Consider the following 288,358-nt stretch of genomic DNA (forward strand, 5'->3'; position numbering starts at 1 on the left):
TAGCGCTCCGAATCTCCACTTGCATTTTCTACAGAAAGAGTGTTTCATAACGGCTCAATCAAAACTAAGGTTCAACTCTTTTAGTTGAACAAACAGAACAAAAAGAAGTTTCACACAATTCTTCTGTGTAGTTTTTATTTGTAGACATTCTTTTTCCCAATATAGGCCTCTTAGCGCTCAGAATGTCCAATTGCAGTTTCTACAAAAGAGTGTTTCAGAACGGCTCAATCAAAAGTAAGGTTCAACTCTGTTAGTTGAATGCACAGAACAGAAACAAGTTTCATACAATGCTTCTGTGTAGTTTATATTTGAACATATTCTTTTTTCCACTATTACCCACTTAGCGCTACGAATGTCCAGTTGCATTTTCTACAGACAGAGTGTTTTAAAACTGCTCAATCAAAAGTATGGTTTAACTCTGTTAGCTGAATGCTCAGATCAGAAAGAAGTTTCACAGAATGCTTCTGTGTAGTTTATATTTGAATATATTCCTTTTTCCAATACTACGCTCTTAGCGCTCCAAATGTCCAGTTGCATTTTCTACAGAAAGAGTGTTCAGATCTGCTCAATCAAAAGTATGGTTTAACTCTGTTAGCTGAATGCACAGATCAGAAAGAAGTTTCACCGAATGATTCTGTGTAGTTTATATTTGAAGACATTCCTTTTTCCACTATTACCCTCTTAGCGCTCCGAATCTCCACTTGCATTTTCTACAAAAAGAGTGTTTCATAACTGCTCAATCAAAAATATGTTTTATCTCTGTTAACTGAATTTACAGATCAGAAATAAGTTTCACAGAATGCATCTGTGTAGTTTTTATTTGAAGATATTCTTTTTCCCAATGTAGGCCTCTTAGCGCTTAGCATGTCCAATTGCAGTTTCTACAGAAAGAGTGTTTCAGAATGGCTCAATCAAAAGTAAGGTTCAACTCTGTTAGTTGAATGCACAGAACAGAAAGAATTTTCACAGAATGCTACTGTGTAGTTTATATTTGAATATATTCCTTTTTCCACTATTACCCTCTTAGCGCTCCGAATGTACACTTGCATTTTCTACAGAAAGAGTGTTCAGAACTGCGCAATCAAAAGTATGGTTTAACTCTGTTAGCTTAATGAACATATCAGAAATAAGTTTCACACAATGCTTCTGTGTAGTTTTTATTTGAAGATATTATTTTTCCCAATATAGGCCTCTTAGCACTCAGAATGTCCAATTGCAGTTTCTACAGAAAGAGTGTTTCAGAACGGCTCAATCAAAAGTAAGGTTCAACTCTGTTAGTTGAATGCACAGAACAGAAAGAAGTTTCATACAATGCTTCTGTGTAGTTTATATTTGAACATATTCTTTTTTCCACTATTACCCACTTAGCGCTACGAATGTCCACTTGCATTTTCTACAGACAGAGTGTTTCAAAACTGCTCAATCAAAAGTATGGTTTAACTCTGTTAGCTGAATGCTCAGATCAGAAAGAAGTTTCACAGAATGCTTCTGTGTAGTTTATATTTGAATATATTCCTTTTTCCACTACTACGCTCTTAGCGCTCCAAATGTCCAGTTGCATTTTCTACAGAAAGAGTGTTCAGATCTGCTCAATCAAAAGTATGGTTTAATTCTGTTAGCTGAATGCACAGATCAGAAAGAAGTTTCACCGAATGATTCTGTGTAGTTTATATTTGAAGACATTCCTTTTTCCACTATTACCCTCTTAGCGCTCCGAATCTCCACTTGCATTTTCTACAAAAAGAGTGTTTCATAACTGCTCAATCAAAAATATGTTTTATCTCTGTTAACTGAATTTACAGATCAGAAATAAGTTTCACAGAATGCATCTGTGTAGTTTTTATTTGAAGATATTCTTTTTCCCAATGTAGGCCTCTTAGCGCTTAGCATGTCCAATTGCAGTTTCTACAGAAAGAGTGTTTCAGAACGGCTCAATCAAAAGTAAGGTTCAACTCTGTTAGTTGAATGCACAGAACAGAAAGAATTTTCACAGAATGCTACTGTGTAGTTTATATTTGAAAATATTCCTTTTTCCACTATTACCCTCTTAGCGCTCCGAATGTCCACTTGCATTTTCTACAGAAAGAGTTTTCAGAACTGCGCAATCAAAAGTATGGTTTAAATCTGTTAGCTTAATGAACATATCAGAAATAAGTTTCACACAATGCTTCTGTGTAGTTTTTATTTGAAGATTTTATTTTTCCCAATAGAGGCCTCTTAGCGCTCAGAATGTCCAATTGCAGTTTCTCCAGAAAGAGTGTTTCAGAAAGGCTCAATCAAAAGTAAGGTTCAACTCTGTTAGTTGAATGCACAGAACAGAAAGAAGTTTCATACAATGCTTCTGTGTAGTTTATATTTGAACATATTCTTTTTTCCACTATTACCCACTTAGCGCTACGAATGTCCAGTTGCATTTTCTACAGACAGAGTGTTTCAAAACTGCTCAATCAAAAGTATGGTTTAACTCTGTTAGCTGAATGCTCAGATCAGAAAGAAGTTTCACAGAATGCTTCTGTGTAGTTTATATTTGAATATATTCCTTTTTCCACTACTACTCTCTTAGCGCTCCAAATGTCCGGTTGCATTTTCTACAGAAAGAGTGTTCAGATCTGCTCAATCAAAAGTATGGTTTAACTCTGTTAGCTGAATGCACAGATCAGAAAGAAGTTTCACAGAATGATTCTGTGTAGTTTATATTTGGAGACATTCCTTTTTCCACTATTACCCTCTTAGCGCTCCGAATCTCCACTTGCATTTTCTACAGAAAGAGTGTTTCATAACGGCTCAATCAAAACTAAGGTTCAACTCTTTTAGTTGAACAAACAGAACAAAAAGAAGTTTCACACAATTCTTCTGTGTAGTTTTTATTTGTAGACATTCTTTTTCCCAATATAGGCCTCTTAGCGCTCAGAATGTCCAATTGCAGTTTCTACAAAAGAGTGTTTCAGAACGGCTCAATCAAAAGTAAGGTTCAACTCTGTTAGTTGAATGCACAGAACAGAAACAAGTTTCATACAATGCTTCTGTGTAGTTTATATTTGAACATATTCTTTTTTCCACTATTACCCACTTAGCGCTACGAATGTCCAGTTGCATTTTCTACAGACAGAGTGTTTTAAAACTGCTCAATCAAAAGTATGGTTTAACTCTGTTAGCTGAATGCTCAGATCAGAAAGAAGTTTCACAGAATGCTTCTGTGTAGTTTATATTTGAATATATTCCTTTTTCCAATACTACGCTCTTAGCGCTCCAAATGTCCAGTTGCATTTTCTACAGAAAGAGTGTTCAGATCTGCTCAATCAAAAGTATGGTTTAACTCTGTTAGCTGAATGCACAGATCAGAAAGAAGTTTCACCGAATGATTCTGTGTAGTTTATATTTGAAGACATTCCTTTTTCCACTATTACCCTCTTAGCGCTCCGAATCTCCACTTGCATTTTCTACAAAAAGAGTGTTTCATAACTGCTCAATCAAAAATATGTTTTATCTCTGTTAACTGAATTTACAGATCAGAAATAAGTTTCACAGAATGCATCTGTGTAGTTTTTATTTGAAGATATTCTTTTTCCCAATGTAGGCCTCTTAGCGCTTAGCATGTCCAATTGCAGTTTCTACAGAAAGAGTGTTTCAGAATGGCTCAATCAAAAGTAAGGTTCAACTCTGTTAGTTGAATGCACAGAACAGAAAGAATTTTCACAGAATGCTACTGTGTAGTTTATATTTGAATATATTCCTTTTTCCACTATTACCCTCTTAGCGCTCCGAATGTACACTTGCATTTTCTACAGAAAGAGTGTTCAGAACTGCGCAATCAAAAGTATGGTTTAACTCTGTTAGCTTAATGAACATATCAGAAATAAGTTTCACACAATGCTTCTGTGTAGTTTTTATTTGAAGATATTATTTTTCCCAATATAGGCCTCTTAGCACTCAGAATGTCCAATTGCAGTTTCTACAGAAAGAGTGTTTCAGAACGGCTCAATCAAAAGTAAGGTTCAACTCTGTTAGTTGAATGCACAGAACAGAAAGAAGTTTCATACAATGCTTCTGTGTAGTTTATATTTGAACATATTCTTTTTTCCACTATTACCAACTTAGCGCTACGAATGTCCAGTTGCATTTTCTACAGACAGAGTGTTTCAAAACTGCTCAATCAAAAGTATGGTTTAACTCTGTTAGCTGAATGCTCAGATCAGAAAGAAGTTTCACAGAATGCTTCTGTGTAGTTTATATTTGAATATATTCCTTTTTCCACTACTACGCTCTTAGCGCTCCAAATGTCCAGTTGCATTTTCTACAGAAAGAGTGTTCAGATCTGCTCAATCAAAAGTATGGTTTAACTCTGTTAGCTGAATGCACAGATCAGAAAGAAGTTTCACCGAATGATTCTCTGTAGTTTATATTTGAAGACATTCCTTTTTCCACTATTACCCTCTTAGCGCTCCGAATCTCCACTTGCATTTTCTACAAAAAGAGTGTTTCATAACTGCTCAGTCAAAAATATGTTTTATCTCTGTTAACTGAATTTACAGATCAGAAATAAGTTTCACAGAATGCATCTGTGTAGTTTTTATTTGAAGATATTTTTTTTCCCAATGTAGGCCTCTTAGCGCTTAGCATGTCCAATTGCAGTTTCTACAGAAAGAGTGTTTCAGAACGGCTCAATCAAAAGTAAGGTTCAACTCTGTTAGTTGAATGCACAGAACAGAAAGAATTTTCACAGAATGCTACTGTGTAGTTTATATTTGAATATATTCCTTTTTCCACTATTACCCTCTTAGCGCTCCGAATGTCCACTTGCATTTTCTACAGAAAGAGTGTTCAGAACTGCGCAATCAAAAGTATGGTTTAACTCTGTTAGCTTAATGAACATATGAGAAATAAGTTTCACACAATGCTTCTGTGTAGTTTTTATTTGAAGATATTATTTTTCCCAATATAGGCCTCTTAGCGCTCAGAATGTCCAATTGCAGTTTCTACAGAAAGAGTGTTTCAGAAAGGCTCAATCAAAAGTAAGGTTCAACTCTGTTAGTTGAATGCACAGAACAGAAAGAAGTTTCATACAATGCTTCTGTGTAGTTTATATTTGAACATATTCTTTTTTCCACTATTACCGACTTAGCGCTACGAATGTCCAGTTGCATTTTCTACAGACAGAGTGTTTCAAAACTGCTCAATCAAAAGTATGGTTTAACTCTGTTAGCTGAATGCTCAGATCAGAAAGAAGTTTCACAGAATGCTTCTGTGTAGTTTATATTTGAATATATTCCTTTTTCCACTACTACTCTCTTAGCGCTCCAAATGTCCAGTTGCATTTTCTACAGAAAGAGAGTTCAGATCTGCTCAATCAAAAGTATGGTTTAATTCTGTTAGCTGAATGCACAGATCAGAAAGAAGTTTCACAGAATGATTCTGTGTAGTTTATATTTGGAGACATTCCTTTTTCCACTATTACCCTCTTAGCGCTCCGAATCTCCACTTGCATTTTCTGCAGAAAGAGTGTTTCAGAACGGCTCAATCAAAACTAAGGTTCAACTCTTTTAGTTGAACAAACAGAACAAAAAGAAGTTTCACAGAATTCTTCTGTGTAGTTTTTATTTGTAGACATTCTTTTTCCCAATATAGGCCTCTTAGCGCTCAGAATGTCCAATTGCAGTTTCTACAAAAGAGTGTTTCAGAACGGCTCAATCAAAAGTAAGGTTCAACTCTGTTAGTTGAATGCACAGAACAGAAAGAAGTTTCATACAATGCTTCTGTGTAGTTTATATTTGAACATATTCTTTTTTCCACTATTACCCACTTAGCGCTACGAATGTCCAGTTGCATTTTCTACAGACAGAGTGTTTTAAAACTGCTCAATCAAAAGTATGGTTTAACTCTGTTAGCTGAATGCTCAGATCAGAAAGAAGTTTCACAGAATGCTTCTGTGTAGTTTATATTTGAATATATTCCTTTTTCCAATACTACGCTCTTAGCGCTCCAAATGTCCAGTTGCATTTTCTACAGAAAGAGTGTTCAGATCTGCTCAATCAAAAGTATGGTTTAACTCTGTTAGCTGAATGCACAGATCAGAAAGAAGTTTCACCGAATGATTCTGTGTAGTTTATATTTGAAGACATTCCTTTTTCCACTATTACCCTCTTAGCGCTCCGAATCTCCACTTGCATTTTCTACAAAAAGAGTGTTTCATAACTGCTCAATCAAAAATATGTTTTATCTCTGTTAACTGAATTTACAGATCAGAAATAAGTTTCACAGAATGCATCTGTGTAGTTTTTATTTGAAGATATTCTTTTTCCCAATGTAGGCCTCTTAGCGCTTAGCATGTCCAATTGCAGGTTCTACAGAAAGAGTGTTTCAGAACGGCTCAATCAAAAGTAAGGTTCAACTCTGTTAGTTGAATGCACAGAACAGAAAGAAGTTTCATACAATGTTTCTGTGTAGTTTATATTTGAACATATTCTTTTTTCCACTATTACCCACTTAGCGCTACGAATGTCCAGTTGCATTTTCTACAGACAGAGTGTTTCAAAACTGCTCAATCAAAAGTATGGTTTAACTCTGTTAGCTGAATGCTCAGATCAGAAAGAAGTTTCACAGAATGCTTCTATGTAGTTTATATTTGAATATATTCCTTTTTCCACTACTACTCTCTTAGCGCTCCAAATGTCCAGTTGCATTTTCTACAGAAAGAGTGTTCAGATCTGCTCAATCAAAAGTATGGTTTAACTCTGTTAGCTGAATGCACAGATCAGAAAGAAGTTTCACCGAATGATTCTGTGTAGTTTATATTTGGAGACATTACTTTTTCCACTATTACCCTCTTAGCGCTCCGAATCTCCACTTGCATTTTCTACAGAAAGAGTGTTTCAGAACGGCTCAATCAAAACTAAGGTTCAACTCTTTTAGTTGAACAAACAGAACAAAAAAAGTTTCACACAATTCTTCTGTGTAGTTTTTATTTGTAGACATTCTTTTTCCCAATATAGGCCTCTTAGCGCTCAGAATGTCCAATTGCAGTTTCTACAAAAGAGTGTTTCAGAACGGCTCAATCAAAAGTAAGGTTCAACTCTGTTAGTTGAATGCACAGAACAGAAAGAAGTTTCATACAATGCTTCTGTGTAGTTTATATTTGAACATATTCTTTTTTCCACTATTACCCACTTAGCGCTACGAATGTCCAGTTGCATTTTCTACAGACAGAGTGTTTTAAAACTGCTCAATCAAAAGTATGGTTTAACTCTGTTAGCTGAATGCTCAGATCAGAAAGAAGTTTCACAGAATGCTTCTGTGTAGTTTATATTTGAATATATTCCTTTTTCCACTACTACGCTCTTAGCGCTCCAAATGTCCAGTTGCATTTTCTACAGAAAGAGTGTTCAGATCTGCTCAATCAAAAGTATGGTTTAACTCTGTTAGCTGAATGCACAGATCAGAAAGAAGTTTCACCGAATGATTCTGTGTAGTTTATATTTGAAGACATTGCTTTTTCCACTATTACCCTCTTAGCGCTCCCAATCTCCACTTGCATTTTCTACAAAAAGAGTGTTTCATAACTGCTCAATCAAAAATATGTTTTATCTCTGTTAACTGAATTTACAGATCAGAAATAAGTTTCACAGAATGCATCTGTGTAGTTTTTATTTGAAGATATTCTTTTTCCCAATGTAGGCCTCTTAGCGCTTAGCATGTCCAATTGCAGTTTCTACAGAAAGAGTGTTTCAGAACGGCTCAATCAAAAGTAAGGTTCAACTCTGTTAGTTGAATGCACAGAACAGAAAGAATTTTCACAGAATGCTACTGTGTAGTTTATATTTGAATATATTCCTTTTTCCACTATTACCCTCTTAGCGCTCCGAATGTCCACTTGCATTTTCTACAGAAAGAGTGTTCAGAACTGCGCAATCAAAAGTATGGTTTAACTCTGTTAGCTTAATGAACATATCAGAAATAAGTTTCACACAATGCTTCTGTGTAGTTTTTATTTGAAGATATTATTTTTCCCAATATAGGCCTCTTAGCGCTCAGAATGTCCAATTGCAGTTTCTACAGAAAGAGTGTTTCAGAAAGGCTCAATCAAAAGTAAGGTTCAACTCTGTTAGTTGAATGCACAGAACAGAAAGAAGTTTCATACAATGCTTCTGTGTAGTTTATATTTGAACATATTTTTTTTCCACTATTACCCACTTAGCGCTACGAATGTCCAGTTGCATTTTCTACAGACAGAGTGTTTCAAAACTGCTCAATCAAAAGTATGGTTTAACTCTGTTAGCTGAATGCTCAGATCAGAAAGAAGTTTCACAGAATGCTTCTATGTAGTTTATATTTGAATATATTCCTTTTTCCACTACTACTCTCTTAGCGCTCCAAATGTCCAGTTGCATTTTCTACAGAAAGAGTGTTCAAATCTGCTCAATCAAAAGTATGTTTTAACTCTGTTAGCTGAATGCACAGACCAGAAAGAAGTTTCACAGAATGATTCTGTGTACTTTATATTTGGAGACATTCCTTTTTCCACTATTACCCTCTTAGCGCTCCGAATCTCCACTTGCATTTTCTACAGAAAGAGTGTTTCAGAACGGCTCAATCAAAACTAAGGTTCAACACTTTTAGTTGAACAAACAGAACAGAAAGAAGTTTCACACAATTCTTCTGTGTAGTTTTTATTTGTCGACATTCTTTTTCCCAATATAGGCCTCTTAGCGCTCAGAATGTCCAATTGCAGTTTCTACAGAAAGAGTGTTTCAGAACGGCTCAATCAAAGTAAGGTTCAACTCTGTTAGTTGAATGCACAGAACAGAAAGAAGTTTCATACAATGCTTCTGTGTAGTTTATATTTGAACATATTCTTTTTTCCACTATTACCCACTTAGCGCTACGAATGTCCAGTTGCATTTTCTACAGACAGAGTGTTTCAAAACTGCTCAATCAAAAGTATGGTTTAACTCTGATAGCTGAATGCTCAGATCAGAAAGAAGTTTCACAGAATGCTTCTGTGTAGTTTATATTTGAATATATTCCTTTTTCCACTACTACGCTCTTAGCGCTCCAAATGTCCAGTTGCATTTTCTACAGAAAGAGTGTTCAGATCTGCTCAATCAAAAGTATGGTTTAACTCTGTTAGCTGAATGCACAGATCAGAAAGAAGTTTCACCGAATGATTCTGTGTAGTTTATATTTGAAGACATTCCTTTTTCCACTATTACCCTCTTAGCGCTCCGAATCTCCACTTGCGTTTTCTACAAAAAGAGTGTTTCATAACTGCTCAATCAAAAATATGTTTTATCTCTGTTAACTGAATTTACAGATCAGAAATAAGTTTCACAGAATGCATCTGTGTAGTTTTTATTTGAAGATATTCTTTTTCCCAATGTAGGCCTCTTAGCGCTTAGCATGTCTAATTGCAGTTTCTACAGAAAGAGTGTTTCAGAACGGCTCAATCAAAAGTAAGGTTCAACTCTGTTAGTTGAATGCACAGAACAGAAAGAATTTTCACAGAATGCTACTGTGTAGTTTATATTTGAATATATTCCTTTTTCCACTATTACCCTCTTAGCGCTCCGAATGTCCACTTGCATTTTCTACAGAAAGAGTGTTCAGAACTGCGCAATCAAAAGTATGGTTTAACTCTGTTAGCTTAATGAACATATCAGAAATAAGTTTCACACAATGCTTCTGTGTAGTTTTTATTTGAAGATATTATTTTTCCCAATATAGGCCTCTTAGCGCTCAGAATGTCCAATTGCAGTTTCTACAGAAAGAGTGTTTCAGAAAGGCTCAATCAAAAGTAAGGTTCAACTCTGTTAGTTGAATGCACAGAACAGAAAGAAGTTTCATACAATGCTTCTCTGTAGTTTATATTTGAACATATTTTTTTTCCACTATTACCCACTTAGCGCTACGAATGTCCAGTTGCATTTTCTACAGACAGAGTGTTTCAAAACTGCTCAATCAAAAGTATGGTTTAACTCTGTTAGCTGAATACTCAGATCAGAAAGAAGTTTCACAGAATGCTTCTATGTAGTTTATATTTGAATATATTCCTTTTTCCACTACTACTCTCATAGCGCTCCAAATGTCCAGTTGCATTTTCTACAGAAAGAGTGTTCAGATCTGCTCAATCAAAAGTATGGTTTAACTCTGTTAGCTGAATGCACAGATCAGAAAGAAGTTTCACAGAATGATTCTGTGTAGTTTATATTTGGAGACATTCCTTTTTCCACTATTACCCTCTTAGCGCTCCGAATCTCCACTTGCATTTTCTACAGAAAGAGTGTTTCAGAACGGCTCAATCAAAACTAAGGTTCAACTCTTTTAGTTGAACAAACAGAACAGAAAGAAGTTTCACACAATTCTTCTGTGTAGTTTTTATTTGTAGACATTCTTTTTCCCAATATAGGCCTCTTAGCGCTCAGAATGTCCAATTGCAGTTTCTACAAAAGAGTGTTTCAGAACGGCTCAATCAAAAGTAAGGTTTAACTCTTTTAGTTGAACAAACAGAACAAAAAGAAGTTTCACACAATTCTTCTGTGTAGTTTTTATTTGTAGACATTCTTTTTCCCAATATAGGCCTCTTAGCGCTCAGAATGTCCAATTGCAGTTTCCACAGAAAGAGTGTTTCAGAACGGCTCAATCAAAAGTAAGGTTCAACTCTGTTAGTTGAATGCACAGAACAGCAAGAAGTTTCACAGAATGCTTCTGTGTAGTTTATATTTGAACATATTCTTTTTTCCACTATTACCCACTTAGCGCTACGAATGTCCAGTTGCATTTTCTACAGACAGAGTGTTTCAAAACTGCTCAATCAAAAGTATGGTTTAACTCTGTTAGCTGAATGCTCAGATCTGAAAGAAGTTTCACAGAATGCTTCTGTGTAGTTTATATTTGAATATATTCCTTTTTCCACTACTACGCTCTTAGCGCTCCAAATGTCCAGTTGCATTTTCTACAGAAAGAGTGTTCAGATCTGCTCAATCAAAAGTATGGTTTAACTCTGTTAGCTGAATGCACAGATCAGAAAGAAGTTTCACCGAATGATTCTGTGTAGTTTATATTTGAAGACATTCCTTTTTCCACTATTACCCTCTTAGCGCTCCGAATCTCCACTTGCATTTTCTACAAAAAGAGTGTTTCATAACTGCTCAATCAAAAATATGTTTTATCTCTGTTAACTGAATTTACAGATCAGAAATAAGTTTCACAGAATGCATCTGTGTAGTTTTTATTTGAAGATATTCTTTTTCCCAATGTAGGCCTCTTAGCGCTTAGCATGTCCAATTGCAGTTTCTACAGAAAGAGTGTTTCAGAACGGCTCAATCAAAAGTAAGGTTCAACTCTGTTAGTTGAATGCACAGAACAGAAAGAATTTTCACAGAATGCTACTGTGTAGTTTAAATTTGAATATATTCCTTTTTCCACTATTACCCTCTTAGCGCTCCGAATGTCCACTTGCATTTTCTACAGAAAGAGAGTTCAGAACTGCGCAATCAAAAGTATGGTTTAACTCTGTTAGCTTAATGAACATATCAGAAATAAGTTTCACACAATGCTTCTGTGTAGTTTTTATTTGAAGATATTATTTTTCCCAATAGAGGCCTCTTAGCGCTCAGAATGTCCAATTGCAGTTTCTACAGAAAGAGTGTTTCAGAAAGGCTCAATCAAATCTAAGGTTCAACTCTGTTAGTTGAATGCACAGAACAGAAAGAAGTTTCATACACTGCTTCTGTGTAGTTTATATTTGAACATATTCTTTTTTCCACAATTACCCATTTAGCGCTACGAATGTCCAGTTGCATTTTCTACAGACAGAGTGTTTCAAAACTGCTCAATCAAAAGTATGGTTTAACTCTGTTAGCTGAATGCTCAGATCAGAAAGAAGTTTCACAGAATGCTTCTGTGTAATTTATATTTGAATATATTCCTTTTTCCACTACTACTCTCTTAGCGCTCCAAATGTCCAGTTGCATTTTCTACAGAAAGAGAGTTCAGATCTGCTCAATCAAAAGTATGGTTTAACTCTGTTAGCTGAATGCACAGATCAGAAAGAAGTTTCACAGAATGATTCTATGTAGTTTATATTTGGAGACATTCCTTTTTCCACTATTACCGTCTTAGCGCTCCGAATCTCCACTTGCATTTTCTACAGAAAGAGTGTTTCAGAACGGCTCAATCAAATCTAAGGTTCAACTCTTTTAGTTGAACAAACAGAACAGAAAGTAGTTTCACACAATTCTTCTGTGTAGTTTTTATTTGTAGACATTCTTTTTCCCAATATAGGCCTCTTAGCACTCCGAATGTCCAATTGCAGTTTCTACAGAAAGAGTGTTTCAGAACGGCTCAATCAAAAGTAAGGTTCAACTCTGTCAGTTGAATGCACAGAACAGAAAGAAGTTTCATACAATGCTTCTGTGTAGTTTATATTTGAACATATTCTTTTTTCCACTATTACCCACTTAGCGCTACGAATGTCCAGTTGCATTTTCTACAGACAGAGTGTTTCAAAACTGCTCAATCAAAAGTATGGTTTAACTCTGTTACCTGAATGCTCAGATCAGAAAGAAGTTTCACAGAATGCTTCTGTGTAGTTTATATTTGAATATATTCCTTTTTCCACTACTACGCTCTTAGCGCTCCAAATGTCCAGTTGCATTTTCTACAGAAAGAGTGTTCAGATCTGCTCAATCAAAAGTATGGTTTAACTCTGTTAGCTGAATGCACAGATCAGAAAGAAGTTTCACCGAATGATTTTGTGTAGTTTGTATTTTAAGACATTCCTTTTTCCACTATTACCTTCTTAGCGCTCCGAATCTCCACTTGCATTTTCTACAAAAAGAGTGTTTCATAACTGCTCAATCAAAAATATGTTTTATCTCTGTTAACTGAATTTACAGATCAGAAATAAGTTTCACAGAATGCATCTGTGTAGTTTTTATTTGAAGATATTCTTTTTCAAAATGTAGGCCTCTTAGCGCTTAGCATGTCCAATTGCATTTTCTACAGAAAGAGTGTTTCAGAACGGCTCAATCAAAAGTAAGGTTCAACTCTGTTAGTTGAATGCACAGAACAGAAAGAATTTTCACAGAATGCTACTGTGTAGTTTATATTTGAATATATTCCTTTTTCCACTATTACCCTCTTAGCGCTCCGAATGTCCACTTGCATTTTCTACAGAAAGAGTGTTCAGAACTGCGCAATCAAAAGTATGGTTTAACTCTGTTAGCTTAATGAACATATCAGAAATAAGTTTCACACAATGCTTCTGTGTAGTTTTTATTTGAAGATATTATTTTTCCCAATATAGGCCTCTTAGCGCTCAGAATGTCCAATTGCAGTTTCTACAGAAAGAGTGTTTCAGAAAGGCTCAATCAAAAGTAAGGTTCAACTCTGTTAGTTGAATGCACAGAACAGAAAGAAGTTTCATACAATGCTTCTGTGTAGTTTATATTTGAACATATTCTTTTTTCCACTATTACCCACTTAGCGCTACGAATGTCCAGTTGCATTTTCTACAGACAGAGTGTTTCAAAACTGCTCAATCAAAAGTATGGTTTAACTCTGTTAGCTGAATGCTCAGATCAGAAAGAAGTTTCACAGAATGCTTCTGTGTAGTTTATATTTGAATATATTCCTTTTTCCACTACTACTCTCTTAGCGCTCCAAATGTCCAGTTGCATTTTCTACAGAAAGAGTGTTCAGATCTGCTCAATCAAAAGTATGGTTTAACTCTGTTAGCTGAATGCACAGATCAGAAAGAAGTTTCACAGAATGATTCTGTGTAGTTTATATTTGGAGACATTCCTTTTTCCACTATTACCCTCTTAGCGCTCCGAATCTCCACTTGCATTTTCTACAGAAAGAGTGTTTCAGAACGGCTCAATCAAAACTAAGGTTCAAATCTTTTAGTTGAACAAACAGAACAGAAAGAAGTTTCACACAATTCTTCTGTGTAGTTTTTATTTGTAGACATTCTTTTTCCCAATATAGGCCTCTTAGCGCTCAGAATGTCCAATTGCAGTTTCTACAGAAAGAGTGTTTCAGAACGGCTCAATCAAAAGTAAGGTTCAAATCTGTTAGTTGAATGCACAGAACAGAAAGAAGTTTCATACAATGCTTCTGTGTAGTTTATATTTGAACATATTCTTTTTTCCACTATTACCCACTTAGCGCTACGAATGTCCAGTTGCATTTTCTACAGACAGAGTGTTTCAAAACTGCTCAATCAAAAGTATGGTTTAACTCTGTTAGCTGAATGCTCAGATCAGAAAGAAGTTTCACAGAATGCTTCTGTGTAGTTTATATTTGAATATATTACTTTTTCCACTACTACGCTCTTAGCGCTCCAAATGTCCAGTTGCATTTTCTACAGAAAGAGTGTTCAGATCTGCTCAATCAAAAGTATGGTTTAACTCTGTTAGCTGAATGCACAGATCAGAAAGAAGTTTCACCGAATGATTCTGTGTAGTTTATATTTGAAGACATTCCTTTTTCCACTATTACCCTCTTAGCGCTCCGAATCTCCACTTGCATTTTCTACAAAAAGAGTGTTTCATAACTGCTCAATCAAAAATATGTTTTATCTCTGTTAACTGAATTTACAGATCAGAAATAAGTTTCACAGAATGCATCTGTGTAGTTTTTATTTGAAGATATTCTTTTTCCCAATGTAGGCCTCTTAGCGCTTAGCATGTCCAATTGCAGTTTCTACAGAAAGAGTGTTTCAGAACGGCTCAATCAAAAGTAAGGTTCAACTCTGTTAGTTGAATGCACAGAACAGAAAGAATTTTCACAGAATGCTACTGTGTAGTTTATATTTGAATATATTCCTTTTTCCACTATTACCCTCTTAGCGCTCCTAATGTCCACTTGCATTTTCTACAGAAAGAGTGTTCAGAACTGCGCAATCAAAAGTATGGTTTAACTCTGTTAGCTTAATGAACATATCAGAAATAAGTTTCACACAATGCTTCTGTGTAGTTTTTATTTGAAGATATTTTTTTTCCCAATAGAGGCCTCTTAGCGCTCAGAATGTCCAACTGCAGTTTCTACAGAAAGAGTGTTTCAGAAAGGCTCAATCAAAGGTAAGGTTCAACTCTGTTAGTTGAATTCACAGAACAGAAAGAAGTTTCATACACTGCTTCTGTGTAGTTTATATTTGAACATATTCTTTTTTCCACAATTACCCATTTAGCGCTACGAATGTCCAGTTGCATTTTCTACAGACAGAGTGTTTCAAAACTGCTCAATCAAAAGTATGGTTTAACTCTGTTTGCTGAATGCTCAGATCAGAAAGAAGTTTCACAGAATGCTTCTGTGTAGTTTATATTTGAGTATATTCCTTTTCCCACTACTACTCTCTTAGCGCTCCAAATGTACAGTTGCATTTTCTGCAGAAAGAGAGTTCAGATCTGCTCAATCAAAAGTATGGTTTAACTCTGTTAGTTGAATGCACAGATCAGAAAGAAGTTTCACAGAATGATTCTATGTAGTTTATATTTGGAGACATTCCTTTTTCCACTATTACCCTCTTAGCGCTCCGAATCTCCACTTGCATTTTCTACAGAAAGAGTGTTTCAGAACGGCTCAATCAAAACTAAGGTTCAACTCTTTTAGTTGAACAAACAGAACAGAAAGAAGTTTCACACAATTCTTCTGTGTAGTTTTTAGTTGTAGACATTCTTTTTCCCAATATAGGCCTCTTAGCGCTCCGAATGTCCAATTGCAGTTTCTACAGAAAGAGTGTTTCAGAACGGCTCAATCAAAAGTAAGGTTCAACTCTGTTAGTTGAATGCACAGAACAGAAAGAAGTTTCATACAATGCTTCTGTGTAGTTTATATTTGAACATATTCTTTTTTCCACTATTACCCACTTAGCGCTACGAATGTCCAGTTGCATTTTCTACAGACAGAGTGTTTCAAAACTGCTCAATCAAAAGTATGGTTTAACTCTGGTAGCTGAATGCTCAGATCAGAAAGAAGTTTCACAGAATGCTTCTGTGTAGTTTATATTTGAATATATTCCTTTTTCCACTACTACGCTCTTAGCGCTCCAAATGTCCAGTTGCATTTTCTACAGAAAGAGTGTTCAGATCTGCTCAATCAAAAGTATGGTTTAACTCTGTTAGCTGAATGCACAGATCAGAAAGAAGTTTCACCGAATGATTCTGTGTAGTTTATATTTGAAGACATTCCTTTTTCCACTATTACCCTCTTAGCGCTCCAAATCTCCACTTGCATTTTCTACAAAAAGAGTGTTTCATAACTGCTCAATCAAAAATATGTTTTATCTCTGTTAACTGAATTTACAGATCAGAAATAAGTTTCACAGAATGCGTCTGTGTATTTTTTATTTGAAGATATTTTTTTTCCCAATGTAGTCCTCTTAGCGCTTAGCATGTCCAATTGCAGTTTCTACAGAAAGAGTGTTTCAGAACGGCTCAATCAAAAGTAAGGTTCAACTCTGTTAGTTGAATGCACAGAACAGAAAGAATTTTCACAGAATGCTACTGTGTAGTTTAAATTTGAATATATTCCTTTTTCCACTATTACCCTCTTAGCGCTCCGAATGTCCACTTGCATTTTCTACAGAAAGAGTGTTCAGAACTGCGCAATCAAAAGTATGGTTTAACTCTGTTAGCTTAATGAACATATCAGAAATAAGTTTCACACAATGCTTCTGTGTAGTTTTTATTTGAAGATATTATTTTTCCCAATAGAGGCCTCTTAGCGCTCAGAATGTCCAATTGCAGTTTCTACAGAAAGAGTGTTTCAGAAAGGCTCAATCAAAAGTAAGGTTCAACTCTGTTAGTTGAATGCACAGAACAGAAAGAAGTTTCATACAATGCTTCTGTGTAGTTTATATTTGAACATATTCTTTTTTCCACTATTACCCACTTAGCGCTACGAATGTCCAGTTGCATTTTCTACAGACAGAGTGTTTCAAAACTGCTCAATCAAAAGTATGGTTTAACTCTGTTAGCTGAATGCTCAGATCAGAAAGAAGTTTCACAGATTGCTTCTGTGTAGTTTATATTTGAATATATTCCTTTTTCCACTACTACTCTCTTAGCGCTCCAAATGTCCAGTTGCATTTTCTACAGAAAGAGAGTTCAGATCTGCTCAATCAATAGTATGGTTTAACTCTGTTAGCTGAATGCACAGATCAGAAAGAAGTTTCACAGAATGATTCTGTGTAGTTTATATTTGGAGACATTCCATTTTCCACTATTACCCTCTTAGCGCTCCGAATCTCCACTTGCATTTTCTACAGAAAGAGTGTTTCAGAACGGCTCAATCAAAACTAAGGTTCAACTCTTTTAGTTGAACAAACAGAACAGAAAGAAATTTCACACAATTCTTCTGTGTAGTTTTTATTTGTAGACATTCTTTTTCCCAAAATAGGCCTCTTAGCGCTCAGAATGTCCAATTGCAGTTTCTACAGAAAGAGTGTTTCAGAACGGCTCAATCAAAAGTAAGGTTCAAATCTGTTAGTTGAATGCACAGAACAGAAAGAAGTTTCATACAATGCTTCTGTGTAGTTTATATTTGAACATATTCTTTTTTCCACTATTACCCACTTAGCGCTACGAATGTCCAGTTGCATTTTCTACAGACAGAGTGTTTCAAAACTGCTCAATCAAAAGTATGGTTTAACTCTGTTAGCTGAATGCTCAGATCAGAAAGAAGTTTCACAGAATGCTTCTGTGTAGTTTATATTTGAATATATTCCTTTTTCCACTACTACGCTCTTAGCGCTCCAAATGTCCAGTTGCATTTTCTACAGAAAGAGTGTTCAGATCTGCTCAATCAAAAGTATGGTTTAACTCTGTTAGCTGAATGCACAGATCAGAAAGAAGTTTCACCGAATGATTCTGTGTAGTTTATATTTGAAGACATTCCTTTTTCCACTATTACCCACTTAGCGCTCCGAATCTCCACTTGCATTTTCTACAAAAAGAGTGTTTCATAACTGCTCAATCAAAAATATGTTTTATCTCTGTTAACTGAATTTACAGATCAGAAATAAGTTTCACAGAATGCATCTGTGTAGTTTTTATTTGAAGATATTCTTTTTCCCAATGTAGGCCTCTTAGCGCTTAGCATGTCCAATTGCAGTTTCTACAGAAAGAGTGTTTCAGAACGGCTCAATCAAAAGTAAGGTTCAACTCTGTTAGTTGAATGCACAGAACAGAAAGAATTTTCACAGAATGCTACTGTGTAGTTTATATTTGAATATATTCCTTTTTCCACTATTACCCTCTTAGCGCTCCTAATGTCCACTTGCATTTTCTACAGAAAGAGTGTTCAGAACTGCGCAATCAAAAGTATGGTTTAACTCTGTTAGCTTAATGAACATATCAGAAATAAGTTTCACACAATGCTTCTGTGTAGTTTTTATTTGAAGATATTTTTTTTCCCAATAGAGGCCTCTTAGCGCTCAGAATGTCCAACTGCAGTTTCTACAGAAAGAGTGTTTCAGAAAGGCTCAATCAAAGGTAAGGTTCAACTCTGTTAGTTGAATTCACAGAACAGAAAGAAGTTTCATACACTGCTTCTGTGTAGTTTATATTTGAACATATTCTTTTTTCCACAATTACCCATTTAGCGCTACGAATGTCCAGTTGCATTTTCTACAGACAGAGTGTTTCAAAACTGCTCAATCAAAAGTATGGTTTAACTCTGTTTGCTGAATGCTCAGATCAGAAAGAAGTTTCACAGAATGCTTCTGTGTAGTTTATATTTGAGTATATTCCTTTTCCCACTACTACTCTCTTAGCGCTCCAAATGTACAGTTGCATTTTCTGCAGAAAGAGAGTTCAGATCTGCTCAATCAAAAGTATGGTTTAACTCTGTTAGTTGAATGCACAGATCAGAAAGAAGTTTCACAGAATGATTCTATGTAGTTTATATTTGGAGACATTCCTTTTTCCACTATTACCCTCTTAGCGCTCCGAATCTCCACTTGCATTTTCTACAGAAAGAGTGTTTCAGAACGGCTCAATCAAAACTAAGGTTCAACTCTTTTAGTTGAACAAACAGAACAGAAAGAAGTTTCACACAATTCTTCTGTGTAGTTTTTAGTTGTAGACATTCTTTTTCCCAATATAGGCCTCTTAGCGCTCCGAATGTCCAATTGCAGTTTCTACAGAAAGAGTGTTTCAGAACGGCTCAATCAAAAGTAAGGTTCAACTCTGTTAGTTGAATGCACAGAACAGAAAGAAGTTTCATACAATGCTTCTGTGTAGTTTATATTTGAACATATTCTTTTTTCCACTATTACCCACTTAGCGCTACGAATGTCCAGTTGCATTTTCTACAGACAGAGTGTTTCAAAACTGCTCAATCAAAAGTATGGTTTAACTCTGGTAGCTGAATGCTCAGATCAGAAAGAAGTTTCACAGAATGCTTCTGTGTAGTTTATATTTGAATATATTCCTTTTTCCACTACTACGCTCTTAGCGCTCCAAATGTCCAGTTGCATTTTCTACAGAAAGAGTGTTCAGATCTGCTCAATCAAAAGTATGGTTTAACTCTGTTAGCTGAATGCACAGATCAGAAAGAAGTTTCACCGAATGATTCTGTGTAGTTTATATTTGAAGACATTCCTTTTTCCACTATTACCCTCTTAGCGCTCCAAATCTCCACTTGCATTTTCTACAAAAAGAGTGTTTCATAACTGCTCAATCAAAAATATGTTTTATCTCTGTTAACTGAATTTACAGATCAGAAATAAGTTTCACAGAATGCGTCTGTGTATTTTTTATTTGAAGATATTTTTTTTCCCAATGTAGTCCTCTTAGCGCTTAGCATGTCCAATTGCAGTTTCTACAGAAAGAGTGTTTCAGAACGGCTCAATCAAAAGTAAGGTTCAACTCTGTTAGTTGAATGCACAGAACAGAAAGAATTTTCACAGAATGCTACTGTGTAGTTTAAATTTGAATATATTCCTTTTTCCACTATTACCCTCTTAGCGCTCCGAATGTCCACTTGCATTTTCTACAGAAAGAGTGTTCAGAACTGCGCAATCAAAAGTATGGTTTAACTCTGTTAGCTTAATGAACATATCAGAAATAAGTTTCACACAATGCTTCTGTGTAGTTTTTATTTGAAGATATTATTTTTCCCAATAGAGGCCTCTTAGCGCTCAGAATGTCCAATTGCAGTTTCTACAGAAAGAGTGTTTCAGAAAGGCTCAATCAAAAGTAAGGTTCAACTCTGTTAGTTGAATGCACAGAACAGAAAGAAGTTTCATACAATGCTTCTGTGTAGTTTATATTTGAACATATTCTTTTTTCCACTATTACCCACTTAGCGCTACGAATGTCCAGTTGCATTTTCTACAGACAGAGTGTTTCAAAACTGCTCAATCAAAAGTATGGTTTAACTCTGTTAGCTGAATGCTCAGATCAGAAAGAAGTTTCACAGATTGCTTCTGTGTAGTTTATATTTGAATATATTCCTTTTTCCACTACTACTCTCTTAGCGCTCCAAATGTCCAGTTGCATTTTCTACAGAAAGAGAGTTCAGATCTGCTCAATCAATAGTATGGTTTAACTCTGTTAGCTGAATGCACAGATCAGAAAGAAGTTTCACAGAATGATTCTGTGTAGTTTATATTTGGAGACATTCCATTTTCCACTATTACCCTCTTAGCGCTCCGAATCTCCACTTGCATTTTCTACAGAAAGAGTGTTTCAGAACGGCTCAATCAAAACTAAGGTTCAACTCTTTTAGTTGAACAAACAGAACAGAAAGAAATTTCACACAATTCTTCTGTGTAGTTTTTATTTGTAGACATTCTTTTTCCCAAAATAGGCCTCTTAGCGCTCAGAATGTCCAATTGCAGTTTCTACAGAAAGAGTGTTTCAGAACGGCTCAATCAAAAGTAAGGTTCAAATCTGTTAGTTGAATGCACAGAACAGAAAGAAGTTTCATACAATGCTTCTGTGTAGTTTATATTTGAACATATTCTTTTTTCCACTATTACCCACTTAGCGCTACGAATGTCCAGTTGCATTTTCTACAGACAGAGTGTTTCAAAACTGCTCAATCAAAAGTATGGTTTAACTCTGTTAGCTGAATGCTCAGATCAGAAAGAAGTTTCACAGAATGCTTCTGTGTAGTTTATATTTGAATATATTCCTTTTTCCACTACTACGCTCTTAGCGCTCCAAATGTCCAGTTGCATTTTCTACAGAAAGAGTGTTCAGATCTGCTCAATCAAAAGTATGGTTTAACTCTGTTAGCTGAATGCACAGATCAGAAAGAAGTTTCACCGAATGATTCTGTGTAGTTTATATTTGAAGACATTCCTTTTTCCACTATTACCCTCTTAGCGCTCCGAATCTCCACTTGCATTTTCTACAAAAAGAGTGTTTCATAACTGCTCAATCAAAAATATGTTTTATCTCTGTTAACTGAATTTACAGATCAGAAATAAGTTTCACAGAATGCATCTGTGTAGTTTTTATTTGAAGATATTCTTTTTCCCAATGTAGGCCTCTTAGCGCTTAGCATGTCCAATTGCAGTTTCTACAGAAAGAGTGTTTCAGAACGGCTCAATCAAAAGTAAGGTTCAACTCTGTTAGTTGAATGCACAGAACAGAAAGAATTTTCACAGAATGCTACTGTGTAGTTTAAATTTGAATATATTCCTTTTTCCACTATTACCCTCTTAGCGCTCCGAATGTCCACTTGCATTTTCTACAGAAAGAGAGTTCAGAACTGCGCAATCAAAAGTATGGTTTAACTCTGTTAGCTTAATGAACATATCAGAAATAAGTTTCACACAATGCTTCTGTGTAGTTTTTATTTGAAGATATTATTTTTCCCAATAGAGGCCTCTTAGCGCTCAGAATGTCCAATTGCAGTTTCTACAGAAAGAGTGTTTCAGAAAGGCTCAATCAAATCTAAGGTTCAACTCTGTTAGTTGAATGCACAGAACAGAAAGAAGTTTCATACACTGCTTCTGTGTAGTTTATATTTGAACATATTCTTTTTTCCACAATTACCCATTTAGCGCTACGAATGTCCAGTTGCATTTTCTACAGACAGAGTGTTTCAAAACTGCTCAATCAAAAGTATGGTTTAACTCTGTTAGCTGAATGCTCAGATCAGAAAGAAGTTTCACAGAATGCTTCTGTGTAATTTATATTTGAATATATTCCTTTTTCCACTACTACTCTCTTAGCGCTCCAAATGTCCAGTTGCATTTTCTACAGAAAGAGAGTTCAGATCTGCTCAATCAAAAGTATGGTTTAACTCTGTTAGCTGAATGCACAGATCAGAAAGAAGTTTCACAGAATGATTCTATGTAGTTTATATTTGGAGACATTCCTTTTTCCACTATTACCGTCTTAGCGCTCCGAATCTCCACTTGCATTTTCTACAGAAAGAGTGTTTCAGAACGGCTCAATCAAATCTAAGGTTCAACTCTTTTAGTTGAACAAACAGAACAGAAAGTAGTTTCACACAATTCTTCTGTGTAGTTTTTATTTGTAGACATTCTTTTTCCCAATATAGGCCTCTTAGCACTCCGAATGTCCAATTGCAGTTTCTACAGAAAGAGTGTTTCAGAACGGCTCAATCAAAAGTAAGGTTCAACTCTGTCAGTTGAATGCACAGAACAGAAAGAAGTTTCATACAATGCTTCTGTGTAGTTTATATTTGAACATATTCTTTTTTCCACTATTACCCACTTAGCGCTACGAATGTCCAGTTGCATTTTCTACAGACAGAGTGTTTCAAAACTGCTCAATCAAAAGTATGGTTTAACTCTGTTACCTGAATGCTCAGATCAGAAAGAAGTTTCACAGAATGCTTCTGTGTAGTTTATATTTGAATATATTCCTTTTTCCACTACTACGCTCTTAGCGCTCCAAATGTCCAGTTGCATTTTCTACAGAAAGAGTGTTCAGATCTGCTCAATCAAAAGTATGGTTTAACTCTGTTAGCTGAATGCACAGATCAGAAAGAAGTTTCACAGAATGCTTCTGTGTAGTTTATATTTGAGTATATTCCTTTTCCCACTACTACTCTCTTAGCGCTCCAAATGTACAGTTGCATTTTCTGCAGAAAGAGAGTTCAGATCTGCTCAATCAAAAGTATGGTTTAACTCTGTTAGTTGAATGCACAGATCAGAAAGAAGTTTCACAGAATGATTCTATGTAGTTTATATTTGGAGACATTCCTTTTTCCACTATTACCCTCTTAGCGCTCCGAATCTCCACTTGCATTTTCTACAGAAAGAGTGTTTCAGAACGGCTCAATCAAAACTAAGGTTCAACTCTTTTAGTTGAACAAACAGAACAGAAAGAAGTTTCACACAATTCTTCTGTGTAGTTTTTAGTTGTAGACATTCTTTTTCCCAATATAGGCCTCTTAGCGCTCCGAATGTCCAATTGCAGTTTCTACAGAAAGAGTGTTTCAGAACGGCTCAATCAAAAGTAAGGTTCAACTCTGTTAGTTGAATGCACAGAACAGAAAGAAGTTTCATACAATGCTTCTGTGTAGTTTATATTTGAACATATTCTTTTTTCCACTATTACCCACTTAGCGCTACGAATGTCCAGTTGCATTTTCTACAGACAGAGTGTTTCAAAACTGCTCAATCAAAAGTATGGTTTAACTCTGGTAGCTGAATGCTCAGATCAGAAAGAAGTTTCACAGAATGCTTCTGTGTAGTTTATATTTGAATATATTCCTTTTTCCACTACTACGCTCTTAGCGCTCCAAATGTCCAGTTGCATTTTCTACAGAAAGAGTGTTCAGATCTGCTCAATCAAAAGTATGGTTTAACTCTGTTAGCTGAATGCACAGATCAGAAAGAAGTTTCACCGAATGATTCTGTGTAGTTTATATTTGAAGACATTCCTTTTTCCACTATTACCCTCTTAGCGCTCCAAATCTCCACTTGCATTTTCTACAAAAAGAGTGTTTCATAACTGCTCAATCAAAAATATGTTTTATCTCTGTTAACTGAATTTACAGATCAGAAATAAGTTTCACAGAATGCGTCTGTGTATTTTTTATTTGAAGATATTTTTTTTCCCAATGTAGTCCTCTTAGCGCTTAGCATGTCCAATTGCAGTTTCTACAGAAAGAGTGTTTCAGAACGGCTCAATCAAAAGTAAGGTTCAACTCTGTTAGTTGAATGCACAGAACAGAAAGAATTTTCACAGAATGCTACTGTGTAGTTTAAATTTGAATATATTCCTTTTTCCACTATTACCCTCTTAGCGCTCCGAATGTCCACTTGCATTTTCTACAGAAAGAGTGTTCAGAACTGCGCAATCAAAAGTATGGTTTAACTCTGTTAGCTTAATGAACATATCAGAAATAAGTTTCACACAATGCTTCTGTGTAGTTTTTATTTGAAGATATTATTTTTCCCAATAGAGGCCTCTTAGCGCTCAGAATGTCCAATTGCAGTTTCTACAGAAAGAGTGTTTCAGAAAGGCTCAATCAAAAGTAAGGTTCAACTCTGTTAGTTGAATGCACAGAACAGAAAGAAGTTTCATACAATGCTTCTGTGTAGTTTATATTTGAACATATTCTTTTTTCCACTATTACCCACTTAGCGCTACGAATGTCCAGTTGCATTTTCTACAGACAGAGTGTTTCAAAACTGCTCAATCAAAAGTATGGTTTAACTCTGTTAGCTGAATGCTCAGATCAGAAAGAAGTTTCACAGATTGCTTCTGTGTAGTTTATATTTGAATATATTCCTTTTTCCACTACTACTCTCTTAGCGCTCCAAATGTCCAGTTGCATTTTCTACAGAAAGAGAGTTCAGATCTGCTCAATCAATAGTATGGTTTAACTCTGTTAGCTGAATGCACAGATCAGAAAGAAGTTTCACAGAATGATTCTGTGTAGTTTATATTTGGAGACATTCCATTTTCCACTATTACCCTCTTAGCGCTCCGAATCTCCACTTGCATTTTCTACAGAAAGAGTGTTTCAGAACGGCTCAATCAAAACTAAGGTTCAACTCTTTTAGTTGAACAAACAGAACAGAAAGAAATTTCACACAATTCTTCTGTGTAGTTTTTATTTGTAGACATTCTTTTTCCCAAAATAGGCCTCTTAGCGCTCAGAATGTCCAATTGCAGTTTCTACAGAAAGAGTGTTTCAGAACGGCTCAATCAAAAGTAAGGTTCAAATCTGTTAGTTGAATGCACAGAACAGAAAGAAGTTTCATACAATGCTTCTGTGTAGTTTATATTTGAACATATTCTTTTTTCCACTATTACCCACTTAGCGCTACGAATGTCCAGTTGCATTTTCTACAGACAGAGTGTTTCAAAACTGCTCAATCAAAAGTATGGTTTAACTCTGTTAGCTGAATGCTCAGATCAGAAAGAAGTTTCACAGAATGCTTCTGTGTAGTTTATATTTGAATATATTCCTTTTTCCACTACTACGCTCTTAGCGCTCCAAATGTCCAGTTGCATTTTCTACAGAAAGAGTGTTCAGATCTGCTCAATCAAAAGTATGGTTTAACTCTGTTAGCTGAATGCACAGATCAGAAAGAAGTTTCACCGAATGATTCTGTGTAGTTTATATTTGAAGACATTCCTTTTTCCACTATTACCCTCTTAGCGCTCCGAATCTCCACTTGCATTTTCTACAAAAAGAGTGTTTCATAACTGCTCAATCAAAAATATGTTTTATCTCTGTTAACTGAATTTACAGATCAGAAATAAGTTTCACAGAATGCATCTGTGTAGTTTTTATTTGAAGATATTCTTTTTCCCAATGTAGGCCTCTTAGCGCTTAGCATGTCCAATTGCAGTTTCTACAGAAAGAGTGTTTCAGAACGGCTCAATCAAAAGTAAGGTTCAACTCTGTTAGTTGAATGCACAGAACAGAAAGAATTTTCACAGAATGCTACTGTGTAGTTTATATTTGAATATATTCCTTTTTCCACTATTACCCTCTTAGCGCTCCTAATGTCCACTTGCATTTTCTACAGAAAGAGTGTTCAGAACTGCGCAATCAAAAGTATGGTTTAACTCTGTTAGCTTAATGAACATATCAGAAATAAGTTTCACACAATGCTTCTGTGTAGTTTTTATTTGAAGATATTTTTTTTCCCAATAGAGGCCTCTTAGCGCTCAGAATGTCCAACTGCAGTTTCTACAGAAAGAGTGTTTCAGAAAGGCTCAATCAAAGGTAAGGTTCAACTCTGTTAGTTGAATTCACAGAACAGAAAGAAGTTTCATACACTGCTTCTGTGTAGTTTATATTTGAACATATTCTTTTTTCCACAATTACCCATTTAGCGCTACGAATGTCCAGTTGCATTTTCTACAGACAGAGTGTTTCAAAACTGCTCAATCAAAAGTATGGTTTAACTCTGTTTGCTGAATGCTCAGATCAGAAAGAAGTTTCACAGAATGCTTCTGTGTAGTTTATATTTGAGTATATTCCTTTTCCCACTACTACTCTCTTAGCGCTCCAAATGTACAGTTGCATTTTCTGCAGAAAGAGAGTTCAGATCTGCTCAATCAAAAGTATGGTTTAACTCTGTTAGTTGAATGCACAGATCAGAAAGAAGTTTCACAGAATGATTCTATGTAGTTTATATTTGGAGACATTCCTTTTTCCACTATTACCCTCTTAGCGCTCCGAATCTCCACTTGCATTTTCTACAGAAAGAGTGTTTCAGAACGGCTCAATCAAAACTAAGGTTCAACTCTTTTAGTTGAACAAACAGAACAGAAAGAAGTTTCACACAATTCTTCTGTGTAGTTTTTAGTTGTAGACATTCTTTTTCCCAATATAGGCCTCTTAGCGCTCCGAATGTCCAATTGCAGTTTCTACAGAAAGAGTGTTTCAGAACGGCTCAATCAAAAGTAAGGTTCAACTCTGTTAGTTGAATGCACAGAACAGAAAGAAGTTTCATACAATGCTTCTGTGTAGTTTATATTTGAACATATTCTTTTTTCCACTATTACCCACTTAGCGCTACGAATGTCCAGTTGCATTTTCTACAGACAGAGTGTTTCAAAACTGCTCAATCAAAAGTATGGTTTAACTCTGGTAGCTGAATGCTCAGATCAGAAAGAAGTTTCACAGAATGCTTCTGTGTAGTTTATATTTGAATATATTCCTTTTTCCACTACTACGCTCTTAGCGCTCCAAATGTCCAGTTGCATTTTCTACAGAAAGAGTGTTCAGATCTGCTCAATCAAAAGTATGGTTTAACTCTGTTAGCTGAATGCACAGATCAGAAAGAAGTTTCACCGAATGATTCTGTGTAGTTTATATTTGAAGACATTCCTTTTTCCACTATTACCCTCTTAGCGCTCCAAATCTCCACTTGCATTTTCTACAAAAAGAGTGTTTCATAACTGCTCAATCAAAAATATGTTTTATCTCTGTTAACTGAATTTACAGATCAGAAATAAGTTTCACAGAATGCGTCTGTGTATTTTTTATTTGAAGATATTTTTTTTCCCAATGTAGTCCTCTTAGCGCTTAGCATGTCCAATTGCAGTTTCTACAGAAAGAGTGTTTCAGAACGGCTCAATCAAAAGTAAGGTTCAACTCTGTTAGTTGAATGCACAGAACAGAAAGAATTTTCACAGAATGCTACTGTGTAGTTTAAATTTGAATATATTCCTTTTTCCACTATTACCCTCTTAGCGCTCCGAATGTCCACTTGCATTTTCTACAGAAAGAGTGTTCAGAACTGCGCAATCAAAAGTATGGTTTAACTCTGTTAGCTTAATGAACATATCAGAAATAAGTTTCACACAATGCTTCTGTGTAGTTTTTATTTGAAGATATTATTTTTCCCAATAGAGGCCTCTTAGCGCTCAGAATGTCCAATTGCAGTTTCTACAGAAAGAGTGTTTCAGAAAGGCTCAATCAAAAGTAAGGTTCAACTCTGTTAGTTGAATGCACAGAACAGAAAGAAGTTTCATACAATGCTTCTGTGTAGTTTATATTTGAACATATTCTTTTTTCCACTATTACCCACTTAGCGCTACGAATGTCCAGTTGCATTTTCTACAGACAGAGTGTTTCAAAACTGCTCAATCAAAAGTATGGTTTAACTCTGTTAGCTGAATGCTCAGATCAGAAAGAAGTTTCACAGATTGCTTCTGTGTAGTTTATATTTGAATATATTCCTTTTTCCACTACTACTCTCTTAGCGCTCCAAATGTCCAGTTGCATTTTCTACAGAAAGAGAGTTCAGATCTGCTCAATCAATAGTATGGTTTAACTCTGTTAGCTGAATGCACAGATCAGAAAGAAGTTTCACAGAATGATTCTGTGTAGTTTATATTTGGAGACATTCCATTTTCCACTATTACCCTCTTAGCGCTCCGAATCTCCACTTGCATTTTCTACAGAAAGAGTGTTTCAGAACGGCTCAATCAAAACTAAGGTTCAACTCTTTTAGTTGAACAAACAGAACAGAAAGAAATTTCACACAATTCTTCTGTGTAGTTTTTATTTGTAGACATTCTTTTTCCCAAAATAGGCCTCTTAGCGCTCAGAATGTCCAATTGCAGTTTCTACAGAAAGAGTGTTTCAGAACGGCTCAATCAAAAGTAAGGTTCAAATCTGTTAGTTGAATGCACAGAACAGAAAGAAGTTTCATACAATGCTTCTGTGTAGTTTATATTTGAACATATTCTTTTTTCCACTATTACCCACTTAGCGCTACGAATGTCCAGTTGCATTTTCTACAGACAGAGTGTTTCAAAACTGCTCAATCAAAAGTATGGTTTAACTCTGTTAGCTGAATGCTCAGATCAGAAAGAAGTTTCACAGAATGCTTCTGTGTAGTTTATATTTGAATATATTCCTTTTTCCACTACTACGCTCTTAGCGCTCCAAATGTCCAGTTGCATTTTCTACAGAAAGAGTGTTCAGATCTGCTCAATCAAAAGTATGGTTTAACTCTGTTAGCTGAATGCACAGATCAGAAAGAAGTTTCACCGAATGATTCTGTGTAGTTTATATTTGAAGACATTCCTTTTTCCACTATTACCCTCTTAGCGCTCCGAATCTCCACTTGCATTTTCTACAAAAAGAGTGTTTCATAACTGCTCAATCAAAAATATGTTTTATCTCTGTTAACTGAATTTACAGATCAGAAATAAGTTTCACAGAATGCATCTGTGTAGTTTTTATTTGAAGATATTCTTTTTCCCAATGTAGGCCTCTTAGCGCTTAGCATGTCCAATTGCAGTTTCTACAGAAAGAGTGTTTCAGAACGGCTCAATCAAAAGTAAGGTTCAACTCTGTTAGTTGAATGCACAGAACAGAAAGAATTTTCACAGAATGCTACTGTGTAGTTTAAATTTGAATATATTCCTTTTTCCACTATTACCCTCTTAGCGCTCCGAATGTCCACTTGCATTTTCTACAGAAAGAGAGTTCAGAACTGCGCAATCAAAAGTATGGTTTAACTCTGTTAGCTTAATGAACATATCAGAAATAAGTTTCACACAATGCTTCTGTGTAGTTTTTATTTGAAGATATTATTTTTCCCAATAGAGGCCTCTTAGCGCTCAGAATGTCCAATTGCAGTTTCTACAGAAAGAGTGTTTCAGAAAGGCTCAATCAAATCTAAGGTTCAACTCTGTTAGTTGAATGCACAGAACAGAAAGAAGTTTCATACACTGCTTCTGTGTAGTTTATATTTGAACATATTCTTTTTTCCACAATTACCCATTTAGCGCTACGAATGTCCAGTTGCATTTTCTACAGACAGAGTGTTTCAAAACTGCTCAATCAAAAGTATGGTTTAACTCTGTTAGCTGAATGCTCAGATCAGAAAGAAGTTTCACAGAATGCTTCTGTGTAATTTATATTTGAATATATTCCTTTTTCCACTACTACTCTCTTAGCGCTCCAAATGTCCAGTTGCATTTTCTACAGAAAGAGAGTTCAGATCTGCTCAATCAAAAGTATGGTTTAACTCTGTTAGCTGAATGCACAGATCAGAAAGAAGTTTCACAGAATGATTCTATGTAGTTTATATTTGGAGACATTCCTTTTTCCACTATTACCGTCTTAGCGCTCCGAATCTCCACTTGCATTTTCTACAGAAAGAGTGTTTCAGAACGGCTCAATCAAATCTAAGGTTCAACTCTTTTAGTTGAACAAACAGAACAGAAAGTAGTTTCACACAATTCTTCTGTGTAGTTTTTATTTGTAGACATTCTTTTTCCCAATATAGGCCTCTTAGCACTCCGAATGTCCAATTGCAGTTTCTACAGAAAGAGTGTTTCAGAACGGCTCAATCAAAAGTAAGGTTCAACTCTGTCAGTTGAATGCACAGAACAGAAAGAAGTTTCATACAATGCTTCTGTGTAGTTTATATTTGAACATATTCTTTTTTCCACTATTACCCACTTAGCGCTACGAATGTCCAGTTGCATTTTCTACAGACAGAGTGTTTCAAAACTGCTCAATCAAAAGTATGGTTTAACTCTGTTACCTGAATGCTCAGATCAGAAAGAAGTTTCACAGAATGCTTCTGTGTAGTTTATATTTGAATATATTCCTTTTTCCACTACTACGCTCTTAGCGCTCCAAATGTCCAGTTGCATTTTCTACAGAAAGAGTGTTCAGATCTGCTCAATCAAAAGTATGGTTTAACTCTGTTAGCTGAATGCACAGATCAGAAAGAAGTTTCACCGAATGATTTTGTGTAGTTTGTATTTTAAGACATTCCTTTTTCCACTATTACCTTCTTAGCGCTCCGAATCTCCACTTGCATTTTCTACAAAAAGAGTGTTTCATAACTGCTCAATCAAAAATATGTTTTATCTCTGTTAACTGAATTTACAGATCAGAAATAAGTTTCACAGAATGCATCTGTGTAGTTTTTATTTGAAGATATTCTTTTTCAAAATGTAGGCCTCTTAGCGCTTAGCATGTCCAATTGCATTTTCTACAGAAAGAGTGTTTCAGAACGGCTCAATCAAAAGTAAGGTTCAACTCTGTTAGTTGAATGCACAGAACAGAAAGAATTTTCACAGAATGCTACTGTGTAGTTTATATTTGAATATATTCCTTTTTCCACTATTACCCTCTTAGCGCTCCGAATGTCCACTTGCATTTTCTACAGAAAGAGTGTTCAGAACTGCGCAATCAAAAGTATGGTTTAACTCTGTTAGCTTAATGAACATATCAGAAATAAGTTTCACACAATGCTTCTGTGTAGTTTTTATTTGAAGATATTATTTTTCCCAATATAGGCCTCTTAGCGCTCAGAATGTCCAATTGCAGTTTCTACAGAAAGAGTGTTTCAGAAAGGCTCAATCAAAAGTAAGGTTCAACTCTGTTAGTTGAATGCACAGAACAGAAAGAAGTTTCATACAATGCTTCTGTGTAGTTTATATTTGAACATATTCTTTTTTCCACTATTACCCACTTAGCGCTACGAATGTCCAGTTGCATTTTCTACAGACAGAGTGTTTCAAAACTGCTCAATCAAAAGTATGGTTTAACTCTGTTAGCTGAATGCTCAGATCAGAAAGAAGTTTCACAGAATGCTTCTGTGTAGTTTATATTTGAATATATTCCTTTTTCCACTACTACTCTCTTAGCGCTCCAAATGTCCAGTTGCATTTTCTACAGAAAGAGTGTTCAGATCTGCTCAATCAAAAGTATGGTTTAACTCTGTTAGCTGAATGCACAGATCAGAAAGAAGTTTCACAGAATGATTCTGTGTAGTTTATATTTGGAGACATTCCTTTTTCCACTATTACCCTCTTAGCGCTCCGAATCTCCACTTGCATTTTCTACAGAAAGAGTGTTTCAGAACGGCTCAATCAAAACTAAGGTTCAAATCTTTTAGTTGAACAAACAGAACAGAAAGAAGTTTCACACAATTCTTCTGTGTAGTTTTTATTTGTAGACATTCTTTTTCCCAATATAGGCCTCTTAGCGCTCAGAATGTCCAATTGCAGTTTCTACAGAAAGAGTGTTTCAGAACGGCTCAATCAAAAGTAAGGTTCAAATCTGTTAGTTGAATGCACAGAACAGAAAGAAGTTTCATACAATGCTTCTGTGTAGTTTATATTTGAACATATTCTTTTTTCCACTATTACCCACTTAGCGCTACGAATGTCCAGTTGCATTTTCTACAGACAGAGTGTTTCAAAACTGCTCAATCAAAAGTATGGTTTAACTCTGTTAGCTGAATGCTCAGATCAGAAAGAAGTTTCACAGAATGCTTCTGTGTAGTTTATATTTGAATATATTACTTTTTCCACTACTACGCTCTTAGCGCTCCAAATGTCCAGTTGCATTTTCTACAGAAAGAGTGTTCAGATCTGCTCAATCAAAAGTATGGTTTAACTCTGTTAGCTGAATGCACAGATCAGAAAGAAGTTTCACCGAATGATTCTGTGTAGTTTATATTTGAAGACATTCCTTTTTCCACTATTACCCTCTTAGCGCTCCGAATCTCCACTTGCATTTTCTACAAAAAGAGTGTTTCATAACTGCTCAATCAAAAATATGTTTTATCTCTGTTAACTGAATTTACAGATCAGAAATAAGTTTCACAGAATGCATCTGTGTAGTTTTTATTTGAAGATATTCTTTTTCCCAATGTAGGCCTCTTAGCGCTTAGCATGTCCAATTGCAGTTTCTACAGAAAGAGTGTTTCAGAACGGCTCAATCAAAAGTAAGGTTCAACTCTGTTAGTTGAATGCACAGAACAGAAAGAATTTTCACAGAATGCTACTGTGTAGTTTATATTTGAATATATTCCTTTTTCCACTATTACCCTCTTAGCGCTCCTAATGTCCACTTGCATTTTCTACAGAAAGAGTGTTCAGAACTGCGCAATCAAAAGTATGGTTTAACTCTGTTAGCTTAATGAACATATCAGAAATAAGTTTCACACAATGCTTCTGTGTAGTTTTTATTTGAAGATATTTTTTTTCCCAATAGAGGCCTCTTAGCGCTCAGAATGTCCAACTGCAGTTTCTACAGAAAGAGTGTTTCAGAAAGGCTCAATCAAAGGTAAGGTTCAACTCTGTTAGTTGAATTCACAGAACAGAAAGAAGTTTCATACACTGCTTCTGTGTAGTTTATATTTGAACATATTCTTTTTTCCACAATTACCCATTTAGCGCTACGAATGTCCAGTTGCATTTTCTACAGACAGAGTGTTTCAAAACTGCTCAATCAAAAGTATGGTTTAACTCTGTTTGCTGAATGCTCAGATCAGAAAGAAGTTTCACAGAATGCTTCTGTGTAGTTTATATTTGAGTATATTCCTTTTCCCACTACTACTCTCTTAGCGCTCCAAATGTACAGTTGCATTTTCTGCAGAAAGAGAGTTCAGATCTGCTCAATCAAAAGTATGGTTTAACTCTGTTAGTTGAATGCACAGATCAGAAAGAAGTTTCACAGAATGATTCTATGTAGTTTATATTTGGAGACATTCCTTTTTCCACTATTACCCTCTTAGCGCTCCGAATCTCCACTTGCATTTTCTACAGAAAGAGTGTTTCAGAACGGCTCAATCAAAACTAAGGTTCAACTCTTTTAGTTGAACAAACAGAACAGAAAGAAGTTTCACACAATTCTTCTGTGTAGTTTTTAGTTGTAGACATTCTTTTTCCCAATATAGGCCTCTTAGCGCTCCGAATGTCCAATTGCAGTTTCTACAGAAAGAGTGTTTCAGAACGGCTCAATCAAAAGTAAGGTTCAACTCTGTTAGTTGAATGCACAGAACAGAAAGAAGTTTCATACAATGCTTCTGTGTAGTTTATATTTGAACATATTCTTTTTTCCACTATTACCCACTTAGCGCTACGAATGTCCAGTTGCATTTTCTACAGACAGAGTGTTTCAAAACTGCTCAATCAAAAGTATGGTTTAACTCTGGTAGCTGAATGCTCAGATCAGAAAGAAGTTTCACAGAATGCTTCTGTGTAGTTTATATTTGAATATATTCCTTTTTCCACTACTACGCTCTTAGCGCTCCAAATGTCCAGTTGCATTTTCTACAGAAAGAGTGTTCAGATCTGCTCAATCAAAAGTATGGTTTAACTCTGTTAGCTGAATGCACAGATCAGAAAGAAGTTTCACCGAATGATTCTGTGTAGTTTATATTTGAAGACATTCCTTTTTCCACTATTACCCTCTTAGCGCTCCAAATCTCCACTTGCATTTTCTACAAAAAGAGTGTTTCATAACTGCTCAATCAAAAATATGTTTTATCTCTGTTAACTGAATTTACAGATCAGAAATAAGTTTCACAGAATGCGTCTGTGTATTTTTTATTTGAAGATATTTTTTTTCCCAATGTAGTCCTCTTAGCGCTTAGCATGTCCAATTGCAGTTTCTACAGAAAGAGTGTTTCAGAACGGCTCAATCAAAAGTAAGGTTCAACTCTGTTAGTTGAATGCACAGAACAGAAAGAATTTTCACAGAATGCTACTGTGTAGTTTAAATTTGAATATATTCCTTTTTCCACTATTACCCTCTTAGCGCTCCGAATGTCCACTTGCATTTTCTACAGAAAGAGTGTTCAGAACTGCGCAATCAAAAGTATGGTTTAACTCTGTTAGCTTAATGAACATATCAGAAATAAGTTTCACACAATGCTTCTGTGTAGTTTTTATTTGAAGATATTATTTTTCCCAATAGAGGCCTCTTAGCGCTCAGAATGTCCAATTGCAGTTTCTACAGAAAGAGTGTTTCAGAAAGGCTCAATCAAAAGTAAGGTTCAACTCTGTTAGTTGAATGCACAGAACAGAAAGAAGTTTCATACAATGCTTCTGTGTAGTTTATATTTGAACATATTCTTTTTTCCACTATTACCCACTTAGCGCTACGAATGTCCAGTTGCATTTTCTACAGACAGAGTGTTTCAAAACTGCTCAATCAAAAGTATGGTTTAACTCTGTTAGCTGAATGCTCAGATCAGAAAGAAGTTTCACAGATTGCTTCTGTGTAGTTTATATTTGAATATATTCCTTTTTCCACTACTACTCTCTTAGCGCTCCAAATGTCCAGTTGCATTTTCTACAGAAAGAGAGTTCAGATCTGCTCAATCAATAGTATGGTTTAACTCTGTTAGCTGAATGCACAGATCAGAAAGAAGTTTCACAGAATGATTCTGTGTAGTTTATATTTGGAGACATTCCATTTTCCACTATTACCCTCTTAGCGCTCCGAATCTCCACTTGCATTTTCTACAGAAAGAGTGTTTCAGAACGGCTCAATCAAAACTAAGGTTCAACTCTTTTAGTTGAACAAACAGAACAGAAAGAAATTTCACACAATTCTTCTGTGTAGTTTTTATTTGTAGACATTCTTTTTCCCAAAATAGGCCTCTTAGCGCTCAGAATGTCCAATTGCAGTTTCTACAGAAAGAGTGTTTCAGAACGGCTCAATCAAAAGTAAGGTTCAAATCTGTTAGTTGAATGCACAGAACAGAAAGAAGTTTCATACAATGCTTCTGTGTAGTTTATATTTGAACATATTCTTTTTTCCACTATTACCCACTTAGCGCTACGAATGTCCAGTTGCATTTTCTACAGACAGAGTGTTTCAAAACTGCTCAATCAAAAGTATGGTTTAACTCTGTTAGCTGAATGCTCAGATCAGAAAGAAGTTTCACAGAATGCTTCTGTGTAGTTTATATTTGAATATATTCCTTTTTCCACTACTACGCTCTTAGCGCTCCAAATGTCCAGTTGCATTTTCTACAGAAAGAGTGTTCAGATCTGCTCAATCAAAAGTATGGTTTAACTCTGTTAGCTGAATGCACAGATCAGAAAGAAGTTTCACCGAATGATTCTGTGTAGTTTATATTTGAAGACATTCCTTTTTCCACTATTACCCTCTTAGCGCTCCGAATCTCCACTTGCATTTTCTACAAAAAGAGTGTTTCATAACTGCTCAATCAAAAATATGTTTTATCTCTGTTAACTGAATTTACAGATCAGAAATAAGTTTCACAGAATGCATCTGTGTAGTTTTTATTTGAAGATATTCTTTTTCCCAATGTAGGCCTCTTAGCGCTTAGCATGTCCAATTGCAGTTTCTACAGAAAGAGTGTTTCAGAACGGCTCAATCAAAAGTAAGGTTCAACTCTGTTAGTTGAATGCACAGAACAGAAAGAATTTTCACAGAATGCTACTGTGTAGTTTATATTTGAATATATTCCTTTTTCCACTATTACCCTCTTAGCGCTCCTAATGTCCACTTGCATTTTCTACAGAAAGAGTGTTCAGAACTGCGCAATCAAAAGTATGGTTTAACTCTGTTAGCTTAATGAACATATCAGAAATAAGTTTCACACAATGCTTCTGTGTAGTTTTTATTTGAAGATATTTTTTTTCCCAATAGAGGCCTCTTAGCGCTCAGAATGTCCAACTGCAGTTTCTACAGAAAGAGTGTTTCAGAAAGGCTCAATCAAAGGTAAGGTTCAACTCTGTTAGTTGAATTCACAGAACAGAAAGAAGTTTCATACACTGCTTCTGTGTAGTTTATATTTGAACATATTCTTTTTTCCACAATTACCCATTTAGCGCTACGAATGTCCAGTTGCATTTTCTACAGACAGAGTGTTTCAAAACTGCTCAATCAAAAGTATGGTTTAACTCTGTTTGCTGAATGCTCAGATCAGAAAGAAGTTTCACAGAATGCTTCTGTGTAGTTTATATTTGAGTATATTCCTTTTCCCACTACTACTCTCTTAGCGCTCCAAATGTACAGTTGCATTTTCTGCAGAAAGAGAGTTCAGATCTGCTCAATCAAAAGTATGGTTTAACTCTGTTAGTTGAATGCACAGATCAGAAAGAAGTTTCACAGAATGATTCTATGTAGTTTATATTTGGAGACATTCCTTTTTCCACTATTACCCTCTTAGCGCTCCGAATCTCCACTTGCATTTTCTACAGAAAGAGTGTTTCAGAACGGCTCAATCAAAACTAAGGTTCAACTCTTTTAGTTGAACAAACAGAACAGAAAGAAGTTTCACACAATTCTTCTGTGTAGTTTTTAGTTGTAGACATTCTTTTTCCCAATATAGGCCTCTTAGCGCTCCGAATGTCCAATTGCAGTTTCTACAGAAAGAGTGTTTCAGAACGGCTCAATCAAAAGTAAGGTTCAACTCTGTTAGTTGAATGCACAGAACAGAAAGAAGTTTCATACAATGCTTCTGTGTAGTTTATATTTGAACATATTCTTTTTTCCACTATTACCCACTTAGCGCTACGAATGTCCAGTTGCATTTTCTACAGACAGAGTGTTTCAAAACTGCTCAATCAAAAGTATGGTTTAACTCTGGTAGCTGAATGCTCAGATCAGAAAGAAGTTTCACAGAATGCTTCTGTGTAGTTTATATTTGAATATATTCCTTTTTCCACTACTACGCTCTTAGCGCTCCAAATGTCCAGTTGCATTTTCTACAGAAAGAGTGTTCAGATCTGCTCAATCAAAAGTATGGTTTAACTCTGTTAGCTGAATGCACAGATCAGAAAGAAGTTTCACCGAATGATTCTGTGTAGTTTATATTTGAAGACATTCCTTTTTCCACTATTACCCTCTTAGCGCTCCAAATCTCCACTTGCATTTTCTACAAAAAGAGTGTTTCATAACTGCTCAATCAAAAATATGTTTTATCTCTGTTAACTGAATTTACAGATCAGAAATAAGTTTCACAGAATGCGTCTGTGTATTTTTTATTTGAAGATATTTTTTTTCCCAATGTAGTCCTCTTAGCGCTTAGCATGTCCAATTGCAGTTTCTACAGAAAGAGTGTTTCAGAACGGCTCAATCAAAAGTAAGGTTCAACTCTGTTAGTTGAATGCACAGAACAGAAAGAATTTTCACAGAATGCTACTGTGTAGTTTAAATTTGAATATATTCCTTTTTCCACTATTACCCTCTTAGCGCTCCGAATGTCCACTTGCATTTTCTACAGAAAGAGTGTTCAGAACTGCGCAATCAAAAGTATGGTTTAACTCTGTTAGCTTAATGAACATATCAGAAATAAGTTTCACACAATGCTTCTGTGTAGTTTTTATTTGAAGATATTATTTTTCCCAATAGAGGCCTCTTAGCGCTCAGAATGTCCAATTGCAGTTTCTACAGAAAGAGTGTTTCAGAAAGGCTCAATCAAAAGTAAGGTTCAACTCTGTTAGTTGAATGCACAGAACAGAAAGAAGTTTCATACAATGCTTCTGTGTAGTTTATATTTGAACATATTCTTTTTTCCACTATTACCCACTTAGCGCTACGAATGTCCAGTTGCATTTTCTACAGACAGAGTGTTTCAAAACTGCTCAATCAAAAGTATGGTTTAACTCTGTTAGCTGAATGCTCAGATCAGAAAGAAGTTTCACAGATTGCTTCTGTGTAGTTTATATTTGAATATATTCCTTTTTCCACTACTACTCTCTTAGCGCTCCAAATGTCCAGTTGCATTTTCTACAGAAAGAGAGTTCAGATCTGCTCAATCAATAGTATGGTTTAACTCTGTTAGCTGAATGCACAGATCAGAAAGAAGTTTCACAGAATGATTCTGTGTAGTTTATATTTGGAGACATTCCATTTTCCACTATTACCCTCTTAGCGCTCCGAATCTCCACTTGCATTTTCTACAGAAAGAGTGTTTCAGAACGGCTCAATCAAAACTAAGGTTCAACTCTTTTAGTTGAACAAACAGAACAGAAAGAAATTTCACACAATTCTTCTGTGTAGTTTTTATTTGTAGACATTCTTTTTCCCAAAATAGGCCTCTTAGCGCTCAGAATGTCCAATTGCAGTTTCTACAGAAAGAGTGTTTCAGAACGGCTCAATCAAAAGTAAGGTTCAAATCTGTTAGTTGAATGCACAGAACAGAAAGAAGTTTCATACAATGCTTCTGTGTAGTTTATATTTGAACATATTCTTTTTTCCACTATTACCCACTTAGCGCTACGAATGTCCAGTTGCATTTTCTACAGACAGAGTGTTTCAAAACTGCTCAATCAAAAGTATGGTTTAACTCTGTTAGCTGAATGCTCAGATCAGAAAGAAGTTTCACAGAATGCTTCTGTGTAGTTTATATTTGAATATATTCCTTTTTCCACTACTACGCTCTTAGCGCTCCAAATGTCCAGTTGCATTTTCTACAGAAAGAGTGTTCAGATCTGCTCAATCAAAAGTATGGTTTAACTCTGTTAGCTGAATGCACAGATCAGAAAGAAGTTTCACCGAATGATTCTGTGTAGTTTATATTTGAAGACATTCCTTTTTCCACTATTACCCTCTTAGCGCTCCGAATCTCCACTTGCATTTTCTACAAAAAGAGTGTTTCATAACTGCTCAATCAAAAATATGTTTTATCTCTGTTAACTGAATTTACAGATCAGAAATAAGTTTCACAGAATGCATCTGTGTAGTTTTTATTTGAAGATATTCTTTTTCCCAATGTAGGCCTCTTAGCGCTTAGCATGTCCAATTGCAGTTTCTACAGAAAGAGTGTTTCAGAACGGCTCAATCAAAAGTAAGGTTCAACTCTGTTAGTTGAATGCACAGAACAGAAAGAATTTTCACAGAATGCTACTGTGTAGTTTAAATTTGAATATATTCCTTTTTCCACTATTACCCTCTTAGCGCTCCGAATGTCCACTTGCATTTTCTACAGAAAGAGAGTTCAGAACTGCGCAATCAAAAGTATGGTTTAACTCTGTTAGCTTAATGAACATATCAGAAATAAGTTTCACACAATGCTTCTGTGTAGTTTTTATTTGAAGATATTATTTTTCCCAATAGAGGCCTCTTAGCGCTCAGAATGTCCAATTGCAGTTTCTACAGAAAGAGTGTTTCAGAAAGGCTCAATCAAATCTAAGGTTCAACTCTGTTAGTTGAATGCACAGAACAGAAAGAAGTTTCATACACTGCTTCTGTGTAGTTTATATTTGAACATATTCTTTTTTCCACAATTACCCATTTAGCGCTACGAATGTCCAGTTGCATTTTCTACAGACAGAGTGTTTCAAAACTGCTCAATCAAAAGTATGGTTTAACTCTGTTAGCTGAATGCTCAGATCAGAAAGAAGTTTCACAGAATGCTTCTGTGTAATTTATATTTGAATATATTCCTTTTTCCACTACTACTCTCTTAGCGCTCCAAATGTCCAGTTGCATTTTCTACAGAAAGAGAGTTCAGATCTGCTCAATCAAAAGTATGGTTTAACTCTGTTAGCTGAATGCACAGATCAGAAAGAAGTTTCACAGAATGATTCTATGTAGTTTATATTTGGAGACATTCCTTTTTCCACTATTACCGTGTTAGCGCTCCGAATCTCCTCTTGCATTTTCTACAGAAAGAGTGTTTCAGAACGGCTCAATCAAATCTAAGGTTCAACTCTTTTAGTTGAACAAACAGAACAGAAAGTAGTTTCACACAATTCTTCTGTGTAGTTTTTATTTGTAGACATTCTTTTTCCCAATATAGGCCTCTTAGCACTCCGAATGTCCAATTGCAGTTTCTACAGAAAGAGTGTTTCAGAACGGCTCAATCAAAAGTAAGGTTCAACTCTGTCAGTTGAATGCACAGAACAGAAAGAAGTTTCATACAATGCTTCTGTGTAGTTTATATTTGAACATATTCTTTTTTCCACTATTACCCACTTAGCGCTACGAATGTCCAGTTGCATTTTCTACAGACAGAGTGTTTCAAAACTGCTCAATCAAAAGTATGGTTTAACTCTGTTACCTGAATGCTCAGATCAGAAAGAAGTTTCACAGAATGCTTCTGTGTAGTTTATATTTGAATATATTCCTTTTTCCACTACTACGCTCTTAGCGCTCCAAATGTCCAGTTGCATTTTCTACAGAAAGAGTGTTCAGATCTGCTCAATCAAAAGTATGGTTTAACTCTGTTAGCTGAATGCACAGATCAGAAAGAAGTTTCACCGAATGATTTTGTGTAGTTTGTATTTTAAGACATTCCTTTTTCCACTATTACCTTCTTAGCGCTCCGAATCTCCACTTGCATTTTCTACAAAAAGAGTGTTTCATAACTGCTCAATCAAAAATATGTTTTATCTCTGTTAACTGAATTTACAGATCAGAAATAAGTTTCACAGAATGCATCTGTGTAGTTTTTATTTGAAGATATTCTTTTTCAAAATGTAGGCCTCTTAGCGCTTAGCATGTCCAATTGCATTTTCTACAGAAAGAGTGTTTCAGAACGGCTCAATCAAAAGTAAGGTTCAACTCTGTTAGTTGAATGCACAGAACAGAAAGAATTTTCACAGAATGCTACTGTGTAGTTTATATTTGAATATATTCCTTTTTCCACTATTACCCTCTCAGCGCTCCGAATGTCCACTTGCATTTTCTACAGAAAGAGTGTTCAGAACTGCGCAATCAAAAGTATGGTTTAACTCTGTTAGCTTAATGAACATATCAGAAATAAGTTTCACACAATGCTTCTGTGTAGTTTTTATTTGAAGATATTATTTTTCCCAATATAGGCCTCTTAGCGCTCAGAATGTCCAATTGCAGTTTCTACAGAAAGAGTGTTTCAGAAAGGCTCAATCAAAAGTAAGGTTCAACTCTGTTAGTTGAATGCACAGAACAGAAAGAAGTTTCATACAATGCTTCTGTGTAGTTTATATTTGAACATATTCTTTTTTCCACTATTACCCACTTAGCGCTACGAATGTCCAGTTGCATTTTCTACAGACAGAGTGTTTCAAAACTGCTCAATCAAAAGTATGGTTTAACTCTGTTAGCTGAATGCTCAGATCAGAAAGAAGTTTCACAGAATGCTTCTGTGTAGTTTATATTTGAATATATTACTTTTTCCACTACTACTCTCTTAGCGCTCCAAATGTCCAGTTGCATTTTCTACAGAAAGAGTGTTCAGATCTGCTCAATCAAAAGTATGGTTTAACTCTGTTAGCTGAATGCACAGATCAGAAAGAAGTTTCACAGAATGATTCTGTGTAGTTTATATTTGGAGACATTCCTTTTTCCACTATTACCCTCTTAGCGCTCCGAATCTCCACTTGCATTTTCTACAGAAAGAGTGTTTCAGAACGGCTCAATCAAAACTAAGGTTCAAATCTTTTAATTGAACAAACAGAACAGAAAGAAGTTTCACACAATTCTTCTGTGTAGTTTTTATTTGTAGACATTCTTTTTCCCAATATAGGCCTCTTAGCGCTCCGAATCTCCACTTGCATTTTCTACAAAAAGAGTGTTTCATAACTGCTCAATCAAAAATATGTTTTATCTCTGTTAACTGAATTTACAGATCAGAGATAAGTTTCACAGAATGCATCTGTGTAGTTTTTATTTGAAGATATTCTTTTTCCCAATGTAGGCCTCTTAGCGCTTAGCATGTCCAATTGCAGTTTCTACAGAAAGAGTGTTTCAGAACGGCTCAATCAAAAGTAAGGTTCAACTCTGTTAGTTGAATGCACAGAACAGAAAGAATTTTCACAGAATGCTACTGTGTAGTTTATATTTGAATATATTCCTTTTTCCACTATTACCCTCTTAGCGCTCCTAATGTCCACTTGCATTTTCTACAGAAAGAGTGTTCAGAACTGCGCAATCAAAAGTATGGTTTAACTCTGTTAGCTTAATGAACATATCAGAAATAAGTTTCACACAATGCTTCTGTGTAGTTTTTATTTGAAGATATTTTTTTTCCCAATAGAGGCCTCTTAGCGCTCAGAATGTCCAACTGCAGTTTCTACAGAAAGAGTGTTTCAGAAAGGCTCAATCAAAGGTAAGGTTCAACTCTGTTAGTTGAATTCACAGAACAGAAAGAAGTTTCATACACTGCTTCTGTGTAGTTTATATTTGAACATATTCTTTTTTCCACAATTACCCATTTAGCGCTACGAATGTCCAGTTGCATTTTCTACAGACAGAGTGTTTCAAAACTGCTCAATCAAAAGTATGGTTTAACTCTGTTTGCTGAATGCTCAGATCAGAAAGAAGTTTCACAGAATGCTTCTGTGTAGTTTATATTTGAGTATATTCCTTTTCCCACTACTACTCTCTTAGCGCTCCAAATGTACAGTTGCATTTTCTGCAGAAAGAGAGTTCAGATCTGCTCAATCAAAAGTATGGTTTAACTCTGTTAGTTGAATGCACAGATCAGAAAGAAGTTTCACAGAATGATTCTATGTAGTTTATATTTGGAGACATTCCTTTTTCCACTATTACCCTCTTAGCGCTCCGAATCTCCACTTGCATTTTCTACAGAAAGAGTGTTTCAGAACGGCTCAATCAAAACTAAGGTTCAACTCTTTTAGTTGAACAAACAGAACAGAAAGAAGTTTCACACAATTCTTCTGTGTAGTTTTTAGTTGTAGACATTCTTTTTCCCAATATAGGCCTCTTAGCGCTCCGAATGTCCAATTGCAGTTTCTACAGAAAGAGTGTTTCAGAACGGCTCAATCAAAAGTAAGGTTCAACTCTGTTAGTTGAATGCACAGAACAGAAAGAAGTTTCATACAATGCTTCTGTGTAGTTTATATTTGAACATATTCTTTTTTCCACTATTACCCACTTAGCGCTACGAATGTCCAGTTGCATTTTCTACAGACAGAGTGTTTCAAAACTGCTCAATCAAAAGTATGGTTTAACTCTGGTAGCTGAATGCTCAGATCAGAAAGAAGTTTCACAGAATGCTTCTGTGTAGTTTATATTTGAATATATTCCTTTTTCCACTACTACGCTCTTAGCGCTCCAAATGTCCAGTTGCATTTTCTACAGAAAGAGTGTTCAGATCTGCTCAATCAAAAGTATGGTTTAACTCTGTTAGCTGAATGCACAGATCAGAAAGAAGTTTCACCGAATGATTCTGTGTAGTTTATATTTGAAGACATTCCTTTTTCCACTATTACCCTCTTAGCGCTCCAAATCTCCACTTGCATTTTCTACAAAAAGAGTGTTTCATAACTGCTCAATCAAAAATATGTTTTATCTCTGTTAACTGAATTTACAGATCAGAAATAAGTTTCACAGAATGCGTCTGTGTATTTTTTATTTGAAGATATTTTTTTTCCCAATGTAGTCCTCTTAGCGCTTAGCATGTCCAATTGCAGTTTCTACAGAAAGAGTGTTTCAGAACGGCTCAATCAAAAGTAAGGTTCAACTCTGTTAGTTGAATGCACAGAACAGAAAGAATTTTCACAGAATGCTACTGTGTAGTTTAAATTTGAATATATTCCTTTTTCCACTATTACCCTCTTAGCGCTCCGAATGTCCACTTGCATTTTCTACAGAAAGAGTGTTCAGAACTGCGCAATCAAAAGTATGGTTTAACTCTGTTAGCTTAATGAACATATCAGAAATAAGTTTCACACAATGCTTCTGTGTAGTTTTTATTTGAAGATATTATTTTTCCCAATAGAGGCCTCTTAGCGCTCAGAATGTCCAATTGCAGTTTCTACAGAAAGAGTGTTTCAGAAAGGCTCAATCAAAAGTAAGGTTCAACTCTGTTAGTTGAATGCACAGAACAGAAAGAAGTTTCATACAATGCTTCTGTGTAGTTTATATTTGAACATATTCTTTTTTCCACTATTACCCACTTAGCGCTACGAATGTCCAGTTGCATTTTCTACAGACAGAGTGTTTCAAAACTGCTCAATCAAAAGTATGGTTTAACTCTGTTAGCTGAATGCTCAGATCAGAAAGAAGTTTCACAGATTGCTTCTGTGTAGTTTATATTTGAATATATTCCTTTTTCCACTACTACTCTCTTAGCGCTCCAAATGTCCAGTTGCATTTTCTACAGAAAGAGAGTTCAGATCTGCTCAATCAATAGTATGGTTTAACTCTGTTAGCTGAATGCACAGATCAGAAAGAAGTTTCACAGAATGATTCTGTGTAGTTTATATTTGGAGACATTCCATTTTCCACTATTACCCTCTTAGCGCTCCGAATCTCCACTTGCATTTTCTACAGAAAGAGTGTTTCAGAACGGCTCAATCAAAACTAAGGTTCAACTCTTTTAGTTGAACAAACAGAACAGAAAGAAATTTCACACAATTCTTCTGTGTAGTTTTTATTTGTAGACATTCTTTTTCCCAAAATAGGCCTCTTAGCGCTCAGAATGTCCAATTGCAGTTTCTACAGAAAGAGTGTTTCAGAACGGCTCAATCAAAAGTAAGGTTCAAATCTGTTAGTTGAATGCACAGAACAGAAAGAAGTTTCATACAATGCTTCTGTGTAGTTTATATTTGAACATATTCTTTTTTCCACTATTACCCACTTAGCGCTACGAATGTCCAGTTGCATTTTCTACAGACAGAGTGTTTCAAAACTGCTCAATCAAAAGTATGGTTTAACTCTGTTAGCTGAATGCTCAGATCAGAAAGAAGTTTCACAGAATGCTTCTGTGTAGTTTATATTTGAATATATTCCTTTTTCCACTACTACGCTCTTAGCGCTCCAAATGTCCAGTTGCATTTTCTACAGAAAGAGTGTTCAGATCTGCTCAATCAAAAGTATGGTTTAACTCTGTTAGCTGAATGCACAGATCAGAAAGAAGTTTCACCGAATGATTCTGTGTAGTTTATATTTGAAGACATTCCTTTTTCCACTATTACCCTCTTAGCGCTCCGAATCTCCACTTGCATTTTCTACAAAAAGAGTGTTTCATAACTGCTCAATCAAAAATATGTTTTATCTCTGTTAACTGAATTTACAGATCAGAAATAAGTTTCACAGAATGCATCTGTGTAGTTTTTATTTGAAGATATTCTTTTTCCCAATGTAGGCCTCTTAGCGCTTAACATGTCCAATTGCAGTTTCTACAGAAAGAGTGTTTCAGAACGGCTCAATCAAAAGTAAGGTTCAACTCTGTTAGTTGAATGCACAGAACAGAAAGAATTTTCACAGAATGCTACTGTGTAGTTTATATTTGAATATATTCCTTTTTCCACTATTACCCTCTTAGCGCTCCGAATGTCCACTTGCATTTTCTACAGAAAGAGTGTTCAGAACTGCGCAATCAAAAGTATGGTTTTACTCTGTTAGCTTAATGAACATATCAGAAATAAGTTTCACACAATGCTTCTGTGTAGTTTTTATTTGAAGATATTATTTTTCCCAATATAGGCCTCTTAGCGCTCAGAATGTCCAATTGCAGTTTCTACAGAAAGAGTGTTTCAGAAAGGCTCAATCAAAAGTAAGGTTCAACTCTGTTAGTTGAATGCACAGAACAGAAAGAAGTTTCATACAATGCTTCTGTGTAGTTTATATTTGAACATATTCTTTATTCCACTATTACCCACTTAGCGCTACGAATGTCCAGGTGCATTTTCTACAGACAGAGTGTTTCAAAACCGCTCAATCAAAAGTATGGTTTAACTCTGTTAGCTGAATTCTCAGATGAGAAAGAAGTTTCACAGAATGCTTCTGTGTAGTTTATATTTGAATATATTCCTTTTTCCACTACTACTCTCTTAGCGCTCCAAAGGTCCAGTTGCATTTTCTACAGAAAGAGAGTTCAGATCTGCTCAATCAAAAGTATGGTTTAACTCTGTTAGCTGAATGCACAGATCAGAAAGAAGTTTCACAGAATGATTCTGTGTAGTTTATATTTGGAGACATTCCTTTTTCCACTATTACCCTCTTAGCGCTCCGAATCTCCACTTGCATTTTCTACAGTAAGAGTGTTTCAGAACGGCTCAATCAAAACTAAGGTTCAACTCTTTTAGTTGAACAAACAGAACAGAAAGAAGTTTCACACAATTCTTCTGTGTAGTTTTTAGTTGTAGACATTCTTTTTCCCAATATAGGCCTCTTAGCGCTCAGAATGTCCAATTGCAGTTTCTAGAGAAAGAGTGTTTCAGAACGGCTCAATCAAAAGTAAGGTTCAACTCTGTTAGCTGAATTCTCAGATCAGAAAGAAGTTTCACAGAATGCTTCTGTGTAGTTTATATTTGAATATATTCCTTTTTCCACTACTACTCTCTTAGCGCTCCAAATGTCCAGTTGCATTTTCTACAGAAAGAGAGTTCAGATCTGCTCAATCAAAAGTATGGTTTAACTCTGTTAGCTGAATGCACAGATCAGAAAGAAGTTTCACAGAATGATTCTGTGTAGTTTATATTTGGAGACATTCCTTTTTCCACTATTACCCTCTTAGCGCTCCGAATCTCCACTTGCATTTTCTACAGAAAGAGTGTTTCAGAACGGCTCAATCAAAACTAAGGTTCAACTCTTTTAGTTGAACAAACAGAACAGAAAGAAGTTTCACACAATTCTTCTGTGTAGTTTTTAGTTGTAGACATTCTTTTTCCCAATATAGGCCTCTTAGCGCTCAGAATGTCAAATTGCAGTTTCTAGAGAAAGAGTGTTTCAGAACGGCTCAATCAAAAGTAAGGTTCAACTCTGTTAGTTGAATGCACAGAACAGAAAGAAGTTTCATACAGTGCTTCTGTGTAGTTTATATTTGAAAATATTCTTTTTTCCACTATTACCCACTTAGCGCTACGAATGTCCAGTTGCATTTTCTACAGACAGAGTGTTTCAAAACTGCTCAATCAAAAGTATGGTTTAACTCTGTTAGCTGAATGCTCAGATCAGAAAGAAGTTTCACAGAATGCTTCTGTGTAGTTTATATTTGAATATATTCCTTTTTCCACTACTACGCTCTTAGCGCTCCAAATGTCCAGTTGCATTTTCTACAGAAAGAGTGTTCAGATCTGCTCAATTAAAAGTATGGTTTAACTCTGTTAGCTGAATGCACAGATCAGAAAGAAGTTTCACCAAATGATTCTGTGTAGTTTATATTTGAAGACATTCCTTTTTCCACTATTACCCTCTTAGCGCTCCGAATCTCCACTTGCATTTTCTACAAAAAGAGTGTTTCATAACTGCTCAATCAAAAATATGTTTTATCTCTGTTAACTGAATTTACAGATCAGAAATAAGTTTCACAGAATGCATCTGTGTAGTTTTTATTTGAAGATATTATTTTTCCCAATGTAGGCCTCTTAGCGCTTAGCATGTCGAATTGCAGTTTCTACAGAAAGAGTGTTTCAGAACGGCTCAATCAAAAGTAAGGTTCAACTCTGTTAGTTGAATGCACAGAACAGAAAGAATTTTCACAGAATGCTACTGTGTAGTTTATATTTGAATATATTCCTTTTTCCACTATTACCCTCTTAGCGCTCCGAATGTCCACTTGCATTTTCTACAGAAAGAGTGTTCAGAACTGCGCAATCAAAAGTATGGTTTAACTCTGTTAGCTTAATGAACATATCAGAAATAAGTTTCACACAATGCTTCTGTGTAGTTTTTATTTGAAGATATTTTTTTTCCCAATAGAGGCCTCTTAGCGCTCAGAATGTCCAATTGCAGTTTCTACAGAAAGAGTGTTTCAGAAAGGCTCAATCAAAGGTAAGGTTCAACTCTGTTAGTTGAATTCACAGAACAGAAAGAAGTTTCATACACTGCTTCTGTGTTGTTTATATTTGAACATATTCTTTTTTCCACAATTACCCATTTAGCGCTACGAATGTCCAGTTGCATTTTCTACAGACAGAGTGTTTCAAAACTGCTCAATCAAAAGTATGGTTTAACTCTGTTTGCTGAATGCTCAGATCAGAAAGAAGTTTCACAGAATGCTTCTGTGTAGTTTATATTTGAATATATTCCTTTTTCCACTACTACTCTCTTAGCGCTCCAAATGTCCAGTTGCATTTTCTACAGAAAGAGAGTTCAGATCTGCTCAATCAAAAGTATGGTTTAACTCTGTTAGCTGAATGCACAGATCAGAAAGAAGTTTCACAGAATGATTCTATGTAGTTTATATTTGGAGACATTCCTTTTTCCACTATTACCCTCTTAGCGCTCCGAATCTCCACTTGCATTTTCTACAGAAAGAGTGTTTCAGAACGGCTCAATCAAAACTAAGGTTCAACTCTTTTAGTTGAACAAACAGAACAGAAAGAAGTTTCACACAATTCTTCTGTGTAGTTTTTATTTGTAGACATTCTTTTTCCCAATATAGGCCTCTTAGCGCTCCGAATGTCCAATTGCAGTTTCTACAGAAAGAGTGTTTCAGAACGGCTCAATCAAAAGTAAGGTTCAACTCTGTTAGTTGAATGCACAGAACAGGAAGAAGTTTCATACAATGCTTCTGTGTAGTTTATATTTGAACATATTCTTTTTTCCACTATTACCCACTTAGCGCTACGAATGTCCAGTTGCATTTTCTACAGACAGAGTGTTTCAAAACTGCTCAATCAAAAGTATGGTTTAACTCTGTTAGCTGAATGCTCAGATCAGAAAGAAGTTTCACAGAATGCTTCTGTGTAGTTTATATTTGAATATATTCCTTTTTCCACTACTACGCTCTTAGCGCTCCAAATGTCCAGTTGCATTTTCTACAGAAAGAGTGTTCAGATCTGCTCAATCAAAAGTATTGTTTAACTCTGTTAGCTGAATGCACAGATCAGAAAGAAGTTTCACCGAATGATTTTGTGTAGTTTGTATTTGAAGACATTCCTTTTTCCACTATTACCCTCTTAGCGCTCCGAATCTCCACTTGCATTTTCTACAAAAAGAGTGTTTCATAACTGCTCAATCAAAAATATGTTTTATCTCTGTTAACTGAATTTACAGATCAGAAATAAGTTTCACAGAATGCATCTGTGTAGTTTTTATTTGAAGATATTCTTTTTCAAAATGTAGGCCTCTTAGCGCTTAGCATGTCCAATTGCAGTTTCTACAGAAAGAGTGTTTCAGAACGGCTCAATCAAAAGTAAGGTTCAACTCTGTTAGTTGAATGCACAGAACAGAAAGAATTTTCACAGAATGCTACTGTGTAGTTTATATTTGAATATATTCCTTTTTCCACTATTACCCTCTTAGCGCTCCGAATGTCCACTTGCATTTTCTACAGAAAGAGTGTTCAGAACGGCGCAATCAAAAGTATGGTTTAACTCTGTTAGCTTAATGAACATATCAGAAATAAGTTTCACACAATGCTTCTGTGTAGTTTTTATTTGAAGATATTATTTTTCCCAATATAGGCCTCTTAGCGCTCAGAATGTCCAATTGCAGTTTCTACAGAAAGAGTGTTTCAGAAAGGCTCAATCAAAAGTAAGGTTCAACTCTGTTAGTTGAATGCACAGAACAGAAAGAAGTTTCATACAATGCTTCTGTGTAGTTTATATTTGAACATATTCTTTTTTCCACTATTACCCACTTAGCGCTACGAATGTCCAGTTGCATTTTCTACAGACAGAGTTTTTCAAACTGCTCAATCAAAAGTATGGTTTAACTCTGTTAGCTGAATGCTCAGATCAGAAAGAAGTTTCACAGAAGGCTTCTGTGTAGTTTATATTTGAATATATTCCTTTTTCCACTACTACGCTCTTAGCGCTCCAAATGTCCAGTTGCATTTTCTACAGAAAGAGTGTTCAGATCTGCTCAATCAAAAGTATGGTTTAACTCTGTTAGCTGAATGCACAGATCAGAAAGAAATTTCACCGAATGATTCTGTGTAGTTTATATTTGAAGACATTCCTTTTTCCACTATTACCCACTTAGCGCTCCGAATCTCCACTTGCATTTTCTACAAAAACAGTGTTTCATAACTGCTCAATCAAAAATATGTTTTATCTCTGTTAACTGAATTTACAGATCAGAAATAATTTTCACAGAATGCATCTGTGTAGTTTTTATTTGAAGATATTCTTTTTCCCAATGTAGGCCTCTTAGCGCTTAGCATGTCCAATTGCAGTTTCTACAGAAAGAGTGTTTCAGAACGGCTCCATCAAAAGTAAGGTTAAACTCTGTTAGTTGAATGCACAGAACAGAAAGAATTTTCACAGAATGCTACAGTGTAGTTTATATTTGAATATATTCCTTTTTCCACTATTACCCTCTTAGCGCTCCGAATGTCCACTTGCATTTTCTACAGAAAGAGTGTTCAGAACTGCGCAATCAAAAGTATGGTTTAACTCTGTTAGCTTAATGAACATATCAGAAATAAGTTTCACACAATGCTTCTGTGTAGTTTTTATTTGAAGATATTATTTTTCCCATTACAGGCCTCTTAGCGCTCAGAATGTCCAATTGCAGTTTCTACAGAAAGAGTGTTTCAGAACGGCTCAATCAAAAGTAAGGTTCAACTCTGTTAGTTGAATGCACAGAACAGAAAGAAGTTTCATACAATGCTTCTGTGTAGTTTATATTTGAACATATTCTTTTTTCCACTATTACCCACTTAGCGCTACGAATGTCCAGTTGCATTTTCTACAGACAGAGTGTTTCAAAACTGCTCAATCAAAAGTATGGTTTAACTCTGTTAGCTGAATGCTCAGATCAGAAAGAAGTTTCACAGAATGCTTCTGTGTAGTTTATATTTGAATATATTCCTTTTTCCACTACTACTCTCTTAGCGCTCCAAATGTCCAGTTGCATTTTCTACAGAAAGAGTGTTCTGATCTGCTCAATCAAAAGTATGGTTTAACTCTGTTAGCTAAATGCACAGATCAGAAAGAAGTTTCACAGAATGATTCTGTGTAGTTTATATTTGGAGACATTCCTTTTTCCACTATTACCCTCTTAGCGCTCCGAATCTCCACTTGCATTTTCTACAGAAAGAGTGTTTCAGAACGGCTCAATCAAAACTAAGGTTCAAATCTTTTAGTTGAACAAACAGAACAGAAAGAAGTTTCACACAATTCTTCTGTGTAGTTTTTATTTGTAGACATTCTTTTTCCCAATATAGGCCTCTTAGCGCTCAGAATGTCCAATTGCAGTTTCTACAGAAAGAGTGTTTCAGAACGGCTCAATCATAAGTAAGGTTCATCTCTGTTAGTTGAATGCGCAGAACAGAAAGAAGTTTCATACAATGCTTCTGTGTAGTTTATATTTGAACATCTTCTTTTTTCCACTATTACCCACTTAGCGCTACGAATGTCCAGTTGCATTTTATACAGACAGAGTATTTCAAAACTGCTCAATCAAAAGTATGGTTTAACTCTGTTAGCTGAATGCTCAGATCAGAAAGAAGTTTCACAGAACGCTTCTGTGTAGTTTATATTTGAATATATTCCTTTTTCCACTACTACGCTCTTAGCGCTCCAAATGTCCAGTTGCATTTTCTAGAGAAAGAGTGTTCAGATCTGCTCAATCAAAAGTATGGTTTAAATCTGTTAGCTGAATGCACAGATCAGAAAGAAGTTTCACCGAATGATTCTGTGTAGTTTATATTTGAAGACATTCCTTTTTCCACTATTACCCTCTTAGCGCTCCGAATCTCCACTTGCATTTTCTACAAAAAGAGTGTTTCATAACTGCTCAATCAAAAATATGTTTTATCTCTGTTAACTGAATTTACAGATCAGAAATAAGTTTCACAGAATGCATCTGTGTAGTTTTTATTTGAAGATATTCTTTTTCCCAATGTAGGCCTCTTAGCCCTTAGCATGTCCAATTGCAGTTTCTACAGAAAGAGTGTTTCAGAACGGCTCAATCAAAAGTAAGGTTCAACTCTGTTAGTTGAATGCACAGAACAGAAAGAATTTTCACAGAATGCTACTGTGTAGTTTATATTTGAATATATTCCTTTTTCCACTATTACCCTCTTAGCGCTCCGAATGTCCACTTGCATTTTCTACAGAAAGAGTGTTCAGAACTGCGCAATCAAAAGTATGGTTTAACTCTGTTAGCTTAATGAACATATCAGAAATAAGTTTCACACAATGCTTCTGTGTAGTTTTTATTTGAAGATATTATTTTTCCCATTACAGGCCTCTTAGCGCTCAGAATGTCCAATTGCAGTTTCTACAGAAAGAGTGTCTCAGAAAGGCTCAATCAAATGTAAGGTTCAACTCTGTTAGTTGAATGCACAGAACAGAAAGATGTTTCATACAATGCTTCTGTGTAGTTTATATTTGAACATACTCTTTTTTCCACTATTACCCACTTAGTGCTACGAATCTCCAGTTGCATTTTCTACAGACAGAGTGTTTCAAAACTGCTCAATCAAAAGTATGGTTTAACTCTGTTAGCTGAATGCTCAGATCAGAAAGAAGTTTCACAGAATGCTTCTGTGTAGTTTATATTTGTATATATTCCTTTTTCCACTACTACTCTCTTAACGCTCCAAATGTCCAGTTACATTTTCTACAGAAAGAGTGTTCTGATCTGCTCAATCAAAAGTATGGTTTAACTCTGTTAGCTGAATGCACAGATCAGAAAGAATTTTCACAGAATGATTCTGTGTAGTTTATATTTGGAGACATTACTTTTTCCACTATTACCCTCTTAGCGCTCCGAATCTCCACTTGCATTTTCTACAGAAAGAGTGTTTCAGAACGGCTCAATCAAAATTAAGGTTCAACTCTGTTAGTTGAATGCACAGAACAGAAAGTAGTTTCATACAATGCTTCTGTGTAGTTTATATTTGAACATATTCTTTTTTCCACTATTACCCACTTAGCGCTACGAATGTCCAGTTGCATTTTCTACAGACAGAGTGTTTCAAAACTGCTCAATCAAGAGTATGGTTTAATTCTGTTAGCTGAATGCTCAGATCAGAAAGAAGTTTCACAGAATGCTTCTGTGTAGTTTATATTTGAATATATTCCTTTTTCCACTACTACGCTCTTAGCGCTCCAAATGTCCAGTTGCATTTTCTACAGAAAGAGTTTTCAGATCTGCTCAATCAAAAGTATGGTTTAACTCTGTTAGCTGAATGCACAGATCAGAAAGAAGTTTCACCGAATGATTCTGTGTAGTTTATATTTGCAGACATTCCTTTTTCCACTATTACCCTCTTAGCGCTCCGAATCTCCACTTGCATTTTCTACAAAAAGAGTGTTTCATAACTGCTAAGTCAAAAATATGTTTTATCTCTGTTAACAGAATTTACAGATCAGAAATAAGTTTCACAGAATGCATCTGTGTACTTTTTATTTGAAGATATTCTTTTTCCCAATGTAGGCCTCTTAGCGCTTAGCATGTCCAATTGCAGTTTCTACAGAAAGAGTGTTTCAGAACGGCTCAATCAAAAGTAAGGTTCAACTCTGTTAGTTGAATGCACAGAACAGAAAGAATTTTCACAGAATGCTACTGTGTAGTTTATATTTGAATATATTCCTTTTTCCACTATTACCCTCTTAGCGCTCCGAATGTCCACTTGCATTTTTTACAGAAAGAGTGTTCAGAACTGCGCAATCAAAAGCATGGTTTAACTCTGTTAGCTTAATGAACATATGAGAAATAAGTTTCACACAATGCTTCTGTGTAGTTTTTATTTGAAGATATTATTTTTCCCAATATAGGCCTCTTAGCGCTCAGAATGTCCAATTGCAGTTTCTACAGAAAGAGTGTTTTAGAAAGGCTCAATCAAAACTAAGGTTCAACTCTGTTAGTTGAATGCACAGAACAGAAAGAAGTTTCATACACTGCTTCTGTGTAGTTTATATTTGAACATATTCTTTTTTCCACAATTACCCATTTAGCGCTACGAATGTCCAGTTGCATTTTCTACAGACAGAGTGTTTCAAAACTGCTCAATCAAAAGTATGGTTTAACTCTGTTTGCTGAATGCTCAGATCAGAAAGAAGTTTCACAGAATGCTTCTGTGTAGTTTATATTTGAATATATTCCTTTTTCCACTACTACTCTCTTAGCGCTCCAAATGTCCAGTTGCATTTTCTACAGAAAGAGAGTTCAGATCTGCTCAATCAAAAGTATGGTTTAACTCTGTTAGCTGAATGCACAGATCAGAAAGAAGTTTCACAGAATGATTCTATGTAGTTTATATTTGGAGACATTCCTTTTTCCACTATTACCCTCTTAGCGCTCCGAATCTCCACTTGCATTTTCTACAGAAAGAGTGTTTCAGAACGGCTCAATCAAAACTAAGGTTCAACTCTTTTAGTTGAACAAACAGAACAGAAAGAAGTTTCACACAATTCTTCTGTGTAGTTTTTATTTGTAGATATTCTTTTTCCCAATATAGGCCTCTTAGCGCTCCGAATGTCCAATTGCAGTTTCTACTGAAAGAGTGTTTCAGAACTGCTCAATCAAAAGTAAGGTTCAACTCTGTTAGTTGAATGCACAGAACAGGAAGAAGTTTCATACAATGCTTCTGTGTAGTTTATATTTGAACATATTCTTTTTTCCACTATTACCCACTTAGCGCTACGAATGTCCAGTTGCATTTTCTACAGACAGAGTGTTTCAAAACTGCTCAATCAAAAGTATGGTTTAACTCTGTTAGCTGAATGCTCAGATCAGAAAGAAGTTTCACAGAATGCTTCTGTGTAGTTTATATTTGAATATATTCCTTTTTCCACTACTACGCTCTTAGCGCTCCAAATGTCCAGTTGCATTTTCTACAGAAAGAGTGTTCAGATCTGCTCAATCAAAAGTATTGTTTAACTCTGTTAGCTGAATGCACAGATCAGAAAGAAGTTTCACCGAATGATTTTGTGTAGTTTGTATTTGAAGACATTCCTTTTTCCACTATTACCCTCTTAGCGCTCCGAATCTCCACTTGCATTTTCTACAAAAAGAGTGTTTCATAACTGCTCAATCAAAAATATGTTTTATCTCTGTTAACTGAATTTACAGATCAGAAATAAGTTTCACAGAATGCATCTGTGTAGTTTTTATTTGAAGATATTCTTTTTCAAAATGTAGGCCTCTTAGCGCTTAGCATGTCCAATTGCAGTTTCTACAGAAAGAGTGTTTCAGAACGGCTCAATCAAAAGTAAGGTTCAACTCTGTTAGTTGAATGCACAGAACAGAAAGAATTTTCACAGAATGCTACTGTGTAGTTTATATTTGAATATATTCCTTTTTCCACTATTACCCTCTTAGCGCTCCGAATGTCCACTTGCATTTTCTACAGAAAGAGTGTTCAGAACTGCGCAATCAAAAGTATGGTTTAACTCTGTTAGCTTAATGAACATATCAGAAATAAGTTTCACACAATGCTTCTGTGTAGTTTTTATTTGAAGATATTATTTTTCCCAATATAGGCCTCTTAGCGCTCAGAATGTCCAATTGCAGTTTCTACAGAAAGAGTGTTTCAGAAAGGCTCAATCAAAAGTAAGGTTCAACTCTGTTAGTTGAATGCACAGAACAGAAAGAAGTTTCATACAATGCTTCTGTGTAGTTTATATTTGAACATATTCTTTTTTCCACTATTACCCACTTAGCGCTACGAATGTCCAGTTGCATTTTCTACAGACAGAGTTTTTCAAACTGCTCAATCAAAAGTATGGTTTAACTCTGTTAGCTGAATGCTCAGATCAGAAAGAAGTTTCACAGAAGGCTTCTGTGTAGTTTATATTTGAATATATTCCTTTTTCCACTACTACGCTCTTAGCGCTCCAAATGTCCAGTTGCATTTTCTACAGAAAGAGTGTTCAGATCTGCTCAATCAAAAGTATGGTTTAACTCTGTTAGCTGAATGCACAGATCAGAAAGAAATTTCACCGAATGATTCTGTGTAGTTTATATTTGAAGACATTCCTTTTTCCACTATTACCCACTTAGCGCTCCGAATCTCCACTTGCATTTTCTACAAAAACAGTGTTTCATAACTGCTCAATCAAAAATATGTTTTATCTCTGTTAACTGAATTTACAGATCAGAAATAATTTTCACAGAATGCATCTGTGTAGTTTTTATTTGAAGATATTCTTTTTCCCAATGTAGGCCTCTTAGCGCTTAGCATGTCCAATTGCAGTTTCTACAGAAAGAGTGTTTCAGAACGGCTCCATCAAAAGTAAGGTTAAACTCTGTTAGTTGAATGCACAGAACAGAAAGAATTTTCACAGAATGCTACAGTGTAGTTTATATTTGAATATATTCCTTTTTCCACTATTACCCTCTTAGCGCTCCGAATGTCCACTTGCATTTTCTACAGAAAGAGTGTTCAGAACTGCGCAATCAAAAGTATGGTTTAACTCTGTTAGCTTAATGAACATATCAGAAATAAGTTTCACACAATGCTTCTGTGTAGTTTTTATTTGAAGATATTATTTTTCCCATTACAGGCCTCTTAGCGCTCAGAATGTCCAATTGCAGTTTCTACAGAAAGAGTGTTTCAGAACGGCTCAATCAAAAGTAAGGTTCAACTCTGTTAGTTGAATGCACAGAACAGAAAGAAGTTTCATACAATGCTTCTGTGTAGTTTATATTTGAACATATTCTTTTTTCCACTATTACCCACTTAGCGCTACGAATGTCCAGTTGCATTTTCTACAGACAGAGTGTTTCAACACTGCTCAATCAAAAGTATGGTTTAACTCTGTTAGCTGAATGCTCAGATCAGAAAGAAGTTTCACAGAATGCTTCTGTGTAGTTTATATTTGAATATATTCCTTTTTCCACTACTACTCTCTTAGCGCTCCAAATGTCCAGTTGCATTTTCTACAGAAAGAGTGTTCTGATCTGCTCAATCAAAAGTATGGTTTAACTCTGTTAGCTGAATGCACAGATCAGAAAGAAGTTTCACAGAATGATTCTGTGTAGTTTATATTTGGAGACATTCCTTTTTCCACTATTACCCTCTTAGCGCTCCGAATCTCCACTTGCATTTTCTACAGAAAGAGTGTTTAAGAACGGCTCAATCAAAACTAAGGTTCAAATCTTTTAGTTGAACAAACAGAACAGAAAGAAGTTTCACACAATTCTTCTGTGTAGTTTTTATTTGTAGACATTCTTTTTCCCAATATAGGCCTCTTAGCGCTCAGAATGTCCAATTGCAGTTTCTACAGAAAGAGTGTTTCAGAACGGCTCAATCATAAGTAAGGTTCATCTCTGTTAGTTGAATGCGCAGAACAGAAAGAAGTTTCATACAATGCTTCTGTGTAGTTTATATTTGAACATCTTCTTTTTTCCACTATTACCCACTTAGCGCTACGAATGTCCAGTTGCATTTTATACAGACAGAGTATTTCAAAACTGCTCAATCAAAAGTATGGTTTAACTCTGTTAGCTGAATGCTCAGATCAGAAAGAAGTTTCACAGAACGCTTCTGTGTAGTTTATATTTGAATATATTCCTTTTTCCACTACTACGCTCTTAGCGCTCCAAATGTCCAGTTGCATTTTCTAGAGAAAGAGTGTTCAGATCTGCTCAATCAAAAGTATGGTTTAACTCTGTTAGCTGAATGCACAGATCAGAAAGAAGTTTCACCGAATGATTCTGTGTAGTTTATATTTGAAGACATTCCTTTTTCCACTATTACCCTCTTAGCGCTCCGAATCTCCACTTGCATTTTCTACAAAAAGAGTGTTTCATAACTGCTCAATCAAAAATATGTTTTATCTCTGTTAACTGAATTTACAGATCAGAAATAAGTTTCACAGAATGCATCTGTGTAGTTTTTATTTGAAGATATTCTTTTTCCCAATGTAGGCCTCTTAGCCCTTAGCATGTCCAATTGCAGTTTCTACAGAAAGAGTGTTTCAGAACGGCTCAATCAAAAGTAAGGTTCAACTCTGTTAGTTGAATGCACAGAACAGAAAGAATTCTCACAGAATGCTACTGTGTAGTTTATATTTGAATATATTCCTTTTTCCACTATTACCCTCTTAGCGCTCCGAATGTCCACTTGCATTTTCTACAGAAAGAGTGTTCAGAACTGCGCAATCAAAAGTATGGTTTAACTCTGTTAGCTTAATGAACATATCAGAAATAAGTTTCACACAATGCTTCTGTGTAGTTTTTATTTGAAGATATTATTTTTCCCATTACAGGCCTCTTAGCGCTCAGAATGTCCAATTGCAGTTTCTACAGAAAGAGTGTCTCAGAAAGGCTCAATCAAAAGTAAGGTTCAACTCTGTTAGTTGAATGCACAGAACAGAAAGATGTTTCATACAATGCTTCTGTGTAGTTTATATTTGAACATACTCTTTTTTCCACTATTACCCACTTAGTGCTACGAATCTCCAGTTGCATTTTCTACAGACAGAGTGTTTCAAAACTGCTCAATCAAAAGTATGGTTTAACTCTGTTAGCTGAATGCTCAGATCAGAAAGAAGTTTCACAGAATGCTTCTGTGTAGTTTATATTTGTATATATTCCTTTTTCCACTACTACTCTCTTAACGCTCCAAATGTCCAGTTGCATTTTCTACAGAAAGAGTGTTCTGATCTGCTCAATCAAAAGTATGGTTTAACTCTGTTAGCTGAATGCACAGATCAGAAAGAATTTTCACAGAATGATTCTGTGTAGTTTATATTTGGAGACATTACTTTTTCCACTATTACCCTCTTAGCGCTCCGAATCTCCACTTGCATTTTCTACAGAAAGAGTGTTTCAGAACGGCTCAATCAAAATTAAGGTTCAACTCTGTTAGTTGAATGCACAGAACAGAAAGTAGTTTCATACAATGCTTCTGTGTAGTTTATATTTGAACATATTCTTTTTTCCACTATTACCCACTTAGCGCTACGAATGTCCAGTTGCATTTTCTACAGACAGAGTGTTTCAAAACTGCTCAATCAAAAGTATGGTTTAACTCTGTTAGCTGAATGCACAGATCAGAAAGAATTTTCACAGAGTGCTACTGTGTAGTTTATATTTGAATATATTCCTTTTTCCACTATTACCCTCTTAGCGCTCCGAATGTCCACTTGCATTTTCTACAGAAAGAGTGTTCAGAACTGCGCAATCAAAAGTATGGTTTAACTCTGTTAGCTTAATGAACATATCAGAAATAAGTTTCACACAATGCTTCTGTGGAGTTTTTATTTGAAGATATTATATTTCCCAATAGAGGCCTCTTAGCGCTCAGAATGTCCAATTGCAGTTTCTACAGAAAGAGTGTTTCAGAACGGCTCAATCAAAAGTAAGGTTCAACTCTGTTAGTTGAATGCACAGAACAGAAAGAAGTTTCATACAATGCTTCTGTGTAGTTTATATTTGATCATATTCTTTTTTCCACTATTACCCACTTAGCGCTACGAATGTCCAGTTGCATTTTCTACAGACAGAGTGTTTCAAAACTGCTCAATCAAGAGTATGGTTTAACTCTGTTAGCTGAATGCTCAGATCAGAAAGAAGTTTCACAGAATGCTTCTGTGTAGTTTATATTTGAATATATTCCTTTTTCCACTACTACGCTCTTAGCGCTCCAAATGTCCAGTTGCATTTTCTACAGAAAGAGTTTTCAGATCTGCTCAATCAAAAGTATGGTTTAACTCTGTTAGCTGAATGCACAGATCAGAAAGAAGTTTCACCGAATGATTCTGTGTAGTTTATATTTGCAGACATTCCTTTTTCCACTATTACCCTCTTAGCGCTCCGAATCTCCACTTGCATTTTCTACAAAAAGAGTGTTTCATAACTGCTCAGTCAAAAATATGTTTTATCTCTGTTAACAGAATTTACAGATCAGAAATAAGTTTCACAGAATGCATCTGTGTACTTTTTATTTGAAGATATTCTTTTTCCCAATGTAGGCCTCTTAGCGCTTAGCATGTCCAATTGCAGTTTCTACAGAAAGAGTGTTTCAGAACGGCTCAATCAAAAGTAAGGTTCAACTCTGTTAGTTGAATGCACAGAACAGAAAGAATTTTCACAGAATGCTACTGTGTAGTTTATATTTGAATATATTCCTTTTTCCACTATTACCCTCTTAGCGCTCCGAATGTCCACTTGCATTTTTTACAGAAAGAGTGTTCAGAACTGCGCAATCAAAAGCATGGTTTAACTCTGTTAGCTTAATGAACATATGAGAAATAAGTTTCACACAATGCTTCTGTGTAGTTTTTATTTGAAGATATTATTTTTCCCAATATAGGCCTCTTAGCGCTCAGAATGTCCAATTGCAGTTTCTACAGAAAGAGTGTTTCAGAAAGGCTCAATCAAAACTAAGGTTCAACTCTGTTAGTTGAATGCACAGAACAGAAAGAAGTTTCATACAATGCTTCTGTGTAGTTTATATTTGAAAATATTCTTTTTTCCACTATTACCCACTTAGCGCTACGAATGTCCAGTTGCATTTTCTACAGACAGAGTGTTTCAAAACTGCTCAATCAAAAGTATGGTTTAACTCTGTTAGCTGAATGCTCAGATCAGAAAGAAGTTTCACAGAATGCTTCTGTGTAGTTTATATTTGAATATATTCCTTTTTCCACTACTACTCTCTTAGCGCTCCAAATGTCCAGTTGCATTTTCTACAGAAAGAGAGTTCAGATCTGCTCAATCAAAAGTATGGTTTAAATCTGTTAGCTGAATGCACAGATCAGAAAGAAGTTTCACAGAATGATTCTGTGTAGTTTATATTTGGAGACATTCCTTTTTCCACTATTACCCTCTTAGCGCACCGAATCTCCACTTGCATTTTCTACAGAAAGAGTGTTTCAGAACGGCTCAATCAAAACTAAGGTTCAACTCTTTTAGTTGAACAAACAGAACAGAAAGAAGTTTCCACAATTCTTCTGTGTAGTTTTTATTTGTAGACATTCTTTTTCCCAATATAGGCCTCTTAGCGCTCAGAAGGTCCAATTGCAGTTTCTACAGAAAGAGTGTTTCAGAACGGCTCAATCAAAAGTAAGGTTCAACTCTGTTAGTTGAATGCACAGTACAGAAAGTATTTTCACAGAATGCTACTGTGTAGTTTATATTTGAATATATTCCTTTTTCCACTATTACCCTCTTAGCGCTCCGAATGTCCACTTGCGTTTTCTACAGAAAGAGTGTTCAGAACTGCGCAATCAAAAGTATGGTTTAACTCTGTTAGCTTAATGAACATATCAGAAATAAGTTTCACACAATGCTTCTGTGGAGTTTTTATTTGAAGATATTATATTTCCCAATAGAGGCCTCTTAGCGCTCAGAATGTCCAATTGCAGTTTCTACAGAAAGAGTGTTTCAGAACGGCTCAATCAAAAGTAAGGTTCAACTCTGTTAGTTGAATGCACAGAACAGAAAGAAGTTTCATACAATGCTTCTGTGTAGTTTATATTTGATCATATTCTTTTTTCCACTATTACCCACTTAGCGCTACGAATGTCCAGTTGCATTTTCTACAGACAGAGTGTTTCAAAACTGCTCAATCAAGAGTATGGTTTAACTCTGTTAGCTGAATGCTCAGATCAGAAGGAAGTTTCACAGAATGCTTCTGTGTAGTTTATATTTGAATATATTCCTTTTTCCACTACTACGCTCTTAGCGCTCCAAATGTCCAGTTGCATTTTCTACAGAAAGAGTGTTCAGATCTGCTCAATCAAAAGTATGGTTTAACTCTGTTAGCTGAATGCACAGATCAGAAAGAAGTTTCACCGAATGATTCTGTGTAGTTTATATTTGCAGACATTCCTTTTTCCACTATTACCCTCTTAGCGCTCCGAATCTCCACTTGCATTTTCTACAAAAAGAGTGTTTCATAACTGCTCAGTCAAAAATATGTTTTATCTCTGTTAACAGAATTTACAGATCAGAAATAAGTTTCACAGAATGCATCTGTGTACTTTTTATTTGAAGATATTCTTTTTCCCAATGTAGGCCTCTTAGCGCTTAGCATGTCCAATTGCAGTTTCTACAGAAAGAGTGTTTCAGAACGGCTCAATCAAAAGTAAGGTTCAACTCTGTTAGTTGAATGCACAGAACAGAAAGAATTTTCACAGAATGCTACTGTGTAGTTTATATTTGAATATATTCCTTTTTCCACTATTACCCTCTTAGCGCTCCGAATGTCCACTTGCATTTTTTACAGAAAGAGTGTTCAGAACTGCGCAATCAAAAGCATAGTTTAACTCTGTTAGCTTAATGAACATATGAGAAATAAGTTTCACACAATGCTTCTGTGTAGTTTTTATTTGAAGATATTATTTTTCCCAATATAGGCCTCTTAGCGCTCAGAATGTCCAATTGCAGTTTCTACAGAAAGAGTGTTTCAGAAAGGCTCAATCAAAACTAAGGTTCAACTCTGTTAGTTGAATGCACAGAACAGAAAGAAGTTTCATACAATGCTTCTGTGTAGTTTATATTTGAAAATATTCTTTTTTCCACTATTACCCACTTAGCGCTACGAATGTCCAGTTGCATTTTCTACAGACAGAGTGTTTCAAAACTGCTCAATCAAAAGTATGGTTTAACTCTGTTAGCTGAATGCTCAGATCAGAAAGAAGTTTCACAGAATGCTTCTGTGTAGTTTATATTGAATATATTCCTTTTTCCACTACTACTCTCTTAGCGCTCCAAATGTCCAGTTGCATTTTCTACAGAAAGAGAGTTCAGATCTGCTCAATCAAAAGTATGGTTTAAATCTGTTAGCTGAATGCACAGATCAGAAAGAAGTTTCACAGAATGATTCTGTGTAGTTTATATTTGGAGACATTCCTTTTTCCACTATTACCCTCTTAGCGCTCCGAATCTCCACTTGCATTTTCTACAGAAAGAGTGTTTCAGAACGGCTCAATCAAAACTAAGGTTCAACTCTTTTAGTTGAACAAACAGAACAGAAAGAAGTTTCACACAATTCTTCTGTGTAGTTTTTATTTGTAGACATTCTTTTTCCCAATATAGGCCTCTTAGCACTCAGAATGTCCAATTGCAGTTTCTACAGAAAGAGTGTTTCAGAACGGCTCAATCAAAAGTAAGGTTCAACTCTGTTAGTTGAATGCACAGTACAGAAAGTATTTTCACAGAATGCTACTGTGTAGTTTATATTTGAATATATTCCTTTTTCCACTATTACCCTCTTAGCGCTCCGAATGTCCACTTGCGTTTTCTACAGAAAGAGTGTTCAGAACTGCGCAATCAAAAGTATGGTTTAACTCTGTTAGCTTAATGAACATATCAGAAATAAGTTTCACACAATGCTTCTGTGGAGTTTTTATTTGAAGATATTATATTTCCCAATAGAGGCCTCTTAGCGCTCAGAATGTCCAATTGCAGTTTCTACAGAAAGAGTGTTTCAGAACGGCTCAATCAAAAGTAAGGTTCAACTCTGTTAGTTGAATGCACAGAACAGAAAGAAGTTTCATACAATGCTTCTGTGTAGTTTATATTTGATCATATTCTTTTTTCCACTATTACCCACTTAGCGCTACGAATGTCCAGTTGCATTTTCTACAGACAGAGTGTTTCAAAACTGCTCAATCAAGAGTATGGTTTAACTCTGTTAGCTGAATGCTCAGATCAGAAAGAAGTTTCACAGAATGCTTCTGTGTAGTTTATATTTGAATATATTCCTTTTTCCACTACTACGCTCTTAGCGCTCCAAATGTCCAGTTGCATTTTCTACAGAAAGAGTGTTCAGATCTGCTCAATCAAAAGTATGGTTTAACTCTGTTAGCTGAATGCACAGATCAGAAAGAAGTTTCACCGAATGATTCTGTGTAGTTTATATTTGCAGACATTCCTTTTTCCACTATTACCCTCTTAGCGCTCCGAATCTCCACTTGCATTTTCTACAAAAAGAGTGTTTCATAACTGCTCAGTCAAAAATATGTTTTATCTCTGTTAACAGAATTTACAGATCAGAAATAAGTTTCACAGAATGCATCTGTGTACTTTTTATTTGAAGATATTCTTTTTCCCAATGTAGGCCTCTTAGCGCTTAGCATGTCCAATTGCAGTTTCTACAGAAAGAGTGTTTCAGAACGGCTCAATCAAAAGTAAGGTTCAACTCTGTTAGTTGAATGCACAGAACAGAAAGAATATTCACAGAATGCTACTGTGTAGTTTATATTTGAATATATTACTTTTTCCACTATTACCCTCTTAGCGCTCCGAATGTCCACTTGCATTTTTTACAGAAATAGTGTTCAGAACTGCGCAATCAAAAGCATGGTTTAACTCTGTTAGCTTAATGAACATATGAGAAATAAGTTTCACACAATGCTTCTGTGTAGTTTTTATTTGAAGATATTATTTTTCCCAATATAGGCCTCTTAGCGCTCAGAATGTCCAATTGCAGTTTCTACAGAAAGAGTGTTTCAGAAAGGCTCAATCAAAACTAAGGTTCAACTCTGTTAGTTGAATGCACAGAACAGAAAGAAGTTTCATACAATGCTTCTGTGTAGTTTATATTTGAAAATATTCTTTTTTCCACTATTACCCACTTAGCGCTACGAATGTCCAGTTGCATTTTCTACAGACAGAGTGTTTCAAAACTGCTCAATCAAAAGTATGGTTTAACTCTGTTAGCTGAATGCTCAGATCAGAAAGAAGTTTCACAGAATGCTTCTGTGTAGTTTATATTGAATATATTCCTTTTTCCACTACTACTCTCTTAGCGCTCCAAATGTCCAGTTGCATTTTCTACAGAAAGAGAGTTCAGATCTGCTCAATCAAAAGTATGGTTTAAATCTGTTAGCTGAATGCACAGATCAGAAAGAAGTTTCACAGAATGATTCTGTGTAGTTTATATTTGGAGACATTCCTTTTTCCACTATTACCCTCTTAGCGCTCCGAATCTCCACTTGCATTTTCTACAAAAAGAGTGTTTCATAACTGCTCAGTCAAAAATATGTTTTATCTCTGTTAACAGAATTTACAGATCAGAAATAAGTTTCACAGAATGCATCTGTGTACTTTTTATTGGAAGATATTCTTTTTCCCAATGTAGGCCTCTTAGCGCTTAGCATGTCCAATTGCAGTTTCTACAGAAAGAGTGTTTCAGAACGGCTCAATCAAAAGTAAGGTTCAACTCTGTTAGTTGAATGCACAGAACAGAAAGAATTTTCACAGAATGCTACTGTGTAGTTTATATTTGAATATATTCCTTTTTCCACTATTACCCTCTTAGCGCTCCGAATGTCCACTTGCATTTTTTACAGAAAGAGTGTTCAGAACTGCGCAATCAAAAGCATGGTTTAACTCTGTTAGCTTAATGAACATATGAGAAATAAGTTTCACACAATGCTTCTGTGTAGTTTTTATTTGAAGATATTATTTTTCCCAATATAGGCCTCTTAGCGCTCAGAATGTCCAATTGCAGTTTCTACAGAAAGAGTGTTTCAGAAAGGCTCAATCAAAACTAAGGTTCAACTCTGTTAGTTGAATGCACAGAACAGAAAGAAGTTTCATACAATGCTTCTGTGTAGTTTATATTTGAAAATATTCTTTTTTCCACTATTACCCACTTAGCGCTACGAATGTCCAGTTGCATTTTCTACAGACAGAGTGTTTCAAAACTGCTCAATCAAAAGTATGGTTTAACTCTGTTAGCTGAATGCTCAGATCAGAAAGAAGTTTCACAGAATGCTTCTGTGTAGTTTATATTTGAATATATTCCTTTTTCCACTACTACTCTCTTAGCGCTCCAAATGTCCAGTTGCATTTTCTACAGAAAGAGAGTTCAGATCTGCTCAATCAAAAGTATGGTTTAAATCTGTTAGCTGAATGCACAGATCAGAAAGAAGTTTCACAGAATGATTCTGTGTAGTTTATATTTGGAGACATTCCTTTTTCCACTATTACCCTCTTAGCGCTCCGAATCTCCACTTGCATTTTCTACAGAAAGAGTGTTTCAGAACGGCTCAATCAAAACTAAGGTTCAACTCTTTTAGTTGAACAAACAGAACAGAAAGAAGTTTCCACAATTCTTCTGTGTAGTTTTTATTTGTAGACATTCTTTTTCCCAATATAGGCCTCTTAGCGCTCAGAATGTCCAATTGCAGTTTCTACAGAAAGAGTGTTTCAGAACGGCTCAATCAAAAGTAAGGTTCAACTCTGTTAGTTGAATGCACAGTACAGAAAGTATTTTCACAGAATGCTACTGTGTAGTTTATATTTGAATATATTCCTTTTTCCACTATTACCCTCTTAGCGCTCCGAATGTCCACTTGCGTTTTCTACAGAAAGAGTGTTCAGAACTGCGCAATCAAAAGTATGGTTTAACTCTGTTAGCTTAATGAACATATCAGAAATAAGTTTCACACAATGCTTCTGTGGAGTTTTTATTTGAAGATATTATATTTCCCAATAGAGGCCTCTTAGCGCTCAGAATGTCCAATTGCAGTTTCTACAGAAAGAGTGTTTCAGAACGGCTCAATCAAAAGTAAGGTTCAACTCTGTTAGTTGAATGCACAGAACAGAAAGAAGTTTCATACAATGCTTCTGTGTAGTTTATATTTGATCATATTCTTTTTTCCACTATTACCCACTTAGCGCTACGAATGTCCAGTTGCATTTTCTACAGACAGAGTGTTTCAAAACTGCTCAATCAAGAGTATGGTTTAACTCTGTTAGCTGAATGCTCAGATCAGAAGGAAGTTTCACAGAATGCTTCTGTGTAGTTTATATTTGAATATATTCCTTTTTCCACTACTACGCTCTTAGCGCTCCAAATGTCCAGTTGCATTTTCTACAGAAAGAGTGTTCAGATCTGCTCAATCAAAAGTATGGTTTAACTCTGTTAGCTGAATGCACAGATCAGAAAGAAGTTTCACCGAATGATTCTGTGTAGTTTATATTTGCAGACATTCCTTTTTCCACTATTACCCTCTTAGCGCTCCGAATCTCCACTTGCATTTTCTACAAAAAGAGTGTTTCATAACTGCTCAGTCAAAAATATGTTTTATCTCTGTTAACAGAATTTACAGATCAGAAATAAGTTTCACAGAATGCATCTGTGTACTTTTTATTTGAAGATATTCTTTTTCCCAATGTAGGCCTCTTAGCGCTTAGCATGTCCAATTGCAGTTTCTACAGAAAGAGTGTTTCAGAACGGCTCAATCAAAAGTAAGGTTCAACTCTGTTAGTTGAATGCACAGAACAGAAAGAATTTTCACAGAATGCTACTGTGTAGTTTATATTTGAATATATTCCTTTTTCCACTATTACCCTCTTAGCGCTCCGAATGTCCACTTGCATTTTTTACAGAAAGAGTGTTCAGAACTGCGCAATCAAAAGCATGGTTTAACTCTGTTAGCTTAATGAACATATGAGAAATAAGTTTCACACAATGCTTCTGTGTAGTTTTTATTTGAAGATATTATTTTTCCCAATATAGGCCTCTTAGCGCTCAGAATGTCCAATTGCAGTTTCTACAGAAAGAGTGTTTCAGAAAGGCTCAATCAAAACTAAGGTTCAACTCTGTTAGTTGAATGCACAGAACAGAAAGAAGTTTCATACAATGCTTCTGTGTAGTTTATATTTGAAAATATTCTTTTTTCCACTATTACCCACTTAGCGCTACGAATGTCCAGTTGCATTTTCTACAGACAGAGTGTTTCAAAACTGCTCAATCAAAAGTATGGTTTAACTCTGTTAGCTGAATGCTCAGATCAGAAAGAAGTTTCACAGAATGCTTCTGTGTAGTTTATATTGAATATATTCCTTTTTCCACTACTACTCTCTTAGCGCTCCAAATGTCCAGTTGCATTTTCTACAGAAAGAGAGTTCAGATCTGCTCAATCAAAAGTATGGTTTAAATCTGTTAGCTGAATGCACAGATCAGAAAGAAGTTTCACAGAATGATTCTGTGTAGTTTATATTTGGAGACATTCCTTTTTCCACTATTACCCTCTTAGCGCTCCGAATCTCCACTTGCATTTTCTACAGAAAGAGTGTTTCAGAACGGCTCAATCAAAACTAAGGTTCAACTCTTTTAGTTGAACAAACAGAACAGAAAGAAGTTTCACACAATTCTTCTGTGTAGTTTTTATTTGTAGACATTCTTTTTCCCAATATAGGCCTCTTAGCACTCAGAATGTCCAATTGCAGTTTCTACAGAAAGAGTGTTTCAGAACGGCTCAATCAAAAGTAAGGTTCAACTCTGTTAGTTGAATGCACAGTACAGAAAGTATTTTCACAGAATGCTACTGTGTAGTTTATATTTGAATATATTCCTTTTTCCACTATTACCCTCTTAGCGCTCCGAATGTCCACTTGCGTTTTCTACAGAAAGAGTGTTCAGAACTGCGCAATCAAAAGTATGGTTTAACTCTGTTAGCTTAATGAACATATCAGAAATAAGTTTCACACAATGCTTCTGTGGAGTTTTTATTTGAAGATATTATATTTCCCAATAGAGGCCTCTTAGCGCTCAGAATGTCCAATTGCAGTTTCTACAGAAAGAGTGTTTCAGAACGGCTCAATCAAAAGTAAGGTTCAACTCTGTTAGTTGAATGCACAGAACAGAAAGAAGTTTCATACAATGCTTCTGTGTAGTTTATATTTGATCATATTCTTTTTTCCACTATTACCCACTTAGCGCTACGAATGTCCAGTTGCATTTTCTACAGACAGAGTGTTTCAAAACTGCTCAATCAAGAGTATGGTTTAACTCTGTTAGCTGAATGCTCAGATCAGAAAGAAGTTTCACAGAATGCTTCTGTGTAGTTTATATTTGAATATATTCCTTTTTCCACTACTACGCTCTTAGCGCTCCAAATGTCCAGTTGCATTTTCTACAGAAAGAGTGTTCAGACCTGCTCAATCAAAAGTATGGTTTAACTCTGTTAGCTGAATGCACAGATCAGAAAGAAGTTTCACCGAATGATTCTGTGTAGTTTATATTTGCAGACATTCCTTTTTCCACTATTACCCTCTTAGCGCTCCGAATCTCCACTTGCATTTTCTACAAAAAGAGTGTTTCATAACTGCTCAGTCAAAAATATGTTTTATCTCTGTTAACAGAATTTACAGATCAGAAATAAGTTTCACAGAATGCATCTGTGTACTTTTTATTTGAAGATATTCTTTTTCCCAATGTAGGCCTCTTAGCGCTTAGCATGTCCAATTGCAGTTTCTACAGAAAGAGTGTTTCAGAACGGCTCAATCAAAAGTAAGTTTCAACTCTGTTAGTTGAATGCACAGAACAGAAAGAATATTCACAGAATGCTACTGTGTAGTTTATATTTGAATATATTACTTTTTCCACTATTACCCTCTTAGCGCTCCGAATGTCCACTTGCATTTTTTACAGAAATAGTGTTCAGAACTGCGCAATCAAAAGCATGGTTTAACTCTGTTAGCTTAATGAACATATGAGAAATAAGTTTCACACAATGCTTCTGTGTAGTTTTTATTTGAAGATATTATTTTTCCCAATATAGGCCTCTTAGCGCTCAGAATGTCCAATTGCAGTTTCTACAGAAAGAGTGTTTCAGAAAGGCTCAATCAAAACTAAGGTTCAACTCTGTTAGTTGAATGCACAGAACAGAAAGAAGTTTCATACAATGCTTCTGTGTAGTTTATATTTGAAAATATTCTTTTTTCCACTATTACCCACTTAGCGCTACGAATGTCCAGTTGCATTTTCTACAGACAGAGTGTTTCAAAACTGCTCAATCAAAAGTATGGTTTAACTCTGTTAGCTGAATGCTCAGATCAGAAAGAAGTTTCACAGAATGCTTCTGTGTAGTTTATATTGAATATATTCCTTTTTCCACTACTACTCTCTTAGCGCTCCAAATGTCCAGTTGCATTTTCTACAGAAAGAGAGTTCAGATCTGCTCAATCAAAAGTATGGTTTAAATCTGTTAGCTGAATGCACAGATCAGAAAGAAGTTTCACAGAATGATTCTGTGTAGTTTATATTTGGAGACATTCCTTTTTCCACTATTACCCTCTTAGCGCTCCGAATCTCCACTTGCATTTTCTACAGAAAGAGTGTTTCAGAACGGCTCAATCAAAACTAAGGTTCAACTCTTTTAGTTGAACAAACAGAACAGAAAGAAGTTTCACACAATTCTTCTGTGTAGTTTTTATTTGTAGACATTCTTTTTCCCAATATAGGCCTCTTAGCGCTCAGAATGTCCAATTGCAGTTTCTACAGAAAGAGTGTTTCAGAACGGCTCAATCAAAAGTAAGGTTCAACTCTGTTAGTTGAATGCACAGAACAGAAAGAAGTTTCATACAATGCTTCTGTGTAGTTTATATTTGATCATATTCTTTTTTCCACTATTACCAACTTAGCGCTACGAATGTCCAGTTGCATTTTCTACAGACAGAGTGTTTCAAAACTGCTCAATCAAGAGTATGGTTTAACTCTGTTAGCTGAATGCTCAGATCAGAAAGAAGTTTCACAGAATGCTTCTGTGTAGTTTATATTTGAATATATTCCTTTTTCCACTACTACGCTCTTAGCGCTCCAAATGTCCAGTTGCATTTTCTACAGAAAGAGTGTTCAGATCTGCTCAATCAAAAGTATGGTTTAACTCTGTTAGCTGAATGCACAGATCAGAAAGAAGTTTCACCGAATGATTCTGTGTAGTTTATATTTGCAGACATTCCTTTTTCCACTATTACCCTCTTAGCGCTCCGAATCTCCACTTGCATTTTCTACAAAAAGAGTGTTTCATAACTGCTCAGTCAAAAATATGTTTTATCTCTGTTAACAGAATTTACAGATCAGAAATAAGTTTCACAGAATGCATCTGTGTACTTTTTATTTGAAGATATTCTTTTTCCCAATGTAGGCCTCTTAGCGCTTAGCATGTCCAATTGCAGTTTCTACAGAAAGAGTGTTTCAGAACGGCTCAATCAAAAGTAAGGTTCAACTCTGTTAGTTGAATGCACAGAACAGAAAGAATTTTCACAGAATGCTACTGTGTAGTTTATATTTGAATATATTCCTTTTTCCACTATTACCCTCTTAGCGCTCCGAATGTCCACTTGCATTTTTTACAGAAAGAGTGTTCAGAACTGCGCAATCAAAAGCATGGTTTAACTCTGTTAGCTTAATGAACATATGAGAAATAAGTTTCACACAATGCTTCTGTGTAGTTTTTATTTGAAGATATTATTTTTCCCAATATAGGCCTCTTAGCGCTCAGAATGTCCAATTGCAGTTTCTACAGAAAGAGTGTTTCAGAAAGGCTCAATCAAAACTAAGGTTCAACTCTGTTAGTTGAATGCACAGAACAGAAAGATGTTTCATACAATGCTTCTGTGTAGTTTATATTTGAAAATATTCTTTTTTCCACTATTACCCACTTAGCGCTACGAATGTCCAGTTGCATTTTCTACAGACAGAGTGTTTCAAAACTGCTCAATCAAAAGTATGGTTTAACTCTGTTAGCTGAATGCTCAGATCAGAAAGAAGTTTCACAGAATGCTTCTGTGTAGTTTATATTTGAATATATTCCTTTTTCCACTACTACTCTCTTAGCGCTCCAAATGTCCAGTTGCATTTTCTACAGAAAGAGAGTTCAGATCTGCTCAATCAAAAGTATGGTTTAAATCTGTTAGCTGAATGCACAGATCAGAAAGAAGTTTCACAGAATGATTCTGTGTAGTTTATATTTGGAGACATTCCTTTTTCCACTATTACCCTCTTAGCGCTCCGAATCTCCACTTGCATTTACTACAGAAAGAGTGTTTCAGAACGGCTCAATCAAAACTAAGGTTCAACTCTTTTAGTTGAACAAACAGAACAGAAAGAAGTTTCACACAATTCTTCTGTGTAGTTTTTATTTGTAGACATTCTTTTTCCCAATATAGGCCTCTTAGCGCTCAGAATGTCCAATTGCAGTTTCTACAGAAAGAGTGTTTCAGAACGGCTCAATCAAAAGTAAGGTTCAACTCTGTTAGTTGAATGCACAGTACAGAAAGTATTTTCACAGAATGCTACTGTGTAGTTTATATTTGAATATATTCCTTTTTCCACTATTACCCTCTTAGCGCTCCGAATGTCCACTTGCATTTTCTACAGAAAGAGTGTTCAGAACTGCGCAATCAAAAGTATGGTTTAACTCTGTTAGCTTAATGAACATATCAGAAATAAGTTTCACACAATGCTTCTGTGTAGTTTTTATTTGAAGATATTATTTTTCTCAATAGAGGCCTCTTAGCGCTCAGAATGTCCAATTGCAGTTTCTACAGAAAGAGTGTTTCAGAAAGGCTCAATCAAAAGTAAGGTTCAACTCTGTTAGTTGAATGCACAGAACAGAAAGAAGTTTCATACAATGCTTCTGTGTAGTTTATATTTGAACATATCCTTTTTTCCACTATTACCAACTTAGCGCTACGAATGTCCAGTTGCATTTTCTACAGACAGAGTGTTTCAAAACTGCTCAATCAAAATTATGGTTTAACTCTGTTAGCTGAATGCTCAGATCAGAAAGAAGTTTCACAGAATGCTTCTGTGTAGTTTATATTTGAATATATTCCTTTTTCCACTACTACTCTCTTAGCGCTCCAAATGTCCAGTTGCATTTTCTACAGAAAGAGTGTTCAGATCTGCTCAATCAAAAGTATGGTTTAACTCTGTTAGCTGAATGCACAGATCAGAAAGAAGTTTCACAGAATGATTCTGTGTAGTTTATATTTGGAGACATTCCTTTTTCCACTATTACTCTCTTAGCGCTCCAATTGTCCAGTTGCATTTTCTACAGAAAGAGTGTTCAGATCTGCTCAATCAAAAGTATGGTTTAACTCTGTTAGCTGAATGCACAGATCAGAAAGAATTTTCACAGAATGCTACTGTGTAGTTTATATTTGAATATATTCCTTTTTCCACTATTACCCTCTTAGCGCTACGAATGTCCACTTGCATTTTCTACAGAAAGAGTGTTCAGAACTGCGCAATCAAAAGTATGGTTTAACTCTGTTAGCTTAATGAACATATCAGAAATAAGTTTCACAAGATGCTTCTGTGTAGTTTTTATTTGAAGATATTATATTTCCCAATATAGGCCTCTTAGCGCTCAGAATGTCCAATTGCAGTTTCTACAGAAAGAGAGTTTCAGAAAGGCTCAATCAAAAGTAAGGTTCAACTCTGTTAGTTTAATGCACAGAACAGAAAGAAGTTTCATACAATGCTTCTGTGTAGTTTATATTTGAACATATACTTTTTTCCACTATTACCCACTTAGCGCTACGAATGTCCAATTGCATTTTCTACAGACAGAGTGTTTCAAAACTGCTCAATCAAAAGTATGGTTTAACTCTGTTAGCTGAATGCTCAGATCAGAAAGAAGTTTCACAGAATGCTTCTGTGTAGTTTATATTTGAATATATTCCTTTTTCCACTACTACGCTCTTAGCGCTCCAAATGTCCAGTTGCATTTTCTACAGAAAGAGTGTTCAGATCTGCTCAATCAAAAGTATGGTTTAACTCTGTTAGCTGAATGCACAGATCAGAAAGAAGTTTCACCGAATGATTCTGTGTAGTTTATATTTGAAGACATTCCTTTTTCCACTATTACCCTCTTAGCGCTCCGAATCTCCACTTGCATTTTCTACAAAAAGAGTGTTTCATAACTGCTCAGTCAAAAATATGTTTTATCTCTGTTAACTGAATTTACAGATCAGAAATAAGTTTCACAGAATGCATCTGTGTAGTTTTTATTTGAAGATATTCTTTTTCCCAATGTTGGCCTCTTAGCGCTTAGCATGTCCAATTGCAGTTTCTACAGAAAGAGTGTTTCAGAACGGCTCAATCAAAGGAAGGTTCAACTCTGTTAGTTGAATGCACAGAACAGAAAGAATTTTCACAGAATGCTACTGTGTAGTTTATATTTGAATATATTCCTTTTTCCACTATTACCCTCTTAGCGCTCCGAATGTCCACTTGCATTTTCTACAGAAAGAGTGTTCAGAACTGCGCAATCAAAAGTATGGTTTAACTCTGTTAGCTTAATGAACATATGAGAAATAAGTTTCACACAATGCTTCTGTGTAGTTTTTATTTGAAGATATTATTTTTCCCAATATAGGCCTCTTAGCGCTCAGAATGTCCAATTGCAGTTTCTACAGAAAGAGTGTTTCAGAAAGGCTCAATCAAAAGTAAGGTTCAACTCTGTTAGTTGAATGCACAGAACAGAAAGAAGTTTCATACAATGCTTCTGTGTAGTTTATATTTGAACATATTCTTTTTTCCACTATTACCCACTTAGCGCTACGAATGTCCAGTTGCATTTTCTACAGACAGAGTGTTTCAAAACTGCTCAATCAAAAGTATGGTTTAACTCTGTTAGCTGAATGCTCAGATCAGAAAGAAGTTTCACAGAATGCTTCTGTGTAGTTTATATTTGAATATATTCCTTTTTCCACTATTACCCTCTTAGCGCTCCGAATGTCCACTTGCATTTTCTACAGAAAGAGTGTTCAGAACTGCGCAATCAAAAGTATGGTTTAACTCTGTTAGCTTAATGAACATATCAGAAATAAGTTTCACACAATGCTTCTGTGGAGTTTTTATTTGAAGATATTATATTTCCCAATAGAGGCCTCTTAGCGCTCAGAATGTCCAATTGCAGTTTCTACAGAAAGAGTGTTTCAGAACGGCTCAATCAAAAGTAAGGTTCAACTCTGTTAGTTGAATGCACAGAACAGAAAGAAGTTTCATACAATGCTTCTGTGTAGTTTATATTTGATCATATTCTTTTTTCCACTATTACCCACTTAGCGCTACGAATGTCCAGTTGCATTTTCTACAGACAGAGTGTTTCAAAACTGCTCAATCAAGAGTATGGTTTAACTCTGTTAGCTGAATGCTCAGATCAGAAAGAAGTTTCACAGAATGCTTCTGTGTAGTTTATATTTGAATATATTCCTTTTTCCACTACTACGCTCTTAGCGCTCCAAATGTCCAGTTGCATTTTCTACAGAAAGAGTGTTCAGATCTGCTCAATCAAAAGTATGGTTTAACTCTGTTAGCTGAATGCACAGATCAGAAAGAAGTTTCACCGAATGATTCTGTGTAGTTTATATTTGCAGACATTCCTTTTTCCACTATTACCCTCTTAGCGCTCCGAATCTCCACTTGCATTTTCTACAAAAAGAGTGTTTCATAACTGCTCAGTCAATAATATGTTTTATCTCTGTTAACAGAATTTACAGATCAGAAATAAGTTTCACAGAATGCATCTGTGTACTTTTTATTTGAAGATATTCTTTTTCCCAATGTAGGCCTCTTAGCGCTTAGCATGTCCAATTGCAGTTTCTACAGAAAGAGTGTTTCAGAACGGCTCAATCAAAAGTAAGGTTCAACTCTGTTAGTTGAATGCACAGAACAGAAAGAATTTTCACAGAATGCTACTGTGTAGTTTATATTTGAATATATTCCTTTTTCCACTATTACCCTCTTAGCGCTCCGAATGTCCACTTGCATTTTTTACAGAAAGAGTGTTCAGAACTGCGCAATCAAAAGCATGGTTTAACTCTGTTAGCTTAATGAACATATGAGAAATAAGTTTCACACAATGCTTCTGTGTAGTTTTTATTTGAAGATATTATTTTTCCCAATATAGGCCTCTTAGCGCTCAGAATGTCCAATTGCAGTTTCTACAGAAAGAGTGTTTCAGAAAGGCTCAATCAAAACTAAGGTTCAACTCTGTTAGTTGAATGCACAGAACAGAAAGAAGTTTCATACAATGCTTCTGTGTAGTTTATATTTGAAAATATTCTTTTTTCCACTATTACCCACTTAGCGCTACGAATGTCCAGTTGCATTTTCTACAGACAGAGTGTTTCAAAACTGCTCAATCAAAAGTATGGTTTAACTCTGTTAGCTGAATGCTCAGATCAGAAAGAAGTTTCACAGAATGCTTCTGTGTAGTTTATATTTGAATATATTCCTTTTTCCACTACTACTCTCTTAGCGCTCCAAATGTCCAGTTGCATTTTCTACAGAAAGAGAGTTCAGATCTGCTCAATCAAAAGTATGGTTTAAATCTGTTAGCTGAATGCACAGATCAGAAAGAAGTTTCACAGAATGATTCTGTGTAGTTTATATTTGGAGACATTCCTTTTTCCACTATTACCCTCTTAGCGCTCCGAATCTCCACTTGCATTTTCTACAGAAAGAGTGTTTCAGAACGGCTCAATCAAAACTAAGGTTCAACTCTTTTAGTTGAACAAACAGAACAGAAAGAAGTTTCCACAATTCTTCTGTGTAGTTTTTATTTGTAGACATTCTTTTTCCCAATATAGGCCTCTTAGCGCTCAGAATGTCCAATTGCAGTTTCTACAGAAAGAGTGTTTCAGAACGGCTCAATCAAAAGTAAGGTTCAACTCTGTTAGTTGAATGCACAGTACAGAAAGTATTTTCACAGAATGCTACTGTGTAGTTTATATTTGAATATATTCCTTTTTCCACTATTACCCTCTTAGCGCTCCGAATGTCCACTTGCATTTTCTACAGAAAGAGTGTTCAGAACTGCGCAATCAAAAGTATGGTTTAACTCTGTTAGCTTAAGGAACATATCAGAAATAAGTTTCACACAATGCTTCTGTGTAGTTTTTATTTGAAGATATTATTTTTCTCAATAGAGGCCTCTTAGCGCTCAGAATGTCCAATTGCAGTTTCTACAGAAAGAGTGTTTCAGAAAGGCTGAATCAAAAGTAAGGTTCAACTCTGTTAGTTGAATGCACAGAACAGAAAGAAGTTTCATACAATGCTTCTGTGTAGTTTATATTTGAACATATCCTTTTTTCCACTATTACCAACTTAGCGCTACGAATGTCCAGTTGCATTTTCTACAGACAGAGTGTTTCAAAACTGCTCAATCAAAATTATGGTTTAACTCTGTTAGCTGAATGCTCAGATCAGAAAGAAGTTTCACAGAATGCTTCTGTGTAGTTTATATTTGAATATATTCCTTTTTCCACTACTACTCTCTTAGCGCTCCAAATGTCCAGTTGCATTTTCTACAGAAAGAGTGTTCAGATCTGCTCAATCAAAAGTATGGTTTAACTCTGTTAGCTGAATGCACAGATCAGAAAGAAGTTTCACAGAATGATTCTGTGTAGTTTATATTTGGAGACATTCCTTTTTCCACTATTACTCTCTTAGCGCTCCAATTGTCCAGTTGCATTTTCTACAGAAAGAGTGTTCAGATCTGCTCAATCAAAAGTATGGTTTAACTCTGTTAGCTGAATGCACAGATCAGAAAGAATTTTCACAGAATGCTACTGTGTAGTTTACATTTGAATATATTCCTTTTTCCACTATTACCCTCTTAGCGCTCCGAATGTCCACTTGCATTTTCTACAGAAAGAGTGTTCAGAACTGCGCAATCAAAAGTATGGTTTAACTCTGTTAGCTTAATGAACATATCAGAAATAAGTTTCACAAGATGCTTCTGTGTAGTTTTTATTTGAAGATATTATATTTCCCAATATAGGCCTCTTAGCGCTCAGAATGTCCTATTGCAGTTTCTACAGAAAGAGAGTTTCAGAAAGGCTCAATCAAAAGTAAGGTTCAACTCTGTTAGTTTAATGCACAGAACAGAAAGAAGTTTCATACAATGCTTCTGTGTAGTTTATATTTGAACATATACTTTTTTCCACTATTACCCACTTAGCGCTACGAATGTCCAATTGCATTTTCTACAGACAGAGTGTTTCAAAACTGCTCAATCAAAAGTATGGTTTAACTCTGTTAGCTGAATGCTCAGATCAGAAAGAAGTTTCACAGAATGCTTCTGTGTAGTTTATATTTGAATATATTCCTTTTTCCACTACTACGCTCTTAGCGCTCCAAATGTCCAGTTGCATTTTCTACAGAAAGAGTGTTCAGATCTGCTCAATCAAAAGTATGGTTTAACTCTGTTAGCTGAATGCACAGATCAGAAAGAAGTTTCACCGAATGATTCTGTGTAGTTTATATTTGAAGACATTCCTTTTTCCACTATTACCCTCTTAGCGCTCCGAATCTCCACTTGCATTTTCTACAAAAAGAGTGTTTCATAACTGCTCAGTCAAAAATATGTTTTATCTCTGTTAACTGAATTTACAGATCAGAAATAAGTTTCACAGAATGCATCTGTGTAGTTTTTATTTGAAGATATTCTTTTTCCCAATGTTGGCCTCTTAGCGCTTAGCATGTCCAATTGCAGTTTCTACAGAAAGAGTGTTTCAGAACGGCTCAATCAAAGGAAGGTTCAACTCTGTTAGTTGAATGCACAGAACAGAAAGAATTTTCACAGAATGCTACTGTGTAGTTTATATTTGAATATATTCCTTTTTCCACTATTACCCTCTTAGCGCTCCGAATGTCCACTTGCATTTTCTACAGAAAGAGTGTTCAGAACTGCGCAATCAAAAGTATGGTTTAACTCTGTTAGCTTAATGAACATATGAGAAATAAGTTTCACACAATGCTTCTGTGTAGTTTTTATTTGAAGATATTATTTTTCCCAATATAGGCCTCTTAGCGCTCAGAATGTCCAATTGCAGTTTCTACAGAAAGAGTGTTTCAGAAAGGCTCAATCAAAACTAAGGTTCAACTCTGTTAGTTGAATGCACAGAACAGAAAGAAGTTTCATACAATGCTTCTGTGTAGTTTATATTTGAAAATATTCTTTTTTCCACTATTACCCACTTAGCGCTACGAATGTCCAGTTGCATTTTCTACAGACAGAGTGTTTCAAAACTGCTCAATCAAAAGTATGTTTTAACTCTGTTAGCTGAATGCTCAGATCAGAAAGAAGTTTCACAGAATGCTTCTGTGTAGTTTATATTTGAATATATTCCTTTTTCCACTACTACTCTCTTAGCGCTCCAAATGTCCAGTTGCATTTTCTACAGAAAGAGAGTTCAGATCTGCTCAATCAAAAGTATGGTTTAAATCTGTTAGCTGAATGCACAGATCAGAAAGAAGTTTCACAGAATGATTCTGTGTAGTTTATATTTGGAGACATTCCTTTTTCCACTATTACCCTCTTAGCGCTCCGAATCTCCACTTGCATTTTCTACAGAAATAGTGTTTCAGAACGGCTCAATCAAAACTAAGGTTCAACTCTTTTAGTTGAACAAACAGAACAGAAAGAAGTTTCCACAATTCTTCTGTGTAGTTTTTATTTGTAGACATTCTTTTTCCCAATATAGGCCTCTTAGCGCTCAGAATGTCCAATTGCAGTTTCTACAGAAAGAGTGTTTCAGAACGGCTCAATCAAAAGTAAGGTTCAACTCTGTTAGTTGAATGCACAGTACAGAAAGTATTTTCACAGAATGCTACTGTGTAGTTTATATTTGAATATATTCCTTTTTCCACTATTACCCTCTTAGCGCTCCGAATGTCCACTTGCATTTTCTACAGAAAGAGTGTTCAGAACTGCGCAATCAAAAATATGGTTTAACTCTGTTAGCTTAAGGAACATATCAGAAATAAGTTTCACACAATGCTTCTGTGTAGTTTTTATTTGAAGATATTATTTTTCTCAATAGAGGCCTCTTAGCGCTCAGAATGTCCAATTGCAGTTTCTACAGAAAGAGTGTTTCAGAAAGGCTGAATCACAAGTAAGGTTCAACTCTGTTAGTTGAATGCACAGAACAGAAAGAAGTTTCATACAATGCTTCTGTGTAGTTTATATTTGAACATATCCTTTTTTCCACTATTACCAACTTAGCGCTACGAATGTCCAGTTGCATTTTCTACAGACAGAGTGTTTCAAAACTGCTCAATCAAAATTATGGTTTAACTCTGTTAGCTGAATGCTCAGATCAGAAAGAAGTTTCACAGAATGCTTCTGTGTAGTTTATATTTGAATATATTCCTTTTTCCACTACTACTCTCTTAGCGCTCCAAATGTCCAGTTGCATTTTCTACAGAAAGAGTGTTCAGATCTGCTCAATCAAAAGTATGGTTTAACTCTGTTAGCTGAATGCACAGATCAGAAAGAAGTTTCACAGAATGATTCTGTGTAGTTTATATTTGGAGACATTCCTTTTTCCACTATTACTCTCTTAGCGCTCCAATTGTCCAGTTGCATTTTCTACAGAAAGAGTGTTCAGATCTGCTCAATCAAAAGTATGGTTTAACTCTGTTAGCTGAATGCACAGATCAGAAAGAATTTTCACAGAATGCTACTGTGTAGTTTACATTTGAATATATTCCTTTTTCCACTATTACCCTCTTAGCGCTCCGAATGTCCACTTGCATTTTCTACAGAAAGAGTGTTCAGAACTGCGCAATCAAAAGTATGGTTTAACTCTGTTAGCTTAATGAACATATCAGAAATAAGTTTCACAAGATGCTTCTGTGTAGTTTTTATTTGAAGATATTATATTTCCCAATATAGGCCTCTTAGCGCTCAGAATGTCCTATTGCAGTTTCTACAGAAAGAGAGTTTCAGAAAGGCTCAATCAAAAGTAAGGTTCAACTCTGTTAGTTTAATGCACAGAACAGAAAGAAGTTTCATACAATGCTTCTGTGTAGTTTATATTTGAACATATACTTTTTTCCACTATTACCCACTTAGCGCTACGAATGTCCAATTGCATTTTCTACAGACAGAGTGTTTCAAAACTGCTCAATCAAAAGTATGGTTTAACTCTGTTAGCTGAATGCTCAGATCAGAAAGAAGTTTCACAGAATGCTTCTGTGTAGTTTATATTTGAATATATTCCTTTTTCCACTACTACGCTCTTAGCGCTCCAAATGTCCAGTTGCATTTTCTACAGAAAGAGTGTTCAGATCTGCTCAATCAAAAGTATGGTTTAACTCTGTTAGCTGAATGCACAGATCAGAAAGAAGTTTCACCGAATGATTCTGTGTAGTTTATATTTGAAGACATTCCTTTTTCCACTATTACCCTCTTAGCGCTCCGAATCTCCACTTGCATTTTCTACAAAAAGAGTGTTTCATAACTGCTCAGTCAAAAATATGTTTTATCTCTGTTAACTGAATTTACAGATCAGAAATAAGTTTCACAGAATGCATCTGTGTAGTTTTTATTTGAAGATATTCTTTTTCCCAATGTTGGCCTCTTAGCGCTTAGCATGTCCAATTGCAGTTTCTACAGAAAGAGTGTTTCAGAACGGCTCAATCAAAGGAAGGTTCAACTCTGTTAGTTGAATGCACAGAACAGAAAGAATTTTCACAGAATGCTACTGTGTAGTTTATATTTGAATATATTCCTTTTTCCACTATTACCCTCTTAGCGCTCCGAATGTCCACTTGCATTTTCTACAGAAAGAGTGTTCAGAACTGCGCAATCAAAAGTATGGTTTAACTCTGTTAGCTTAATGAACATATGAGAAATAAGTTTCACACAATGCTTCTGTGTAGTTTTTATTTGAAGATATTATTTTTCCCAATATAGGCCTCTTAGCGCTCAGAATGTCCAATTGCAGTTTCTACAGAAAGAGTGTTTCAGAAAGGCTCAATCAAAAGTAAGGTTCAACTCTGTTAGTTGAATGCACAGAACAGAAAGAAGTTTCATACAATGCTTCTGTGTAGTTTATATTTGAACATATTCTTTTTTCAACTATTACCCACTTAGCGCTACGAATGTCCAGTTGCATTTTCTACAGACAGAGTGTTTCAAAACTGCTCAATCAAAAGTATGGTTTAACTCTGTTAGCTGAATGCTCAGATCAGAAAGAAGTTTCACAGAATGCTTCTGTGTAGTTTATATTTGAATATATTCCTTTTTCCACTACTACTCTCTTAGCGCTCCAAATGTCCAGTTGCATTTTCTACAGAAAGAGAGTTCAGATCTGCTCAATCAAAAGTATGGTTTAATTCTGTTAGCTGAATGCACAGATTAGAAAGAAGTTTCACAGAATGATTCTGTGTAGTTTATATTTGGAGACATTCCTTTTTCCACTATTACAATCTTAGCGCTCCGAATCTCCACTTGCATTTTCTACAGAAAGAGTGTTTCAGAACGGCTCAATCAAAACTAAGGTTCAACTCTTTTAGTTGAACAAACAGAACAGAAAGAAGTTTCACACAATTCTTCTGTGTAGTTTTTATTTGTAGACATTCTTTTTCCCAATATAGGCCTCTTAGCGCTCAGAATGTCCAATTGCAGTTTCTACAGAAAGAGTGTTTCAGAAGGGCTCAATCAAAAGTAAGGTTCAAATCTGTTAGTTGAATGCACAGAACAGAAAGAATTTTCACAGAATGCTACTGTGTAGTTTATATTTGAATATATTCCTTTTTCAACTATTACCCTCTTAGCGCTCCGAATGTCCACTTGCATTTTCTACAGAAAGAGTGTTCAGAACTGCGCAATCAAAAGTATGTTTTAACTCTGTTAGCTTAATGAACATATCAGAAATAAGTTTCACACAATGCTTCTGTGTAGTTTTTATTTGAAGATATTATTTTTCCCAATATAGGCCTCTTAGCGCTCAGAATGTCCAATTGCAGTTTCTACAGAAAGAGTGTTTCAGAGAGGCTCAATCAAAAGTAAGGTTCAACTCTGTTAGTTGAATGCACAGAACAGAAAGAAGTTTCATACAATGCTTCTGTGTAGTGTATATTTGAACATATTCTTTTTTCCACTATTACCCACTTAGCGCTACGAATGTCCAGTTGCATTTTCTACAGACAGAGTGTTTCAAAACTGCTCAATCAAAAGTATGGTTTAACTCTGTTAGCTGAATGCTCAGATCAGAAAGAAGTTTCACAGAATGCTTCTGTGTAGTTTATATATGAATATATTCCTTTTTCCACTACTACGCTCTTAGCGCTCCAAATGTCCAGTTGCATTTTCTACAGAAAGAGAGTTCAGATCTGCTCAATCAAAAGTATGGTTTAATTCTGTTAGCTGAATGCACAGATCAGAAAGAAGTTTCACAGAATGATTCTGTGTAGTTTATATTTGGAGACATTCCTTTTTCCACTATTACAATCTTAGCGCTCCGAATCTCCACTTGCATTTTCTACAGAAAGAGTGTTTCAGAACGGCTCAATCAAAACTAAGGTTCAACTCTTTTAGTTGAACAAACAGAACAGAAAGAAGTTTCACACAATTCTTCTGTGTAGTTTTTATTTGTAGACATTCTTTTTCCCAATATAGGCCTCTTAGCGCTCAGAATGTCCAATTGCAGTTTCTACAGAAAGAGTGTTTCAGAACGGCTCAATCAAAAGTAAGGTTCAACTCTGTTAGTTGAATGCACAGAACAGAAAGAAGTTTCATACAATGCTTCTGTGTAGTGTATATTTGAACATATTCTTTTTTCCACTATTACCCACTTAGCGCTACGAATGTCCAGTTGCATTTTCTACAGACAGAGTGTTTCAAAACTGCTCAATCAAAAGTATGGTTTAACTCTGTTAGCTGAATGCTCAGATCAGAAAGAAGTTTCACAGAATGCTTCTGTGTAGTTTATATTTGAATATATTCCTTTTTCCACTACTACGCTCTTAGCGCTCAAAATGTCCAGTTGCATTTTCTACAGAAAGAGTGTTCAGATCTGCTCAATCAAAAGTATGGTTTAACTCTGTTAGCTGAATGCACAGATCAGAAAGAAGTTACACCGAATGATTCTGTGTAGTTTATATTTGAAGACATTCCTTTTTCCACTATTACCCTCTTAGCCCTCAGAATCTCCACTTGCATTTTCTACAAAAAGAGTGTTTCATAACTGCTCAATCAAAAATATGTTTTATCTCTGTTAACTGAATTTACAGATCAGAAATAAGTTTCACAGAATGCATCTGTGTAGTTTTTATTTGAAGATATTATTTTTCCCAATGTAGGCCTCTTAGCGCTTAGCATGTCCAATTGCAGTTTCTACAGAAAGAGTGTTTCAGAACGGCTCAATCAAAAGTAAGGTTCAACTCTGTTAGTTGAATGCACAGAACAGAAAGAATTTTCACAGAGTGCTACTGTGTAGTTTATATTTGAATATATTCCTTTTTCCACTATTACCCTCTTAGCGCTCCGAATGTCCACTTGCGTTTTCTACAGAAAGAGTGTTCAGAACTGCGCAATCAAAAGTATGGTTTAACTCTGTTAGCTTAATGAACATATCAGAAATAAGTTTCACACAATGCTTCTGTGTAGTTTTTATTTGAAGATATTATTTTTCCCAATATAGGCCTCTTAGCGCTCAGAATGTCCAATTGCAGTTTCTACAGAAAGAGTGTTTCAGAAAGGCTCAATCAAAAGTAAGGTTCAACTCTGTTAGTTGAATGCACAGAACAGAAAGAAGTTTCATAAAATGCTTCTGTGTAGTTTATATTTGAACATATTCTTTTTTCCACTATTACCCACTTAGCGCTACGAATGTCCAGTTGCATTTTCTACAGACAGAGTGTTTCAAAACTGCTCAATCAAAAGTATGGTTTAACTCTGTTAGCTGAATGCTCACATCAGAAAGAAGTTTCACAGAATGCTTCTGTGTAGTTTATATTTGAATATATTCCTTTTTCCACTACTACGCTCTTAGCGCTCCAAATGTCCAGTTGCGTTTTCTACAGAAAGTGTGTTCAGATCTGCTCAATCAAAAGTATGGTTTAACTCTGTTAGCTGAATGCACAAATCAGAAAGAAGTTTCACAGAATGATTCTGTTTAGTTTATATTTGGAGACATTCCTTTTTCCACTATTACCCTCTTAGAGCTCCGAATCTCCACTTGCATTTTCTACAGAAAGACTGTTTCAGAACGGCTCAATCAAAACTAAGGTTCAACTATTTTAGTTGAACAAACAGAACAGAAAGAAGTTTCACACAATTCTTCTGTGTAGTTTTTATTTGTAGACATTCTTTTTCCCAATATAGGCCTCTTAGCGCTCAGAATGTCCAATTGCAGTTTCTACAGAAAGAGTGTTTCAGAACGGCTCAATCAAAAGTAAGGTTCAACTCTGTTAGTTGAATGCACAGAACAGAAAGAAGTTTCATACAATGCTTCTGTGTAGTTTATATTTGAACATATTCTTTTTTCCACTATTACCCACTTAGAGCTACGAATGTCCAGTTGCATTTTCTACAGACAGAGTGTTTCAAAACTGCTCAATCAAAAGTATGGTTTAACTCTGTTAGCTGAATGCTCAGATCAGAAAGAAGTTTCACAGAATGCTTCTGTGTAGTTTATATTTGAATATATTCCTTTTTCCACTACTACGCTCTTAGCGCTCCAAATGTCCAGTTGCATTTTCTACAGAAAGAGTGTTCAGATCTGCTCAATCAAAAGTATGTTTTAACTCTGTTAGCTGAATGCACAGATCAGAAAGAAGTTTCACCGAATGATTCTGTGTAGTTTATATTTGAAGACATTCCTTTTTCCACTATTACCCTCTTAGCGCTCCGAATCTCCACTTGCATTTTCTACAAAAAGAGTGTTTCATAACTGCTCCATCAAAAATATGTTTTATCTCTGTTAACTGAATTTACAGATCAGAAATAAGTTTCACAGAATGCATCTGTGTAGTTTTTATTTGAAGATATTCTTTTTCCCAATGTAGGCCTCTTAGCGCTTAGCATGTCCAATTGCAGTTTCTACAGAAAGAGTGTTTCAGAACGGCTCAATCAAAAGTAAGGTTCAACTCTGTTAGTTGAATGCACAGAACAGAAAGAATTTTCACAGAATGCTACTGTGTAGTTTATATTTGAATATATTCCTTTTTCCACTATTACCCTCTTAGCGCTCCGAATGTCCACTTGCATTTTCTACAGAAAGAGTGTTCAGAACTGCGCAATCAAAAGTATGGTTTAACTCTGTTAGCTTAATGAACATACCTGAAATAAGCTTCACACAATGCTTCTGTGTTGTTTTTATTTGAAGATATTATTTTTCCCAATATAGGCCTCTTAGCGCTCAGAATGTCCAATTGCAGTTTCTACAGAAAGAGTGTTTCAGAAAGGCTCAATCAAAAGTAAGGTTCAACTCTGTTAGTTGAATGCACAGAACAGAAAGAAGTTTCATACAATGCTTCTGTGTAGTTTATATTTGAACATATTCTTTTTTCCACTATTACCCACTTAGCGCTACGAATGTCCAGTTGCATTTTCTACAGACAGAGTGTTTCAAAACTGCTCAATCAAAAGTATGGTTTAACTCTGTTAGCAGAATGCTCAGATCAGAAAGAAGTTTCACAGAATGCTTCTGTGTAGTTTATATTTGAATATATTCCTTTTTCCACTACTACGCTCTTAGCGCTCCAAATGTACAGTTGCATTTTCTACAGAAAGAGTGTTCAGATCTGCTCAATCAAAAGTATGGTTTAACTCTGTTAGCTGAATGCACAGATCAGAAAGAAGTTTCACCGAATGATTCTGTGTAGTTTATATTTGAAGACATTCCTTTTTCCACTATTACCCTCTTAGCGCTCCGAATCTCCACTTGCATTTTCTACAAAAAGAGTGTTTCATAACTGCTCAATCAAAAATATGTTTTATCTCTGTTAACTGAATTTACAGATCAGAAATAAGTTTCACAGAATGCATCTGTGTAGTTTTTATTTGAAGATATTCTTTTTCCCAATGTAGGCCTCTTAGCGCTTAGCATGTCCAATTGCAGTTTCTACAGAAAGAGTGTTTCAGAACGGCTCAATCAAAAGTAAGGTTCAACTCTTATAGTTGAATGCACAGAACAGAAAGAATTTTCTCAGAATGCTACTTTGTAGTTTATATTTGAATATATTCCTTTTTCCACTATTACCCTCTTAGCGCTCCGAATGTCCACTTGCATTTTCTACAGAAAGAGTGTTCAGAACTGCGCAATCAAAAGTATGGTTTAACTCTGTTAGCTTAATGAACATATCAGAAATATGTTTCAGACAATGCTTCTGTGTAGTTTTTATTTGAAGATATTATTTTTCCCAATATAGGCCTCTTAGCGCTCAGAATGTCCAATTGCAGTTTCTACAGAAAGAGTGTTTCAGAAAGGCTCAATCAAAAGTAAGGTTCAACTCTGTTAGTTGAATGCACAGAACAGAAAGAAGTTTCATACAATGTTTCTGTGTAGTTTATATATGAACATATTCTTTTTTCCACTATTACCCACTTAGCGCTACGAATGTCCAGTTGCATTTTCTACAGACAGAGTGTTTCAAAACTGCTCAATCAAAAGTATGGTTTAACTCTGTTAGCTGAATGCTCAGATCAGAAAGAAGTTTCACAGAATGCTTCTGTGTAGTTTATATTTGAATATATTCCTTTTTCCACTACTACTCTCTTAGCGCTCCAAATGTCCAGTTGCATTTTCTACAGAAAGAGTGTTCAGATCTGCTCAATCAAAAGTATGGTTTAACTCTGTTAGCTGAATGCACAGATCAGAAAGAAGTTTCACAGAATGATTCTGTGTAGTTTATATTTGGAGACATTCCTTTTTACACTATTACCTTATTAGCGCTCCGAATCTCCACTTGCATTTTCTACAGAAAGTGTGTTTCAGAACGGCTCAATCAAAACTAAGGTTCAACTCTTTTAGTTGAACAAACAGAACAGAAATAAATTTCACACAATTCTTCTGTGTAGTTTTTATTTGTAGACATTCTTTTTCCCAATATACGCCTCTTTGCGCTCAGAATGTCCAATTGCAGTTTCTACAGAAAGAGTGTTTCAGAACGGCTCAATCAAAAGTAAGGTTCAACTCTGTTAGTTGAATGCACAGAACAGAAAGAAGTTTCATACAATGCTTCTGTGTAGTTTATATTTGAACATATTCTTTTTTCCACTATTACCCACTTAGCGCTACGAATGTCCAGTTGCATTTTCTACAGACAGAGTGTTTCAAAACTGCTCAATCAAAAGTATGGTTTAACTCTGTTAGCTGAATGCTCAGATCAGAAAGAAGTTTCACAGAATGCTTCTGTGTAGTTTATATATGAATATATTCCTTTTTCCACTACTACGCTCTTAGCGCTCCAAATGTCCAGTTGCATTTTCTACAGAAAGAGTGTTCAGATCTGCTCAATCAAAAGTATGGTTTAACTCTGTTAGCTGAATGCACAGATCAGAAAGAAGTTTCACCGAATGATTCTGTGTAGTTTATATTTGAAGACATTCCTTTTTCCACTATTACCCTCTTAGCGCTCCCAATCTCCACTTGCATTTTCTACAAAAAGAGTGTTTCATAACTGCTCAATCAAAAATATGTTTTATCTCTGTTAACTGAATTTACAGATCAGAAATAATTTTCACAGAATGCATCTGTGTAGTTTTTATTTGAAGATATTCTTTTTCCCAATGTAGGCCTCTTAGCGCTTAGCATGTCCAATTGCAGTTTCTACAGAAAGAGTGTTTCAGAACGGCTCAATCAAAAGTAAGGTTCAACTCTGCTAGTTGAATGCACAGAACAGAAAGAATTTTCACAGAATGCTACTGTGTAGTTTATATTTGAATATATTCCTTTTTCCACTATTACCCTCATAGCGCTCCGAATGTCCACTTGCATTTTCTACAGAAAGAGTGTTCTGAACTGCGCAATCAAAAGTATGGTTTAACTCTGTTAGCTTAATGAACATATCAGAAATAAGTTTCACACAATGCTTCTGTGTAGTTTTTATTTGAAGATATTATTTTTCCCAATATAGGCCTCTTAGCGCTCAGAATGTCCAATTGCAGTTTCCACAGAAAGAGTGTTTCAGAAAGGCTCAATCAAAAGTAAGGTTCAACTCTGTTAGTTGAATGCACAGAACAGAAAGAAGTTTCATACAATGCTTCTGTGTAGTTTATATTTGAATATATTTTTTTTCCACTATTACCCACTTAGCGCTACGAATGTCCAGTTGCATTTTCTACAGACGGAGTGTTTCAAAACTGCTCAATCAAATGTATGGTTTAACTCTGTTAGCTGAATGCTCAGATCAGAAAGAAGTTTCACAGAATGCTTCTGTGTAGTTTATATTTGAATATATTCCTTTTTCCACTACTACTCTCTTAGCGCTCCAAATGTCCAGTTGCATTTTCTACAGAAAGAGTGTTCAGATCTGCTCAATCAAAAGTATGGTTTAACTCTGTTAGCTGAATGCACAGATCAGAAAGAAGTTTCACAGAATGATTCTGTGTAGTTTATATTTGGAGACATTCCTTTTTCCACTATTACTCTCTTAGCGCTCCGAATCTCCACTTGCATTTTCTACAGAAAGTGTGTTTCAGAACGGCTCAATCAAAACTAAGGTTCAACTCTTTTAGTTGAACAAACAGAACAGAAAGAAGTTTCACACAATTCTTCTGTGTAGTTTTTATTTGTAGACATTCATTTTCCCAATATAGGCCTCTTAGCGCTCAGAATGTCCAATTGCAGTTTCTACAGAAAGAGTGTGTCAGAACGGCTCAATCAAAAGTAAGGTTCACCTCTGTTAGTTGAATGCACAGAACAGAAAGAAGTTTCATACAATGCTTCTGTGTAGTTTATATTTGAACATATTCTTTTTTCCACTATTACCCACTTAGCGCTACGAATATCCAGTTGCATTTTCTACAGACAGAGTGTTTCAAAACTGCTCAATCAAAAGTATGGTTTAACTCTGTTAGCTGAATGCTCAGATCAGAAAGAAGTTTCACAGAATGCTTCTGTGTAGTTTATATTTGAATATATTCCTTTTTCCACTACTACGCTCTTAGCGCTCCAAATGTCCAGTTGCATTTTCTACAGAAAGAGTGTTCAGATCTGCTCAATCAAAAGTATGGTTTAACTCTGTTAGCTGAATGCACAGATCAGAAAGAGGTTTCACCGAATGATTCTGTGTAGTTTATATTTGAAGACATTCCTTTTTCCACTATTACCCTCTTAGCGCTCCGAATCTCCACTTGCATTTTCTACAAAAAGAGTGTTTCATAACTGCTCAATCAAAAATATGTTTTATCTCTGTTAACTGAATTTACAGATCAGAAATAAGTTTCACAGAATGCATCTGTGTAGTTTTTATTTGAAGATATTATTTTTCCCAATGTAGGCCTCTTAGCGCTTAGCATGTCCAATTGCAGTTTCTACAGAAAGAGTGTTTCAGAACGGCTCAATCAAAAGTAAGGTTCAACTCTGCTAGTTGAATGCACAGAACAGAAAGAATTTTCACAGAATGATACTGTGTAGTTTATATTTGAATATATTCCTTTTTCCACTATTACACTCTTAGCGCTCCGAATGTCCACTTGCATTTTCTACAGAAAGAGTGTTCAGAACTGCGCAATCAAAAGTAGGGTTTAACTCTGTTAGCTTAATGAACATATCAGAAATAAGTTTCACAAAATGCTTCTGTGTAGTTTTTATTTGAAGATATTATTTTTCCCAATAGAGGCCTCTTAGCGCTCAGAATGTCCAATTGCAGTTTCTACAGAAAGAGTGTTTCAGAAAGGCTCAATCAAAAGTAAGGTTCAACTCTGTTAGTTGAATGCACAGAACAGAAAGTAGTTTCATACAATGCTTCTGTGTAGTTTATATTTGAACATATTCTTTTTTCCACTATTACCCACTTAGCGCTACGAATGTCCAGTTGCATTTTCTACAGACAGAGTGTTTCAAAACTGCTCAATCAAAAATATGGTTTAACTCTGTTAGCTGAATGCTCAGATCAGAAAGAAGTTTCACAGAATGCTTCTGTGTAGTTTATATTTGAATATATTCCTTTTTCCACTACTACGCCCTTAGCGCTCCAAATGTCCAGTTGCATTTTCTACAGAAAGAGTGTTCAGATCTGCTCAATCAAAAGTATGGTTTAACTCTGTTAGCTGAATGCACAGATCAGAAAGAAGTTTCACCGCATGATTCTGTGTAGTTTATATTTGAAGACATTCCTTTTTCCACTATTACCCTCTTAGCGCTCCGAATCTCCACTTGCATTTTCTACAAAAAGAGTGTTTCATAACTGCTCAATCAAAAATATGTTTTATCTCTGTTAACTGAATTTACAGATCAGAAATAAGTTTCACAGAATGCATCTGTGTAGTTTTTATTTGAAGATATTCTTTTTCCCAATGTAGGCCTCTTAGCGCTTAGCATGTCCAATTGCAGTTTCTACAGAAAGAGTGTTTCAGAACGGCTCAATCAAAAGTAAGGTTCAACTCTGTTAGTTGAATGCACAGAACAGAAAGAATTTTCACAGAATGCTCCTGTGTAGTTTATATATGTATATATTCCTTTTTCCACTATTACCCTCTTAGCGCTCCGAATGTCCACTTGCATTTTCTACAGAAAGAGTGTTCAGAACTGCGCAATCAAAAGTATGGTTTAACTCTGTTAGCTTAGTGAATATATCAGAAATAAGTTTCACACAATGCTTCTGTGTAGTTTTTATTTGAAGATATTATTTTTCCCAATAGAGGCCTCTTAGCGCTCAGAATGTCCAATTGCAGTTTCTACAGAAAGAGTGTTTCAGAAAGACTCAATCAAAAGTAAGGTTCAACTCTGTTAGTTGAATGCACAGAACAGAAAGAAGTTTCATACAATGCTTCTGTGTAGTTTATATTTGAACATATTCTTTTTTCCACTATTACCCACTTAGCGCTACGAATGTCCAGTTGCATTTTCTACAGACAGAGTGTTTCAAAACTGCTCAATCAAAAGTATGGTTTAACTCTGTTAGCTGAATGCTCAGATCAGAAAGAAGTTTCACAGAATGCTTCTGTGTAGTTTATATTTGAATATATTCCTTTTTCCACTACTACGCTCTTAGCGCTCCAAATGTCCAGTTGCATTTTCTACAGAAAGAGTGTTCAGATCTGCTCAATCAAAAGTATGGTTTAACTCTGTTAGCTGAATGCACAGATCAGAAACAAGTTTCACAGAATGATTCTGTGTAGTTTATATTTGGAGACATTCCTTTTTCCACAATTACCCTCTTAGCGCTCCGAATATCCACTTGCATTTTCTACAGAAAGAGTGTTTCAGAACGGCTCAATCAAAACTAAGCTTCAACACTTTTAGTTGAACAAACAGAAGAGAAAGAAGTTTCACACAATTCTTCTGTGTAGTTTTTATTTGTAGACATTCTTTTTCCCAATATAGGCCTCTTAGCGCTCAGAATGTCCAATTGCAGTTTCTACAGAAAGAGTGTTTCAGAACGGCTCAATCAAAAGTAAGGTTCAACTCTGTTAGTTGAATGCACAGAACAGAAAGAAGTTTCATACAATGCTTCTGTGTAGTTTATATTTGAACATATTCTTTTTTCCACTATTACCCACTTAGCGCTACGAATGTCCAGTTGCATTTTCTACAGACAGAGTGTTTAAAAACTGCTCAATCATAAGTATGGTTTAACTCTGTTAGCTGAATGCTCAGATCAGAAAGAAGTTTCACAGAATGCTTCTGTGTAGTTTATATTTGAATATATTCCTTTTTCCACTACTACGCTCTTAGCGCTCCAAATGTCCAGTTGCATTTTCTACAGAAAGAGTGTTCAGATCTGCTCAATCAAAAGTATGGTTTAACTCTGTTAGCTGAATGCACAGATCACAAAGAAGTTTCACCGCATGATTCTGTGTAGTTTATATTTGGAGACATTCCTTTTTCCACTATTACCCTCTTAGCGCTCCGAATCTCCACTTGCATTTTCTACAGAAAGTGAGTTTCAGAACGGCTCAATCAAAACTAAGGTTCAACTCTTTTAGTTGAACAAACAGAACAGAAAGAAGTTTCACACAATTCTTCTGTGTAGTTTTTATTTGTAGACATTCTTTTTCCCAATATAGGCCTCTTAGCGCTCAGAATGTCCAATTGCAGTTTCTACAGAAAGAGTGTTTCAGAACGGCTCAATCAAAAGTAAGGTTCAACTCTGTTAGTTGAATGCACAGAACAGAAAGAAGTTTCATACAATGCTTCTGTGTAGTTTATATTTGAACATATTCTTTTTTCCACTATTACCCACTTAGCGCTACGAATGTCCAGTTGCATTTTCTACAGACAGAGTGTTTCAAAACTGCTCAATCAAAAGTATGGTTTAACTCTGTTAGCTGAATGCTCAGATCAGAAAGAAGTTTCACAGAATGCTTCTGTGTAGTTTATATATGAATATATTCCTTTTTCCACTACTACGCTCTTAGCGCTCCAAATGTCCAGTTGCATTTTCTACAGAAAGAGTGTTCAGATCTGCTCAATCAAAAGTATGGTTTAACTCTGTTAGCTGAATGCACAGATCAGAAAGAAGTTTCACCGAATGATTCTGTGTAGTTTATATTTGAAGACATTCCTTTTTCCACTATTACACTCTTAGCGCTCCCAATCTCCACTTGCATTTTCTACAAAAAGAGTGTTTCATAACTGCTCAATCAAACATATGTTTTATCTCTGTTAACTGAATTTACAGATAAGAAATAAGTTTCACAGAATGCATCTGTGTAGTTTTTATTTGAAGATATTCTTTTTCCCAATGTAGGCCTCTTAGCGCTTAGCATGTCCAATTGCAGTTTCTACAGAAAGAGTGTTTCAGAACGGCTCAATCAAAAGTAAGGTTCAACTCTGCTAGTTGAATGCACAGAACAGAAAGAATTTTCACAGAATGCTACTGTGTAGTTTATATTTGAATATATTCCTTTTTCCACTATTACCCTCATAGCGCTCCGAATGTCCACTTGCATTTTCTACAGAAAGAGTGTTCTGAACTGCGCAATCAAAAGTATGGTTTAACTCTGTTAGCTTAATGAACATATCAGAAATAAGTTTCACACAATGCTTCTGTGTAGTTTTTATTTGAAGATATTATTTTTCCCAATATAGGCCTCTTAGCGCTCAGAATGTCCAATTGCAGTTTCCACAGAAAGAGTGTTTCAGAAAGGCTCAATCAAAAGTAAGGTTCAACTCTGTTAGTTGAATGCACAGAACAGAAAGAAGTTTCATACAATGCTTCTGTGTAGTTTATATTTGAATATATTCTTTTTTCCACTATTACCCACTTAGCGCTACGAATGTCCAGTTGCATTTTCTACAGACGGAGTGTTTCAAAACTGCTCAATCAAATGTATGGTTTAACTCTGTTAGCTGAATGCTCAGATCAGAAAGAAGTTTCACAGAATGCTTCTGTGTAGTTTATATTTGAATATATTCCTTTTTCCACTACTACTCTCTTAGCGCTCCAAATGTCCAGTTGCATTTTCTACAGAAAGAGTGTTCAGATCTGCTCAATCAAAAGTATGGTTTAACTCTGTTAGCTGAATGCACAGCTCAGAAAGAAGTTTCACAGAATGATTCTGTGTAGTTTATATTTGGAGACATTCCTTTTTCCACTATTACTCTCTTAGCGCTCCGAATCTCCACTTGCATTTTCTACAGAAAGTGTGTTTCAGAACGGCTCAATCAAAACTAAGGTTCAACTCTTTTAGTTGAACAAACAGAACAGAAAGAAGTTTCACACAATTCTTCTGTGTAGTTTTTATTTGTAGACATTCATTTTCCCAATATAGGCCTCTTAGCGCTCAGAATGTCCAATTGCAGTTTCTACAGAAAGAGTGTGTCAGAACGGCTCAATCAAAAGTAAGGTTCAACTCTGTTAGTTGAATGCACAGAACAGAAAGAAGTTTCATACAATGCTTCTGTGTAGTTTATATTTGAACATATTCTTTTTTCCACTATTACCCACTTAGCGCTACGAATATCCAGTTGCATTTTCTACAGACAGAGTGTTTCAAAACTGCTCAATCAAAAGTATGGTTTAACTCTGTTAGCTGAATGCTCAGATCAGAAAGAAGTTTCACAGAATGCTTCTGTGTAGTTTATATTTGAATATATTCCTTTTTCCACTACTACGCTCTTAGCGCTCCAAATGTCCAGTTGCATTTTCTACAGAAAGAGTGTTCAGATCTGCTCAATCAAAAGTATGGTTTAACTCTGTTAGCTGAATGCACAGATCAGAAAGAGGTTTCACCGAATGATTCTGTGTAGTTTATATTTGAAGACATTCCTTTTTCCACTATTACCCTCTTAGCGCTCCGAATCTCCACTTGCATTTTCTACAAAAAGAGTGTTTCATAACTGCTCAATCAAAAATATGTTTTATCTCTGTTAACTGAATTTACAGATCAGAAATAAGTTTCACAGAATGCATCTGTGTAGTTTTTATTTGAAGATATTATTTTTCCCAATGTAGGCCTCTTAGCGCTTAGCATGTCCAATTGCAGTTTCTACAGAAAGAGTGTTTCAGAACGGCTCAATCAAAAGTAAGGTTCAACTCTGTTAGTTGAATGCACAGAACAGAAAGAATTTTCACAGAATGCTACTGTGTAGCTTATATTTGAATATATTACTTTTTCCACTATTACCCTCTTAGCGCTCCGAATGTCCACTTGCATTTTCTACAGAAAGAGTGTTCAGAACTGCGCAATCAAAAGTATGGTTTAACTCTGTTAGCTTAATGAACATATCAGAAATAAGTTTCACAAAATGCTTCTGTGTAGTTTTTATTTGAAGATATTATTTTTCCCAATAGAGGCCTCTTAGCGCTCAGAATGTCCAATTGCAGTTTCTACAGAAAGAGTGTTTCAGAAAGGCTCAATCAAAAGTAAGGTTCAACTCTGTTAGTTGAATGCACAGAACAGAAAGAAGTTTCATACAATGCTTCTGTGTAGTTTATATTTGAACATATTCTTTTTTCCACTATTACCCACTTAGCGCTACGAATGTCCAGTTGCATTTTCTACAGACAGAGTGTTTCAAAACTGCTCAATCAAAAGTATGGTTTAACTCTGTTAGCTGAATGCTCAGATCAGAAAGAAGTTTCACAGAATGCTTCTGTGTAGTTTATGTTTGAATATATTCCTTTTTCCACTACTACGCCCTTAGCGCTCCAAATGTCCAGTTGCATTTTCTACAGAAAGAGTGTTCAGATCTGCTCAATCAAAAGTATGGTTTAACTCTGTTAGCTGAATGCACAGATCAGAAAGAAGTTTCACCGCATGATTCTGTGTAGTTTATATTTGAAGACATTCCTTTTTCCACTATTACCCTCTTAGCGCTCCGAATCTCCACTTGCATTTTCTACAAAAAGAGTGTTTCATAACTGCTCAATCAAAAATATGTTTTATCTCTGTTAACTGAATTTACAGATCAGAAATAAGTTTCACAGAATGCATCTGTGTAGTTTTTATTTGAAGATATTCTTTTTCCCAATGTAGGCCTCTTAGCGCTGAGAATGTCCAATTGCAGTTTCTACAGAAAGAGTGTTTCAGAACGGCTCTATCAAAAGTAAGGTTCAACCCTGGTAGTTGAATGCACAGAACAGAAAGAAGTTTCATACAATGCTTCTGTGTAGTTTAGATTTGAACATATACTTTTTTCCACTATTACCCACTTAGCGCTACGAATGTCCAGTTGCATTTTCTACAGACAGAGTGTTTCAAAACTGCTCAATCAAAAGTATGGTTTAACTCTGTTAGCTGAATGCTCAGATCAGAAAGAAGTTTCACAGAATGCTTCTGTGTAGTTTATATTTGAATATATTCCTTTTTCCACTACTACGCTCTTAGCGCTCCAAATGTCCAGTTGCATTTTCTACAGAAAGAGTGTTCAGATCTGCTCAATCAAAAGTATGGTTTAACTCTGTTAGCTGAATGCACAGATCAGAAATAAGTTTCACCGCATGATTCTGTGTAGTTTATATTTGAAGACATTCCTTTTTCCACTATTACCCTCTTAGCGCTCCGAATCTCCACTTGCATTTTCTACAAAAAGAGTGTTTCATAACTGCTCAATCAAAAATATGTTTTATCTCTGTTAACTGAATTTACAGATCAGAAATAAGTTTCACAGAATGCATCTGTGTAGTTTTTATTTGAAGATATTATTTTTCCCAATGTAGGCCTCTTAGCGCTTAGCATGTCCAATTGCAGTTTCTACAGAAAGAGTGTTTCAGAACGGCTCAATCAAAAGTAAGGTTCAACTCTGCTAGTTGAATGCACAGAACAGAAAGAATTTTCACAGAATGATACTGTGTAGTTTATATTTGAATATATTCCTTTTTCCACTATTACACTCTTAGCGCTCCGAATGTCCACTTGCATTTTCTACAGAAAGAGTGTTCAGAACTGCGCAATCAAAAGTAGGGTTTAAATCTGTTAGCTTAATGAACATATCAGAAATAAGTTTCACACAATGCTTCTGTGTAGTTTTTATATGAAGATATTTTTTTTCCCAATATAGGCCTCTTAGCGCTCAGAATGTCCAATTGCAGTTTCCACAGAAAGAGTGTTTCAGAAAGGCTCAATCAAAAGTAAGGTTCAACTCTGTTAGTTGAATGCACAGAACAGAAAGAAGTTTCATACAATGCTTCTGTGTAGTTTATATTTGAACACATTCTTTTTTCCACTATTACCCACTTAGCGCTACGAATGTCCAGTTGCATTTTCTACAGACAGAGTGTTTCAAAACTGCTCAATCAAAAGTATGGTTTAACTCTGTTAGCTGAATGCTCAGATCAGAAAGAAGTTTCACAGAATGCTTCTGTGTAGTTTATATTTGAATATATTCCTTTTTCCACTACTACTCTCTTAGCGCTCCAAATGTCCAGTTGCATTTTCTACAGAAAGAGTGTTCAGATCTGCTCAATCAAAAGTATGGTTTAACACTGTTAGCTGAATGCACAGATCAGAAAGAAGTTTCACAGAATTATTCTGTGTAGTTTATATTTGGAGACATTCCTTTTTCCACTATTACCCTCTTAGCGCTCCGAATCTCCACTTGCATTTTCTACAGAAAGTGAGTTTCAGAACGGCTCAATCAAAACTAAGGTTCAACTCTTTTAGTTGAACAAACAGAACAGAAAGAAGTTTCACACAATTCTTCTGTGTAGTTTTTATTTGTAGACATTCTTTTTCCCAATATAGGCCTCTTAGCGCTCAGAATGTCCAATTGCAGTTTCTACAGAAAGAGTGTTTCAGAACGGCTCAATCAAAAGTAAGGTTCAACTCTGTTAGTTGAATGCACAGAACAGAAAGAAGTTTCATACAATGCTTCTGTGTAGTTTATATTTGAACATATTCTTTTTTCCACTATTACCCACTTAGCGCTACGAATGTCCAGTTGCATTTTCTACAGACAGAGTGTTTCAAAACTGCTCAATCAAAAGTATGGTTTAACTCTGTTAGCTGAATGCTCAGATCAGAAAGAAGTTTCACAGAATGCTTCTGTGTAGTTTATATATGAATATATTCCTTTTTCCACTACTACGCTCTTAGCGCTCCAAATGTCCAGTTGCATTTTCTACAGAAAGAGTGTTCAGATCTGCTCAATCAAAAGTATGGTTTAACTCTGTTAGCTGAATGCACAGATCAGAAAGAAGTTTCACCGAATGATTCTGTGTAGTTTATATTTGAAGACATTCCTTTTTCCACTATTACCCTCTTAGCGCTCCCAATCTCCACTTGCATTTTCTACAAAAAGAGTGTTTCATAACTGCTCAATCAAAAATATGTTTTATCTCTGTTAACTGAATGTACAGATCAGAAATAAGTTTCACAGAATGCATCTGTGTAGTTTTTATTTGAAGATATTCTTTTTCCCAATGTAGGCCTCTTAGCGCTTAGCATGTCCAATTGCAGTTTCTACAGAAAGAGTGTTTCAGAACGGCTCAATCAAAAGTAAGGTTCAACTCTGCTAGTTGAATGCACAGAACAGAAAGAATTTTCACAGAATGCTACTGTGTAGTTTATATTTGAATATATTCCTTTTTCCACTATTACCCTCATAGCGCTCCGAATGTCCACTTGCATTTTCTACAGAAAGAGTGTTCTGAACTGCGCAATCAAAAGTATGGTTTAACTCTGTTAGCTTAATGAACATATCAGAAATAAGTTTCACACAATGCTTCTGTGTAGTTTTTATTTGAAGATATTATTTTTCCCAATATAGGCCTCTTAGCGCTCAGAATGTCCAATTGCAGTTTCCACAGAAAGAGTGTTTCAGAAAGGCTCAATCAAAAGTAAGGTTCAACTCTGTTAGTTGAATGCACAGAACAGAAAGAAGTTTCATACAATGCTTCTGTGTAGTTTATATTTGAACATATTCTTTTTTCCACTATTACCCACTTAGCGCTACGAATGTCCAGTTGCATTTTCTACAGACAGAGTGTTTCAAAACTGCTCAATCAAAAGTATGGTTTAACTCTGTTAGCTGAATGCTCAGATCAGAAAGAAGTTTCACAGAATGCTTCTGTGTAGTTTATATTTGAATATATTCCTTTTTCCACTACTACGCCCTTAGCGCTCCAAATGTCCAGTTGCATTTTCTACAGAAAGAGTGTTCAGATCTGCTCAATCAAAAGTATGGTTTAACTCTGTTAGCTGAATGCACAGATCAGAAAGAAGTTTCACCGCATGATTCTGTGTAGTTTATATTTGAAGACATTCCTTTTTCCACTATTACCCTCTTAGCGCTCCGAATCTCCACTTGCATTTTCTACAAAAAGAGTGTTTCATAACTGCTCAATCAAAAATATGTTTTATCTCTGTTAACTGAATTTACAGATCAGAAATAAGTTTCACAGAATGCATCTGTGTAGTTTTTATTTGAAGATATTCTTTTTCCCAATGTAGGCCTCTTAGCGCTGAGAATGTCCAATTGCAGTTTCTACAGAAAGAGTGTTTCAGAACGGCTCTATCAAAAGTAAGGTTCAACCCTGGTAGTTGAATGCACAGAACAGAAAGAAGTTTCATACAATGCTTCTGTGTAGTTTATATTTGAACATATTCTTTTTTCCACTATTACCCACTTAGCGCTACGAATGTCCAGTTGCATTTTCTACAGACAGAGTGTTTCAAAACTGCTCAATCAAAAGTATGGTTTAACTCTGTTAGCTGAATGCTCAGATCAGAAAGAAGTTTCACAGAATGCTTCTGTGTAGTTTATATTTGAATATATTCCTTTTTCCACTACTACGCTCTTAGCGCTCCAAATGTCCAGTTGCATTTTCTACAGAAAGAGTGTTCAGATCTGCTCAATCAAAAGTATGGTTTAACTCTGTTAGCTGAATGCACAGATCACAAAGAAGTTTCACCGCATGATTCTGTGTAGTTTATATTTGAAGACATTCCTTTTTCCACTATTACCCTCTTAGCGCTCCGAATCTCCACTTGCATTTTCTACAAAAAGAGTGTTTCATAACTGCTCAATCAAAAATATGTTTTATCTCTGTTAACTGAATTTACAGATCAGAAATAAGTTTCACAGAATGCATCTGTGTAGTTTTTATTTGAAGATATTCTTTTTCCCAATGTAGGCCTCTTAGCGCTTAGCATGTCCAATTGCAGTTTCTACAGAAAGAGTGTTTCAGAACGGCTCAATCAAAAGTAAGGTTCAACTCTGTTAGTTGAATGCACAGAACAGAAAGAATTTTCACAGAATGCTCCTGTGTAGTTTATATTTGTATATATTCCTTTTTCCACTATTACCCTCTTAGCGCTCCGAATGTCCACTTGCATTTTCTACAGAAAGAGTGTTCAGAACTGCGCAATCAAAAGTATGGTTTAACTCTGTTAGCTTAATGAACATATCAGAAATAAGTTTCACACAATGCTTCTGTGTAGTTTTTATTTGAAGATATTATTTTTCCCAATAGAGGCCTCTTAGCGCTCAGAATGTCCAATTGCAGTTTCTACAGAAAGAGTGTTTCAGAAAGACTCAATCAAAAGTAAGGTTCAACTCTGTTAGTTGAATGCACAGAACAGAAAGAAGTTTCATACAATGCTTCTGTGTAGTTTATATTTGAACATATTCTTTTTTCCACTATTACCCACTTAGCGCTACGAATGTCCAGTTGCATTTTCTACAGACAGAGTGTTTCAAAACTGCTCAATCAAAAGTATGGTTTAACTCTGTTAGCTGAATGCTCAGATCAGAAAGAAGTTTCACAGAATGCTTCTGTGTAGTTTATATTTGAATATATTCCTTTTTCCACTACTACGCTCTTAGCGCTCCAAATGTCCAGTTGCATTTTCTACAGAAAGAGTGTTCAGATCTGCTCAATCAAAAGTATGGTTTAACTCTGTTAGCTGAATGCACAGATCAGAAACAAGTTTCACAGAATGATTCTGTGTAGTTTATATTTGGAGACATTCCTTTTTCCACAATTACCCTCTTAGCGCTCCGAATATCCACTTGCATTTTCTACAGAAAGAGTGTTTCAGAACGGCTCAATCAAAACTAAGCTTCAACTCTTTTAGTTGAACAAACAGAAGAGAAAGAAGTTTCACACAATTCTTCTGTGTAGTTTTTATTTGTAGACATTCTTTTTCCCAATATAGGCCTCTTAGCGCTCAGAATGTCCAATTGCAGTTTCTACAGAAAGAGTGTTTCAGAACGGCTCAATCAAAAGTAAGGTTCAACTCTGTTAGTTGAATGCACAGAACAGAAAGAAGTTTCATACAATGCTTCTGTGTAGTTTATATTTGAACATATTCTTTTTTCCACTATTACCCACTTAGCGCTACGAATGTCCAGTTGCATTTTCTACAGACAGAGTGTTTAAAAACTGCTCAATCATAAGTATGGTTTAACTCTGTTAGCTGAATGCTCAGATCAGAAAGAAGTTTCACAGAATGCTTCTGTGTAGTTTATATTTGAATATATTCCTTTTTCCACTACTACGCTCTTAGCGCTCCAAATGTCCAGTTGCTTTTTCTACAGAAAGAGTGTTCAGATCTGCTCAATCAAAAGTATGGTTTAACTCTGTTAGCTGAATGCACAGATCACAAAGAAGTTTCACCGCATGATTCTGTGTAGTTTATATTTGAAGACATTCCTTTTTCCACTATTACCCTCTTAGCGCTCTGAATCTCCACTTGCATTTTCTACAAAAAGAGTGTTTCATAACTGCTCAATCAAAAATATGTTTTATCTCTGTTAACTGAATTTACAGATCAGAAATAAGTTTCACAGAATGCATCTGTGTAGTTTTTATTTGAAGATATTCTTTTTCCCAATGTAGGCCTCTTAGCGCTTAGCATGTCCAATTGCAGTTTCTACAGAAAGAGTGTTTCAGAACGGCTCAATCAAAAGTAAGGTTCAACTCTGTTAGTTGAATGCACAGAACAGAAAGAATTTTCACAGAATGCTCCTGTGTAGTTTATATTTGTATATATTCCTTTTTCCACTATTACCCTCTTAGCGCTCCGAATGTCCACTTGCATTTTCTACAGAAAGAGTGTTCAGAACTGCGCAATCAAAAGTATGGTTTAACTCTGTTAGCTTAATGAACATATCAGAAATAAGTTTCACAAAATGCTTCTGTGTAGTTTTTATTTGAAGATATTATTTTTCCCAATAGAGGCCTCTTAGCGCTCAGAATGTCCAATTACAGTTTCCACAGAAAGAGTGTTTCAGAAAGGCTCAATCAAAAGTAAGGTTCAACTCTGTTAGTTGAATGCACAGAACAGAAAGAAGTTTCATACAATGCTTCTGTGTAGTTTATATTTGAACATATTCTTTTTTCCACTATTACCCACTTAGCGCTACGAATGTCCAGTTGCATTTTCTACAGACAGAGTGTTTCAAAACTGCTCAATCAAAAGTATGGTTTAACTCTGTTAGCTGAATGCTCAGATCAGAAAGAAGTTTCACAGAATGCTTCTGTGTAGTTTATATTTGAATATATTCCTTTTTCCACTACTACGCCCTTAGCGCTCCAAATGTCCAGTTGCATTTTCTACAGAAAGAGTGTTCAGATCTGCTCAATCAAAAGTATGGTTTAACTATGTTAGCTGAATGCACAGATCAGAAAGAAGTTTCACCGCATGATTCTGTGTAGTTTATATTTGAAGACATTCCTTTTTCCACTATTACCCTCTTAGCGCTCCGAATCTCCACTTGCATTTTCTACAAAAAGAGTGCTTCATAACTGCTCAATCAAAAATATGTTTTATCTCTGTTAACTGAATTTACAGATCAGAAATAAGTTTCACAGAATGCATCTGTGTAGTTTTTATTTGAAGATATTCTTTTTCCCAATGTAGGCCTCTTAGCGCTGAGAATGTCCAATTGCAGTTTCTACAGAAAGAGTGTTTCAGAACGGCTCTATCAAAAGTAAGGTTCAACCCTGGTAGTTGAATGCACAGAACAGAAAGAAGTTTCATACAATGCTTCTGTGTAGTTTATATTTGAACATATTCTTTTTTCCACTATTACCCACTTAGCGCTACGAATGTCCAGTTGCATTTTCTACAGACAGAGTGTTTCAAAACTGCTCAATCAAAAGTATGGTTTAACTCTGTTAGCTGAATGCTCAGATCAGAAAGAAGTTTCACAGAATGCTTCTGTGTAGTTTATATTTGAATATATTCCTTTTTCCACTACTACGCTCTTAGCGCTCCAAATGTCCAGTTGCATTTTCTACAGAAAGAGTGTTCAGATCTGCTCAATCAAAAGTATGGTTTAACTCTGTTAGCTGAATGCACAGATCACAAAGAAGTTTCACCGCATGATTCTGTGTAGTTTATATTTGAAGACATTCCTTTTTCCACTATTACCCTCTTAGCGCTCCGAATCTCCACTTGCATTTTCTACAAAAAGAGTGTTTCATAACTGCTCAATCAAAAATATGTTTTATCTCTGTTAACTGAATTTACAGATCAGAAATAAGTTTCACAGAATGCATCTGTGTAGTTTTTATTTGAAGATATTCTTTTTCCCAATGTAGGCCTCTTAGCGCTTAGCATGTCCAATTGCAGTTTCTACAGAAAGAGTGTTTCAGAACGGCTCAATCAAAAGTAAGGTTCAACTCTGTTAGTTGAATGCACAGAACAGAAAGAATTTTCACAGAATGCTCCTGTGTAGTTTATATTTGTATATATTCCTTTTTCCACTATTACCCTCTTAGCGCTCCGAATGTCCACTTGCATTTTCTACAGAAAGAGTGTTCAGAACTGCGCAATCAAAAGTATGGTTTAACTCTGTTAGCTTAATGAACATATCAGAAATAAGTTTCACACAATGCTTCTGTGTAGTTTTTATTTGAAGATATTATTTTTCCCAATAGAGGCCTCTTAGCGCTCAGAATGTCCAATTGCAGTTTCTACAGAAAGAGTGTTTCAGAAAGACTCAATCAAAAGTAAGGTTCAACTCTGTTAGTTGAATGCACAGAACAGAAAGAAGTTTCATACAATGCTTCTGTGTAGTTTATATTTGAACATATTCTTTTTTCCACTATTACCCACTTAGCGCTACGAATGTCCAGTTGCATTTTCTACAGACAGAGTGTTTCAAAACTGCTCAATCAAAAGTATGGTTTAACTCTGTTAGCTGAATGCTCAGATCAGAAAGAAGTTTCACAGAATGCTTCTGTGTAGTTTATATTTGAATATATTCCTTTTTCCACTACTACGCTCTTAGCGCTCCAAATGTCCAGTTGCATTTTCTACAGAAAGAGTGTTCAGATCTGCTCAATCAAAAGTATGGTTTAACTCTGTTAGCTGAATGCACAGATCAGAAACAAGTTTCACAGAATGATTCTGTGTAGGTTATATTTGGAGACATTCCTTTTTCCACAATTACCCTCTTAGCGCTCCGAATATCCACTTGCATTTTCTACAGAAAGAGTGTTTCAGAACGGCTCAATCAAAACTAAGCTTCAACTCTTTTAGTTGAACAAACAGAAGAGAAAGAAGTTTCACACAATTCTTCTGTGTAGTTTTTATTTGTAGACATTCTTTTTCCCAATATAGGCCTCTTAGCGCTCAGAATGTCCAATTGCAGTTTCTACAGAAAGAGTGTTTCAGAACGGCTCAATCAAAAGTAAGGTTCAACTCTGTTAGTTGAATGCACAGAACAGAAAGAAGTTTCATACAATGCTTCTGTGTAGTTTATATTTGAACATATTCTTTTTTCCACTATTACCCACTTAGCGCTACGAATGTCCAGTTGCATTTTCTACAGACAGAGTGTTTAAAAACTGCTCAATCATAAGTATGGTTTAACTCTGTTAGCTGAATGCTCAGATCAGAAAGAAGTTTCACAGAATGCTTCTGTGTAGTTTATATTTGAATATATTCCTTTTTCCACTACTACGCTCTTAGCGCTCCAAATGTCCAGTTGCTTTTTCTACAGAAAGAGTGTTCAGATCTGCTCAATCAAAAGTATGGTTTAACTCTGTTAGCTGAATGCACAGATCACAAAGAAGTTTCACCGCATGATTCTGTGTAGTTTATATTTGAAGACATTCCTTTTTCCACTATTACCCTCTTAGCGCTCTGAATCTCCACTTGCATTTTCTACAAAAAGAGTGTTTCATAACTGCTCAATCAAAAATATGTTTTATCTCTGTTAACTGAATTTACAGATCAGAAATAAGTTTCACAGAATGCATCTGTGTAGTTTTTATTTGAAGATATTCTTTTTCCCAATGTAGGCCTCTTAGCGCTTAGCATGTCCAATTGCAGTTTCTACAGAAAGAGTGTTTCAGAACGGCTCAATCAAAAGTAAGGTTCAACTCTGTTAGTTGAATGCACAGAACAGAAAGAATTTTCACAGAATGCTCCTGTGTAGTTTATATTTGTATATATTCCTTTTTCCACTATTACCCTCTTAGCGCTCCGAATGTCCACTTGCATTTTCTACAGAAAGAGTGTTCAGAACTGCGCAATCAAAAGTATGGTTTAACTCTGTTAGCTTAATGAACATATCAGAAATAAGTTTCACAAAATGCTTCTGTGTAGTTTTTATTTGAAGATATTATTTTTCCCAATAGAGGCCTCTTAGCGCTCAGAATGTCCAATTGCAGTTTCTACAGAAAGAGTGTTTCAGAAAGACTCAATCAAAAGTCAGGTTCAACTCTGTTAGTTGAATGCACAGAACAGAAAGAAGTTTCATACAATGCTTCTGTGTAGTTTATATTTGAACATATTCTTTTTTCCACTATTACCCACTTAGCGCTACGAATGTCCAGTTGCATTTTCTACAGACAGAGTGTTTCAAAACTGCTCAATCAAAAGTATGGTTTAACTCTGTTAGCTGAATGCTCAGATCAGAAAGAAGTTTCACAGAATGCTTCTGTGTAGTTTATATTTGAATATATTCCTTTTTCCACTACTACGCCCTTAGCGCTCCAAATGTCCAGTTGCATTTTCTACAGAAAGAGTGTTCAGATCTGCTCAATCAAAAGTATGGTTTAACTCTGTTAGCTGAATGCACAGATCAGAAAGAAGTTTCACCGCATGATTCTGTGTAGTTTATATTTGAAGACATTCCTTTTTCCACTATTACCCTCTTAGCGCTCCGAATCTCCACTTGCATTTTCTACAAAAAGAGTGTTTCATAACTGCTCAATCAAAAATATGTTTTATCTCTGTTAACTGTATTTACAGATCAGAAATAAGTTTCACAGAATGCATCTGTGTAGTTTTTATTTGAAGATATTCTTTTTCCCAATATAGGTCTCTTAGCGCTCAGAATGTCCAATTGCAGTTTCTACAGAAAGAGTGTTTCAGAACGGCTCAATCAAAAGTAAGGTTCAAGTCTGTTAGTTGAATGCACAGAACAGAAAGAAGTTTCATACAATGCTTCTGGGTAGTTTATATTTGAACATATTCTTTTTTCCACTATTACCCACTTAGCGCTACGAATGTCCAGTTGCATTTTCTACAGACAGAGTGTTTCAAAACTGCTCAATCAAAAGTATGGTTTAACTCTGTTAGCTGAATGCTCAGATCAGAAAGAAGTTTCACAGAATGTTTCTGTGTAGTTTATATTTGAATATATTCCTTTTTCCACTACTACTCTCTTAGCGCTCCAAATGTCCAGTTGCATTTTCTACAGAAAGAGTGTTCAGATCTGCTCAATCAAAAGTATGGTTTAACTCTGTTAGCTGAATGCACAGATCAGAAGGAAGTTTCACCGAATGATTCTGTTTAGTTTATATTTGAAGACATTCCTTTTTCCACTATTACCCTCTTAGCGCTCCGAATCTCCACTTGCATTTTCTACAAAAAGAGTGTTTCATAACTGCTCAATCAAAAATATGTTTTATCTCTGTTAACTGAATTTACAGATCAGAAATAAGTTTCACAGAATGCATCTGTGTAGTTTTCATTTGAAGATATTCTTTTTCCCAATGTAGGCCTCTTAGCGCTTAGCATGTCCAATTGCAGTTTCTACAGAAAGAGTGTTTCAGAACGGCTCAATCAAAAGTAAGGTTCAACTCTGTTAGTTGAATGCACAGAACAGAAAGAATTTTCACAGAATGCTACTGTGTAGTTTATATTTGAATATATTCCTTTTTCCACTATTACCCTCTTAGCGCTCCGAATGTCCACTTGCATTTTCTACAGAAAGAGTGTTCAGAACTGCGCAATCAAAAGTATGGTTTAACTCTGTTAGCTTAATGAACATATCAGAAATAAGTTTCACACAATGCTTCTGTGTAGTTTTTATTTGAAGATGTTATTTTTCCGAATAGAGGCCTCTTAGCGCTCAGAATGTCCAATTGCAGTTTCTACAGAAAGAGTGTTTCAGAAAGGCTCAATCAAAAGTAAGGTTCAACTCTGTTAGTTGAATGCACAGAACAGAAAGAAGTTTCATACAATGCTTCTGTGTAGTTTATATTTGAACATATTCTTTTTTCCACTATTACCCACTTAGCGCTACGAATGTCCAGTTGCATTTTCTACAGACAGAGTGTTTCAAAACTGCTCAATCAAAAGTATGGTTTAACTCTGTTACCTGAATGCTCAGATCAGAAAGAAGTTTCACAGAATGCTTCTGTGTAGTTTATATTTGAATATATTCCTTTTTCCACTACTACTCTCTTAGCGCTCCAAATGTCCAGTTGCATTTTCTACAGAAAGAGTGTTCAGATCTGCTCAATCAAAAGTATGGTTTAACTCTGTTAGCTGAATGCACAGATCAGAAAGAAGTTTCACAGAATGATTCTGTGTAGTTTATATTTGGAGACATTCCTTTTTCCACTATTACCCTCTTAGCGCTCCGAATCTCCACTTGCATTTTCTATTGAAAGAGTGTTTCAGAACGGCTCAATCAAAACTAAGGTTCAACTCATTTAGTTGAACAAACAGAACAGAAAGAAGTTTCACACAATTCTTCTGTGTAGTTTTTATTTGTAGACATTCTTTTTCCCAATATTGGCCTCCTAGCGCTCAGAAGGTCCAATTGCAGTTTCTACAGAAAGAGTGTTTCAGAACGGCTCAATCAAAAGTAAGGTTCAACTCTGTTAGTTGAATGCACAGAACAGAAAGAAGTTTCATACAATGCTTCTGTGTAGTTTATATTTGAACATATTCTTTTTTCCACTATTACCCACTTAGCGCTACGAATGTCCAGTTGCATTTTCTACAGACAGAGTGTTTCAAAACTGCTCAATCAAAAGTATGGTTTAACTCTGTTAGCTGAATGCTCAGATCAGAAAGAAGTTTCACAGAATGCTTCTGTGTAGTTTATATTTGAATATATTCCTTTTTCCACTACTACGCTCTTAGCGCTCCAAATGTCCAGTTGCATTTTCTACAGAAAGAGTGTTCAGATCTGCTCAATCAAAAGTATGGCTTAACTCTGTTAGCTGAACGTACAGATCAGAAGGAAGTTTCACCGAATGATTCTGTGTAGTTTATATTTGAAGACATTCCTTTTTCCACTATTACCCTCTTAGCGCTCCGAATCTCCACTTGCATTTTCTACAAAAAGAGTGTTTCATAACTGCTCAATCAAAAATATGTTTTATCTCTGTTAACTGAATTTACAGATCAGAAATAAGTTTCACAGAATGCATCTGTGTAGTTTTCATTTGAAGATATTCTTTTTCCCAATGTAGGCCTCTTAGCGCTTAGCATGTCCAATTGCAGTTTCTACAGAAAGAGTGTTTCAGAACGGCTCAATCAAAAGTAAGGTTCAACTCTGTTAGTTGAATGCACAGAACAGAAAGAATTTTCACAGAATGCTACTGTGTAGTTTATATTTGAATATATTCCTTTTTCCACTATTACCCTCTTAGCGCTCCGAATGTCCACTTGCATTTTCTACAGAAAGAGTGTACAGAACTGCGCAATCAAAAGTATGGTTTAACTCTGTTAGCTTAATGAACATATCAGAAATAAGTTTCACACAATGCTTCTGTGTAGTTTTTATTTGAAGATATTATTTTTCCCAATAGAGGCCTCTTAGCGCTCAGAATGTCCAATTGCAGTTTCTACAGAAAGAGTGTTTCAGAAAGGCTCAATCAAAAGTAAGGTTCAACTCTGTGAGTTGAATGAACAGAACAGACATAAGTTTCATACAATGCTTCTGTGTAGTTTATATTTGAACATATTCTTTTTTCCACTATTACCCACTTAGCGCTACGAATGTCCAGTTGCATTTTCTACAGACAGAGTGTTTCAAAACTGCTCAATCAAAAGTATGGTTTAACTCTGTTAGCTGAATGCTCAGATCAGAAAGAAGTTTCACAGAATGCTTCTGTGTAGTTTATATTTGAATATATTTCTTTTTCCACTACTACTCTCTTAGCGCTCCAAATGTCCAGTTGCATTTTCTACAGAAAGAGTGTTCAGATCTGCTCAATCAAATGTATGGTTTAACTCTGTTAGCTAAATGCACAGATCAGAAAGAAGTTTCACAGAATGATTCTGTGTAGTTTATATTTGGAGACATTCCTTTTTCCACTATTACCCTCTTAGCGCTCCGAATCTCCACTTGCATTTTCTACAGAAAGAGTGTTTCAGAACGGCTCAATCAAAACTAAGGTTCAAATCTTTTAGTTGAACAAACAGAACAGAAAGGAGTTTCACACAATTCTTCTGTGTAGTTTTTATTTGTAGACATTCTTTTTCCCAATATAGGCCTCTTAGCGCTCAGAATGTCCAATTGCAGTTTCTACAGAAAGAGTGTTTCAGAACGGCTCAATCAAAAGTAAGGTTCAAGTCTGTTAGTTGAATGCACAGAACAGAAAGAAGTTTCATACAATGCTTCTGTGTAGTTTATATTTGCACATATTCTTTTTTCCACTATTACCCACTTAGCGCTACGAATGTCCAGTTGCATTTTCTACAGACAGAGTGTTTCAAAACTGCTCAATCAAAAGTATGGTTTAACTCTGTTAGCTGAATGCTCAGATCAGAAAGAAGTTTCACAGAATGCTTCTGTGTATTTTATATTTGAATATATTCCTTTTTCCACTACAACTCTCTTAGCGCTCCAAATGTCCAGTTGCATTTTCTACAGAAAGAGTGTTCAGATCTGCTCAATCAAAAGTATGGTTTAACTCTGTTAGCTGAATGCACAGATCAGAAAGAAGTTTCACAGAATGCTTCTGTGTAGTTTATATTTGAATATATTACTTTTTCCACTACTACGCTCTTAGCGCTCCAAATGTCCAGTTGCATTTTCTACAGAAAGAGTGTTCAGATCTGCTCAATCAAAAGTATGGTTTAACTCTGTTACCTGAATGCACAGATCAGAAGGAAGTTTCACCGAATGATTCTGTGTAGTTTATATTTGAAGACATTCCTTTTTCCACTATTACCCTCTTAGCACTCCGAATCTCCACTTGCATTTTCTACAAAAAGAGTGTTTCATAACTGCTCAATCAAAAATATGTTTTATCTCTGTTAACTGAATTTACAGATCAGAAATAAGTTTCACAGAATGCATCTGTGTAGTTTTCATTTGAAGATATTCTTTTTCCCAATGTAGGCCTCTTAGCGCTTAGCATGTCCAATTGCAGTTTCTACAGAAAGAGTGTTTCAGAACGGCTCAATCAAAAGTAAGGTTCAACTCTGTTAGTTGAATGCACAGAACAGAAAGTATTTTCACAGAATGCTACTGTGTAGTTTATATTTGAATATATTCCTTTTTCCACTATTACCCTCTTAGCGCTCCGAATGTCCACTTGCATTTTCTACAGAAAGAGTGTTCAGAACTGCGCAATCAAAAGTATGGTTTAACTCTGTTAGCTTAATGAACATATCAGAAATAAGTTTCACACAATGCTTCTGTGTAGTTTTTATTTGAAGATGTTATATTTCCCAATAGAGGCCTCTTAGCGCTGAGAATGTCCAATTGCAGTTTCTACAGAAAGAGTGTTTCAGAAAGGCTCAATCAAAAGTAAGGTTCAACTCTGTTAGATGAATGCACAGAACAGAAAGAAGTTTCATACAATGCTTCTGTGTAGTTTATATTTGAACATATTCTTTTTTCCACTATTACCCACTTAGCGCTACGAATGTCCAGTTGCATTTTCTACAGACAGAGTGTTTCAAAACTGCTCAATCAAAAGTATGGTTTAACTCTGTTACCTGAATGCTCAGATCAGAAAGAAGTTTCACAGAATGCTTCTGTGTAGTTTATATTTGAATATATTCCTTTTTCCACTACTACTCTCTTAGCGCTCCAAATATCCAGTTGCATTTTCTACAGAAAGATTTTTCAGATCTGCTCAATCAAAAGTATGGTTTAACTCTGTTAGCTGAATGCACAGATCAGAAAGAAGTTTCACAGAATGATTCTGTGTAGTTTATATTTGGAGACATTCCTTTTTCCACTATTACCCTCTTAGCGCTCCGAATCTCCACTTGCACTTTCTACAGAAAGAGTGTTTCAGAAGGGCTCAATCAAAACTAAGGTTCAACTCTTTTAGTTGAACAAACAGAACAGAAAGAAGTTTCACACAATTCTTCTGTGTAGTTTTTATTTGTAGACATTCTTTTTCCCAATATAGGCCTCCTAGCGCTCAGAAGGTCCAATTGCAGTTTCTACAGAAAGAGTGTTTCAGAACGGCTCAATCAAAAGTAAGGTTCAACTCTGTTAGTTGAATGCACAGAACAGAAAGAAGTTTCATACAATGCTTCTGTGTCGTTTATATTTGAACATATTCTTTTTTCCACTATTACCCACTTAGCGCTACGAATGTCCAGTTGCATTTTCTACAGACAGAGTGTTTCAAAACTGCTCAATCAAAAGTATGGTTTAACTCTGTTAGCTGAATGCTCAGATAAGAAAGAAGTTTCGCAGAATGCTTCTGTGTAGTTTATATTTGAATATATTCCTTTTTCCACTACTACGCTCTTAGCGCTCCAAATGTCCAGTTGCATTTTCTACAGAAAGAGTGTTCAGATCTGCTCAATCAAAAGTATGGTTTAACTCTGTTAGCTGAATGCACAGATCAGAAGGAAGTTTCACCGAATGATTCTGTGTAGTTTATATTTGAAGACATTCCTTTTTCCACTATTACCCTCTTAGCGCTCCGAATCTCCACTTGCATTTTCTACAAAAAGAGTGTTTCATAACTGCTCAATCAAAAATATGTTTTATCTCTGTTAACTGAATTTACAGATCAGAAATAAGTTTCACAGAATGCATCTGTGTAGTTTTCATTTGAAGATATCCTTTTTCCCAATGTAGGCCTCTTAGCGCTTAGCATGTCCAATTGCAGTTTCTACAGAAAGAGTGTTTCAGAACGGCTCAATCAAAAGTAAGGTTCAACTCTGTTAGTTGAATGCACAGAACAGAAAGAATTTTCACAGAATGCTACTGTGTAGTTTATATTTGAATATATTCCTTTTTCCACTATTACCCTCTTAGCGCTCCGAATGTCCACTTGCATTTTCTACAGAAAGAGTGTTCAGAACTGTGCAATCAAAAGTGTGGTTTAACTCTGTTAGCTTAATGAACATATCAGAAATAAGTTTCACACAATGCTTCTGTGTAGTTTTTATTTGAAGATGTTATTTTTCCCAATAGAGGCCTCTTAGCGCTGAGAATGTCCAATTGCAGTTTCTACAGAAAGAGTGTTTCAGAAAGGCTCAATCAAAAGAAAGGTTCAAGTCTGTTAGTTGAATGCACAGAACAGAAAGAAGTTTCATACAATGCTTCTGTGTAGTTTATATTTGAACATATTCTTTTTTCCACTATTACCCACTTAGCGCTACGAATGTCCAGTTGCATTTTCTACAGACAGAGTGTTTCAAAACTGCTCAATCAAAAGTATGGTTTAACTCTGTTACCTGAATGCTCAGATCAGAAAGAAGTTTCACAGAATGCTTCTGTGTAGTTTATATTTGAATATATTCCTTTTTCCACTACTACTCTCTTAGCGCTCCAAATGTCCAGTTGAATTTTCTACAGAAAGAGTGTTCAGATCTGCTCAATCAAAAGTATGGTTTAACTCTGTTAGCTGAATGCACAGATCAGAAAGAAGTTTCACAGAATGATTCTGTGTAGTTTATATTTGGAGACATTCCTTTTTCCACTATTACCCTCTTAGCGCTCCGAATCTCCACTTGCATTTTCTACAGAAAGAGTGTTTCAGAACGGCTCAATCAAAACTAAGGTTCAACTCTTTTAGTTGAACAAACAGAACAGAAAGAAGTTTCACACAATTCTTCTGTGTAGTTTTTATTTGTAGACATTCTTTTTCCCAATATAGGCCTCCTAGCGCTCAGAAGGCCCAATTGCAGTTTCTACAGAAAGAGTGTTTCAGAACGGCTCAATCAAAAGTAAGGTTCAACTCTGTTAGTTGAATGCACAGAACAGAATGAAGTTTCATACAATGCTTCTGTGTAGTTTATATTTGAACATATTCTTTTTTCCACTATTACCCACTTAGCGCTACGAATGTCCAGTTGCATTTTATACAGACAGAGTGTTTCAAAACTGCTCAATCAAAAGTATGGTTTAACTCTGTTAGCTGAATGCTCAGATCAGAAAGAAGTTTCACAGAATGCTTCTGTGTAGTTTATATTTGAATATATTCCTTTTTCCACTACTACGCTCTTAGCGCTCCAAATGTCCAGTTGCATTTTCTACAGAAAGAGTGTTCAGATCTGCTCAATCAAAAGTATGGTTTAACTCTGTTAGCTGAATGCACAGATCAGAAGGAAGTTTCACCGAATGATTCTGTGTAGTTTATATTTGGAGACATTCCTTTTTCCACTATTACCCTCTTAGCGCTCCGAATCTCCACTTGCATTTTCTACAAAAAGAGTGTTTCATAACTGCTCAATCAAAAATATGTTTTATCTCTGTTAACTGAATTTACAGATCAGAAATAAGTTTCACAGAATGCATCTGTGTAGTTTTTATTTGAAGATATTCTTTTTCCCAATGTAGGCCTCTTAGCGCTTAGCATGTCCAATTGCAGTTTCTACAGAAAGAGTGTTTCAGAACGGCTCAATGAAAAGTAAGGTTCAACTCTGTTAGTTGAATGCACAGAACAGAAAGAATTTTCACAGAATGCTACTGTGTAGTTTATATTTGAATATATTCCTTTTTCCACTATTACCCTCTTAGCGCTCCGAATGTCCACTTGCATTTTCTACAGAAAGAGTGTTCAGAACTGCGCAATCAAAAGTATGGTTTAACTCTGGTAGCTTAATGAACATATCAGAAATAAGTTTCACACAATGCTTCTGTGTAGTTTTTATTTGAAGATGTTTTTTTTCCCAATGGAGGCCTCTTAGCGCTGAGAATGTCCAATTGCAGTTTCTACAGAAAGAGTGTTTCAGAAAGTCTCAATCAAAAGTAAGGTTCAACTCTGTTAGTTGAATGCACAGAACAGAAAGTAGTTTCATACGATGCTTCTGTGTAGTTTATAGTTGAACATATTCTTTTTTCCACTATTACCCACTTAGCGCTACGAATGTCCAGTTGCATTTTCTACAGACAGAGTGTTTCAAAACTGCTCAATCAAAAGTATGGTTTAATTCTGTTAGCTGAATGCTCAGATCAGAAAGAAGTTTCACAGAATGCTTCTGTGTAGTTTATATTTGAATATATTCCTTTTTCCACTACTACTCTCTTAGCGCTCCAAATGTCCAGTTGCATTTTCTACAGAAAGAGTGTTCAGATCTGCTCAATCAAAAGTATGGTTTAACTCTGTTAGCTGAATGCACAGATCAGAAAGAAGTTTCACAGAATGATTCTGTGTAGTTTATATTTGGAGACATTCCTTTTTCCACTATTACCCTCTTAGCGCTCCGAATCTCCACTTGCATTTTCTACAGAAATAGTGTTTCAGAACGGCTCAATCAAAACTAAGGTTCAACTCTTTTAGTTGAACAAACAGAACAGAAAGAAGTTTCACACAATTCTTCTGTGTAGTTTTTATTTGTAGACATTCTTTTTCCCAATATAGGCCTCCTAGCGCTCAGAAGGACCAATTGCAGTTTCTACAGAAAGAGTGTTTCAGAACGGCTCAATCAAAAGTAAGGTTCAACTCTGTTAGTTGAATGCACAGAACAGACATAAGTTTCATACAATGCTTCTGTGTAGTTTATATTTGAACATATTCTTTTTTCCACTATTACCCAATTAGCGCTACGAATGTCCAGTTGCATTTTCTACAGACAGAGTGTTTCAAAACTGCTCAATCAAAAGTATGGTTTAACTCTGTTAGCTGAATGCTCAGATCAGAAAGAAGTTTCACAGAATGCTTCTGTGTAGATTATATTTGAATATATTCCTTTTTCCACTACTACGCTCTTAGCGCTCCAAATGTCCAGTTGCATTTTCTACAGAAAGAGTGTTCAGATCTGCTCAATCAAAAGTATGGTTTAACTCTGTTAGCTGAATGCACAGATCAGAAGGAAGTTTCACCGAATGATTCTGTGTAGTTTATATTTGAAGACATTCCTTTTTCCACTATTACCCTCTTAGCGCTCCGAATCTCCACTTGCATTTTCTACAAAAAGAGTGTTTCATAACTGCTCAATCAAAAATATGTTTTATCTCTGTTAACTGAATTTACAGATCAGAAATAAGTTTCACAGAATGCATCTGTGTAGTTTTTATTAGAAGATATTATTTTTCCCAATGTAGGCCTCTTAGCGCTTAGCATGTCCAATTGCAGTTTCTACAGAAAGAGTGTTTCAGAACGGCTCAATCAAAAGTAAGGTTCAACTCTGTTAGTTGAATGCACAGAACAGAAAGAATTTTCACAGAATGCTACTGTGTAGTTTATATTTGAATATATTCCTTTTTCCACTATTACCCTCTTAGCGCTCCGAAAGTCCACTTGCATTTTCTACAGAAAGAGTGTTCAGAACTGCGCAATCAAAAGTATGGTTTAACTCTGTTAGCTTAATGAACATATCAGAAATAAGTTTCACACAATGCTTCTGTGTAGTTTTTATTTGAAGATATTATTTTTCCCAATAGAGGCCTCTTAGCGCTCAGAATGTCCAATTGCAGTTTCTACAGAAAGAGTGTTTCAGAAAGGCTCAATCAAAAGTCAGGTTCAACTCTGTTAGTTGAATGCACAGAACAGAAAGAAGTTTCACACAATTCTTCTGTGTAGTTTTTATTTGTAGACATTCTTTTTCCCAATATAGGCCTCCTAGCGCTCAGAAGGTCCAATTGCAGTTTCTACAGAAAGAGTGTTTCAGAACGGCTCAATCAAAAGTAAGGTTCAACTCTGTTAGTTGAATGCACAGAACAGAAAGAATTTACACAGAATGCTACTCTGTAGTTTATATTTGAAAATATTCCTTTTTCCACTATTACCCTCTTAGCGCTCCGAATGTCCACTTGCATTTTCTACAGAAAGAGTGTTCAGAACTGCGCAATCAAAAGTATGGTTCAACTCTGTTAGCTTAATGAACATATCAGAAATAAGTTTCACACAATGCTTCTGTGTAGTTTTTATTTGAAGATATTATTTTTCCCAATAGAGGCCTCTTACCGCTCAGAATGTCCAATTGCGGTTTCTACAGAAAGAGTGTTTCAGAAAGGCTCAATCAAAAGTAAGGTTCAACTCTGTTAGTTGAATGCACAGAACAGAAAGAAGTTTCATACAATGCTTCTGTGTAGTTTATATTTGAACATATTCTTTTTTCCACTATTACCCACTTAGCGCTACGAATGTCCAGTTGCATTTTCTACAGACAGAGTGTTTCAAAACTGCTCAATCAAAAGTATGGTTAAACTCTGTTAGCTGAATGCTCAGAACAGAAAGAAGTTTCACAGAATGCTTCTGTGTAGTTTATATTTGAATATATTCCTTTTTCCACTACTACTCTCTTAGCACTCCAAATGTCCAGTTGCATTTTCTACAGAAAGAGTGTTCAGATCTGCTCAATCAAAAGTATGGTTTAACTCTGTTAGCTGAATGCACAGATCATAAAGAAGTTTCACAGAATGATTCTGTGTAGTTTATATTTGGAGACATTCCTTTTTCCACTATTACCCTCTTAGCGCTCCGAATCTCCACTTGCATTTTCTACAGAAAGAGTGTTTCAGAACGGCTCAATCAAAACTAACGTTCAAATCTTTTAGTTGAACAAACAGAACAGAAAGACGTTTCTCACAATTCTTCTGTGTAGTTTTTATTTGTAGACATTCTTTTTCCCAATATAGGCCTCCTAGGGCTCAGAATGTCCAATAGCAGTTTCTACAGATAGAGAGTTTCAGAACGGCTCAATCAAAAGTAAGGTTCAACTCTGTTAGTTGAATGCACAGAACAGAAAGAAGTTTCATACAATGCTTCTGTGTAGTTTATATTTGAACATATTCTTTTCTCCACTATTACCCTCTTAGCGCTACGAATGTCCAGTTGCATTTTCTACAGACAGAGTGTTTCAAAACTGCTGAATCAAAAGTATGGTTTAACTCTGTTAGCTGAATGCTCAGATCAGAAAGAAGTTTCACAGAATGCTTCTGTGTAGTTTATATTTGAATATATTACTTTTTCCACTACTACGCTCTTAGCGCTCCAAATGTCCAGTTGCATTTTCTACAGAAAGATTGTTTCATAACTGCTCAATCAAAAATATATTTTATCTCTGTTAACTGAATTTACAGATCAGAAATAAGTTTCACAGAATGCATCTGTGTAGTTTTTATTTGAAGATATTCTTTTTCCCAATGTAGGCCTCTTAGCGCTTAGCATGTCCAATTGCAGTTTCTACAGAAAGAGTGTTTCAGAACGGCTCAATCAAAAGTAAGGTTCAACTCTGTTAGTTGAATGCACAGAACAGAAAGAATTTTCACAGAATGCTACTGTGTAGTTTATATTTGAATATATTACTTTTTCCACTATTACCCCCTTAGCGCTCCGAATGTCCACTTGCATTTTCTACAGAAAGAGTGTTCAGAACTGCGCAATCAAAAGTAAGGTTCAACTCTGTTAGTTGAATGCACAGAACAGAAAGAATTTTCACAGAATGCTACTGTGTAGTTTATATTTGAATATATTCCTTTTTCCACTATTACCCTCTTAGCGCTCCGAATGTCCACTTGCATTTTCTACAGAAAGAGTGTTCAGAACTGCGCAATCAAAAGTATGGTTTAACTCTGTTAGCTTAATGAACATATCAGAAATAAGTTTCACACAATGCTTCTGTGTAGTTTTTATTTGAAGATAATATTTTTCCCAATAGAGGCCTCTTAGCGCTCAGAATGTCCAATTGCAGTTTCTACAGAAAGAGTGTTTCAGAAAGGCTCAATCAAAAGTAAGGTTCAACTCTGTTAGTTGAATGCACAGAACAGAAAGTAGTTTCATACAATGATTCTGTGTAGTTTATATTTGAACATATTCTTTTTTCCACTATTTCCCACTTAGCGCTACGAATGTCCAGTTGCATTTTCTACAGACAGAGTGTTCCAAAACTGCTCAATCAAAAGTATGGTTTAACTCTGTTAGCTGAATGCTCAGATCAGAAAGAAGTTTCACAGAATGCTTCTGTGTAGTTTATATTTGGATATATTCCTTTTTCCACTACTACTCTCTTAGCGCTCCAAATGTCCAGTTGCATTTTCTACAGAAAGAGTGTTCAGATCTGCTCAATCAAAAGTATGGTTTAACTCTGTTAGCTGAATGCACAGATCAGAAATAAGTTTCACAGAATGATTCTTTGTAGTTTATATTTGGAGACATTCCTTTTTCCACTATTACCCTCTTAGCGCTCCGAATCTCCACTTGCATTTTCTACAGAAAGAGTGTTTCAGAACGGCTCAATCAAAACTAAGGTTCAACTCTTTTAATTGAACAAACAGAAGAGAAAGAAGTTTCACACAATTCTTCTGTGTAGTTTTTATTTGTAGACATTCTTTTTCCCAATTTAGGCCTCCTAGCGCTCAGAATGTCCAATTGCAGTTTCTACAGAAAGAGTGTTTCAGAACGGCTCAATAAAAAGTAAGGTTCAACTCTGTTAGTTGAATGCACAGAACAGAAAGAAGTTTCATACAATGCTTCTGTGTTGTTTATATTTGAACATATTCTTTTTTCCACTATTACCCACTTAGCGCTACGAATGTCCAGTTGCATTTTCTACAGACAGAGTGTTTCAAAACTGCTCAATCAAAAGTATGGTTTAACTCTGTTAGCTGAATGCTCAGATCAGAAAGAAGTTTCACCGAATGATTCTGTGCAGTTTATATTTGAAGATATTCCTTTTTCCACTATTACCCTCTTAGCGCTCCGAATCTCCACTTGCATTTTCTACAGAAAAAGTGTTTCATAACTGCTCAATCAAAAATATGTTTTATCTCTGTTAACTGAATTTTCAGATCAGAAATAAGTTTCACAGAATGCATCTGTGTAGTTTTTATTTGAAGATATTCTTTTTCCCAATGTAGGCCTCTTAGCGCTTAGCATGTCCAATTGCAGTTTCTACAGAAAGAGTGTTTCAGAACGGCTCAATCAAAATTAAGGTTCAACTCTGTTAGTTGAATGCACAGAACAGAAAGAATTTTCACAGAATGCTACTGTGTAGTTTATATTTGAATATATTCCTTTCTCCACTAATACCCTCTTAGCGTTCCGAATGTCCACTTGCATTTTCTACAGAAAGAGTGTTCAGAACTGCGCAATCAAAAGTATCGTTTAACTCTGTTAGCCTAACATATCAGAAATAAGTTTCAAACAATGCTTCTGTGTAGTTTTTATTTGAAGATGTTATTTTTCCCAATAGAGTCCTCTTAGCGCTCAGAATGTCCAATTGCAGTTTCTACAGAAAGAGTGTTTCAGAAAGGCTCAATCAAAAGTAAGGTTCAACTCTGTTAGTTGAATGCAGAGAACAGAAAGAAGTTTCATACAATGCTTCTGTGTAGTTTATATTTGAACATATTCTTTTTTCCACTATTACCCACTTAGCGCTACGAATGTCCAGTTGCATTTTCTACAGACAGAGTGTTTCAAAACTGCTCAATCAAAAGTATGGTTTAACTCTGTTAGCTGAATGCTCAGATCAGAAAGAAGTTTCACAGAATGCTTCTGTGTAGTTTATATTTGAATATATTCCTTTTTCCACTACTACTCTCTTAGCGCTCCAAATGTCCAGTTGCATTTTCTACAGAAAGAGTGTTCAGATCTGCTCAATCAAAAGTATGGTTTAACTCTGTTAGCTGAATGCACAGATCAGAAAGAAGTTTCACAGAATGATTCTGTGTAGTTTATATTTGGAGACATTCCTTTTTCCACTATTACCCTCTTAGCGCTCCGAATCTCCACTTGCATTTTCTACAGAAAGAGTGTTTCAGAACAGCTCAATCAAAACTAAGGTTCAACTCTTTTAGTTGAACAAACAGAACGGAAAGAAGTTTCACACAATTCTTCTGTGTAGTTTTTATTTGTAGTCATTCTTTTTCCCAATATAGGCCTCTTAGCGCTCAGAATGTCCAATTGCAGTTTCTACAGAAAGAGTGTTTCAGAACGGCTCAATCAAATGAAAGGTTCAACTCTGTTAGTTGAATGCACAGAACAGAAAGTATTTTCACAGAATGCTACTGTGTAGTTTATATTTGAATATATTCCTTTTTCCACTATTACCCTCTTAGCGCTCCGAATGCCCACTTGCATTTTCTACAGAAAGTGTGTTCAGAACTGCGCAATCAAAAGTATGGTTTAACTCTGTTAGCTGAAGGCTCAGATCAGAAAGAAGTTTCACAGAATGCTTCTGTGTAGTTTATATTTGAATATATTCCTTTTTCCACTACTACGCTCTTAGCGCTCCAAATGTCCAGTTGCATTTTCTACAGAAAGAGTGTTCAGATCTGCTCAATCAAAAGTATGGTTTAACTCTGTTAGCTGAATGCACAGATCAGAAGGAAGTTTCACCGAATGATTCTGTGTAGTTTATATTTGAAGACATTCCTTTTTCCACTATTACCCTCTTAGCGCTCCGAATCTCCACTTGCATTTTCTACAAAAAGAGTGTTTCATAACTGCTCAATCAAAAATATGTTTTATCTCTATTAACTGAATTTACAGATCAGAAATAAGTTTCACAGAATGCATCTGTGAAGGTTTTATTAGAAGATATTCTTTTTCCCAATGTAGGCCTCTTAGCGCTTAGCATGTGCAATTGCAGTTTTTACAGAAAGAGTGTTTCAGAACGGCTCAATCAAAAGTAAGGTTCAACTCTGTTAGTTGAATGCACAGAACAGAAAGAATTTTCACAGAATGCTACTCTGTAGTTTATATTTGAATATATTCCTTTTTCCACTATTACCCTCTTAGCGCTCCGAATGTACACTTGCATTTTCTACAGAAAGAGTGTTCAGAACTGCGCAATCAATAGTATGGTTTAACTCTGTTAGCTTAATGAACATATCAGAAATAAGTTTCACACAATGCTTCTGTGTAGTTTTTATTTGAAGATATTATTTTTCCCAATAGAGGCCTCTTAGCGCTCAGAATGTCCAATTGCAGTTTCTACAGAAAGAGTGTCTCAGAACGGCTCAATCAAAAGTAAGTTTCAACTCTGTTAGCTGAATGCACAGAACAGAAAGAAGTTTCATACAATGCTTCTGTGTAGTTTATATTTCAACATATTCTTTTTTCCACTATTACCCACTTAGCGCTCCAAATGTCCAGTTGCATTTTCTACAGAAAGAGTGTTCAGATCTGCTCAATCAAAAGTATGGTTTAACTCTGTTAGCTGAATGCACAGATCAGAAAGAAGTTTCACAGAATGATTCTGTGTAGTTTATATTTGGAGACATTCCTTTTTCCACTATTACCCTCTTAGCGCTCCGAATCTCCACTTGCATTTTCTACAGAAAGAGTGTTTCAGAACGGCTCAATCAAAACTAAGGTTCAACTCTTTTAGTTGAACAAACAGAACAGAAAGAAGTTTCACACAATTCTTCTGTGTAGTTTTTATTTGTAGACATTCTTTTTCCGAATATAGGCCTCTTAGCGCTCAGAATGTCCAATTGCAGTTTCTACAGAAAGACTGTTTCAGAACGGCTCAATCAAAAGTAAGGTTCAACTCTGTTAGTTGAATGCACAGAACAGAAAGAAGTTTCATAGAATGCTTCTGTGTAGTTTCTATTTGAACATATTCTTTTTTCCACTATTACCCACTTAGCGCTACGAATGTCCAGTTGCATTTTCTACAGAAAGAGTGTTTCAAAGCTGCTCAATCAAAAGTATGGTTTAACTCTGTTAGCTGAATGCACAGATCAGAAAGAAGTTTCACCGAATAATTCTGTGTAGTTTATATTTGAAGACATTCCTTTTTCCACTATTACCCTCTTAGCGCTCCGAATCTCTACTTGCATTTTCTACAAAAAGAGTGTTTCATAACTGCTCAATCAAAAATATCTTTTATCTCTGTTAACTGAATTTACAGATCAGAAATAAGTTTCACAGAATGCATCTGTGTAGTTTTTATTTGAAGATATTCTTTTTCCCAATGTAGGCCTCTTAGCGCTTAGCATGTCCAATTGCAGTTTCTACAGAAAGAGTGTTTCAGAACGGCTCAATCAAAAGTAAGGTTCAACTCCGTAAGTTGAATGCACAGAACAGGAAGAATTTTCACAGAATGCTAGTGTGTAGTTTATATTTGAATATATTCCTTTTTCCACTATTACCCTCTTAGCGCTCCGAATGTCCACTTGCATTTTCTACAGAAAGAGTGTTCAGAACTGCGCAATCAAAAGTATGGTTTAACTCTGTTAGCTTAATGAACATATCAGAAATAAGTTTCACACAATGCTTCTGTGTAGATTTTATTTGAAGATATTATTTTTCCCAATATAGGCCTCTTAGCACTCAGAATGTCCAATTGCAGTTTCTACAGAAAGAGTGTTTCAGAAAGGATCAATCAAATGTAAGGTTCAACTCTGTTAGTTGAATGCACAGAACAGAAAGAAGTTTCATACAATGCTTCTGTGTAGTTTATATTTGAACATATTCTTTTTTCCACTATTACCCACTTAGCGCTACGAATGTCCAGTTGCATTTCCTACAGACAGAGTGTTTCAAAACTGCTCAATCAAAAGTATGGTTTAACTCTGTTAGCTGAATGCTCAGATCAGAAAGTAGTTTCACAGAATGCTTCTGTGTAGTTTATATTTGAATATATTCCTTTTTCCACTATTACTCTCTTAGCGCTCCAAATGTCCAGTTGCATTTTCTACAGAAAGAGTGTTCAGATCTGCTCAATCAAAAGTATGGTTTAACTCTGTTAGCTGAATGCACAGATCAGAAAGAAGTTTCACAGAATGATTCTGTGTAGTTTATACTTGGAGACATTCTTTTTTCCACTATTACCCTCTTAGCGCTCCGAATCTCCACTTGCATTTTCTACAGAAAGAGTGTTTCAGAACGGCTCAATCAAAACTAAGGTTCAACTCTTTTAGTTTAACAAACAGAACAGAAAGATGTTTCACAAAATTCTTCTGTGTAGTTTTTATTTGTAGACATTCTTTTTCCCAATATAGGCCTCTTAGCGCTCAGAATGTCCAATTGCAGTTTCTACAGAAAGAGTGTTTCAGAACGGCTCAATCAAAAGTAAGGTTCAACTCTGTTAGTTGAATGCACAGAACAGAAAGAAGTTTCATAGAATGCTTCTGTGTAGTTTCTATTTGAACATATTCTTTTTTCCACTATTACCCACTTAGCGCTACGAATGTCCAGTTGCATTTTCTACAGAAAGAGTGTTTCAAAGCTGCTCAATCAAAAGTATGGTTTAACTCTGTTAGCTGAATGCACAGATCAGAAAGAAGTTTCACCGAATGATTCTGTGTAGTTTATATTTGAAGACATTGCTTTTTCCACTATTACCCTCTTAGCGCTCCGAATCTCCACTTGCATTTTCTACAAAAAGAGTGTTTCATAACTGTTCAATCAAAAATATGTTTTATCTCTGTTAACTGAATTTACAGATCAGAAATAAGTTTCACAGAATGCATCTGTGTAGTTTTTATTTGAAGATATTCTTTTTCCCAATGTAGGCCTCTTAGCGCTTAGCATGTCCAATTGCAGTTTCTACAGAAAGATTGTTTCAGAACGGCTCAGTCAAAAGTAAGGTTCAACTCCGTAAGTTGAATGCACAGAACAGGAAGAATTTTCACAGAATGCTAGTGTGTAGTTTATATTTGAATATATTCCTTTTTCCACTATTACCCTCTTAGCGCTCCGAATGTCCACTTGCATTTTCTACAGAAAGAGTGTTCAGAACTGCGCAATCAAAAGTATGGTTTAACTCTGTTAGCTTAATGAACATATCAGAAATAAATTTCACACAATGCTTCTGTGCAGTTTTTATTTGAAGATATTATTTTTCCGAATAGAGGCCTCTTAGCGCTCAGAATGTCCAATTGCAGTTTCTACAGAAAGAGTGTCTCAGAACGGCTCAATCAAAAGTAAGGTTCAATTCTGTTAGCTGAATGCACAGAACAGAAAGAAGTTTCATACAATGCTTCTGTGTAGTTTATATTTCAACATATTCTTTTTTCCACTATTACCCACTTAGCGCTACGAATGTCCAGTTGCATTTTCTACAGACAGAGTGTTTCAAAACTGCTCAATCAAAAGTATGGTTTAACTCTGTTAGCTGAATGCTCAGATCAGAAAGAAGTTTCACAGAATGCTTCTGTGTAGTTTATATTTGAATATATTCCTTTTTCCACTACTACTCTCTTAGCGCTCCAAATGTCCAGTTGCATTTTCTACAGAAAGAGTGTTCAGATCTGCTCAATCAAAAGTATGGTTTAACTCTGTTAGCTGAATGCACAGATCAGAAAGAAGTTTCACAGAATGATTCTGTGTAGTTTATATTTGGAGACATTCCTTTTTCCACTATTACCCTCTTAGCGCTCCGAATCTCCACTTGCATTTTCTACAGAAAGAGTGTTTCAGAACGGCTCAATCAAAACTAAGGTTCAACCCTTTTAGTTGAACAAACAGAACAGAAAGAAGTTTCACACAATTATTCTGTGTAGTTTTTATTTGTAGACATTCTTTTTCCCAATATAGGCCTCTTAGCGCTCAGAATGTCCAATTGCAGTTTCTACAGAAAGAGTGTTTCAGAACGGCTCAATCAAAAGTAAGGTTCAACTCTGTTAGTTGAATGCACAGAACAGAAAGGAGTTTCATACAATGCTTCTGTGTAGTTTATATTTGAACATATTCTTTTTTCCACTATTACCCACTTAGCGCTACGAATGTCCAGTTGCATTTTCTACAGACAGAGTGTTTCAAAACTGCTCAATCAAAAGTATGGTTTAACTCTGTTAGCTGAATGCTCAGATCAGAAAGAAGTTTCACAGAATGCTTCTGTGTAGTTTATATTTGAATATATTCCTTTTTCCACTACTACGCTCTTAGCGCTCCAAATGTCCAGTTGCATTTTCTACAGAAAGAGTGTTCAGATCTGCTCAATCAAAAGTATGGTTTAACTCTGTTAGCTGAATGCACAGATCAGAAAGAAGTTTCACCGAATGATTCTGTGTAGTTTATATTTGAAGACATTCCTTTTTCCACTATTACCCTCTTAGCGCTCCGAATCTCCACTTGCATTTTCTACAAAAAGAGTGTTTCATAACTGCTCAATCAAAAATATGTTTTATCTCTGTTATCTGAATTTACAGATCAGAAATAAGTTTCACAGAATGCATCTGTGTAGTTTTTATTTGAAGATATTATTTTTCCCAATGTAGGCCTCTTAGCGCTTAGCATGTCCAATTGCAGTTTCTACAGAAAGAGTGTTTCAGAACGGCTCAATCAAAAGTAAGGTTCAACTCTGTTAGTTGAATGCACAGAACAGAAAGAATTTTCACAGAATGCTACTGTGTAGTTTATATTTGAATATATTCCTTTTTCCACTATTACCCTCTTAGCGCTCCGAATGTCCACTTGCATTTTCTACAGAAAGAGTGTTCAGAACTGCGCAATCAAAAGTATGGTTTAACTCTGTTAGCTTAATGAACATATCAGAAATAAGTTTCACACAATGCTTCTGTGTAGTTTTTATTTGAAGATATTATTTTTCCCAATAGAGGCCTCTTAGCGCTCAGAATGTCCAATTGCAGTTTCTACAGAAAGAGTGTTTCAGAAAGGCTCAATCAAAAGTCAGGTTCAACTCTGTTAGTTGAATGCACAGAACAGAAAGAAGTTTCACACAATTCTTCTGTGTAGTTTTTATTTGTAGACATTCTTTTTCCCAATATAGGCCTCCTAGCGCTCAGAAGGTCCAATTGCAGTTTCTACAGAAAGAGTGTTTCAGAACGGCTCAATCAAAAGTAAGGTTCAACTCTGTTAGTTGAATGCACAGAACAGAAAGAATTTACACAGAATGCTACTCTGTAGTTTATATTTGAAAATATTCCTTTTTCCACTATTACCCTCTTAGCGCTCCGAATGTCCACTTGCATTTTCTACAGAAAGAGTGTTCAGAACTGCGCAATCAAAAGTATGGTTCAACTCTGTTAGCTTAATGAACATATCAGAAATAAGTTTCACACAATGCTTCTGTGTAGTTTTTATTTGAAGATATTATTTTTCCCAATAGAGGCCTCTTACCGCTCAGAATGTCCAATTGCGGTTTCTACAGAAAGAGTGTTTCAGAAAGGCTCAATCAAAAGTAAGGTTCAACTCTGTTAGTTGAATGCACAGAACAGAAAGAAGTTTCATACAATGCTTCTGTGTAGTTTATATTTGAACATATTCTTTTTTCCACTATTACCCACTTAGCGCTACGAATGTCCAGTTGCATTTTCTACAGACAGAGTGTTTCAAAACTGCTCAATCAAAAGTATGGTTAAACTCTGTTAGCTGAATGCTCAGAACAGAAAGAAGTTTCACAGAATGCTTCTGTGTAGTTTATATTTGAATATATTCCTTTTTCCACTACTACTCTCTTAGCACTCCAAATGTCCAGTTGCATTTTCTACAGAAAGAGTGTTCAGATCTGCTCAATCAAAAGTATGGTTTAACTCTGTTAGCTGAATGCACAGATCATAAAGAAGTTTCACAGAATGATTCTGTGTAGTTTATATTTGGAGACATTCCTTTTTCCACTATTACCCTCTTAGCGCTCCGAATCTCCACTTGCATTTTCTACAGAAAGAGTGTTTCAGAACGGCTCAATCAAAACTAACGTTCAAATCTTTTAGTTGAACAAACAGAACAGAAAGACGTTTCTCACAATTCTTCTGTGTAGTTTTTATTTGTAGACATTCTTTTTCCCAATATAGGCCTCCTAGGGCTCAGAATGTCCAATAGCAGTTTCTACAGATAGAGAGTTTCAGAACGGCTCAATCAAAAGTAAGGTTCAACTCTGTTAGTTGAATGCACAGAACAGAAAGAAGTTTCATACAATGCTTCTGTGTAGTTTATATTTGAACATATTCTTTTCTCCACTATTACCCTCTTAGCGCTACGAATGTCCAGTTGCATTTTCTACAGACAGAGTGTTTCAAAACTGCTGAATCAAAAGTATGGTTTAACTCTGTTAGCTGAATGCTCAGATCAGAAAGAAGTTTCACAGAATGCTTCTGTGTAGTTTATATTTGAATATATTACTTTTTCCACTACTACGCTCTTAGCGCTCCAAATGTCCAGTTGCATTTTCTACAGAAAGATTGTTTCATAACTGCTCAATCAAAAATATATTTTATCTCTGTTAACTGAATTTACAGATCAGAAATAAGTTTCACAGAATGCATCTGTGTAGTTTTTATTTGAAGATATTCTTTTTCCCAATGTAGGCCTCTTAGCGCTTAGCATGTCCAATTGCAGTTTCTACAGAAAGAGTGTTTCAGAACGGCTCAATCAAAAGTAAGGTTCAACTCTGTTAGTTGAATGCACAGAACAGAAAGAATTTTCACAGAATGCTACTGTGTAGTTTATATTTGAATATATTACTTTTTCCACTATTACCCCCTTAGCGCTCCGAATGTCCACTTGCATTTTCTACAGAAAGAGTGTTCAGAACTGCGCAATCAAAAGTAAGGTTCAACTCTGTTAGTTGAATGCACAGAACAGAAAGAATTTTCACAGAATGCTACTGTGTAGTTTATATTTGAATATATTCCTTTTTCCACTATTACCCTCTTAGCGCTCCGAATGTCCACTTGCATTTTCTACAGAAAGAGTGTTCAGAACTGCGCAATCAAAAGTATGGTTTAACTCTGTTAGCTTAATGAACATATCAGAAATAAGTTTCACACAATGCTTCTGTGTAGTTTTTATTTGAAGATAATATTTTTCCCAATAGAGGCCTCTTAGCGCTCAGAATGTCCAATTGCAGTTTCTACAGAAAGAGTGTTTCAGAAAGGCTCAATCAAAAGTAAGGTTCAACTCTGTTAGTTGAATGCACAGAACAGAAAGTAGTTTCATACAATGATTCTGTGTAGTTTATATTTGAACATATTCTTTTTTCCACTATTTCCCACTTAGCGCTACGAATGTCCAGTTGCATTTTCTACAGACAGAGTGTTTCAAAACTGCTCAATCAAAAGTATGGTTTAACTCTGTTAGCTGAATGCTCAGATCAGAAAGAAGTTTCACAGAATGCTTCTGTGTAGTTTATATTTGGATATATTCCTTTTTCCACTACTACTCTCTTAGCGCTCCAAATGTCCAGTTGCATTTTCTACAGAAAGAGTGTTCAGATCTGCTCAATCAAAAGTATGGTTTAACTCTGTTAGCTGAATGCACAGATCAGAAATAAGTTTCACAGAATGATTCTTTGTAGTTTATATTTGGAGACATTCCTTTTTCCACTATTACCCTCTTAGCGCTCCGAATCTCCACTTGCATTTTCTACAGAAAGAGTGTTTCAGAACGGCTCAATCAAAACTAAGGTTCAACTCTTTTAATTGAACAAACAGAAGAGAAAGAAGTTTCACACAATTCTTCTGTGTAGTTTTTATTTGTAGACATTCTTTTTCCCAATTTAGGCCTCCTAGCGCTCAGAATGTCCAATTGCAGTTTCTACAGAAAGAGTGTTTCAGAACGGCTCAATAAAAAGTAAGGTTCAACTCTGTTAGTTGAATGCACAGAACAGAAAGAAGTTTCATACAATGCTTCTGTGTTGTTTATATTTGAACATATTCTTTTTTCCACTATTACCCACTTAGCGCTACGAATGTCCAGTTGCATTTTCTACAGACAGAGTGTTTCAAAACTGCTCAATCAAAAGTATGGTTTAACTCTGTTAGCTGAATGCTCAGATCAGAAAGAAGTTTCACCGAATGATTCTGTGCAGTTTATATTTGAAGATATTCCTTTTTCCACTATTACCCTCTTAGCGCTCCGAATCTCCACTTGCATTTTCTACAGAAAAAGTGTTTCATAACTGCTCAATCAAAAATATGTTTTATCTCTGTTAACTGAATTTTCAGATCAGAAATAAGTTTCACAGAATGCATCTGTGTAGTTTTTATTTGAAGATATTCTTTTTCCCAATGTAGGCCTCTTAGCGCTTAGCATGTCCAATTGCAGTTTCTACAGAAAGAGTGTTTCAGAACGGCTCAATCAAAATTAAGGTTCAACTCTGTTAGTTGAATGCACAGAACAGAAAGAATTTTCACAGAATGCTACTGTGTAGTTTATATTTGAATATATTCCTTTCTCCACTAATACCCTCTTAGCGTTCCGAATGTCCACTTGCATTTTCTACAGAAAGAGTGTTCAGAACTGCGCAATCAAAAGTATCGTTTAACTCTGTTAGCCTAACATATCAGAAATAAGTTTCAAACAATGCTTCTGTGTAGTTTTTATTTGAAGATGTTATTTTTCCCAATAGAGTCCTCTTAGCGCTCAGAATGTCCAATTGCAGTTTCTACAGAAAGAGTGTTTCAGAAAGGCTCAATCAAAAGTAAGGTTCAACTCTGTTAGTTGTATGCAGAGAACAGAAAGAAGTTTCATACAATGCTTCTGTGTAGTTTATATTTGAACATATTCTTTTTTCCACTATTACCCACTTAGCGCTACGAATGTCCAGTTGCATTTTCTACAGACAGAGTGTTTCAAAACTGCTCAATCAAAAGTATGGTTTAACTCTGTTAGCTGAATGCTCAGATCAGAAAGAAGTTTCACAGAATGCTTCTGTGTAGTTTATATTTGAATATATTCCTTTTTCCACTACTACTCTCTTAGTGCTCCAAATGTCCAGTTGCATTTTCTACAGAAAGAGTGTTCAGATCTGCTCAATCAAAAGTATGGTTTAACTCTGTTAGCTGAATGCACAGATCAGAAAGAAGTTTCACAGAATGATTCTGTGTAGTTTATATTTGGAGACATTCCTTTTTCCACTATTACCCTCTTAGCGCTCCGAATCTCCACTTGCATTTTCTACAGAAAGAGTGTTTCAGAACAGCTCAATCAAAACTAAGGTTCAACTCTTTTAGTTGAACAAACAGAACGGAAAGAAGTTTCACACAATTCTTCTGTGTAGTTTTTATTTGTAGTCATTCTTTTTCCCAATATAGGCCTCTTAGCGCTCAGAATGTCCAATTGCAGTTTCTACAGAAAGAGTGTTTCAGAACGGCTCAATCAAATGAAAGGTTCAACTCTGTTAGTTGAATGCACAGAACAGAAAGTATTTTCACAGAATGCTACTGTGTAGTTTATATTTGAATATATTCCTTTTTCCACTATTACCCTCTTAGCGCTCCGAATGCCCACTTGCATTTTCTACAGAAAGTGTGTTCAGAACTGCGCAATCAAAAGTATGGTTTAACTCTGTTAGCTGAAGGCTCAGATCAGAAAGAAGTTTCACAGAATGCTTCTGTGTAGTTTATATTTGAATATATTCCTTTTTCCACTACTACGCTCTTAGCGCTCCAAATGTCCAGTTGCATTTTCTACAGAAAGAGTGTTCAGATCTGCTCAATCAAAAGTATGGTTTAACTCTGTTAGCTGAATGCACAGATCAGAAGGAAGTTTCACCGAATGATTCTGTGTAGTTTATATTTGAAGACATTCCTTTTTCCACTATTACCCTCTTAGCGCTCCGAATCTCCACTTGCATTTTCTACAAAAAGAGTGTTTCATAACTGCTCAATCAAAAATATGTTTTATCTCTATTAACTGAATTTACAGATCAGAAATAAGTTTCACAGAATGCATCTGTGAAGGTTTTATTAGAAGATATTCTTTTTCCCAATGTAGGCCTCTTAGCGCTTAGCATGTGCAATTGCAGTTTTTACAGAAAGAGTGTTTCAGAACGGCTCAATCAAAAGTAAGGTTCAACTCTGTTAGTTGAATGCACAGAACAGAAAGAATTTTCACAGAATGCTACTCTGTAGTTTATATTTGAATATATTCCTTTTTCCACTATTACCCTCTTAGCGCTCCGAATGTACACTTGCATTTTCTACAGAAAGAGTGTTCAGAACTGCGCAATCAATAGTATGGTTTAACTCTGTTAGCTTAATGAACATATCAGAAATAAGTTTCACACAATGCTTCTGTGTAGTTTTTATTTGAAGATATTATTTTTCCCAATAGAGGCCTCTTAGCGCTCAGAATGTCCAATTGCAGTTTCTACAGAAAGAGTGTCTCAGAACGGCTCAATCAAAAGTAAGTTTCAACTCTGTTAGCTGAATGCACAGAACAGAAAGAAGTTTCATACAATGCTTCTGTGTAGTTTATATTTCAACATATTCTTTTTTCCACTATTACCCACTTAGCGCTCCAAATGTCCAGTTGCATTTTCTACAGAAAGAGTGTTCAGATCTGCTCAATCAAAAGTATGGTTTAACTCTGTTAGCTGAATGCACAGATCAGAAAGAAGTTTCACAGAATGATTCTGTGTAGTTTATATTTGGAGACATTCCTTTTTCCACTATTACCCTCTTAGCGCTCCGAATCTCCACTTGCATTTTCTACAGAAAGAGTGTTTCAGAACGGCTCAATCAAAACTAAGGTTCAACTCTTTTAGTTGAACAAACAGAACAGAAAGAAGTTTCACACAATTCTTCTGTGTAGTTTTTATTTGTAGACATTCTTTTTCCGAATATAGGCCTCTTAGCGCTCAGAATGTCCAATTGCAGTTTCTACAGAAAGACTGTTTCAGAACGGCTCAATCAAAAGTAAGGTTCAACTCTGTTAGTTGAATGCACAGAACAGAAAGAAGTTTCATAGAATGCTTCTGTGTAGTTTCTATTTGAACATATTCTTTTTTCCACTATTACCCACTTAGCGCTACGAATGTCCAGTTGCATTTTCTACAGAAAGAGTGTTTCAAAGCTGCTCAATCAAAAGTATGGTTTAACTCTGTTAGCTGAATGCACAGATCAGAAAGAAGTTTCACCGAATAATTCTGTGTAGTTTATATTTGAAGACATTCCTTTTTCCACTATTACCCTCTTAGCGCTCCGAATCTCTACTTGCATTTTCTACAAAAAGAGTGTTTCATAACTGCTCAATCAAAAATATCTTTTATCTCTGTTAACTGAATTTACAGATCAGAAATAAGTTTCACAGAATGCATCTGTGTAGTTTTTATTTGAAGATATTCTTTTTCCCAATGTAGGCCTCTTAGCGCTTAGCATGTCCAATTGCAGTTTCTACAGAAAGAGTGTTTCAGAACGGCTCAATCAAAAGTAAGGTTCAACTCCGTAAGTTGAATGCACAGAACAGGAAGAATTTTCACAGAATGCTAGTGTGTAGTTTATATTTGAATATATTCCTTTTTCCACTATTACCCTCTTAGCGCTCCGAATGTCCACTTGCATTTTCTACAGAAAGAGTGTTCAGAACTGCGCAATCAAAAGTATGGTTTAACTCTGTTAGCTTAATGAACATATCAGAAATAAGTTTCACACAATGCTTCTGTGTAGATTTTATTTGAAGATATTATTTTTCCCAATATAGGCCTCTTAGCACTCAGAATGTCCAATTGCAGTTTCTACAGAAAGAGTGTTTCAGAAAGGATCAATCAAATGTAAGGTTCAACTCTGTTAGTTGAATGCACAGAACAGAAAGAAGTTTCATACAATGCTTCTGTGTAGTTTATATTTGAACATATTCTTTTTTCCACTATTACCCACTTAGCGCTACGAATGTCCAGTTGCATTTCCTACAGACAGAGTGTTTCAAAACTGCTCAATCAAAAGTATGGTTTAACTCTGTTAGCTGAATGCTCAGATCAGAAAGTAGTTTCACAGAATGCTTCTGTGTAGTTTATATTTGAATATATTCCTTTTTCCACTATTACTCTCTTAGCGCTCCAAATGTCCAGTTGCATTTTCTACAGAAAGAGTGTTCAGATCTGCTCAATCAAAAGTATGGTTTAACTCTGTTAGCTGAATGCACAGATCAGAAAGAAGTTTCACAGAATGATTCTGTGTAGTTTATACTTGGAGACATTCTTTTTTCCACTATTACCCTCTTAGCGCTCCGAATCTCCACTTGCATTTTCTACAGAAAGAGTGTTTCAGAACGGCTCAATCAAAACTAAGGTTCAACTCTTTTAGTTTAACAAACAGAACAGAAAGATGTTTCACAAAATTCTTCTGTGTAGTTTTTATTTGTAGACATTCTTTTTCCCAATATAGGCCTCTTAGCGCTCAGAATGTCCAATTGCAGTTTCTACAGAAAGAGTGTTTCAGAACGGCTCAATCAAAAGTAAGGTTCAACTCTGTTAGTTGAATGCACAGAACAGAAAGAAGTTTCATAGAATGCTTCTGTGTAGTTTCTATTTGAACATATTCTTTTTTCCACTATTACCCACTTAGCGCTACGAATGTCCAGTTGCATTTTCTACAGAAAGAGTGTTTCAAAGCTGCTCAATCAAAAGTATGGTTTAACTCTGTTAGCTGAATGCACAGATCAGAAAGAAGTTTCACCGAATGATTCTGTGTAGTTTATATTTGAAGACATTGCTTTTTCCACTATTACCCTCTTAGCGCTCCGAATCTCCACTTGCATTTTCTACAAAAAGAGTGTTTCATAACTGTTCAATCAAAAATATGTTTTATCTCTGTTAACTGAATTTACAGATCAGAAATAAGTTTCACAGAATGCATCTGTGTAGTTTTTATTTGAAGATATTCTTTTTCCCAATGTAGGCCTCTTAGCGCTTAGCATGTCCAATTGCAGTTTCTACAGAAAGATTGTTTCAGAACGGCTCAGTCAAAAGTAAGGTTCAACTCCGTAAGTTGAATGCACAGAACAGGAAGAATTTTCACAGAATGCTAGTGTGTAGTTTATATTTGAATATATTCCTTTTTCCACTATTACCCTCTTAGCGCTCCGAATGTCCACTTGCATTTTCTACAGAAAGAGTGTTCAGAACTGCGCAATCAAAAGTATGGTTTAACTCTGTTAGCTTAATGAACATATCAGAAATAAATTTCACACAATGCTTCTGTGCAGTTTTTATTTGAAGATATTATTTTTCCGAATAGAGGCCTCTTAGCGCTCAGAATGTCCAATTGCAGTTTCTACAGAAAGAGTGTCTCAGAACGGCTCAATCAAAAGTAAGGTTCAATTCTGTTAGCTGAATGCACAGAACAGAAAGAAGTTTCATACAATGCTTCTGTGTAGTTTATATTTCAACATATTCTTTTTTCCACTATTACCCACTTAGCGCTACGAATGTCCAGTTGCATTTTCTACAGACAGAGTGTTTCAAAACTGCTCAATCAAAAGTATGGTTTAACTCTGTTAGCTGAATGCTCAGATCAGAAAGAAGTTTCACAGAATGCTTCTGTGTAGTTTATATTTGAATATATTCCTTTTTCCACTACTACTCTCTTAGCGCTCCAAATGTCCAGTTGCATTTTCTACAGAAAGAGTGTTCAGATCTGCTCAATCAAAAGTATGGTTTAACTCTGTTAGCTGAATGCACAGATCAGAAAGAAGTTTCACAGAATGATTCTGTGTAGTTTATATTTGGAGACATTCCTTTTTCCACTATTACCCTCTTAGCGCTCCGAATCTCCACTTGCATTTTCTACAGAAAGAGTGTTTCAGAACGGCTCAATCAAAACTAAGGTTCAACTCTTTTAGTTGAACAAACAGAACAGAAAGAAGTTTCACACAATTATTCTGTGTAGTTTTTATTTGTAGACATTCTTTTTCCCAATATAGGCCTCTTAGCGCTCAGAATGTCCAATTGCAGTTTCTACAGAAAGAGTGTTTCAGAACGGCTCAATCAAAAGTAAGGTTCAACTCTGTTAGTTGAATGCACAGAACAGAAAGGAGTTTCATACAATGCTTCTGTGTAGTTTATATTTGAACATATTCTTTTTTCCACTATTACCCACTTAGCGCTACGAATGTCCAGTTGCATTTTCTACAGACAGAGTGTTTCAAAACTGCTCAATCAAAAGTATGGTTTAACTCTGTTAGCTGAATGCTCAGATCAGAAAGAAGTTTCACAGAATGCTTCTGTGTAGTTTATATTTGAATATATTCCTTTTTCCACTACTACGCTCTTAGCGCTCCAAATGTCCAGTTGCATTTTCTACAGAAAGAGTGTTCAGATCTGCTCAATCAAAAGTATGGTTTAACTCTGTTAGCTGAATGCACAGATCAGAAAGAAGTTTCACCGAATGATTCTGTGTAGTTTATATTTGAAGACATTCCTTTTTCCACTATTACCCTCTTAGCGCTCCGAATCTCCACTTGCATTTTCTACAAAAAGAGTGTTTCATAACTGCTCAATCAAAAATATGTTTTATCTCTGTTATCTGAATTTACAGATCAGAAATAAGTTTCACAGAATGCATCTGTGTAGTTTTTATTTGAAGATATTATTTTTCCCAATGTAGGCCTCTTAGCGCTTAGCATGTCCAATTGCAGTTTCTACAGAAAGAGTGTTTCAGAACGGCTCAATCAAAAGTAAGGTTCAACTCTGTTAGTTGAATGCACAGAACAGAAAGAATTTTCACAGAATGCTACTGTGTAGTTTATATTTGAATATATTCCTTTTTCCACTATTACCCTCTTAGCGCTCCGAATGTCCACTTGCATTTTCTACAGAAAGATTGTTCAGAACTGCGCAATCAAAAGTATGGTTTAACTCTGTTAGCTTAATGAACATATCAGAAATAAGTTTCACACAATGCTTCTGTGTAGTTTTTATTTGAAGATATTATTTTTCCCAATATAGGCCTCTTAGCACTCAGAATGTCCAATTGCAGTTTCTACAGAAAGAGTGTTTCAGAAAGGCTCAATCAAATGTAAGGTTCAACTCTGTTAGTTGAATGCACAGAACAGAAAGAAGTTTCATACAATGCTTCTGTGTAGTTTATATTTGAATATATTCTTTTTTCCACTATTACCCACTTAGCACTACGAATGTCCAGTTGCATTTTCTACAGACAGAGTGTTTCAAAACTGCTCAATCAAAAGTATGGTTTAACTCTGTTAGCTGAATGCTCAGATCAGAAAGAAGTTTCACAGAATGCTTCTGTGTAGTTTATATTTGAATATATTCCTTTTTCCACTACTACTCTCTTAGCGCTCCAAATGTCCAGTTGCATTTTCTACAGAAAGAGTGTTCAGATCTGCTCAATCAAAAGTATGGTTTAACTCTGTTAGCTGAATGCACAGATCAGAAAGAAGTTTCACAGAATGATTCCGTGTAGTTTATATTTGGAGACATTCCTTTTTCCACTATTACCCTCTTAGCGCTCCGTATCTCCACTTGCATTTTCTACAGAAAGAGTGTTTCAGAACGGCTCAATCAAAACTAAGGTTCAACTCTTTTAGTTGAACAAACAGAACAGAAAGAAGTTTCACACAATTCTTCTGTGTAGTTTTTATTTGTAGACATTCTTTTTCCCAATATAGGCCTCTTAGCGCTCAGAATGTCCAATTGCAGTTTCTACGGAAAGAGTGTTTCAGAACGGCTCAATCAAAAGTAAGGTTCAACTCTGTTAGTTGAATGCACAGAACAGAAAGAAGTTTCATACAATGCTTCTGTGTAGTTTCTATTTGAACATATTATTTTTTCCACTATTACCCACTTAGCGCTACGAATGTCCAATTGCATTTTCTACAGAAAGAGTGTTCAGATCTGCTCAATCAAAAGTATGGTTTAACTCTGTTAGCTGAATGCACAGATCAGAAAGAAGTTTCACCGAATGATTCTGTGTAGTTTATATTTGAAGACATTCCTTTTTCCACTATTACCCTCTTAGCGCTCCGAATCTCCACTTGCATTTTCTACAAAAAGAGTGTTTCATAACTGCTCAATCAAAAATATGTTTTATCTCTGTTAACTGAATTTACAGATCAGAAATAAGTTTCACAGAATGCATCTGTGTAGTTTTTATTTGAAGATATTTTTTTCCCAATGTAGGCCTCTTAGCGCTTAGCATGTCCAATTGCAGTTTCTACAGAAAGAGTGTTTCAGAACGGCTCAATCAAAAGTAAGGTTCAACTCCGTTAGTTGAATGCACAGAACAGGAAGAATTTTCACGGAATGCTACTGTGTAGTTTGTATTTGAATATATTCCTTTTTCCACTATTACCCTCTTAGCGCTCCGAATGTCCACTTGCATTTTCTACAGAGAGAGTGTTCAGAACTGCGCAATCAAAAGTATGGTTTAACTCTGTTAGCTTAATGAACATATCAGAAATAAGTTTCACACAATGCTTCTGTGTAGTTTTTATTTGAAGATATTATTTTTCCCAATAGAGGCCTCTTAGCGCTCAGAATGTCCAATTGCAGTTTCTACAGAAAGAGTGTCTCAGAACGGCTCAATCAAAAGTAAGTTTCAACTCTGTTAGCTGAATGCACAGAACAGAAAGAAGTTTCATACAATGCTTCTGTGTAGTTTATATTTCAACATATTCTTTTTTCCACTATTACCCACTTAGCGCTACGAATGTCCAGTTGCATTTTCTACAGACAGAGTGTTTCAAAACTGCTCAATCAAAAGTATGGTTTAACTCTGTTAGCTGAATGCTCAGATAAGAAAGAAGTTTCACAGAATGCTTCTGTGTAGTTTATATTTGAATATATTCCTTTTTCCACTACTACACTCTTAGCGCTCCAAATATCCAGTTGCATTTTCTACAGAAAGAGTGTTCAGATCTTCTCAATCAAAAGTATGGTTTAACTCTGTTAGCTGAATGCACAGATCAGAAAGAAGTTTCACAGAATGATTCTGTGTAGTTTATATTTGGAGACATTCCTTTTTCCACTATTACCCTCTTAGCGCTCCGAATCTCCACTTGCATTTTCTACAGAAAGAGTGTTTCAGAACGGCTCAATCAAAACTAAGGTTCAACTCTTTTAGTTGAACAAACAGAACAGAAAGAAGTTTCACACAATTCTTCTGTGTAGTTTTTATTTGTAGACATTCTTTTTCCGAATATAGGCCTCTTCGCGCTCAGAATGTCCAATTGCAGTTTCTACAGAAAGACTGTTTCAGAACGGCTCAATCAAAAGTAAGGTTCAACTCTGTTAGTTGAATGCACAGAACAGAAAGAAGTTTCATAGAATGCTTCTGTGTAGTTTCTATTTGAACATATTCTTTTTTCCACTATAACCCACTTAGCGCTACGAATGTCCAGTTGCATTTTCTACAGAAAGAGTGTTTCAAAGCTGCTCAATCAAAAGTATGGTTTAACTCTGTTAGCTGAATGCACAGATCAGAAAGAAGTTTCACCGAATGATTCTGTGTAGTTTATATTTGAAGACATTCCTTTTTCCACTATTACCCTCTTAGCGCTCCGAATCTCCACTTGCATTTTCTACAAAAAGAGTGTTTCATAACTGCTCAATCAAAAATATCTTTTATCTCTGTTAACTGAATTTACAGATCAGAAATAAGTTTCACAGAATGCATCTGTGTAGTTTTTATTTGAAGATATTCTTTTTCCCAATGTAGGCCTCTTAGCGCTTAGCATGTCCAATTGCAGTTTCTACAGAAAGAGTGTTTCAGAACGGCTCAATCAAAAGTAAGGTTCAACTCCGTAAGTTGAATGCACAGAACAGGAAGAATTTTCACAGAATGCTAGTGTGTAGTTTATATTTGAATATATTCCTTTTTCCACTATTACCCTCTTAGCGCTCCGAATGTCCACTTGCATTTTCTACAGAAAGAGTGTTCAGAACTGCGCAATCAAAAGTATGGTTTAACTCTGTTAGCTTAATGAACATATCAGAAATAAGTTTCACACAATGCTTCTGTGTAGTTTTTATTTGAAGATATTATTTTTCCCAATATAGGCCTCTTAGCACTCAGAATGTCCAATTGCAGTTTCTACAGAAAGAGTGTTTCAGAAAGGATCAATCAAATGTAAGGTTCAACTCTGTTAGTTGAATGCACAGAACAGAAAGAAGTTTCATACAATGCTTCTGTGTAGTTTATATTTGAACATATTCTTTTTTCCACTATTACCCACTTAGCGCTACGAATGTCCAGTTGCATTTTCTACAGACAGAGTGTTTCAAAACTGCTCAATCAAAAGTATGGTTTAACTCTGTTAGCTGAATGCTCAGATCAGAAAGAAGTTTCACAGAATGCTTCTGTGTAGTTTATATTTGAATATATTCCTTTTTCCACTACTACTCTCTTAGCGCTCCAAATGTCCAGTTGCATTTTCTACAGAAAGAGTGTTCAGATCTGCTCAAACAAAAGTATGGTTTAACTCTGTTAGCTGAATGCACAGATCAGAAAGAAGTTTCACAGAATGATTCTGTGTAGTTTATACTTGGAGACATTCCTTTTTCCACTATTACCCTCTTAGCGCTCCGAATCTCCACTTGCATTTTCTACAGAAAGAGTGTTTCAGAACGGCTCAATCAAAACTAAGGTTCAACTCTTTTAGTTGAACAAACAGAACAGAAAGAAGTTTCACACAATTCTTCTGTGTAGTTTTTATTTGTAGACATTCTTTTTCCCAATATAGGCCTCTTAGCGCTCAGAATGTCCAATTGCAGTTTCTACAGAAAGAGTGTTTCAGAACGGCTCAATCAAAAGTAAGGTTCAACTCTGTTAGTTGAATGCACAGAACAGAAAGAAGTTTCATAGAATGCTTCTGTGTAGTTTCTATTTGAACATATTCTTTTTTCCACTATTACCCACTTAGCGCTACGAATGTCCAGTTGCATTTTCTACAGAAAGAGTGTTTCAAAGCTGCTCAATCAAAAGTATGGTTTAACTCTGTTAGCTGAATGCACAGATCAGAAAGAAGTTTCACCGAATGATTCTGTGTAGTTTATATTTGAAGACATTCCTTTTTCCACTATTACCCTCTTAGCGCTCCGAATCTCCACTTGCATTTTCTACAAAAAGAGTGTTTCATAACTGTTCAATCAAAAATATGTTTTATATCTGTTAACTGAATTTACAGATCAGAAATAAGTTTCACAGAATGCATCTGTGTAGTTTTTATTTGAAGATATTCTTTTTCCCAATGTAGGCCTCTTAGCGCTTAGCATGTCCAATTGCAGTTTCTACAGAAAGAGTGTTTCAGAACGGCTCAATCAAAAGTAAGGTTCAACTCCGTAAGTTGAATGCACAGAACAGGAAGAATTTTCACAGAATGGTAGTGTGTAGTTTATATTTGAATATATTCCTTTTTCCACTATTACCCTCTTAGCGCTCCGAATGTCCACTTGCATTTTCTACAGAAAGAGTGTTCAGAACTGCGCAATCAAAAGTATGGTTTAACTCTGTTAGCTTAATGAACATATCAGAAATAAGTTTCACACAATGCTTCTGTGTAGTTTTTATTTGAAGATATTATTTTTCCGAATAGAGGCCTCTTAGCGCTCAGAATGTCCAATTGCAGTTTCTACAGAAAGAGTGTCTCAGAACGGCTCAATCAAAAGTAAGGTTCAACTCTGTTAGCTGAATGCACAGAACAGAAAGAAATTTCATACAATGCTTCTGTGTAGTTTATATTTCAACATATTCTTTTTTCCACTATTACCCACTTAGCGCTACGAATGTCCAGTTGCATTTTCTACAGACAGAGTGTTTCAAAACTGCTCAATCAAAAGTATGGTTTAACTCTGTTAGCTGAATGCTCAGATCAGAAAGGAGTTTCACAGAATGCTTCTGTGTACTTTATATTTGAATATATTCCTTTTTCCACTACTACTCTCTTAGCGCTCCAAATGTCCAGTTGCATTTTCTACAGAAAGAGTGTTCAGATCTGCTCAATCAAAAGTGTGGTTTAACTCTGTTAGCTGAATGCACAGATCAGAAAGAAGTTTCACAGAATGATTCTGTGTAGTTTATATTTGGAGACATTCCTTTTTCCACTATTACCCTCTTAGCGCTCCGAATCTCCACTTGCATTTTCTACAGAAAGAGTGTTTCAGAACGGCTCAATCAAAACTAAGGTTCAACTCTTTTAGTTGAACAAACAGAACAGAAAGAAGTTTCACACAATTCTTCTGTGTAGTTTTTATTTGTAGACATTCTTTTTCCCAATATAGGCCTCTTAGCGCTCAGAATGTCCAATTGCAGTTTCTACAGAAAGAGTGTTTCAGAACGGCTGAATCAAAAGTAAGGTTCATCTCTGTTAGTTTAATGCACAGAACAGAAAGAAGTTTCATAAAATGCTTCTGTGTAGTTTATATTTGAACATATTCTTTTTTCCACTATTACCCACTTAGCGCTATGAATGTCCAGTTGCATTTTCTACAGACAGAGTGTTTCAAAACTGCTCAATCAAAAGTATGGTTTTACTCTTTTAGCTGAATGCTCAGATCAGAAAGAAGTTTCACAGAATGCTTCTGTGTAGTTTATATTTGAATATATTCCTTTTTCCACTACTACGCTCTTAGCGCTCCAAATGTCCAGTTGCATTTTCTACAGAAAGAGTGTTCAGATCTGCTCAATGAAAAGTATGGTTTAACTCTGTTAGCTGAATGCACAGATCAGAAAGAAGTTTCACCGAATGATTCTGTGTAGTTTATATTTGAAGACATTCCTTTTTCCACTATTACCCTCTTAGCGCTCCGAATCTCCACTTGCATTTTCTACAAAAAGAGTGTTTCATAACTGCTCAATCAAAAATATGTTTTATCTCTGTTAACTGAATTTACAGATCAGAAATAAGTTTCACAGAATGCATCTGTGTAGTTTTTATTTGAAGATATACTTTTTCCCAATATAGGCCTCTTAGCGCTTAGCATGTCCAATTGCAGTTTCTACAGAAAGAGTGTTTCAGAACGGCTCAATCAAAAGTAAGGTTCAACTCTGTTAGTTGAATGCACAGAACAGAAAGAATTTTCACAGAATGCTACTGTGTAGTTTATATTTGAATATATTCCTTTTTCCACTATTACCCTCTTAGCGCTCCGAATGTCCACTTGCATTTTCTACAGAAAGAGTGTTCAGAACTGCGCAATCAAAAGTATGGTTTAACTCTGTTAGCTTAATGAACATATCAGTAATAAGTTTCACACAATGCTTCTGTGTAGTTTTTATTTGAAGATATTATTTTTCCCAATAGAGGCCTCTTAGCGCTCAGAATGTCCAATTGCACTTTCTACAGAAAGAGTGCTTCAGAAAGGCTCAATCAAAAGTAAGGTTCAACTCTGTGAGTTGAATGCACAGAACAGACATAAGTTTCATACAATGCTTCTGTGTAGTTTATATTTGAACATATTCTTTTTTCCACTATTACCCACTTAGCGCTACGAATGTCCAGTTGCATTTTCTACAGACAGAGTGTTTCAAAACTGCTCAATCAAAAGTATGGTTTAACTCTGTTAGCTGAATGCTCAGATCAGAAAGAAGTTTCACAGAATGCTTCTGTGTAGTTTATATTTGAATATATTCCTTTTTCCACTACTACTCTCTTAGCGCTCCAAATGTCCAGTTGCATTTTCTACAGAAAGAGTGTTCAGATCTGCTCAATCAAAAGTATGGTTTAACTCTGTTAGCTGAATGCACAGATCAGAAAGAAGTTTCACAGAATGATTCTGTGTAGTTTATATTAGGAGACATTCTTTTTCCACTATTACCCTCTTAGCGCTCCAAATCTCCACTTGCATTTTCTACAGAAAGAGTGTTTCAGAACGGCTCAATCAAAACTAAGGTTCAAGTCTTTTAGTTGAACAAACAGAACAGAAAGAAGTTTCACACAATACTTCTGTGTAGTTTTTATTTGTAGACATTCTTTTTCCCAATATAGGCCTCCTAGCGCTCAGAATGTCCAATTGCAGTTTCTACAGAAAGAGTGTTTCAGAACGGCTCAATCAAAAGTAAGGTTCAACTCTGTTAGTTGAATGAACAGAACAGAAAGAAGTTTCATACAATGCTTCTGTGTAGTTTATATTTGAACATATTCTTTTTTCCACTATTACCCACTTAGCGCTACGAATGTCCAGTTGCATTTTCTACAGACAGAGTGTTTCAAAGCTGCTCAATCAAAAGTATGGTTTAACTCTGTTAGCTGAATGCTCAGATCAGAAAGAAGTTTCACAGAATGTTTCTGTGTAGTTTATATTTGAATATATTCCTTTTTCCACTACTACGCTCTCAGCGCTCCAAATGTCCAGTTGCATTTTCTACAGAAAGAGTGTTTCATAACTGCTCAATCAAAAATATGTTTTATCTCTGTTAACTGAATTTACAGATCAGAAATAAGTTTCACAGAATGCATCCGTGTAGTTTTTATTTGAAGATATTCTTTTTCCCAATGTAGGCCTCTTAGCGCTTAGCATGTCCAATTGCAGTTTCTACAGAAAGAGTGTTTCAGAACGGCTCAATCAAAAGTAAGCTTCAACTCTGTTAGTTGAATGCACAGAACAGAAAGTATTTTCACAGAATGCTACTGTGTAGTTTATATTTGAATATATTCCTTTTTCCACTATTACCCTATTAGCGCTCCGAATGTCCACTTGCATTTTCTACAGAAAGAATGTTCAGAACTGCGCAATCAAAGGTAAGGTTCAACTCTGTTAGTTGAATGCACAGAACAGAAAGAATTTTCACAGAATGCTACTGTGTAGTTTATATTGAATATATTCCTTTTTCCACTATTACCCTCTTAGCGCTCCGAATGTCCACTTGCATTTTCTACAGAAAGAGTGTTCAGAACTGCTCAATCAAAAGTATGGTTTAACTCTGTTAGCTTAATGAACATATCAGAAATAAGTTTCACACAATGCTTCTGTGTAGTTTTTATTTGAAGATATTATTTTTCCCAATAGAGGCCTCTTAGCGCTCAGAATGTCCAATTGCAGTTTCTACAGAAAGAGTGTTTCAGAAAGGCTCAATCAAAAGTAAGGTTCAACTCTGTGAGTTGAATGCACAGAACAGACATAAGTTTCATACAATGCTTCTGTGTAGTTTATATTTGAACATATTCTTTTTTCCACTATTACCCACTTAGCGCTACGAATGTCCAGTTGCATTTTCTACAGACAGAGTGTTTCAAAACTGCTCAATCAAAAGTATGGTTTAACTCTGTTAGCTGAATGCTCAGATCAGAAAGAAGTTTCACAGAATGCTTCTGTGTAGTTTATATTTGAATATATTCCTTTTTCCACTACTACTCTCTTAGTGCTCCAAATGTCCAGTTGCATTTTCTACAGAAAGAGTGTTCAGATCTGCTCAATCAAAAGTATGGTTTAACTCTGTTAGCTGAATGCACAGATCAGAAAGAAGTTTCACAGAATGATTCTGTGTAGTTTATATTTGGAGACATTCCTTTTTCCACTATTACCCTCTTAGCGCTCCGAATCTCCACTTGCATTTTCTACAGAAAGAGTGTTTCAGAACGGCTCAATCAAAACTAAGGTTCAACTCTTTTAGTTGAACAAACAGAACAGAAAGAAGTTTCACACAATTCTTCTGTGTAGTTTTTATTTGTAGACATTCTTTTTCCCAATATAGGCCTCTTAGCGCTCAGAATGTCCAATTGCAGTTTCTACAGAAAGAGTGTTTCAGAACGGCTCAAACAAAAGTAAGATTCAAGTCTGTTAGTTGAATGCACAGAACAGAAAGAAGTTTCATACAATGCTTCTGTGTAGTTTATATTTGAACATATTCTTTTTTCCACTATTAACCACTTAGCGCTACGAATGTCCAGTTGCATTTTCTACAGACAGAGTATTTCAAAACTGCTCAATCAAAAGTATGGTTTAACTCTGTTAGCTGAATGCTCAGATCAGAAAGAAGTTTCTCAGAATGCTTCTGTGTAGTTTATATTTGAATATATTCCTTTTTCCACTACTACTCTCTTAGCGCTCCAAATGTGCAGTTGCATTTTCTACAGAAAGAGTGTTCAGATCTGCTCAATGAAAAGTATGGTTTAACTCTGTTAGCTGAATGCACAGATCAGAAATATGTTTCACCGAATGATTCTGTGTAGTTTATATTTGGAGACATTCCTTTTTCCACTATTACCCTCTTAGCGCTCCGAATCTCCACTTGCATTTTCTACAAAAAGAGTGTTTCATAACTGCTCAATCAAAAATATGTTTTATCTCTGTTAACTGAATTTACAGATCAGAAATAAGTTTCACAGAATGCATCTGTGTAGTTTTTATTTGAAGATATTCTTTTTCCCAATGTAGGCCTCTTAGCGCTTAGCATGTCCAATTGCAGTTTCTACAGAAAGAGTGTTTCAGAACGGCTCAATCAAAATAAGGTTCAACTCTGTTAGTTGAATGCACAGAACAGAAAGAAGTTTCACAGAATGCTACTGTGTAGTTTATATTTGAATATATTCCTTTTTCCACTATTACCCTCTTAGCGCTCCGAATGTCCACTTGCATTTTCTACAGAAAGAGTGTTCAGAACTGCGCAATCAATAGTATGGTTTAACTCTGTTAGCTTAACGAACATATCAGAAATAAGTTTCACACAATGCTTCTGTGTAGTTTTTATTTGAAGATATTATTTTTCCCAATATAGGCCTCTTAGCGCTCAGAATGTCCAATTGCAGTTTCTACAGAAAGAGTGTTTCAGAACGGCTCAATCAAAAGTAAGGTTCAACTCTGTTAGTTGAATGCACAGAACAGAAAGAATTTGCACAGAATCCTACTGTGTAGTTTATATTTGAATATATTCCTTTTTCCACTATTACCCTCTTAGCGCTTCGAATGTCCACTTGCATTTTCTACAGAAAGAGTGTTCAGAACTGCGCAATCAAAAGTATGGATTAACTCTGTTAGCTTAATGAACATATCAGTAATAAGTTTCACACAATGCTTCTGTGTAGTTTTTATTTGAAGATATTATTTTTCCCAATATAGGCCTCTTAGCGCTCAGAATGTCCAATTGCAGTTTCTACAGAAAGAGTGTCTCAGAACGGCTCAATCAAAAGTAAGGTTCAAGTCTGTTAGTTGAATGCACAGAACAGAAAGAAGTTTCATACAATGCTTCTGTGTAGTTTATATTTGAACATATTCTTTTTTCCACTATTACCCACTTAGCGCGATGAATGTCCAGTTGCATTTTCTACAGACAGAGTGTTTCAAAACTGCTCAATCAAAAGTATGGTTTAACTCTTTTAGCTGAATTCTCAGATCAGAAAGAAGTTTCACAGAATGCTTCTGTGTAGTTCATATTTGAATATATTCCTTTTTCCACTACTACTCTCTTAGCGCTCCAAATGTCCAGTTGCATTTTCTACAGAAAGAGTGTTCAGATCTGCTCAATCAAATGTATGGTTTAACTCTGTTAGCTGAATGCACAGATCAGAAAGAAGTTTCACCGAATGATTCTGTGTAGTTTATATTTGGAGACATTCCTTTTTCCACTATTACCCTCTTAGCGCTCCGAATCTCCACTTGCATTTTCTACAAAAAGAGTGTTTCATAACTGCTCAATCAAAAATATGTTTTATCTCTGTTAACTGAATTTACAGATCAGAAATAAGTTTCACAGAATGCATCTGTGTAGTTTTTATTTGAAGATATTCTTTTTCCCAATGTAGGCCTCTTAGCGCTTAGCATGTCCAATTGCAGTTTCTACAGAAAGAGTGTTTCAGAACGGCTCAATCAAAAGTAAGGTTCAACTCTGTTAGTTGAATGCACAAAACAGAAAGAAGTTTCACAGAATGCTACTGTGTAGTTTATATTTGAATATATTCCTTTTTCCACTATTACCCTCTTAGCGCTCCGAATGTCCACTTTCATTTTCTACAGAAAGCGTGTTCAGAACTGCGCAATCAAAAGTATGGTTTAACTCTGTTAGCTTAATGAACATATCAGTAATAAGTTTCACACAATGCTTCTGTGTAGTTTTTATTTGAAGATATTATTTTTCCCAATATAGTCCTCTTAGCGCTCAGAATGTCCAATTGCAGTTTCTACAGAAAGAGTGTTTCAGAAAGGCTCAATCAAAAGTCAGGTTCAACTCTGTTAGTTGAATGCACAGAACAGAAAGGAGTTTCATACAATGCTTCTGTGTAGTTTATATTTGAACATATTCTTTTTTCCACTATTACCCACTTAGCCCTACGAATGTCCAGTTGCATTTTCTACAGACAGAGTGTTTCAAAACTGCTCAATCAAAAGTATGGTTTAACTCTGTTAGCTGAATGCTCAGATCAGAAAGAAGTTTCACAGAATGCTTCTGTGTAGTTTGTATTTGAATATATTCCTTTTTCCACTACTACTCTCTTAGCGCTCCAAATGTCCAGTTGCATTTTCTACAGAAAGAGTGTTCAGATCTGCTCAATCAAAAGTATGGTTTAACTCTGTTAGCTGAATGCACAGATCAGAAAGAAGTTTCACAGAATGATTCTGTGTAGTTTATATTTGGAGACATTCCTTTTTCCACTATTACCCTCTTAGCGCTCCGAATCTCCACTTGCGTTTTCTACAAAAAGAGTGTTTCATAACTGCTCAATCAAAAATATGTTTTATCTCTGTTAACTGAATTTACAGATCAGAAATAAGTTTCACAGAATGCATCTGTGTAGTTTTTATTTGAAGATATTCTTTTTCCCAATGTAGGCCTCTTAGCGCTTAGCATGTCCAATTGCAGTTTCTACAGAAAGAGTGTTTCAGAACGGCTCAATCAAAAGTAAGGTTCAACTCTGTTAGTTGAATGCACAGAACAGAAGGAAGTTTCACAGAATGCTACTGTGTAGTTTATATTTGAATATATTCCTTTTTCCACTATTACCCTCTTAGCGCTCCGAATGTCCACTTGCATTTTCTACAGAAAGAGTGTTCAGAACTGCGCAATCAATAGTATGGTTTAACTCTGTTAGCTTAATGAACACATCAGAAATAAGTTTCACACAATGCTTCTGTGTAGTTTTTATTTGAAGATATTATTTTTCCCAATATAGGCCTCTTAGCGCTCAGAATGTCCAATTGCACTTTCTACAGAAAGAGTGTTTCAGAACGGCTCAATCAAAAGTAAGGTTCAACTCTGTTAGTTGAATGCACAGAACAGAAAGAAGTTTCATACAATGCTTCTGTGTAGTTTATATTTGAACATATTCTTTTTTCCACTATTACCCACTTAGCGCTACGAATGTCCAGTTGCATTTTCTACAGACAGAGTGTTTCAAAACTGCTCAATCAAAAGTATGGTTTAACTCTGTTAGCTGAATGCTCAGATCAGAAAGAAGTTTCACAGAATGCTTCTGTGTAGTTTATATTTGAATATATTACTTTTTCCACTACTACTCACTTAGCGCTACAAATGTCCAGTTGCATTTTCTACAGAAAGAGTGTTCAGATCTGCTCAATCAAAAGTATGGTTTAACTCTGTTAGCTGAATGCACAGATCAGAAAGAAGTTTCACAGAATGATTCTGTGTAGTTTATATTTGGAGACATTCCTTTTTCCACTATTACCCTCTTAGCGCTCCGAATCTCCACTTGCATTTTCTACAGAAAGAGTGTTTCAGAACGGCTCAATCAAAACTAAGGTTCAACTCTTTTAGTTGAACAAACAGTACAGAAAGAAGTTTCCCACAATTCTTCTGTGTAGTTTTTATTTGTAGACATTCTTTTTCCCAATATAGGCCTCTTAGCGCTCAGAATGTCCAATTGCAGTTTCTACAGAAAGAGTGTTTCAGAACGGCTGAATCAAAAGTAAGGTTCATCTCTGTTAGTTTAATGCACAGAACAGAAAGAAGTTTCATACAATGCTTCTGTGTAGTTTATATTTGAACATATTCTTTTTTCCACTATTACCCACTTAGCGCTATGAATGTCCAGTTGCATTTTCTACAGACAGAGTGTTTCAAAACTGCTCAATCAAAAGTATGGTTTAACTCTTTTAGCTGAATGCTCAGATCAGAAAGAAGTTTCACAGAATGCTTCTGTGTAGTTTATATTTGAATATATTCCTTTTTCCACTACTACGCTCTTAGCGCTCCAAATGTCCAGTTGCATTTTCTACAGAAAGAGTGTTCAGATCTGCTCAATGAAAAGTATGGTTTAACTCTGTTAGCTGAATGCACAGATCAGAAAGAAGTTTCACCGAATGATTCTGTGTAGTTTATATTTGAAGACATTCCTTTTTCCACTATTACCCACTTAGCGCTCCGAATCTCCACTTGCATTTTCTACAAAAAGAGTGTTTCATAACTGCTCAATCAAAAATATGTTTTATCTCTGTTAACTGAATTTACAGATCAGAAATAAGTTTCACAGAATGCATCTGTGTAGTTTTTATTTGAAGATATTCTTTTTCCCAATATAGGCCTCTTAGCGCTTAGCATGTCCAATTGCAGTTTCTACAGAAAGAGTGTTTCAGAACGGCTCAATCAAAAGTAAGGTTCAACTCTGTTAGTTGAATGCACAGAACAGAAAGAATTTTCACAGAATGCTACTGTGTAGTTTATATTTGAATATATTCCTTTTTCCAATATTACCCTCTTAGCGCTCCGAATGTCCACTTGCATTTTCTACAGAAAGAGTGTTCAGAACTGCGCAATCAAAAGTATGGTTTAACTCTGTTAGCTTAATGAACATATCAGTAATAAGTTTCACACAATGCTTCTGTGTAGTTTTTATTTGAAGATATTATTTTTCCCAATATAGGCCTCTTAGCGCTCAGAATGTCCAATTGCAGTTTCTACAGAAAGAGTGTTTCAGAAAGGCTCAATCAAAAGTAAGGTTTAACGCTGTGAGTTGAATGCACAGAACAGACATAAGTTTCATACAATGCTTCTGTGTAGTTTATATTTGAACATATTCTTTTTTCCACTATTACCCACTTAGCGCTACGAATGTCCAGTTGCATTTTCTACAGACAGAGTGTTTCAAAACTGCTCAATCAAAAGTATGATTTAACTCTGTTAGCTGAATGCTCAGATCAGAAAGAAGTTTCACAGAATGCTTCTGTGTAGTTTATATTTGAATATATTCCTTTTTCCACTACTACTCTCTTAGCGCTCCAAATGTCCAGTTGCATTTTCTACAGAAAGAGTGTTCAGATCTGATCAATCAAAAGTATGGTTTAACTCTGTTAGCTGAATGCACAGATCAGAAAGAAGTTTCACAGAATGATTCTGTGTAGTTTATATTTGGAGACATTCCTTTTTCCACTATTACCCTCTTAGCGCTCCAAATCTCCACTTGCATTTTCTACAGAAAGAGTGTTTCAGAACGGCTCAATCAAAACTAAGGTTCAACTCTTTAGTTGAACAAACAGAACAGAAAGAAGTTTCACACAATTCTTCTGTGTAGTTTTTATTTGTAGACATTCTTTTTCCCAATATATGCCTCTTAGCGCTCAGAATGTCCAATTGCAGTTTCTACAGAAAGAGTGTTTCAGAACGGCTCAATCAAAAGTAAGGTTCAAGTCTGTTAGTTGAATGCACAGAACAGAAAGAAGTTTCATACAATGCTTCTGTGTAGTTTATATTTGAACATATTTTTTTTTCCACTATTACCCACTTAGCGCTACGAATGTCCAGTTGCATTTTCTACAGACAGAGTGTTTCAAAACTGCTCAATCAAAAGTATGGTTTAACTCTGTTAGCTGAATTCTCAGATCAGAAAGAAGTTTCACAGAATGCTTCTGTGTAGTTTATATTTGAATATATTCCTTTTTCCACTACTACTCTCTTAGCGCTCCAAATGTCCAGTTGCATTTTCTACAGAAAGAGTGTTCAGATCTGCTCAATCAAATGTATGGTTTAACTCTGTTAGCTGAATGCACAGATCAGAAAGAAGTTTCACCGAATGATTCTGTGTAGTTTATATTTGGAGACATTCCTTTTTCCACTATTACCCTCTTAGCGCTCCGAATCTCCACTTGCATTTTCTACAAAAAGAGTGTTTCATAACTGCTCAATCAAAAATATGTTTTATCTCTGTTAACTGAATTTACAGATCAGAAATAAGTTTCACAGAATGCATCTGTGTAGTTTTTATTTGAAGATATTCTTTTTCCCAATGTAGGCCTCTTAGCGCTTAGCATGTCCAATTGCAGTTTCTACAGAAAGAGTGTTTCAGAACGGCTCAATCAAAAGTAAGGTTCAACTCTGTTAGTTGAATGCACAGAACAGAAAGTAGTTTCACAGAATGCTACTCTGTAGTTTATATTTGAATATATTCCTTTTTCCACTATTACCCTCTTAGCGCTCCGAATGTCCACTTGCATTTTCTACAGAAAGAGTGTTCAGAACTGCGCAATCAAAAGTATGGTTTAACTCTGTTAGCTTAATGAACGTATCAGTAATAAGTTTCACACAATGCTTCTGTGTAGTTTTTATTTGAAGATATTATTTTTCCCAATATAGTCCTCTTAGCGCTCAGAATGTCCAATTGCAGTTTCTACAGAAAGAGTGTTTCAGAAAGGCTCAATCAAAAGTCAGGTTCAACTCTGTTAGTTGAATGCACAGAACAGAAAGTAGTTTCATACAATGCTTCTGTGTAGTTTATATTTGAACATATTCTTTTTTCCACTATTACCCACTTAGCCCTACGAATGTCCAGTTGCATTTTCTACAGACAGAGTGTTTCAAACCTGCTCAATCAAAAGTATGGTTTAACTCTGTTAGCTGAATGCTCAGATCAGAAAGAAGTTTCACAGAATGCTTCTGTGTAGTTTATATTTGAATATATTCCTTTTTCCACTACTACTCTCTTAGCGCTCCAAATGTCCAGTTGCATTTTCTACAGAAAGAGTGTTCAGATCTGCTCAATCAAAAGTATGGTTTAACTCTGTTAGCTGAATGCACAGATCAGAAAGAAGTTTCACACAATGATTCTGTGTAGTTTATATTTGGAGACATTCCTTTTTCCACTATTACCTTCTTAGCCCTCCGAATCTCCACTTGCATTTTCTACAGAAAGAGTGTTTCAGAAAGGCTCAATCAAAACTAAGGTTCAACTCTTTTAGTTGAACAAACACAACAGAAAGAAGTTTCACACAATTCTTCTGTGTAGTTTTTATTTGTAGACATTCTTTTTCCCAATATGGGCCTCTTAGCGCTCAGAACGTCCAATTGCAGTTTCTACAGAAAGAGTGTTTCAGAACGGCTCAATCAAAAGTAAGGTTCAACTCTGTTAGTTGAATGCACAGAACAGAAAGAAGTTTCATACAATGCTTCTGTGTAGTTTATATTTGAACATATTCTTTTTTCCACTATTACCCACTTAGTGCTACGAATGTCCAGTTGCATTTTCTACAGACAGAGTGTTTCAAAACTGCTCAATCAAAAGTATGGTTTAACTCTGTTAGCTGAATGCTCAGATCTGAAAGGAGTTTCACAGAATGCTTCTGTGTAGTTTATATTTGAATATATTCCTTTTTCCACTACTACGCTCTTAGCGCTTCAAATGTCCAGTTGCATTTTCTACAGAAAGAGTGTTCAGATCTGCTCAATCAAAAGTATGGTTTAACTCTGTTAGCTGAATTCACAGATCAGAAAGAAGTTTCACCGAATGATTCTGTGTAGTTTATATTTGAAGACATTCCTTTTTCCACTATTACCCTCTTAGCGCTCCGAATCTCCACTTGCATTTTCTACAAAAAGAGTGTTTCATAACTGCTCAATCAAAAATATGTTTTATCTCTGTTAACTGAATTTACAGATCAGAAATAAGTTTCACAGAATGCATCTGTGTAATTTTTATTTGAAGATATTCTTTTTCCCAATGTAGGCCTCTTAGCGCTTAGCATGAACAATTGCAGTTTCTACAGAAAGAGTGTTTCAGAACGGCTCAATCAAAAGTAAGGTTCAACTCTGTTAGTTGAATGCACAGAACAGAAAGAATTTTCACAGAATGCTACTGTGTAGTTTATATTTGAATATATTCCTTTTTCCACTATTACCCTCTTAGCGCTGCGAATGTCCACTTGCATTTTCTACAGAAAGAGTGTTCAGAACTGTGCAATCAAAAGTATGGTTTAACTCTGTTAGCTTAATGAACATATCAGAAATAAGTTTCACACAATGCTTCTGTGTAGTTTTTATTTGAAGATATTATTTTTCCCAATATAGGCCTCCTAACGCTCAGAATGTCCAATTGCAGTTTCTACAGAAAGAGTGTTTCAGAAAGGCTCAATCAAAAGTAAGGTCCAACTCTGTTAGTTGAATGCACAGAACAGAAAGAATTTTCACAGAATGCTACTGTGTAGTTTATATTTGAATATATTCCTTTTTCCACTATTACCCTCTTAGCGCTCCGAATGTCCACTTGCATTTTCTACAGAAAGAGTGTTCAGAACTGCGCAATCAAAAGTATGGTTTAACTCTGTTAGCTTAATGAACATATCAGAAATAAGTTTCACACAATGCTTCTGTGTAGTTTTTATTTGTAGATATTATTTTTCCCAATATAGGCCTCCTAACGCTTAGAATGTCCAATTGCAGTTTCTACAGAAAGAGTGTTTCAGAAAGGCTCAATCAAAAGTGAGGTTCAACTCTGTTAGTTGAATGCATAGAACAGAAAGAAGTTTCATACAATGCTTCTGTGTAGTTTATATTTGAACATATTCTTTTTTCCACTATTACCCACTTAGCGCTACGAATGTCCAGTTGCATTTTCTACAGACAGAGTGTTTAAAAACTGCTCAATCAAAAGTATGGTTTAACTCTGTTAGCTGAATGCTCAGATCTGAAAGAAGTTTCACAGAATGCTTTTGTGTGGTTTATATTTGAATATATTCCTTTTTCCACTACTACTCTCTTAGCGCTCCAAATGTCCAGTTGCATTTTCTAAAGAAAGAGTGTCCAGATCTGCTCAATCAAAAGTATGGTTTAACTCTGTTAGCTGAATGCACAGATCAGAAAGAAGTTTCACAGAATGATTCTGTGTAGTTTATATTTGGAGACATTCCTTTTTCCACTATTACCCTCTTAGCGCTCCGAATCTCCACTTGCATTTTCTACAGAAAGAGTGTTTCAGAACGGCTCAATCAAAACTAAGGTTCAACTCTTTTAGTTGAACAAACAGAACAGAAAGAAGTTTCACACAATTCTTCTGTGTAGTTTTTATTTGTAGACATTCTTTTTCCCAATATAGGCCTCTTAGCGCTCAGAATGTCCAATTGCAGTTTCTACAGAAAGAGTGTTTCAGAACGGCTCAATCAAAAGTAAGGTTCAACTCTGTTAGTTGAATGCACAGAACAGAAAGATGTTTAATACAATGCTTCTGTGTAGTTTATATTTGAACATATTCTTTTTTCCACTATTACCCACTTAGCGCTACGAATGTCCAGTTGCATTTTCTACAGACAGAGTGTTTCAAAACTGCTCAATCAAAAGTATGGTTTAACTCTGTTAGCTGAATGCTAAGATCAGAAAGAAGTTTCACAGAATGCTTCTATGTAGTTTATATTTGAATATATTCCTTTTTCCACTACTACGCTCTTAGCGCTCCAAATGTCCAGTTGCATTTTCTACAGAAAGAGTGTTCAGATCTGCTCAATCAAAAGTATGGTTTAACTCTGTTAGCTGAATGCACAGATCAGAAAGAAGTTCCACCGAATGATTCTGTGTAGTTTATATTTGAAGACATTCCTTTTTCCACTATTACCCTCTTAGCGCTCCGAATCTCCACTAGCATTTTCTACAAAAAGAGTGTTTCATAACTGCTCAATCAAAAATATGTTTTATCTCTGTTAACTGAATTTACAGATCAGAAATAAGTTTCACAGAATGCATCTGTGTAGTTTTTATTTGAAGATATTCTTTTTCCCAATGTAGGCCTCTTAGCGCTTAGCATGTCCAATTGCAGTTTCTACAGAAAGAGGGTTTCAGAATGGCTCAATCAAAAGTAAGGTTCAACTCTGTTAGTTGAATGCACAGAACAGAAAGAATTTTCACAGAATGCTACTGTGTAGTTTATATTTGAATATATTCCTTTTTCCACTATTACCCTCTTAGCGCTCCGAATGTCCACCGGAATTTTCTACAGAAAGAGTGTTCAGAACTGCGCAATCAAAAGTATGGTTTAACTCTGTTAGCTTAATGAACATATCAGAAATAAGTTTCACCCAATGCTTCTGTGTAGTTTTTATTTGAAGATATTATTTTTCCCAATATAGGCCTCTTAGCGCTCAGAATTTCCAATTGCAGTTTCTACAGAAAGAGTGTTTCAGAAAGGCTCAATCAAAAGTAAGGTTCAACTCTGTTAGTTGAATGCAAGGAACAGAAAGAAGTTTCATACAATGTTTCTGTGTAGTTTATATTTGAACATATTCTTTTTTCCACTATTACCCACTTAGCGCTACGAATGTCCAGTTGCATTTTCTACAGACAGAGTGTTTCAAAACTGCTCAATCAAAAGTATGGTTTAACTCTGTTAGCTGAATGCTCAGATCAGAAAGAAGTTTCACAGAATGCTTCTGTGTAGTTTATATTTGAATATATTCCTTTTTCCACTACTACTCTCTTAGCGCTCCAAATGTCCAGTTGCATTTTCTACAGAAAGAGTGTTCCGATCTGCTCAATCAAAAGTATGGTTTAACTCTGTTAGCTGAATGCACAGATCAGAAAGAAGTTTCACAGAATGATTCTGTGTAGTTTATATTTGGAGACATTCCTTTTTCCACTATTACCCTCTTAGCGCTCCGAATCTCCACTTGCATTTTCTACAGAAAGAGTGTTTCATAACTACTCAATCAAAAATATGTTTTATCTTTGTTAACTGAATTTACAGATCAGAAATATGTTTCACAGAATGCATCTGTGTAGTTTTTATTTGAAGATATTCTTTTTCCCAATATAGGCCTCTTAGCGCTTAGCATGTCCAATTGCAGTTTCTACAGAAAGAGTGTTTCAGAACGGCTCAATCAAAAGTAAGGTTCAACTCTGTTAGTTGAATGCACAGAACAGAAAGAATTTTCACAGAATGCTACTGTGTAGTTTTTATTTGAATATATTCCTTTTTCCACTATTACCCCCTTAGCGCTCCGAATGTCCACTTGCATTTTCTACAGAAAGTGTGTTCAGAACTGCGCAATCAAAAGTATGGTTTAACTCTGTTAGCTTAATGAACATATCAGAAATAAGTTTCACACAATGCTTCCGTGTAGTTTTTATTTGAAGATATTATATTTCCCAATATAGGCCTCTTAGCGCTCAGAATGTCCAATTGCAGTTTCTACAGAAAGAGTGTTTCAGAAAGGCTCAATCAAAAGTAAGGTTCAACTCTGTTAGCTGAATGCACAGAACAGAAAGAAGTTTCATACAATGCTTCTGTGTAGTTTATATTTGAACATATTCTTTTTTCCACTATTACCCACTTAGCGCTAAGAATGTCCAGTTGCATTTTCTACAGACACAGTGGTTCAAAACTGCTCAATCAAAAGTATGGTTTAACTCTGTTAGCTGAATGCTCAGATCAGAAAGAAGTTTCACAGAATGCTTCTGTGTAGTTTATATTTCAATATATTCCTTTTTCCACTACTACTCTCTAAGCGCTCCAAATGTACAGTTGCATTTTCTACAGAAAGAGTGTTCAGATCTGCTCAATCAAAAGTATGGTTTAACTCTGTTAGCTGAATGCACAGATCAGAAAGAAGTTTCACAGAATGATTCTGTGTAGTTTATATTTGGAGACATTCCTTTTTCCACTATTACCCTCTTAGCGCTCCGAATCTCCACTTGCATTTTCTACAGAAAGAGTGTTTCAGAACGGCTCAATCAAAACTAAGTTTCAACTCTTTTAGTTGAACAAACAGAACAGAAAGAAGTTTCACACAATTCTTCTGTGTAGTTTTTATTTGTAGACATTCTTTTTCCCAATATAGGCCTCTTAGCGCTCAGAATGTCCAATTGCAGTTTCTACAGAAAGAGTGTTTCAGAACGGCTCAATCAAAAGTAAGGTTCAACTCTGTTAGTTGAATGCACAGAACAGAAAGAAGTTTCATACAATGCTTCTGTGTAGTTTATATTTGAACATATTCTTTTTTCCACTATTACCCACTTAGTGCTACGAATGTCCAGTTGCATTTTCTACAGACAGAGTGTTTCAAAACTGCTCAATCAAAAGTATGGTTTAACTCTGTTAGCGGAATGCTCAGATCAGAAAGAAGTTTCACAGAATGCTTCTGTGTAGTTTATATTTGAATATATTCCTTTTTCCACTACTACGCTCTTAGCGCTCCAAATGTCCAGTTGCATTTTGTACAGAAAGAGTGTTCAGATCTGCTCAATCAAAAGTATGATTTAACTCTGTTAGCTGAATGCACAGATCAGAAAGAAGTTTCACCGAATGATTCTGTGTAGTTTATATTTGAAGACATTCCTTTTTCCACTATTACCCTCTTAGCGCTCCGAAACTCCACTTGCATTTTCTACAAAAAGAGTGTTTCATAACTGCTCAATCAACAATATGTTTTATCTCTGTTAACTGAATTTACAGATCAGAAATAAATTTCACAGAATGCATCTGTGTAGTTTTTATTTGAAGATATTCTTTTTCCCAATATAGGCCTCTAAGCGCTTAGCATGTCCAATTGCAGTTTCTACTGAAAGAGTGTTTCAGAACGGCTCAATCAAAAGTAAGGTTCAACTCTGTTAGTTGAATGCACAGAACAGAAAGAATTTTCACAGAATGCTACTGTGTAGTTTATATTTGAATATATTCCTTTTTCCACTATTACCCTCTTAGCGCTCCGAATGTCCACTGGCATTTTCTACAGAAAGAGTGTTCAGAACTGCGCAATCAAAACTATGGTTTAAATCTGTTAGCTGAATGCTCAGATCTGAAAGAAGTTTCACAGAATGCTTCTGTGTGGTTTATATTTGAATATATTCCTTTTTCCACTACTACTCTCTTAGCGCTCCAAATGTCCAGTTGCATTTTCTAAAGAAAGAGTGTCCAGATCTGCTCAATCAAAAGTATGGTTTAACTCTGTTAGCTTAATGAACATATCAGAAATAAGTTTCACACAATGCTTCTGTGTAGTTTTTATTTGAAGATATTCTTTTTCCCAATAGAGGCCTCTTAGCGCTCAGAATGTCCAATTGCAGTTTCTACAGAAAGAGTGTTTCAGAAAGGCTCAATCAAAAGACAGGTTCAACTCTGTTAGTTGAATGCACAGAACAGAAAGAAGTTTCATACAATGCTTCTGTGTAGTTTATATTTGAACATATTCTTTTTTCCACTATTACCCACTTAGCGCTACGAATGTCCAGTTGCATTTTCTACAGACAGAGTGTTTCAAAACTGCTCAATCAAAAGTATGGTTTAACTCTGTTAGCTGAATGCTCAGATCAGAAAGAAGTTTCACAGAATGCTTCTGTGTAGTTTATATTTGAATATATTCCTTTTTCCGCTACTACTCTCTTAGCGCTCCAAATGTCCAGTTGCATTTTCTACAGAAAGAGTGTTCAGATCTGCTCAATCAAAAGTATGGTTTAACTCTGTTAGCTGAATGCACAGAAAAGAAAGAAGTTTCACCGAATGATTCTGTGTAGTTTATATTTGAAGACATTACTTTTTCCACTATTACCCTCTTAGCGCTCCGAATGTCCACTTGCATTTTCTACAGAAAGAGTGTTCAGAACTGCGCAATCAAAAGTATGGTTTAACTCTGTTAGCTTAATGAACATATCAGAAATAAGTTTCACACAATGCTTCTGTGTAGTTTTTATTTGAAGATATTATTTTTCAAAATATAGGCCTCTTAGCGCTCAGAATGTCCAATTGCAGTTTCTACAGAAAGAGTGTTTCAGAACGGCTCAATCAAAAGTAAGGTTCAACTCTGTTAGTTGAATGACAGAACAGAAAGAATTTTCACAGAATGCTACTGTGTAGTTTATATTTGAATATATTTCTTTTTCCACTATTACCCTCTTAGCGCTCCGAATGTCCACTTGCATTTTCTACAGAAAGAGTGTTCAGAACTGCGCAATCAAAAGTATGGTTTAACTCTGTTAGCTTAATGAACATATCAGTAATAAGTTTCAGACAATGCTTCTGTGTAGTTTTTATTTGAAGATATTATTTTTCCCAATAGAGGCCTCTTAGCGCTCAGAATGTCCAATTGCAGTTTCTACAGAAAGAGTGTTTCAGAAAGGCTCAATCAAAAGTCAGGTTCAACTCTGTTAGTTGAATGCACAGAACAGAAAGAAGTTTCATACAATGCTTCTCTGTAGTTTAAATTTGAACATATTCTTTTTTCCACTATTACCCACTTAGCGCTACGAATGTCCAGTTGCATTTTCTACAGACAGAGTGTTTCAAAACTGCTCAATCAAAAGTATGGTTTAACTCTGTTAGCTGAATGCTCAGATCAGAAAGAAGTTTCACAGAATGCCTCTGTGTAGTTTATATTTGAATATATTCCTTTTTCCACTACTACGCTCTTAGCGCTCCAAATGTCCAGTTGCATTTTCTACAGAAAGAGTGTTCAGATCTGCTCAATCAAAAGTATGGTTTTACTCTGTTAGCTGAATGCACAGATCAGAAAGAAGTTTCACCGAATGATTCTGTGTAGTTTATATTTGAAGACATTCCTTTTTCCACTATTACCCTCTTAGCGCTCCGAATCTCCACTTGCATTTTCTACAAAAAGAGTTTTTCATAACTGCTCAATCAAAAATATGTTTTATCTCTGTTAACTGAATTTACAGATCAGAAATAAGTTTCACAGAATGCATCTGTGTAGTTTTTATTTGAAGATATTATTTTTCCCAATGTAGGCCTTTTAGCGCTTAGCATGTCCAATTGCAGTTTCTACAGAAAGAGTGTTTCAGAACGGCTCAATCAAAAGTAAGGTTCAACTCTGTTATTTGAATGCACAGAACAGAAAGAATTTTCACAGAATGCTACTGTGTAATTTATATTTGAATATATTCCTTTTTCCACTATTACCCTCTTAGCGCTCCGAATGTCCACTGGCATTTTCTACAGAAAGAGTGTTCAGAACTGCGCAACCAAAGTATGGTTTAACTCTGTTAGCTTAATGAACATATCAGAAATAAGTTTCACCCAATGCTTCTGTGTAGTTTTTATTTGAAGATATTATTTTTCCCAATATAGGCCTCTTAGCGCTCAGAATGTCCAATTGCAGTTTCTACAGAAAGAGTGATTCAGAACGTCTCAATCAACAGTAAGGTTCAACTCTGTTAGTTGAATGCACAGAACAGAAAGAATTTTCACAGAATGCTACTGTGTAGTTTATATTTGAATATATTCCTTTTTCCACTATTACCCTCTTAGCGCTCCGAATGTCCACTTGCATTTTCTACAGAAGGAGTGTTCAGAACTGCGCAATCAAAAGTATGGTTTAACTCTGTTAGCTTAATGAACATATCAGTAATATGTTTCACACAATGCTTCTGTGTAGTTTTTATTTAAAGATATTATTTTTCCCAATATAGGCCTCTTAGCGCTCAGAATGTCCAAATGCAGTTTCTACAGAAAGAGTGTTTCAGAAAGGCTCAATCAAAAGTAAGGTTCAACTCTGTTAGTTGAATGCACAGAACAGAAAGAAGTTTCATACAATGCTTCTGTGTAGTTTATATTTGAACATATTCTTTTTTCCACTATTACCCACTTAGTGCTCCGAATGTCCAGTTGTATTTTCTACAGACAGAGTGTTTCAAAACTGCTCAATCAAAAGTATGGTTTAACTCTGTTAGCTGAATGCACATATCAGAAAGAAGTTTCACAGAATGATTCTGTGTAGTTTATATTTGGAGACATTCCTTTTTCCACTATTACCCTCTTAGCGCTCCGAATCTCCACTTGCATTTTCTACAGAAAGAGTGTTTCATAACTGCTCAATCAAAAATATGTTTTATCTCTGTTAACTGAATTTACAGATCAGAAATATGTTTCACAGAATGCATCTGTGTAGTTTTTATTTGAAGATATGCTTTTTCCCAATACAGGCCTTTTAGCGCTTAGCATGTCCAATTGCAGTTTCTACAGAAAGAGTGTTTCAGAACGGCTCAATCAAAAGTAAGGTTCAACTCTGTTAGTTGAATGCACAGAACAGAAAGAATTTTCACAGAATGCTACTGTGTAGTTTATATTTGAATATATTCCTTTTTCCACTATTACCCTCTTAGCGCTCCGAATGTCCACTTGCATTTTCTACAGAAAGAGGGTTCAGAACTGCGCAATCAAAAGTATGGTTTAACTCTGTTAGCTTAATGAACATATCAGAAATAAGTTTCACACAATGCTTCTGTGTAGTTTTTATTTGAAGATATTATTTTTCCCAATATAGGCCTCTTAGCGCTCAGAATGTCCAATTGCAGTTTCTACAGAAAGAGTGTTTCAGAACGGCTCAATCAAAAGTAAGGTTCAACTCTGTTAGTTGAATGCACAGAACAGAAAGAATTTTAACAGAATGCTACTGTGTAGTTTATATTTGAATATATTCCTTTTTCCACTATTACCCTCTTAGCGCTCAGAATGTCCACTTGCATTTTCTACAGAAAGAGTGTTCAGAACTGCGCAATCAAAAGTATGGTTTAACTCTGTTAGCTTAATGAACATATCAGTAATAAGTTTCACACAATGCTTCTGTGTAGTTTTTATTTGAAGATATTATTTTTCCCAATATAGTCCTCTTAGCGCTCAGAATGTCCAATTGCAGTTTCTACAGAAAGAGTGTTTCAGAAAGGCTCAATCAAAAGTAAGGTTCAACTCTGTTAGTTGAATGCACAGAAGAGAAAGAAGTTTCATACAATGCTTCTGTGTAGTTTATATTTGAACATATTCTTTTTTACACTATTAACCACTTAGCGCTACGAATGTCCAGTTGCATTTTCTACAGACAGAGTGTTTCAAAACTGCTCAATCAAAAGTATGGTTTAACTCTGTTAGCTGAATGCTCAGATCAGAAAGAAGTTTCACAGAATGCTTCTGTGTAGTTTATATTTAAATATATTCCTTTTTCCACTACTACGCTCTTAGCGCTCCAAATGTCCAGTTGCATTTTCTACAGAAAGAGTGTTCAGATCTGCTCAATCAAAAGTATGGTTTAACTCTGTTAGCTGAATGCACAGATCAGAAAGAAATTTCACAGAATGATTCTGTGTAGTTTATATATGAAGACATTCCTTTTTCCACTATTACCCTTTTAGCGCTCCGAATCTCCACTTGCATTTTCTACAAAAAGAGTGTTTCATAACTGCTCAATCAAAAATATGTTTTATCTCTGTTAACTGAATTTACAGATCAGAAATAAGTTTCACAGAATGCATCTGTGTAGTTTTTATTTGAAGATATTCTTTTTCCCAATGTAGGCCTCTTAGCGCTTAGCATGTCCAATTGCAGTTTCTACAGAAAGAGTGTTTCAGAACGGCTCAATCAAAAGTAAGGTTCAACTCTGTTAGTTGAATGCACAGAACAGAAAGAAGTTTCACAGAATGCTACTGTGTAGTTTATATTTGAATATATTCCTTTTTCCACTATTACCCTCTTAGCGCTCCGAATGTCCACTTGCATTTTCTACAGAAAGAGTGTTCAGAACTGCGCAATCAAAAGTATGGTTTAACTCTGTTAGCTTAATGAACATGTCAGTAATAAGTTTCACACAATGCTTCTGTGTAGTTTTTATTTGAAGATATTATTTTTCCCAATATAGGCCTCTTAGCGCTCAGAATGTCCAATTGCAGTTTCTACAGAAAGAGTGTTTCAGAACGGCTCAATCAAAAGTAAGGTTCAACTCTGTTAGTTGAATGCACAGAACAGAAGGAATTTTCACAGAATGCTACTGTGTAGTTTATATTTGAATATATTCCTTTTTCCACTATTACCCACTTAGCGCTCCGAATGTCCACTTGCATTTTCTACAGAAAGAGTGTTCAGAACTGCACAATCAAAAGTATGGTTTAACTCTGTTAGCTTAGTGAACATATCAGTAATATGTTTCACACAATGCTTCTGTGTAGTTTTTATTTGAAGATATTATTTTTCCCAATATAGGCCTCTTAGCGCTCAGAATGTCCAATTGCAGTTTCTACAGAAGGAGTGTTTCAGAAAGGCTCAATCAAAAGTAAGGTTCAACTCTGTTAGTTGAATGCACAGAACAGAAAGAAGTTTCATACAATCCTTCTGTGTAGTTTATATTTGAACATATTCTTTTTTCCACTATTACCCACTTAGTGCTACGAATGTCCAGTTGCATTTTCTACAGACAGAGTGTTTCACAACTGCTCAATCAAAAGTATGGTTTAACTCTGTTAGCTGAATGCTCAGATCAGAAAGAAGTTTCACAGAATGCTTCCGTGTAGTTTATATTTGAATATATTCCTTTTTCCACTACTACTCTCTTAGCTCTCCAAATGTCCTGTTGCATTTTCTACAGAAAGAGTGTTCAGATCTGCTCAATCAAAAGTATGGTTTAACTCTGTTAGCTGAATGCACAGATCAGAAAGAAGTTTCACAGAATGATTCTGTGTGGTTTATATATGGAGACATTCCTTTTTCCACTATTACCCTCTTAGCGCTCCGAATCTCCACTTGCATTTTCTACAGAAAGAGTGTTTCAGAACGGCTCAATCAAAACTAAGGTTCAACTCTTTTAGTTGAACAAACAGAACAGAAAGAAGTTTCACACAATTCTTCTGTGTAGTTTTTATTTGTAGACATTCTTTTTCCCAATATAGGCCTCTTAGCGCTCAGAATGTCCAATTGCAGTTTCTACAGAAAGAGTGTTTCAGAACGGCTCAATCAAAAGTAAGGTTCAACTCTGTTAGTTGAATGCACAGAACAGAAAATAGTTTCATACAATGCTTCTGTGTAGTTTATATTTGAACATATTCTTTTTTCCACTATTACCCACTTAGTGCTACGAATGTCCAGTTGCATTTTCTATAGACAGAGTGTTTCAAAACTGCTCAATCAAAAGTATGGTTTAACTCTGTTAGCTTAATGCTCAGATCAGAAAGAAGTTTCACAGAATGCTTCTGTGTAGTTTGTATTTGAATATATTCCTTTTTCCACTACTACGCTCTTAGCGCTCCAAATGTCCAGTTGCATTTTGTACAGAAAGAGTGTTCAGATCTGCTCAATCAAAAGTATGGTTTAACTCTGTTAGCTGAATGCACAGATCAGAAAGAAGTTTCACCGAATGATTTTGTGTAGTTTATATTTGAAGACATTCCTTTTTCCACTATTACCAACTTAGCGCTCTGAAACTCCACTTGCATTTTCTACAAAAAGAGTGTTTCATAACTGCACAATCAAAAATATGTTTTATCTCTGTTAACTGAATTTACAGATCAGAAATAAGTTTCACAGAATGCATCTGTGTAGTTTTTATTTGAAGATATTCTTTTTCCCAATATAGGCCTCTTAGCGCTTAGCATGTCCAATTGCAGTTTCTACAGAAAGAGTGTTTCAGAACGGCTCAATCAAAAGTAAGGTTCAACTCTGTTAGTTGAATGCACAGAACAGAAAGAATTTTCACAGAATGCTACTGTGTAGTTTATATTTGAATATATTCCTTTTTCCACTATTACCCTCTTAGCGCTCCGAATGTCCACTTGCATTTTCTACAGAAAGAGTGTTCAGAACTGCGCAATCAAAAGTATGGTTTAACTCTGTTAGCTTAATGAACATGTCAGAAATATGTTTCACACAATGCTTCTGTGTAGTTTTTATTTGAAGATATTATTTTTCCCAATATAGGCCTCTTAGCGCTCAGAATGTCCAATTGCAGTTTCTACAGAAAGAGTGTTTCAGAACGGCTCAATCAAAAGTAAGGTTGAACTCTGTTAGTTGAATGCACAGAACAGAAGGAATTTTCACAGAATGCTACTGTGTAGTTTATATTTGAATATATTCCTTTTTCCACTATTACCCTCATAGCGCTCCGAATGTCCACTTGAATTTTCTACAGAAAGAGTGTTCAGAACTGCGCAATCAAAAGTATGGTTTAACTCTGTTAGCTTAATGAACATATCAGTAATATGTTTCACACAATGCTTCTGTGTAGTTTTTATTTGAAGATATTTTTTTTCCCAATATAGGCCTCTTAGCGCTCAGAATGTCCAATTGCAGTTTCTACAGAAGGAGTGTTTCAGAAAGGCTCAATCAAAAGTAAGCTTCAACTCTGTTAGTTGAATGCACAGAACAGAAAGAAGTTTCATACAATCCTTCTGTGTAGTTTATATTTGAACATATTCTTTTTTCCACTATTACCCACTTAGTGCTACGAATGTCCAGTTGCATTTTCTACAGACAGAGTGTTTCAAAACTGCTCAATCAAAAGTATGGTTTAACTCTGTTAGCTGAATGCTCAGATCAGAAAGAAGTTTCACAGAATGCTTCCGTGTAGTTTATATTTGAATATATTCCTATTTCCACTACTACTCTCTTAGCTCTCCAAATGTCCTGTTGCATTTTCTACAGAAAGAGTGTTCAGATCTGCTCAATCAAAAGTATGGTTTAACTCTGTTAGCTGAATGCACAGATCAGAAAGAAGTTTCACAGAATGATTCTGTGTGGTTTATATTTGGAGACATTCCTTTTTCCACTATTACCCTCTTAGCGCTCCGAATCTCCACTTGCATTTTCTACAGAAAGAGTGTTTCAGAACGGCTCAATCAAAACTAAGGTTCAACTCTTTCAGTTGAACAAACAGAACAGAAAGAAGTTTCACACAATTCTTCTGTGTAGTTTTTATTTGTAGACATTCTTTTTCCCAATATAGGCCTCTTAGCGCTCAGAATGTCCAATTGCAGTTTCTACAGAAAGAGTGTTTCAGAACGGCTCAATCAAAAGTAAGGTTCAACTCTGTTAGTTGAATGCACAGAACAGAAAGAAGTTTCATACAATGCTTCTGTGTAGTTTATATTTGAACATATTCTTTTTTCCACTATTACCCACTTAGTGCTACGAATGTCCAGTTGCATTTTCTATAGACAGAGTGTTTCAAAGCTGCTCAATCAAAAGTATGGTTTAACTCTGTTAGCTGAATGCTCAGATCAGAAAGAAGTTTCACAGAATGCTTCTGTGTAGTTTGTATTTGAATATATTCCTTTTTCCACTACTACGCTCTTAGCGCTCCAAATGTCCAGTTGCATTTTGTACAGAAAGAGTGTTCAGATCTGCTCAATCAAAAGTATGGTTTAACTCTGTTAGCTGAATGCACAGATCAGAAAGAAGTTTCACCGAATGATTTTGTGTAGTTTATATTTGAAGACATTCCTTTTTCCACTATTACCCTCTTAGCGCTCTGAAACTCCACTTGCATTTTCTACAAAAAGAGTGTTTCATAACTGCACAATCAAAAATATGTTTTATCTCTGTTAACTGACATTACAGATCAGAAATAAGTTTCACAGAATGCATCTGTGTAGTTTTTATTTGAAGATATTCTTTTTCCCAATATAGGCCTCTTAGCGCTTAGCATGTCCAATTGCAGTTTCTACAGAAAGAGTGTTTCAGAACGGCTCAATCAAAAGTAAGGTTCAACACTGTTAGTTGAATGCACAGAACAGAAAGAATTTTCACAGAATGCTACTGTGTAGTTTATATTTGAATATATTCCTTTTTCCACTATTACCCTCTTAGCGCTCCGAATCTCCACTTGCATTTTCTACAAAAAGAGTGTTTCATAACTGCTCAATCAAAAATATGTTTTATCTCTGTTAGCTTAATGAACATATCAGAAATATGTTTCACACAATGCTTCTGTGTAGTTTTTATTTGAAGATATTATTTTTCCCAATATAGGCCTCTTAGCGCTCAGAATGTCCAATTGCAGTTTCTACAGAAAGAGTGTTTCAGAACGGCTCAATCAAAAGTAAGGTTCAACTCTGTTAGTTGAATGCACAGAACAGAAAGAATTTTCACAGAATGCTACTGTGTAGTTTATATTTGAATATATTCCTTTTTCCACTATTACCCTCTTAGCGCTCCGAATGTCCACTTGCATTTTCTACAGAAAGAGTGTTCAGAACTGCGCAATCAAAAGTATGGTTTAACTCTGTTAGCTTAATGAACATATCAGAAATAAGTTTCACACAATGCTTCTGTGTAGTTTTTATTTGAAGATATTATTTTTCCCAATATAGCCCTCTTAGCGCTCAGAATGTCCAATTGCAGTTTCTACAGAAAGAGTGTTTCAGAAAGGCTCAATCAAAAGTAAGGTTCAACTCTGTTAGTTGAATGCACAGAACAGAAAGAATTTTCACAGAATGCTACTGTGTAGTTTATATTTGAATATATTCCTTTTTCCACTATTACCCTCTTAGCGCTCCGAATGTCCACTTGCATTTTCTACAGAAAGAGTGTTCAGAACTGCGCAATCAAAAGTATGGTTTAACTCTGTTAGCTTAATGAACATATCAGAAATAAGTTTCACACAATGCTTCTGTGTAGTTTTTATTTGAAGATATTATTTTTCCCAATATAAGCCTCTTAACGCTCAGAATGTCCAATTGCAGTTTCTACAGAAAGAGTGTTTCAGAAAGGCTCAATCAAAAGTAAGGTTCAACTCTGTTAGTTGAATGCACAGAACAGAAAGTAGTTTCATACAATGCTTCTGTGTAGTTTATATTTGAACATATTTTTTTTCCACTATTACCCACTTAGCGCTACGAATGTCCAGTTGCATTTTCTACAGACAGAGTGTTTCAAAACTGCTCAATCAAAAGTATGGTTTAACTCTGTTAGCTGAATGCTCAGATCAGAAAAAAGTTTCACAGAATGCTTCTGTGTAGTTTATATTTGAATATATTCCTTTTTCCACTACTACTCTCTTAGCGCTCCAAATGTCCAGTGGCATTTTCTACAGAAAGAGTGTTCAGATCTGCTCAATCAAAAGTATGGTTTAACTCTGTTAGCTGAATGCACAGATCAGAAAGGAATTTCACAGAATGATTTTGTGTAGTTTATATTTGGAGACATTCCTTTTTCCACTATTACCCTCTTAGCGCTCCGAATCTCCACTTGCATTTTCTACAGAAAGAATGTTTCAGAACGGCTCAATCAAAACTAAGGTTCAACTCTTTTAGTTGAACAAACAGAACAGAAAGGTGTTTCACACAATTCTTCTGTGTAGTTTTTATTTGTAGACGTTCTTTTTCCCAATATAGGCCTCTTAGCGCTCAGAATGTCCAACTGCAGTTTCTACAGAAAGAGTGTTTCAGAACGGCTCAATCAAAAGTAAGGTTCAACTCTGTTAGTTGAATGCACAGAACAGAAAGAATTTTCACAGAATGCTACTGTGTAGTTTATATTTGAATATATTCCTTTTTCCACTATTACCCTCCTAGCGCTCCGAATGTCCACTTGCATTTTCTACAGAAAGAGTGTTCAGAACTGCGCAATCAAAAGTATGGTTTAACTCTGTTAGCTTAATGAACATATCAGAAATAAGTTTCACACAATGCTTCTGTGAAGTTTTTATTTGAAGATATTATTTTTCCCAATATAGGCCTCTTAGCGCTCAGAATGTCCAATTGCAGTTTCTACAGAAAGAGTGTTTCAGAAAGGCTCAATCAAGGGTAAGCTTCAACTCTGTTAGTTGAATGCACAGAACAGAAAGAAGTTTCATACAATGCTTCTGTGTAGTTTATATTTGAACATATTCTTTTTTCCACTATTACCCACTTAGCGCTAAGAATGTCCAGTTGCATTTTCTACAGACAGAGTGTTTCAAAACTGCTCAATCAAAAGTATGGTTTAACTCTGTTAGCTGAATGCACAGATCAGAAAGAAGTTTCACAGAATGATTCTGTGTAGTTTATATTTGGAGACATTCCTTTTTCCACTATTACCCTCTTAGCGCTCCGAATCTCCACTTGCATTTTCTACAGAAAGAGTGTTTCAGAACGGCTCAATCAAAACTAAGGTTCAACGCTTTTAGTTGAACAAACAGAACAGAAAGAAGTTTCACACAATTCTTCTGTGTAGTTTTTATTTGTAGACATACTTTTTCCCAATATAGGCCTCTTAGCGCTCAGAATGTCCAATTGCAGTTTCTACAGAAAGAGTGTTTCAGAACGGCTCAATCAAAAGTAAGGTTCAACTCTGTTAGTTGAATGCACAGAACAGAAAGAAGTTTCATACAATGCTTCTGTGTAGTTTATATTTGAACATATTCTTTTTTCCACTATTACCCACTTAGCGCTACGAATGTCCAGTTGCATTTTCTACAGACAGAGTGTTTCAAAACTGCTCAATCAAAAGTATGGTTTAACTCTGTTAGCTGAATGCTCAGATCAGAAAGAAGTTTCACAGAATGCCTCTGTGTAGTTTATATTTGAATATATACCTTTCTCCACTACTACGCTCTTAGCGCTCCAAATGTCCTGTTGCATTTTCTACAGAAAGAGTGTTCAGATCTGCTCAATCAAAAGTATGCTTTAACTCTGTTAGCTGAATGCACAGATCAGAAAGAAGTTTCACCGAATGATTCTGTGTAGTTTATATTTGAAGACATTCCTTTTTCCACTATTACCCTCTTAGCGCTCCGAATCTCCACTTGCATTTTCTACAAAAAGAGTGTTTCATAACTGCTCAATCAAAAATATGTTTTATCTCTGTTAACTGAATTTACAGATCAGAAATAAGTTTCACAGAATGCATCTGTGTAGTTTTTATATGAAGATATTCTTTTTCCCAATGTAGGCCTCTTAGCGCTTAGCATGTCCAATTGCAGTTTCTACAGAAAGAGTGTTTCAGAACGGCTCAATCAAAAGTAAGGTTCAACTCTGTTAGTTGAACGCACAGAACAGAAAGAATTTTCACAGAATGCTACTGTGTAGTTTATATTTGAATATATTCCTTTTTCCACTATTACCCTCTTAGCGCTCCGAATGTCCACTTGCATTTTCTACAGAAAGAGTGTTCAGAACTGCGCAATCAAAAGTATGGTTTAACTCTGTTAGCTTAATGAACATATCAGAAATAAGTTTCACACAATGCTTCTGTGAAGTTTTTATTTGAAGATATTATTTTTCCCAATATAGCCCTCTTAGCGCTCAGAATGTCCAATTGCAGTTTCTACAGAAAGAGTGTTTCAGAAAGGCTCAATCAAAAGTAAGGTCCTAACTCTGTTAGTTGAATGCACAGAACAGAAATAAGTTTCATACAATGCTTCTGTGTAGTTTATATTTGAACATATTCTTTTTTCCACTATTACCCACTTAGCGCTACGAATGTCCAGTAACATTTCCTACAGACAGAGTGTTTCAAAACTGCTCAATCAAAAGTATGGTTTAACTCTGTTAGCTGAATGCTCAGATCAGAAAGAAGTTTCACAGAATGCTTCTGTGTAGTTTATATTTGAATATATTCCTTTTTCCACTACTACTGTCTTAGCGCTCCAAATGTCCAGTTGCATTTTCTACAGAAAGAGTGTTCAGATCTGCTCAATCAAAAGTATGGTTTAACTCTGTTAGCTGAATGCACAGATCAGAAAGAAGTTTCACAGAATGATTCTGTGTAGTTTATATTTGGAGACATTACTTTTTCCACTATTACCCTCTTAGCGCTCTGAATCTCCACTTGCATTTTCTACAGAAAGAGTGTTTCAGAACGGCTCAATCAAAACTAAGGTTCAACTCTTTTAGTTGAACAAACAGAACAGAAAGAAGTTTCACACAATTCTTCTGTGTAGTTTTTATTTGTAGACATTCTTTTTCCCAATATAGGCCTTTAGCGCTCAGAATGTCCAATTGCAGTTTCTGCAGAAAGAGTGTTTCAGAACGGCTCAATCAAAAGTAAGGTTCAACTCTGTTAGCTGAATGCACAGAACAGAAAGAATTTTCACAGAATGCTACTGTGTAGTTTATATTTGAATATATTCCTTTTTCCACTATTACCCTCTTAGCGCTCCGAATGTCCACTTGCATTTTCTACAGAAAGAGTGTTCAGAACTGCGCAATCAAAAGTATGGTTTAACTCTGTTAGCTTAATGAACATATCAGAAATAAGTTTCACACAATGCTTCTGTGAAGTTTTTATTTGAAGATATTATTTTTCCCAATATAGGCCTCTTAGCGCTCAGAATGTCCAATTGCAGTTTCTACAGAAAGAGTGTTTCAGAAAGGCTCAATCAAGGGTAAGTTTCAACTCTGTTAGTTGAATGCACAGAACAGAAAGAAGTTTCATACAATGCTTCTGTGTAGTTTATATTTGAACATATTCTTTTTTCCACTATTACCCACTTAGCGCTACGAATGTCCAGTTGCATTTTCTACAGACAGAGTGTTTCAAAACTGCTCAATCAAAAGTATGGTTTAACTCTGTTAGCTGAATGCACAGATCAGAAAGAAGTTTCACAGAATGATTCTGTGTAGTTTATATTTGGAGACATTCCTTTTTCCACTATTACCCTCTTAGCGCTCCGAATCTCCACTTGCATTTTCTACAGAAAGAATGTTTCAGAACGGCTCAATCAAAACTAAGGTTCAACTCTTTTAGTTGAACAAACAGAACAGAAAGATGTTTCACACAATTCTTCTGTGTAGTTTTTATTTGTAGACGTTCTTTTTCCCAATATAGGCCTCTTAGCGCTGAGAATGTCCAATTGCAGTTTCTACAGAAAGAGTGTTTCAGAACGGCTCAATCAAAAGTAAGGTTCAACTCTGTTAGTTGAATGCACAGAACAGAAAGAAGTTTCATACAATGCTTCTGTGTAGTTTATATTTGAACATATTCATTTTTCCACTATTACCCACTTAGCGCTACGAATGTCCAGTTGCATTTTCTACAGACAGAGTGTTTCAAAACTGCTCAATCAAAAGTATGGTTTAACTCTGTTAGCTGAATGCACAGATCAGAAAGAAGTTTCACCGAATGATTCTGTGTAGTTTATATTTGAAGACATTCCTTTTTCCACTATTACCCTCTTAGCGCTCCGAATCTCCACTTGCATTTTCTACAAAAAGAGAGTTTCATAACTGCTCAATCAAAAATATGTTTTATCTCTGTTAACTGAATTTACAGATCAGAAATAAGTTTCACAGAATGCATCTGTGTAGTTTTTATTTGAAGATATTCTTTTTCCCAATGTAGGCCTCTTAGCGCTTAGCATGTCCAATTGCAGTTTCTACAGAAAGAGTGTTTCAGAACGGCTCAATCAAAAGTAAGGTTCAACTCTGTTAGTTGAACGCACAGAACAGAAAGAATTTTCACAGAATGCTACTGTGTAGTTTATATTTGAATATATTCCTTTTTCCACTATTACCCTCTTAGCGCTCCGAATGTCCACTTGCATTTTCTACAGAAAGAGTGTTAAGAACTGCGCAATCAAAAGTATGGTTTAACTCTGTTAGCTTAATGAACATATCAGAAATAAGTTTCACACAATGCTTCTGTGAAGTTTTTATTTGAAGATATTATTTTTCCCAATATAGGTCTCTTAGCGCTCAGAATGTCCAATTGCAGTTTCTACAGAAAGAGTGTTTCAGCACGGCTCAATCAAAAGTAAGGTTCAACTCTGTTAGTTGAATGCACAGAACAGAAAGTAGTTTCATACAATGCTTCTGTGTAGTTTATATTTGAACATATTCTTTTTTCCACTATTACCCACTTAGCGCTACGAATGTCCAGTTGCATTTTCTACAGACAGAGTGTTTCAAAACTGCTCAATCAAAAGTATGGTTTAACTCTGTTAGCTGAATGCTCAGATCAGAAAGAAGTTTCACAGCATGCTTCTGTGTAGTTTATATTTGAATATATTCCTTTTTCCACTAGTACTCTCTTAGCGCTCCAAATGTCCAGTGGCATTTTCTACAGAAAGAGTGTTCAGATCTGCTCAATCAAAAGTATGGTTTAACTCTGTTAGCTGAATGCACAGATCAGAAAGAAGTTTCACAGAATGATTCTGTGTAGTTTATATTTGGAGACATTCCTTTTTCCACTATAAAACTCTTAGCGCTCCGAATCTCCACTTGCATTTTCTACAGAAAGAGTGTTTCAGAACGGCTCAATCAAAACTAAGGTTCAACTCTTTTAGTTGAACAAACAGAACAGAAAGAAATTTCACACAATTCTTCTGTGTAGTTTTTATTAGTAGACATTATTTTTCCCAATATAGGCCTCTTAGCGCTCAGAATGTCCAATTGCAGTTTATACATAAAGAGTGTTTCAGAACGGCTCAATCAAAAGTAAGGTTCAACTTTGTTAGTTGAATGCACAGAACAGAAAGAAGTTTCATACAATGCTTCTGTGTAGTTTATATTTGAACATATTCATTTTTCCACTATTACCCACTTAGCGCTACGAATGTCCAGTTGCATTTTCTACAGACAGAGTGTTTCAAAACTGCTCAATCAAAAGTATGGTTTAACTCTGTTAGCTGAATGCTCAGATCAGAAAGAAGTTTCACAGAATGCTTCTGTGTAGTTTATATTTGAATATATTCCTTTTTCCACTACTACGCTATTAGCGCTCCAAATGTCCAGTTGCATTTTCTACAGAAAGAGTGTTCAGATCTGCTCAATCAAAAGTATGGTTTAACTCTGTTAGCTGAATGCACAGATCAGAAAGAAGTTTCACAGAATGATTCTGTGTAGTTTATATTTGGAGACATTCCTTTTTCCACTATTACCCTCTTAGCGCTCCGAATCTCCACTTGCATTTTCTACAGAAAGAGTGTTTCAGAACGGCTCAATCAAAACTAAGGTTCAACGCTATTAGTTGAACAAACAGAACAGAAAGAAGTTTCACACAATTCTTCTGTGTAGTTTTTATTTGTAGACATTCTTTTTCCCAATATAGGCCTCTTAGCGCTCAGAATGTCCAATTGCCGTTTCTACAGAAAGAGTGTTTCAGAACTTCTCAATCAAAAGTAAGGTTCAACTCTGTTAGTTGAATGCACAGAACAGAAAGAAGTTTCATACAATGCTTCTGTGTAGTTTATATTTGAACATATTCTTTTTTCCACTATTACCCACTTAGCGCTACGAATGTCCAGTTGCATTTTCTACAGACAGAGTGTTTCAAAACTGCTCAATCAAAAGTATGGTTTAACTCTGTTAGCTGAATGCTCAGATCAGAAAAAAGTTTCACAGAATGCTTCTGTGTAGTTTATATTTGAATATATTCCTTTTTCCACTACTACTCTCTTAGCGCTCCAAATGTCCAGTGGCATTTTCTACAGAAAGAGTGTTCAGATCTGCTCAATCAAAAGTATGGTTTAACTCTGTTAGCTGAATGCACAGATCAGAAAGGAATTTCACAGAATGATTTTGTGTAGTTTATATTTGGAGACATTCCTTTTTCCACTATTACCCTCTTAGCGCTCCGAATCTCCACTTGCATTTTCTACAGAAAGAATGTTTCAGAACGGCTCAATCAAAACTAAGGTTCAACTCTTTTAGTTGAACAAACAGAACAGAAAGGTGTTTCACACAATTCTTCTGTGTAGTTTTTATTTGTAGACATTCTTTTTCCCAATATAGGCCTCTTAGCGCTCAGAATGTCCAATTGCCGTTTCTACAGAAAGAGTGTTTCAGAACTTCTCAATCAAAAGTAAGGTTCAACTCTGTTAGTTGAATGCACAGAACAGAAAGAAGTTTCATACAATGCTTCTGTGTAGTTTATATTTGAACATATTCTTTTTTCCACTATTACCCACTTAGCGCTACGAATGTCCAGTTGCATTTTCTACAGACAGAGTGTTTCAAAACTGCTCAATCAAAAGTATGGTTTAACTCTGTTAGCTGAATGCTCAGATCAGAAAAAAGTTTCACAGAATGCTTCTGTGTAGTTTATATTTGAATATATTCCTTTTTCCACTACTACTCTCTTAGCGCTCCAAATGTCCAGTGGCATTTTCTACAGAAAGAGTGTTCAGATCTGCTCAATCAAAAGTATGGTTTAACTCTGTTAGCTGAATGCACAGATCAGAAAGGAATTTCACAGAATGATTTTGTGTAGTTTATATTTGGAGACATTCCTTTTTCCACTATTACCCTCTTAGCGCTCCGAATCTCCACTTGCATTTTCTACAGAAAGAATGTTTCAGAACGGCTCAATCAAAACTAAGGTTCAACTCTTTTAGTTGAACAAACAGAACAGAAAGGTGTTTCACACAATTCTTCTGTGTAGTTTTTATTTGTAGACGTTCTTTTTCCCAATATAGGCCTCTTAGCGCTCAGAATGTCCAACTGCAGTTTCTACAGAAAGAGTGTTTCAGAACGGCTCAATCAAAAGTAAGGTTCAACTCTGTTAGTTGAATGCACAGAACAGAAAGAATTTTCACAGAATGCTACTGTGTAGTTTATATTTGAATATATTCCTTTTTCCACTATTACCCTCCTAGCGCTCCGAATGTCCACTTGCATTTTCTACAGAAAGAGTGTTCAGAACTGCGCAATCAAAAGTATGGTTTAACTCTGTTAGCTTAATGAACATATCAGAAATAAGTTTCACACAATGCTTCTGTGAAGTTTTTATTTGAAGATATTATTTTTCCCAATATAGGCCTCTTAGCGCTCAGAATGTCCAATTGCAGTTTCTACAGAAAGAGTGTTTCAGAAAGGCTCAATCAAGGGTAAGCTTCAACTCTGTTAGTTGAATGCACAGAACAGAAAGAAGTTTCATACAATGCTTCTGTGTAGTTTATATTTGAACATATTCTTTTTTCCACTATTACCCACTTAGCGCTAAGAATGTCCAGTTGCATTTTCTACAGACAGAGTGTTTCAAAACTGCTCAATCAAAAGTATGGTTTAACTCTGTTAGCTGAATGCACAGATCAGAAAGAAGTTTCACAGAATGATTCTGTGTAGTTTATATTTGGAGACATTCCTTTTTCCACTATTACCCTCTTAGCGCTCCGAATCTCCACTTGCATTTTCTACAGAAAGAGTGTTTCAGAACGGCTCAATCAAAACTAAGGTTCAACGCTTTTAGTTGAACAAACAGAACAGAAAGAAGTTTCACACAATTCTTCTGTGTAGTTTTTATTTGTAGACATACTTTTTCCCAATATAGGCCTCTTAGCGCTCAGAATGTCCAATTGCAGTTTCTACAGAAAGAGTGTTTCAGAACGGCTCAATCAAAAGTAAGGTTCAACTCTGTTAGTTGAATGCACAGAACAGAAAGAAGTTTCATACAATGCTTCTGTGTAGTTTATATTTGAACATATTCTTTTTTCCACTATTACCCACTTAGCGCTACGAATGTCCAGTTGCATTTTCTACAGACAGAGTGTTTCAAAACTGCTCAATCAAAAGTATGGTTTAACTCTGTTAGCTGAATGCTCAGAGCAGAAAGAAGTTTCACAGAATGCCTCTGTGTAGTTTATATTTGAATATATACCTTTCTCCACTACTACGCTCTTAGCGCTCCAAATGTCCTGTTGCATTTTCTACAGAAAGAGTGTTCAGATCTGCTCAATCAAAAGTATGCTTTAACTCTGTTAGCTGAATGCACAGATCAGAAAGAAGTTTCACCGAATGATTCTGTGTAGTTTATATTTGAAGACATTCCTTTTTCCACTATTACCCTCTTAGCGCTCCGAATCTCCACTTGCATTTTCTACAAAAAGAGTGTTTCATAACTGCTCAATCAAAAATATGTTTTATCTCTGTTAACTGAATTTACAGATCAGAAATAAGTTTCACAGAATGCATCTGTGTAGTTTTTATATGAAGATATTCTTTTTCCCAATGTAGGCCTCTTAGCGCTTAGCATGTCCAATTGCAGTTTCTACAGAAAGAGTGTTTCAGAACGGCTCAATCAAAAGTAAGGTTCAACTCTGTTAGTTGAACGCACAGAACAGAAAGAATTTTCACAGAATGCTACTGTGTAGTTTATATTTGAATATATTCCTTTTTCCACTATTACCCTCTTAGCGCTCCGAATGTCCACTTGCATTTTCTACAGAAAGAGTGTTCAGAACTGCGCAATCAAAAGTATGGTTTAACTCTGTTAGCTTAATGAACATATCAGAAATAAGTTTCACACAATGCTTCTGTGAAGTTTTTATTTGAAGATATTATTTTTCCCAATATAGCCCTCTTAGCGCTCAGAATGTCCAATTGCAGTTTCTACAGAAAGAGTGTTTCAGAAAGGCTCAATCAAAAGTAAGGTCCTAACTCTGTTAGTTGAATGCACAGAACAGAAATAAGTTTCATACAATGCTTCTGTGTAGTTTATATTTGAACATATTCTTTTTTCCACTATTACCCACTTAGCGCTACGAATGTCCAGTAACATTTCCTACAGACAGAGTGTTTCAAAACTGCTCAATCAAAAGTATGGTTTAACTCTGTTAGCTGAATGCTCAGATCAGAAAGAAGTTTCACAGAATGCTTCTGTGTAGTTTATATTTGAATATATTCCTTTTTCCACTACTACTGTCTTAGCGCTCCAAATGTCCAGTTGCATTTTCTACAGAAAGAGTGTTCAGATCTGCTCAATCAAAAGTATGGTTTAACTCTGTTAGCTGAATGCACAGATCAGAAAGAAGTTTCACAGAATGATTCTGTGTAGTTTATATTTGGAGACATTACTTTTTCCACTATTACCCTCTTAGCGCTCTGAATCTCCACTTGCATTTTCTACAGAAAGAGTGTTTCAGAACGGCTCAATCAAAACTAAGGTTCAACTCTTTTAGTTGAACAAACAGAACAGAAAGAAGTTTCACACAATTCTTCTGTGTAGTTTTTATTTGTAGACATTCTTTTTCCCAATATAGGCCTTTAGCGCTCAGAATGTCCAATTGCAGTTTCTGCAGAAAGAGTGTTTCAGAACGGCTCAATCAAAAGTAAGGTTCAACTCTGTTAGCTGAATGCACAGAACAGAAAGAATTTTCACAGAATGCTACTGTGTAGTTTATATTTGAATATATTCCTTTTTCCACTATTACCCTCTTAGCGCTCCGAATGTCCACTTGCATTTTCTACAGAAAGAGTGTTCAGAACTGCGCAATCAAAAGTATGGTTTAACTCTGTTAGCTTAATGAACATATCAGAAATAAGTTTCACACAATGCTTCTGTGAAGTTTTTATTTGAAGATATTATTTTTCCCAATATAGGCCTCTTAGCGCTCAGAATGTCCAATTGCAGTTTCTACAGAAAGAGTGTTTCAGAAAGGCTCAATCAAGGGTAAGGTTCAACTCTGTTAGTTGAATGCACAGAACAGAAAGAAGTTTCATACAATGCTTCTGTGTAGTTTATATTTGAACATATTCTTTTTTCCACTATTACCCACTTAGCGCTACGAATGTCCAGTTGCATTTTCTACAGACAGAGTGTTTCAAAACTGCTCAATCAAAAGTATGGTTTAACTCTGTTAGCTGAATGCACAGATCAGAAAGAAGTTTCACAGAATGATTCTGTGTAGTTTATATTTGGAGACATTCCTTTTTCCACTATTACCCTCTTAGCGCTCCGAATCTCCACTTGCATTTTCTACAGAAAGAATGTTTCAGAACGGCTCAATCAAAACTAAGGTTCAACTCTTTTAGTTGAACAAACAGAACAGAAAGATGTTTCACACAATTCTTCTGTGTAGTTTTTATTTGTAGACGTTCTTTTTCCCAATATAGGCCTCTTAGCGCTGAGAATGTCCAATTGCAGTTTCTACAGAAAGAGTGTTTCAGAACGGCTCAATCAAAAGTAAGGTTCAACTCTGTTAGTTGAATGCACAGAACAGAAAGAAGTTTCATACAATGCTTCTGTGTAGTTTATATTTGAACATATTCATTTTTCCACTATTACCCACTTAGCGCTACGAATGTCCAGTTGCATTTTCTACAGACAGAGTGTTTCAAAACTGCTCAATCAAAAGTATGGTTTAACTCTGTTAGCTGAATGCACAGATCAGAAAGAAGTTTCACCGAATGATTCTGTGTAGTTTATATTTGAAGACATTCCTTTTTCCACTATTACCCTCTTAGCGCTCCGAATCTCCACTTGCATTTTCTACAAAAAGAGAGTTTCATAACTGCTCAATCAAAAATATGTTTTATCTCTGTTAACTGAATTTACAGATCAGAAATAAGTTTCACAGAATGCATCTGTGTAGTTTTTATTTGAAGATATTCTTTTTCCCAATGTAGGCCTCTTAGCGCTTAGCATGTCCAATTGCAGTTTCTACAGAAAGAGTGTTTCAGAACGGCTCAATCAAAAGTAAGGTTCAACTCTGTTAGTTGAACGCACAGAACAGAAAGAATTTTCACAGAATGCTACTGTGTAGTTTATATTTGAATATATTCCTTTTTCCACTATTACCCTCTTAGCGCTCCGAATGTCCACTTGCATTTTCTACAGAAAGAGTGTTAAGAACTGCGCAATCAAAAGTATGGTTTAACTCTGTTAGCTTAATGAACATATCAGAAATAAGTTTCACACAATGCTTCTGTGAAGTTTTTATTTGAAGATATTATTTTTCCCAATATAGGTCTCTTAGCGCTCAGAATGTCCAATTGCAGTTTCTACAGAAAGAGTGTTTCAGCACGGCTCAATCAAAAGTAAGGTTCAACTCTGTTAGTTGAATGCACAGAACAGAAAGTAGTTTCATACAATGCTTCTGTGTAGTTTATATTTGAACATATTCTTTTTTCCACTATTACCCACTTAGCGCTACGAATGTCCAGTTGCATTTTCTACAGACAGAGTGTTTCAAAACTGCTCAATCAAAAGTATGGTTTAACTCTGTTAGCTGAATGCTCAGATCAGAAAGAAGTTTCACAGCATGCTTCTGTGTAGTTTATATTTGAATATATTCCTTTTTCCACTAGTACTCTCTTAGCGCTCCAAATGTCCAGTGGCATTTTCTACAGAAAGAGTGTTCAGATCTGCTCAATCAAAAGTATGGTTTAACTCTGTTAGCTGAATGCACAGATCAGAAAGAAGTTTCACAGAATGATTCTGTGTAGTTTATATTTGGAGACATTCCTTTTTCCACTATTAAACTCTTAGCGCTCCGAATCTCCACTTGCATTTTCTACAGAAAGAGTGTTTCAGAACGGCTCAATCAAAACTAAGGTTCAACTCTTTTAGTTGAACAAACAGAACAGAAAGAAATTTCACACAATTCTTCTGTGTAGTTTTTATTAGTAGACATTATTTTTCCCAATATAGGCCTCTTAGCGCTCAGAATGTCCAATTGCAGTTTATACATAAAGAGTGTTTCAGAACGGCTCAATCAAAAGTAAGGTTCAACTTTGTTAGTTGAATGCACAGAACAGAAAGAAGTTTCATACAATGCTTCTGTGTAGTTTATATTTGAACATATTCATTTTTCCACTATTACCCACTTAGCGCTACGAATGTCCAGTTGCATTTTCTACAGACAGAGTGTTTCAAAACTGCTCAATCAAAAGTATGGTTTAACTCTGTTAGCTGAATGCTCAGATCAGAAAGAAGTTTCACAGAATGCTTCTGTGTAGTTTATATTTGAATATATTCCTTTTTCCACTACTACGCTATTAGCGCTCCAAATGTCCAGTTGCATTTTCTACAGAAAGAGTGTTCAGATCTGCTCAATCAAAAGTATGGTTTAACTCTGTTAGCTGAATGCACAGATCAGAAAGAAGTTTCACAGAATGATTCTGTGTAGTTTATATTTGGAGACATTCCTTTTTCCACTATTACCCTCTTAGCGCTCCGAATCTCCACTTGCATTTTCTACAGAAAGAGTGTTTCAGAACGGCTCAATCAAAACTAAGGTTCAACGCTATTAGTTGAACAAACAGAACAGAAAGAAGTTTCACACAATTCTTCTGTGTAGTTTTTATTTGTAGACATTCTTTTTCCCAATATAGGCCTCTTAGCGCTCAGAATGTCCAATTGCCGTTTCTACAGAAAGAGTGTTTCAGAACTTCTCAATCAAAAGTAAGGTTCAACTCTGTTAGTTGAATGCACAGAACAGAAAGAAGTTTCATACAATGCTTCTGTGTAGTTTATATTTGAACATATTCTTTTTTCCACTATTACCCACTTAGCGCTACGAATGTCCAGTTGCATTTTCTACAGACAGAGTGTTTCAAAACTGCTCAATCAAAAGTATGGTTTAACTCTGTTAACTGAATGCTCAGATCAGAAAGAAGTTTCACAGAATGCTTCTGTGTAGTTTATATTTGAATATATACCTTTCTCCACTACTACGCTCTTAGCGCTCCAAATGTCCAGTTGCATTTTCTACAGAAAGAGTGTTCAGATCTGCTCAATCAAAAGTATGGTTTAACTCTGTTAGCTGAATGCACAGATCAGAAAGAAGTTTCACCGAATGATTCTGTGTAGTTTATATTTGAAGACATTCCTTTTTCCACTATTACCCTCTTAGCGCTCCGAATCTCCACTTGCATTTTCTACAAAAAGAGTGTTTCATAACTGCTCAATCAAAAATATGTTTTATCTCTGTTAACTGAATTTACAGATCAGAAATAAGTTTCACAGAATGCATCTGTGTAGTTTTTATATGAAGATATTCTTTTTCCCAATGTAGGCCTCTTAGCGCTTAGCATGTCCAATTGCAGTTTCTACAGAAAGAGTGTTTCAGAACGGCTCAATCAAAAGTAAGGTTCAACTCTGTTAGTTGAACGCACAGAACAGAAAGAATTTTCACAGAATGCTACTGTGTAGTTTATATTTGAATATATTCCTTTTTCCACTATTACCCTCTTAGCGCTCCGAATGTCCACTTGCATTTTCTACAGAAAGAGTGTTCAGAACTGCGCAATCAAAAGTATGGTTTAACTCTGTTAGCTTAATGAACATATCAGAAATAAGTTTCACACAATGCTTCTGTGAAGTTTTTATTTGAAGATATTATTTTTCCCAATATAGCCCTCTTAGCGCTCAGAATGTCCAATTGCAGTTTCTACAGAAAGAGTGTTTCAGAAAGGCTCAATCAAAAGTAAGGTCCAAACTCTGTTAGTTGAATGCACAGAACAGAAATAAGTTTCATACAATGCTTCTGTGTAGTTTATATTTGAACATATTCTTTTTTCCACTATTACCCACTTAGCGCTACGAATGTCCAGTAACTTTTCCTACAGGCAGAGTGTTTCAAAACTGCTCAATCAAAAGTATGGTTTAACTCTGTTAGCTGAATGCTCAGATCAGAAAGAAGTTTCACAGAATGCTTCTGTGTAGTTTATATTTGAATATATTCCTTTTTCCACTACTACTCTCTTAGCGCTCCAAATGTCCAGTTGCATTTTCTACAGAAAGAGTGTTCAGATCTGCTCAATCAAAAGTATGGTTTAACTCTGTTAGCTGAATGCACAGATCAGAAAGAAGTTTCACAGAATGATTCTGTGTAGTTTATATTTGGAGACATTCCTTTTTCCACTATTAAACTCTTAGCGCTCCGAATCTCCACTTGCATTTTCTACAGAAAGAGTGTTTCAGAACGGCTCAATCAAAACTAAGGTTCAACTCTTTTAGTTGAACAAACAGAACAGAAAGAAATTTCACACAATTCTTCTGTGTAGTTTTTATTTGTAGACATTCTTTTTCCCAATATAGGCCTCTTAGCGCTCAGAATGTCCAATTGCAGTTTATACAGAAAGAGTGTTTCAGAACGGCTCAATCAAAAGTACGGTTCAACTCTGTTAGTTGAATGCACAGAACGGGAAGAAGTTTCATACAATGCTTCTGTGTAGTTTATATTTGAACATATTCATTTTTCCACTATTACCCACTTAGCGCTACGAATGTCCAGTTGCATTTTCTACAGACAGAGTGTTTCAAAACTGCTCAATCAAAAGTATGGTTTAACTCTGTTAGCTGAATGCTCAGATCAGAAAGAAGTTTCACAGAATGCTTCTGTGTAGTTTATATTTGAATATATTCCTTTTTCCACTACTACGCTATTAGCGCTCCAAATGTCCAGTTGCATTTTCTACAGAAAGAGTGTTCAGATCTGCTCAATCAAAAGTATGGTTTAACTCTGTTAGCTGAATGCACAGACCAGAAAGAAGTTTCACCGAATGATTCTGTGTAGTTTATATTTGAAGACATTCCTTTTTCCACTATTACCCACTTAGCGCTCCGAATCTCCACTTGCATTTTCTACAAAAAGAGTGTTTCATAACTGCTCAATCAAAAATATGTTTTATCTCTGTTAACTGAATTTACAGATCAGAAATAAGTTTCACAGAATGCATCTGTGTAGTTTTTATTTGAAGATATTCTTTTTCCCAATGTAGGCCTCTTAGCGCTTAGCATGTCCAATTGCAGTTTCTACAGAAAGAGTGTTTCAGAACGGCTCAATCAAAAGTAAGGTTCAACTCTGTTAGTTGAACGCACAGAACAGAAAGAATTTTCACAGAATGCTACTGTGTAGTTTATATTTGAATATATTCCTTTTTCCACTATTACCCTCTTAGCGCTCCGAATGTCCACTTGCATTTTCTACAGAAAGAGTGTTCAGAACTGCGCAATCAAAAGTATGGTTTAACTCTGTTAGCTTAATGAACATATCAGAAATAAGTTTCACACAATGCTTCTGTGAAGTTTTTATTTGAAGATATTATTTTTCCCAATATAGGCCTCTTAGCGCTCAGAATGTCCAATTGCAGTTTCTACAGAAAGAGTGTTTCAGAAAGGCTCAATCAAAAGTAAGGTCCTAACTCTGTTAGTTGAATGCACAGAACAGAAAGAATTTTCATACAATGCTTCTGTGTAGTTTATATTTGAACATATTCTTTTTTCCACTATTACCCACTTAGCGCTACGAATGTCCAGTTGCCTTTTCTACAGACAGAGTGTTTCAAAACTGCTCAATCAAAAGTATGGTTTAACTCTGTTAGCTGAATGCTCAGATCAGAAAAAAGTTTCACAGAATGCTTCTGTGTAGTTTATATTTGAATATATTCCTTTTTCCACTACTAATCTCTAAGCGCTCCAAATGTCCAGATGCATTTTCTACAGAAAGAGTGTTCAGATCTGCTCAATCAAAAGTATGGTTTAACTCTGTTAGCTGAATGCACAGATCAGAAAGAAGTTTCACAGAATGATTCTGTGTAGTTTATATTTGGAGACATTCCTTTTTCCACTATTACCCTCTTAGCGCTCCGAATCTCCACTTGCATTTTCTACAGAAAGAGTGTTTCAGAACGGCTCAATCAAAACTAAGGTTCAACGCTATTAGTTGAACAAACAGAACAGAAAGAAGTTTCACACAATTCTTCTGTGTAGTTTTTATTTGTAGACATTCTTTTTCCCAATATAGGCCTCTTAGCGCTCAGAATGTCCAATTGCCGTTTCTACAGAAAGAGTGTTTCAGAACTTCTCAATCAAAAGTAAGGTTCAACTCTGTTAGTTGAATGCACAGAACAGAAAGAAGTTTCATACAATGCTTCTGTGTAGTTTATATTTGAACATATTCTTTTTTCCACTATTACCCACTTAGCGCTACGAATGTCCAGTTGCATTTTCTACAGACAGAGTGTTTCAAAACTGCTCAATCAAAAGTATGGTTTAACTCTGTTAGCTGAATGCTCAGATCAGAAAGAAGTTTCACAGAATGCTTCTGTGTAGTTTATATTTGAATATATAACTTTATCCACTACTACGCTCTTAGCGCTCCAAATGTCCAGTTGCATTTTCTACAGAAAGAGTGTTCAGATCTGCTCAATCAAAAGTATGGTTTAACTCTGTTAGCTGAATGCACAGATCAGAAAGAAGTTTCACCGAATGATTCTGTGTAGTTTATATTTGAAGACATTCCTTTTTCCACTATTACCCTCTTAGCGCTCCGAATCTCCACTTGCATTTTCTACAAAAAGAGTGTTTCATAACTGCTCAATCAAAAATATGTTTTATCTCTGTTAACTGAATTTACAGATCAGAAATAAGTTTCACAGAATGCATCTGTGTAGTTTTTATATGAAGATATTCTTTTTCCCAATGTAGGCCTCTTAGCGCTTAGCATGTCCAATTGCAGTTTCTACAGAAAGAGTGTTTCAGAACGGCTCAATCAAAAGTAAGGTTCAACTCTGTTAGTTGAACGCACAGAACAGAAAGAATTTTCACAGAATGCTACTGTGTAGTTTATATTTGAATATATTCCTTTTTCCACTATTACCCTCTTAGCGCTCCGAATGTCCACTTGCATTTTCTACAGAAAGAGTGTTCAGAACTGCGCAATCAAAAGTATGGTTTAACTCTGTTAGCTTAATGAACATATCAGAAATAAGTTTCACACAATGCTTCTGTGAAGTTTTTATTTGAAGATATTATTTTTCCCAATATAGCCCTCTTAGCGCTCAGAATGTCCAATTGCAGTTTCTACAGAAAGAGTGTTTCAGAAAGGCTCAATCAAAAGTAAGGTCCTAACTCTGTTAGTTGAATGCACAGAACAGAAATAAGTTTCATACAATGCTTCTGTGTAGTTTATATTTGAACATATTCTTTTTTCCACTATTACCCACTTAGCGCTACGAATGTCTAGTAACATTTCCTACAGACAGAGTGTTTCAAAACTGCTCAATCAAAAGTATGGTTTAACTCTGTTAGCTGAATGCACAGACCAGAAAGAAGTTTCACCGAATGATTCTGTGTAGTTTATATTTGAAGACATTCCTTTTTCCACTATTACCCTCTTAGCGCTCCGAATCTCCACTTGCATTTTCTACAAAAAGAGTGTTTCATAACTGCTCAATCAAAAATATGTTTTATCTCTGTTAACTGAATTTACAGATCAGAAATAAGTTTCACAGAATGCATCTGTGTAGTTTTTATTTGAAGATATTCTTTTTCCCAATGTAGGCCTCTTAGCGCTTAGCATGTCCAATTGCAGTTTCTACAGAAAGAGTGTTTCAGAACGGCTCAATCAAAAGTAAGGTTCAACTCTGTTAGTTGAACGCACAGAACAGAAAGAATTTTCACAGAATGCTACTGTGTAGTTTATATTTGAATATATTCCTTTTTCCACTATTACCCTCTTAGCGCTCCGAATGTCCACTTGCATTTTCTACAGAAAGAGTGTTCAGAACTGCGCAATCAAAAGTATGGTTTAACTCTGTTAGCTTAATGAACGTATCAGAAATAAGTTTCACACAATGCTTCTGTGAAGTTTTTATTTGAAGATATTATTTTTCCCAATATAGGCCTCTTAGCGCTCAGAATGTCCAATTGCAGTTTCTACAGAAAGAGTGTTTCAGAAAGGCTCAATCAAAAGTAAGGTCCTAACTCTGTTAGTTGAATGCACAGAACAGAAAGAATTTTCATACAATGCTTCTGTGTAGTTTATATTTGAACATATTCTTTTTTCCTCTATTACCCACTTAGCGCTACGAATGTCCAGTTGCCTTTTCTACAGACAGAGTGTTTCAAAACTGCTCAATCAAAAGTATGGTTTAACTCTGTTAGCTGAATGCTCAGATCAGAAAAAAGTTTCACAGAATGCTTCTGTGTAGTTTATATTTGAATATATTCCTTTTTCCACTACTACTCTCTAAGCGCTCCAAATGTCCAGTTGCATTTTCTACAGAAAGAGTGTTCAGATCTGCTCAATCAAAAGTATGGTTTAACTCTGTTAGCTGAATGCACAGATCAGAAAGAAGTTTCACCGAATGATTCTGTGTAGTTTATATTTGAAGACATTCCTTTTTCCACTATTACCCTCTTAGCGCTCCGAATCTCCACTTGCATTTTCTACAAAAAGAGTGTTTCATAACTGCTCAATCAAAAATATGTTTTATCTCTGTTAACTGAATTTACAGATCAGAAATAAGTTTCACAGAATGCATCTGTGTAGTTTTTATATGAAGATATTCTTTTTCCCAATGTAGGCCTCTTAGCGCTTAGCATTTCCAATTGCAGTTTCTACAGAAAGAGTGTTTCAGAACGGCTCAATCAAAAGTAAGGTTCAACTTTGTTAGTTGAACGCACAGAACAGAAAGAATTTTCACAGAATGCTACTGTGTAGTTTATATTTGAATATATTCCTTTTTCCACTATTACCCTCTTAGCGCTCCGAATGTCCACTTGCATTTTCTACAGAAAGAGTGTTCAGAACTGCGCAATCAAAAGTATGGTTTAACTCTGTTAGCTTAATGAACATATCAGAAATAAGTTTCACACAATGCTTCTGTGAAGTTTTTATTTGAAGATATTATTTTTCCCAATATAGCCCTCTTAGCGCTCAGAATGTCCAATTGCAGTTTCTACAGAAAGAGTGTTTCAGAAAGGCTCAATCAAAAGTAAGGTCCTAACTCTGTTAGTTGAATGCACAGAACAGAAATAAGTTTCATACAATGCTTCTGTGTAGTTTATATTTGAACATATTCTTTTTTCCACTATTACCCACTTAGCGCTACGAATGTCTAGTAACATTTCCTACAGACAGAGTGTTTCAAAACTGCTCAATCAAAAGTATGGTTTAACTCTGTTAGCTGAATGCACAGATCAGAAAGAAGTTTCACCGAATGATTCTGTGTAGTTTATATTTGAAGACATTCCTTTTTCCACTATTACCCTCTTAGCGCTCCGAATCTCCACTTGCATTTTCTACAAAAAGAGTGTTTCATAACTGCTCAATCAAAAATATGTTTTATCTCTGTTAACTGAATTTACAGATCAGAAATAAGTTTCACAGAATGCATCTGTGTAGTTTTTATTTGAAGATATTCTTTTTCCCAATGTAGGCCTCTTAGCGCTTAGCATGTCCAATTGCAGTTTCTACAGAAAGAGTGTTTCAGAACGGCTCAATCAAAAGTAAGGTTCAACTCTGTTAGTTGAACGCACAGAACAGAAAGAATTTTCACAGAATGCTACTGTGTAGTTTATATTTGAATATATTCCTTTTTCCACTATTACCTTCTTAGCGCTCCGAATGTCCACTTGCATTTTCTACAGAAAGAGTGTTCAGAACTGCGCAATCAAAAGTATGGTTTAACTCTGTTAGCTTAATGAACATTTCAGAAATAAGTTTCACACAATGCTTCTGTGAAGTTTTTATTTGAAGATATTATTTTTCCCAATATAGGCCTCTTAGCGCTCAGAATGTCCAATTGCAGTTTCTACAGAAAGAGTGTTTCAGAAAGGCTCAATCAAAAGTAAGGTCCTAACTCTGTTAGTTGAATGCACAGAACAGAAAGAATTTTCATACAATGCTTCTGTGTAGTTTATATTTGAACATATTCTTTTTTCCTCTATTACCCACTTAGCGCTACGAATGTCCAGTTGCCTTTTCTACAGACAGAGTGTTTCAAAACTGCTCAATCAAAAGTATGGTTTAACTCTGTTAGCTGAATGCTCAGATCAGAAAAAAGTTTCACAGAATGCTTCTGTGTAGTTTATATTTGAATATATTCCTTTTTCCACTACTACTCTCTAAGCGCTCCAAATGTCCAGTTGCATTTTCTACAGAAAGAGTGTTCAGATCTGCTCAATCAAAAGTATGGTTTAACTCTGTTAGCTGAATGCACAGATCAGAAAGAAGTTTCACCGAATGATTCTGTGTAGTTTATATTTGAAGACATTCCTTTTTCCACTATTACCCTCTTAGCGCTCCGAATCTCCACTTGCATTTTCTACAAAAAGAGTGTTTCATAACTGCTCAATCAAAAATATGTTTTATCTCTGTTAACTGAATTTACAGATCAGAAATAAGTTTCACAGAATGCATCTGTGTAGTTTTTATTTGAAGATATTCTTTTTCCCAATGTAGGCCTCTTAGCGCTTAGCATGTCCAATTGCAGTTTCTACAGAAAGAGTGTTTCAGAACGGCTCAATCAAAAGTAAGGTTCAACTCTGTTAGTTGAACGCACAGAACAGAAAGAATTTTCACAGAATGCTACTGTGTAGTTTATATTTGAATATATTCCTTTTTCCACTATTACCCTCTTAGCGCTCCGAATGTCCACTTGCATTTTCTACAGAAAGAGTGTTCAGAACTGCGCAATCAATAGTATGGTTTAACTCTGTTAGCTTAATGAACATATCAGAAATAAGTTTCACACAATGCTTCTGTGAAGTTTTTATTTGAAGATATTATTTTTCCCAATATAGGCCTCTTAGCGCTCAGAATGTCCAATTGCAGTTTCTACAGAAAGAGTGTTTCAGAAAGGCTCAATCAAAAGTAAGGTCCTAACTCTGTTAGTTGAATGCACAGAACAGAAAGAATTTTCATACAATGCTTCTGTGTAGTTTATATTTGAACATATTCTTTTTTCCACTATTACCCACTTAGCGCTACGAATGTCCAGTTGCCTTTTCTACAGACAGAGTGTTTCAAAACTGCTCAATCAAAAGTATGGTTTAACTCTGTTAGCTGAATGCTCAGATCAGAAAAAAGTTTCACAGAATGCTTCTGTGTAGTTTATATTTGAATATATTCCTTTTTCCACTACTAATCTCTAAGCGCTCCAAATGTCCAGTTGCATTTTCTACAGAAAGAGTGTTCAGATCTGCTCAATCAAAAGTATGGTTTAACTCTGTTAGCTGAATGCACAGATCAGAAAGAAGTTTCACAGAATGATTGTGTGTAGTTTATATTTGGAGACATTCCTTTTTCCACTATTACCCTCTTAGCGCTCCGAATCTCCACTTGCATTTTCTACAGAAAGAGTGTTTCAGAACGGCTCAATCAAAACTAAGGTTCAACGCTATTAGTTGAACAAACAGAACAGAAAGAAGTTTCACACAATTCTTCTGTGTAGTTTTTATTTGTAGACATTCTTTTTCCCAATATAGGCCTCTTAGCGCTCAGAATGTCCAATTGCCGTTTCTACAGAAAGAGTGTTTCAGAACTTCTCAATCAAAAGTAAGGTTCAACTCTGTTAGTTGAATGCACAGAACAGAAAGAAGTTTCATACAATGCTTCTGTGTAGTTTATATTTGAACATATTCTTTTTTCCACTATTACCCACTTAGCGCTACGAATGTCCAGTTGCATTTTCTACAGACAGAGTGTTTCAAAACTGCTCAATCAAAAGTATGGTTTAACTCTGTTAGCTGAATGCTCAGATCAGAAAGAAGTTTCACAGAATGCTTCTGTGTAGTTTATATTTGAATATATAACTTTATCCACTACTACGCTCTTAGCGCTCCAAATGTCCAGTTGCATTTTCTACAGAAAGAGTGTTCAGATCTGCTCAATCAAAAGTATGGTTTAACTCTGTTAGCTGAATGCACAGATCAGAAAGAAGTTTCACCGAATGATTCTGTGTAGTTTATATTTGAAGACATTCCTTTTTCCACTATTACCCTCTTAGCGCTCCGAATCTCCACTTGCATTTTCTACAAAAAGAGTGTTTCATAACTGCTCAATCAAAAATATGTTTTATCTCTGTTAACTGAATTTACAGATCAGAAATAAGTTTCACAGAATGCATCTGTGTAGTTTTTATATGAAGATATTCTTTTTCCCAATGTAGGCCTCTTAGCGCTTAGCATGTCCAATTGCAGTTTCTACAGAAAGAGTGTTTCAGAACGGCTCAATCAAAAGTAAGGTTCAACTCTGTTAGTTGAACGCACAGAACAGAAAGAATTTTCACAGAATGCTACTGTGTAGTTTATATTTGAATATATTCCTTTTTCCACTATTACCCTCTTAGCGCTCCGAATGTCCACTTGCATTTTCTACAGAAAGAGTGTTCAGAACTGCGCAATCAAAAGTATGGTTTAACTCTGTTAGCTTAATGAACATATCAGAAATAAGTTTCACACAATGCTTCTGTGAAGTTTTTATTTGAAGATATTATTTTTCCCAATATAGCCCTCTTAGCGCTCAGAATGTCCAATTGCAGTTTCTACAGAAAGAGTGTTTCAGAAAGGCTCAATCAAAAGTAAGGTCCTAACTCTGTTAGTTGAATGCACAGAACAGAAATAAGTTTCATACAATGCTTCTGTGTAGTTTATATTTGAACATATTCTTTTTTCCACTATTACCCACTTAGCGCTACGAATGTCTAGTAACATTTCCTACAGACAGAGTGTTTCAAAACTGCTCAATCAAAAGTATGGTTTAACTCTGTTAGCTGAATGCACAGATCAGAAAGAAGTTTCACCGAATGATTCTGTGTAGTTTATATTTGAAGACATTCCTTTTTCCACTATTACCCTCTTAGCGCTCCGAATCTCCACTTGCATTTTCTACAAAAAGAGTGTTTCATAACTGCTCAATCAAAAATATGTTTTATCTCTGTTAACTGAATTTACAGATCAGAAATAAGTTTCACAGAATGCATCTGTGTAGTTTTTATTTGAAGATATTCTTTTTCCCAATGTAGGCCTCTTAGCGCTTAGCATGTCCAATTGCAGTTTCTACAGAAAGAGTGTTTCAGAACGGCTCAATCAAAAGTAAGGTTCAACTCTGTTAGTTGAACGCACAGAACAGAAAGAATTTTCACAGAATGCTACTGTGTAGTTTATATTTGAATATATTCCTTTTTCCACTATTACCCTCTTAGCGCTCCGAATGTCCACTTGCATTTTCTACAGAAAGAGTGTTCAGAACTGCGCAATCAAAAGTATGGTTTAACTCTGTTAGCTTAATGAACATATCAGAAATAAGTTTCACACAATGCTTCTGTGAAGTTTTTATTTGAAGATATTATTTTTCCCAATATAGGCCTCTTAGCGCTCAGAATGTCCAATTGCAGTTTCTACAGAAAGAGTGTTTCAGAAAGGCTCAATCAAAAGTAAGGTCCTAACTCTGTTAGTTGAATGCACAGAACAGAAAGAATTTTCATACAATGCTTCTGTGTAGTTTATATTTGAACATATTCTTTTTTCCTCTATTACCCACTTAGCGCTACGAATGTCCAGTTGCCTTTTCTACAGACAGAGTGTTTCAAAACTGCTCAATCAAAAGTATGGTTTAACTCTGTTAGCTGAATGCTCAGATCAGAAAAAAGTTTCACAGAATGCTTCTGTGTAGTTTATATTTGAATATATTCCTTTTTCCACTACTACTCTCTAAGCGCTCCAAATGTCCAGTTGCATTTTCTACAGAAAGAGTGTTCAGATCTGCTCAATCAAAAGTATGGTTTAACTCTGTTAGCTGAATGCACAGATCAGAAAGAAGTTTCACCGAATGATTCTGTGTAGTTTATATTTGAAGACATTCCTTTTTCCACTATTACCCTCTTAGCGCTCCGAATCTCCACTTGCATTTTCTACAAAAAGAGTGTTTCATAACTGCTCAATCAAAAATATGTTTTATCTCTGTTAACTGAATTTACAGATCAGAAATAAGTTTCACAGAATGCATCTGTGTAGTTTTTATATGAAGATATTCTTTTTCCCAATGTAGGCCTCTTAGCGCTTAGCATTTCCAATTGCAGTTTCTACAGAAAGAGTGTTTCAGAACGGCTCAATCAAAAGTAAGGTTCAACTCTGTTAGTTGAACGCACAGAACAGAAAGAATTTTCACAGAATGCTACTGTGTAGTTTATATTTGAATATATTCCTTTTTCCACTATTACCCTCTTAGCGCTCCGAATGTCCACTTGCATTTTCTACAGAAAGAGTGTTCAGAACTGCGCAATCAAAAGTATGGTTTAACTCTGTTAGCTTAATGAACATATCAGAAATAAGTTTCACACAATGCTTCTGTGAAGTTTTTATTTGAAGATATTATTTTTCCCAATATAGCCCTCTTAGCGCTCAGAATGTCCAATTGCAGTTTCTACAGAAAGAGTGTTTCAGAAAGGCTCAATCAAAAGTAAGGTCCTAACTCTGTTAGTTGAATGCACAGAACAGAAATAAGTTTCATACAATGCTTCTGTGTAGTTTATATTTGAACATATTCTTTTTTCCACTATTACCCACTTAGCGCTACGAATGTCTAGTAACATTTCCTACAGACAGAGTGTTTCAAAACTGCTCAATCAAAAGTATGGTTTAACTCTGTTAGCTGAATGCACAGATCAGAAAGAAGTTTCACCGAATGATTCTGTGTAGTTTATATTTGAAGACATTCCTTTTTCCACTATTACCCTCTTAGCGCTCCGAATCTCCACTTGCATTTTCTACAAAAAGAGTGTTTCATAACTGCTCAATCAAAAATATGTTTTATCTCTGTTAACTGAATTTACAGATCAGAAATAAGTTTCACAGAATGCATCTGTGTAGTTTTTATTTGAAGATATTCTTTTTCCCAATGTAGGCCTCTTAGCGCTTAGCATGTCCAATTGCAGTTTCTACAGAAAGAGTGTTTCAGAACGGCTCAATCAAAAGTAAGGTTCAACTCTGTTAGTTGAACGCACAGAACAGAAAGAATTTTCACAGAATGCTACTGTGTAGTTTATATTTGAATATATTCCTTTTTCCACTATTACCCTCTTAGCGCTCCGAATGTCCACTTGCATTTTCTACAGAAAGAGTGTTCAGAACTGCGCAATCAAAAGTATGGTTTAACTCTGTTAGCTTAATGAACATTTCAGAAATAAGTTTCACACAATGCTTCTGTGAAGTTTTTATTTGAAGATATTATTTTTCCCAATATAGGCCTCTTAGCGCTCAGAATGTCCAATTGCAGTTTCTACAGAAAGAGTGTTTCAGAAAGGCTCAATCAAAAGTAAGGTCCTAACTCTGTTAGTTGAATGCACAGAACAGAAAGAATTTTCATACAATGCTTCTGTGTAGTTTATATTTGAACATATTCTTTTTTCCTCTATTACCCACTTAGCGCTACGAATGTCCAGTTGCCTTTTCTACAGACAGAGTGTTTCAAAACTGCTCAATCAAAAGTATGGTTTAACTCTGTTAGCTGAATGCTCAGATCAGAAAAAAGTTTCACAGAATGCTTCTGTGTAGTTTATATTTGAATATATTCCTTTTTCCACTACTACTCTCTAAGCGCTCCAAATGTCCAGTTGCATTTTCTACAGAAAGAGTGTTCAGATCTGCTCAATCAAAAGTATGGTTTAACTCTGTTAGCTGAATGCACAGATCAGAAAGAAGTTTCACCGAATGATTCTGTGTAGTTTATATTTGAAGACATTCCTTTTTCCACTATTACCCTCTTAGCGCTCCGAATCTCCACTTGCATTTTCTACAAAAAGAGTGTTTCATAACTGCTCAATCAAAAATATGTTTTATCTCTGTTAACTGAATTTACAGATCAGAAATAAGTTTCACAGAATGCATCTGTGTAGTTTTTATATGAAGATATTCTTTTTCCCAATGTAGGCCTCTTAGCGCTTAGCATTTCCAATTGCAGTTTCTACAGAAAGAGTGTTTCAGAACGGCTCAATCAAAAGTAAGGTTCAACTTTGTTAGTTGAACGCACAGAACAGAAAGAATTTTCACAGAATGCTACTGTGTAGTTTATATTTGAATATATTCCTTTTTCCACTATTACCCTCTTAGCGCTCCGAATGTCCACTTGCATTTTCTACAGAAAGAGTGTTCAGAACTGCGCAATCAAAAGTATGGTTTAACTCTGTTAGCTTAATGAACATATCAGAAATAAGTTTCACACAATGCTTCTGTGAAGTTTTTATTTGAAGATATTATTTTTCCCAATATAGCCCTCTTAGCGCTCAGAATGTCCAATTGCAGTTTCTACAGAAAGAGTGTTTCAGAAAGGCTCAATCAAAAGTAAGGTCCTAACTCTGTTAGTTGAATGCACAGAACAGAAATAAGTTTCATACAATGCTTCTGTGTAGTTTATATTTGAACATATTCTTTTTTCCACTATTACCCACTTAGCGCTACGAATGTCTAGTAACATTTCCTACAGACAGAGTGTTTCAAAACTGCTCAATCAAAAGTATGGTTTAACTCTGTTAGCTGAATGCACAGATCAGAAAGAAGTTTCACCGAATGATTCTGTGTAGTTTATATTTGAAGACATTCCTTTTTCCACTATTACCCTCTTAGCGCTCCGAATCTCCACTTGCATTTTCTACAAAAAGAGTGTTTCATAACTGCTCAATCAAAAATATGTTTTATCTCTGTTAACTGAATTTACAGATCAGAAATAAGTTTCACAGAATGCATCTGTGTAGTTTTTATTTGAAGATATTCTTTTTCCCAATGTAGGCCTCTTAGCGCTTAGCATGTCCAATTGCAGTTTCTACAGAAAGAGTGTTTCAGAACGGCTCAATCAAAAGTAAGGTTCAACTCTGTTAGTTGAACGCACAGAACAGAAAGAATTTTCACAGAATGCTACTGTGTAGTTTATATTTGAATATATTCCTTTTTCCACTATTACCTTCTTAGCGCTCCGAATGTCCACTTGCATTTTCTACAGAAAGAGTGTTCAGAACTGCGCAATCAAAAGTATGGTTTAACTCTGTTAGCTTAATGAACATTTCAGAAATAAGTTTCACACAATGCTTCTGTGAAGTTTTTATTTGAAGATATTATTTTTCCCAATATAGGCCTCTTAGCGCTCAGAATGTCCAATTGCAGTTTCTACAGAAAGAGTGTTTCAGAAAGGCTCAATCAAAAGTAAGGTCCTAACTCTGTTAGTTGAATGCACAGAACAGAAAGAATTTTCATACAATGCTTCTGTGTAGTTTATATTTGAACATATTCTTTTTTCCTCTATTACCCACTTAGCGCTACGAATGTCCAGTTGCCTTTTCTACAGACAGAGTGTTTCAAAACTGCTCAATCAAAAGTATGGTTTAACTCTGTTAGCTGAATGCTCAGATCAGAAAAAAGTTTCACAGAATGCTTCTGTGTAGTTTATATTTGAATATATTCCTTTTTCCACTACTACTCTCTAAGCGCTCCAAATGTCCAGTTGCATTTTCTACAGAAAGAGTGTTCAGATCTGCTCAATCAAAAGTATGGTTTAACTCTGTTAGCTGAATGCACAGATCAGAAAGAAGTTTCACCGAATGATTCTGTGTAGTTTATATTTGAAGACATTCCTTTTTCCACTATTACCCTCTTAGCGCTCCGAATCTCCACTTGCATTTTCTACAAAAAGAGTGTTTCATAACTGCTCAATCAAAAATATGTTTTATCTCTGTTAACTGAATTTACAGATCAGAAATAAGTTTCACAGAATGCATCTGTGTAGTTTTTATTTGAAGATATTCTTTTTCCCAATGTAGGCCTCTTAGCGCTTAGCATGTCCAATTGCAGTTTCTACAGAAAGAGTGTTTCAGAACGGCTCAATCAAAAGTAAGGTTCAACTCTGTTAGTTGAACGCACAGAACAGAAAGAATTTTCACAGAATGCTACTGTGTAGTTTATATTTGAATATATTCCTTTTTCCACTATTACCCTCTTAGCGCTCCGAATGTCCACTTGCATTTTCTACAGAAAGAGTGTTCAGAACTGCGCAATCAAAAGTATGGTTTAACTCTGTTAGCTTAATGAACATATCAGAAATAAGTTTCACACAATGCTTCTGTGAAGTTTTTATTTGAAGATATTATTTTTCCCAATATAGGCCTCTTAGCGCTCAGAATGTCCAATTGCAGTTTCTACAGAAAGAGTGTTTCAGAAAGGCTCAATCAAAAGTAAGGTCCTAACTCTGTTAGTTGAATGCACAGAACAGAAAGAATTTTCATACAATGCTTCTGTGTAGTTTATATTTGAACATATTCTTTTTTCCACTATTACCCACTTAGCGCTACGAATGTCCAGTTGCCTTTTCTACAGACAGAGTGTTTCAAAACTGCTCAATCAAAAGTATGGTTTAACTCTGTTAGCTGAATGCTCAGATCAGAAAAAAGTTTCACAGAATGCTTCTGTGTAGTTTATATTTGAATATATTCCTTTTTCCACTACTAATCTCTAAGCGCTCCAAATGTCCAGTTGCATTTTCTACAGAAAGAGTGTTCAGATCTGCTCAATCAAAAGTATGGTTTAACTCTGTTAGCTGAATGCACAGATCAGAAAGAAGTTTCACAGAATGATTGTGTGTAGTTTATATTTGGAGACATTCCTTTTTCCACTATTACCCTCTTAGCGCTCCGAATCTCCACTTGCATTTTCTACAGAAAGAGTGTTTCAGAACGGCTCAATCAAAACTAAGGTTCAACGCTATTAGTTGAACAAACAGAACAGAAAGAAGTTTCACACAATTCTTCTGTGTAGTTTTTATTTGTAGACATTCTTTTTCCCAATATAGGCCTCTTAGCGCTCAGAATGTCCAATTGCCGTTTCTACAGAAAGAGTGTTTCAGAACTTCTCAATCAAAAGTAAGGTTCAACTCTGTTAGTTGAATGCACAGAACAGAAAGAAGTTTCATACAATGCTTCTGTGTAGTTTATATTTGAACATATTCTTTTTTCCACTATTACCCACTTAGCGCTACGAATGTCCAGTTGCATTTTCTACAGACAGAGTGTTTCAAAACTGCTCAATCAAAAGTATGGTTTAACTCTGTTAGCTGAATGCTCAGATCAGAAAGAAGTTTCACAGAATGCTTCTGTGTAGTTTATATTTGAATATATAACTTTATCCACTACTACGCTCTTAGCGCTCCAAATGTCCAGTTGCATTTTCTACAGAAAGAGTGTTCAGATCTGCTCAATCAAAAGTATGGTTTAACTCTGTTAGCTGAATGCACAGATCAGAAAGAAGTTTCACCGAATGATTCTGTGTAGTTTATATTTGAAGACATTCCTTTTTCCACTATTACCCTCTTAGCGCTCCGAATCTCCACTTGCATTTTCTACAAAAAGAGTGTTTCATAACTGCTCAATCAAAAATATGTTTTATCTCTGTTAACTGAATTTACAGATCAGAAATAAGTTTCACAGAATGCATCTGTGTAGTTTTTATATGAAGATATTCTTTTTCCCAATGTAGGCCTCTTAGCGCTTAGCATGTCCAATTGCAGTTTCTACAGAAAGAGTGTTTCAGAACGGCTCAATCAAAAGTAAGGTTCAACTCTGTTAGTTGAACGCACAGAACAGAAAGAATTTTCACAGAATGCTACTGTGTAGTTTATATTTGAATATATTCCTTTTTCCACTATTACCCTCTTAGCGCTCCGAATGTCCACTTGCATTTTCTACAGAAAGAGTGTTCAGAACTGCGCAATCAAAAGTATGGTTTAACTCTGTTAGCTTAATGAACATATCAGAAATAAGTTTCACACAATGCTTCTGTGAAGTTTTTATTTGAAGATATTATTTTTCCCAATATAGCCCTCTTAGCGCTCAGAATGTCCAATTGCAGTTTCTACAGAAAGAGTGTTTCAGAAAGGCTCAATCAAAAGTAAGGTCCTAACTCTGTTAGTTGAATGCACAGAACAGAAATAAGTTTCATACAATGCTTCTGTGTAGTTTATATTTGAACATATTCTTTTTTCCACTATTACCCACTTAGCGCTACGAATGTCTAGTAACATTTCCTACAGACAGAGTGTTTCAAAACTGCTCAATCAAAAGTATGGTTTAACTCTGTTAGCTGAATGCACAGATCAGAAAGAAGTTTCACCGAATGATTCTGTGTAGTTTATATTTGAAGACATTCCTTTTTCCACTATTACCCTCTTAGCGCTCCGAATCTCCACTTGCATTTTCTACAAAAAGAGTGTTTCATAACTGCTCAATCAAAAATATGTTTTATCTCTGTTAACTGAATTTACAGATCAGAAATAAGTTTCACAGAATGCATCTGTGTAGTTTTTATTTGAAGATATTCTTTTTCCCAATGTAGGCCTCTTAGCGCTTAGCATGTCCAATTGCAGTTTCTACAGAAAGAGTGTTTCAGAACGGCTCAATCAAAAGTAAGGTTCAACTCTGTTAGTTGAACGCACAGAACAGAAAGAATTTTCACAGAATGCTACTGTGTAGTTTATATTTGAATATATTCCTTTTTCCACTATTACCCTCTTAGCGCTCCGAATGTCCACTTGCATTTTCTACAGAAAGAGTGTTCAGAACTGCGCAATCAAAAGTATGGTTTAACTCTGTTAGCTTAATGAACATATCAGAAATAAGTTTCACACAATGCTTCTGTGAAGTTTTTATTTGAAGATATTATTTTTCCCAATATAGGCCTCTTAGCGCTCAGAATGTCCAATTGCAGTTTCTACAGAAAGAGTGTTTCAGAAAGGCTCAATCAAAAGTAAGGTCCTAACTCTGTTAGTTGAATGCACAGAACAGAAAGAATTTTCATACAATGCTTCTGTGTAGTTTATATTTGAACATATTCTTTTTTCCTCTATTACCCACTTAGCGCTACGAATGTCCAGTTGCCTTTTCTACAGACAGAGTGTTTCAAAACTGCTCAATCAAAAGTATGGTTTAACTCTGTTAGCTGAATGCTCAGATCAGAAAAAAGTTTCACAGAATGCTTCTGTGTAGTTTATATTTGAATATATTCCTTTTTCCACTACTACTCTCTAAGCGCTCCAAATGTCCAGTTGCATTTTCTACAGAAAGAGTGTTCAGATCTGCTCAATCAAAAGTATGGTTTAACTCTGTTAGCTGAATGCACAGATCAGAAAGAAGTTTCACCGAATGATTCTGTGTAGTTTATATTTGAAGACATTCCTTTTTCCACTATTACCCTCTTAGCGCTCCTAATCTCCACTTGCATTTTCTACAAAAAGAGTGTTTCATAACTGCTCAATCAAAAATATGTTTTATCTCTGTTAACTGAATTTACAGATCAGAAATAAGTTTCACAGAATGCATCTGTGTAGTTTTTATATGAAGATATTCTTTTTCCCAATGTAGGCCTCTTAGCGCTTAGCATTTCCAATTGCAGTTTCTACAGAAAGAGTGTTTCAGAACGGCTCAATCAAAAGTAAGGTTCAACTCTGTTAGTTGAACGCACAGAACAGAAAGAATTTTCACAGAATGCTACTGTGTAGTTTATATTTGAATATATTCCTTTTTCCACTATTACCCTCGTAGCGCTCCGAATGTCCACTTGCATTTTCTACAGAAAGAGTGTTCAGAACTGCGCAATCAAAAGTATGGTTTAACTCTGTTAGCTTAATGAACATATCAGAAATAAGTTTCACACAATGCTTCTGTGAAGTTTTTATTTGAAGATATTATTTTTCCCAATATAGCCCTCTTAGCGCTCAGAATGTCCAATTGCAGTTTCTACAGAAAGAGTGTTTCAGAAAGGCTCAATCAAAAGTAAGGTCCTAACTCTGTTAGTTGAATGCACAGAACAGAAATAAGTTTCATACAATGCTTCTGTGTAGTTTATATTTGAACATATTCTTTTTTCCACTATTACCCACTTAGCGCTACGAATGTCTAGTAACATTTCCTACAGACAGAGTGTTTCAAAACTGCTCAATCAAAAGTATGGTTTAACTCTGTTAGCTGAATGCACAGATCAGAAAGAAGTTTCACCGAATGATTCTGTGTAGTTTATATTTGAAGACATTCCTTTTTCCACTATTACCCTCTTAGCGCTCCGAATCTCCACTTGCATTTTCTACAAAAAGAGTGTTTCATAACTGCTCAATCAAAAATATGTTTTATCTCTGTTAACTGAATTTACAGATCAGAAATAAGTTTCACAGAATGCATCTGTGTAGTTTTTATTTGAAGATATTCTTTTTCCCAATGTAGGCCTCTTAGCGCTTAGCATGTCCAATTGCAGTTTCTACAGAAAGAGTGTTTCAGAACGGCTCAATCAAAAGTAAGGTTCAACTCTGTTAGTTGAACGCACAGAACAGAAAGAATTTTCACAGAATGCTACTGTGTAGTTTATATTTGAATATATTCCTTTTTCCACTATTACCCTCTTAGCGCTCCGAATGTCCACTTGCATTTTCTACAGAAAGAGTGTTCAGAACTGCGCAATCAAAAGTATGGTTTAACTCTGTTAGCTTAATGAACATTTCAGAAATAAGTTTCACACAATGCTTCTGTGAAGTTTTTATTTGAAGATATTATTTTTCCCAATATAGGCCTCTTAGCGCTCAGAATGTCCAATTGCAGTTTCTACAGAAAGAGTGTTTCAGAAAGGCTCAATCAAAAGTAAGGTCCTAACTCTGTTAGTTGAATGCACAGAACAGAAAGAATTTTCATACAATGCTTCTGTGTAGTTTATATTTGAACATATTCTTTTTTCCTCTATTACCCACTTAGCGCTACGAATGTCCAGTTGCCTTTTCTACAGACAGAGTGTTTCAAAACTGCTCAATCAAAAGTATGGTTTAACTCTGTTAGCTGAATGCTCAGATCAGAAAAAAGTTTCACAGAATGCTTCTGTGTAGTTTATATTTGAATATATTCCTTTTTCCACTACTACTCTCTAAGCGCTCCAAATGTCCAGTTGCATTTTCTACAGAAAGAGTGTTCAGATCTGCTCAATCAAAAGTATGGTTTAACTCTGTTAGCTGAATGCACAGATCAGAAAGAAGTTTCACCGAATGATTCTGTGTAGTTTATATTTGAAGACATTCCTTTTTCCACTATTACCCTCTTAGCGCTCCGAATCTCCACTTGCATTTTCTACAAAAAGAGTGTTTCATAACTGCTCAATCAAAAATATGTTTTATCTCTGTTAACTGAATTTACAGATCAGAAATAAGTTTCACAGAATGCATCTGTGTAGTTTTTATATGAAGATATTCTTTTTCCCAATGTAGGCCTCTTAGCGCTTAGCATGTCCAATTGCAGTTTCTACAGAAAGAGTGTTTCAGAACGGCTCAATCAAAAGTAAGGTTCAACTCTGTTAGTTGAACGCACAGAACAGAAAGAATTTTCACAGAATGCTACTGTGTAGTTTATATTTGAATATATTCCTTTTTCCACTATTACCCTCTTAGCGCTCCGAATGTCCACTTGCATTTTCTACAGAAAGAGTGTTCAGAACTGCGCAATCAAAAGTATGGTTTAACTCTGTTAGCTTAATGAACATATCAGAAATAAGTTTCACACAATGCTTCTGTGAAGTTTTTATTTGAAGATATTATTTTTCCCAATATAGCCCTCTTAGCGCTCAGAATGTCCAATTGCAGTTTCTACAGAAAGAGTGTTTCAGAAAGGCTCAATCAAAAGTAAGGTCCTAACTCTGTTAGTTGAATGCACAGAACAGAAATAAGTTTCATACAATGCTTCTGTGTAGTTTATATTTGAACATATTCTTTTTTCCACTATTACCCACTTAGCGCTACGAATGTCTAGTAACATTTCCTACAGACAGAGTGTTTCAAAACTGCTCAATCAAAAGTATGGTTTAACTCTGTTAGCTGAATGCACAGATCAGAAAGAAGTTTCACCGAATGATTCTGTGTAGTTTATATTTGAAGACATTCCTTTTTCCACTATTACCCTCTTAGCGCTCCGAATCTCCACTTGCATTTTCTACAAAAAGAGTGTTTCATAACTGCTCAATCAAAAATATGTTTTATCTCTGTTAACTGAATTTACAGATCAGAAATAAGTTTCACAGAATGCATCTGTGTAGTTTTTATTTGAAGATATTCTTTTTCCCAATGTAGGCCTCTTAGCGCTTAGCATGTCCAATTGCAGTTTCTACAGAAAGAGTGTTTCAGAACGGCTCAATCAAAAGTAAGGTTCAACTCTGTTAGTTGAACGCACAGAACAGAAAGAATTTTCACAGAATGCTACTGTGTAGTTTATATTTGAATATATTCCTTTTTCCACTATTACCCTCTTAGCGCTCCGAATGTCCACTTGCATTTTCTACAGAAAGAGTGTTCAGAACTGCGCAATCAAAAGTATGGTTTAACTCTGTTAGCTTAATGAACATATCAGAAATAAGTTTCACACAATGCTTCTGTGAAGTTTTTATTTGAAGATATTATTTTTCCCAATATAGGCCTCTTAGCGCTCAGAATGTCCAATTGCAGTTTCTACAGAAAGAGTGTTTCAGAAAGGCTCAATCAAAAGTAAGGTCCTAACTCTGTTAGTTGAATGCACAGAACAGAAAGAATTTTCATACAATGCTTCTGTGTAGTTTATATTTGAACATATTCTTTTTTCCACTATTACCCACTTAGCGCTACGAATGTCCAGTTGCCTTTTCTACAGACAGAGTGTTTCAAAACTGCTCAATCAAAAGTATGGTTTAACTCTGTTAGCTGAATGCTCAGATCAGAAAAAAGTTTCACAGAATGCTTCTGTGTAGTTTATATTTGAATATATTCCTTTTTCCACTACTAATCTCTGAGCGCTCCAAATGTCCAGTTGCATTTTCTACAGAAAGAGTGTTCAGATCTGCTCAATCAAAAGTATGGTTTAACTCTGTTAGCTGAATGCACAGATCAGAAAGAAGTTTCACAGAATGATTCTGTGTAGTTTATATTTGGAGACATTCCTTTTTCCACTATTACCCTCTTAGCGCTCCGAATCTCCACTTGCATTTTCTACAGAAAGAGTGTTTCAGAACGGCTCAATCAAAACTAAGGTTCAACGCTATTAGTTGAACAAACAGAACAGAAAGAAGTTTCACACAATTCTTCTGTGTAGTTTTTATTTGTAGACATTCTTTTTCCCAATATAGGCCTCTTAGCGCTCAGAATGTCCAATTGCCGTTTCTACAGAAAGAGTGTTTCAGAACTTCTCAATCAAAAGTAAGGTTCAACTCTGTTAGTTGAATGCACAGAACAGAAAGAAGTTTCATACAATGCTTCTGTGTAGTTTATATTTGAATATATTCTTTTTTCCACTATTACCCACTTAGCGCTACGAATGTCCAGTTGCATTTTCTACAGACAGAGTGTTTCAAAACTGCTCAATCAAAAGTATGGTTTAACTCTGTTAGCTGAATGATCAGATCAGAAAGAAGTTTCACAGAATGCTTCTGTGTAGTTTATATTTGAATATATAACTTTCTCCACTACTACGCTCTTAGCGCTCCAAATGTCCAGTTGCATTTTCTACAGAAAGAGTGTTCAGATCTGCTCAATCAAAAGTATGGTTTAACTCTGTTAGCTGAATGCACAGATCAGAAAGAAGTTTCACCGAATGATTCTGTGTAGTTTATATTTGAAGACATTCCTTTTTCCACTATTACCCTCTTAGCGCTCCGAATCTCCACTTGCATTTTCTACAAAAAGAGTGTTTCATAACTGCTCAATCAAAATTATGTTTTATCTCTGTTAACTGAATTTACAGATCAGAAATAAGTTTCACAGAATGCATCTGTGTAGTTTTTATATGAAGATATTCTTTTTCCCAATGTAGGCCTCTTAGCGCTTAGCATGTCCAATTGCAGTTTCTACAGAAAGAGTGTTTCAGAACGGCTCAATCAAAAGTAAGGTTCAACTCTGTTAGTTGAACGCACAGAACAGAAAGAATTTTCACAGAATGCTACTGTGTAGTTTATATTTGAATATATTCCTTTTTCCACTATTACCCTCTTAGCGCTCCGAATGTCCACTTGCATTTTCTACAGAAAGAGTGTTCAGAACTGCGCAATCAAAAGTATGGTTTAACTCTGTTAGCTTAATGAACATATCAGAAATAAGTTTCACACAATGCTTCTGTGAAGTTTTTATTTGAAGATATTATTTTTCCCAATATAGCCCTCTTAGCGCTCAGAATGTCCAATTGCAGTTTCTACAGAAAGAGTGTTTCAGAAAGGCTCAATCAAAAGTAAGGTCCTAACTCTGTTAGTTGAATGCACAGAACAGAAATAAGTTTCATACAATGCTTCTGTGTAGTTTATATTTGAACAAATTCTTTTTTCCACTATTACCCACTTAGCGCTACGAATGTCTAGTAACATTTCCTACAGACAGAGTGTTTCAAAACTGCTCAATCAAAAGTATGGTTTAACTCTGTTAGCTGAATGCACAGATCAGAAAGAAGTTTCACCGAATGATTCTGTGTAGTTTATATTTGAAGACATTCCTTTTTCCACTATTACCCTCTTAGCGCTCCGAATCTCCACTTGCATTTTCTACAAAAAGAGTGTTTCATAACTGCTCAATCAAAAATATGTTTTATCTCTGTTAACTGAATTTACAGATCAGAAATAAGTTTCACAGAATGCATCTGTGTAGTTTTTATTTGAAGATATTCTTTTTCCCAATGTAGGCCTCTTAGCGCTTAGCATGTCCAATTGCAGTTTCTACAGAAAGAGTGTTTCAGAACGGCTCAATCAAAAGTAAGGTTCAACTCTGTTAGTTGAACGCACAGAACAGAAAGAATTTTCACAGAATGCTACTGTGTAGTTTATATTTGAATATATTCCTTTTTCCACTATTACCCTCTTAGCGCTCCGAATGTCCACTTGCATTTTCTACAGAAAGAGTGTTCAGAACTGCGCAATCAAAAGTATGGTTTAACTCTGTTAGCTTAATGAACATATCAGAAATAAGTTTCACACAATGCTTCTGTGAAGTTTTTATTTGAAGATATTATTTTTCCCAATATAGGCCTCTTAGCGCTCAGAATGTCCAATTGCAGTTTCTACAGAAAGAGTGTTTCAGAAAGGCTCAATCAAAAGTAAGGTCCTAACTCTGTTAGTTGAATGCACAGAACAGAAAGAATTTTCATACAATGCTTCTGTGTAGTTTATATTTGAACATATTCTTTTTTCCTCTATTACCCACTTAGCGCTACGAATGTCCAGTTGCCTTTTCTACAGACAGAGTGTTTCAAAACTGCTCAATCAAAAGTATGGTTTAACTCTGTTAGCTGAATGCTCAGATCAGAAAAAAGTTTCACAGAATGCTTCTGTGTAGTTTATATTTGAATATATTCCTTTTTCCACTACTACTCTCTAAGCGCTCCAAATGTCCAGTTGCATTTTCTACAGAAAGAGTGTTCAGATCTGCTCAATCAAAAGTATGGTTTAACTCTGTTAGCTGAATGCACAGATCAGAAAGAAGTTTCACCGAATGATTCTGTGTAGTTTATATTTGAAGACATTCCTTTTTCCACTATTACCCTCTTAGCGCTCCGAATCTCCACTTGCATTTTCTACAAAAGAGTGTTTCATAACTGCTCAATCAAAAATATGTTTTATCTCTGTTAACTGAATTTACAGATCAGAAATAAGTTTCACAGAATGCATCTGTGTAGTTTTTATATGAAGATATTTTTTTCCCAATGTAGGCCTCTTAGCGCTTAGCATGTCCAATTGCAGTTTCTACAGAAAGAGTGTTTCAGAACGGCTCAATCAAAAGTAAGGTTCAACTCTGTTAGTTGAACGCACAGAACAGAAAGAATTTTCACAGAATGCTACTGTGTAGTTTATATTTGAATATATTCCTTTTTCCACTATTACCCTCTTAGCGCTCCGAATGTCCACTTGCATTTTCTACAGAAAGAGTGTTCAGAACTGCGCAATCAAAAGTATGGTTTAACTCTGTTAGCTTAATGAACATATCAGAAATAAGTTTCACACAATGCTTCTGTGAAGTTTTTATTTGAAGATATTATTTTTCCCAATATAGGCCTCTTAGCGCTCAGAATGTCCAATTGCAGTTTCTACAGAAAGAGTGTTTCAGAAAGGCTCAATCAAAAGTAAGGTCCTAACTCTGTTAGTTGAATGCACAGAACAGAAAGAATTTTCATACAATGCTTCTGTGTAGTTTATATTTGAACATATTCTTTTTTCCTCTATTACCCACTTAGCGCTACGAATGTCCAGTTGCCTTTTCTACAGACAGAGTGTTTCAAAACTGCTCAATCAAAAGTATGGTTTAACTCTGTTAGCTGAATGCTCAGATCAGAAAAAAGTTTCACAGAATGCTTCTGTGTAGTTTATATTTGAATATATTCCTTTTTCCACTACTACTCTCTAAGCGCTCCAAATGTCCAGTTGCATTTTCTACAGAAAGAGTGTTCAGATCTGCTCAATCAAAAGTATGGTTTAACTCTGTTAGCTGAATGCACAGATCAGAAAGAAGTTTCACCGAATGATTCTGTGTAGTTTATATTTGAAGACATTCCTTTTTCCACTATTACCCTCTTAGCGCTCCGAATCTCCACTTGCATTTTCTACAAAAAGAGTGTTTCATAACTGCTCAATCAAAAATATGTTTTATCTCTGTTAACTGAATTTACAGATCAGAAATAAGTTTCACAGAATGCATCTGTGTAGTTTTTATATGAAGATATTTTTTTCCCAATGTAGGCCTCTTAGCGCTTAGCATGTCCAATTGCAGTTTCTACAGAAAGAGTGTTTCAGAACGGCTCAATCAAAAGTAAGGTTCAACTCTGTTAGTTGAACGCACAGAACAGAAAGAATTTTCACAGAATGCTACTGTGTAGTTTATATTTGAATATATTCCTTTTTCCACTATTACCCTCTTAGCGCTCCGAATGTCCACTTGCATTTTCTACAGAAAGAGTGTTCAGAACTGCGCAATCAAAAGTATGGTTTAACTCTGTTAGCTTAATGAACATATCAGAAATAAGTTTCACACAATGCTTCTGTGAAGTTTTTATTTGAAGATATTATTTTTCCCAATATAGGCCTCTTAGCGCTCAGAATGTCCAATTGCAGTTTCTACAGAAAGAGTGTTTCAGAAAGGCTCAATCAAAAGTAAGGTCCTAACTCTGTTAGTTGAATGCACAGAACAGAAATAAGTTTCATACAATGCTTCTGTGTAGTTTATATTTGAACATATTCTTTTTTCCACTATTACCCACTTAGCGCTACGAATGTCTAGTAACATTTCCTACAGACAGAGTGTTTCAAAACTGCTCAATCAAAAGTATGGTTTAACTCTGTTAGCTGAATGCACAGATCAGAAAGAAGTTTCACCGAATGATTCTGTGTAGTTTATATTTGAAGACATTCCTTTTTCCACTATTACCCTCTTAGCGCTCCGAATCTCCACTTGCATTTTCTACAAAAAGAGTGTTTCATAACTGCTCAATCAAAAATATGTTTTATCTCTGTTAACTGAATTTACAGATCAGAAATAAGTTTCACAGAATGCATCTGTGTAGTTTTTATTTGAAGATATTCTTTTTCCCAATGTAGGCCTCTTAGCGCTTAGCATGTCCAATTGCAGTTTCTACAGAAAGAGTGTTTCAGAACGGCTCAATCAAAAGTAAGGTTCAACTCTGTTAGTTGAACGCACAGAACAGAAAGAATTTTCACAGAATGCTACTGTGTAGTTTATATTTGAATATATTCCTTTTTCCACTATTACCCTCTTAGCGCTCCGAATGTCCACTTGCATTTTCTACAGAAAGAGTGTTCAGAACTGCGCAATCAAAAGTATGGTTTAACTCTGTTAGCTTAATGAACATATCAGAAATAAGTTTCACACAATGCTTCTGTGAAGTTTTTATTTGAAGATATTATTTTTCCCAATATAGGCCTCTTAGCGCTCAGAATGTCCAATTGCAGTTTCTACAGAAAGAGTGTTTCAGAAAGGCTCAATCAAAAGTAAGGTCCTAACTCTGTTAGTTGAATGCACAGAACAGAAAGAATTTTCATACAATGCTTCTGTGTAGTTTATATTTGAACATATTCTTTTTTCCACTATTACCCACTTAGCGCTACGAATGTCCAGTTGCCTTTTCTACAGACAGAGTGTTTCAAAACTGCTCAATCAAAAGTATGGTTTAACTCTGTTAGCTGAATGCTCAGATCAGAAAAAAGTTTCACAGAATGCTTCTGTGTAGTTTATATTTGAATATATTCCTTTTTCCACTACTAATCTCTAAGCGCTCCAAATGTCCAGTTGCATTTTCTACAGAAAGAGTGTTCAGATCTGCTCAATCAAAAGTATGGTTTAACTCTGTTAGCTGAATGCACAGATCAGAAAGAAGTTTCACAGAATGATTCTGTGTAGTTTATATTTGGAGACATTCCTTTTTCCACTATTACCCTCTTAGCGCTCCGAATCTCCACTTGCATTTTCTACAGAAAGAGTGTTTCAGAACGGCTCAATCAAAACTAAGGTTCAACGCTTTTAGTTGAACAAACAGAACAGAAAGAAGTTTCACACAATTCTTCTGTGTAGTTTTTATTTGTAGACATTCTTTTTCCCAATATAGGCCTCTTAGCGCTCAGAATGTCCAATTGCAGTTTCTACAGAAAGAGTTTTTCAGAACGGCTCAATCAAAAGTAAGGTTCAACTCTGTTAGTTGAATGCACAGAACAGAAAGAAGTTTCATACAATGCTTCTGTGTAGTTTATATTTGAACATATTCTTTTTTCCACTATTACCCACTTAGCGCTAGGAATGTCCAGTTGCATTTTCTACAGACAGAGTGTTTCAAAACTGCTCAATCAAAAGTATGGTTTAACTCTGTTAGCTGAATGCTCAGATCAGAAAGAAGTTTCACAGAATGCTTCTGTGTAGTTTATATTTTAATATATTTCTTTTTCCACTACTACGCTCTTAGCGCTCCAAATGTCCAGTTGCATTTTCTACAGAAAGAGTGTTCAGATCTGCTCAATCAAAAGTATGGTTTAACTCTGTTAGCTGAATGCACAGATGAGAAAGAAGTTTCACCGAATGATTCTGTGTAGTTTATATTTGAAGACATTCCTTTTTCCACTATTACCCTCTTAGCGCTCCTAATCTCCACTTGCATTTTCTACAAAAAGAGTGTTTCATAACTGCTCAATCAAAAATATGTTTTATCTCTGTTAACTGAATTTACAGATCAGAAATAAGTTTCACAGAATGCATCTGTGTAGTTTTTATTTGAAGATATACTTTTTCCCAATGTAGGCCTCTTAGCGCTTAGCATGTCCAATTGCAGTTTCTACAGAAGGAGTGTTTCAGAACGGCTCAATCAAAAGTAAGGTTCAACTCTGTTAGTTGAACGCACAGAACAGAAAGAATTTTCACAGAATGCTACTGTGTAGTTTATATTTGAATATATTCCTTTTTCCACTATTACCCTCTTAGCGCTCCGAATGTCCACTTGCATTTTCTACAGAAAGAGTGTTCAGAACTGCGCAATCAAAAGTATGGTTTAACTCTGTTAGCTTAATGAACATATCAGAAATAAGTTTCACACAATGCTTCTGTGTAGTTTTTATTTGAAGATATTATTTTTCCCAATATAGCCCTCTTAGCGCTCAGAATATCCAATTGCAGTTTCTACAGAAAGAGTGTTTCAGAAAGGCTCAATCAAAAGTAAGGTCCTAACTCTGTTAGTTGAATGCACAGAACAGAAAGAAGTTTCATACAATGCTTCTGTGTAGTTTATATTTGAACATATTCTTTTTTCCACTATTACCCACTTAGCGCTACGAATGTCCAGTTGCATTTTCTACAGACAGAGTGTTTCAAAACTGCTCAATCAAAAGTATGGTTTAACTCTGTTAGCTGAATGCTCAGATCAGAAAGAAGTTTCACAGAATGCTTCTGTGTAGTTTATATTTGAATATATTCCTTTTTCCACTACTACTCTCTTAGCGCTCCAAATGTCCAGTTGCATTTTCTACAGAAAGAGTGTTCAGATCTGCTCAATCAAAAGTATGGTTTAACTCTGTTAGCTGAATGCACAGATCAGAAAGAAGTTTCACAGAATGATTCTGTGTAGTTTATATTTGGAGACATTCCTTTTTCCACTATTACCGTCTTAGCGCTCCGAATCTCCACTTGCATTTTCTACAGAAAGAGTGTTTCAGAACGGCTCAATCAAAACTAAGGTTCAACTCTTTTAGTTGAACAAACAGAACAGAAAGAAGTTTCACACAATTCTTCTGTGTAGTTTTTATTTGTAGACATTCTTTTTCCCAATATAGGCCTCTTAGCGCTCAGAATGTCCAATTGCAGTTTCTGCAGAAAGAGTGTTTCAGAACGGCTCAATCAAAAGTAAGGTTCAACTCTGTTAGTTGAATGCACAGAACAGAAAGAATTTTCACAGAATGCTACTGTGTAGTTTATATTTGAATATATTCCTTTTTCCACTATTACCCTCTTAGCGCTCCGAATGTCCACTTGCATTTTCTACAGAAAGAGTGTTCAGAACTGCGCAATCAAAAGTATGGTTTAACTCTGTTAGCTTTATGAACATATCAGAAATAAGTTTCACACAATGCTTCTGTGAAGTTTTTATTTGAAGATATTATTTTTCCCAATATAGGCCTCTTAGCGCTCAGAATGTCCAATTGCAGTTTCTACAGAAAGAGTGTTTCAGAAAGGCTCAATCAAGGGTAAGGTTCAACTCTGTTAGTTGAATGCACAGAACAGAAAGAAGTTTCATACAATGCTTCTGTGTAGTTTATATTTGAACATATTCTTTTTTCCACTATTACCCACTTAGCGCTACGAATGTCCACTTGCATTTTCTACAGACAGAGTGTTTCAAAACTGCTCAATCAAAAGTATGGTTTAACTCTGTTAGCTGAATGCACAGATCAGAAAGAAATTTCACAGAATGATTCTGTGTAGTTTATATTTGGAGACATTCCTTTTTCCACTATTACCCTCTTAGCGCTCCGAATCTCCACTTGCATTTTCTACAGAAAGAGTGTTTCAGAACGGCTCAATCAAAACTAAGGTTCAACGCTTTTAGTTGAACAAACAGAACAGAAAGAAGTTTCACACAATTCTTCTGTGTAGTTTTTATTTGTAGACATTCTTTTTCCCAATATAGGCCTCTTAGCGCTCAGAATGTCCAATTGCAGTTTCTACAGAAAGAATGTTTCAGAACGGCTCAATCAAAAGTAAGGTTCAACTCTGTTAGTTGAATGCACAGAACAGAAAGAAGTTTCATACAATGCTTCTGTGTAGTTTCTATTTGAACATATTCTTTTTTCCACTATTACCCACTTAGCGCTACCAATGTCCAGTGGCATTTTCTACAGACAGAGTGTTTCAAAACTGCTGAATCAAAAGTATGGTTTAACTCTGTTAGCTGAATGCTCAGATCAGAAAGAAGTTTCACAGAATGCTTCTGTGTAGTTTATATTTGAATATATTCCTTTTTCCACTACTACGCTCTTAGCACTACAAATGTCCAGTTGCATTTTCTACAGAAAGAGTGTTCAGATCTGCTCAATCAAAAGTATGGTTTAACTCTGTTAGCTGAATGCACAGATCAGAAAGAAGTTTCACAGAATGATTCTGTGTAGTTTATATTTGGAGACATTCCTTTTTCCACTATTACCCTCTTAGCGCTCCGAATCTCCACTTGCATTTTCTACAGAAAGAGTGTTTCAGAACGGCTCAATCAAAACTAAGGTTCAACTCTTTTAGTTGAACAAACAGAACAGAAAGAAGTTTCACACAATTCTTCTGTGTAGTTTTTATTTGTAGACATTCTTTTTCCCAATATAGGCCTCTTAGCGCTCAGAATGTCCAATTGCAGTTTCTACAGAAAGAGTGTTTCAGAACGGCTCAATCAAAAGTAAGGTTCAACTCTGTTAGTTGAATGCACAGAACAGAAAGAATTTTCACAGAATGCTACTGTGTAGTTTATATTTGAATATATTCCTTTTTCCACTATTACCCTCTTAGCGCTCCGATTGTCCACTTGCATTTTCTACAGAAAGAGTGTTCAGAACTGCGCAATCAAAAGTATGGTTTAACTCTGTTAGCTTAATGAACATATCAGAAATAAGTTTCACACAATGCTTCTGTGTAGTTTTTATTTGAAGATATTATTTTTCCCAATATAGGCCTCTTAGCGCTCAGAATGTCCAATTGCAGATTCTACAGAAAGAGTGTTTCAGAAAGGCTCAATCAAAAGTAAGGTTCAACTCTGTTAGTTGAATGCACAGAACAGAGAGAAGTTTCATACAATGCTTCTGTGTAGTTTATATTTGAACATATTCTTTTTCCCACTATTACCCACTTAACGCTACGAATGTCCAGTTGCATTTTCTACAGACAGAGAGTTTCAAAACTGCTCAATCAAAAGTATGGTTTAACTCTGTTAGCTGAATGCTCAGATCAGAAAGAAGTTTCACAGAATGCTTCTGTGTAGTTTATATTTGAATATATTCCTTTTTCCACTACTACTCTCTTAGCGCTCCAAATGTCCAGTGGCATTTTCTACAGAAAGAGTGTTCAGATCTGCTCAATCAAAAGTATGGTTTAACTCTGTTAGCTGAATGCACAGATCAGAAAGAAGTTTCACAGAATGATTCTGTGTAGTTTATATTTGGAGACATTCCTTTTTCCACTATTACCATCTTAGCGCTCCGAATCTCCACTTGCATTTTCTACAGAAAGAGTGTTTCAGAACGGCCCAATCAAAACTAAGGTTCAACTCTTTTAGTTGAACAAACAGAACAGAAAGAAGTTTCACACAATTCTTCTGTGTAGTTTTTATTTGTAGACATTCTTTTTCCCAATATAGGCCTCTTAGCGCTCAGAATGTCCAATTGCAGTTTCTACAGAAAGAGTGTTTCAGAACGGCTCAATCAAAAGTAAGGTTCAACTCTGTTAGTTGAATGCACAGAACAGAAAGAAGTTTCATACAATGCTTCTGTGTAGTTTATATTTGAACATATTCTTTTTTCCACTATTACCCACTTAGCGCTACGAATGTCCAGTTGCATTTTCTACAGACAGAGTGTTTCAAAACTGCTCAATCAAAAGTATGGTTTAACTCTGTTAGCTGAATGCTCAGATCCGAAAGAAGTTTCACAGAATGCTTCTGTGTAGTTTATATTTGAATATATTCCTTTTTCCACTACTACTCTCTTAGCGCTCCAAATGTCCAGTTGCATTTTCAACAGAAAGAGTGTTCAGATCTGCTCAATCAAAAGTATGGTTTAACTCTGTTAGCTGAATGCACAGATCAGAAAGAAGTTTCACAGAATGATTCTGTGTAGTTTATATTTGGAGACATTCCTTTTTCCACTATTACCCTCTTAGCGCTCCGAATCTCCACTTGCATTTTCTACAGAAAGAGTGTTTCAGAACGGCTCAATCAAAACTAAGGTTCAACGCTTTTAGTTGAACAAACAGAACAGAAAGAAGTTTCACACAATTCTTCTGTGTAGTTTTTATTTGTAGACATTCTTTTTCCCAATATAGGCCTCTTAGCGCTCAGAATGTCCAATTGCAGTTTCTACAGAAAGAGATTTTCAGAACGGCTCAATCAAAAGTAAGGTTCAACTCTGTTAGTTGAATGCACAGAACAGAAAGAAGTTTCATACAATGCTTCTGTGTAGTTTATATTTGAACATATTTTTTTTCCACTATTACCCACTTAGCGCTAGGAATGTCCAGTTGCATTTTCTACAGACAGAGTGTTTCAAAACTGCTCAATCAAAAGTATGGTTTAACTCTGTTAGCTGAATGCTCAGATCAGAAAGAAGTTTCACAGAATGCTTCTGTGTAGTTTATATTTTAATATATTTCTTTTTCCACTACTACGCTCTTAGCGCTCCAAATGTCCAGTTGCATTTTCTACAGAAAGAGTGTTCAGATCTGCTCAATCAAAAGTATGGTTTAACTCTGTTAGCTGAATGCACAGATGAGAAAGAAGTTTCACCGAATGATTCTGTGTAGTTTATATTTGAAGACATTCCTTTTTCCACTATTACCCTCTTAGCGCTCCTAATCTCCACTTGCATTTTCTACAAAAAGAGTGTTTCATAACTGCTCAATCAAAAATATGTTTTATCTCTGTTAACTGAATTTACAGATCAGAAATAAGTTTCACAGAATGCATCTGTGTAGTTTTTATTTGAAGATATACTTTTTCCCAATGTAGGCCTCTTAGCGCTTAGCATGTCCAATTGCAGTTTCTACAGAAGGAGTGTTTCAGAACGGCTCAATCAAAAGTAAGGTTCAACTCTGTTAGTTGAACGCACAGAACAGAAAGAATTTTCACAGAATGCTACTGTGTAGTTTATATTTGAATATATTCCTTTTTCCACTATTACCCTCTTAGCGCTCCGAATGTCCACTTGCATTTTCTACAGAAAGAGTGTTCAGAACTGCGCAATCAAAAGTATGGTTTAACTCTGTTAGCTTAATGAACATATCAGAAATAAGTTTCACACAATGCTTCTGTGTAGTTTTTATTTGAAGATATTATTTTTCCCAATAGAGGCCTCTTAGCGCTGAGAATGTCCAATTGCAGTTTCTACAGAAAGAGTGTTTCAGAAAGGCTCAATCAAAAGTAAGGTTCAACTCTGTTAGTTGAATGCACAGAACAGAGAGTAGTTTCATACAATGCTTCTGTGTAGTTTATATTTGAACATATTCTTTTTTCCACTATTACCCACTTAGCGCTACGAATGTCCAGTTGCATTTTCTACAGACAGAGTGTTTCAAAACTGCTCAATCAAAAGTATGGTTTAACTCTGTTAGCTGAATGCTCAGATCAGAAAGAAGTTTCACAGAATGCTTCTGTGTAGTTTATATTTGAATATATTCCTTTTTCCACTACTACTCTCTTAGCGCTCCAAATGTCCAGTTGCATTTTCTACAGAAAGAGTGTTCAGATCTGCTCAATCAAAAGTATGGTTTAACACTGTTAGCTGAATGCACAGATCAGAAAGAAGTTTCACAGAATGATTCTGTGTAGTTTATATTTGGAGACATTCCTTTTTCCACTATTACCCTCTTAGCGCTCCGAATCTCCACTTGCATTTTCTACAGAAAGAGTGTTTCAGAACGGCTCAATCAAAACTAAGGTTCAACTCTTTTAGTTGAACAAACAGAACGGAAAGAAGTTTCACACAATTCTTCTGTGTAGTTTTTATTTGTAGACATTCTTTTTCCCAATATAGGCCTCTTAGCGCTCAGAATGTCCAATTGCAGTTTCTACAGAAAGAGTGTTTCAGAACGGCTCAATCAAAAGTAAGGTTCAACTCTGTTAGTTGAATGCACAGAACAGAAAGAAGTTTCATACAATGCTTCTGTGTAGTTTATATTTGAACATATTCTTTTTTCCACTATTACCCACTTAGCGCTACGAATGTCCAGTTGCATTTTCTACAGACAGAGTGTTTCAAAACTGCTCAATCAAAAGTATGGTTTAACTCTGTTAGCTGAATGCTCAGATCAGAAAGAAGTTTCACAGAATGCTTCTGTGTAGTTTATATTTGAATATATTCCTTTTTCCACTACTACGCTCTTAGCGCTCCAAATGTCCAGTTGCATTTTCTACAGAAAGAGTGTTCAGATCTGCTCAATCAAAAGTATGGTTTAACTCTGTTAGCTGAATGCACAGATCAGAAAGAAGTTTCACCGAATGATTCTGTGTAGTTTATATTTGAAGACATTCCTTTTTCCACTATTACCCTCTTAGCGCTCCGAATCTCCACTTGCATTTTCTACAAAAAGAGTGTTTCATAACTGCTCAATCAAAAATATGTTTTATCTCTGTTAACTGAATTTACAGATCAGAAATAAGTTTCACAGAATGCATCTGTGTAGTTTTTATTCGAAGATATTCTTTTTCCCAATGTAGGCCTCTTAGCGCTTAGCATGTCCAATTGCAGTTTCTACAGAAAGAGTGTTTCAGAACGGCTCAATCAAAAGTAAGGTTCAACTCTGTTAGTTGAATGCACAGAACAGAAAGAATTTTCACACAATGCTACTGTGTAGTTTATACTTGAATATATTCCTTTTTCCACTATTACCCTCTTAGCGCTCCGAATGTCCACTTGCATTTTCTACAGAAAGAGTGTTCAGAACTGCGCAATCAAAAGTATGGTTTAACTCTGTTAGCTTAATGAACATATCAGAAATAAGTTTCACACAATGCTTCTGTGTAGTTTTTATTTGAAGATATTATTTTTCCCAATAGAGGCCTCTTAGCGCTCAGAATGTCCAATTGCAGTTTCTACAGAAAGAGTGTTTCTGAAAGGCTCAATCAAAAGTAAGGTTCAACTCTGTTAGTTGAATGCACAGAACAGAAAGAAGTTTCATACAATGCTTCTGTGTAGTTTATATTTGAACATATTCTTTTTTCCACTATTACCCACTTAGCGCTACGAATGTCCAGTTGCATTTTCTACAGACAGAGTGTTTCAAAACTGCTCAATCAAAAGTATGGTTTAACTCTGTTAGCTGAATGCTCAGATCAGAAAGAAGTTTCACAGAATGCTTCTGTGTAGTTTATATTTCAATATATTCCTTTTTCCACTACTACTCTCTTAGCGCTCCAAATGTCCAGTTGCATTTTCTACAGAAAGAGTGTTCAGATCTGCTCAATCAAAAGTATGGTTTAACTCTGTTAGCTGAATGCACAGATCAGAAAGAAGTTTCACAGAATGATTCTGTGTAGTTTATATTTGGAGACATTCCTTTTTCCACTATTACCCTCTTAGCGCTCCGAATCTCCACTTGCATTTTCTACAGAAAGAGTGTTTCACAACGGCTCAATCAAAACTAAGGTTCAACTCTTTTAGTTGAACAAACAGAACAGAAAGAAGTTTCACAATTCTTCTGTGTAGTTTTTATTTGTAGACATTCTTTTTCCCAATATAGGCCTCTTAGCGCTCAGAATGTCCAATTGCACTTTCTACAGAAAGAGTGTTTCAGAACGGCTCAATCAAAAGTAAGGTTCAACTCTGTTAGTTGAATGCACAGAACAGAAAGAATTTTCACAGAATGCTACTGTGTAGTTTATATTTGAATATATTCCTTTTTCCACTATTACCCTCTTAGCGCTCCGAATGTCCACTTGCATTTTCTACAGAAAGAGTGTTCAGAACTGCGCAATCAAAAGTATGGTTTAACTCTGTTAGCTTAATGAACATATCAGAAATAAGTTTCACACAATGCTTCTGTGTAGTTTTTATTTGAAGATATTATTTTTCCGAATATAGGCCTCTTAGCGCTCAGAATGTCCAATTGCAGTTTCTACAGAAAGAGTGTTTCAGAAAGGCTCAATCAAAAGTAAGGTTCAACTCTGTTAGTTGAATGCACAGAACAGAAAGAAGTTTCATACAATGCTTCTGTGTAGTTTATATTTGAACATATTCTTTTTTCCACTATTACCCACTTTGCGCTACGAATGTCCAGTTGCATTTTCTACAGACAGAGTGTTTCAAAACTGCTCAATCAAAAGTATGGTTTAACTCTGTTAGCTGAATGCTCAGATCAGAAAGAAGTCTCACAGAATTCTTCTGTGTAGTTTATATTTCAATATATTCCTTTTTCCACTACTACTCTCTAAGACCTCCAAATGTCCAGTTGCATTTTCTGCAGAAAGATTGTTCAGATCTGCTCAATCAAAAGTATGGTTTAACTCTGTTAGCTGAATGCACAGATCAGAAAGAAGTTTCACTGAATGATTCTGTGTAGTTTATATTTGGAGACATTCCTTTTTCCACTATTACCCTCTTAGCGCTCCGAATGTCCACTTGCATTTTCTACAGAAAGAGTGTTCAGAACTGCGCAATCAAAAGTATGGTTTAACTCTGTTAGCTTAATGAACATATCAGAAATAAGTTTCACACAATTCTTCTGTGTAGTTTTTATTTGAAGATATTATTTTTCCCAATAGAGGCCTCTTAGCGCTCAGAATGTCCAATTGCAGTTTCTACAAAAAGAGTGTTTCTGAAAGGCTCAATCAAAAGTAAGGTTCAACTCTGTTAGTTGAATGCACAGAACAGAAAGAAGTTTCATACAATGCTTCTGTGTAGTTTATATTTGAACATATTCTTTTTTCCACTATTACCCACTTAGCGCTACGAATGTCCAGTTGCGTTTTCTACAGACAGAGTGTTTCAAAACTGCTCAATCAAAAGTATGGTTTAACTCTGTTAGCTGAATGCTCAGATCAGAAAGAAGTTTCACAGAATGCTTCTGTGTAGTTTATATTTGAATATATTCCTTTTTCCACTACTACGCTCTTAGCGCTCCAAATGTCCAGTTGCATTTTCTACAGAAAGAGTGTTCAGATCTGCTCAATCAAAAGTATGGTTTAACTCTTTTAGCTGAATGCACAGATCAGAAAGAAGTTTCACCGAATGATTCTGTGTAGTTTATATTTGAAGACATTCCTTTTTCCACTATTACCCTCTTAGCGCTCCGAATCTCCACTTGCATTTTCTACAAAAAGAGTGTTTCATAACTGCTCAATCAAAAATATGTTTTATCTCTGTTAACTGAATTTACAGATCAGAAATAAGTTTCACAGAATGCATCTGTGTAGTTTTTATTTGAAGATATTCTTTTTCCCAATGTAGGCCTCTTAGCGCTTAGCATGTCCAATTGCAGTTTCTACAGAAAGAGTGTTTCAGAACGGCTCAATCAAAAGTAAGGTTCAACTCTGTTAGTTGAATGCACAGAACAGAAAGAATTTTCACAGAATGCTACTGTGTAGTTTATATTTGAATATATTCCTTTTTCCACTATTACCCTCTTAGCGCTCCGAATGTCCACTTGCATTTTCTACAGAAAGAGTGTTCAGAACTGCGCAATCAAAAGTATGGTTTAACTCTGTTAGCTTAATGAACATATCAGAAATAAGTTTCACACAATGCTTCTGTGTAGTTTTTATTTGAAGATATTATTTTTCCCAATAGAGGCCTCTTAGCGCTCAGAATGTCCAATTGCAGTTTCTACAGAAAGAGTGTTTCTGAAAGGCTCAATCAAAAGTAAGGTTCAACTCTGTTAGTTGAATGCAAAGAACAGAAAGAAGTTTCATACAATGCTTCTGTGTAGTTTATATTTGAACATATTCTTTTTTCCACTATTACCCACTTAGCGCTACGAATGTCCAGTTGCATTTTCTACAGACAGAGTGTTTCAAAACTGCTCAATCAAAAGTATGGTTTAACTCTGTTAGCTGAATGCTCAGATCAGAAAGAAGTTTCACAGAATGCTTCTGTGTAGTTTATATTTGAATATATTCCTTTTTCCACTACTACTCTCTTAGCGCTCCAAATGTCCAGTTGCATTTTCTACAGAAAGAGTGTTCAGATCTGCTCAATCAAAAGTATGGTTTAACTCTGTTAGCTGAATGCACAGATCAGAAAGAAGTTTCACCGAATGATTCTGTGTAGTTTATATTTGGAGACATTCCTTTTTCCACTATTACCCTCTTAGCGCTCCGAATCTCCACTTGCATTTTCTACAGAAAGAGTGTTTCAGAACGGCTCAATCAAAACTAAGGTTCAAAGCTTTTAGTTGAACAAACAGAACAGAAAGAAGTTTCACACAATTCTTCTGTGTAGTTTTTATTTGTAGACATTCTTTTTCCCAATATAGGCCTCTTAGCGCTCAGAATGTCCAATTGCAGTTTCTACAGAAAGAGTGTTTCAGAACGGCTCAATCAAAAGTAAGGTTCAACTCTGTTAGTTGAATGCACAGAACAGAAAGAAGTTTCATACAATGCTTCTGTGTAGTTTCTATTTGAACATATTCTTTTTTCCACTATTACCCACTTAGCGCTACGAATGTCCAGTTGCATTTTCTACAGACAGAGTGTTTCAAAACTGCTAAATCAAAAGTATGGTTTAACTCTGTTAGCTGAATGCTCAGATCAGAAAGAAGTTTCACAGAATGCTTCTGTGTAGTTTATATTTGAATATATTCCTTTTTCCACTACTACTCTCTTAGCGCTCCAAATGTCCAGTTGCATTTTCTACAGAAAGAGTGTTCAGATCTGCTCAATCAAAAGTATGGTTTAACTCTGTTAGCTGAATGCACAGATCAGAAAGAAGTTTCACAGAATGATTCTGTGTAGTTTATATTTGGAGACATTCCTTTTTCCACTATTACCCTCTTAGCGCTCCGAATCTCCACTTGCATTTTCTACAGAAAGAGTGTTTCAGAACGGCTCAATCAAAACTAAGGTTCAACGCTTTTAGTTGAACAAACAGAACAGAAAGAAGTTTCACACAATTCTTCTGTGTAGTTTTTATATGTAGACATTCTTTTTCCCAATATAGGCCTCTTAGCGCTCAGAATGTCCAATTGCAGTTTCTACAGAAAGAGTGTTTCAGAACGGCTCAATCAAAAGTAAGGTTCAACTCTGTTAGTTGAATGCACAGAACAGAAAGAAGTTTCATACAATGCTTCTGTGTAGTTTATATTTGAACATATTCTTTTTTCCACTATTACCCACTTAGCGCTACGAATGTCCAGTTGCATTTTCTACAGACAGAGTGTTTCAAAACTGCTCAATCAAAAGTATGGTTTAACTCTGTTAGCTGAATGCTCAGATCAGAAAGAAGTTTCACAGAATGCTTCTGTGTAGTTTATATTTGAATATATTCCTTTTTCCACTACTACGCTCTTAGCGCTCCAAATGTCCAGTTGCATTTTCTACAGAAAGAGTGTTCAGATCTGCTCAATCAAAAGTATGGTTTAACTCTGTTAGCTGAATGCACAGATCAGAAAGAAGTTTCACCGAATGATTCTGTGTAGTTTATATTTGAAGACATTCCTTTTTCCACTATTACCCACTTAGCGCTCCGAATCTCCACTTGCATTTTCTACAAAAAGAGTGTTTCATAACTGCTCAATCAAAAATATGTTTTATCTCTGTTAACTGAATTTACAGATCAGAAATAAGTTTCACAGAATGCATCTGTGTAGTTTTTATTCGAAGATATTCTTTTTCCCAATGTAGGCCTCTTAGCGCTTAGCATGTCCAATTGCAGTTTCTACAGAAAGAGTGTTTCAGAACGGCTCAATCAAAAGTAAGGTTCAACTCTGTTAGTTGAATGCACAGAACAGAAAGAATTTTCACACAATGCTACTGTGTAGTTTATACTTGAATATATTCCTTTTTCCACTATTACCCTCTTAGCGCTCCGAATGTCCACTTGCATTTTCTACAGAAAGAGTGTTCAGAACTGCGCAATCAAAAGTATGGTTTAACTCTGTTAGATTAATGAACATATCAGTAATAAGTTTCACACAATGCTTCTGTGTAGTTTTTATTTGAAGATATTATTTTTCCCAATAGAGGCCTCTTAGCGCTCAGAATGTCCAATTGCAGTTTCTACAGAAAGAGTGTTTCTGAAAGGCTCAATCAAAAGTAAGGTTCAACTCTGTTAGTTGAATGCACAGAACAGAAAGAAGTTTCATACAATGCTTCTGTGTAGTTTATATTTGAACATATTCTTTTTTCCACTATTACCCACTTAGCGCTACGAATGTCCAGTTGCATTTTCTACAGACAGAGTGTTTCAAAACTGCTCAATCAAAAGTATGGTTTAACTCTGTTAGCTGAATGCTCAGATCAGAAAGAAGTTTCACAGAATGCTTCTGTGTAGTTTATATTTCAATATATTCCTTTTTCCACTACTACTCTCTTAGCGCTCCAAATGTCCAGTTGCATTTTCTACAGAAAGAGTGTTCAGATCTGCTCAATCAAAAGTATGGTTTAACTCTGTTAGCTGAATGCACAGATCAGAAAGAAGTTTCACAGAATGATTCTGTGTAGTTTATATTTGGAGACATTCCTTTTTCCACTATTACCCTCTTAGCGCTCCGAATCTCCACTTGCATTTTCTACAGAAAGAGTGTTTCAGAACGGCTCAATCAAAACTAAGGTTCAACTCTTTTAGTTGAACAAACAGAACAGAAAGAAGTTTCACAATTCTTCTGTGTAGTTTTTATTTGTAGACATTCTTTTTCCCAATATAGGCCTCTTAGCGCTCAGAATGTCCAATTGCAGTTTCTACAGAAAGAGTGTTTCAGAACGGCTCAATCAAAAGTAAGGTTCAACTCTGTTAGTTGAATGCACAGAACAGAAAGAATTTTCACAGAATGCTACTGTGTAGTTTATATTTGAATATATTCCTTTTTCCACTATTACCCTCTTAGCGCTCCGAATGTCCACTTGCATTTTCTACAGAAAGAGTGTTCAGAACTGCGCAATCAAAAGTATGGTTTAACTCTGTTAGCTTAATGAACATATCAGAAATAAGTTTCACACAATGCTTCTGTGTAGTTTTTATTTGAAGATATTATTTTTCCGAATATAGGCCTCTTAGCGCTCAGAATGTCCAATTGCAGTTTCTACAGAAAGAGTGTTTCAGAAAGGCTCAATCAAAAGTAAGGTTCAACTCTGTTAGTTGAATGCACAGAACAGAAAGAAGTTTCATACAATGCTTCTGTGTAGTTTATATTTGAACATATTCTTTTTTCCACTATTACCCACTTAGCGCTACGAATGTCCAGTTGCATTTTCTACAGACAGAGTGTTTCAAAACTGCTCAATCAAAAGTATGGTTTAACTCTGTTAGCTGAATGCTCAGATCAGAAAGAAGTCTCACAGAATTCTTCTGTGTAGTTTATATTTCAATATATTCCTTTTTCCACTACTACTCTCTTAGACCTCCAAATGTCCAGTTGCATTTTCTGCAGAAAGAGTGTTCAGATCTGCTCAATCAAAAGTATGGTTTAACTCTGTTAGCTGAATGCACAGATCAGAAAGAAGTTTCACAGAATGATTCTGTGTAGTTTATATTTGGAGACATTCCTTTTTCCACTATTACCCTCTTAGCGCTCCGAATGTCCACTTGCATTTTCTACAGAAAGAGTGTTCAGAACTGCGCAATCAAAAGTATGGTTTAACTCTGTTAGCTTAATGAACATATCAGAAATAAGTTTCACACAATGCTTCTGTGTAGTTTTTATTTGAAGATATTATTTTTCCCAATAGAGGCCTCTTAGCGCTCAGAAAGTCCAATTGCAGTTTCTACAGAAAGAGTGTTTCTGAAAGGCTCAATCAAAAGTAAGGTTCAACTCTGTTAGTTGAATGCACAGAACAGAAAGAAGTTTCATACAATGATTCTGTGTAGTTTATATTTGAACATATTCTTTTTTCCACTATTACCCACTTAGCGCTACGAATGTCCAGTTGCATTTTCTACAGACAGAGTGTTTCAAAACTGCTCAATCAAAAGTATGGTTTAACTCTGTTAGCTGAATGCTCAGATCAGAAAGAAGTTTCACAGAATGCTTCTGTGTAGTTTATATTTGAATATATTACTTTTTCCACTACTACGCTCTTAGCGCTCCAAATGTCCAGTTGCATTTTCTACAGAAAGAGTGTTCAGATCTGCTCAATCAAAAGTATGGTTTAACTCTTTTAGCTGAATGCACAGATCAGAAAGAAGTTTCACCGAATGATTCTGTGTAGTTTATATTTGAAGACATTCCTTTTTCCACTATTACCCTCTTAGCGCTCCGAATCTCCACTTGCATTTTCTACAAAAAGAGTGTTTCATAACTGCTCAATCAAAAATATGTTTTATCTCTGTTAACTGAATTTACAGATCAGAAATAAGTTTCACAGAATGCATCTGTGTAGTTTTTATTTGAAGATATTCTTTTTCCCAATGTAGGCCTCTTAGCGCTTAGCATGTCCAATTGCAGTTTCTACAGAAAGAGTGTTTCAGAACGGCTCAATCAAAAGTAAGGTTCAACTCTGTTAGTTGAATGCACAGAACAGAAAGAATTTTCACAGAATGCTACTGTGTAGTTTATATTTGAATATATTCCTTTTTCCACTATTACCCTCTTAGCGCTCCGAATGTCCACTTGCATTTTCTACAGAAAGAGTGTTCAGAACTGCGCAATCAAAAGTATGGTTTAACTCTGTTAGCTTAATGAACATATCAGAAATAAGTTTCACACAATGCTTCTGTGTAGTTTTTATTTGAAGATATTATTTTTCCCAATAGAGGCCTCTTAGCGCTCAGAATGTCCAATTGCAGTTTCTACAGAAAGAGTGTTTCTGAAAGGCTCAATCAAAAGTAAGGTTCAACTCTGTTAGTTGAATGCAAAGAACAGAAAGAAGTTTCATACAATGCTTCTGTGTAGTTTATATTTGAACATATTCTTTTTTCCACTATTACCCACTTAGCGCTACGAATGTCCAGTTGCATTTTCTACAGACAGAGTGTTTCAAAACTGCTCAATCAAAAGTATGGTTTAACTCTGTTAGCTGAATGCTCAGATCAGAAAGAAGTTTCACAGAATGCTTCTGTGTAGTTTATATTTGAATATATTCCTTTTTCCACTACTACTCTCTTAGCGCTCCAAATGTCCAGTTGCATTTTCTACAGAAAGAGTGTTCAGATCTGCTCAATCAAAAGTATGGTTTAACTCTGTTAGCTGAATGCACAGATCAGAAAGAAGTTTCACCGAATGATTCTGTGTAGTTTATATTTGGAGACATTCCTTTTTCCACTATTACCCTCTTAGCGCTCCGAATCTCCACTTGCATTTTCTACAGAAAGAGCGTTTCAGAACGGCTCAATCAAAACTAAGGTTCAACGCTTTTAGTTGAACAAACAGAACAGAAAGAAGTTTCACACAATTCTTCTGTGTAGTTTTTATTTGTAGACATTCTTTTTCCCAATATAGGCCTCTTAGCGCTCAGAATGTCAAATTGCAGTTTCTACAGAAAGAGTGTTTCAGAACGGCTCAATCAAAAGTAAGGTTCAACTCTGTTAGTTGAATGCACAGAACAGAAAGAAGTTTCATACAATGCTTCTGTGTAGTTTCTATTTGAACATATTCTTTTTTCCACTATTACCCACTTAGCGCTACGAATGTCCAGTTGCATTTTCTACAGACAGAGTGTTTCAAAACTGCTCAATCAAAAGTGTGGTTTAACTCTGTTAGCTGAATGCTCAGATCAGAAAGAAGTTTCACAGAATGCTTCTGTGTAGTTTATATTTGAATATATTCCTTTTTCCACTACTACTCTCTTAGCGCTCCAAATGTCCAGTTGCATTTTCTACAGAAAGAGTGTTCAGATCTGCTCAATCAAAAGTATGGTTTAACTCTGTTAGCTGAATGCACAGATCAGAAAGAAGTTTCACAGAATGATTCTGTGTAGTTTATATTTGGAGACATTCCTTTTTCCACTATTACCCTCTTAGCGCTCCGAATCTCCACTTGCATTTTCTACAGAAAGAGTGTTTCAGAACGGCTCAATCAAAACTAAGGTTCAACGCTTTTAGTTGAACAAACAGAACAGAAAGAAGTTTCACACAATTCTTCTGTGTAGTTTTTATTTGTAGACATTCTTTTTCCCAATATAGGCCTCTTAGCGCTCAGAATGTCCAATTGCAGTTTCTACAGAAAGAGTGTTTCAGAACGGCTCAATCAAAAGTAAGGTTCAACTCTGTTAGTTGAATGCACAGAACAGAAAGAAGTTTCATACAATGCTTCTGTGTAGTTTATATTTGAACATATTCTTTTTTCCACTATTACCCACTTAGCGCTAGGAATGTCCAGTTGCATTTTCTACAGACAGAGTGTTTCAAAACTGCTCAATCAAAGGTATGGTTTAACTCTGTTAGCTGAATGCTCAGATCAGAAAGAAGTTTCACAGAATGCTTCTGTGTAGTTTATATTTGAATATATTTCTTTTTCCACTACTACGCTCTTAGCGCTCCAAATGTCCAGTTGCATTTTCTACAGAAAGAGTGTTCAGATCTGCTCAATCAAAAGTATGGTTTAACTCTGTTAGCTGAATGCACAGATCAGAAAGAAGTTTCACCGAATGATTCTGTGTAGTTTATATTTGAAGACATTCCTTTTTCCACTATTACCCACTTAGCGCTCCGAATCTCCACTTGCATTTTCTACAAAAAGAGTGTTTCATAACTGCTCAATCAAAAATATGTTTTATCTCTGTTAACTGAATTTACAGATCAGAAATAAGTTTCACAGAATGCATCTGTGTAGTTTTTATTCGAAGATATTCTTTTTCCCAATGTAGGCCTCTTAGCGCTTAGCATGTCCAATTGCAGTTTCTACAGAAAGAGTGTTTCAGAACGGCTCAATCAAAAGTAAGGTTCAACTCTGTTAGTTGAATGCACAGAACAGAAAGAATTTTCACACAATGCTACTGTGTAGTTTATACTTGAATATATTCCTTTTTCCACTATTACCCTCTTAGCGCTCCGAATGTCCACTTGCATTTTCTACAGAAAGAGTGTTCAGAACTGCGCAATCAAAAGTATGGTTTAACTCTGTTAGATTAATGAACATATCAGTAATAAGTTTCACACAATGCTTCTGTGTAGTTTTTATTTGAAGATATTATTTTTCCCAATAGAGGCCTCTTAGCGCTCAGAATGTCCAATTGCAGTTTCTACAGAAAGAGTGTTTCTGAAAGGCTCAATCAAAAGTAAGGTTCAACTCTGTTAGTTGAATGCACAGAACAGAAAGAAGTTTCATACAATGCTTCTGTGTAGTTTATATTTGAACATATTCTTTTTTCCACTATTACCCACTTAGCGCTACGAATGTCCAGTTGCATTTTCTACAGACAGAGTGTTTCAAAACTGCTCAATCAAAAGTATGGTTTAACTCTGTTAGCTGAATGCTCAGATCAGAAAGAAGTTTCACAGAATGCTTCTGTGTAGTTTATATTTCAATATATTCCTTTTTCCACTACTACTCTCTTAGCGCTCCAAATGTCCAGTTGCATTTTCTACAGAAAGAGTGTTCAGATCTGCTCAATCAAAAGTATGGTTTAACTCTGTTAGCTGAATGCACAGATCAGAAAGAAGTTTCACAGAATGATTCTGTGTAGTTTATATTTGGAGACATTCCTTTTTCCACTATTACCCTCTTAGCGCTCCGAATCTCCACTTGCATTTTCTACAGAAAGAGTGTTTCAGAACGGCTCAATCAAAACTAAGGTTCAACTCTTTTAGTTGAACAAACAGAACAGAAAGAAGTTTCACAATTCTTCTGTGTAGTTTTTATTTGTAGACATTCTTTTTCCCAATATAGGCCTCTTAGCGCTCAGAATGTCCAATTGCAGTTTCTACAGAAAGAGTGTTTCAGAACGGCTCAATCAAAAGTAAGGTTCAACTCTGTTAGTTGAATGCACAGAACAGAAAGAATTTTCACAGAATGCTACTGTGTAGTTTATATTTGAATATATTCCTTTTTCCACTATTACCCTCTTAGCGCTCCGAATGTCCACTTGCATTTTCTACAGAAAGAGTGTTCAGAACTGCGCAATCAAAAGTATGGTTTAACTCTGTTAGCTTAATGAACATATCAGAAATAAGTTTCACACAATGCTTCTGTGTAGTTTTTATTTGAAGATATTATTTTTCCGAATATAGGCCTCTTAGCGCTCAGAATGTCCAATTGCAGTTTCTACAGAAAGAGTGTTTCAGAAAGGCTCAATCAAAAGTAAGGTTCAACTCTGTTAGTTGAATGCACAGAACAGAAAGAAGTTTCATACAATGCTTCTGTGTAGTTTATATTTGAACATATTCTTTTTTCCACTATTACCCACTTAGCGCTACGAATGTCCAGTTGCATTTTCTACAGACAGAGTGTTTCAAAACTGCTCAATCAAAAGTATGGTTTAACTCTGTTAGCTGAATGCTCAGATCAGAAAGAAGTCTCACAGAATTCTTCTGTGTAGTTTATATTTCAATATATTCCTTTTTCCACTACTACTCTCTTAGACCTCCAAATGTCCAGTTGCATTTTCTGCAGAAAGAGTGTTCAGATCTGCTCAATCAAAAGTATGGTTTAACTCTGTTAGCTGAATGCACAGATCAGAAAGAAGTTTCACAGAATGATTCTGTGTAGTTTATATTTGGAGACATTCCTTTTTCCACTATTACCCTCTTAGCGCTCCGAATGTCCACTTGCATTTTCTACAGAAAGAGTGTTCAGAACTGCGCAATCAAAAGTATGGTTTAACTCTGTTAGCTTAATGAACATATCAGAAATAAGTTTCACACAATGCTTCTGTGTAGTTTTTATTTGAAGATATTATTTTTCCCAATAGAGGCCTCTTAGCGCTCAGAAAGTCCAATTGCAGTTTCTACAGAAAGAGTGTTTCTGAAAGGCTCAATCAAAAGTAAGGTTCAACTCTGTTAGTTGAATGCACAGAACAGAAAGAAGTTTCATACAATGCTTCTGTGTAGTTTATATTTGAACATATTCTTTTTTCCACTATTACCCACTTAGCGCTACGCATGTCCAGTTGCATTTTCTACAGACAGAGTGTTTCAAAACTGCTCAATCAAAAGTATGGTTTAACTCTGTTAGCTGAATGCTCAGATCAGAAAGAAGTTTCACAGAATGCTTCTGTGTAGTTTATATTTGAATATATTACTTTTTCCACTACTACGCTCTTAGCGCTCCAAATGTCCAGTTGCATTTTCTACAGAAAGAGTGTTCAGATCTGCTCAATCAAAAGTATGGTTTAACTCTTTTAGCTGAATGCACAGATCAGAAAGAAGTTTCACCGAATGATTCTGTGTAGTTTATATTTGAAGACATTCCTTTTTCCACTATTACCCTCTTAGCGCTCCGAATCTCCACTTGCATTTTCTACAAAAAGAGTGTTTCATAACTGCTCAATCAAAAATATGTTTTATCTCTGTTAACTGAATTTACAGATCAGAAATAAGTTTCACAGAATGCATCTGTGTAGTTTTTATTTGAAGATATTCTTTTTCCCAATGTAGGCCTCTTAGCGCTTAGCATGTCCAATTGCAGTTTCTACAGAAAGAGTGTTTCAGAACGGCTCAATCAAAAGTAAGGTTCAACTCTGTTAGTTGAATGCACAGAACAGAAAGAATTTTCACAGAATGCTACTGTGTAGTTTATATTTGAATATATTCCTTTTTCCACTATTACCCTCTTAGCGCTCCGAATGTCCACTTGCATTTTCTACAGAAAGAGTGTTCAGAACTGCGCAATCAAAAGTATGGTTTAACTCTGTTAGCTTAATGAACATATCAGAAATAAGTTTCACACAATGCTTCTGTGTAGTTTTTATTTGAAGATATTATTTTTCCCAATAGAGGCCTCTTAGCGCTCAGAATGTCCAATTGCAGTTTCTACAGAAAGAGTGTTTCTGAAAGGCTCAATCAAAAGTAAGGTTCAACTCTGTTAGTTGAATGCAAAGAACAGAAAGAAGTTTCATACAATGCTTCTGTGTAGTTTATATTTGAACATATTCTTTTTTCCACTATTACCCACTTAGCGCTACGAATGTCCAGTTGCATTTTCTACAGACAGAGTGTTTCAAAACTGCTCAATCAAAAGTATGGTTTAACTCTGTTAGCTGAATGCTCAGATCAGAAAGAAGTTTCACAGAATGCTTCTGTGTAGTTTATATTTGAATATATTCCTTTTTCCACTACTACTCTCTTAGCGCTCCAAATGTCCAGTTGCATTTTCTACAGAAAGAGTGTTCAGATCTGCTCAATCAAAAGTATGGTTTAACTCTGTTAGCTGAATGCACAGATCAGAAAGAAGTTTCACCGAATGATTCTGTGTAGTTTATATTTGGAGACATTCCTTTTTCCACTATTACCCTCTTAGCGCTCCGAATCTCCACTTGCATTTTCTACAGAAAGAGCGTTTCAGAACGGCTCAATCAAAACTAAGGTTCAACGCTTTTAGTTGAACAAACAGAACAGAAAGAAGTTTCACACAATTCTTCTGTGTAGTTTTTATTTGTAGACATTCTTTTTCCCAATATAGGCCTCTTAGCGCTCAGAATGTCAAATTGCAGTTTCTACAGAAAGAGTGTTTCAGAACGGCTCAATCAAAAGTAAGGTTCAACTCTGTTAGTTGAATGCACAGAACAGAAAGAAGTTTCATACAATGCTTCTGTGTAGTTTCTATTTGAACATATTCTTTTTTCCACTATTACCCACTTAGCGCTACGAATGTCCAGTTGCATTTTCTACAGACAGAGTGTTTCAAAACTGCTCAATCAAAAGTGTGGTTTAACTCTGTTAGCTGAATGCTCAGATCAGAAAGAAGTTTCACAGAATGCTTCTGTGTAGTTTATATTTGAATATATTCCTTTTTCCACTACTACTCTCTTAGCGCTCCAAATGTCCAGTTGCATTTTCTACAGAAAGAGTGTTCAGATCTGCTCAATCAAAAGTATGGTTTAACTCTGTTAGCTGAATGCACAGATCAGAAAGAAGTTTCACAGAATGATTCTGTGTAGTTTATATTTGGAGACATTCCTTTTTCCACTATTACCCTCTTAGCGCTCCGAATCTCCACTTGCATTTTCTACAGAAAGAGTGTTTCAGAACGGCTCAATCAAAACTAAGGTTCAACGCTTTTAGTTGAACAAACAGAACAGAAAGAAGTTTCACACAATTCTTCTGTGTAGTTTTTATTTGTAGACATTCTTTTTCCCAATATAGGCCTCTTAGCGCTCAGAATGTCCAATTGCAGTTTCTACAGAAAGAGTGTTTCAGAACGGCTCAATCAAAAGTAAGGTTCAACTCTGTTAGTTGAATGCACAGAACAGAAAGAAGTTTCATACAATGCTTCTGTGTAGTTTATATTTGAACATATTCTTTTTTCCACTATTACCCACTTAGCGCTAGGAATGTCCAGTTGCATTTTCTACAGACAGAGTGTTTCAAAACTGCTCAATCAAAGGTATGGTTTAACTCTGTTAGCTGAATGCTCAGATCAGAAAGAAGTTTCACAGAATGCTTCTGTGTAGTTTATATTTGAATATATTTCTTTTTCCACTACTACGCTCTTAGCGCTCCAAATGTCCAGTTGCATTTTCTACAGAAAGAGTGTTCAGATCTGCTCAATCAAAAGTATGGTTTAACTCTGTTAGCTGAATGCACAGATCAGAAAGAAGTTTCACCGAATGATTCTGTGTAGTTTATATTTGAAGACATTCCTTTTTCCACTATTACCCACTTAGCGCTCCGAATCTCCACTTGCATTTTCTACAAAAAGAGTGTTTCATAACTGCTCAATCAAAAATATGTTTTATCTCTGTTAACTGAATTTACAGATCAGAAATAAGTTTCACAGAATGCATCTGTGTAGTTTTTATTCGAAGATATTCTTTTTCCCAATGTAGGCCTCTTAGCGCTTAGCATGTCCAATTGCAGTTTCTACAGAAAGAGTGTTTCAGAACGGCTCAATCAAAAGTAAGGTTCAACTCTGTTAGTTGAATGCACAGAACAGAAAGAATTTTCACACAATGCTACTGTGTAGTTTATACTTGAATATATTCCTTTTTCCACTATTACCCTCTTAGCGCTCCGAATGTCCACTTGCATTTTCTACAGAAAGAGTGTTCAGAACTGCGCAATCAAAAGTATGGTTTAACTCTGTTAGATTAATGAACATATCAGTAATAAGTTTCACACAATGCTTCTGTGTAGTTTTTATTTGAAGATATTATTTTTCCCAATAGAGGCCTCTTAGCGCTCAGAATGTCCAATTGCAGTTTCTACAGAAAGAGTGTTTCTGAAAGGCTCAATCAAAAGTAAGGTTCAACTCTGTTAGTTGAATGCACAGAACAGAAAGAAGTTTCATACAATGCTTCTGTGTAGTTTATATTTGAACATATTCTTTTTTCCACTATTACCCACTTAGCGCTACGAATGTCCAGTTGCATTTTCTACAGACAGAGTGTTTCAAAACTGCTCAATCAAAAGTATGGTTTAACTCTGTTAGCTGAATGCTCAGATCAGAAAGAAGTTTCACAGAATGCTTCTGTGTAGTTTATATTTCAATATATTCCTTTTTCCACTACTACTCTCTTAGCGCTCCAAATGTCCAGTTGCATTTTCTACAGAAAGAGTGTTCAGATCTGCTCAATCAAAAGTATGGTTTAACTCTGTTAGCTGAATGCACAGATCAGAAAGAAGTTTCACAGAATGATTCTGTGTAGTTTATATTTGGAGACATTCCTTTTTCCACTATTACCCTCTTAGCGCTCCGAATCTCCACTTGCATTTTCTACAGAAAGAGTGTTTCAGAACGGCTCAATCAAAACTAAGGTTCAACTCTTTTAGTTGAACAAACAGAACAGAAAGAAGTTTCACAATTCTTCTGTGTAGTTTTTATTTGTAGACATTCTTTTTCCCAATATAGGCCTCTTAGCGCTCAGAATGTCCAATTGCAGTTTCTACAGAAAGAGTGTTTCAGAACGGCTCAATCAAAAGTAAGGTTCAACTCTGTTAGTTGAATGCACAGAACAGAAAGAATTTTCACAGAATGCTACTGTGTAGTTTATATTTGAATATATTCCTTTTTCCACTATTACCCTCTTAGCGCTCCGAATGTCCACTTGCATTTTCTACAGAAAGAGTGTTCAGAACTGCGCAATCAAAAGTATGGTTTAACTCTGTTAGCTTAATGAACATATCAGAAATAAGTTTCACACAATGCTTCTGTGTAGTTTTTATTTGAAGATATTATTTTTCCGAATATAGGCCTCTTAGCGCTCAGAATGTCCAATTGCAGTTTCTACAGAAAGAGTGTTTCAGAAAGGCTCAATCAAAAGTAAGGTTCAACTCTGTTAGTTGAATGCACAGAACAGAAAGAAGTTTCATACAATGCTTCTGTGTAGTTTATATTTGAACATATTCTTTTTTCCACTATTACCCACTTAGCGCTACGAATGTCCAGTTGCATTTTCTACAGACAGAGTGTTTCAAAACTGCTCAATCAAAAGTATGGTTTAACTCTGTTAGCTGAATGCTCAGATCAGAAAGAAGTCTCACAGAATTCTTCTGTGTAGTTTATATTTCAATATATTCCTTTTTCCACTACTACTCTCTTAGACCTCCAAATGTCCAGTTGCATTTTCTGCAGAAAGAGTGTTCAGATCTGCTCAATCAAAAGTATGGTTTAACTCTGTTAGCTGAATGCACAGATCAGAAAGAAGTTTCACAGAATGATTCTGTGTAGTTTATATTTGGAGACATTCCTTTTTCCACTATTACCCTCTTAGCGCTCCGAATGTCCACTTGCATTTTCTACAGAAAGAGTGTTCAGAACTGCGCAATCAAAAGTATGGTTTAACTCTGTTAGCTTAATGAACATATCAGAAATAAGTTTCACACAATGCTTCTGTGTAGTTTTTATTTGAAGATATTATTTTTCCCAATAGAGGCCTCTTAGCGCTCAGAAAGTCCAATTGCAGTTTCTACAGAAAGAGTGTTTCTGAAAGGCTCAATCAAAAGTAAGGTTCAACTCTGTTAGTTGAATGCACAGAACAGAAAGAAGTTTCATACAATGCTTCTGTGTAGTTTATATTTGAACATATTCTTTTTTCCACTATTACCCACTTAGCGCTACGCATGTCCAGTTGCATTTTCTACAGACAGAGTGTTTCAAAACTGCTCAATCAAAAGTATGGTTTAACTCTGTTAGCTGAATGCTCAGATCAGAAAGAAGTTTCACAGAATGCTTCTGTGTAGTTTATATTTGAATATATTACTTTTTCCACTACTACGCTCTTAGCGCTCCAAATGTCCAGTTGCATTTTCTACAGAAAGAGTGTTCAGATCTGCTCAATCAAAAGTATGGTTTAACTCTTTTAGCTGAATGCACAGATCAGAAAGAAGTTTCACCGAATGATTCTGTGTAGTTTATATTTGAAGACATTCCTTTTTCCACTATTACCCTCTTAGCGCTCCGAATCTCCACTTGCATTTTCTACAAAAAGAGTGTTTCATAACTGCTCAATCAAAAATATGTTTTATCTCTGTTAACTGAATTTACAGATCAGAAATAAGTTTCACAGAATGCATCTGTGTAGTTTTTATTTGAAGATATTCTTTTTCCCAATGTAGGCCTCTTAGCGCTTAGCATGTCCAATTGCAGTTTCTACAGAAAGAGTGTTTCAGAACGGCTCAATCAAAAGTAAGGTTCAACTCTGTTAGTTGAATGCACAGAACAGAAAGAATTTTCACAGAATGCTACTGTGTAGTTTATATTTGAATATATTCCTTTTTCCACTATTACCCTCTTAGCGCTCCGAATGTCCACTTGCATTTTCTACAGAAAGAGTGTTCAGAACTGCGCAATCAAAAGTATGGTTTAACTCTGTTAGCTTAATGAACATATCAGAAATAAGTTTCACACAATGCTTCTGTGTAGTTTTTATTTGAAGATATTATTTTTCCCAATAGAGGCCTCTTAGCGCTCAGAATGTCCAATTGCAGTTTCTACAGAAAGAGTGTTTCTGAAAGGCTCAATCAAAAGTAAGGTTCAACTCTGTTAGTTGAATGCAAAGAACAGAAAGAAGTTTCATACAATGCTTCTGTGTAGTTTATATTTGAACATATTCTTTTTTCCACTATTACCCACTTAGCGCTACGAATGTCCAGTTGCATTTTCTACAGACAGAGTGTTTCAAAACTGCTCAATCAAAAGTATGGTTTAACTCTGTTAGCTGAATGCTCAGATCAGAAAGAAGTTTCACAGAATGCTTCTGTGTAGTTTATATTTGAATATATTCCTTTTTCCACTACTACTCTCTTAGCGCTCCAAATGTCCAGTTGCATTTTCTACAGAAAGAGTGTTCAGATCTGCTCAATCAAAAGTATGGTTTAACTCTGTTAGCTGAATGCACAGATCAGAAAGAAGTTTCACCGAATGATTCTGTGTAGTTTATATTTGGAGACATTCCTTTTTCCACTATTACCCTCTTAGCGCTCCGAATCTCCACTTGCATTTTCTACAGAAAGAGCGTTTCAGAACGGCTCAATCAAAACTAAGGTTCAACGCTTTTAGTTGAACAAACAGAACAGAAAGAAGTTTCACACAATTCTTCTGTGTAGTTTTTATTTGTAGACATTCTTTTTCCCAATATAGGCCTCTTAGCGCTCAGAATGTCAAATTGCAGTTTCTACAGAAAGAGTGTTTCAGAACGGCTCAATCAAAAGTAAGGTTCAACTCTGTTAGTTGAATGCACAGAACAGAAAGAAGTTTCATACAATGCTTCTGTGTAGTTTCTATTTGAACATATTCTTTTTTCCACTATTACCCACTTAGCGCTACGAATGTCCAGTTGCATTTTCTACAGACAGAGTGTTTCAAAACTGCTCAATCAAAAGTGTGGTTTAACTCTGTTAGCTGAATGCTCAGATCAGAAAGAAGTTTCACAGAATGCTTCTGTGTAGTTTATATTTGAATATATTCCTTTTTCCACTACTACTCTCTTAGCGCTCCAAATGTCCAGTTGCATTTTCTACAGAAAGAGTGTTCAGATCTGCTCAATCAAAAGTATGGTTTAACTCTGTTAGCTGAATGCACAGATCAGAAAGAAGTTTCACAGAATGATTCTGTGTAGTTTATATTTGGAGACATTCCTTTTTCCACTATTACCCTCTTAGCGCTCCGAATCTCCACTTGCATTTTCTACAGAAAGAGTGTTTCAGAACGGCTCAATCAAAACTAAGGTTCAACGCTTTTAGTTGAACAAACAGAACAGAAAGAAGTTTCACACAATTCTTCTGTGTAGTTTTTATTTGTAGACATTCTTTTTCCCAATATAGGCCTCTTAGCGCTCAGAATGTCCAATTGCAGTTTCTACAGAAAGAGTGTTTCAGAACGGCTCAATCAAAAGTAAGGTTCAACTCTGTTAGTTGAATGCACAGAACAGAAAGAAGTTTCATACAATGCTTCTGTGTAGTTTATATTTGAACATATTCTTTTTTCCACTATTACCCACTTAGCGCTAGGAATGTCCAGTTGCATTTTCTACAGACAGAGTGTTTCAAAACTGCTCAATCAAAGGTATGGTTTAACTCTGTTAGCTGAATGCTCAGATCAGAAAGAAGTTTCACAGAATGCTTCTGTGTAGTTTATATTTGAATATATTTCTTTTTCCACTACTACGCTCTTAGCGCTCCAAATGTCCAGTTGCATTTTCTACAGAAAGAGTGTTCAGATCTGCTCAATCAAAAGTATGGTTTAACTCTGTTAGCTGAATGCACAGATCAGAAAGAAGTTTCACCGAATGATTCTGTGTAGTTTATATTTGAAGACATTCCTTTTTCCACTATTACCCTCTTAGCGCTCCGAATCTCCACTTGCATTTTCTACAAAAAGAGTGTTTCATAACTGCTCAATCAAAAATATGTTTTATCTCTGTTAACTGAATTTACAGATCAGAAATAAGTTTCACAGAATGCATCTGTGTAGTTTTTATTTGAAGATATTCTTTTTCCCAATGTAGGCCTCTTAGCGCTTAGCATGTCCAATTGCAGTTTCTACAGAAAGAGTGTTTCAGAACGGCTCAATCAAAAGTAAGGTTCAACTCTGTTAGTTGAACGCACAGAACAGAAAGAATTTTCACAGAATGCTACTGTGTAGTTTATATTTGAATATATTCCTTTTTCCACTATTACCCTCTTAGCGCTCCAAATGTCCACTTGCATTTTCTACAGAAAGAGTGTTCAGAACTGCGCAATCAAAAGTATGGTTTAACTCTGTTAGCTTAATGAACATATCAGAAATAAGTTTCACACAATGCTTCTGTGTAGTTTTTATTTGAAGATATTATTTTTCCCAATAGAGGCCTCTTAGCGCTCAGAATGTCCAATTGCAGTTTCTACAGAAAGAGTGTTTCAGAAAGGTTCAATCAAAAGTAAGGTTCAACTCTGTTAGTTGAATGCACAGAACAGAGAGTAGTTTCATACAATGCTTCTGTGTAGTTTATATTTGAACATATTCTTTTTTCCACTATTACCCACTTAGCGCTACGAATGTCCAGTTGCATTTTCTACAGACAGAGTGTTTCAAAACTGCTCAATCAAAAGTATGGTTTAACTCTGTTAGCTGAATGCTCAGATCAGAAAGAAGTTTCACAGAATGCTTCTGTGTAGTTTATATTTGAATATATTCCTTTTTCCACTACTACTCTCTTAGCGCTACAAATGTCCAGTTGCATTTTCTACAGAAAGAGTGTTCAGATCTGCTCAATCAAAAGTATGGTTTAACTCTGTTAGCTGAATGCACAGATCAGAAAGAAGTTTCACAGAATGATTCTGTGTAGTTTATATTTGGAGACATTCCTTTTTCCACTATTACCCCCTTAGCGCTCCGAATCTCCACTTGCATTTTCTACAGAAAGAGTGTTTCAGAACGGCTCAATCAAAACTAAGGTTCAACTCTTTTAGTTGAACAAACAGAACAGAAAGAAGTTTCACACAATTCTTCTGTGTAGTTTTTATTTGTAGACATTCTTTTTCCCAATATAGGCCTCTTAGCGCTCAGAATGTCCAATTGCAGTTTCTACAGAAAGAGTGTTTCAGAACGGCTCAATCAAAAGTAAGGTTCAACTCTGTTAGTTGAATGCACAGAACAGAAAGAAGTTTCATACAATGCTTCTGTGTAGTTTATATTTGAACATATTCTTTTTTCCACTATTACCCACTTAGCGCTACGAATGTCCAGTTGCATTTTCTACAGACAGAGTGTTTCAAAACTGCTCAATCAAAAGTATGGTTTAACTCTGTTAGCTGAATGCTCAGATCAGAAAGAAGTTTCACAGAATGCTTCTGTGTAGTTTATATTTGAATATATTCCTTTTTCCACTACTACTCTCTTAGCGCTCCAAATGTCCAGTTGCATTTTCTACAGAAAGAGTGTTCAGATCTGCTCAATCAAAAGTATGGTTTAACTCTGTTAGCTGAATGCACAGATCAGAAAGAATTTTCACAGAATGATTCTGTGTAGTTTATATTTGGAGACATTCCTTTTTCCACTATTACCCCCTTAGCGCTCCGAATCTCCACTTGCATTTTCTACAGAAAGAGTGTTTCAGAACGGCTCAATCAAAACTAAGGTTCAACTCTTTTAGTTGAACAAACAGAACAGAAAGAAGTTTCACACAATTCTTCTGTGTAGTTTTTATTTGTAGACATTCTTTTTCCCAATATAGGCCTCTTAGCGCTCAGAATGTCCAATTGCAGTTTCTACAGAAAGAGTGTTTCAGAACGGCTCAATCAAAAGTAAGGTTCAACCCTGTTAGTTGAATGCACAGAACAGAAAGAAGTTTCATACAATGCTTCTGTGTAGTTTATATTTGAACATATTCTTTTTTCCACTATTACCCACTTAGCGCTACGAATGTCCAGTTGCATTTTCTACAGACAGAGTGTTTCAAAACTGCTCAATCAAAAGTATGGTTTAACTCTGTTAGCTGAATTCTCAGATCAGAAAGAAGTTTCACAGAATGCTTCTGTGTAGTTTATATTTGAATATATTCCTTTTTCCACTACTACGCTCTTAGCGCTCCAAATGTCCAGTTGCATTTTCTACAGAAAGAGTGTTCAGATCTGCTCAATCAAAAGTATGGTTTAACTCTTTTAGCTGAATGCACAGATCAGAAAGAAGTTTCACCGAATGATTCTGTGTAGTTTATATTTGAAGACATTCCTTTTTCCACTATTACCCACTTAGCGCTCCGAATCTCCACTTGCATTTTCTACAAAAAGAGTGTTTCATAACTGCTCAATCAAAAATATGTTTTATCTCTGTTAACTGAATTTACAGATCAGAAATAAGTTTCACAGAATGCATCTGTGTAGTTTTTATTTGAAGATATTCTTTTTCCCAATGTAGGCCTCTTAGCGCTTAGCATGTCCAATTGCAGTTTCTACAGAAAGAGTGTTTCAGAACGGCTCAATCAAAAGTAAGGTTCAACACCGTTAGTTGAATGCACAGAAGAGAAAGAATTTTCACAGAATGCTACTGTGTAGTTTATACTTGAATATATTCCTTTTTCCACTATTACCCTCTTAGCGCTCCAAATGTCCACTTGCATTTTCTACAGAAAGAGTGTTCAGAACTGCGCAATCAAAAGTATGGTTTAACTCTGTTAGCTTAATGAACATATCAGAAATAAGTTTCACACAATGCTTCTGTGTAGTTTTTATTTGAAGATATTATTTTTCCCAATATAGGCCTCTTAGCGCTCAGAATGTCCAATTGCAGTTTCTACAGAAAGAGTGTTTCAGAAAGGCTCAATCAAAAGTAAGGTTCAACTCTGTTAGTTGAATGCACAGAACAGAGAGTAGTTTCATACAATGCTTCTGTGTAGTTTATATTTGAACATATTCTTTTTTCCACTATTACCCACTTAGCGCTACGAATGTCCAGTTGCATTTTCTACAGACAGAGTGTTTCAAAACTGCTCAATCAAAAGTATGGTTTAACTCTGTTAGCTGAATTCTCAGATCAGAAAGAAGTTTCACAGAATGCTTCTGTGTAGTTTATATTTGAATATATTCCTTTTTCCACTACTACTCTCTTAGCGCTCCAAATGTCCAGTTGCATTTTCTACAGAAAGAGTGTTCAGATCTGCTCAATCAAAAGTATGGTTTAACTCTGTTAGCTGAATGCACAGATCAGAAATAAGTTTCACAGAATGATTCTGTGTAGTTTATATTTGGAGACATTCCTTTTTCCACTATTACCCTCTTAGCGCTCCGAATCTCCACTTGCATTTTCTACAGAAAGAGTGTTTCAGAACGGGTCAATCAAAACTAAGGTTCAACTCTTTTAGTTGAACAAACAGAACAGAAAGAAGTTTCACACAATTCTTCTGTGTAGTTTTTATTTGTAGACATTCTTTTTCCCAATATAGGCCTCTTAGCGCTCAGAATGTCCAATTGCAGTTTCTACAGAAAGAGTGTTTCAGAACGGCTCAATCAAAAGTAAGGTTCAACTCTGTTAGTTGAATGCACAGAACAGAAAGAAGTTTCATACAATGCTTCTGTGTAGTTTATATTTGAACATATTCTTTTTTCCACTATTACCCACTTAGCGCTACGAATGTCCAGTTGCATTTTCTACAGACAGAGTGTTTCAAAACTGCTCAATCAAAAGTATGGTTTAACTCTGTTAGCTGAATGCTCAGATCAGAAAGAAGTTTCACAGAATGCTTCTGTGTAGTTTATATTTGAATATATTCCTTTTTCCACTACTACGCTCTTAGCGTTCCAAATGTCCAGTTGCATTTTCTACAGAAAGAGTGTTCAGATCTGCTCAATCAAAAGTATGGTTTAACTCTGTTAGCTGAATGCACAGATCAGAAAGAAGTTTCACCGAATGATTCTGTGTAGTTTATATTTGAAGACCTTCCTTTTTCCGCTATTACCCCCTTAGCGCTCCGAATCTCCACTTGCATTTTCTACAAAAAGAGTGTTTCATAACTGCTCAATCAAAAATATGTTTTATCTCTGTTAACTGAATTTACAGATCAGAAATAAGTTTCACAGAATGCATCTGTGTAGTTTTTATTTGAAGATATTATTTTTCCCAATGTAGGCCTCTTAGCGCTTAGCATGTCCAATTGCAGTTTCTACAGAAAGAGTGTTTCAGAACGGCTCAATCAAAAGTAAGGTTCAACTCTCTTAGTTGAATGTACAGAAGAGAAAGAATTTTCACAGAATGCTACTGTGTAGTTTATATTTGAATATATTCCTTTTTCCACTATTACCCTCTTAGCGCTCCGAATGTCCACTTGCATTTTCTACAGAAAGAGTGTTCAGAACTGCGCAATCAAAAGTATGGTTTAACTCTGTTAGCTTAATGAACATATCAGAAATAAGTTTCACACAATGCTTCTGTGTAGTTTTTATTTGAAGACATTATTTTTCCCAATATAGGCCTCTTAGCGCTCAGAATGTCCAATTGCAGTTTCTACAGAAAGAGTGTTTCAGAAAGGCTCAATCAAAAGTAAGGTTCAACTCTGTTAGTTGAATGCACAGAACAGAGAGTAGTTTCATACAATGCTTCTGTGTAGTTTATATTTGAACATATTCTTTTTTCCACTATTACCCACTTAGCGATACGAATGTCCAGTTGCATTTTCTACAGAGAGAGTGTTTCAAAACTGCTCAATCTAAAGTATGGTTTAACTCTGTTAGCTGAATGCTCAGATCAGAAAGAAGTTTCACAGAATGCTTCTGTGTAGTTTATATTTGAATATATTCCTATTTCCACTACTACTCTCTTAGCGCTCCAAATGTCCAGTGGCATTTTCTACAGAAAGAGTGTTCAGATCTGCTCAATCAAAAGTATGGTTTAACTCTGTTAGCTGAATGCACAGATCAGAAAAAAGTTTCACCGAATGATTCTGTGTAGTTTATATTTGAAGACATTCATTTTTCCACTATTACCCTCTTAGCGCTCCGAATCTCCACTTGCATTTTCTACAAAAAGAGTGTTTCATAACTGCTCAATCAAAAATATGTTTTATCTCTGTTAACTGAATTTACAGATCAGAAATAAGTTTCACAGAATGCATCTGTGTAGTTTTTATTTGAAGATATTCTTTTTCCCAATGTAGGCCTCTTAGCGCTTAGCATGTCCAATTGCAGTTTCTACAGAAAGAGTGTTTCAGAACGGCTCAATCAAAAGTAAGGTTCAACTCTGTTAGGTGAATGCACAGAACAGAAAGAATTTTCACAGAATGCTACTGTGTAGTTTATATTTGAATATATTCCTTTTTCCACTGTTACCCTCTTAGCGCTCCGAATGTCCACTTGCATTTTCTACAGAAAGAGTGTTCAGAACTGCGCAATCAAAAGTATGGTTTAACTCTGTTAGCTTAATGAACATATCAGAAATAAGTTTCACACAATACTTCTGTGTAGTTTTTATTTGAAGATATTATTTTTCCCAATAGAGGCCTCTTAGCGCTCAGAATGTCCAATTGCAGTTTCTACAGAAAGAGTGTTTCAGAAAGGCTCAATCAAAAGTAAGGTTCAACTCTGTTAGTTGAATGCACAGAACAGAAAGAAGTTTCATACAATGCTTCTGTGAAGTTTATATTTGAACATATTCTTTTTTCCACTATTACCCACTTAGCGCTACGAATGTCCAGTTGCATTTCCTACAGACAGAGTGTTTCAAAACTGCTCAATCAAAAGTATGGTTTAACTCAGTTAGCTGAATGCTCAGATCAGAAAGAAGTTTCACAGAATGCTTCTGTGTAGTTTATATTTGAATATATTCCTTTTTCCACTACTACTCTCTTAGCGCTCCAAATGTCCAGTTGCATTTTCTACATAAAGAGTGTTCAGATCTGCTCAATCAAAAGTATGGTTTAACTCTGTTAGCTGAATGCACAGATCAGAAAGAAGTTTCACAGAATGATTCTGTGTAGTTTATATTTGGAGACATTCCTTTTTCCACTATTACCCTCTTAGCGCTCCGAATCTCCACTTGCATTTTCTACAGAAAGAGTGTTTCAGAACGGCTCAATCAAAACTAAGGTTCAACTCTTTCAGTTGAACAAACAGAACAGAAAGAAGTTTCACACAATTCTTCTGTGTAGTTTTTATTTGTAGACATTCTTTTTCCCAATATAGGCCTCTTAGCGCTCAGAATGTCCAATTGCAGTTTCTACAGAAAGAGTATTTCAGAACGGCTCAATCAAAAGTAAGGTTCAACTCTGTTAGTTGAATGCACAGAACAGAAAGAAGTTTCATACAATGCTTCTGTGTAGTTTATATTTGAACATATTCTTTTTTCCACTATTACCCACTTAGCGCTATGAATGTCCAGTTGCATTTTCTACAGACAGAGTGTTTCAAAACTGCTCAATCAAAAGTATGGTTTAACTCTGTTAGCTGAATGCTCAGATCAGAAAGAAGTTTCACAGAATGCTTCTGTGTAGTTTATATTTGAATATATTCCTTTTTCCACTACTACGCTCTTAGCGCTCCAATTGTCCAGTTGCATTTTCTACAGAAAGAGGGTTCAGATCTGCTCAATCAAAAGTATGGTTTAACTCTGTTAGCTGAATGCACAGATCAGAAAGAAGTTTCACCGAATGATTCTGTGTAGTTTATATTTGAAGACATTCCTTTTTCCACTATTACCCTCTTAGTGCTCCGAATCTCCACTTGCATTTTCTACAAAAAGAGTGTTTCATAACTGCTCAATCAAAAATATGTTTTATCTCTGTTAACTGAATTTACAGATCAGAAATAAGTTTCACAGAATGCATCTGTGTAGTTTTTATTTGAAGATATTCTTTTTCCCAATGTAGGCCTCTTAGCGCTTAGCATGTCCAATTGCACTTTCTACAGAAAGAGTGTTTCAGAACGGCTCAATCAAAAGTAAGGTTCAACTCTGTTAGTTGAATGCACAGAACAGAAAGAATTTTCACAGAATGATTCTGTGTAGTTTATATTTGGAGACATTCCTTTTTCCACTATTACCCCCTTAGCGCTCCGAATCTCCACTTGCATTTTCTACAGAAAGAGTGTTTCAGAACGGCTCAATCAAAACTAAGGTTCAACTCTTTTAGTTGAACAAACAGAACAGAAAGAAGTTTCACACAATTCTTCTGTGTAGTTTTTATTTGTAGACATTCTTTTTCCCAATATAGGCCTCTTAGCGCTCAGAATGTCCAATTGCAGTTTCTACAGAAAGAGTGTTTCAGAACGGCTCAATCAAAAGTAAGGTTCAACTCTGTTAGTTGAATGCACAGAACAGAAAGAAGTTTCATACAATGCTTCTGTGTAGTTTATATTTGAACATATTCTTTTTTCCACTATTACCCACTTAGCGCTACGAATGTCCAGTTGCATTTTCTACAGACAGAGTGTTTCAAAACTGCTCAATCAAAAGTATGGTTTAACTCTGTTAGCTGAATGCTCAGATCAGAAAGAAGTTTCACAGAATGCTTCTGTGTAGTTTATATTTCAATATATTCCTTTTTCCACTACTACTCTCTTAGCGCTCCAAATGTCCAGTTGCATTTTCTACAGAAAGAGTGTTCAGATCTGCTCAATCAAAAGTATGGTTTAACACTGTTAGCTGAATGCACAGATCAGAAAGAAGTTTCACAGAATGATTCTGTGTAGTTTATATTTGGAGACATTCCTTTTTCCACTATTACCCTCTTAGCGCTCCGAATCTCCACTTGCATTTTCTACAGAAAGAGTGTTTCAGAACGGCTCAATCAAAACTAAGGTTCAACTCTTTTAGTTGAGCAAACAGAACAGAAAGAAGTTTCACACAATTCTTCTGTGTAGTTTTTATTTGTAGACATTCTTTTTCCCAATATAGGCCTCTTAGCGCTCAGAATGTCCAATTGCAGTTTCTACAGAAAGAGTGTTTCAGAACGGCTCAATCAAAAGTAAGGTTCAACTCTGTTAGTTGAATGCACAGAACAGAAAGAAGTTTCATACAATGCTTCTGTGTAGTTTATATTTGAACATATTCTTTTTTCCACTATTACCCACTTAGCGCTACGAATGTCCAGTTGCATTTTCTACAGACAGAGTGTTTCAAAACTGCTCAATCAAAAGTATGGTTTAACTCTGTTAGCTGAATTCTCAGATCAGAAAGAAGTTTCACAGAATGCTTCTGTGTAGTTTATATTTGAATATATTCCTTTTTCCACTACTACGCTCTTAGCGCTCCAAATGTCCAGTTGCATTTTCTACAGAAAGAGTGTTCAGATCTGCTCAATCAAAAGTATGGTTTAACTCTTTTAGCTGAATGCACAGATCAGAAAGAAGTTTCACCGAATGATTCTGTGTAGTTTATATTTGAAGACATTCCTTTTTCCACTATTACCCACTTAGCGCTCCGAATCTCCACTTGCATTTTCTACAAAAAGAGTGTTTCATAACTGCTCAATCAAAAATATGTTTTATCTCTGTTAACTGAATTTACAGATCAGAAATAAGTTTCACAGAATGCATCTGTGTAGTTTTTATTTGAAGATATTCTTTTTCCCAATGTAGGCCTCTTAGCGCTTAGCATGTCCAATTGCAGTTTCTACAGAAAGAGTGTTTCAGAAAGGCTCAATCAAAAGTAAGGTTCAACACCGTTAGTTGAATGCACAGAAGAGAAAGAATTTTCACAGAATGCTACTGTGTAGTTTATACTTGAATATATTCCTTTTTCCACTATTACCCTCTTAGCGCTCCAAATGTCCACTTGCATTTTCTACAGAAAGAGTGTTCAGAACTGCGCAATCAAAAGTATGGTTTAACTCTGTTAGCTTAATGAACATATCAGAAATAAGTTTCACACAATGCTTCTGTGTAGTTTTTATTTGAAGATATTATTTTTCCCAATATAGGCCTCTTAGCGCTCAGAATGTCCAATTGCAGTTTCTACAGAAAGAGTGTTTCAGAAAGGCTCAATCAAAAGTAAGGTTCAACTCTGTTAGTTGAATGCACAGAACAGAGAGTAGTTTCATACAATGCTTCTGTGTAGTTTATATTTGAACATATTCTTTTTTCCACTATTACCCACTTAGCGCTACGAATGTCCAGTTGCATTTTCTACAGACAGAGTGTTTCAAAACTGCTCAATCAAAAGTATGGTTTAACTCTGTTAGCTGAATTCTCAGATCAGAAAGAAGTTTCACAGAATGCTTCTGTGTAGTTTATATTTGAATATATTCCTTTTTCCACTACTACTCTCTTAGCGCTCCAAATGTCCAGTTGCATTTTCTACAGAAAGAGTGTTCAGATCTGCTCAATCAAAAGTATGGTTTAACTCTGTTAGCTGAATGCACAGATCAGAAATAAGTTTCACAGAATGATTCTGTGTAGTTTATATTTGGAGACATTCCTTTTTCCACTATTACCCTCTTAGCGCTCCGAATCTCCACTTGCATTTTCTACAGAAAGAGTGTTTCAGAACGGGTCAATCAAAACTAAGGTTCAACTCTTTTAGTTGAACAAACAGAACAGAAAGAAGTTTCACACAATTCTTCTGTGTAGTTTTTATTTGTAGACATTCTTTTTCCCAATATAGGCCTCTTAGCGCTCAGAATGTCCAATTGCAGTTTCTACAGAAAGAGTGTTTCAGAACGGCTCAATCAAAAGTAAGGTTCAACTCTGTTAGTTGAATGCACAGAACAGAAAGAAGTTTCATACAATGCTTCTGTGTAGTTTATATTTGAACATATTCTTTTTTCCACTATTACCCACTTAGCGCTACGAATGTCCAGTTGCATTTTCTACAGACAGAGTGTTTCAAAACTGCTCAATCAAAAGTATGGTTTAACTCTGTTAGCTGAATGCTCAGATCAGAAAGGAGTTTCACAGAATGCTTCTGTGTAGTTTATATTTGAATATATTCCTTTTTCCACTACTACGCTCTTAGCGTTCCAAATGTCCAGTTGCATTTTCTACAGAAAGAGTGTTCAGATCTGCTCAATCAAAAGTATGGTTTAACTCTGTTAGCTGAATGCACAGATCAGAAAGAAGTTTCACCGAATGATTCTGTGTAGTTTATATTTGAAGACCTTCCTTTTTCCACTATTACCCCCTTAGCGCTCCGAATCTCCACTTGCATTTTCTACAAAAAGAGTGTTTCATAACTGCTCAATCAAAAATATGTTTTATCTCTGTTAACTGAATTTACAGATCAGAAATAAGTTTCACAGAATGCATCTGTGTAGTTTTTATTTGAAGATATTATTTTTCCCAATGTAGGCCTCTTAGCGCTTAGCATGTCCAATTGCAGTTTCTACAGAAAGAGTGTTTCAGAACGGCTCAATCAAAAGTAAGGTTCAACTCTGTTAGTTGAATTTACAGAAGAGAAAGAATTTTCACAGAATGCTACTGTGTAGTTTATATTTGAATATATTCCTTTTTCCACTATTACCCTCTTAGCGCTCCGAATGTCCACTTGCATTTTCTACAGAAAGAGTGTTCAGAACTGCGCAATCAAAAGTATGGTTTAACTCTGTTAGCTTAATGAACATATCAGAAATAAGTTTCACACAATGCTTCTGTGTAGTTTTTATTTGAAGACATTATTTTTCCCAATATAGGCCTCTTAGCGCTCAGAATGTCCAATTGCAGTTTCTACAGAAAGAGTGTTTCAGAAAGGCTCAATCAAAAGTAAGGTTCAACTCTGTTAGTTGAATGCACAGAACAGAGAGTAGTTTCATACAATGCTTCTGTGTAGTTTATATTTGAACATATTCTTTTTTCCACTATTACCCACTTAGCGATACGAATGTCCAGTTGCATTTTCTACAGAGAGAGTGTTTCAAAACTGCTCAATCTAAAGTATGGTTTAACTCTGTTAGCTGAATGCTCAGATCAGAAAGAAGTTTCACAGAATGCTTCTGTGTAGTTTATATTTGAATATATTCCTATTTCCACTACTACTCTCTTAGCGCTCCAAATGTCCAGTGGCATTTTCTACAGAAAGAGTGTTCAGATCTGCTCAATCAAAAGTATGGTTTAACTCTGTTAGCTGAATGCACAGATCAGAAAAAAGTTTCACCGAATGATTCTGTGTAGTTTATATTTGAAGACATTCATTTTTCCACTATTACCCTCTTAGCGCTCCGAATCTCCAATTGCATTTTCTACAAAAAGAGTGTTTCATAACTGCTCAATCAAAAATATGTTTTATCTCTGTTAACTGAATTTACAGATCAGAAATAAGTTTCACAGAATGCATCTGTGTAGTTTTTATTTGAAGATATTCTTTTTCCCAATGTAGGCCTCTTAGCGCTTAGCATGTCCAATTGCAGTTTCTACAGAAAGAGTGTTTCAGAACGGCTCAATCAAAAGTAAGGTTCAACTCTGTTAGGTGAATGCACAGAACAGAAAGAATTTTCACAGAATGCTACTGTGTAGTTTATATTTGAATATATTCCTTTTTCCACTGTTACCCTCTTAGCGCTCCGAATGTCCACTTGCATTTTCTACAGAAAGAGTGTTCAGAACTGCGCAATCAAAAGTATGGTTTAACTCTGTTAGCTTAATGAACATATCAGAAATAAGTTTCACACAATACTTCTGTGTAGTTTTTATTTGAAGATATTATTTTTCCCAATAGAGGCCTCTTAGCGCTCAGAATGTCCAATTGCAGTTTCTACAGAAAGAGTGTTTCAGAAAGGCTCAATCAAAAGTAAGGTTCAACTCTGTTAGTTGAATGCACAGAACAGAAAGAAGTTTCATACAATGCTTCTGTGTAGTTTATATTTGAACATATTCTTTTTTCCACTATTACCCAGTTAGCGCAACGAATGTCCAGTTGCATTTCCTACAGACAGAGTGTTTCAAAACTGCTCAATCAAAAGTATGGTTTAACTCAGTTAGCTGAATGCTCAGATCAGAAAGAAGTTTCACAGAATGCTTCTGTGTAGTTTATATTTGAATATATTCCTTTTTCCACTACTACTCTCTTAGCGCTCCAAATGTCCAGTTGCATTTTCTACATAAAGAGTGTTCAGATCTGCTCAATCAAAAGTATGGTTTAACTCTGTTAGCTGAATGCACAGATCAGAAAGAAGTTTCACAGAATGATTCTGTGTAGTTTATATTTGGAGACATTCCTTTTTCCACTATTACCCTCTTAGCGCTCCGAATCTCCACTTGCATTTTCTACAGAAAGAGTGTTTCAGAACGGCTCAATCAAAACTAAGGTTCAACTCTTTCAGTTGAACAAACAGAACAGAAAGAAGTTTCACACAATTCTTCTGTGTAGTTTTTATTTGTAGACATTCTTTTTCCCAATATAGGCCTCTTAGCGCTCAGAATGTCCAATTGCAGTTTCTACAGAAAGAGTATTTCAGAACGGCTCAATCAAAAGTAAGGTTCAACTCTGTTAGTTGAATGCACAGAACAGAAAGAAGTTTCATACAATGCTTCTGTGTAGTTTATATTTGAACATATTCTTTTTTCCACTATTACCCACTTAGCGCTATGAATGTCCAGTTGCATTTTCTACAGACAGAGTGTTTCAAAACTGCTCAATCAAAAGTATGGTTTAACTCTGTTAGCTGAATGCTCAGATCAGAAAGAAGTTTCACAGAATGCTTCTGTGTAGTTTATATTTGAATATATTCCTTTTTCCACTACTACGCTCTTAGCGCTCCAAATGTCCAGTTGCATTTTCTACAGAAAGAGTGTTCAGATCTGCTCAATCAAAAGTATGGTTTAACTCTGTTAGCTGAATGCACAGATCAGAAAGAAGTTTCACCGAATGATTCTGTGTAGTTTATATTTGAAGACATTCCTTTTTCCACTATTACCCTCTTAGCGCTCCGAATCTCCACTTGCATTTGCTACAAAAAGAGTGTTTCATAACTGCTCAATCAAAAATATGTTTTATCTCTGTTAACTGAATTTACAGATCAGAAATAAGTTTCACAGAATGCATCTGTGTAGTTTTTATTTGAAGATATTCTTTTTCCCAATGTAGGCCTCTTAGCGCTTAGCATGTCCAATTGCACTTTCTACAGAAAGAGTGTTTCAGAACGGCTCAATCAAAAGTAAGGTTCAACTCTGTTAGTTGAATGCACAGAACAGAAAGAATTTTCACAGAATGATTCTGTGTAGTTTATATTTGGAGACATTCCTTTTTCCACTATTACCCCCTTAGCGCTCCGAATCTCCACTTGCATTTTCTACAGAAAGAGTGTTTCAGAACGGCTCAATCAAAACAAAGGTTCAACTCTTTTAGTTGAACAAACAGAACAGAAAGAAGTTTCACACAATTCTTCTGTGTAGTTTTTATTTGTAGACATTCTTTTTCCCAATATAGGCCTCTTAGCGCTCAGAATGTCCAATTGCAGTTTCTACAGAAAGAGTGTTTCAGAACGGCTCAATCAAAAGTAAGGTTCAACTCTGTTAGTTGAATGCACAGAACAGAAAGAAGTTTCATACAATGCTTCTGTGTAGTTTATATTTGAACATATTCTTTTTTCCACTATTACCCACTTAGCGCTACGAATGTCCAGTTGCATTTTCTACAGACAGAGTGTTTCAAAACTGCTCAATCAAAAGTATGGTTTAACTCTGTTAGCTGAATGCTCAGATCAGAAAGAAGTTTCACAGAATGCTTCTGTGTAGTTTATATTTCAATATATTCCTTTTTCCACTACTACTCTCTTAGCGCTCCAAATGTCCAGTTGCATTTTCTACAGAAAGAGTGTTCAGATCTGCTCAATCAAAAGTATGGTTTAACTCTGTTAGCTGAATGCACAGATCAGAAAGAAGTTTCACAGAATGATTCTGTGTAGTTTATATTTGGAGACATTCCTTTTTCCACTATTACCCTCTTAGCGCTCCGAATCTCCACTTGCATTTTCTACAGAAAGAGTATTTCAGAACGGCTCAATCAAAACTAAGGTTCAACTCTTTTAGTTGAGCAAACAGAACAGAAAGAAGTTTCACACAATTCTTCTGTGTAGTTTTTATTTGTAGACATTCTTTTTCCCAATATAGGCCTCTTAGCGCTCAGAATGTCCAATTGCAGTTTCTACAGAAAGAGTGTTTCAGAACGGCTCAATCAAAAGTAAGGTTCAACTCTGTTAGTTGAATGCACAGAACAGAAAGAAGTTTCATACAATGCTTCTGTGTAGTTTATATTTGAACATATTCTTTTTTCCACTATTACCCACTTAGCGCTACGAATGTCCAGTTGCATTTTCTACAGACAGAGTGTTTCAAAACTGCTCAATCAAAAGTATGGTTTAACTCTGTTAGCTGAATTCTCAGATCAGAAAGAAGTTTCACAGAATGCTTCTGTGTAGTTTATATTTGAATATATTCCTTTTTCCACTACTACGCTCTTAGCGCTCCAAATGTCCAGTTGCATTTTCTACAGAAAGAGTGTTCAGATCTGCTCAATCAAAAGTATGGTTTAACTCTTTTAGCTGAATGCACAGATCAGAACGAAGTTTCACCGAATGATTCTGTGTAGTTTATATTTGAAGACATTCCTTTTTCCACTATTACCCACTTAGCGCTCCGAATCTCCACTTGCATTTTCTACAAAAAGAGTGTTTCATAACTGCTCAATCAAAAATATGTTTTATCTCTGTTAACTGAATTTACAGATCAGAAATAAGTTTCACAGAATGCATCTGTGTAGTTTTTATTTGAAGATATTCTTTTTCCCAATGTAGGCCTCTTAGCGCTTAGCATGTCCAATTGCAGTTTCTACAGAAAGAGTGTTTCAGAACGGCTCAATCAAAAGTAAGGTTCAACACCGTTAGTTGAATGCACAGAAGAGAAAGAATTTTCACAGAATGCTACTGTGTAGTTTATACTTGAATATATTCCTTTTTCCACTATTACCCTCTTAGCGCTCCAAATGTCCACTTGCATTTTCTACAGAAAGAGTGTTCAGAACTGCGCAATCAAAAGTATGGTTTAACTCTGTTAGCTTAATGAACATATCAGAAATAAGTTTCACACAATGCTTCTGTGTAGTTTTTATTTGAAGATATTATTTTTCCCAATATAGGCCTCTTAGCGCTCAGAATGTCCAATTGCAGTTTCTACAGAAAGAGTGTTTCAGAAAGGCTCAATCAAAAGTAAGGTTCAACTCTGTTAGTTGAATGCACAGAACAGAGAGTAGTTTCATACAATGCTTCTGTGTAGTTTATATTTGAACATATTCTTTTTTCCACTATTACCCACTTAGCGCTACGAATGTCCAGTTGCATTTTCTACAGACAGAGTGTTTCAAAACTGCTCAATCAAAAGTATGGTTTAACTCTGTTAGCTGAATTCTCAGATCAGAAAGAAGTTTCACAGAATGCTTCTGTGTAGTTTATATTTGAATATATTCCTTTTTCCACTACTACTCTCTTAGCGCTCCAAATGTCCAGTTGCATTTTCTACAGAAAGAGTGTTCAGATCTGCTCAATCAAAAGTATGGTTTAACTCTGTTAGCTGAATGCACAGATCAGAAATAAGTTTCACAGAATGATTCTGTGTAGTTTATATTTGGAGACATTCCTTTTTCCACTATTACCCTCTTAGCGCTCCTAATCTCCACTTGCATTTTCTACAGAAAGAGTGTTTCAGAACGGGTCAATCAAAACTAAGGTTCAACTCTTTTAGTTGAACAAACAGAACAGAAAGAAGTTTCACACAATTCTTCTGTGTAGTTTTTATTTGTAGACATTCTTTTTCCCAATATAGGCCTCTTAGCGCTCAGAATGTCCAATTGCAGTTTCTACAGAAAGAGTGTTTCAGAACGGCTCAATCAAAAGTAAGGTTCAACTCTGTTAGTTGAATGCACAGCACAGAAAGAAGTTTCATACAATGCTTCTGTGTAGTTTATATTTGAACATATTCTTTTTTCCACTATTACCCACTTAGCGCTACGAATGTCCAGTTGCATTTTCTACAGACAGAGTGTTTCAAAACTGCTCAATCAAAAGTATGGTTTAACTCTGTTAGCTGAATGCTCAGATCAGAAAGAAGTTTCACAGAATGCTTCTGTGTAGTTTATATTTGAATATATTCCTTTTTCCACTACTACGCTCTTAGCGTTCCAAATGTCCAGTTGCATTTTCTACAGAAAGAGTGTTCAGATCTGCTCAATCAAAAGTATGGTTTAACTCTGTTAGCTGAATGCACAGATCAGAAAGAAGTTTCACCGAATGATTCTGTGTAGTTTATATTTGAAGACCTTCCTTTTTCCACTATTACCCCCTTAGCGCTCCGAATCTCCACTTGCATTTTCTACAAAAAGAGTGTTTCATAACTGCTCAATCAAAAATATGTTTTATCTCTGTTAACTGAATTTACAGATCAGAAATAAGTTTCACAGAATGCATCTGTGTAGTTTTTATTTGAAGATATTATTTTTCCCAATGTAGGCCTCTTAGCGCTTAGCATGTCCAATTGCAGTTTCTACAGAAAGAGTGTTTCAGAACGGCTCAATCAAAAGTAAGGTTCAACTCTGTTAGTTGAATGTACAGAAGAGAAAGAATTTTTACAGAATGCTACTGTGTAGTTTATATTTGAATATATTCCTTTTTCCACTATTACCCTCTTAGCGCTCCGAATGTCCACTTGCATTTTCTACAGAAAGAGTGTTCAGAACTGCGCAATCAAAAGTATGGTTTAACTCTGTTAGCTTAATGAACATATCAGAAATAAGTTTCACACAATGCTTCTGTGTAGTTTTTATTTGAAGACATTATTTTTCCCAATATAGGCCTCTTAGCGCTCAGAATGTCCAATTGCAGTTTCTACAGAAAGAGTGTTTCAGAAAGGCTCAATCAAAAGTAAGGTTCAACTCTGTTAGTTGAATGCACAGAACAGAGAGTAGTTTCATACAATGCTTCTGTGTAGTTTATATTTGAACATATTCTTTTTTCCACTATTACCCACTTAGCGATACGAATGTCCAGTTGCATTTTCTACAGAGAGAGTGTTTCAAAACTGCTCAATCTAAAGTATGGTTTAACTCTGTTAGCTGAATGCTCAGATCAGAAAGAAGTTTCACAGAATGCTTCTGTGTAGTTTATATTTGAATATATTCCTATTTCCACTACTACTCTCTTAGCGCTCCAAATGTCCAGTGGCATTTTCTACAGAAAGAGTGTTCAGATCTGCTCAATCAAAAGTATGGTTTAACTCTGTTAGCTGAATGCACAGATCAGAAAAAAGTTTCACCGAATGATTCTGTGTAGTTTATATTTGAAGACATTCATTTTTCCACTATTACCCTCTTAGCGCTCCGAATCTCCACTTGCATTTTCTACAAAAAGAGTGTTTCATAACTGCTCAATCAAAAATATGTTTTATCTCTGTTAACTGAATTTACAGATCAGAAATAAGTTTCACAGAATGCATCTGTGTAGTTTTTATTTGAAGATATTCTTTTTCCCAATGTAGGCCTCTTAGCGCTTAGCATGTCCAATTGCAGTTTCTACAGAAAGAGTGTTTCAGAACGGCTCAATCAAAAGTAAGGTTCAACTCTGTTAGGTGAATGCACAGAACAGAAAGAATTTTCACAGAATGCTACTGTGTAGTTTATATTTGAATATATTCCTTTTTCCACTGTTACCCTCTTAGCGCTCCGAATGTCCACTTGCATTTTCTACAGAAAGAGTGTTCAGAACTGCGCAATCAAAAGTATGGTTTAACTCTGTTAGCTTAATGAACATATCAGAAATAAGTTTCACACAATACTTCTGTGTAGTTTTTATTTGAAGATATTATTTTTCCCAATATAGGCCTCTTAGCGCTCAGAATGTCCAATTGCAGTTTCTACAGAAAGAGTGTTTCAGAAAGGCTCAATCAAAAGTAAGGTTCAACTCTGTTAGTTGAATGCACAGAACAGAGAGTAGTTTCATACAATGCTTCTGTGTAGTTTATATTTGAACATATTCTTTTTTCCACTATTACCCACTTAGCGCTACGAATGTCCAGTTGCATTTTCTACAGACAGAGTGTTTCAAAACTGCTCAATCAAAAGTATGGTTTAACTCTGTTAGCTGAATTCTCAGATCAGAAAGAAGTTTCACAGAATGCTTCTGTGTAGTTTATATTTGAATATATTCCTTTTTCCACTACTACTCTCTTAGCGCTCCAAATGTCCAGTTGCATTTTCTACAGAAAGAGTGTTCAGATCTGCTCAATCAAAAGTATGGTTTAACTCTGTTAGCTGAATGCACAGATCAGAAATAAGTTTCACAGAATGATTCTGTGTAGTTTATATTTGGAGACATTCCTTTTTCCACTATTACCCTCTTAGCGCTCCGAATCTCCACTTGCATTTTCTACAGAAAGAGTGTTTCAGAACGGGTCAATCAAAACTAAGGTTCAACTCTTTTAGTTGAACAAACAGAACAGAAAGAAGTTTCACACAATTCTTCTGTGTAGTTTTTATTTGTAGACATTCTTTTTCCCAATATAGGCCTCTTAGCGCTCAGAATGTCCAATTGCAGTTTCTACAGAAAGAGTGTTTCAGAACGGCTCAATCAAAAGTAAGGTTCAACTCTGTTAGTTGAATGCACAGAACAGAAAGAAGTTTCATACAATGCTTCTGTGTAGTTTATATTTGAACATATTCTTTTTTCCACTATTACCCACTTAGCGCTACGAATGTCCAGTTGCATTTTCTACAGACAGAGTGTTTCAAAACTGCTCAATCAAAAGTATGGTTTAACTCTGTTAGCTGAATGCTCAGATCAGAAAGAAGTTTCACAGAATGCTTCTGTGTAGTTTATATTTGAATATATTCCTTTTTCCACTACTACGCTCTTAGCGTTCCAAATGTCCAGTTGCATTTTCTACAGAAAGAGTGTTCAGATCTGCTCAATCAAAAGTATGGTTTAACTCTGTTAGCTGAATGCACAGATCAGAAAGAAGTTTCACCGAATGATTCTGTGTAGTTTATATTTGAAGACCTTCCTTTTTCCACTATTACCCCCTTAGCGCTCCGAATCTCCACTTGCATTTTCTACAAAAAGAGTGTTTCATAACTGCTCAATCAAAAATATGTTTTATCTCTGTTAACTGAATTTACAGATCAGAAATAAGTTTCACAGAATGCATCTGTGTAGTTTTTATTTGAAGATATTATTTTTCCCAATGTAGGCCTCTTAGCGCTTAGCATGTCCAATTGCAGTTTCTACAGAAAGAGTGTTTCAGAACGGCTCAATCAAAAGTAAGGTTCAACTCTGTTAGTTGAATGTACAGAAGAGAAAGAATTTTTACAGAATGCTACTGTGTAGTTTATATTTGAATATATTCCTTTTTCCACTATTACCCTCTTAGCGCTCCGAATGTCCACTTGCATTTTCTACAGAAAGAGTGTTCAGAACTGCGCAATCAAAAGTATGGTTTAACTCTGTTAGCTTAATGAACATATCAGAAATAAGTTTCACACAATGCTTCTGTGTAGTTTTTATTTGAAGACATTATTTTTCCCAATATAGGCCTCTTAGCGCTCAGAATGTCCAATTGCAGTTTCTACAGAAAGAGTGTTTCAGAAAGGCTCAATCAAAAGTAAGGTTCAACTCTGTTAGTTGAATGCACAGAACAGAGAGTAGTTTCATACAATGCTTCTGTGTAGTTTATATTTGAACATATTCTTTTTTCCACTATTACCCACTTAGCGATACGAATGTCCAGTTGCATTTTCTACAGAGAGAGTGTTTCAAAACTGCTCAATCTAAAGTATGGTTTAACTCTGTTAGCTGAATGCTCAGATCAGAAAGAAGTTTCACAGAATGCTTCTGTGTAGTTTATATTTGAATATATTCCTATTTCCACTACTACTCTCTTAGCGCTCCAAATGTCCAGTGGCATTTTCTACAGAAAGAGTGTTCAGATCTGCTCAATCAAAAGTATGGTTTAACTCTGTTAGCTGAATGCACAGATCAGAAAAAAGTTTCACCGAATGATTCTGTGTAGTTTATATTTGAAGACATTCATTTTTCCACTATTACCCTCTTAGCGCTCCGAATCTCCACTTGCATTTTCTACAAAAAGAGTGTTTCATAACTGCTCAATCAAAAATATGTTTTATCTCTGTTAACTGAATTTACAGATCAGAAATAAGTTTCACAGAATGCATCTGTGTAGTTTTTATTTGAAGATATTCTTTTTCCCAATGTAGGCCTCTTAGCGCTTAGCATGTCCAATTGCAGTTTCTACAGAAAGAGTGTTTCAGAACGGCTCAATCAAAAGTAAGGTTCAACTCTGTTAGGTGAATGCACAGAACAGAAAGAATTTTCACAGAATGCTACTGTGTAGTTTATATTTGAATATATTCCTTTTTCCACTGTTACCCTCTTAGCGCTCCGAATGTCCACTTGCATTTTCTACAGAAAGAGTGTTCAGAACTGCGCAATCAAAAGTATGGTTTAACTCTGTTAGCTTAATGAACATATCAGAAATAAGTTTCACACAATACTTCTGTGTAGTTTTTATTTGAAGATATTATTTTTCCCAATAGAGGCCTCTTAGCGCTCAGAATGTCCAATTGCAGTTTCTACAGAAAGAGTGTTTCAGAAAGGCTCAATCAAAAGTAAGGTTCAACTCTGTTAGTTGAATGCACAGAACAGAAAGAAGTTTCATACAATGCTTCTGTGTAGTTTATATTTGAACATATTCTTTTTTCCACTATTACCCACTTAGCGCTACGAATGTCCAGTTGCATTTCCTACAGACAGAGTGTTTCAAAACTGCTCAATCAAAAGTATGCTTTAACTCAGTTAGCTGAATGCTCAGATCAGAAAGCAGTTTCACAGAATGCTTCTGTGTAGTTTATATTTGAATATATTCCTTTTTCCACTACTACTCTCTTAGCGCTCCAAATGTCCAGTTGCATTTTCTACATAAAGAGTGTTCAGATCTGCTCAATCAAAAGTATGGTTTAACTCTGTTAGCTGAATGCACAGATCAGAAAGAAGTTTCACAGAATGATTCTGTGTAGTTTATATTTGGAGACATTCCTTTTTCCACTATTACCCTCTTAGCGCTCCGAATCTCCACTTGCATTTTCTACAGAAAGAGTGTTTCAGAACGGCTCAATCAAAGCTAAGGTTCAACTCTTTCAGTTGAACAAACAGAACAGAAAGAATTTTCACACAATTCTTCTGTGTAGTTTTTATTTGTAGACATTCTTTTTCCCAATATAGGCCTCTTAGCGCTCAGAATGTCCAATTGCAGTTTCTACAGAAAGAGTATTTCAGAACGGCTCAATCAAAAGTAAGGTTCAACTCTGTTAGTTGAATGCACAGAACAGAAAGAAGTTTCATACAATGCTTCTGTGTAGTTTATATTTGAACATATTCTTTTTTCCACTATTACCCACTTAGCGCTATGAATGTCCAGTTGCATTTTCTACAGACAGAGTGTTTCAAAACTGCTCAATCAAAAGTATGGTTTAACTCTGTTAGCTGAATGCTCAGATCAGAAAGAAGTTTCACAGAATGCTTCTGTGTAGTTTATATTTGAATATATTACTTTTTCCACTACTACGCTCTTAGCGCTCCAAATGTCCAGTTGCATTTTCTACAGAAAGAGTGTTCAGATCTGCTCAATCAAAAGTATGGTTTAACTCTGTTAGCTGAATGCACAGATCAGAAAGAAGTTTCACCGAATGATTCTGTGTAGTTTATATTTGAAGACATTCCTTTTTCCACTATTACCCTCTTAGCGCTCCGAATCTCCACTTGCATTTTCTACAAAAAGAGTGTTTCATAACTGCTCAATCAAAAATATGTTTTATCTCTGTTAACTGAATTTACAGATCAGAAATAAGTTTCACAGAATGCATCTGTGTAGTTTTTATTTGAAGATATTCTTTTTCCCAATGTAGGCCTCTTAGCGCTTAGCATGTCCAATTGCACTTTCTACAGAAAGAGTGTTTCAGAACGGCTCAATCAAAAGTAAGGTTCAACTCTGTTAGTTGAATGCACAGAACAGAAAGAATTTTCACAGAATGCTACTGTGTAGTTTATATTTGAATATATTCCTTTTTCCACTATTACCCTCTTAGCGCTCCAAATGTCCACTTGCATTTTCTACAGAAAGAGTGTTCAGAACTGCGCAATCAAAAGTATGGTTTAACTCTGTTAGTTTAATGAACATCTGAGAAATAAGTTTCACACAATGCTTCTGTGTAGTTTTTATTTGAAGATATTATTTTTCCCAATATAGGCCTCTTAGCGCTCAGAATGTCCAATTGCAGTTTCTACAGAAAGAGTGTTTCAGAAAGGCTCAATCAAAAGTAAGGTTCAACTCTGTTAGTTGAATGCACAGAACAGAAAGAAGTTTCATAAAATGCTTCTGTGTAGTTTATATTTGAACATATTCTTTTTTCCACTATTACCCACTTAGCGCTACGAATGTCCAGTTGCATTTTCTACAGACAGAGTGTTTCAAAACTGCTCAATCAAAAGTATGGTTTAACTCTGTTAGCTGAATGCTCAGATCAGAAAGAAGTTTCACAGAATGCTTCTGTGTAGTTTATATTTGAATATATTCCTTTTTCCACTACTACTCTCTTAGCGCTCCAAATGTCCAGTTGCATTTTCTACAGAAAGAGTGTTCAGATCTGCTCAATCAAAAGTATGGTTTAACTCTGTTAGCTGAATGCACAGATCAGAAAGAAGTTTCACAGAATGATTCTGTGTAGTTTATATTTGGAGACATTCCTTTTTCCACTATTACCCTCTTAGCGCTCCGAATCTCCACTTGCATTTTCTACAGAAAGAGTGTTTCAAAACGGCTCAATCAAAACTAAGGTTCAACTCTTTTAGTTGAACAAACAGAACAGAAAGAAGTTTCACACAATTCTTCTGTGTAGTTTTTATTTGTAGACATTCTTTTTCCCAATATAGGCCTCTTAGCGCTCAGAATGTCCAATTGCAGTTTCTACAGAAAGAGTGTTTCAGAACGGCTCAATCAAAAGTAAGGTACAACTCTGTTAGTTGAATGCACAGAACAGAAAGAAGTTTCATACACTGCTTCTGTGTAGTTTATATTTGAACATATTCTTTTTTCCACTATTACCCACTTAGCGCTACGAATGTCCAGTTGCATTTTCTACAGACAGAGTGTTTCAAAACTGCTCAATCAAAAGTATGGTTTAACTCTGTTAGCTGAATGCTCAGATCAGAAAGGAGTTTCACAGAATGCTTCTGTGTAGTTTATATTTGAATATATTCCTTTTTCCACTACTACGCTCTTAGCGCTCCAAATGTCCAGTTGCATTTTCTACAGAAAGAGTGTTCAGATCTGCTCAATCAAAAGTATGGTTTAACTCTGTTAGCTGAATGCACAGATCAGAAAGAAGTTTCACCGAATGATTCTGTGTAGTTTATATTTGAAGACATTCCTTTTTCCACTATTACCCTCTTAGTGCTCCGAATCTCCACTTGCATTTTCTACAAAAAGAGTGTTTCATAACTGCTCAATCAAAAATATGTTTTATCTCTGTTAACTGAATTTACAGATCAGAAATTAGTTTCACAGAATGCATCTGTGTAGTTTTTATTTAAAGATATTCTTTTTCCCAATGTAGGCCTCTTAGCGCTTAGCATGTCCAATGGCAGTTTCTACAGAAAGAGTGTTTCAGAACGGCTCAATCAAAAGTAAGGTTCAACTCTGTTAGTTGAATGCACAGAACAGAAAGAATTTTCACAGAATGCTACTGTGTAGTTTATATTTGAATATATTGCTTTTTCCACTATTACCCTCTTAGCGCTCCGAATGTCCACTTGCATTTTCTACAGAAAGAGTGTTCAGAACTGCGCAATCAAAAGTATGGTTTAACTCTGTTAGCTTAATGAACATATCAGAAATAAGTTTCACACAATGCTTCTGTGAAGTTTTTATTTGAAGATATTATTTTTCCCAATATAGGCCTCTTAGCGCTCAGAATGTCCAATTGCAGTTTCTACAGAAAGAGTGTTTCAGAAAGGCTCAATCAAAAGTAAGGTTCAACTCTGTTAGTTGAATGCACAGAACAGAAAGAAGTTTCATAAAATGCTTCTGTGTAGTTTATATTTGAACATATTCTTTTTTCCACTATTACCCACTTAGCGCTACGAATGTCCAGTTGCATTTCCTACAGACAGAGTGTTTCAAAACTGCTCAATCAAAAGTATGGTTTAACTCAGTTAGCTGAATGCTCAGATCAGAAAGAAGTTTAACAGAATGCTTCGGTGTAGTTTATATTTGAATATATTCCTTTTTCCACTACTACTCTCTTAGCGCTCCAAATGTCCAGTTGCATTTTCTACAGAAAGAGTGTTCAGATCTGCTCAATCAAAAGTATGGTTTAACTCTGTTAGCTGAATGCACAGATCAGAAAGAAGTTTCACAGAATGATTCTGTGTAGTTTATATTTGGAGACATTCCTTTTTCCACTATTACCCTCTTAGCGCTCCGAATCTCCACTTGCATTTTCTACAGAAAGAGTGTTTCAGAACGGCTCAATCAAAACTAAGGTTCAACTCTTTTAGTTGAACAAACAGAACAGAAAGAAGTTTCACACAATTCTTCTGTGTAGTTTTTATTTGTAGACATTCTTTTTCCCAATATAGGCCTCTTAGCGCTCAGAATGTCCAATTGCAGTTTCTACAGAAAGAGTATTTCAGAACGGCTCAATCAAAAGTAAGGTTCAACTCTGTTAGTTGAATGCACAGAACAGAAAGAAGTTTCATACAATGCTTCTGTGTAGTTTATATTTGAACATATTCTTTTTTCCACTATTACCCACTTAGCGCTATGAATGTCCAGTTGCATTTTCTACAGACAGAGTGTTTCAAAACTGCTCAATCAAAAGTATGGTTTAACTCTGTTAGCTGAATGCTCAGATCAGAAGGAAGTTTCACAGAATGCTTCTGTGTAGTTTATATTTGAATATATTACTTTTTCCACTACTACGCTCTTAGCGCTCCAAATGTCCAGTTGCATTTTCTACAGAAAGAGTGTTCAGATCTGCTCAATCAAAAGTATGGTTTAACTCTGTTAGCTGAATGCACAGATCAGAAAGAAGTTTCACCGAATGATTCTGTGTAGTTTATATTTGAAGACATTCCTTTTTCCACTATTACCCTCTTAGCGCTCCGAATCTCCACTTGCATTTTCTACAAAAAGAGTGTTTCATAACTGCTCAATCAAAAATATGTTTTATCTCTGTTAACTGAATTTACAGATCAGAAATAAGTTTCACAGAATGCATCTGTGTAGTTTTTATTTGAAGATATTCTTTTTCCCAATGTAGGCCTCTTAGCGCTTAGCATGTCCAATTGCACTTTCTACAGAAAGAGTGTTTCAGAACGGCTCAATCAAAAGTAAGGTTCAACTCTGTTAGTTGAATGCACAGAACAGAAAGAATTTTCACAGAATGCTACTGTGTAGTTTATATTTGAATATATTCCTTTTTCCACTATTACCCTCTTAGCGCTCCAAATGTCCACTTGCATTTTCTACAGAAAGAGTGTTCAGAACTGCGCAATCAAAAATATGGTTTAACTCTGTTAGTTTAATGAACATCTGAGAAATAAGTTTCACACAATGCTTCTGTGTAGTTTTTATTTGAAGATATTATTTTTCCCAATAGAGGCCTCTTAGTGCTCAGAATGTCCAATTGCAGTTTCTACAGAAAGAGTGTTTCTGAAAGGCTCAATCAAAAGTAAGGTTCAACTCTGTTAGTTGAATGCACAGAACAGAAAGAAGTTTCATAAAATGCTTCTGTGTAGTTTATATTTGAACATATTCTTTTTTCCACTATTACCCACTTAGCGCTACGAATGTCCAGTTGCATTTCCTACAGACAGAGTGTTTCAAAACTGCTCAATCAAAAGTATGGTTTAACTCAGTTAGCTGAATGCTCAGATCAGAAAGAAGTTTCACAGAATGCTTCTGTGTAGTTTATATTTGAATATATTCCTTTTTCCACTACTACTCTCTTAGCGCTCCAAATGTCCAGTTGCATTTTCTACAGAAAGAGTGTTCAGATCTGCTCAATCAAAAGTATGGTTTAACTCTGTTAGCTGAATGCACAGATCAGAAAGAAGTTTCACAGAATGATTCTGTGTAGTTTATATTTGGAGACATTACTTTTTCCACTATTACCCTCTTAGCGCTCCGAATCTCCACTTGCATTTTCTACAGAAGGAGTGTTTCAGAACGGCTCAATCAAAACTAAGGTTCAACTCTTTCAGTTGAACAAACAGAACAGAAAGAAGTTTCACACAATTCTTCTGTGTAGTTTTTATTTGTAGACATTCTTTTTCCCAATATAGGCCTCTTAGCGCTCAGAATGTCCAATTGCAGTTTCTACAGAAAGAGTATTTCAGAACGGCTCAATCAAAAGTAAGGTTCAACTCTGTTAGTTGAATGCACAGAACAGAAAGAAGTTTCATACAATGCTTCTGTGTAGTTTATATTTGAACATATTCTTTTTTCCACTATTACCCACTTAGCGCTATGAATGTCCAGTTGCATTTTCTACAGACAGAGTGTTTCAAAACTGCTCAATCAAAAGTATGGTTTAACTCTGTTAGCTGAATGCTCAGATCAGAAAGAAGTTTCACAGAATGCTTCTGTGTAGTTTATATTTGAATATATTACTTTTTCCACTACTACGCTCTTAGCGCTCCAAATGTCCAGTTGCATTTTCTACAGAAAGAGTGTTCAGATCTGCTCAATCAAAAGTATGGTTTAACTCTGTTAGCTGAATGCACAGATCAGAAAGAAGTTTCACCGAATGATTCTGTGTAGTTTATATTTGAAGACATTCCTTTTTCCACTATTACCCTCTTAGCGCTCCGAATCTCCACTTGCATTTTCTACAAAAAGAGTGTTTCATAACTGCTCAATCAAAAATATGTTTTATCTCTGTTAACTGAATTTACAGATCAGAAATAAGTTTCACAGAATGCATTTGTGTAGTTTTTATTTGAAGATATTCTTTTTCCCAATGTAGGCCTCTTAGCGCTTAGCATGTCCAATTGCACTTTCTACAGAAAGAGTGTTTCAGAACGGCTCAATCAAAAGTAAGGTTCAACTCTGTTAGTTGAATGCACAGAACAGAAAGAATTTTCACAGAATGCTACTGTGTAGTTTATATTTGAATATATTCCTTTTTCCACTATTACCCTCTTAGCGCTCCAAATGTCCACTTGCATTTTCTACAGAAAGAGTGTTCAGAACTGCGCAATCAAAAGTATGGTTTAACTCTGTTAGTTTAATGAACATCTGAGAAATAAGTTTCACACAATGCTTCTGTGTAGTTTTTATTTGAAGATATTATTTTTCCCAATATAGGCCTCTTAGCGCTCAGAATGTCCAATTGCAGTTTCTACAGAAAGAGTGTTTCAGAAAGGCTCAATCAAAAGTAAGGTTCAACTCTGATAGTTGAATGCACAGAACAGAAAGAAGTTTCGTACAATGCTTCTGTGTAGTTTATATTTGAACATATTCTTTTTTCCACTATTACCCACTTAGCGCTACGAATGTCCAGTTGCATTTTCTACAGACAGAGTGTTTCAAAACTGCTCAATCAAAAGTATGGTTTAACTCTGTTAGCTGAATGCTCAGATCAGAAAGAAGTTTCACAGAATGCTTCTGTGTAGTTTATATTTGAATATATTCCTTTTTCCACTACTACTCTCTTAGCGCTCCAAATGTCCAGTTGCATTTTCTACAGAAAGAGTGTTCAGATCTGCTCAATCAAAAGTATGGTTTAACTCTGTTAGCTGAATGCACAGATCAGAAAGAAGTTTCACAGAATGATTCTGTGTAGTTTATATTTGGAGACATTCCTTTTTCCACTATTACCCTCTTAGCGCTCCGAATCTCCACTTGCATTTTCTACAGAAAGAGTGTTTCAGAACGGCTCAATCAAAACTAAGGTTCAACTCTTTTAGTTGAACAAACAGAAGAGAAAGAAGTTTCACACAATTCTTCTGTGTAGTTTTTATTTGTAGACATTCTTTTTCCCAATATAGGCCTGTTAGCGCTCAGAATGTCCAATTGCAGTTTCTACAGAAAGAGTGTTTCAGAACGGCTCAATCAAAAGTAAGGTACAACTCTGTTAGTTGAATGCACAGAACAGAAAGAAGTTTCATACACTGCTTCTGTGTAGTTTATATTTGAACATATTCTTTTTTCCACTATTACCCACTTAGCGCTACGAATGTCCAGTTGCATTTTCTACAGACAGAGTGTTTCAAAACTGCTCAATCAAAAGTATGGTTTAACTCTGTTAGCTGAATGCTCAGATCAGAAAGGAGTTTCACAGAATGCTTCTGTGTAGTTTATATTTGAATATATTCCTTTTTCCACTACTACGCTCTTAGCGCTCCAAATGTCCAGTTGCATTTTCTACAGAAAGAGTGTTCAGATCTGCTCAATCAAAAGTATGGTTTAACTCTGTTAGCTGAATGCACAGATCAGAAAGAAGTTTCACCGAATGATTCTGTGTAGTTTATATTTGAAGACATTCCTTTTTCCACTATTACCCTCTTAGTGCTCCGAATCTCCACTTGCATTTTCTACAAAAAGAGTGTTTCATAACTGCTCAATCAAAAATATGTTTTATCTCTGTTAACTGAATTTACAGATCAGAAATTAGTTTCACAGAATGCATCTGTGTAGTTTTTATTTAAAGATACTCTTTTTCCCAATGTAGGCCTCTAGCGCTTAGCATTTCCAATGGCAGTTTCTACAGAAAGAGTGTTTCAGAACGGCTCAATCAAAAGTAAGGTTCAACTCTGTTAGTTGAATGCACAGAACAGAAAGAATTTTCACAGAATGCTACTGTGTAGTTTATATTTGAATATATTGCTTTTTCCACTATTACCCTCTTAGCGCTCCGAATGTCCACTTGCATTTTCTACAGAAAGAGTGTTCAGAACTGCGCAATCAAAAGTATGGTTTAACTCTGTTAGCTTAATGAACATATCAGAAATAAGTTTCACACAATGCTTCTGTGAAGTTTTTATTTGAAGATATTATTTTTCCCAATATAGGCCTCTTAGCGCTCAGAATGTCCAATTGCAGTTTCTACAGAAAGAGTGTTTCAGAAAGGCTCAATCAAAAGTAAGGTTCAACTCTGTTAGTTGAATGCACAGAACAGAAAGAAGTTTCATAAAATGCTTCTGTGTAGTTTATATTTGAACATATTCTTTTTTCCACTATTACCCACTTAGCGCTACGAATGTCCAGTTGCATTTTCTACAGACAGAGTGTTTCAAAACTGCTCAATCAAAAGTATGGTTTAACTCTGTTAGCTGAATGCTCAGATCAGAAAGAAGTTTCACAGAATGCTTCTGTGTAGTTTATATTTGAATATATTACTTTTTCCACTACTACGCTCTTAGCGCTCCAAATGTCCAGTTGCATTTTCTACAGAAAGAGTGTTCAGATCTGCTCAATCAAAAGTATGGTTTAACTCTGTTAGCTGAATGCACAGATCAGAAAGAAGTTTCACCGAATGATTCTGTGTAGTTTATATTTGAAGACATTCCTTTTTCCACTATTACCCTCTTAGCGCTCCGAATCTCCACTTGCATTTTCTACAAAAAGAGTGTTTCATAACTGCTCAATCAAAAATATGTTTTATCTCTGTTAACTGAATTTACAGATCAGAAATAAGTTTCACAGAATGCATCTGTGTAGTTTTTATTTGAAGATATTCTTTTTCCCAATGTAGGCCTCTTAGCGCTTAGCATGTCCAATTGCACTTTCTACAGAAAGAGTGTTTCAGAACGGCTCAATCAAAAGTAAGGTTCAACTCTGTTAGTTGAATGCACAGAACAGAAAGAATTTTCACAGAATGCTACTGTGTAGTTTATATTTGAATATATTCCTTTTTCCACTATTACCCTCTTAGCGCTCCAAATGTCCACTTGCATTTTCTACAGAAAGAGTGTTCAGAACTGCGCAATCAAAAGTATGGTTTAACTCTGTTAGTTTAATGAACATCTGAGAAATAAGTTTCACACAATGCTTCTGTGTAGTTTTTATTTGAAGATATTATTTTTCCCAATAGAGGCCTCTTAGTGCTCAGAATGTCCAATTGCAGTTTCTACAGAAAGAGTGTTTCTGAAAGGCTCAATCAAAAGTAAGGTTCAACTCTTTTATTTGAATGCACAGAACAGAAAGAAGTTTCATACAATGCTTCTGTGTAGTTTATATTTGAACATATTCTTTTTTCCACTATTACCAACTTAGCGCTACGAATGTCCAGTTGCATTTCCTACAGACAGAGTGTTTCAAAACTGCTCAATCAAAAGTATGGTTTAACTCTGTTAGCTGAATGTTCAGATCAGAAAGAAGTTTCACAGAATGCTTCTGGGTAGTTTATATTTGAATATATTCTTTTTTTCACTACTACTCTCTTAGCGCTCCAAATGTCCAGTTGCATTTTCTACAGAAAGAGTGTTCAGATCTGCTCAATCAAAAGTATGGTTTGACTCTGTTAGCTGAATGCACAGATCAGAAAGAAGTTTCACAGAATGATTCTGTGTAGTTTATATTTGGAGACATTCCTTTTTCCACTATTACCCTCTTAGCGCTCCGAATCTCCACTTGCATTTTCTACAGAAAGAGTGTTTCAGAACGGCTCAATCAAAACTAAGTTTCAACGCTTTTAGTTGAACAAACAGAACAGAAAGAAGTTTCACACAATTCTTCTGTGTAGTTTTTATTTGTAGACATTCTTTTTCCCAATATAGGCCTCTTAGCGCTCAGAATGTCCAATTGCAGTTTCTACAGAAAGAGTGTTTCAGAACTGCTCAATCAAAAGTAAGGTTCAACTCTGTTAGTTGAATGCACAGAACAGAAAGAAGTTTCATACAATGCTTCTGTGTAGTTTATATTTGAACATATTCTTTTTTCCACTATTACCCACTTAGCGCTACGAATGTCCAGTTGCATTTTCTACAGACAGAGTGTTTCAAAACTGCTCAATGAAAAATATGGTTTAACTCTGTTAGCTGAATGCTCAGATCAGAAAGAAGTTTCACAGAATGCTTCTGTGTAGTTTATATTTGAATATATTCCTTTTTCCACTACTACGCTCTTAGCGCTCCAAATGTCCAGTTGCATTTTCTACAGAAAGAGTGTTCAGATCTGCTCAATCAAAAGTATGGTTTAACTCTGTTAGCTGAATGCACAGATCAGAGAGAAGTTTCACCGAATGATTCTGTGTAGTTTATATTTGAAGATATTCCTTTTTCCACTATTACCCTCTTAGCGCTCCGAATCTCCACTTGCATTTTCTACAAAAAGAGTGTTTCATAACTGCTCAATCAAAAATATGTTTTATCTCTGTTAACTGAATTTACAGATCAGAAATAAGTTTCACAGAATGCATCTGTGTAGTTTTTATTTGAAGATATTCTTTTTCCCAATGTAGGCCTCTTAGCGCTTAGCATGTCCAATTGCAGTTTCTACAGAAAGAGTGTTTCAGAACGGCTCAATCAAAAGTAAGGTTCAACTCTGTTAGTTGAATGCACAGAACAGAAAGAATTTTCACAGAATGCTACTGTGTAGTTTATATTTGAATATATTCCTTTTTCCACTATTACCCTCTTAGCGCTCCGAATGTCCACTTGCATTTTCTACAGAAAGAGTGTTCAGAACTGCGCAATCAAAAGTATGGTTTAACTCTGTTAGCTTAATGAACATATCAGAAATAAGTTTCACACAATGCTTCTGTGTAGTTTTTATTTGAAGATATTATTTTTCCCAATAGAGGCCTCTTAGCGCTCAGAATGTCCAATTGCAGTTTCTACAGAAAGAGTGTTTCTGAAAGGCTCAATCAAAATAAGGTTCAACTCTGTTAGTTGAATGCACAGAACAGAAAGAAGTTTCATACAATGCTTCTGTGTAGTTTATATTTGAACATATTCTTTTTTCCACTATTACCCACTTAGCGCTACGAATGTCCAGTTGCATTTTCTACAGACAGAGTGTTTCAAAACTGCTCAATCAAAAGTATGGTTTAACTCTGTTAGCTGAATGCTCAGATCAGAAAGAAGTTTCACAGAATGCTTCTGTGTAGTTTATATTTGAGTATATTCCTTTTTCCACTACTACTCTCTTAGCGCTCCAAATGTCCAGTTGCATTTTCTACAGAAAGAGTGTTCAGATCTGCTCAATAAAAAGTATGGTTTAACTCTGTTAGCTGAATGCACAGATCAGAAAGAAGTTTCACCGAATGATTCTGTGTAGTTTATATTTGGAGACATTCCTTTTTCCACTATTACCCTCTTAGCGCTCCGAATCTCCACTTGCATTTTCTACAGAAAGAGTGTTTCAGAACGGCACAATCAAAACTAAGGTTCAACGATTTTAGTTGAACAAACAGAACAGAAAGAAGTTTCACACAATTCTTCTGTGTAGTTTTTATTTGCAGACATTCTTTTTCCCAATATAGGCCTCTTAGCGCTCAGAATGTCCAATTGCAGTTTCTACAGAAAGAGTGTTTCAGAACGGCTCAATCAAAAGTAAGGTTCAACTCTGTTAGTTGAATGCACAGAACAGAAAGAAGTTTCATACAATGCTTCTGTGTAGTTTATATTTGAACATATTCTTTTTTCCACTATTACCCACTTAGCGCTACGAATGTCCAGTTGCATTTTCTACAGACAGAGTGTTTCAAAACTGCTCAATCAAAAGTATGGTTTAACTCTGTTAGCTGAATGCTCAGATCAGAAAGAAGTTTCACAGAATGCTTCTGTGTAGTTTATATTTGAATATATTCCTTTTTCCACTACTACGCTCTTAGCGCTCCAAATGTCCAGTTGCATTTTCTACAGAAAGAGTGTTCAGATCTGCTCAATCAAAAGTATGGTTTAACTCTGTTAGCTGAATGCACAGATCAGAAGGAAGTTTCACCGAATGATTCTGTGTAGTTTATATTTGAAGACATTCCTTTTTCCACTATTATCTTCTTAGCGCTCCGAATCTCCACTTGCATTTTCTACAAAAAGAGTGTTTCATAACTGCTCAATCAAAAATATGTTTTATCTCTGTTAACTGAATTTACAGATCAGAAATAAGTTTCACAGAATGCATCTGTGTAGTTTTTATTTGAAGATATTCTTTTTCCCAATGTAGGCCTCTTAGCGCTTAGCATGTCCAATTGCAGTTTCTACAGAAAGAGTGTTTCAGAACGGCTCAATCAAAAGTAAGGTTCAACTCTGTTAGTTGAATGCACAGGAGAGAAAGAATTTTCACAGAATGCTACTGTGTAGTTTATATTTGAATATATTCCTTTTTCCACTATTACCCTCTTAGCGCTCCGAATGTCCACTTGCATTTTCTACAGAAAGAGTGTTCAGAACTGCGCAATCAAAAGTATGGTTTAACTCTGTTAGCTTAATGAACATCTGAGAAATAAGTTTCACACAATGCTTCTGTGTAGTTTTTATTTGAAGATATTATTTTTCCCAATATAGGCCTCTTAGCGCTCAGAATGTCCAATTGCAGTTTCTACAGAAAGAGTGTTTCAGAAAGGCTCAATCAAAAGTAAGGTTCAACTCTGTTAGTTGAATGCACAGAACAGAAAGTAGTTTCATACAATGCTTCTGTGTAGTTTATATTTGAACATATTTTTTTTTCCACTATTACCCACTTAGCGCTACGAATGTCCAGTTGCATTTTCTACAGACAGAGTGTTTCAAAACTGCTCAATCAAAAGTATGGTGTAACTCTGTTAGCTGAATGCTCAGATCAGAAAGAAGTTTCACAGAATGCTTCTGTGTAGTTTATATTTGTGTATATTCCTTTTTCCACTACTACTCTCTTAGCGCTCCAAATGTCCAGTTGCATTTTCTACAGAAAGAGTGTTCAGATCTGCTCAATAAAAAGTATGGTTTAACTCTGTTAGCTGAATGCACAGATAAGAAAGAAGTTTCACCGAATGATTCTGTGTAGTTTATATTTGGAGACATTCCTTTTTCCACTATTACCCTCTTAGCGCTCCGAATCTCCACTTGCATTTTCTACAGAAAGAGTGTTTCAGAACGGCACAATCAAAACTAAGGTTCAACGATTTTAGTTGAACAAACAGAACAGAAAGAAGTTTCACACAATTCTTCTGTGTAGTTTTTATTTGCAGACATTCTTTTTCCCAATATAGGCCTCTTAGCGCTCAGAATGTCCAATTGCAGTTTCTACAGAAAGAGTGTTTCAGAACGGCTCAATCAAAAGTAAGGTTCAACTCTGTTATTTGAATGCACAGAACAGAAAGAAGTTTCATACAATGCTTCTGTGTAGTTTATATTTGAACATATTCTTTTTTCCACTATTACCCACTTAGCGCTACGAATGTCCAGTTGCATTTTCTACAGACAGAGTGTTTCAAAACTGCTCAATCAAAAGTATGGTTTAACTCTGTTAGCTGAATGCTCAGATCAGAAAGAAGTTTCACAGAATGCTTCTGTGTAGTTTATATTTGAATATATTCCTTTTTCCACTACTACGCTCTTAGCGCTCCAAATGTCCAGTTGCATTTTCTACAGAAAGAGTGTTCAGATCTGCTCAATCAAAAGTATGGTTTAACTCTGTTAGCTGAATGCACAGATCAGAAGGAAGTTTCACCGAATGATTCTGTGTAGTTTATATTTGAAGACATTCCTTTTTCCACTATTACCCTCTTAGCGCTCCGAATCTCCACTTGCATTTTCTACAAAAAGAGTGTTTCATAACTGCTCAATCAAAAATATGTTTTATCTCTGTTAACTGAATTTACAGATCAGAAATAAGTTTCACAGAATGCATCTGTGTAGTTTTTATTTGAAGATATTCTTTTTCCCAATGTAGGCCTCTTAGCGCTTAGCATGTCCAATTGCAGTTTCTACAGAAAGAGTGTTTCAGAACGGCTCAATCAAAAGTAAGGTTCAACTCTGTTAGTTGAATGCACAGAACAGAAAGAATTTTTACAGAATGCTACTGTGTAGTTTATATTTGAATATATTCCTTTTTCCACTATTATCCTCTTTGCGCTCCGAAAGTCCACTTGCATTTTCTACAGAAAGAGTGTTCAGAACTGCGCAATCAAAAGTATGGTTTAACTCTGTTAGCTTAATGAACATCTGAGAAATAAGTTTCACACAATGCTTCTGTGTAGTTTTTATTTGAAGATATTATTTTTCCCAATAGAGGCCTCTTAGCGCTCAGAATGTCCAATTGCAGTTTCTACAGAAAGAGTGTTTCAGAAAGGCTCAATCAAAAGTAAGGTTCAACTCTGTTAGTTGAATGCACAGAACAGAAAGTAGTTTCATACAATGCTTCTGTGTAGTTTATATTTGAACATATTTTTTTTTCCACTATTACCCACTTAGCGCTACGAATGTCCAGTTGCATTTTCTACAGACAGAGTGTTTCAAAACTGCTCAATCAAAAGTATGGTGTAACTCTGTTAGCTGAATGCTCAGATCAGAAAGAAGTTTCACAGAATGCTTCTGTGTAGTTTATATTTGAATATATTCCTTTTTCCACTACTACTCTCTTAGCGCTCCAAATGTCCAGTTGCATTTTCTACAGAAAGAGTGTTCAGATCTGCTCAATCAAAAGTATGTTTTAACTCTGTTAGCTGAATGCACAGATCAGAAAGAAGTTTCACAGTATGATTCTGTGTAGTTTATATTTGGAGACATTCCTTTTTCCACTATTACCCTCTTAGCGCTCCGAATCTCCACTTGCATTTTCTACAGAAAGAGTGTTTCAGAACGCCTCAATCAAACCTAAGGTTCAACGCTTTTAGTTGAACAAACAGAACAGAAAGAAGTTTCACACAATTCTTCTGTGTAGTTTTTATTTGTAGACATTCTTTTTCCCAGTATAGGCCTCTTAGCGCTCAGAATGTCCAATTGCAGTTTCTACAGAAAGAGTGTTTCAGAGCGGCTCAATCAAAAGTAAGGTTCAACTCTGTTAGTTGAATGCACAGAACAGAAAGAAGTTTCATACAATGCTTCTGTGTAGTTTATATTTGAACATATTCTTTTTTCCACTATTACCCACTTAGCGCTAGGAATGTCCAGTTGCATTTTCTACAGACAGAGTGTTTCAAAACTGCTCAATCAAAAGTATGCTTTAACTCTGTTAGCTGAATGCTCAGATCAGAAAGAAGTTTCACAGAATGCTTCTGTGTAGTTTATATTTGAATATATTTCTTTTTCCACTACTACGCTCTTAGCGCTCCAAATGTCCAGTTGCATTTTCTACAGAAAGAGTGTTCAGATCTGCTCAATCAAAAGTATGGTTTAACTCTGTTAGCTGAATGCACAGATCAGAAAGAAGTTTCACCGAATGATTCTGTGTAGTTTATATTTGAAGACATTCCTTTTTCCACTATTACCCTCTTAGCGCTCCGAATCTCCACTTGCATTTTCTACAAAAAGAGTGTTTCATAACTGCTCAATCAAAAATATGTTTTATCTCTGTTAACTGAATTTACAGATCAGAAATAAGTTTCACAGAATGCATCTGTGTAGTTTTTATTTGAAGATATTCTTTTTCCCAATGTAGGCCTCTTAGCGCTTAGCATGTCCAATTGCAGTTTCTACAGAAAGAGGGTTTCAGAACGGCTCAATCAAAAGTAAGGTTCAACTCTGTTAGTTGAATGCACAGAAGAGAAAGTATTTTCACAGAATGCTACTGTGTAGTTTATATTTGAATATATTCCTTTTTCCACTATTACCCTCTTAGCGCTCCGAATGTCCACTTGCATTTTCTACAGAAAGAGTGTTCAGAACTGCGCAATCAAAAGTATGGTTTAACTCTGTTAGCTTAATGAACATATCAGAAATAAGTTTCACAAAATGCTTCTGTGTAGTTTTTATTTGAAGATATTATTTTTCCCAATAGAGGACTCTTAGCGCTCAGAATGTCCAATTGCAGTTTCTACAGAAAGAGTGTTTCTGAAAGGCTCAATCAAAAGTAAGGTTAAACTCTGTTAGTTGAATGCACAGAACAGAAAGAAGTTTCATACAATGCTTCTGTGTATTTTATATTTGAACATATTCTTTTTTCCACTATTACCCACTTAGCGCTACGAATGTCCAGTTGCATTTTCTACAGACAGAGTGTTTCAAAACTGCTCAATAAAAAGTATGGTTTAACTCTGTTAGCTGAATGCTCAGATCAGAAAGAAGTTTCACAGAATGCTTCTGTGTAGTTTATATTTGAGTATATTCCTTTTTCCACTACTACTCTCTTAGCGCTCCAAATGTCCAGTTGCATTGTCTACAGAAACAGTGTTCAGATCTGCTCAATCAAAAGTATGGTTTAATTATGTTAGCTGAATGCACAGATCAGAAAGAAGTTTCACCGAATGATTCTGTGTAGTTTATATTTGGAGACATTCCTTTTTCCACTATTAAACTCTTAGCGCTCCGAATCTCCACTTGCATTTTCTACAGAAAGAGTGTTTCAGAACGGCTCAATCAAAACTAAGGTTCAACGCTTTTAGTTGAACAAACAGAACAGAAAGAAGTTTCACACAATTCTTCTGTGTAGTTTTTATTTGCAGACATTCTTTTTCCCAATATAGGCCTCTTAGCGCTCAGAATGTCCAATTGCAGTTTCTACAGAAAGAGTGTTTCAGAACGGCTCAATCAAAAGTAAGGTTCAACTCTGTTAGTTGAATGCACAGAACAGAAAGAAGTTTCATACAATGCTTCTGTGTAGTTTATATTTGAACATATTCTTTTTTCCACTATTACCCACTTAGCGCTACGAATGTCCAGTTGCATTTTCTACAGACAGAGTGTTTCAAAACTGCTCAATCAAAAGTATGGTTTAACTCTGTTAGCTGAATGCTCAGAACAGAAAGAAGTTTCACAGAATGCTTCTGTGTAGTTTATATTTGAATATATTTCTTTTTCCACTACTACGCTCTTAGCGCTCCAAATGTCCAGTTGCATTTTCTACAGAAAGAGTGTTCAGATCTGCTCAATCAAAAGTATGGTTTAACTCTGTTAGCTGAATGCACAGATCAGAAAGAAGTTTCACCGAATGATTCTGTGTAGTTTATATTTGAAGACATTCCTTTTTCCACTATTACCCTCTTAGCGCTCCGAATCTCCACTTGCATTTTCTACAAAAAGAGTGTTTCATAACTGCTCAATCAAAAATATGTTTTATCTCTGTTAACTGAATTTACAGATCAGAAATAAGTTTCACAGAATGCATCTGTGTAGTTTTTATTTGAAGATATTCTTTTTCCCAATGTAGGCCTCTTAGCGCTTAGCATGTCCAATTGCAGTTTCTACAGAAAGAGTGTTTCAGAACGGCTCAATCAAAAGTAAGGTTCAACTCTGTTAGTTGAATGCACAGGAGAGAAAGAATTTTCACAGAATGCTACTGTGTAGTTTATATTTGAATATATTCCTTTTTCCACTATTACCCTCTTAGCGCTCCGAATGTCCACTTGCATTTTCTACAGAAAGAGTGTTCAGAACTGCGCAATCAAAAGTATGGTTTAACTCTGTTAGCTTAATGAACATATCAGAAATAAGTTTCACACAATGCTTCTGTGTAGTTTTTATTTGAAGATATTATTTTTCCCAATAGAGGCCTCTTAGCGCTCAGAATGTCCAATTGCAGTTTCTACAGAAAGAGTGTTTCTGAAAGGCTCAATCAAAATAAGGTTCAACTCTGTTAGTTGAATGCACAGAACAGAAAGAAGTTTCATACAATGCTTCTGTGTAGTTTATATTTGAACATATTCTTTTTTCCACTATTACCCACTTAGCGCTACGAATGTCCAGTTGCATTTTCTACAGACAGAGTGTTTCAAAACTGCTCAATCAAAAGTATGGTTTAACTCTGTTAGCTGAATGCTCAGATCAGAAAGAAGTTTCACAGAATGCTTCTGTGTAGTTTATATTTGAGTATATTCCTTTTTCCACTACTACTCTCTTAGCGCTCCAAATGTCCAGTTGCAATTTCTACAGAAAGAGTGTTCAGATCTGCTCAATAAAAAGTATGGTTTAACTCTGTTAGCTGAATGCACAGATCAGAAAGAAGTTTCACCGAATGATTCTGTGTAGTTTATATTTGGAGACATTCCTTTTTCCACTATTACCCTCTTAGCGCTCCGAATCTCCACTTGCATTTTCTACAGAAAGAGTGTTTCAGAACGGCACAATCAAAACTAAGGTTCAACGATTTTAGTTGAACAAACAGAACAGAAAGAAGTTTCACACAATTCTTCTGTGTAGTTTTTATTTGCAGACATTCTTTTTCCCAATATAGGCCTCTTAGCGCTCAGAATGTCCAATTGCAGTTTCTACAGAAAGAGTGTTTCAGAACGGCTCAATCAAAAGTAAGGTTCAACTCTGTTAGTTGAATGCACAGAACAGAAAGAAGTTTCATACAATGCTTCTGTGTAGTTTATATTTGAACATATTCTTTTTTCCACTCTTACCCACTTAGCGCTACGAATGTCCAGTTGCATTTTCTACAGACAGAGTGTTTCAAAACTGCTCAATCAAAAGTATGGTTTAACTCTGTTAGCTGAATGCTCAGATCAGAAAGAAGTTTCACAGAATGCTTCTGTGTAGTTTATATTTGAATATATTCCTTTTTCCACTACTACGCTCTTAGCGCTCCAAATGTCCAGTTGCATTTTCTACAGAAAGAGTGTTCAGATCTGCTCAATCAAAAGTATGGTTTAACTCTGTTAGCTGAATGCACAGATCAGAAGGAAGTTTCACCGAATGATTCTGTGTAGTTTATATTTGAAGACATTCCTTTTTCCACTATTACCATCTTAGCGCTCCGAATCTCCACTTGCATTTTCTACAAAAAGAGTGTTTCATAACTGCTCAATCAAAAATATGTTTTATCTCTGTTAACTGAATTTACAGATCAGAAATAAGTTTCACAGAATGCATCTGTGTAGTTTTTATTTGAAGATATTCTTTTTCCCAATGTAGGCCTCTTAGCGCTTAGCATGTCCAATTGCAGTTTCTACAGAAAGAGTGTTTCAGAACGGCTCAATCAAAAGTAAGGTTCAACTCTGTTAGTTGAATGCACAGAACAGAAAGAATTTTTACAGAATGCTACTGTGTAGTTTATATTTGAATATATTCCTTTTTCCACTATTATCCTCTTTGCGCTCCGAAAGTCCACTTGCATTTTCTACAGAAAGAGTGTTCAGAACTGCGCAATCAAAAGTATGTTTTAACTCTGTTAGCTTAATGAACATCTGAGAAATAAGTTTCACACAATGCTTCTGTGTAGTTTTTATTTGAAGATATTATTTTTCCCAATATAGGCCTCTTAGCGCTCAGAATGTCCAATTGCAGTTTCTACAGAAAGAGTGTTTCAGAAAGGCTCAATCAAAAGTAAGGTTCAACTCTGTTAGTTGAATGCACAGAACAGAAAGTAGTTTCATACAATGCTTCTGTGTAGTTTATATTTGAACATATTTTTTTTTCCACTATTACCCACTTAGCGCTACGAATGTCCAGTTGCATTTTCTACAGACAGAGTGTTTCAAAACTGCTCAATCAAAAGTATGGTGTAACTCTGTTAGCTGAATGCTCAGATCAGAAAGAAGTTTCACAGAATGCTTCTGTGTAGTTTATATTTGAATATATTCCTTTTTCCACTACTACTCTCTTAGCGCTCCAAATGTCCAGTTGCATTTTCTACAGAAAGAGTGTTCAGATCTGCTCAATCAAAAGTATGTTTTAACTCTGTTAGCTGAATGCACAGATCAGAAAGAAGTTTCACAGTATGATTCTGTGTAGTTTATATTTGGAGACATTCCTTTTTCCACTATTACCCTCTTAGCGCTCCGAATCTCCACTTGCATTTTCTACAGAAAGAGTGTTTCAGAACGGCTCAATCAAAACTAAGGTTCAACTCTTTCAGTTGAACAAACAGAACAGAAAGAAGTTTCTCACAATTCTTCTGTGTAGTTTTTATTTGTAGACATTCTTTTTCCCAATATAGGCCTCTTAGCGCTCAGAATGTCCAATTGCAGTTTCTACAGAAAGAGTGTTTCAGAACGGCTCAATCAAAAGTAAGGTTCAACTCTGTTAGTTGAATGCACAGAACAGAAAGAAGTTTCATACAATGCTTCTGTGTAGTTTATATTTGAACATATTTTTTTTCCACTATTACCCACTTAGCGCTACGAATGTCCAGTTGCATTTTCTACAGACAGAGTGTTTCAAAACTGCTCAATCAAAAGTATGGTTTAACTCTGTTAGCTGAATGCTCAGATCAGAAAGAAGTTTCAAAGAATGCTTCTGTGTAGTTTATATTTGAATATATTCCTTTTTCCACTACTACGCTCTTAGCGCTCCAAATGTCCAGTTGCATTTTCTACAGAAAGAGTGTTCAGATCTGCTCAATCAAAAGTATGGTTTAACTCTGTTAGCTGAATGCACAGATCAGAAGGAAGTTTCACCGAATGATTCTGTGTAGTTTATATTTGAAGACATTCCTTTTTCCACTATTACCCTGTTAGCGCTCCGAATCTCCACTTGCATTTTCTACAAAAAGAGTGTTTCATAACTGCTCAATCAAAAATATGTTTTATCTCTGTTAACAGAATTTACAGATCAGAAATAAGTTTCACAGAATGCATCTGTGTAGTTTTTATTTGAAGATATTCTTTTTCCCAATGTAGGCCTCTTAGCGCTTAGCATGTCCAATTGCATTTTCTACAGAAAGAGTGTTTCAGAACGGTTCAATCAAAAGTAAGGTTCAACTCTGTTAGTTGAACGCACAGAACAGAAAGAATTTTCACAGAATGCTACTGTGTAGTTTATATTTGAATATATTCCTTTTTCCACTATTACCCTCTTAGCGCTCCGAATGTACACTTGCATTTTCTACAGAAAGAGTGTTCAGAACTGCGCAATCAAAAGTATGGTTTAACTCTATTAGCTTAATGAACATATCAGAAATAAGTTTCACACAATGCTTCTGTGAAGTTTTTTTTGAAGATATTATTTTTCCCAATAGAGGCCTCTTAGCGCTCAGAATGTCCAATTGCAGTTTCTACAGAAAGAGTGTTTCAGAAAGGCTCAATCAAAAGTAAGGTTCAACTCTGTTAGTTGAATGCACAGAACAGAAAGAAGTTTCATACAATGCTTCTGTGTAGTTTATATTTGAACATATTCTTTTTTCCACTATTACACACTTAGCGCTACGAATGTCCAGTTGCATTTTCTATAGACAGAGTGTTTCAAAACTGCTCAATCAAAAGTATGGTTTAACTCTGTTAGCTGAATGCTCAGATCAGAAAGAAGTGTCACAGAATGCTTCTGTGTAGTTTATATTTGAATATATTCCTTTTTCCACTACTACTCTCTTAGCGCTCCAAATGTACAGTTGCATTTTCTACATAAAGTGTGTTCAGATCTGCTCAATCAAAAGTATGTTTTAACTCTGTTAGCTGAATGCACAGATCAGAAAGAAGTTTCACAGAATGATTCTGTGTAGTTTATATTTGGAGACATTCCTTTTTCCACTATTACCCTCTTAGCGCTCCGAATCTCCACTTGCATTTTCTACAGAAAGAGTGTTTCAGAACGGCTCAATCAAAACTAAGGTTCAACTCTTTTAGTTGAACAAACAGAACAGAAAGAAGTTTCACACAATTCTTCTGTGTAGTTTTTATTTGTAGACATTCTTTTTCCCAATATAGGCCTCTTAGCGCTCAGAATGTCCAATTGCAGTTTCTACAGAAAGAGTGTTTCAGAACGGCTCAATCAAATGTAAGGTTCAACTCTGTTAGTTGAATGCACAGAACAGAAAGAAGTTTCATACAATGCTTCTGTGTAGTTTATATTTGAAGATATTCTTTTTTCCACTATTACCCACTTAGCGCTACGAATGTCCAGTTGCATTTTCTACAGACAGAGTGTTTCAAAACTGCTCAATCAAAAGTATGGTTTAACTCTGTTAGCTGAATGCTCAGATCAGAAAGAAGTTTCACAGAATGCTTCTGTGTATTTTATATTTGAATATATTCCTTTTTCCACTACTACGCTCTTAGTGCTCCAAATGTCCAGTTGCATTTTCTACAGAAAGAGTGTTCAGATCTGCTCAATCAAAAGTATGGTTTAACTCTGTTAGCTGAATGCACAGATCAGAAGGAAGTTTCACCGAATGATTCTGTGTAGTTTATATTTGAAGACATTCCTTTTTCCACTATTACCCTCTTAGCGCTCCGAATCTCCACTTGCATTTTCTACAAAAAGAGTGTTTCATAACTGCTCAATCAAAAATATGTTTTATCTCTGTTAACTGAATTTACAGATCAGAAATAAGTTTCACAGAATGCATCTGTGTAGTTTTTATTTGAAGATATTCTTTTTCCCAATGTAGGCCTCTTAGCGCTTAGCATGTCCAATTGCATTTTCTACAGAAAGAGTGTTTCAGAACGGCTCAATCAAAAGTAAGGTTCAACTCTGTTAGTTGAATGCACAGAACAGAAAGAATATTCACAGAATGCTACTGTGTAGTTTATATTTGTATATATTCCTTTTTCCACTATTACCCTCTTTGCGCTCCGAATGTCCACTTGCATTTTCTACAGAAAGAGTGTTCAGAACTGCGCAATCAAAAGTATGGTTTAACTCTGTTAGCTTAATGAACATCTGAGAAATAAGTTTCACACAATGCTTCTGTGTAGTATTTATTTGAAGATATTATTTTTCCCAATATAGGCCTCTTAGCGCTCAGAATGTCCAATTGCAGTTTCTACAGAAAGAGTGTTTCAGAAAGGCTCAATCAAAAGTAAGGTTCAACTCTGTTAGTTGAATGCACAGAACAGAAAGAAGTTTCATACAATGCTTCTGTGTAGTTTATATTTGAACATATTCTTTTTTCCACTATTACCCACTTAGCGCTACGAATGTCCAGTTGCATTTTCTACAGACAGAGTGTTTCAAAACTGCTGAATCAAAAGTATGGTTTAAATCTGTTAGCTGAATGCTCAGATCAGAAAGAAGTTTCACAGAATGCTTCTGTGTAGTTTATATTTGAATATATTCCTTTTTCCACTACTACGCTCTTAGCGCTCCAAATGTCCAGTTGCATTTTCTACAGAAAGAGTGTTCAGATCTGCTCAATCAAAAGTATGGTTTAACTCTGTTAGCTGAATGCACAGATCAGAAAGAAGTTTCACCGAATGATTCTGTGTAGTTTATATTTGAAGACATTCCTTTTTCCACTATTACCCTCTTAGCGCTCCGAATCTCCACTTGCATTTTCTACAAAAAGAGTGTTTCATAACTGCTCAATCAAAAATATGTTTTATCTCTGTTAACTAAATTTACAGATCAGAAATAAGTTTCACGGAATGCATCTGTGTAGTTTTTATTTGAAGATATTCTTTTTCCCAATGTAGGCCTCTTAGCGCTTAGCATGTCCAATTGCACTTTCTACAGAAAGAGTGTTTCAGAACGGCTCAATCAAAAGTAAGGTTCAACTCTGTTAGTTGAATGCACAGAACAGAAAGAATTTTCACAGAATGCTACTGTGTAGTTTATATTTGAATATATTCCTTTTTCCACTATTACCCTCTTAGCGCTCCAAATGTCCACTTGCATTTTCTACAGAAAGAGTGTTCAGAACTGCGCAATCAAAAGTATGGTTTAAATCTGTTAGTTTAATGAACATCTGAGAAATAAGTTTCACACAATGCTTCTGTGTAGTTTTTATTTGAAGATATTATTTTTCCCAATAGAGGCCTCTTATTGCTCAGAATGTCCAATTGCAGTTTCTACAGAAAGAGTGTTTCTGAAAGGCTCAATCAAAAGTAAGGTTCAACTCTGTTATTTGAATGCACAGAACAGAAAGAAGTTTCATACAATGCTTCTGTGTAGTTTATATTTGAACATATTCTTTTTTCCACTAGTACCCACTTAGCGCTACGAATGTCCAGTTGCATTTCCTAGAGACAGAGTGTTTCAAAACTGCTCAATCAAAAGTATGGTTTAACTCTGTTAGCTGAATGTTCAGATCAGAAAGAAGTTTCACAGAATGCTTCTGGGTAGTTTATATTTGAATATATTCTTTTTTCCACTACTACTCTCTTAGCGCTCCAAATGTCCAGTTGCATTTTCTACAGAAAGAGTGTTCAGATCTGCTCAATCAAAGTATGGTTTAACTCTGTTAGCTGAATGCACAGATCAGAAAGAAGTTTCACAGAATGATTCTGTGTAGTTTATATTTGGAGACATTCCTTTTTCCACTATTACCCTATTAGCGCTCCGAATCTCCACTTGCATTTTCTACAGAAAGAGTGTTTCAGAACGGCTCAATCAAAACTAAGGTTCAACGCTTTTAGTTGAACAAACAGAACAGAAAGAAGTTTCACACAATTCTTCTGTGTAGTTTTTATTTGTAGACATTCTTTTTCCCAATATAGGCCTCTTAGCGCTCAGAATGTCCAATTGCAGTTTCTACAGAAAGAGTGTTTCAGAACTGCTCAATCAAAAGTAAGGTTCAACTCTGTTAGTTGAATGCACAGAACAGAAAGAAGTTTCATACAATGCTTCTGTGTAGTTTATATTTAAACATATTCTTTTTTCCACTATTACCCACTTAGCGCTACGAATGTCCAGTTGCATTTTCTACAGACAGAGTGTTTCAAAACTGCTCAATCAAAAGTATGGTTTAACTCTGTTAGCTGAATGCTCAGATCAGAAAGAAGTTTCACAGAATGCTTCTCTGTAGTTTATATTTGAATATATTCCTTTTTCCACTACTACGCTCTTAGCGCTCCAAATGTCCAGTTGCATTTTCTACAGAAAGAGTGTTCAGATCTGCTCAATCAAAAGTATGGTTTAACTCTGTTAGCTGAATGCACAGATCAGAAAGAAGTTTCACCGAATGATTCTGTGTAGTTTATATTTGAAGACATTCCTTTTTCCACTATTACCCTCTTAGCGCTCCGAATCTCCACTTGCATTTTCTACAAAAAGAGTGTTTCATAACTGCTCAATCAAAAATATGTTTTATCTCTGTTAACTGAATTTACAGATCAGAAATAAGTTTCACAGAATGCATCTGTGTAGTTTTTATTTGAAGATATTCTTTTTCCCAATGTAGGCCTCTTAGCGCTTAGCATGTCCAATTGCACTTTCTACAGAAAGAGTGTTTCAGAACGGCTCAATCAATAGTAAGGTTCAACTCTGTTAGTTGAATGCACAGAACAGAAAGAATTTTCACAGAATGCTACTGTGTAGTTTATATTTGAATATATTCCTTTTTCCACTATTACCCTCTTTGCGCTCCGAATGTCCACTTGCATTTTCTACAGAAAGAGAGTTCAGAACTGCGCAATCAAAAGTATGGTTTAACTCTGTTAGTTTAATGAACATCTGAGAAATAAGTTTCACACAATGCTTCTGTGTAGTTTTTATTTGAAGATATTATTTTTCGCAATAGAAGCCTCTTAGTGCTCAGAATGTCCAATTGCAGTTTCTACAGAAAGAGTGTTTCTGAAAGGCTCAATCAAAAGTAAGGTTCAACTCTGTTAGTTGAATGCACAGAACAGAAAGAAGTTTCATACAATGTTTCTGTGTAGTTTATATTTGAACATATTCTTTTTTCCACTATTACCCACTTAGCGCTACGAATGTCCAGTTGCATTTCCTACAGACAGAGTGTTTCAAAACTGCTCAATCAAAAGTATGGTTTAACTCTGTTAGCTGAATGTTCAGATCAGAAAGAAGTTTCACAGAATGCTTCTGGGTAGTTTATATTTGAATATATTCCTTCTTCCACTACTACTCTCTTAGCGCTCCAAATGTCCAGTTGCATTTTCTACAGAAAGAGTGTTCAGATCTGCTCAATCAAAAGTATGGTTTAACTCTGTTAGCTGAATGCACAGATCAGAAAGAAGTTTCACAGAATGATTCTGTGTAGTTTATATTTGGAGACATTCCTTTTTCCACTATTACCCTCTTAGCGCTCCGAATCTCCACTTGCATTTTCTACAGAAAGAGTGTTTCAGAACGGCTCAATCAAAACTAAGGTTCAACGCTTTTAGTTGAACAAACAGAACAGAAAGAAGTTTCACACAATTCTTCTGTGTAGTTTTTATTTGTAGACATTCTTTTTCCCAATATAGGCCTCTTAGCGCTCAGAATGTCCAATTGCAGTTTCTACAGAAAGAGTGTTTCAGAACGGCTCAATCAAAAGTAAGGTTCAACTCTGTTAGTTGAATGCACAGAACAGAAAGAAGTTTCATACAATGCTTCTGTGTAGTTTATATTTGAACATATTCTTTTTTCCACTATTACCCACTTAGCGCTACGAATGTCCAGTTGCATTTTCTACAGACAGAGTGTTTCAAAACTGCTCAATCAAAAGTATGGTTTAACTCTGTTAGCTGAATGCTCAGATCAGAAAGAAGTTTCACAGAATGCTTCTGTGTAGTTTATATTTGAATATATTCCTTTTTCAACTACTACGCTCTTAGCGCTCCAAATGTCCAGTTGCATTTTCTACAGAAAGAGTGTTCAGTTCTGCTCAATCAAAAGTATGGTTTAACTCTGTTAGCTGAATGCACAGATCAGAAAGAAGTTTCACCGAATGATTCTGTGTAGTTTATATTTGAAGATATTCCTTTTTCCACTATTACCCTCTTAGCGCTCCGAATCTCCACTTGCATTTTCTACAAAAAGAGTGTTTCATAACTGCTCAATCAAAAATATGTTTTATCTCTGTTAACTGAATTTACAGATCAGAAATAAGTTTCACAGAATGCATCTGTGTAGTTTTTATTTGAAGATATTCTTTTTCCCAATGTAGGCCTCTTAGCGCTTAGCATGTCCAATTGCACTTTCTACAGAAAGAGTGTTTCAGAACGGCTCAATCAAAAGTAAGGTTCAACTCTGTTAGTTGAATGCACAGAACAGAAAGTATTTTCACAGAATGCTACTGTGTAGTTTATATTTGAATATATTCCTTTTTCCACTATTACCTTCTTAGCGCTCCGAATGTCCACTTGCATTTTCTACAGAAAGAGTGTTCAGAACTGCGCAATCAAAAGTATGGTTTAACTCTGTTAGTTTAATGAACATCTGAGAAATAAGTTTCACACAATGCTTCTGTGTAGTTTTTATTTGAAGATATTATTTTTCCCAATAGAAGCCTCTTAGTGCTCAGAATGTCCAATTGCAGTTTCTACAGAAAGAGTGTTTCTGAAAGGCTCAATCAAAAGTAAGGTTCAACTCTGTTAGTTGAAAGCACAGAACAGAAAGAAGTTTCATACAATGCTTCTGTGTAGTTTATATTTGAACATATTCTTTTTTCCACTATTACCCACTTAGCGCTACGAATGTCCAGTTGCATTTCCTACAGACAGAGTGTTTCAAAACTGCTCAATCAAAAGTATGGTTTAACTCTGTTAGCTGAATGTTCAGATCAGAAAGAAGTTTCACAGAATGCTTCTGGGTAGTTTATATTTGAATATATTCCTTTTTCCACTACTACTCTCTTAGCGCTCCAAATGTCCAGTTGCATTTTCTACAGAAAGAGTGTTCAGATCTGCTCAATCAAAAGTATGGTTTAGCTCTGTTAGCTGAATGCACAGATCAGAAAGAAGTTTCACAGAATGATTCTGTGTAGTTTATATTTGGAGACATTCCTTTTTCCACTATTACCCTCTTAGCGCTCCGAACCTCCACTTGCATTTTCCACAGAAAGAGTGTTTCAGAACGGCTCAATCAAAACTAAGGTTCAACTCTTTTAGTTGAACAAACAGAACAGAAAGAAGTTTCACACAATTCTTCTGTGTAGTTTTTATTTGTAGACATTCTTTTTCCCAATATAGGCCTCTTAGCGCTCAGAATGTCCAATTGCAGTTTCTACAGAAAGAGTGTTTCAGAACGGCTCAATCAAAAGTAAGGTTCAACTCTGTTAGTTGAATGCACAGAACAGAAAGAAGTTTCATACAATGCTTCTGTGTAGTTTATATTTGAACATATTCTTTTTTCCACTATTACCCACTTAGAGCTACGAATGTCCAGTTGCATTTTCTACAGACAGAGTGTTTCAAAACTGCTCAATCAAAAGTATGGTTTAACTCTGTTAGCTGAATGCTCAAATCAGAAAGAAGTTTCACAGAATGCTTCTGTGTAGTTTATATTTGAATATATTCCTTTTTCCACTACTACTCTCTTAGCGCTCCAAATGTCCAGTTGCATTTTCTACAGAAAGAGTGTTCAGATCTGCTCAATCAAAAGTATGGTTTAACTCTGTTAGCTGAATGCACAGATCAGAAAGAAGTTTCACAGAATGTTTCTGTGTAGTTTATATTTGGAGACATTCCTTTTTCCACTATTACCCTCTTAGCGCTCCGAATCTCCACTTGCATTTTCTACAGAAAGAGTGTTTCAGAACGGCTCAATCAAAACTAAGGTTCAACTCTTTTAGTTGAACAAACAGAACAGAAAGAAGTTTCACACAATTATTCTGTGTAGTTTTTATTTGTAGACATTCTTTTTCCCAATATAGGCCTCTTAGCGCTCAGAATGTCCAATTGCAGTTTCTACAGAAAGAGTGTTTCAGAACGGCTCAATCAAAAGTAAGGTTCAACTCTGTTAGTTGAATGCACAGAACAGAAAGAAGTTTCATACAATGCTTCTGTGTAGTTTATATTTGAACATATTCTTTTTTCCACTATTACCCACTTAGCGCTACGAATGTCCAGTTGCATTTTCTACAGACAGAGTGTTTCAAAACTGCTCAATCAAAAGTATGGTTTAACTCTGTTAGCTGAATGCTCAGATCAGAAAGAAGTTTCACAGAATGCTTCTGTGTAGTTTATATTTGAATATATTCCTTTTTCCACTACTACGCTCTTAGCGCTCCAAATGTCCAGTTGCATTTTCTACAGAAAGAGTGTTCAGATCTGCTCAATCAAAAGTATGGTTTAACTCTGTTAGCTGAATGCACAGATCAGAAAGAAGTTTCACCGAATGATTCTGTGTAGTTTATATTTGAAGACATTCCTTTTTCCACTATTACCCTCTTAGCGCTCCGAATCTCCACTTGCATTTTCTACAAAAAGAGTGTTTCATAACTGCTCAATCAAAAATATGTTTTATCTCTGTTAACTGAATTTACAGATCAGAAATAAGTTTCACAGAATGCATCTGTGTAGTTTTTATTTGAAGATATTCTTTTTCCCAATGTAGGCCTCTTAGCGCTTAGCATGTCCAATTGCAGTTTCTACAGAAAGAGTGATTCAGAACGTCTCAATCAAAAGTAAGGTTCAACTTTGTTAGTTGAACGCACAGAACAGAAAGAATTTTCACAGAATGCTACTGTGTAGTTTATATTTGAATATATTCCTTTTTCCACTATTACACACTTAGCGCTCCGAATGTCCACTTGCATTTTCTACAGAAAGAGTGTTCAGAACTGCGCAATCAAAAGTATGGTTTAACTCTGTTAGCTTAATGAACATATCAGAAATAAGTTTCACACAATGCTTCTGTGAAGTTTTTATTTGAAGATATTATTTTTCCCAATATAGGCCTCTTAGCGCTCAGAATGTCCAATTGCAGTTTCTACAGAAAGAGTGTTTCAGAAAGGCTCAATCAAAAGTAAGGTCCTAACTCTGTTAGTTGAATGCACAGAACAGAAAGAAGTTTCATACAATGCTTCTGTGTAGTTTATATTTGAACATATTCTTTTTTCCACTATTACCCACTTAGCGCTACGAATGTCCAGTTGCATTTTCTACAGACAGAGTGTTTCAAAACTGCTCAATCAAAAGTATGGTTTAACTCTGTTAGCTGAATGCTCAGATCAGAAAGAAGTTTCACAGAATGCTTCTGTGTAGTTTATATTTGAATATATTCCTTTTTCAACTACTACTCTCTTAGCGCTCCAAATGTCCAGTTGCATTTTCTACAGAAAGAGTGTTCAGATCTGCTCAATCAAAAGTATGGTTTAATTCTGTTA

This window comes from Symphalangus syndactylus, chromosome 15, assembly GCF_028878055.3.
Source record: "Symphalangus syndactylus isolate Jambi chromosome 15, NHGRI_mSymSyn1-v2.1_pri, whole genome shotgun sequence".
Lineage (NCBI taxonomy): Eukaryota > Metazoa > Chordata > Mammalia > Primates > Hylobatidae > Symphalangus > Symphalangus syndactylus.